At 42.2% G+C, this 282,194-nt stretch overlaps 2 protein-coding genes across 6 annotated transcripts; both read left to right on the forward strand.

Annotated features, from left to right (window-relative positions):
* The first annotated feature begins 12,681 nt into the window (after positions 1 to 12,681).
* On the forward strand, positions 12,682 to 65,304 carry POPDC3 (popeye domain cAMP effector 3). Its single transcript, XM_072141879.1, has 4 exons — positions 12,682 to 12,884; positions 27,534 to 28,326; positions 51,476 to 51,584; positions 61,443 to 65,304. Exons 2-4 carry the CDS (start codon positions 27,755 to 27,757, stop codon positions 61,761 to 61,763), a joined length of 1,002 nt encoding a protein of 333 aa, XP_071997980.1. The 5' UTR covers positions 12,682 to 12,884; positions 27,534 to 27,754; the 3' UTR covers positions 61,764 to 65,304.
* Positions 65,305 to 89,992: 24,688 nt separating this feature from the next.
* On the forward strand, positions 89,993 to 225,905 carry POPDC1 (popeye domain cAMP effector 1). Of its 5 annotated transcripts, none has more exons than XM_072141877.1 (9): positions 90,010 to 90,204; positions 141,316 to 141,536; positions 152,407 to 152,531; positions 165,328 to 165,515; positions 182,954 to 183,062; positions 184,105 to 184,272; positions 195,004 to 195,145; positions 201,416 to 201,518; positions 224,327 to 224,447. In XM_072141877.1, the coding sequence occupies exons 2-8, from the start codon at positions 141,329 to 141,331 to the stop codon at positions 201,481 to 201,483; spliced, it is 1,008 nt and encodes a 335-aa protein (XP_071997978.1). In that variant the 5' UTR covers positions 90,010 to 90,204; positions 141,316 to 141,328; the 3' UTR covers positions 201,484 to 201,518; positions 224,327 to 224,447. The 5 variants fall into 5 exon arrangements, with proteins under 5 accessions (XP_071997979.1, XP_071997978.1, XP_071997977.1 ...); XM_072141876.1 differs by lacking the exon at positions 224,327 to 224,447 and adding an exon at positions 225,596 to 225,905 and having other exon boundaries at positions 90,012 to 90,204; XM_072141875.1 differs by lacking the exons at positions 201,416 to 201,518; positions 224,327 to 224,447 and adding an exon at positions 225,596 to 225,905 and having other exon boundaries at positions 90,019 to 90,204; positions 141,319 to 141,536.
* Positions 225,906 to 282,194: the final 56,289 nt, after the last annotated feature.

The following is a 282,194-nucleotide window of genomic DNA, read 5'->3' on the forward strand; positions in this document are numbered from 1 at the left end:
GTGAATGTGGCCTAGGGCAAATTTGATTTACTTTGGGGGTTAATTAAACATCATAGGGGGGCGTGGCCCGACGGATCAGGAAAAAACGCGGTATTTAAAAAAAAAGTGTCGCTTGACACGCACTTACCTGCACCAAGAAATAAAAGATGAACTCCAGTGAACAGCGGACCTCGGTACAGCAGCGACACCCAGTGGATATCGGCACACGGACCTTAGTGAATCCCGGCTGGACCCAAATCAGCTTCGGTGAACCCACCGCTGGATCACGACTGGATCGGGTAAGTAAATGTGCCTAACAAGATTTTTTTTTTGTGAAAATTAGAACATGTTGAAATTAGTTTGTCATTGTATTAATAAACCATGTACAGAAATCGCTAGACTGCTTTTAAAGGGATATTCCCATTTGGGCAGTCACATTTAATTAAATTAATTTGTCATATGTAAACATTTCTTCAATTGAATGTTATTAAAAAAAAATGTTCCTGTGTGAAGATCATTTCTCATAAATGTAGCCATGTTATCCCTTAGAAACGAGAAAGCTTCTTCGGATACGACCACCTCACATTTTTGGTAGCAGTGGCCAGACATGTACCTGGATTCAGCAATCATTACCACTGGACGGCTGTAGGATATGCAGTAACTCTCAGACATTTCATATACAAACACCCTTTGTGTCTTTGTGCAATCCCTTCAGCAGAGGTGACCGTATCCAATTAGTCAGTCTTGTTTCTAAGGGACCATATGACTACACTTATGAGAAATTAACTTCACACAGGTAATTTTTTTTAATAACATCTAATTGATGAAATGTATAAATATGTCAGATTAATGAAATTGAATGTGAATGCTCAGACAAGAATACCCCTTTAAAGGAGACCTACTATTTCAAATGGTAGGGGTAAGCTGTAAGTACCGAGCACCAGCTCAGGTTGAGCTGGTGCCGATGCTTACTTTTGTTAGTGTTATAAACCGCTGCATCGCGGTTTTAACACTTTTTAAAGTTTATAGCTGAAGCTGCTTCGGCTCTGCGCTCGACCGTGCGCACGCAACGTCTCTGGCACTTCCTATGTAGGTGTGCACATAATCGCAGTTTATAACACTAACGAAAGTAAGCAACGGCACCAGCTCACCCTGAGCTGGTGCTCGGTATTTACAGCTTACCCCTGCCATTTGAAATGGTAGGTTTCCTTTAAGTACTATTACTCATAACAAGATTGCAATGGTCCTTACAAAAGACAAGCTGCTTCATGCACTGCTTTCTTTACATTTACATTTATTCCTAACAAGGCACTTACAAAGTGAGAATGAGTGCTTTCTCTTGGGAATTTATGTTGCAAAAATGTAGCAAAAGGATTTGTGGTCAAGCATATTTGTTTGATGAATCCCCATCAAAGTGTTCATCAAACTATTCAGTAAAACATTTTATAAAATATAGTGTTATATTATTCAAGTGTAATCCACATCCAAAAGCACTATATTAAAGGAAACCTAATATCGGGGATCTACCTAATAAGGTAGATCCGATGTTAGGTTTCTATTATCAAACTGACCCCTATACTGCCCCTGTCTAATCTTTAAATTCAGTAGATGCTGCAAAAGATCTTATCTTCAGAGGCTACTGGGGTGTGGAGCAGCCTCTACAAGAAGCGGGAGCCAAAGCTACTCCACGCCCCAGTAGGCTCAACCGATCCCACCTACCATGATCTTCTTGGCGCGCTACTACTCCCTTCGATCGTGTCCCGAAGCCAGTGATTTGGCAACAATTTGCGCCCAGGGGCCTCAATCACCCTTGTTCCAGCCTTGGTGATGATGACAGAATTGCTGCTGGTGATGGTAGTGATGGTGGCATCACATCACAAAGGCTGCCCTGGTGACATGGGAGGCAGTGGAAAAGGCTGGGCCAATTGAAACAAAAGCTTATCTCACTGACCCTATGAAGAGCAGCAACTTCACCCTCGCTGTCTCCTGTATGAAATGGCATCTAGACAAGTGACCTTGCTCTTATACTGCCTTACAAATGTTGTCCGAGAGATGAGACAGATTACCGTCATGAAGTGGATATAAGACAATGAAACACTCAGATTTGCAATCTCACCTATAACAAACATAGTCAACTACGCTGTGCCTCCTCCTGCCCTAGGACAGTGATGACGAACCTATGGCACTGGTGCCAGAGGTGGCACTCAGAGCCCTTTCTGTGGGCACTCAGGCCATCAACCTAGGACAGAGTTCACTAAACAGGACCAAATCCATTAAATCTTCCTGCAGTCCTAGGCAACTATTTTACAGCGACACTTCATTGACTGTTTGGAACTGCTTGAAAAGTGAGAAGGTGTTAAAAGAAGTGCATTATCTTTGTGGTCCTCCTGCTGGACCCACCATTCTTCCTAAACAGAGAGACCCTGGAGAGAAGCTACAATGATAGTCTGAATTTGCCCACCTTCTTTCAACTGTATTGGTGGCCTCAGCGGCCCGATACAATTAAAAGATGTGGAAGAACAGGTAACAAGAAGTTACTGCTTAATATGGCACGTTGGCACATCAGGGTAAATAAGTGGGTTTTGGTTGTAGTTTGGACACTCAGTCTCTAAAAGGTTCGCCATCACTGCTCTAGGATAAAGACCTTATTTTGTCTGTACAGTAAGTCACTGCATGCTTCTTGCCGGCAGAAAGTGTCTGTGTCTGTAGTGTGTCTGAGTTGTTCTTGTAATGCAGGGGGTTGGGGGGGGGGGTCAGGAGACAGAAAGCACTGCAGTGTGCAGACAAGAGAAGCTATTCGTGAGAAGAATCAGACCGTAGTCAAAAGATTTACGGTCAGATCCAGGGGCAAACATATTGTAAATACCAGGACTGATAGAGAAAGGTTGGAATTATATCTGTGAATAATTCAGTCAATTAGAGAATGTGTTATTACCTACTGTATAGGAAACACTGCACACCTCAGGACAAGAAAACTTCCTTAGGCTACATTCAGACGATGTATGCCCACCTTACCATAGTACGGCGGGCATACATTGGTGCTGCAGAGAGGAGCAGGGGATTAGCGCAGCTCACCCCCTCCCCTCTCCGTAGGCATATACAGTGCACAGCGCCGTATCACTTAGAAAGATAGGACATGTCCTATCTTTCTATGGGCTATGAAGCAGTACAGTGCCGCACATGTGTACCACTCCCGTACGGTGCTGTGAGCCTATAGAAGTGTATGGGGGACGTATATTGGCCCTATATACGTTGACCGTATATACGTCCCCCATACATATGTGTAAATGTAGCCTTAATGAAATGTATTACAAGTTTTACTACTATTTATTTAATTAACATTTACTAAATTTAGTAACAAAACATCAATTTGAATATTGTTGTTTGTGTACCTACATGTGTGCATACATGTAGGTCAATTAAAGTAGCATGTTTAGATATTACACGAATACAGAAAGACTTTAAACTACAAATTTTCAGATTTCGCTATTGAAAAGAACATTCATATGTACTGTATAGTGCAGCTTCATGAATCATGCTTGCAGTAAGTGGATACGAAATGTATTCATATTTTAAGCCAGTTTCCCACAAACCAAGTGTAAAAATCTGATGTATTTGGTTAGTAAAAAACTTCCTATTTCCATCTGATCTCAGTTCTAGTGCTATAATCATTAGTGGAGTATAATATAGGTGCTTTTGGCTGTAGCCCGGGGCCAAAGCCTTCTAGGGGGCCCATGGCCACCCAAACCACCCACCAAATTTTGTACTGAAAAGGGCCTTCACCCATTAAATCCTCTTACATCTGTTTATGCTCACACATGTACGCAAGAGGCATAAACAGATAGATTGAAAGCAGCCGCATGGGTCACATTGTTCATTGACCAAGAAGTTTGATTCTAGTACCATCTCTAGGAAATAAATTGTTGAAGAGTTGCAAGGGCAATAATATTTATACAGCCCAGGTCCCATGGCAATCTTAATCCGCCCCTGTCATAGTGCAAGCATTATCCAATTTTCCTGCATCAAAGAAAGAGGACAGGTCTAATCATTGCTAACCACTCAACCTTGCAGGACCAAAAATGGCAGTACCCGTGCAATCATCATGAGGTGCATATTTGTCCTTGGGCACAATCTATCCCATAATACGGGAAACATGCACGTCCTGCTGATTGCACGGGTACTGCCAGTGTACCTATGTGATCAGCAACAGGAAATCATCTGTAACAATCCATAACTCTTTAACTGCCATGGTCAATGATGATTGGAGGAGATAATAAAATAAGTTGCCCCTACCGTCCCTCGCAACATGATAATGGAATGTTCTGGGGTTGTGATCGAAGCCAAAGGTAGAAGCCTGTTAGGCTTAGCCAAATTCTGTCAGCAGAATTACTGCAGCATTCTATATGAGCAGTCATGGTTTCACAAGTGGAAGTCCCCTAGTGGGATAGTAAAGAAAAAATAGGTTAAAGTTTAGTCAAATTTAAGAAAAAATAAAATAGTTACCGTATTTTCTCGACTATAAGACGCACTTTTTAGCAAGAAAAAATCTTGATAAAAAGTCCCTGCATCTTATAGACCGATGGTCAGGAGGATCCAGCACTGCCAGACCCTCCTGACTGCTGTAAGGGAGATCGGGTGATGCCCTGATACAGAGCTGCACCCAATCTCCCAGAGAGGAGCCTCCGTACTTCTCTCTCCCCGATGTCCTACAGGTCCAGGACCTGCGGTGATGTCAGAATCATGTGACTGATCACATTCTTCTTAAATCACCACAGGTCTCATACTGCCATGCTGCACTGGGACAGGGTGAGAAGAAGAGGAATGGGGAAAGTGTGTGTGTGTATATGTTTGTGTGTGTATATGTATATGTATATGTAAGTATGAGTGTGTGTGTGGGGGGGTTCTGTGTGTATATCTGAGCTGAGTGTGTATGTGGATGGATGATGCAGGGCTGAGTGTGTAACTATGGATGATGCAGAGCTGAGTGTGTAACTATGGATGATTCAGAGCTGAGTGTGTAACTATGGATGATCCAGGGCTGTGTGTGTAACGGTATGCATGATGCAGAGCTGAGTGTGTAACTATGGATGATGCAGAGCTGTCTGTGTAAATGTATGTCTGTGTGTGCTGTGCTTTAGTGCGACCTACAGGTATATATTTTTCCTTTTTTTGGAAGCCTAAATCTGGGGTGTGTCCTATAGTAAGAAGCGTCTTATAGTCCGAAAAATACGGTAAATAAAATAAATTGCCATTCTCCCCTTACTCCTAAAACAATAAAATAAAAAGACCAACATCACTGAACACAAACATAATTTGGTTGTAATTTACAAATCAATAACGTGCTAAATTAAGCAGTCCTATTGTGTAAAGAAAATAATTTATGTATAAAAAAAACTTTATAATTAATATACAAAACCACCTTCATGGAACATTGAAGCAATCTGTGATGAAGTGCAAAAATTACCAGAATATGTCCATTTTCCATTAAAATAAGCCCCACTTCTCCTCCCTCACAGCTAAAAGCACCTAGAATCACAGTTTTGGTGTCATCTGAAAAAGAACCTCTCACACATATCAGTTGTGTTTCTAGGTGGCAGACAACAGTAGATTTTAACTGTTAAAAGAACAGTGTGGAGTGAGAGCTGCATATGAGGATTACACACCCAAAATTCACTTTAACCGGATATCTCAGGTTCTCTGACACCTGAGCTGAGATTCTAGGGCCCTGTGGCGTAAATCGAAGCTGAAGGGCCCAGTGCAAAGTCTGTGCCAGGCCCCTCGACTATAATGTATGTTTTATAGTAATTGTCTTCTCATATGGGAAAGTGACACCTTATGGGCCCCTAAGCCTCCAGGGCCCGGTTGCGATCGCACCCTCTGCATCCCCTCAAGTTACGCCCCTGCTAGGGCCCAACAATCTGAAGTTATGGCTCTTAGTACTACATACATTACTGGCCACTGAGGTGCCCCCCTTATGAGAATGGATGAGATACGCCTCTGGCTTGGCTACGGCCCGGGCGTGCAGCGCCAGAGTGTGTATCAGGGAAATATGCAAATATGTTTTCCAAGGTGGGAAATGGAAAACAATGCCTCCTTTTGCTACCTTGAAAGGCAGCCCCCTCAACACCAAGCATTAAGCCAAACCAGTATATCTATTCCAGAGGGAACAGATTCCTAACTGTAGGCAGCACTGTTTCCACTTGGTTGGGTCTCTTCAGTACGGCATAGGCAACTGAATATATGTATATACTGAGGAATAACAAAGGGAGGAGGAAAAAAATCCAGAATAGTTATTTCACAGAGAATACAAGTATTTACTAAAACAAAGTCAGGAGTGTTCTACAATTCCTTTAGATCCATGTTTTTATAATGGAATACTCCTATACAATCTGTAAATTGATAATACTCAATATTTATACACTGATCTTGGTTCTGGTAACATATATATTGAGCTCGGTTCGGGTGCTGTATTTATGTACTAAGCTTGTTTTTGATGCTGTATTTATGTACGTTCTGTATTTATACAGGCGCTACTTACAGTCCCCTACTTAAGGACACCCGACTTACAGACAACCCATAGTTACAGACGGACCCCTCTGCCCACTGTGACCTCTGGTGAAGCTCTCTGGATGCTTTACTATAGTCCCAGACTGCAATGATCAGCTGTAAGATGTCTGTAATGAAGCTTTATTGATAATTCTTGGTCCAATTACACCAAAAATTTTGAAACTCCAATTGTCACTGGGGCAAAAGAAAAAAAAATTGTCTAGAACTTCCATTATAAAATATACAGTTTCGACTTACATACAAATTCAACTTAAGAACAAACCTCCAGACCCTATCTTGTATGTAACCCGGGGACTGCCTGTATATGAAACATGAATGTGGTGCTGTATCTATGTTCTCGACCTGGCGTTGGTGTGTTGGTGCTGTATTTGTTTAACCCCTTAAGGAGCCATCTTGTGTAATCTGACATGCTTTGCTTTATATGGTTATAAATTCTGAACACTTTAACTTATCCACATGATTTTCATTTTTTTTTCTTATCATATATTGTACTTCACATTAGTGGTAAATTTTGATTTATAATTTTTGCGTTTATTTATAAAAATAAAATTTTATATCATCTATTTATCAAACAAATAGTTTTACCATCAAATTAGCTACTAACTAACATTTCCTATTTGTAACAAGGGAGCGCCAGAGCTATTCTCTGGCTCTCCAGGCAATAGCCTTTAACTAAGGCTATATTCACAAGACCATATGGGTGACGTATGTATGGCCGATGTATATTCACCGTATATACGTCCTCCATAGACTGCAATGGACACCATATATCACTATGGAGAGGGGCGAGCAGCGCTATGGGTGTCAGAATACGGTTTCTTTTTTAATGCAAAGATTTGGAATTTTGATTCACAGTATAAAACCTAACTTGTGCTGAGACCCCCACTGATCAGCAAGTTAGGCCCTATCCCGTACATAGGGCCTAACTTTTGTTTGTGGAAAGACCACTTTAAGACATAACTAAGCTATATAAATTTTGTATCTCTGTGATTATATTCATTCATAGAATAAAGATGAGATGCTATCTTGAATGCATCTTGAAAGCTGTAAAGATAAATCCCATCTGAATATGTAGGTTTTTTGCCACATTCGTTTTGCAAATAAAAAGTCATCATATAGCTTTGTAAATAAAAAAAAATCTAATACAGCTTCTAAAAGGAGAGGAGTGAAAACGGAAACGCAAAAAAATATTTAAAATAACTAACAGACTTGCATGCCTCATATATCTAACACTGAGATAAATGAAGCCAGCCCAAAAACTTACCAACCTCCCCCCTAAAAAAAACAAAATAGAAACAGGTTTCCAGACTTAACCCATTCATGCTCTCCAACGGATATATCCGCCGGAGAGCTATGAAGGGTGTATGAAGAGCAATATCCAGCTACAGAGATGGGCTTTGCTGGATATTGCTGCAAAGACCCATCACTAACACCCATGGTTGGCACTTGCAGCGATCGAAGGTGTTAACCCCTTGTTTCGCGTCGCAGCATTTAAAAGACGGCACCACATGGGCACCGCCTTCTTTGTGGAGATTACCGCTCCCCTGAATGTCATGAGAGGGTGGCGATCGGTTGCCATGACAGCCTCGAGTCAGACCTGCCTGGTTTCAGTAGATTCTTTACTATGTGCCAGTGGCTCATTGTAATGAATCCTATGTAAAAACGCCATATACTTCAATATAGTAGCATTGCAGTTTATGGTAGGAACGATCCGACTGTCTAGACTCTAGGGTTAAAGTACCCTAGAGCAGAAGTCCCCAACCGCCGGTCCGCGGACCAGGACCAGGCCGTTGGAGTTTATCAGCCGGTCCGCAGAGGGGCGCCTTCTGCTCAATGAGGGGGCCGGCACCGGCCAGCACTGAGCTCCCACACTGTACGGGACCACGTTGCAGCCCTCCGTCCGGCACCTTGCTCTCCGACGCTGCCAGCACCTTGCGCCCACCCCCCGACGCCGCCAGCACCTTACCACGGCCCCCAGACCCTGCCGGCACTGAGCTTCTGCCCCCCTGCCGGCCTGCACCAAATTCCTGCCGGCCGACTGGCACCACTTTCCAGTGCTCAGTCTGGCACCATGCTCAATGTGCTGCCGCCCCCCACTCCTCGCATAACTTCGCTCTCGCCCATACCTCCCAGCTCCCCCTCCACTCCCGCTCCTTTCCCGCTCCCTCCGCTAACGTCCCTCATGCTCCCGGCTCTCCGCCCCCCGCTCCCGGCTCTCCGCTCCCTCCGGTTCCCGGCTCTCCACTCCCTCCGCCCCCCGCTCCAGGCTCTCCACTCCCATCTCAACCTGTCTCCGCTAACGCCCCCCCCCCACTCCAGGCTCTCTGCTCCCTGCTCAAGCTCCACGCTCCCCTCCGCTCTCTGCTCCCTCTGCCCCCCCCCCACTTCCGGCTCTCCGCTCCCCTTCCACTCCCGTCTCAACCCGGCTCCGGTAACGTCCCACCCCTCCAGGCTCTCGGCTCCCTGCTCCCACTACCCCCGCTTAAGCTCCAGGCTCCCTAGCCTCCCGGCTCTCGGCTCTCACGACCTACCCACTCCCGGCTACCTCACCGCGCCACCACCGCTGCAGGACAAGGCACCGAAATTTCAAAGAACACAATAGAGAGGTAAGGTTACTTTATCCTTGCATATATATGTGTAATATGTGTATATATGTGTAAATATATGTAATATGTGTGTGTATATATATGTGTGTGTGTATATGTGTGTGTGTATATGTGTGTTTGTATATATGTATATGTGTGTGTATATATGTATGTGTATGCAGAGGTTGCGATAACGCCTCTACACGCGTCATAGACGCGTTTAGAGGCTGATTTACTCCCCCAAAAAATCACCAAGCGTATTAATACGCTTGGTGATTTTCCTGTGAGCGGCCGCTTCCAAGCGGTGACTGCGCCGGCTGCGATCCTGCAAAATATTCTCTGCAGGATCGCAGCGCTGAGTGGCTGGAGGCAGGACAGGGAGGGACTTCCTGCTTACAGTCCGAGCCTCTCCCACGGGACGCCGAGAGATGGGTGAGAGATGGAGGAGCCGAGCGAGGGGTGGGGGAGGAGCCGAGCGAGGGGTGGGGGCGGAGCCGAGCGGGGGGGGGGGCGGAGCGGCATATCTGTTGCCGGGGCTGTGCTCCTGATCTGTGTGCTCGTGCACACAGCCAGTAACAGGATCGTTCTGTCTATGTGACAGCCCGATCGTGTACTGTGACAGGGGCCCGATTATTATCAGTCTCCTGTCACAGCAGCCCCTGTATACAGAGGGAGGCTGCAGGGAAGGTGCTGTATGCATCCTCTCCGCATGTCTCTGTATACAGATCACTGATGACACTGATCCAATGGGCTCTTACCTTTAGATCACTGTTATCTGTGATCTATATTTGAGTAAAGCAAGGAACACATATATTATGTGTTCCTCCCTAAATGTGCCTCTGTAAACAAAAAATAAAAAACAAAAAAAAGAGTTGTTCCCAAACCACAGAAAATGATTTAAATAAAATTTCAGCAGCATCAGCCCCGGACTGGTCTGGGGGCCGCCATCAGCCACAGTCCGCTCTGTAGTCAATAAGGCTGCATTCACACAAACGTATGCCCACCAGGCCGTAGCCGTGCAGGCATGCGTTCGGTGCCATGGAGAAATGCATTGGGTACTAGCTGTAACACAGGGAAAGACATGTCATTTTCCCGTGTACGGAGCGGTATCCGTGCGGCCATTGCCATTTATTGGGGACATATGTACAGCCACAAGCTTGCGGCCGTACATACGTCCCCCATATGGTAGTGTGAATGTAGCCTAAGGGTGAGGTTATTGCATACATTTTCAAATGCATCACATCAGCTGAGAAGAGATTTGCCTAATTACATTGCTGTCAACATTTAGTTACAAAACGCTCACAATAAAATTGCGTTGATGCATGTGTTTTGTTAACACAATATTGACAGCAATGTAATTTGGCAAATCTCTTCTCAGCTGTTCTTATGTGTTTGAAAACGCGATGTATGAACACACCATAAAAATGTTGTGCACCACACGTTTAATACATACTTGCTATTTGAGGGCGCATTCACACAATGCGTTGCCTTTTTGACGCATTCCAAAGGCTGCAACCTTGATCACATGTTGAAGTAACATTGCGTTTCCATTGCATATGCTGAAACGCAATGTTACTTCAAAATGTGAAGCCTTTGGATATGTCAAAAACACATAAAAAAGGTGTGCATGCTCCCTAAAGGGGTTTCCCCGAGAATTCAAATTAGACCCTATCCCGTGGATAGGGCCTAACTTGAATTTGTGGGAAAACCGTCTTAAGCACAGAAAACAGGAGCTGTAACTTTTTCTTTGTATTAATAGAAGTCTCTTAACACTATATATACGCCTGGGAGTTTTACATTTATTAGTGAAAATTTCGTACTCCTCCTGGGTTAAAAATACTCCTCAAAAAATGTGAGAGGAGTATTATTACCCTTCTAGAAAAATGTTAGTGCGACCTCTGTGTGTATATATGTATGTGTGTGTGTGTATATGCTGTATCTACTGTTTGTTTATGTGTATATATGCTGTATGTATATGCAGCATTTGTGATATTTATCAGGGCATCTATTTTGTACTACATGGCAGTACTCGGTATGCATTTTATACTACTTGGCGGTATGTTGTATCTATTTTATAATACTTGGTGCCATGCTGTGTGCATTTTAAACTACTTGGTGGCACGCTGGATGAATTTTAAACTACTTGGTGGCACGCTGGATGCATTTTATACTACATGGCGGTATTCTGTATGCATTTTATACTACATGGTGATACGCTGTACGCATTTTATACTACATGGCGATACGCTGTATGCATTTTATACTACATGGCGATACGCTGTATGCATTTTATACTACATGGCGATACGCTGTGTGCATTTTATACTACATGGCGATACGCTGTATGCATTTTATACTACATGGCGATACGCTGTATGCATTTTATACTACATGGTGATACGCTGTATGCATTTTGCATTGCTTTATTTTTACACCAAACCAATATATTATATTATAAGCTCCACCCCTCCATAACCCCACCCCCACCGGGCCATGGAAAACTGGTCTAGCTTAAAGCCGGTCCCTGGTGCAAAAAAGGTTGGGGACCTCTGCCCTAGAGGGTCCAAGAAAAAGTGAAAACATTTTATTTAAAAAGGTTTAAAAATGTAAAAAATGTATAAAATGTCAAAATTTGAAATCACCCCCCTTTCCTAAAACTGATATTAAAGGGGTTGTCCGAGTTTTGAAAAAAATATATATGTGGCCGGGAGCGGGATGCCTAAAACAATAAAGCTGTACTTACCTTCCGGTGCCCTCCGGTATTCAGCTTCCGGCCGGACCCGACAACCTTCCGGCCCTCATACACAGTGCTGTGTATAGGGATGGATAGGCGTACCCGGCCACGGCCGGCCGGAAGCTGAATGCAGCGCTGGATACCGGAGGGCACCGGAAGGTAAGTACAGCTTTATTGTTTTAGGCAGCCCGCTCCCGGCCACATATATTTTTTTTCTAAAACTCGGACAACCCCTTTAAACTAAATTAACAGTAAAATTCACAGACACATTAGGTATCACCGCGTCGGATAGTCCCCAAAATGGTAGCAGTGAAAATGTCAGCTCATTTTGCTAAAAATGACATATCACACAGCTCCGTACACCAAAGTATGAAAAAGTTATTAGCGTTAGAGGATGGCGAAATTTTTTTTTTTCTTTCATACACATTCGTTTCATTTTTGAAAATGTATTAAAACGCAATAAAACCTATATAAATGAATGTGGTATCACCGTGATCGTAATGAACCAAAAAATAAAGCAGAATTGTTATTTGGAAAATACGGGGAAAGCCGTAAAAACTGAGCCCACAAGAAAGTGACGCAAATGTGGTTTTTTTCCCAATTTTTCCACATTTGGATTCTTTTTCCAGCTTTCAACTACACGACATGGAATAATAAATAACCCTTTATAAAAGGGCCCAAAGCCACATTCCTCATAGTGGTAGGAGGTGGCGCCCCCTGTCTCATGACACACCAATGGCTGTAATAGGATATGTGCTCTGTTACATTACGCATTACGGCTCCTCACACTTTCCCGTGCTACTGTCAAGGGACCGTCCTCCTCCTCCCTCCTTCCCGCTGTCCCTGTCCGTCTCTCCTCCTCCTCCTCCCCCAGTAGTGAGGGAGCTGCGGGCGCTGCTTGGAAGGGGAGTGTGCGCGGCTCAGGCTGCAGCCTCCCCTCTTCATGCCTATTTTAGTCACGTCTTCCCGGCCACTCGTCAGTGACAAACTTTCCCGGGACGGCCGCTCGGCAGAGCCAGGTAAGAAGCGGGGAGGACGGCGGGGCTCGGCTCACAACTTCCCTCACACTGGCAGGTGTCATTGTGCCTGATCCAGGGTGATGCCTGCCTGGGACCTATGGATGTGGGATCAGGTGGCTGTGCAGATGGCAGCCCTTGCTGTGTATAGGCAGTGGCAGGTATATCTATGGGTGCCCTGGGGACACCCAACCTCTCTATATTCCAGCAGCCTCTATACAAGGAGGTGAGTTGCTTTCTATGTGCCTCAGGATTAGATGCTTGGGAATAGGAGGATTACTTTTGGGTACAGTGGATTCCTGTACTGTGTAAGCCATGAGCAGTTGTCCTGTAAGGTGCTCATTGGCATCTGTCATCCATCAGGGTTGACAAGGATTTCTCTGGACTGGCACTGATGATGTTGGCGATACAGATGTAATGTCCTTATTGAGATAACACCTGTGCTTATGAGCTTTCCAAGCTACGGACACCTTATAGGGGATCCCTCTATTAGGATGCATGCACGTGTTCAGTTTTTTAGATGCAGTTTTCAAAGCTAAAAGCAGGTACAGGCAGTCCCCAGGTTACATACAAGATAGGTTCTGTAGGTTTGTTCTTAAGTTGAATTTGTATGTAAGTCGGAATTGTATATTTTATAATTGTAACCCCATAAAGAATTTTTTTTGATCTCTGTGACAATTGGATTTTAAAAATGTTGGATTGTCATAAGAACCAGGATTAATAATAAAGCTTATTTGCAGACAACTTTAATAACTGTTACAGCTGTTTATTGTAACTTAGGGCTAAAGTACAGTAATGTAACAATATCCAGAGATCCGTTTGTAACTAGGGGTCGTCTGTAAGTTGGGTGTTCTTAAGTAGGAGACCACCTGTATAGATTATAATGAGTGAGAACATATTGAGAGGTGCTAGTCCTAATCTTTATTCACGTCACTCCTGGTTTGGACATCAAACATTGCATCTGGAATACTGAATGTGTGAACGCACCATTAGCCCAAATGGAAAGTGATTCAAACTAAAGAAATGAGAAACTTCTGGTTGATAACAGCTGATCCTGGGATTTTGGAAGGAAGAAAAGGAGCAGTAAGCGGGTGCCTGACTTTATATCACTTGACAGGTGACAAATGGTCCTCTCTCCTGTTGGAAAAGGGTTCCCCAACTAGAGGGCTGTGGAATTCCTTGAGTTGTGGAATATTATGCCTGCCCCTTTACAAAGCAGCTTTGAGGTAGGAAAAGCATTAGGGATTCCCAAGAGATGGATACGTCCAGGGGTTCTTTAGACCAAAATTCCACACATAGGTTTATTTAATAGAATGTAATTCCTCAACAAAACCTGCCTTTATAATTTATTCTGGTAACCTAGGAAATTGGTATGCTACATGGTGCATTTTGTAGTATGTGGATCATGTTTGCGGGACACAAAATTATCACAAACTTCTTTATTTTTTTATTATCCAGATCACTATATTACACTATAATAAAAACAAACATGTTCATAGTAGTGCAAGAAACAGGTGGCATTACTAATGGCAAGCAAACTGAAAAAAGTTTTCATCTATGACAGCCCAATTGGGACTTTTTGGGTATTGCCATATCTGGCACCAATGGATACAGCTTAAATTCATTTCCATTTTTTATTTGCAGTAGTTGCACTATTCTCAGGTGGCTAACACAATTACCCAGAAAATAGCAAATGGAGCACCACGTGTGAATTTGATAAATTTGCCCCACTGGTGAACATCAAGTAAATGGTAGCATTTGAAATTTTCTTCCAGACCACTTTATTTTGTAATTACCCACTTGGTTTGGGTCCATTTTTATATAATATAACCCTACAGTCCTACCGCTTCCTTGAAGACCGTCAAGGCTATCATAGTTTGCAATAGACTGATCTCTGTCTACACTGTACATGGCGTAGTGATGTAATAGTCAACCTCAGTAGATGGGGCATTAAAAAAATTCCTCTGAAATGTGCTAAAAAATGGACATGCATTTATGTATGGATTATAGGCTATGTAGCAGTATCCCAGTGCCAAATTAATTCTAACATATACAGTGTACAGTGTCTTTCAAATTATAATATCGTGCCTGTCATGAATTATTACACAGCACCAGGACCAATTCCAGGTCCCTATTTACATATATACAGTATTCCACATGATTTTACATGTGTACAGATCCCTCTAATTTACATGTATACAGTACCCCATAATATATGATGTGTATGAATACATTAATTAATTTATATGGATAGATTCTCTGCCCCCTGTATTAGCTATATACTCAGTCCTCTCTAATAAGTACCAGAAACCAGCACACTGCACCCCCGGTGTATGTATGTATATATATATGTGTGTGTGTGTGTGTGTATATATATATATATATATATATATATATTTTATATACATACAACACACTTCCCCCACTATAAATATAAAGGTAGCCCCGGCACACTACCCCCCAGTATAAATAGGTAGACCCCCCTCAGTATATTTATAAGTATCCAACACATTGTCCCCTCACAGTATATATAGGTAGCTCCACTGCCCCTAGCACATAAAAAAGTAAAATCTCTTTCCACCGCTAGCTGCAGCTCCTCTTCTCCCTGGGATTCCTCAGCAGTAGTGTGGGAAGAGCCAGATGCGGTCACTCTGCCTGCGCATGCACTATGATGTCATGAGGCGGTGACCTGCTACATCATAGTGTGGGTGGCTAGATCTGGCTCTGCCCACACTACTGCTGAGAAGAGGGGCGCCAAAAAGTGAGTACAGAGTGCAACACCCTCGCCGATGCAATGGCGAGGTAGTGCTTGCGAATACGTCCCACCTGTAGGTAACATCGCATTACACTACATGGTCCTTATAGGATCAAGGGGAAATTGCAGTGGTTAATCCTGCCTGGCAAGACAGAGGTTAAGTATTTTGTATAATGCAAGATGCTATTGACCAATGTCTGTGTTACATCCTGTGACTGTGCACTGAGAGGTAATTGGAGGAGCAGCCACCACCTGACAAAAGGGAGGTAATAAAACCCCCTAGCCCAGAATGTTCTAGAGGAGTCTCTCCCAAGAGAGAGAGGAGAGCAGTCTCTCCCAGAAGGGAGAATAGACCGGTCCTAGTCAGGCCCTCTGGGTCTGCAGGACACAAGTAGAGAGTAGTTAGCTGAGCAGCAGCTCAGAGTCTCTAGCACACCAGACCAGTGCAGGAAGAGCTTAGCCCCTGCCTGAAGTGGAAGATAAGACTAGAGCTAGTGTAGTGAGGAAAGGGGTATCATTCCTACCTTCAAGGGTGATACCTGAAGAGATCCAGGACCGAGCTGAAGCATCCTCTAGGACACAGCTGCCTCCCAGCCTGCCCTCTACATCCAGGCTGGTGAACTATCTCCTGAGGCTCCCTCCAACTCACATCTCGGCACCCTACCTACCTGTTAAAGGCACGTTTGCTGCAGTTCCTGCGGTTCAAATAAAGAACTGTAAGTTGTTTTCTTCAACTTCTGTCTCCGTCTGGTCCCTGCTAATACGGCTGCCTTCATCACCGGCACCCTGTCCATCACCCAGAGACTCACACTCGGGACATTAAGGGGTTGCCCCAGGGAGATCCGCTATAGCAGCCTCTCCCTCATCTTTTCTTGCCAACACCACCCTGCTGGAGACCTGCCAGGCTGTAGGACAGCCCTCCGGTTCCCCCGTACCAAGCACCGTGACAATAGCGTGCTTAGGCCGCAACCGCCAGCCACTCCGGTACCGCGGGCCCCGGCTGTCTCCAGGCCTCACCTCAAGGGCTAGGCCCCGGTGGGGGATGTTGCAAGTGGCGTCACGAACAGGATATAGACTTCTGTGCCTTATTACGGCATTAAAGACTTTCCTTTATTAAAAAGACTGTGCTGCCTAACCCTGCTGCCATCCGGGTTTAGGCCCAAGTGCTTGTGTGTTTCTGGAATGAACTGTGTTATACGGCTGCCACGTGCTGTCGAGCGCCGCTCCAGCACTCCAGAGGTTAATCCTGGCAAGAACTGTACCAGCTCTGCTACATCCGGCGCTGCCGCGCCTGAAGATTTTTACCTCAGAGGCTGTGGCGCAGCAAATAATTCAAGCCCGCCAAAACCTTCACTGGCGGGAAACCCAGATGACGCATCAAGCTCCACCCACGCGCGAAGGGCGCGAACCCCGCCTCCTGTGGCGCAGGAAAAATTAGAGCCCGCCACAGCTCTTGGCGGGAAGGACTTGGACTCCTCCCACTGGCTCGAGGCGGACTTCCTGCCCTGCCTCAGAGAAGCGCCAGAACTTGAGTGGACTTTGGACGGAGAGGACAACGCCATGTGGGGTCCTCCGCCTTTCCCTCCTGTGGAGCGTCCGGAGTTTTATGAGGTCTTAGAGACTATGGTGGTGGTCTCTGCGCAGCCTGTCCGAAGACCCTCCGCTGGACATCGGCTGCACCGAGGATTGACTCGGGCCTTCGTCACCAGGACATGCTACCAAACGGTGACGCAGTATCAAATTCCACCCGGGCGGTTCCTCGTCCCTATCCCGGCTACCATCCCGGTACCGCGGGTCCACGTGGAGGCGCCACGTGGGGAGGCCCCGACTCCTGCGGAGCCAACGCCTGGGCCTAGTGTTGCCGCTCCACCTGCTCCGAGGCCTGCTCCTCCGGCTACGCGGCCTGCTAGCCCCGCTATGGTAGCTCCTGACCCTCCGGTGGTTCCTGCTCCTGTTCCGGCACCTACCTGTCGCCCAAGGAGATCCGAGCCCGAACCGGAGCCACGAGCCCCAGCGCCGAAACCTCCGCAGCCTCAAGGCCGAGGTGAGGCCGCCCGCCGGCGACTCCGAGACGCTGTCTCGGACCAGCGACGCCGAGAAAAGGAAGCCCAGCGGTACATGGCCGGTCGATCTACAGCTGGAGCTTGGGTCGAGAAGAACCGCACCACCGGCATGGTCAGGTTCTTCGACAAGCGGAAGGGCTATGGCTTCGCTACCCAGGACTATACCGGACGGGAAGTATTTATACCCCGCCGGTCCGTCAAGAGTCCTGATCTGCCGGAGAGCCTGCACAACCTCAAGCCAGGCGAGTGTATCGAGTTCTCCCTGCAGGAAGGACCCCGAGGACCCTGGGCGGCTGGTGTGATCCGGATCCCCGACTCCGATGAGGACCGCTACTACCCGCATGATGACTGGTATGAGGACGACGAGTGGCCGGAGTCCCCGAACACCTCCTCTTCCTCGGCTGCGAGTCCCCGGGCGGTGACCCATGTGAATGCCCCATCCACGGTAATCGTGAGTACGGGTCCCATTGCCATCCATGGGCCGGGCATGATACAGGGCGCCACCCCCACCGGTTCCCCTGCCGGGAGCATTGTCAGGTCCCGCGGCTCCTCTGTGGGAGAAGACATCCCGGCTAGTGAACCTTGTCCGGAGGTTCCATCTAGGCCCGCATCTCCCCTTGCCGGTTACCAATGGGGTGATGACCCGGCCCCGGAAGAACCGGAGCTGGAAGGAGCCGCGGCGCGGCCGCTGGACTCCGTTTACTTTTTCCTGGACCCCTCTGTGGTCCCAGGCTCAGTTGAGCCCCCGGCTGGAACAGCCGACACCCCGGGCGACAGCGCTCCTCCCCCTGAAGGTCCGGAGGATGTTGCTGCACCTGCAGTACCCACTGCTGCCACCGGGTGTCCCCAGCCGGTACCTACTCCCGCTGAGGATGCACAGGATTCCCTGCAGGAGCTGGATCCTGTCTTTGCTGAACCCAGCGATACTGACTAATCCCTGAAGGGCTGTAGCCCTCTCCAGGTACTATGTCCGCTGTACATATTGTGTATTTATGTCTCCATTTTCCCCAAAGAGCCAGAGACTTTCCTGAGACTCTTACCCTTATTTATCTCAGTCAAGAGATTATGTGCTATGATAGCACCCTTCCTCTGCCACAGCAGAGATGTCATCAAAGGACTCTGTCCCTCTCCAAATAGAGGAGACCCTTTGCTTCTTCATTGCACTTTTCCCCACATCAAGGGCTGTACCCAGAAGATGGACTTTGTCAGTAGAGACCTTCTGAGAGACTTTTGCCAACCTCCAGGAAAAGTTGCAATGTAATTTATTATCATATTGCACTTAATGCCTTCCTCTTAGGTATGGACGTTATGCATGCACTTTTATGCCTTTCCTTTTTAGGTAAAGAGACATTTGCTACCGTGCTACTCTGAGTAGCCTATCTATCTGTAACGTTATGTTATAAGATGTGTACCCATTGGGCTGCTAAGCCAATGTGAGTTTACAAAAATATTTGCACACTGTCAATATATGCCAGTAGTATGCATTAACCCTTTCATAGGCTTTTCAGGTTGTAGTGTGGCTGTGTCGGACCGTCTTTTATGTAAAACACTGACCGCTACCTGATCCCTCAAACCGAGGTTTGCACATGGGGGTAGTCCGTAAACTGCGGGTCTTTAGGGGACCGGGGGTGTTACACAGATAGCACCTGGATGCCACTCATACATGGGTAAGGTTGTCAGTCAGGAGGTACTCGTGTCGCATATGCTCATGCAATGTAGATAGACACCATATAATTGCCGCCAGGGAAGAAGCGTTGATCAAACAAATATACAGGCCTTGGTGCAAGGAGTGGATTACAGGACATGACACCACACCTTTCCTACTGTACAGTTCGGTTTAATGGCGTCAGCGACCAACTGTCATACAGCTATATTTTTGTCTTAGTCCGACACCAACCCAGGTGCCTGTCTCCAGGACCATGGGCGGTTTGTCCCTACACCTCACACAGCCTGCACTTCCCAGAAGTGCCCTTAGCCCCCTCTGTGCCCCAAAACATCTGTAGTCGAGCCGAGGGCGGCTCTTTCAATTGCCCCCGGGGTATGCAACACCCTCGCCGATGCAATGGCGAGGTAGTGCTTGCGAATACGTCCCACCTGTAGGTAACATCGCATTACACTACATGGTCCTTATAGGATCAAGGGGAAATTGCAGTGGTTAATCCTGCCTGGCAAGGCAGAGGTTAAGTATTTTGTATAATGCAAGATGCTATTGACCAATGTCTGTGTTACATCCTGTGACTGTGCACTGAGAGGTAATTGGAGGAGCAGCCACCACCTGACAAAAGGGAGGTAATAAAACCCCCTAGCCCAGAATGTTCTAGAGGAGTCTCTCCCAAGAGAGAGAGGAGAGCAGTCTCTCCCAGAAGGGAGAATAGACCGGTCCTAGTCAGGCCCTCTGGGTCTGCAGGACACAAGTAGAGAGTAGTTAGCTGAGCAGCAGCTCAGAGTCTCTAGCACACCAGACCAGTGCAGGAAGAGCTTAGCCCCTGCCTGAAGTGGAAGATAAGACTAGAGCTAGTGTAGTGAGGAAAGGGGTATCATTCCTACCTTCAAGGGTGATACCTGAAGAGATCCAGGACCGAGCTGAAGCATCCTCTAGGACACAGCTGCCTCCCAGCCTGCCCTCTACATCCAGGCTGGTGAACTATCTCCTGAGGCTCCCTCCAACTCACATCTCGGCACCCTACCTACCTGTTAAAGGCACGTTTGCTGCAGTTCCTGCGGTTCAAATAAAGAACTGTAAGTTGTTTTCTTGAACTTCTGTCTCCGTCTGGTCCCTGCTAATACGGCTGCCTTCATCACCGGCACCCTGTCCATCACCCAGAGACTCACACTCGGGACATTAAGGGGTTGCCCCAGGGAGATCCGCTATAGCAGCCTCTCCCTCATCTTTTCTTGCCAACACCACCCTGCTGGAGACCTGCCAGGCTGTAGGACAGCCCTCCGGTTCCCCCGTACCAAGCACCGTGACAATAGCGTGCTTAGGCCGCAACCGCCAGCCACTCCGGTACCGCGGGCCCCGGCTGTCTCCAGGCCTCACCTCAAGGGCTAGGCCCCGGTGGGGGATGTTGCAAGAGTTTATTTGTTTTATGTGCTGGGGCAACAGGCAGTTGCTGGATCCTCCCGTGCCTGTCCAACACCTGGTACTGCCTGAATAGCTACCATATATTGTTGAGTATTGCACTTATGTGGAGAACATGCTGCATGACAGAATCACTGGGGTCACCTCTAGCAGCTGAACAGCATGGGTGGTGGATGTCTGATCGCGAAACACATCCCTTACCCGAAATAGTTCATCTTTGGGTGAAAAGCAGAAAAAGAATGCTGCCCAGAACAATCATTTTGAAAACTGATTTCTGATCACAGCAATTCTTTACTGTGTGTGCCACAGCCTGTGGTCATCAGAACCAGTTTTGTTTGGTATGTGTATCTTCTCTTCTTTCTTTTGGTGAACTTGAATATGTAAAGATCATCCTGTTGCGTCTGATCAAGTTCTCTGTCAGGTTCATTGCACTAGACATGCTCAGCTCCACTACATGGGACATAGATTTATTAATTTGTGATTACAATAACTTCAATGTACGGTTTTGCAGCTATTCTTGTGTACATTGTATGGTACAGTATATGCGCATTCTGTTATGCATTATTACACATAAGGTATGTAATATTATATAAGTTCACTTTGCAGTACCCTGCACATGATGGACGTTGCTGTATTTAGAAAGCATGTGAGGCAGAGTCTTGTCATCAAATACATCTCTGTGTAAATATATCTGCAGTGTGCACAAATGCCAATCTACAGTGCCTACTTGTGCAGAGACCAGCTGGATATTGCATGCTAACTCATAATATAACTCTGACCCTAGTGGCCTGGGCTTTAACATAGTGACATGTGGGATCCTAACATCAGACATTATCCTGGTTTAAAACCCAAAACAGGGAAATAAACAAAGCTTTGACATAGCTAGTTTATTTTAACTAGAATGGTTGCTGTGCTGGGTGAATATTATTGCCGCAGATACATGGTGTGCAAAAGCTGAACTATAGCCCTTAGCAAAATCACAGTGCCAGGCCTCAAGCACATGACCTTGTGTTCATTGGGCTGCCTGCCATTGCCTACAGCCCAAGTCCATAGGAAGTGACTGCAAAGATGGACAGGAATAGGACCTGTCCTATCATTTGCGGTGCAGGCAGAACCATGCCACTCCACAACGCTAATGTGCCCAACAGAAGGCATGTGGTTGTTAGTGTGCGTAGCACAGTATCGGGTGCATGAGGCCCAATACTAGCCATTTTCTGTTGCTTTCTGCTGTATTATGTACAGTTTTAATAGCAGGGAATAGTCTAAAAAAATAAAATAACCTCATGGTGGACTTGTATAAAGCACAGAACTGGTAATTGTACGCAGATCTGAATATATTTCTACAAACCTGCTAGTATTTGTGAATGAATAATAAATGAGGCAAGATTGAAGGAAATGGCACAAGAGCAGCCAGCAAGAATATGCATCTCGTCTGCTGCTGTATTTGATACTTTAAGTGCACAACACCGGTCATAGGCTTGTGATAATGGCTTTCTATGACCATTTTCAGTTCATAGTGGTAAACAATGCCTTTGAAATCCCTAGTTCACCACTGTATTATGTACTTTATGTTTTATTACTAGTATTTATTTCTTTACTTGAATGATTACTTCCTCAAATACTGTGATTCTAGCCACAGAATTATTTGCTTTACAAGCCCATATGAAGGTCAGTGTGATAAATTTCCAAGGAAAGAAGGTAGCAGCACTCCAGGCACTTGTTAAAATTAAGTAGTTCTTTCTTTATTCACCCAGCATCTTATAGCAACGTGTCTCCACTACTTTCCTCTTAAAAGGGCCCCCACCAACCAATAGTGGATTATAGTGTGAACGATTTGGGCAGTCACATACAAATGTACGCTTCATAAGGATAACTAGAATAGCCAGAAGGCCAGCGGCACACGTGATGTTTTGAACCCATTTTTTGGGACGTTTTTAAGCAGTCCGTTAAAAAACGCATGCATTTTTGAAAAACGCTTGCATTCTTGAAAACGCATCCGTTTTTGACCAGTTTTAATTAAGATAATTGGTAAAAACAGATGCGTTTACAAAAAACCGCATGCATTTTTTAACAGATTGCTTAAAAACAACCCAAAAACGGGTTAAAAATGCAACGTGTGCCGCCGGCCGAAGAAGACCTGCTGCAAGAGCCAGGATAGCAAAGGAGGATAGCAAAGAAACTGCTGGATGTAGGTTACTGCAGAACATAGGATAATTAAGAAAAACACAAGGGATTGCCCACACCTGCCCTGAAACAGATTTTGTGTCAATCATCAAATTACTTTTAGTCCATTTAAAAACAGGGTGGCGCACATTAACTCCTTAGCGTTCCGCATCGCGAGAGGGTGACAAGTTTCAGGGGCAAGTGGGGATCGCTACGCGACATCTACCCGCTGACATCACAGGGCCAATTTGATTGGCCCTGCAATGTCCATTGCTGAAACTGGCCACTCAATGCAGACTGGCCAGTTATAGTGATGTAAGTCATGACTGATCTCAGTTATGACAGATCATGTCATGACATATTGTAAGTCAGGACAGGTCCGCCGCTCTCCAAAGCCACCATTCTGCATTTGGTGGTGTTGGATAGGTATGTAGGTACTGTTGCATGATCACTATTACACCGTCTGTTTTTCCTTGTGTTATGCCCCCTATTGTCCGTTTTCCCTTCCTCCCTCCCTCCCCCCAACTGCACTTGTAAGTGCGTTGTGATAGTAGACGTAGGAGTAGTGCATACGGTGTGGGGAGGATGTAGTAGTGCACACCATATGCGGCTACAATGTGTCACGAGAAAACAATGTCAAAATCAGTTTGAAAGTGTTAAAGTGTTAAAAAGTTATTGCAACTCGAAGAGACACTGGTCAGATTTAAAAAAAAATGGCTGAGCCATAACGTGCAAACTTGCTGCGTCAAGGAGCTAGAACAGATACAGTTGGTAAAAAGGTATTTAGTCAGCCACCAATTGTGGAAGTTCTCCCACTGAAAAAGATGAGAGGTTTGTTATTGACATCATAGGTAGACCTCCACTATAAGAGACGAAATGTGAAAACCTATCCAGAAATTAACATTGACTGATTTTCAAATAATTAGCAAATTATGGGAAAAAAGTATTTGGTCACTTTCAAACAAGCAAGATATCTGGCTCTCACAGACCTGTAACTAATTCTTTAGTAATGGACCTATCCAGAACCTCAAACAGTCACACTCCAAACTCCACTATGGTGAAGACTAAAGAGCTGTTGAAGGATGCCAGCAACCAAATTGTAGACCTGCACCAGGCTGGGAAGACTGCATCTGAAATAGGCAAGCAGCTTGGTAAGAAGAAATCAACTGTGGGATCAATAATTAGAAAATGGGAGACCATCAAGACCACCCAGGGGCTCCATTCAAGATCTGACCCCATTGAGTCAAAATGACCACAAGAACAGTGAGCAAAATGAATGGCCTAGTGAATGGACTACAGAAAGCTGGGACCCGTGTAACAAAGGCTACCGTCAGTAGCATACTTCCCTGCCAGGATCACCCTGCTTAAGCCAGTACATTCCCAGGCCTATCTGAAGTTTGCTAGAGAGCAGGCGTCTCCATAGACAGTGCCCCTTCACTGGAATGTATTCAATATATTCATATCTTGGAGCTATCGCGGACAACCCCCCACCCCATAACTTGTTCCTTCCCCTTGCTTCCCTCTCCCCCTGTCCCCTATTTACTTGCTTTGTTGGCTATATGTGTTTTTCTATTTCCTTTGAGGCAGAGGCTTACTTGATTTTAAATCCCTACCATAACTTAGTATGGGGCTGCGACCCAAACATGTGCCCGTCTTGTGGGCCCTCTGCTCTTCCTCTGTTAACTTTGTTACCTAATAAAGATAATTGGACCTGTACCCTGATAATGTAACCACAGTGTCACCCCACAGAGATAGATGGATCATAATGTGTCTGCTTAGAGAGTCCCCACCCACACACTGGGATTTTGCATTGTGTAGCCTTGGGAGTGATAGGAGCTAAAAAAGTTACAGATTTTTGAATGTGGGGAGTGAAAAATGAAAACGCAAAAACGAAAAAGGGCTGCGGCGGGAAGGGGTTAAAATAGTGGGCGAGACACAAGGCAACATTTACAATAACCCGCACCAGAATACTGCTAGGGTTATAGCTGTCTACCTAGTCTAATCTAGGTTGGATCTAGTGTAAATTCTGGTGCTAAGGAGATAAGTACTGCAAATGAATAACAGGTTGGAACCTTTTAGTAATTCTTGTGTTTGACCCGCACAAAGCAGCAGTCTTTTTCTTCCCCATTGTGTGTAGGTTTTTTTTTTTGGGGGGGGGGGGTTCAATGTTAGTGTTCGAAAGACTCCAACCTAATTTTTTTCTCATTTCTTTTTCTTCCAATCGGCATCATAAAATCATCTGCTTTTATTTATAGTCAGGTAGAAACCTCAAATAACTTTCTGTATATTTTCCAGTAAGTAAATCAATTTCTTTCATGCAGAGTTGTAATGAATAACACTTCATATGTAAAAGTCAGCTTTATCACAGCTGTGTATATTTTAGAAGTAACACTGGCAATTTCTGTTTTTATCTGCTAGAGTCAGTCCATGAGCTGTCATGTCTCTATTTGTTCTGCAACATATTTTACATCTTGATGTTTTTTTTTCATTGCAATTCTTTCTGTCAATTGAAGAGCAATGTTGCAGCCTGATCTTGTATTCGTAGGTGAATTGGCAATGTTATAATGAAAAGCTTGCTTAGTACAGGCAGTCCCCTACTTAAGTAAACCCGACTTACAGACAACCCATAGTTACAGACAGACCCCTCTGACCTCTGGTGAAGCTTTCTGAATGCCTTGCTATAGTTCCAGATTGCAATAATCAGCTGTAAAGTGTCTGTAATGAAGCTTAATTGATAATCCTTGGTCCCATTACAGCAAAAAATGTGTAAGCTCCAATTGTCACTGGGGCCAAAAATGTTTTTGTCTGGATCTACAATTATTAAATATACAGTTTCGACTTACATACAAATTCAACTTAAGAACAAACCTCTGGACCCTATCTTGTACGTAACTGTCCCCGTGCCTACACACTTGCTGCCTCCGGCGACCTTTCATATGTGAAAAGATGCCGGCTGCAATTTTTTTCTACGCCAGGCCCTGCTTCGCAGCCTCCCTCCCTGATACATCAAGAGGCGGAAGCCTCTTGATGTATCCCGCTGTGAATATGGTGGGGCTATCATATGATAAATATGCCCCATTGTGTGTGTGTGTGCGTATTTATATAATATCTATCTATCCTATCTATCAATTTATCTATTGTAAGGGTGTGAACCTAAGGGGCGCTGAAGAGCGACCCACAACCAGGGTTGAAAAGGAACTTGACCACTCCCATCCGTGGTCAACTCCAGAGGGAGAGCTCACAGCAAGCCAGTGCTGTGTGTCCTGCAGTCAGCAGGAGGACTTTGGACCAGTTGGAGACAGAGGACTGGGATCCAGAAAGGACATTGTTCTGTTTGAGCTCACCAAGAGCCAGAGCGCTGAGGAGGAACCCCAGCAGTGTTCCTTGAGCCTAGAAGGTAGCTAGGGTTCAAGAAGTGAGGTAGTTCCCTATGTAGAGGCTATGTTATTTGGTTTTATTTTGTTCCTGTAATAGTTTTAAAAGTGAATAATGCCGCTTTCTTTTGGATTGATGCAAGCTCCTACGTTAATGTTTTGGCACTGAGATCTATTGTAGAGTCTTCTAGAGATGAATTGTGCAGATTAATGCTGCATTTTATTTTTACATATAAAGCAGTTTATTTGCTATCCTCTTCAGTTTAGCCTGTCACAGCAGGCTGGTTTCTACTCCATGCCCTGCATCTGATGAAAGTTGCCAGGGTAGTCCCTATTTAGAACTTGTATGTTAAAGAGTATGCTGACTACATCAATTGGATTTTCTGATGTAGTTCTTTCATAAGAGAACACAAGTTATCACGTGTTGTGTGGGTAGGACGTAGACTCAGCTTTAGGGCAAATAAAAATAAGTTCCCACAGCTATATCCTCAGTGGGCATGGCTGTGATTGGCCGGGGTCACATGTCCAGCTGCCATTACAGACAGGAGACAGAGGTTGCTGCTCTTCATAGGGTAAGTAAGACAGGAAGGCAATGACAGTTGCCTTTTTCAGGGAACTTGCATAGGGAGAGGAGGCTGCTCTTATAAGGTATTGGTGGAAATCTGAAATAATTGCCCTTTTAGGGCACTGTGAAGAACTGCATTAAATTACTTATAGGCTGCTACAGTGCAGGGCGTTTGCATCATGGTTACACTTAAATGGCGTTTGCGCCACTGTTATGCTTACACTGCGTTTGCCTCACAGGTACGCTTATGCTGCGTTTGCTTCAAGTTAACGCTGCATTTACGTCATGTGCACCGTTTGCAGCATGTTTACACTGACAAGGCGTTTGTGTTTGCGTTGCTGTTACATTGCATATGCGTCACATTTGTGTCACGTTTATGCTTACGGGACATTTTGCATAGCGTTTATTCTTACGGGATATTTGCATAGCGTTTACGCTTACGGGCCGTTTGCATAGCATATATGCTATTGCCTATGATAAAGGACAGGGATGTGGCTGTGGTGATGGCGCTGGTGCTGAAGGGAGAAAACGTGTTCCACCTCTGCCTGTGCCAAGTTCCTCTAAACTTGGCACAGGCAGAGGTGGAACCCCCTCCCTTTAACTAAATAGCATTTTTGATACACATAATTAACTGTTTGTTTTCTTTATAGAAACGCAATACTTTTGGAATATCTCTGAATACCACTGAAAATGAGGATGTTTCTGCAAAAAATGGCCATTTTACTGAATCCATTTCTTTCCTAATGACAGCAGTGTTGCTTTAAATACATAACATAGTATGGAAGGCCTGAGACCTCATTATGAACTGTCATAACTATCAAGTTATTTTTGGAGTAAATGTGAAATTAATACATTTCAGGAGAAAAAAGATATGGGAAAACAACATGAATGGTTACTTTCAAGAAAGAAGCTGTGTAGTTCAGATGTAGAAGCCAACATGAAAACGGAAGACATTGTCGGGAACATGAGTTTTTGGGAGAGCCTGGTGACTGGGCATCCTGTGTGCACCAGCTGGAAGCAAGAAGCTGAGGGATCCATATACCACCTGGCCAGTATTTTCTTTGTATTGGGCTGTATGGGAGGAAGCGGTTTTTCTGGACTTTTATATGTGTACATTTTCTTCGCATTGAGCTTTCTCTGTACTTGTATTTGGGCCTGGCTGGATGTCTGTGCTGCTGATGTCTTCTCCTGGAACTTCATCCTCCTGGTGATATGTATAGTCCAAATTATTCACCTTGCCTATCAGCTGCGGAGTGTAACGTTTGATAAAGAATTCCAAGATGTCTATACTTCAGTCTTTCAACCACTGGGGATCTCGTTAACAGTTTTTCGAAAGATCATCTCATATTGTAATGCGGAGGTTATAACTTTGGAAAGGGATCATTGTTATGCAATTCAAGGGAAAACTCCAATTGATAAACTTTCTTTACTTGTGTCTGGAAGGTTAGTGTTTCCTCCTATATATTTTTATGTGCTTTATGTTTGTTTTACAGTAATATGCATTTCTAAAATTATATGTGTTTTAACATAGATTTTAAGATTAGGCAATCCTCCTATGATTGGGATTAACCTCCCAGTCTTACTATTTGTGACTTCTTGACCTTGAGTAAGTAAAATACATTAATTGGAGATCACTATTTGCCCTAACTGTACCTTATCTAATGGGCCAAAATCCCTGTCAGTGTAACATGGAAGGAGATAAAAATTTGTGCTTCAAGGCGATGTGCAGCAGTTACAATTATTTTTTTATATATATGGCTGGAAAAGGCTAAAAAATTAATTATACTGGCCTCTCTCGCTGATCCCATACAGTCATATATAGAGGCTAGCAGTGCTGTCCCTACCACAGTTGTGTGGCTGATACTGCCTGAAACTAATGATGAAGCTAGACAGTGGTCAGGAGGGTACCTGACAGCTTAATGGAGGCGGGAAAAGAGGTTATTTTATATATATTTTTTAAATTTATTAGGGCACCCCCCCAGCCATATATATAAAAAAATAACTCCTGGACAATCCCTTTAAGAGAACTTACAAAGGTTTTAATTGGATTTATCAGATGGAAGTTGTCTAAATCCAATAATTGTAGGTGGGCTAATTTCGCATCCAAACTGCTGTCTTCTTCCAAATGCTCCAGTCCCTCTCAGGAGCTCTTCATGATGCGGCCCATCAATAATGTCCGATCACTGGAGCAAGCATTACCTGCGCTTGTGCGGGGAGTTCCATTGCTCTGCTGGCCGCCTCATGTTTTTGTCTTGCAAGACAGAACGATCAAACTTGTTGCGCAAACTTAGGAAATGCTTGCTGTAGAGAACTGGTGTCAGCGATGGGCTGTAGCACGACTGCCTATGGAGCAGGCAAGGAGAGACTAGAGGGTGTTGTCACGGACGAGGGATCCAGCATCAGGCAGAAAAGCCCTGCCCACAGTGGTTGAAATGTCTTCGGGAGCCTACCTAAAAACCTAGAGCAGTGATGGCTAGCCTTCTAGAGACTGAGTTCCCAAACTACAACCATAATCCACCTATTTACTATTAAGTGCCAACACAACATTTTAAGCAGTAACTTAGAGGTACCAGTTCTTCCTCATCTTTTAATCGTATCAGTCCCATGAGGCCACCAATACAGTTGAAAGAAGGAGGGCAAATGCAGACTCTCAGTGTAGCTTCTCTCCAGGGTCTCACTGTAGAGAAGAATGGTGGGTCCAGCATGAGGACCTCCAAAGACATTGCACTTCTGTCAACACCTTCTCACTTTTCCCGCAGTTCCAAAAAGCCAATGAAATGTCACTTTAAAACAGCGCTGAGAGCAGCATCTCTTAAGTTTCTTAGGACTGCAGATGGATTTGGTCCTATTTGGTGAAATCTGACTTAGAGCGATGGTCTAAGTGCCCACAGAAATGGCTCTGTGGATATATACAAAGGTTACCTCTCAACTGAGAGGAGAAAAAGGATCGACTAAAAAGATGCATATAAACAATAAATCACCCCCAGACGAAGGCTCATTTGGAGCCGAAACGTACGTCGGGGACGCGGACCCTCCCGGACAGCAGCAAAATTTTACAACTCCACCCTCGGGTAAGAGATTACACCTCCTTCCCTAATAGCCACAGGTTAATACACTTGGGCAGAGCATTTATCATAGTTACATGCATCACAGAGGTTAATACCATCACCACTCTGTGGACAAAAAACTTCAATTACTGCAGACCAATAGCAAAGGTGGTTAACCTTCTCTGGTCTAGCCTCTTACCATATCATCAGGTATTTTTCATAACTTTGCCCTGTCCAGGTTGGGCCCGTCTTCTTTCCTTGTTGTGTTTCATCACTTGCAATTTTACGCATTTTTAACTCTGAGCATTATATGTTATTAACCCCTTAACGCTCTGCGCCGTAGCTCTACGGCGCAGAGGTATAAGGGATGTATGAAGAGGGCTCACGGGCTGAGTCCTCTTCATACAGAGGTGGGGGTTTTTGCATATTGCACAAAACCCCCACCGCTAATAACCGCGGTCGGTGCTTGCACCGATCGCGGCTATTAACCCCTTCAACGCCGCCGGCAAAGACGCCGGCGGCGTTTAAAAGACGGCGGCGCGTGGGCGCCGCCATCTTTTTTCCGATCGCCACACCCCCGAACGTCATCGGGGGGCGGCGATCGGTTGCCATGGTAGCCTCGTGTCTTCTTTTGACACGAGGCTATCTGGCAGCTGCAGATTCGTTACAATGAGCCAGTGGCTCATTGTAATGAATGTGCTGCAAAAATGCCATATATTGCAATACAGAAGTATTGCAGTATATGGTAGCAGCGATCTGACCATCTAGGGTTAATGTACCCTAGATGGTCTAAAAGATAGTGAAAAAAAAAATAAAAAAAAAAGTTTAAAAAATAAAAAAAATTAATAAAATATTAAAAGTTCAAATCACCCCCCTTTCCCTAGAACGGATATAAAACATAATAAACAGTAAAAATCACAAACATATTAGGTATCACCGCGTCCCAAAATGCCCGATCTATCAAAATATAAAAACGGTTACAGGCGGCGGTGACCTCCGAGGCGGGAAATGGCGCCCAAATGTCCGAAATGCGACCTTTTTACATAACATAAAAAATGAAATAAAAAATGATCAAAATGTCGCACAGACCTCAAAATGGTAGCAATGAAAACGTCGCCTCATTTCGCAAAAAATGACCCCTCACACATCTTTGTGCGCCAAAGTATGAAAAAGTTATTAGCGTCAGAAGATGGCAAAAAATTTTTTTTCTTTTTTGTACACATTCGTTTAATTTTTGAAAATGTATTAAAACACAATAAAACCTATATAAATTTGGTATCACCGCGATCGCACCGAACCAAAGAATAAAGTAGGCATATTATTTGGAGCGAAGAGTGAAAGTCGTAAAAACTGAGCCCACAAGAACGTGACGCACGTGCGTTTTTTTTTCAATTTTTCCACATTTGGAATTTTTTTTCAGCTTCGCAGTACACGGCATGTTAAAATAAATAACATTACGGGAAAGTAAAATTTGTTACGCACAAAATAAGCCCTCACTCAGGTCTCTACACGGAAAAATGGAAAAGTTATGGATTTTTGAAGTTGGAGAGCGAGAAATGAGCCGGAAAACCCTCCGTCCTTAAGGGGTTAATAAAGATTTATTGTTTATATGCATCTTTTTAGTCGATCCTTTTTCTCCTCTCAGTTGAGAGGTAACCTTTGTATATATTATTGTGGATCAATAGTTGACTAAATGTGATACTTTTTGGGGGGGGGGGGGGGGCGAATATTGAGCCATATACCAGGCTCCGGTTTACTCTTTGAGGTTATGGTTTCAAACCTCCTCATTACCCCATTACCTGTATCCATCTGCTTACTTGGCTCTGTGGATGTGCAGAGAAAAAGGGATGGGGACAGAGAGAAACAGCGCTACCTTTGCTGGTTGTGCTAGAGACAGGCACAACGCTGGGTCAGGCATATGTGATAAGTAACCGCTGCCGCGTCCCCACCCTCGCCCCAAGGTTGGGTAACAAGGGCGTATAGCACATAGGGTGGCACAACCAGTGACCTACCCTCCAGCCCATTAGAAATGGCACCAGTGCCATATTTTCGCCACCACTGACCTAGAGTGATGTCTGCTGGTTACATATTATTTCTTGTTTCCACCAAACAGGTGAGACATACAAGATAGTAACCCAAGGATAAATAACTAAACCATCTGAGGACATGCACTAAAGTGAAAACAAGAGAAAAGGGAAAAAGTAATTTAATGATAATAATAATAAAAAAATTTTTTTATATAGTGCCATCATATTCCAGATCTTTGAGCAGATCATGGGGTAGATATGCCATTGAAGCCAGACATTACAGAATCATGGAATAATCCATTTAAGCAATTGGAGTGAGGGCCATGCCTACTAGAGCTTACAGTCTATGAAGATGAATGGGTGCCAAAATAATTAAGTACATATATGAATAATGCTGAATGAACCAGTTACCAGTGGCTATTGATATGCACTGAAACCAGGGTGCATTAGTCTGCAGAGAAACCTTTGCATCAGCCTGCAAAGAAACCTGTTTTATTGTATTAAAGGGGTATTCCCATGTGGGCATTCACATTTAATTAAATTAATTTGTCATATGTAAACATTTCTTCAATTGGATGTTATTAAAAAAAAAAAGTTCCTGTGTGAAGATAATTTCTCATAAATGTAGCCATGTTGTCCTTAGAAACTAGATTGTTTCCTCGGATACGACCACCTCACATTTTGGCAGCGGTGGCTGAAACTGAATGTGAATGTTTAGATGAGAATACCCCTTTAAGTGACAAGAGATTAGACAGATATGTAGAGAAATCGGAAAGTTCTCACTGCACTAGTGCTCAGGGGGCAGGGTGAGACAATGTAACAGCCTGTAAAGCCAGATAACTGAGGGGCTAGGGTAGCCTCTTAGGCTCATTAGCATCATCTTTATAGTTAAAATTTAAAGGCAGTCTACCATTTGCTTTTATGCATTGTGAACCAAACATACCTTGAGAATGCTGTAGCTACGCTGATGCAGAAACATATCTTGTTTAATCCTTGATCCGAATGGTTTTGCTCAAAAAACAATTATAAAATTCAGGACCTTGGTAAAGCTGGATGCATACTGACTGCCATGTTTCACAGAGCTTCCTGAACTGAAGGAGTAATCAACCTGACCTGGATGACTCCATACACAGCAGTTAGGGGATGGTGCAGCAATTGATTACTTCTGCTTGTCAGGGATAACACAGTGATGACATATTCTCGACTTATACTGGGTAGGACGAGGCTGAAGTAGTGTATAATTAGCGTAAGAGGAGTAGTGGCGGAGCAGTCACATGAAGAGCCTCATTAAAATACTTTTATAATAGTTTTTTCAGCAAAACCACTCGGATCAGGGATTAAACAAGATATGTTTCTACAGCATTCTCAAGGTATGTTTGATTTATAATGCATAAAAGCAAATGGTAGTTTTCCGTTAAAAGGGAAGAGGCCACGAATAACGAAATTACAGCATAATTTATTGTACTTAGCCCTACTAGTCAGACCACACATGGAATATTGTGTACAGTTTTGGGCATCGATGTTTAAAAAGGACATAGTAGAACTGGAACGGGTGCAGAGGAGAGAAACAAAGATTATTAGGTAAATGAGGGACTAGAATGCAGTGACAGATTACAAAATTTGGGATTATTCAGTTTAGATAAAAGACGACTGAGGGGAGACCTCATTACAATGTACAAATACCTGAACGGACAGTACAAGGATCTCTCCAAAGATCTTTTTATACCTAGGTCTATGGCCAGGACAAGGGGGCATCCTCTACGCCTAGAGGAGAGGCGATTTTACCATCAACATAGACAAAGGTTCTTTACTGTAAGAGCAGTGAGACTATGGAACTGCCGTAGGAGGTTGTTATGGCAGACTCTATGTACATGTTCAAGAGAGGCCTGGATGACTTTCTGGAGAGCAAAAATATCACGGGTTATAGGGATAAAACATTTGTTTAATTCTTATAGGTTGGACTTGATGGACTTGCATCTTTTACCAGCCCTATATACTATGATACTGTACTATTATAAAATCACTACAACTGAAATAACCAAAAATCTGCTTTTCAGCTACATATTTTAAAACTGGCAATATATTGCAGTTAAACACAATAATAAGTAAAGTCACTCCTCAATTGCATATTTTTTGATAGCAGACAACCTGGTGATTGTAGCAGGGAAAGCAAATAGCAGGATGGCGGGGATCCAGCATCCAAAAGTAAATGCATGTAACTGTTAAAACTTCATCCAAATTTTAATCTTTATCTTTAAAAAAAATTCACACATAGTAGTAGAAAAGATGGACACAAAAAATCACACACGAGCACGAGACAAAAGAAAAAATTCTTTGAAGGACTATGATCGCAGAGAGATGAATAAAAACTACCTTGCATTGCCTGTAATTTTTTAATATTTCATTGTATGGAGCTGTTTAACTCCTCTCTGATCTCTTTAGACGTTAGAGGGCGCAGGTCTGGAGTCTGCAGCGACGTCTGAATAAGCGCAATGCAAAGAGGAGCTGAGTTGGGACGGCCGTCGGCTCCATAGACTCGGCGGTCACGTGATCGCCGGGTCTACAGGGGTTAAACAGACCTGCTGCGTCTAATTAGACCCAGTACAGCTCTGATCACATACCCCAGTGACAGGTGGTAGTTTTCCTCTGTAACTGAGGGTCTTATAGATGCCTCAGTTACAGGGGAAAACAAAAGAAAATAAAGTAAAATGTAAAAAAAAAAAAAAAAGTGAAAATGTCCCACAGGGGTCTTTTATGACCTCATGGGGGACATATAAAGTAAAAACACACATACACAAAAAATATTAACCTATTTACGCTCCGCATCTGATATATAGGACGCTGAGCGCAGTGACATAACGCTCAGTGTCCGATATATATCGAATGCGAGCACTACTTGCATTTTGGACGTCACCCTGACGCGCGACAGGTTGACACCTCGGTGGGAGATGTCAGCATCTCCATCCGACACCCATCCAATTGGTCATGTGACATTGATCGTCGCCATTGGCCAGTCAATGCAGACTGGCCAATGACAGCGATCTGTGATGATTTTTGGGCAGATCTTACTAGCCCATCGCTATTTTGTGATTGATGATGTTGGAGAGAGTTGTACTAGTGATCTGTCCCTTTACTGTACCCCAAAACACATGATTACCCCCCATTGTCCGTTTTCCCTATCCCCCACAACCGCACTTTTAAGTGCAATCTGTTAAGAGTAGTAGTAGTAGCGTAGAACAGTAGTAGTAAGGTGGGGGGGGAGTAGTAGCGTGGGAGAGTAGGAGTAGCATGTAGGAGTAGGCGTAGCGTGTAGGCGGTTTGTGGAGGAGCAGGCGTAGCGTGGAGGAGCAGGCATAGCGTGTAGGTGTTATTCTGTGTTGTACCAGTACAGAAGCCCCCAAGCTGGACTGTATTTTGGATTATAATAGGTACGAGGGAGGGGTGGATTTGTCGGACCAGGTACTTCAGCTATATAACGCCATGCGGAAGTCGATGGTGTGGAAATATACTATAAATCCCAATAAATCTCTATGCGAACAAGAAATAAAATACACATGGCATATGCAAAAAATACAATACAATTACATAAAAATATATAAAAAGACATAAAATAATTATCAAATGAATAGCTTCACTTCATTTTTTTGTTGTTATTTAGGTTATAACCAAAACATAGACATATTATTTGTTGTATCAAAACTGTTTCAGATTTGTGTAAGATTTCAGGCTGGGCAAAATAATAATGTCTGTGATTTTTCGCCATCTTCTGATGCTAATAACTTTTTCATACTTTGGTTTACGGAGCTGGGGGAACAGTCATTTTTTGCAAAATGATCCGACGTTTTCATTGCTACCATTTTGAGGACTGTGCGACATTTTGATGACTTTTCATTACATTTTTTATGTCATGTAAAAAGGTGTAAAAGTCGCATTTCGGACATTTGGGCGCCATTTCCCGTCTCAGAGGTCACCGCCGGTTAAAACTGTTTTTTATATTTTGATAGATCAGGCATTTTGGGACGCGGCGATACCTAATGCGTTTGTGATTTTTTACTGTTTATTTTATTTTATATCAGTTCTAGGGAAAGGGGGGTGATTTGAACTTTTAATATTTTAATTTTTTTACATTTTTTTAACTATTCTTTTCTTTTTTTTTCACTATTTCTTAGACCTACATTAACCCTAGATGATCAGATCATTCCTGCCATATAGCCCTCTTCATACACCCCTCATAGCTCTGTGGCGGATATATCCAGTATAAAGCTCACTCCACAGAAAAATGTGATATGGCTAGACGCATTTCTGAGCCCCTTCTCGGCTCCTTCCTCAGTTGCATTTTAAATACATTTTAAATATTCCTCTTTCATTTTAGACACAGACACCTGTATCACACCTTTAGCACTTCCACTGTTTCTCTGTAATAGATTCCGGGTTGGTGCAGAGATAAACTCTTCTTGTTTGAAATTCTCATACAACCCTAAATAAATTCTTTGAGGATTGCCCTTTCCTAAAATGGGGTAACTACTCAGAGGTTTCTATTGTACTGGTACCTCATGGGCACCCCAACACTAGTCTAGTGAAAAGGGTGCTCCAAAAGCTAAATTTGGCTTGTCCCTTCTCAGGCCTGCCGTGTCCCCAGCCTGTAGACTATTGCTACACATAAAGTATTGCCATACCCGTAATAACCCACAGAATGATTTTTGGGGTGTTTATCCACAGTGGCATGAGTTGGGCTGAACACATTTCTTCCTACTATGACACATTCGAGAAAACATTGCAATTTTTACACTGCCCCCTTCACTTCGTATTACATTTGGGACAGCATCTCAGGGGTTAAAATTTTCATACAACCCTAGATAAATTCTTTGAGCGGTGCCCTTTCCAAAAATGGGGTCACTACTTGGGGGTTTCTATTGCAGTGGTACCTCAGGGGCACCCCTGCACTAGTCTGGTGACAAGGGTTCTCCAAAAGCAAAATTTCGCTCCTTCCCTTCTCAGTCCTGCTGTGTGTGCCCAGCCTGTCAATTATTGGCACATGTGTGGTATTTCCGTACTTGCAGAATGATTTTTGGGGTGTTTGTCTAAAGTGCCATGAGTTGGGCACAATATATTAGGCACTAAAATGACATTTTTGAGATAAAAATGCAATTTTTGCTCTGTACCATTTACTTTGCATTAGATTTTGACCAGCATGTTGGGGGTTAAAATGCTCACCACACTCCCCAGCTAAATTATTTGGGGGGGGGGGGTCTAGTTTCCAAAATGGTATAATTTCTCAGAGGTTTCTATTGCACTGGTACCTCACGGTACCCCTGCGAACATGACATGGCACTCCAAATCCAAACATTTGAAAACTGAGCTCCAAAAGCAAAATTTTGCTCCTTCCCTTGTTATCCCTGCTGTGTGCCCAGCCTGTCAATTAATGGCACATGTGTGGTATTACCATACACGGGACAACCCGCAGAATGATTTTTGGGGCATGGGTTGGGCACAATATTTTAGGCACTAAAATGAAATTTTTGAGATAAAATCGCAATTTTTGCTATGCACCATTTACTTTGCATAAGATTTTGACCAGCATTTTGGGGGTTAAAATGCTCACTACAGAACTAGATAAATTCTTTGAGGGGTCTAGTTTTCTAAATGGTGATATCTTTGGAGTTTTTTAATTGTACTGTTACTGCAGCGGCTCTTCACGTACACTGTGGCACCACAAAAAATTTTTAGCCAAATTGGCCCGCCAAAAACCCAATATAACGAACTCTTTTCTGGACATCGCTGTGCGACGAAACAGCAGTTGACATCCACATGTCTGGTATTGCTTCCAAAGAAAGAATTAATGGGTTAAGAGAATTTTCAAATGCTGATTTGATTATTTTGAGATGTTAGGTGTCAGGGTCAGTGGATCCTCTGGACCACCGCGGGAGATGGTACTAGCTGACACCTGGGACCGGAGTCCAAGTGGCACCTGGTTTTCACCAGAGCCCGCCGCAAAGCGGGATGGACTTGCTGCGGCAGGATACCACCAGGTCGTTCCACAGGTGCGACTAGCCCGCGGTGGCAGCCGAGGTCGAGGTACCTCGACCGGAAGACAGGTTTGTCCAAGCAGTAGGTCAGGGCAGGCGGCAGAGATGCAAAGTCAAGTCCAAATCCGGGGTCAGCAACGGGAGGTCCAGGCAGGAGGGAACGGGAGGACAGGCACACGGGACACAGGAACACAGCAACACGGAGGGACTCAGGTAACACGGCAACACGGAGGGACTCTGGTAACGCAGGAAACACAGGGACACAGAAATAGACAGGTACGCAGGAATATTGCAGGTGGAGTACACACAAAGATCTTTCACCATGGAATACACACAAAGATCCGGCAGGGAATGATGGGTAAAATACAGAACAGGAAGTGGCCAGCGCCAATCACCTGTGCGCTGGCCCTTTAATTCTGGAGGCACTGCCGCACGCGCGTCCTAGGGAGCGGGGCCGCGCGTGGGACCTAGTCCGGACGGGAGCGGGAGCAAGGGGAGGTGAGTGCATGGGAGCGGGGCCGGGGCAGCGGAGAGGGGCACGGGTTGATAAAATAGTGTTACTTGTGGGGGTACATATGCCTTTATAGGGCACTTCCAAACTGAATTGGTCACCAAAAATTTTGCATTTTTTTCAATCTCTTGAAAATCTGAGTAGTTGCTACTAAAAATTTAAACCTTCTCAAATTATGGAAATAAAAAGAAGACCAATGGGAAAAGGTTTCTACAAATAAATTGTGTTATGACTTTTTGTCTAAAAAGTAGATCATTTGAAACTTAGAAAATTGTCATTTTTTCCAATTTTTCCTAAATTATTGAATTTTTACCCCCCAAAAAAGAAACTAATCACCAAAATGATACTACTAACATAAACTACAATGTCTCACAAGCATTCTCAAAATCACATGGATATCTTAAAATGTTGAAATGTTATTACCACAGGAATTTACATTGGTCAAATTTTTAAAAAAAGGACTGACCTTAACTTATAAACAGACTGCGGGGTGTCATTGTTTGCAGGATCAGATGATGTTTTCAGTGATATAATTTTGACATCTATAGGACCTTTTTCCTTTTACTAGTTTATTTACTTGTATGTTTTCGAGAAAAATACAGCTGCCGACCAGTTATCAGCAGGTGTTCTATATATAATACAACTGACACCCACTGTGTATGGGGAGGCCTCAGTCTGTGAACCCTCTCCATACACCCTTCCATGACCGGCCAACAAATATTTATGGGGTTATGGTTAAGAACACACAGTGTGTAATCATAGTGTCATAGTATATAAGTCTGGAAAAAGACGCAAGTCCATCAAGTCCCACCTCCCATAACCCGTGATATTTTTGCTTTTCAAAAAGGTATCCAGGCCTCACTTGAACATGTACATGGAGCCATAACAACCTCCTGCAGCAGAGAGTTCCATAGTCTCACTGCTCTTACAGTAAAGAACCTTTGTCTATGTTGACAATGTTCTCTAGGCCTAGAGCAGTGATGGCGAACCTATGGCACGGGTGCCAAAGGTGGCACTCGGAGCCCTCTTTTTGGGCACCCAAGTCATCAACATAGAACTCAAAGAATCATCCTGCAGTCCCAGGAGACTCAAGAAATGCTGCTCTCAGTGCTATTCTAAAGCAACACATTCTTGATTGCTTGGGACTGCAGGAAGAGGTGGAACATGTGGAAAATGGAGGATTATCTTTAGAGCTTCTCTAGACTCCACATTTCTTCCTGTACAGGGGGACCATAGTGAGTAACATTAGTCAAACATTAGTCAAAATTTGACCTCCTTCTTTCAACTGTTTTGTTGTCCTCAAGAGGCCAATATGATTGAAGGTTGTCGTAGAACAGGTAGCAATAAATTACTGATTAAATTGCCGTGCTGGCACTTTGCAATAAATAAGTGTGTTTTGGTTGTAGTTTGGACACCCAGTCTCTAAAAGGTTCGCCATCACTGGCCTAGAGGATACCCCCTTGTCCTGGTCTCAGGCCTAGGTATAAAAAGATCTTTGGAGAGATCCTTGTACTGCCCGTTCATGTGTTTGTACATTGTGATGAGGTCTCCCCTTAGCCGTCTATTTTCTAAAATGAATAATCCCAATTTTGTAATCTATCATTGTTTTGTAGTCCCCCCTTTCCACTAATAATCATAATCCTGGTTGCTCTCCTCTGCACCCATTCCAGTTCTACTATGTCCTTTTTATAAACTGGTGCCAAAACTGTACACAATATTCCATGTGTGGTCTGACCAGTGATTTGTATAAGGGCAAAACTATGTCTTTATCATGAGAATCTATTCCTCTCTGGATACATCCCATAATTTTATTTGCTTTCGCAGCAGCTGCCTGGCTCTGGTCACTAAAAGTCTTTTTCAGCTCCAGTTTTACCAGGTAATTGACTGTTAAGAATATAAATATACTTTTTTTTTCCATGGCATACTGCAGAAAACACCCACCGGTAACGGTGCTGGCACTAATCGTGAGTGTTAACCCTTTAAATGCCTTCGGCAAAGCTTTATCTTGGATGCAATCACTGCCCCCTGTGACGACATCTGGGGCGGCAATCGGTTGCCATAACAGCCTGGGGTCTTAAAAAGACCCAAGGCTATCTGGTTTTAACCCATTCCTTACAATGTGCAATTTGCAGGGAATGATCAGGAAAATCCCCATATGCTGCCTTACGATCAGATCAACCATACTATAGATCAGTCAGGGTTACAATACCATAGGGGTTTTTTAATGGTAAAAATAAAAAAAGTAAAAAAAATAAAATTATATATATATATATACGCTCACCGGCCACTTTATTAGGTACACCATGCTAGTAACGGGTTGGACCCCCTTTTGCCTTCAGAACTGCCTCAATTCTTCGTGGCATAGATTCAACAAGGTGCTGGAAGCATTCCTCAGAGATTTTTATCCATATTGACATGATGGCATCACACAGTTGCTGCAGATTTGTCGGCTGCACATCCATGATGCGAATCTCCCGTTCCACCACATCCCAAAGAAGCTCTATTGGATTGAGATCTGGTGACTGTGGAGGCCATTTGAGCACAGTGAACTCATTGTTATGTTCAAGAAACCAGTCTGAGATGATTCCAGCTCTATAACATGGCGCATTATCCTGCTGAAAATAGCCATCAGATGTTGGGTACATTGTGGTCATATAGGGATGGACTTGGTCAGCAACAATTCTCAGGTAGGCTGTGGCGTTGCAACGATGCTCAATTGGTACCAAGGGGTCCAAAGAGTGCCAAGAAAATATTCCCCACACCATGACACCACCACCACCAGCCTGAACTGTTGATACAAGGCAGGATGGATCCATGCTTTAATGTTGTTGACGCCAAATTCTGACCCTACCATCTGAATGTCGCAGCAGAAATCGAGACTCATCAGACCAGGCAACGTTTTTCCAATCTTCTACAGTCCAATTTCGATGAGCTTGTGCAAATTGTAGCCTCAGTTTCCTGTTCTTAGCTGAAAGGAGTGGCACCCGGTGTGGTCTTCTGCTGCTGTAGCCCATCTGCCTCAAAGTTCGACGTACTGTGCCTTCAGAGATGCTCTTCTGCCTACATTGGTTGTAATGGGTGGCGATTTGAGTCACTGTTGCCTTTCTATCAGCTCAAACCAGTCTGCCCATTCTCCTCTGACCTCTGGCATCAAAAAGGCATTTCGCCCCACAGAACTGCCGTTCACTGGATGTTTTTTCTTTTTCGGACCATTCTCTGTAAACCCTAGAGATGGTTGTGCGTGAAAATCCCAGTAGATCAGCAGTTTCTGAAATACTCAGACCAGCCCTTCTGGCACCAACAACCATGCCACATTCAAAGACACTCAAATCACCTTTCTTCCCCATACTGATGCTCGGTTTGAACTGCAGGAGATTGTCTTGACCATATCTACGTGCCTAAATGTGGAAGTAGTACACGTCACTCAATGTTGGTGGTATGGGTGCACAAGTAGGCTGCAACACCTCTCAATAAATCTTGAAAATAACTTGGCACTCCTGTGATACTTGATTTGCATATTTTATTATAGTGAATCGGCAACCAAAATTAATGCATCTTTTCGGTCTTATAACATCAGACCTTCTTCAGGCACGGATTGCTAGGCTTGCGGTGGTGTGAATACGGTTCTATGACCGTTGTGGCGCTTGGGGAGCTGTGGAGCGTGGGAGACCCCGCTGTAGGTTACAAGACTAGTTTTCTTGTTCCTCTTATGTATTTTCCCATATGGTATGTGTTTCTCACAGGCCACCCACAGCCACTTACACCAAAGTATGAAATAGTTATCAGCCCCAGAATATGGCATAATAAAAAATAAATAATTTTGTAAAAGCTGTAAAATCCAAGCCCACAAGAAAACGGAACAAATGCTTTTTTCACCAATTTCACTGCATTTTTAATTATTTTTTTCCCTGCTTCCCAGTACACGCCATGGAATATTAAATACCGTCACTATGAAGTGCAATTTGATACACAGAAAACAAGCCGTCACAGAGCTCTTTACGTTTAAAAATAAAAAAGATCTAGATTTTTGATTGTGGGGAGTGAAAAATGGAAACAAAAAAAAAAAAAAACAGCAAGGTCGTTAAGGGGTTAAACACTCCTTATTTCTCGCAAAACCTCCCCATTGAGGTGCAGCCCATCCATACTGTAGAGCCTGTAGCCCACAACACAGTCAGCCCAGTTCTCCATGAACCCAAAGCCCTCCTTCCTACACCAAGTTTTGAGCCACCTCACCTATTATTTCAGAGAAAACTACCTTTGAGGGCCTAAATCCCTAAGTTAATTTTAAGGACTTTCCACCTACCTGTTACTTTGTCATTGGTGCCAATGTGGACCATGACTGCAAGATCCTCACTAGCCCCTCCCAGTAATCGGTCAACCCGATCCGCAATATGCGGAACCTGAGCACCCGGCAAACGCACTGTTTGATGTGCACAGTCTTTGTGACAGATTTGCCCTGTCTGTTCCCCTAATAATGGAATCTCCAACTACCAGCACCTGTCTTACCTGTGCTCCCCTCTCTTCTTACTAGAGCAGACAGTCTCATGGTTGCTAGAGGCCATGTCTTGTTGCAGCATTGCTACCCCTGAGCTGATATCCCCCTCATCCGCCAGCCTGGTAAACTTACTGGGGTGCACCAGATCAGGACTAGACTCCCTGCAACTGTTCCCTCTACCCCACTTTCTTCATGTTACCCATTTAGCTGCCCCCTCACTGAACCTCCATACTTCCATCCCCACACCCATCTTCCCCAGAGAGTTTGTGCTCCAGGTGCAGCAAACTTTGCTCCGAATTGTCAATTATGAAACTTGCTCATTTAGATCCAGAATCTGGGCTTCCAGATGAACAATTTTTACACATCACACACAGCAGTGTTCCAGTGCAAACACTGTGTAGCATTGCCACTTATGAATTCCATTGTACTAATGGTGAATTCAAAAGAAAAAAGAAGAATGCACAGAAAAAGAGTACCACAATAAAAACCCAGCAGTTACCTGCTAAAGTCCCTTAATCCTAAATCCCACTTTGGATATTGCACACTAAGGATCAATGCACATGTGTTTTTCTGTATATAGAAGTATATAATGGCTGCTAATTAGATAGCCACACCCCACTATAATTAGGAAGCATCTTTTCTATCCTGTCTATATCAGCAAAGGTGAATGTCTCAGAGACTTAACCAACAATATACCCCCACACAATATACATATTATGCAAGTAAAATACCTTCAGATCTACTTGGTTGCTATCTCTTGCAATAAAACCCACACAAATGGATATTAGTATGAGAATAATGACATGCACGTATCTATTTGTTGATAGATCCAAAAAAATATCCTAAGTCCCACTTTGGACATTGCACACACTTGGGATCAATGCACACTCATTACCGCAGCATTAAATACTGGGCTATGCATATGCTCATTGTCAGTCATTTTGAGACTCCATTATTACCTTGACAAGATTTCTGAAATCCTCTTTTGCTGAGTCTCTCTATGCTATTAACGATCTATTATTCACTAGTAAGCCTTTTTGTTTTTATCGCTTTTATCTTATAACTGTGTGTAGTGTATGTATGTATGTAGCTATGTATGTGTAACCATTTTTTTATCTTTTATCTGACAACTGTATGTTTTATGTCTGCACTGCACGTCTGTGTATTAAATCTTTAAAACTTAATAAGTATCTGTTTGCAACCTTACAGAACTTAAGTTTCCAAAGAGATGGCATTACCAATAATTATTTTAAGGAACTGTATAGCTAATTGGCTTATTTGTAATTTGGGTTTCTAAATTGTTGAGGGATTTATGTACAAAGGTGCATATTTGCCTTCTTAGTTAATAAGTATACATAGATGCAGTTAAGGTTTGAGTGCCCGGGCTAAGAGAGTAGATTTTAGTTTAAAGACACCATCTTGAGGAGTTGTAGTGGTGGTGGTGGTCTCTATAGGGTAAGTGTACCCCATGATGTGACCTGGGAGTGGTGGTTTGTCACAGCTATGTTAACAGCTTTGTTATTTCATCAGTTTTTTTCTATCAGTTAGGGCTAAAACGGAGGAATCACAGACCATCCAGTGACTTGTTTAAGTTACAGAGTACAGTACCAGTGTCATGATAGAGAAAGTGTGAAGGCTTTACAAACCTGAGTGGTTTGGGACTTCTGGTTGAAGTTCCCTGCACTAAGTGGGTGCATAGGAAAGATGGCAAACACAGAAAGAAAAAACAACATAGAATACAGAAAAAGCGATGTTAAGGAAAACCGTGTCAAAACCAAAATGGCAGCACAGCCTAGAAACAAGAGGCAAGAGAATACTCAAATGGACAAGCAGAGGACAGATAAAGATAAAAGATAAGCAGGTCGCAGTAACAGTTGAAATAGCAAAGACATTACTGTCAGAAGACTGAGAATTAGGGTCCTTTCACACGAACATATGAAAACGGGCGTATGCCACCTGTATCATACCATTTTCATACAGGCAACATAGGGCCACATTCATTTCAATGGGCAATACATGCAACCATTTACATGGCCGTATTGTCCACGGTACCATACATACGTTTAAAATAATAGAGCATGTCCTATTTACTCCAGTATTTCCGTCTCGTACGCCCTATAGAAGTTTATATGAACGTTTAAAATATGTGTTGCATACAGTTGTACACTGTATGGTACACAGTATATGTGCAGTATCCAGGTAGACCAGGACCAGTGTTAGAGAAATTGTCTCTATCTCTGATTGTGGGTCCAAATTGGTGTATAACCATGGTTGAACACGCACACACCCACACTTTTTTCTCCCAAGATGATTTCACTTTATTTGCACTGGGGAGTGTCTTTTTATACACTCTCCCACAAAAAGTTAAAACGGACTTCTCACATTTCTTTTCTTGGGACAACTGAGATAACTGTGGAATGCACGGGGGAAGGGTCTATACACAGATGTAGCTTGCAGATAATACAAAAGAAAATGGATTCTGCTCTCTCACACCTATGTTAGGGCCTTCCTATCAAGACCTGTTTATGCATAAGTGGAGAGAAGTGCCAACAAGATCATGGTATTTGTGCATATGGAGAAATTGCTTATCCTAGTGCAAAAATGAATGCATTTCTCATCCAACGCCCATATACAATTGGGAAATCAATCTAAGCCCTCGGCGTTGCCTGGGATAGTAAATAACGGCTCTTGGCTAACAACAAAACAAACATATTTTATATCTACAATGGGTAATCAAACTATCTGTATATCTTTATCTATCTATATCTTTGTCTCTCTCTCGCTCTGTCTGACTCTCTCTGACGCGCTCTTTTTCTATCCATATTACCTCACACACAGCACTTGCAAAAAGGCTTTTACATAGCCGAAATTTGATGGAATAAAAGATCCACTTTTTCCTATTGCTGCCTGTGGGAGAGCTGTTTTTTCCTGAATATATTTTTGGAGGACCCATAGCCCGGTTCTTCAGCATTCCTTAAGTGACCCTTCCTAGGCCATTCGGCAACAATGGGATGAAACTAAAACTGCCTGGTCGTCTTCAGCTCCTCCTCCAGCATAGCTGAGTGCCTTTGTAGACACCTCAGAATGACCCAGTCCAGGAGCAGATCATCCACAGGATTAAACGTCATCTCAAGGGCCCAAAAATGCCTGAAACCACAGCCAGGAATAGCAATGGAGTCTAACCACATTCTCATAAAAGAGTGTGTGCTGGTCAGGTAACCAAATTTGGGGTTGGGCTTTTGTCATCATTTACTAGCCTGCCATATTTTATGGATATGGTGACATAAATGCACATATGGAATAAAAGCATCACATATATACACTACCACTCAAAACTTTGGGATCACTTTGAAATGTCCTTATTTTTTTTAAAGGAACGCACATTTTCTTTCAATGAAGCAAACATTAAATTAACCGTATTCACGACGGCGGTCGGGTCCCGCTGCATGGAGAGGGCTCACGGCCTGAGCCCTCTCCATAGCCGGTAAGTCTTTGGTAGCACCGATCGCGGGTGTCATCACAGCGATGGCTGCCGGCAGCCTCAAAAAGATAGCGGTGCATGGGAGCCGCCATCTTGCCTAGGATCGTCGCTCCCTGTGACGTCATTGGGGAGCGGCGATCCGTCTCCATGGTAGCCTCGGGTCTGATTTGCTGATAACACATTGTAATGAATGAGGAGGAAAATCCCCATGTACTGCCATACTGTAGTATGGCAGTATATTATAGGATCGATCAGACAACCTAGGGTTAAAGTACCCTAGGGAGTCTGAAAAATAGTAAAAAGAAAGATAAAAAAAGTTTTTAAAAAAATAATAATAAAAAAAACTAACCTAGCTAACTGCGAAACACGTGTTGGGGTGTACAGCGCGTGCCTTTTTACTGGTTTAGGTAACTATACTTGCTCCATATGAGGTATTAAGTTTCTCTGTTCATGTGACTTTTATTCAGGTTTTTGTCTGATACCATATGGCATACACCAGTTCCTACTTTTTCAATTGATTTATAACTTCATAATCTCTTGGCACTCTCTGTTTTTAAATTGTATTGTTGTCGTTGCATTGCCGTTTACTTTTTTCAATAAAAGAACTTTTTTGTCGAGTACGCTATGAATCTATAATTCTTTAGTGTTTTTCAAAAATTTTGGTGATATGACATAAATATAAACAAACAGTAAAAATTATAAACACATTAGGTATCGGCGCGTCCGAAAATGCCCGATCTATCAAAAGTTATTAACGGTTTTTCACTGCGTTTAACCCCGTAACGGAAAATAGCGCCCAAAGTCGAAAATGGCACTTTTTTGCCATTTTGAAAAATCTTAAAAAAATCTATAAAAAGTGATCAACAGGTCGTACAGTCCTAAAATGATATCATTGAAAATATTATCAAATGTCGCAAAAAATGACACCACCCACAGCTCCGTACAACAAAGTATAAAAAAGTTATTAGTGCCAGAAGATGGCAAAATAAAAAAAAACATATTTGTATAGGAGGTTTTAATTTTTGTAAATGCATGAAAACATTATAAAACCTATACAAATTTGGTATCCCCGTAATCGTACCAACCCAAAGAATAAAGAAGACATGTCATTTCGGGCGCTTAGTGAAAGCCGTAATATCCAAGCCCACAAGAAAATGGCACAAATGCGTTTTTTCACCATTTTCACCGCATTTGGAATTTTTTTCCCGCTTCCCAGTACCCGGCATGGAATATTCAATACCATCACTATGAAGTGCAATTTGTTACGCAGAAAACAAGCCGTCACACAAGGGTAAAAACAAGATAAAATTAATAGCCCCTGCAAAGAATAAAGTGCTATGTGAATAGGACCAGAATCCGTCCAAGAACAGTAAAAGCACTGGCAAGAGATCCAACAATAGGGTAGGGTACAAAGAAATGCTTTACCCTTGTAATCAATAAAAGTAACTTCAAACAGATACTACAAGGGAACACATGTGCATAGTAAACCAACCACGGACCAAGAGAACCAGCCCTGACATGTGTTTCGCCATTAAATGGCTTCTTCTGGGGGAGTGACGTTAAAACAGAGCAACAGACATTTAAAGGAAATCTACCACCAGGATGAAGAATTGTAAGCCAAGCACACTGACATACCGGTGTGTGCCCCCTTTGGCAGGTTCTCCTTTTCTTTTAGCTTCCTAGGACGTTGTTTTTACAATAAAAAGGTTTCACAAATTATGCAAGTAAGCCTCAGGGGCTCCAGACTCTATAGATGTCAATGGAGCTGCATGATTTTTAAAACCTCTTTCTCTTTAAAAACAAAGGCATACGAAGCTACAAGAAGAGCAGCTTCTGCCAGAGGGGGCACACACCAGTATGTCAGTGTGCCTGGTTTACAATCCTTCATCCTTGTGGTAGATTTCCTTTAAGTACCCATCACCCAATCATATTGCCGTATATGATGAAAACAGGTACACTGTTAACGTTATTATACCGACCTAGGAAGCATTGTATTCTCCCGGGATTGAACCATCACCCCGTGACGTTGCTATGACATCACAATAGGGGGAGGAGATCACACCCATCGTGTTGTATACACTGCAGTCCTGCAAAGACACTGACCGCATGACGAGAAATATCACGGGAAGACGTCTTAGCATGTATGTGGAATCGTGATCATATGGTGAAAAGAAGAAGTCCCAGCCTAACACTAGATCACCAGCTGGACATAATGAACAATGACTGGGACCATGTGAGCTACCTTTGAGCTAGTTGAGAATCTGGAGCATCACATTTGTGTGTTCTATGAAACTCTTACAATGGCCAGAAAAAAAGAACTTTCATGTGAAACTCAACAGTCTATTCTTGTTCTTAGAAATGAATGCCATTCCCAGCTACAAATTGCCAAGAAACTTTAGATTTGTGTACTACTCCCTCAGAGGAAAGCACAAACCAGCTCTAACCAGAGTAGAAAGCGAAGTGGGAGGCCCCGCTGTATAACTAAGCAGCAAGACAAGTGCATTAGAGTCTCTAGTTTGAGAAACCAATGCTGCAGAGGTCCTCAACTGGCAGCTTCATTAAATAATACCTTCCAAACGCTAGTGTCAACCTCTACAGTGAAGAGGTGACTGCAGGATGATGGCCTTCAGGGCAGAGTGTCAAAGAAAAAGTCATATCTGAAACTGGCTAATAAAAGGAAAAGATTAGTATGGGCAAAAGAACAAAGAAATCGAACAGAGGAAGTATATGGACTATATTATCTATTCATTTTGCAACTCATTTGAAAAAATAAAAGTATGAGTTTTCATGAAAAACCCAAACTTTTAAGCGATAGTGTATGGATTCATACAGCATGGAAATATAGGACTGGAGAAAGAGCCTTATCCAGCATTCCCTGATGGAACTGGGCAGCATATAAATGTTCAGGATGGGTTCAGCTGTCCATCCCTCAAGCCACAGCTGCACACAAAACCAACTCACACCTAACTTTCCCCAAGGAAAAGATCCTAAAAGGCAGCTGTCAATCAAAGGCATCCCCGAGTGCCGTTTTGAAGCCAAGAAACCTGAAACCGGATCCCATACAGAATAATGCAGAGCAATTTAGTGCGTTATAACAACCAGGCATGGAAGTTGTGATCAGATATTATAATGCAAGAGTGGCGATATATGAAATGTGAAATAGAACACATACTTTTTAACACTGGTTTGGGTTGCAATATTTTATACTTTTGTTTTACTCAATTTTTATATTTTGTATTATATGTTATTGTTATCATGTATTTCATCCATCGTTAATATTGCAATACTTTTGGAGTTGTTCTAAAGTTTCATATTACTTTATAGAAAGATTTGCACCTGCTCTGTGTGTTCATCCACTGCTGGTTTTGGATTACAATAACTGCTGGAAAAAAAATGAAATAACTGAGGTATGAAATGACGGTCTTATTTCCTTTAGGGAAACTGAGATATTGATCTATTTCATTTGTTTAATATCTGCAAAATGGAGAACTAAATTACTACCGGTATAGGACATTTTATAATCCATTAGTCTCTGTAGAAGCTTGGCTCATTTTCAGCATATATAGGATATCAAAAGGGTCTTTACTAGTTGTTGGTCTTTAGAAAGAAGCTGGCCTTGCCTCATTTGTTACCTTATTTGGTAACCAATGCTAACACACTGCTCACTGACATTTACAAGTCCTTCTTTATTCATCCCTTACATGTGAATGTAAATCAATAGAAACCACTCTTCTAGTCAGCATTGATTTGTCACCAAACCTTCAAACCTTATCACTTGTTACCGTGTACTTGTTACTTGTCACAACAAGAGGCTGTTCTGCTTCAGGTTTCTTAAAAAGCACATTCCCAGATAGGATAATGGAGAGTGAGATCTGTAGCAGTCGTCGATTGTGTGCCAGAAATAGAAAGATGACCTGCAGATACAAAGGGACCCTAGAAATAAAAATAGTAACTCAAACCTAAGTGTGCTTTTTGACCCTTGGCAAAGGTCATAGATTTTAAGACAAACTCCATTTCGTAATTGATATTGGTCTAAATGATTTTATATAGATTTAGTTGAATGACATTAATTTTTTTTTAATCCCCCTACCTGGTATTGGCTTCAAAAACTGTGTTGAAGTATACCCAGCCGAAAGCACTTATCAATAATAACTGTTGATGATAAAGAGACTATTTACAGGAAAGATGCGTTTGGGAAAGATTCCCTGCTTGCAGCAGCATTGGTCGGAAACCTAAAAAATCTGGTTTAGTTTTGTTGTAGTTTTACTTATGTAGCAATTATATGGTATGAATATTCCAGTCTTTACCCATCAGGGTTGGAAAAACATGATGCCATCTGCAAACTGTAAAGTCCTAATGAGATCAGTTCTGTCTGTACCAGATAGAGCTTTTTCTACTCTACTAAAATCCCACACAAAAATAAGTTAAAGGGAATCTGTCACCAGGGACCTAATTTTCACTAAAGACAGATTGCAAAAGCCCATTAGACCTGTATAGCAAATATGCCTTTCTTCTTTCTCTAAGCATCTGCGTTCCAATATAATTGTGTGTTATAACTTACCTTGCACCCTGACAGAATCATATGTGTAGTCCCAGGGGTTGGGCTTTAGTTTGCTTGCATTTCAAAAAGCAAAATGTGACTTGTCTGTGCTGCAGACTGCCCCACCTTTTGTGCTGTACTGGAGCACAAAGGCACTCCACTAGATTGGAGGCAATTCAACAGTTATTCCACCCTCCTATTGTGAGTTATGTTTTTTTTTAAATTATCTTTATTGTGTTATCATTTTCAAATTTCAATCTTCTGGTATTGTGAAACCCCCTCTAACACTCATTGTTGGTATTAATCCACTGTAATGGTAATTCATAGCCATGATCATGCAATAATATATGACATGAGGTAAAATTTAGAGGTTCAAGAGTGGCCTGTGGGTGTTGACATCTTGTGTTGACTAGAAATGGAATTTGGCAATTGGATGTGATAATTTAATCTTATTCATTCTTACAGAATACGTGTCACAGTTGATGGAGAGTTTCTTCATTATATTTTTCCACTTCAGTTTTTGGATTCTCCAGAATGGGACTCACTGAGACCTTCTGAGGAGGGTGTTTTTCAGGTATGAAATTTTAACTTTAGTTTTGTCAATATATGTTTTTAAATTGATACTTTTCAGTCCTTTTCCACAATGTATAATAAATAATTGTGTTATATGTAAAATACTTATTTTAGAAATAGTTTAGTAATCGTGTAATAAATAGCTTGAATTCTTATGGACAACTTAAATAAGGAATTATGTTTGATTTGGAAAATGCTTATAAAGCTTATTAACAACACTGCAGTATTTCTCAATCTTACCCCTACCTTATAGTTAGATATACCTATTTCCCAATCTTACCCCTACGTTATAGTTATATACAACAGGACGTATGCATTTAGGCTTACAGCGGGTGAAATAAGTATTGTCTTCAGTTTTCTAAATTAAATATATTTGTCACCAATCTCCAAGTAAATCACCAAGTAAAATATATTTGTATAGGTGCTGTTGACATTAAAGAACAACTGTAAAGTATAATAAACTTTTGCCTCCGAACTAAGCTAAAATAAGCTCTCTCATTAACACTCATTGGCTATCTTCAGCCATTTGCCATCTAGCAGGGGGGTTACCTTGTCCCTCTGACTGTCAGTGGACAGGAGAGGAGGGTGGGTGGAATTTGTTGGGAGGGGTTAGTAGCAGGATTCGGGATGAGTGGAACCTCTGGACCACCGCGGGAGGTGGTACTAGTCGACACCTGGGACCGGAATCTAAGTGGCACCTGGTCTTCACCAGAGCCTGCTGCAAAGCGGATGGTTTTGCAGCGGCAGGGTACCACCAGGTCGTTCGACAGGTGCGACTAGCCCGCGGTGGCAGCCAAGGTCGAGGAACCTTAGCGGAAGACAGTGTCGTGGTCAGGTCCAGGCACAGGGTCAAGGCAGGCGGCAGAGAAGCAACATCAACTCCAATCTGGGGTCAGCAACGGGAGGTCCAGGCAGATGGGAATGGGAACACGGGAAACAGGATTGCAGGACACGGGAACTCAGGAGCAGGAACACACAGGAACACGGCAACACAGGAACACGGCAACATGAGACTCAGGAGCAGGAACACGGCAACACGGGACTCAGGAGCAGGAACAGACAGGAATTTGGGAACACACTGGAATGCAGGAATATCGCTGGTACGCTGGCCCTTTAAATCTCCAACAGCTGGCATGCGCGTGCCCTAGGAGGCGGGGATGCACACATGGCAGCCCGAGCCAGGAAGGGTAAGTCCGGCACTGCAGAGGGAGCAAGGGTTCACGGAGGAACGCGGGTGTGCCCGCGATCCGAAACAGGGATCGCGCAGCACCCGTGACAGTATCCCCCCTCGGCTTCCCCTCTTCTTGGTCCTGAAAAATCGCTGAGGCAGGTTCTTGTTACAGGATGTACAGGATGTTACTGGACGATCTCTCCTCAGGACCAAATCCCCTCTAGCCTACAAGAAAGAAGCACCTGCCTCTCACAGTCTTGATATCTAGGATTTCTTTCACCTCGAAGACAGAGTCAGCCTGTGGTGCCGGAGGAGGAGGAACTTGCCGGGTGAAGTGGTTGAGGATGACCGGTTTGAGGAGAGAAACGAGGAAGGAGTTGGGTATGCGCATGCTAGGTGGGAACCTCAATTTGTAAGCCACCGGACTGATGCGACTGAGGACTTCAAATGGACCCAAGAATCGGGGTTCAAATTTATAGCCAGGGATATTCAGCTGGACTTACTTGGAGGAAAGCCAGACCCTATCATCAGGAGCTTAGACAGGAAACGGTCTGCGTTTTTTGTCCGCTTGACGCTTGGTCTGAGCTGAAGCTTGGAGCAATGGGGTACGGACTTGTTCCCACATGGCTTTTAGATCCGACACACGTAATGGAAGAGGAGGCCGTGGATGCAGTCCATAATTAATAAAGAAGGAAGCAGAACCTGCAGAATAGGAATCCAGGGAATTGTAGGAAAACTCCGCCCATGGTAGAAGAGAAGCCCAGTCGCCCCGACGGGCAGACACAAAGTGGCGGAGGTAACAACTCAAGGTCTGATTCATCCTCTCCCCTTGGCTGTTAGACTGAGAGTGATAGGCAGAAGAAAAATCCAATTTCACCTGCAGCTGGCAGTACAGAGATCTCCAGAACTTGGACATGAACTGAGCTCCTCGATACGAAATGATTTGCCGGGGAAGGCCATGAAGCCGGAAGATGTGCTGGAAGAAGAGAATGGCAAGACGTGGCAACAGAAGACCAGCAGGTTTTTGTCATGGGGGAATATTGCAAGAACAAGAGGCACAGGAACCCACAAAATCCCTAACGTCCTTGACCAAGTCAGGCCACCAATAGAATCGGGAAATGAGGGCCACAGAGCGCTGCACCCCAGGGTTCCCAGCTACATGAGAAGAATATCCCCAGGTCATGATCCTCTTTCGAAGACCAGGTCGCACATAAGTCTTGGTGGGAGGTAGTTGCTGGATGTCAACCTGGATCCTCTGGGCCACTGCAGGACGTGGTACTAGCCGACACCTGGGACCGGAATCTAAGTGGCACCTGGTCTTCACCAGAGCCTGCCGCAAAGCGGGATGGTCTTGCTGCGGCAGGGTACCACCAGGTCATTCAACAGGCGCGACTAGCCCGCAGTGGCAGCCGAGGTTGAGGTACCTTAGCGGAAAACAGTCTCGTGGTAAGGTCCAGGCACAGGATTAGGGCAGGCAGCAGAGATGCAACGTCAAGTCCAATCTGGGGTCAGCAACGGGAGGTCCAGGCAGATGGGAACAGAAAGGAAACAGGCACACAGGAACACAGGACACAGCAACTCAGGAGCAGGAACACGGCAACACAGAACTCAGGAGCATGAACACACAGAAATATCGTTGGGGAGCTTTCTCTAAGGCATAGGCACAAAGATTCGGCAGGGCAGCAAGGGAGGTGCCAGATTATAAGGTGGAGGTGTTCAGCCAGTGCACCAAACAGCGGTGTGCCCTAGGAGGCGGGGAAGCGTGCATGGCAGCCCGAGCACGGAAGGGTGAGACCAACGCTGTGGAGGGACCGGGGATGCACGGAGGAACACGGGTGCTCCCGCAATCAGAGACAGGGATCGCAGGAGCACCTGTGACAATATATATATATATATATATATATATATTGTGACAAGGCACAAGGTATTGTGGTTGAGGGCCAATACGTGCCTGGCCTCTAAGCCGCTAATCTTTGTCAGTAACCTTTAGGTTTCTGACCCTTAGGGCTGATTGCATATGCGTTTCCATGGAAATGCATGCGATCAATAACCCGATCGCATGCGTTTCTCTGGAAACACATATGCAATCGGGCCGAGGCCCGCCCCCTTTGCACCAACGTTACGTTATGAACGGACTGCTAGCGAAACGTGTAATGCCTTTTTATCAACTGTATCATGTATTTACAGGAACACATAGAGATCATTGCGATCATTCAACCCCATATTTCCTAGCACATCATATTTGTAGCTGGCTTCTTTTTGTAAAAGAAGTTGGGCATGGTCTCCACCACTAGGACCATATCCACTTTTTCTAGCCCTCCAAAACGCATCACATAGGGATTTACACTGTGCTGTTCCCTAATATGATCAGTTGCACACAGGCGAACCCATGTACCTCTGTGTGTCCCAGCAAGGAATTCAGCCCCTTTTTGCCTGATCTTTGTGCCTTCACGCTCCTGCCACGTTTCAAAGGGTAATGGATCGCATACTGATTTCTCATAAGAAATATTCCGCTGCATACCTAGATGATATTGTCATATTTAGTTGTTATTTGGAAAGTCATCTTAATAAAGTACAAGTAGTTTTAGATGCTTTAAGGAATGCCGGGTTTACCATCAATCCAAAGAAATGTGCCGTTGGTATGGAGGAAACAAAATAGGTCAGTGGTGGCGAACCCATGGCACTGGTGCCAGAGGTGGCACTCAGAATGCTCTCTGTGGGCACTCAAGCTACCACCCCAGCACAAAGTTTACCAAACAGGTCTCAAAGGATCTAACTGCAGTCACACACACGTCAAGATTTGCTAATCTCAGTGCTATTTTAACCCTTTAATTACTATGGACATATTACATATGTCCCCACTGGGTGGCACCACAGTGGCCTAGCCTGTATGAGATACGTCCTGAATCATACGACCCATAACTTTGGATTCCTGGCACCTAGAATCTCTTGGCTGTTTGGGACCCAAGGAAAAGCGTGAAGGTGTATAGCGGACCGGATTATCTTTGAAGGTCCTCCAGTTGGTCCAATAACTATTCCTGTACAACGGGGCCCTGGAGAGAAGCTACAGTGATAGTCCGAATTTTCAGTTGCTTTCAGTTGTATCAGTGTCCTGAAGAGGCAGGTATGATTGAAAATTGTGGAAGAACAGTTCAACAAATAAATAAATTACATCTTATATTGGCACTTTGTGATTAATGAGCAGATTTTGGTTGTAGTCTGGGCACTAGGTCTCTAAACGGTTCGCCATCACTGATCTAGGTTATGGTGTAGGAAGGGTCTTCATTAAACCCCAAATAAGCAAAGTTGAAGCCATTCAAAACTGGCCACGCCCACTATAAAAAAAAAAACAAGTGAAGGCATTCTTGGGGATTGTGGGCTATTTTAGGCAGTTTGTCCCTGACTTTGCCACTATTGCTGCCCCACTGACGGAGCTCACAAAAGGGACAAAATTTTCATTTTTCACTCCCCACCTTCAAAAATTTATAACTTTTATTTTTCCATGTAAAGAGCTGTGTTATGGCTTAAAAAAATTCTAAATACAGTGAAATTGGTAAAAAAAAAACGCATTTGTGCCGTATTCTTGTGGGCTTGGATTTTACGGATTTCACTGTATACCCCAAATGACATATTTACTTTATTCTTTGGGTCAGTACGATTACGGGGATACCAAATTTTTTATGGGTTTTATAATGTTTTCATACATTTACAAAAATTAAAACCTCCTGTACAAAAAAAATTTTGGGAGATTTTGCCATCTTCTGCCGCTAATAACTTTTTTATACTTTGGTATACAGAGCTTTGGGAGGTGTCGTTTTTTCGGCCTCTGATGACGTTTACAATGTTATCGTTTTTAGGACTGTACGACCTTTTGATCACTTTTTATAGAATTTCTAAATTTTTTGCCATTTTTTACTTTGGGCACGATTTTATGTTACAGGGTTAAACGCAGTGAAAAACTGTTATTCTATTTGGTAAATCAGGTAGTTCTAGGGAAAGGGGGGTGATTTTTGAGTTTTTAGGTTTTTTAATTATAATTTTCTTTTTTTTTTTTACTATTTTTGAGACTCCCTAGGGTACTTTAACCCTAGGTTGTCTGTACAATCCTATCATATACTGCCATACTACAGCACATTGTAATGAATAGGTTAACCCGAAGCAGCCTCGGGTCTGCGGAAGACCCGAGGCTGTCATGGCAACGGATTGCTGCTCCTCGATGACGTCATGGGGAGCGAGGATCCTTTAAAAGAATGTAGCGACCAAGCGCCAGGCGGCGATCAGCGGGAAAGCGCCTGCGATCGGTGCTGGCACTGATTGTGGGTGTTACCGGTAAGCCTTTGCTCCAAGATTCAGCCCTCTCCATGCACCCGCGCCCGGCATGTGACGTAGTATTACGTCACATGTCGGTAAGGGGTTAAAGCCTTTTACTTGAAGAAAAGTCAACTTTATGTTATGCCTTCATTTTGCACCCTGCTAAAGAAAGCTGTTTATGGACATTACTATTTTGGTGATCTATGTGACGAAGCATAACCCCCACAATATAATATTGTATATGTTGTACATATACTGTGATGCTGCCATTGCTGCCATGTGTTAATCTTCTTATTCCTATGTAGGTGTTTTATAGTGTAGTTGGACATGTTTTAATATATCTTTTTCTTTGTGATGTAGTAGATTCCTGTATGATGCAGAGCTCCAGTGCTCTGTCTTCTCTTCGTTGCTCTGGACTAGATCTCTGTACAAGCAGTAACACTGATTAGCTGGGTTTGTTCACATTTAAGTGAATGCCTTCACTTCTCTGGCATCACTGCCCTTAGCTGATGTAACAACTAGAAAGACCCACCCACTTCAGGAAAAGTGGGAAAAGAGGATTTTACAGATGGCCTCATATATCTATTAGCCCTATAGCTCCGTATAGGAAGAGGCCAGCAGCATGATACATATATTGTTTGTTTTGCTAAAACTAATTCTTTGTTAAATTACACTTTCAATTCTCACCAGATGTTCTTAACAACCCATGCTATTCACACAGGTGAAGAAATCAAACCGTAGAAGTCTATAAATTATGTGTAATAATAAATACTTAATGCACCAACTGTATATAGACATGTAAAAGGTATTAACACTGGATGTAATGAAGATGTAGTTTGTATCTAGTTTAATTATTGTACTAGAAAATGGTCTCATTTACATTGGTTGTTGGCAGTGGCATAACTATAGAGGTCTCAATTGTGACCAGGACAAAAAACCAGGGGATCACTGAAACTGCTGTATAAAACTTTGATCTTCTTTGATTGCTTGCAGTTTAAGTATCATAAAAACGTCAACCTCTGTACATGACTTACTCGATTTTAACCCCTTAACGACTTGGCCTTTTTTAGTTTTTTCACTTCCATTTTTCACTCACCAACTTCAAAAATCTATAACTTTTTTATTTTTCCACATAAGAGCTGTGTTATGGCTTATTTTCTGCATAACAAATTGCACTTCATAGTGACGGTATTTAATATTCCATGTCGTGTACTGGGAAGCGGGAAAAAAATTCCAAATGCTGTGAAAATGGTGAAAAACCACATTTGCGACGTATTCTTGTGGGCTTGGATTTTACAGCTTTCACTCTGCGTCCCAAATGACATGTCTACTTTATTCTTTGGGTCAGTACGATCACGTGGATACCAAATTTGTATAGGTTTTATAATGTTTTTATACATTTAAAAAAATTAAAACCTCCTGTACAAAATATTTTTTTTTATTTTGCCATCTTCTGGCGCCAATAACTTTTTCATACTTTGGTGTACGGATCTGTGGGTAGTGTCATTTTTTGCAAATTTTGATGGCATTTTCATTGCTATAATTTTTGGGACTGTGCGACCTTTTGATCAGTTTTTATTAATTTTTTAATATTTTTCAAAATGGCCAAAAAATGCCATTTTCGACTTTGGACGCTATTTTCGGTTACGGGGTTAAACGCAGTGAAAAACCGTTATTATATTTTGATAGATCGGGCATTTTCGGACGCGGCGATACCTAATGTGTTTATGATTTTTACATTTTATTTATATGTAAATAAGAAAAATAAATCCTGTAAAAAATAAATCCTGTAAAAAACAGATAAAGGCCGCAAAAATAGAGACTGAAAGAAATATTGCCAGGGAGAGCAAAAATAATCCCAAATTATTTTTCAAGTATATAAATGATAAGAAACTAAAAACAGAGAGTGTGGGTCCCCTTAGAAATAACATGGGGGTCATGGTGGAAGGTGATGAGGAAAGGGCCAATCTACTGAATGTCGCCTTCTCAACTGTCTTTACCCAGGAAAATCCCCTGGTGGAAGACACAATGAGGAATAATGTAAATTCTTTTTATAATGTCAACAGTTTAACCCAGGAAGAGGTACGGCGCCGCCTCGCAACCACTAAGATAGATAAATCACCTGGGCCAGATGGCATACACCCCCAGGTTCTGCATGAATTATGTACGGTGATAGACAGACCGTTATTTTTAATATTTGAAGATTCACTGAGGACTGGTTATGTTCCACAGGAATGGCGCATAGCAAATGTGGTACCAATATACAAAAAAGGATCAAATAGCGATCCTGGAAACTACAGACCCGTAAGTCTAACTGCTGTGGTGGGGAAAATATTTGAGGGGTTTATTAGAGATGCTATCCTGGAGTATCTCACTGTGCACAACCTTATAACCCAGCGTCAGCATGGGTTTATGAGAGATCGGTCCTGTCAGACTAATCTGATTGGTTTCTACGAGGAGGTAAGTTCAAGACTGGATCTGGGGGACGCTGTGGATGTTGTATATCTGGACTTTTCAAAGGCATTTGACACCGTGCCACATAAAAGGTTGGTATATAAAATGAGACTGCTGGGAATAGGAGAAAATCTGTGTATCTGGGTAAGTAATTGGCTTAGTGATAGAAAACAGAGGGTGGTCATTAATGGCACATTCTCAGATTGGGTTGATGTTACCAGTGGAGTGCCACAGGGGTCAGTATTGGGGCCACTTCTTTTTAATATTTTTATTAATGACCTTGTAGTGGGTTTACACAGTCAAGTTTCAATATTTGCAGATGATACTAAGCTGTGTAAAGTAATAAATACTGAGGTCGATAGTTTAGCATTACAGAGGGATTTGTGGAAGCTTGAGGGATGGGCAGAGAAATGGTTGATGAGGTTTAATGTAGATAAATGTAAAGTTATGCACTTGGGCCATGGAAACAAAAAGTATAGTTATGTTCTAAACGGTCAATTACTTAGTAAAACTGAAGCTGAAAAGGACTTGGGCGTATTGGTGGATGGTAAACTTAATTTTAGTGACCAGAGCCAGGCGGCTGCTGCTAAAGCAAATAAAATAATGGGATGTATCAAGAGAGGAATAGATTCTCATGATAAAGACATAGTTCTGCCCTTATACAAATCCCTGGTCAGACCACACATGGAATATTGTGTACAGTTTTGGGCACCAGTATATAAAAAGGATATAGTAGAGCTGGAACGGGTGCAGAGGAGAGCAACCAGGATTATTAGGGGAATGGGGGGACTAGAATACAATGACAGATTACAAAATTTGGGATTATTCAGTTTAGAAAAAAGACGACTGAGGGGAGACCTCATTACAATGTACAAATACCTGAATGGACAGTACAAGGATCTCTCCAAAGATCTTTTTATACCTAGGCCTGTGACCAGGACAAGGGGGCATCCTCTACGCCTAGAGGAGAGGCGATTCTACCATCACCATAGACAAAGGTTCTTTACTGTAAGAGCAGTGAGACTATGGAACTCTCTGCCGCAGGAGGTTGTTATGGCCGACTCTATGTACATGTTCAAGAGAGGCCTGGATGACTTTCTGGAGAGAAAAAATATCACGGGTTATGGGGATAAAACATTTATTTAATTCTTGAAGGTTGGACTTGATGGACTTGCGTCTCCTTCCAGCCTTATATACTATGATACTATGATACTATGATATCCGTTCTAGGGAAAGGGTGATTTGAATTTTTAGGTTTTTGTATTATAATTTTTATTTTTTTTTTACTTTTACTATTTTTCAGACTCCCTAGGGTACTCTAACCCTAGGTAGTCTGATTCATCCTATCATATACTGCCATACTACTGTATGGCAGTATATGTGGATTTTACTCCCCATTCATTACAATGTGCAATTAGCACATTGTAATGCATGGGTTAACACGAAGTAGCCTCGGGTATTCGGAACACCCGAGGCTACCATGGCGACGGATCGCCGCTCCCCGTGACGTCATCGGGGAGCGACGATCCGCGACAAGATGCCCACGCGCCGCCATTCTTTTGAAGCCACCGGCGCCGGGTGTTACCGGTAAGCCTTTTCTGCAATATGTAGCAAAGACTTACCGGCTATGGAGAGAGCTCGGCCCGCGAGAAGGGGTTAATATCAGAAGCAGCAGTAGGTAAGTTTATAGTCACGTAAATAGAGGCTATAGAGAAAGCTGCAAGGGTTACTGTATACCTCTATTACTGAATTCTGTCTACATTCAAGAAGAAGATCAGTTGATATAACTTGAAGGAAATCTGTCATCACAAAGGGCATATTTGAGGTATCCTCTGTTTCTTGACAATCAAGTTTATGCTACACTTGAATGTCGGTAACTGCATTTGATCTGTTGATAATGCTACATTTACTGCTCTTTTTCAGGTGACACTGACAGCAGAAACAAAGTGCAAGTACATTACTTGGAGGAGGAAAAAATTATATTTACTGTTTGCAAAACATCGCTTCATCTCAAGACTTTTCTCCATGTTGATAAGAGGAGATATTGCAGATAAACTCTATGCATTAAATGAAAAGGTGTTCGTGGACAGTGGATTTCGATTTGACATAAGGCTTCCAAACTTTTATCACAGGGCATCGCCAGAGCAGTCACACTCCCGCACTCCCACCATTCATGTTCAGGACTTCTCCACAAAGAGAAAAGCAGCAAAGAGGCTACAACCATCCATTCTCCAAGTTTCCTAACTTCATCTGGAAAATGCGCTTGATAATAGTCCAGAGTTATCAACTGTGCAAAGCAAAGTGCCACTTACTGCATTTACTACAGGCAGTAACTTATTCATATTTATTGTCTTTATAATGCTCATTGACTACAGTTTTTTTCACCATGCCTTCCAATAATTGCCATAATAATAATTAAAAAAAAGTTGAAGGCATTGCAAACACATAGTATTACCTTAAAGGTAAATCAGTCAATTTCACTGTTTTCAGAATAAACATGTAGTAGATATGTGATTCCTCTTCCACAGAAGAGCTGCCAATTAAATGTACTACATGTAGGACTGTTGAGGTTCTTGTTATCCTGGCTGCTTAAATCTTTTTGTTTCCTATAGTACTAGCTTAAAAAACACAACATTCTGACTGCCCACAAATACACAAAACTGCACAACATCCAGAAACTTTACATACAATCAACAGTTTTGTAAGCAAGAGATTCTACTAGAAATTTCTAAGCTGTTATACATAAGTCAAGAAAACATATTCATAGTAAACATCTTTTTCATTCTATTGCAATGTCTTTAATCTTTTTGGTGATTGTGTGTACGTGCTAGAAAGTCACAAAGAAAAGCTATGCTTTTTCTGCTAATGCTAGACTGCGGGCGAAGCTGCAAATTGACATTGCAAACAGACAACCGATTGAAATGAAGAATTGTTATTTATAGAACACATCTGTTTCCTCACATCAGAGCAATTTGTAACTCATATTAAAAGGAATTGATGAATATTTATGAAGGAATGTTCCTATAAAAATAATGGTCCTGAATCCTAACATATTACCTGATCTCCCACTGTGATTCTTCAGGCTGGCATTACCTCTGCCAGAACTTTGTGAAAATATGACAGCTTACTACCTGCCTGAAAGATGGCTGACGTTGTTGGGGGAATACAATCCTGCAGTGGTTAATTCTCTAATATGAGCACTCAGTTACAGAAGTCATTTTTGGTCAGTGTTGGAAGGAAAAGGTGAATTTTCCTGTCTGCCCTTTGTGGTTGAGATGGAAATATTCATCCGTATTACATTTAAAGAAACAGTTGAAAAGTTAGTGAACATTAAAGTCAACACTCAACACACATTTAAGTCAGTCATTAAGTCTAGTATAGCCAGCTCAGCTGTATGCTACTTTTTTATATCATACATGGATTTTAATAGCTATTTATTACGTTCACTTTTTGTTTCAAATTACAGATCCCATTGATTCGTTAGGTTGGTACGATAATGGGTATACCAAATTTATTTATTGTGTTTTAATAGATTTTAAGAAATTATAACTTTGTGTACAAAAAAAATTCTTCATTTAGCCATATTCTGATGCTAATAACATTTTCCTACTTTGGCATATGGAGCTGCATTTTATGCAAGATGGGATAACGTTTAAAATGAAACCATTTGTGGGACTGTACAACCTTTTGATCACTTTTGAGGTGCAAAATGACAAAATAGTGGAGTTTTGGAAGTATGGGTGCTATTTTCCACTATGGGGTTTACTGGAGAGAATAACCATTTTTATATATTGATAGATCAGGACTTTTGGGACGCGGTGATACCGAACCTGTTCAGGATTTTTACTGTTTATATACGTTCTAGGGGAAAAAAATATTTGAACACTGAATTTGAAGGTTTTTTTTTAAACTTTTACAAATTTTTCATTTTACTATTTTTCAGACCCCCCTACGGCAGTGATGGCGAACCTTTGAGAGACTGAGTGCCCAAGCTGCAAACCATAGCCAACGTTTCTATCGTGAGGTGCCAACACAGAAATTAAGCCCAATAGTGCCACAATACCACCTTACAATAAGACAAATAATGTTGCCATATGATGATGCCACCTTTACAACCACATAAATAGCATCATTCTGGTAATAAAGACTATAGAAAGGCCAATGTTACCAATAGTATTGCTATACTATGCTATACAAATATAGCAATGAATATCATATCACTGCCATTCAGTGAGGAATATTACCGCCATATACTGATTAACATTACCACCATACAGTGACAGTAGTCCTGAGTAGATGCAGGGACTAGGGGACTGTGATAAGTTAGCTTGCTCATGGACCAAATATTGCCATCTTTACCCACTTTTTGTTTTTGCATTTCCATTTTTTACTCCCTACCGTCAAAGAGCTCTGTGAGGGCTTGTTTTTTCGCAAATTGCAAATTGCACTTCATAGTAATGGTATTTAATATCCGTTGCTCTGTACTGGGAAGTGGTAAAAAATTCCAAATGCAGTAAAATGATATGAGATGATGTTTTCAATGCTACCATTTTGAGGACTGTACAGACTTTTGACCACTTTTCATGACATTTTATTATATGTTGCAAAATGGCAAAAAAGTGGCATTTTCAACTTTGGATGCTATTTTCCATTATGGGGTTTAACTCATATGTGGTAGATACAAATAAGGGGCATGGTGAAGGATTGGGGAATCCAATTTGGCAGGTGGTTTGTAGGGCAAAGTGGTTGTTGGTGGGTGGAGGCACGGGTGGATTTGGGATCACCCATATGACAGCTGTCAGTGGCCTCTGTCCACAGCGCTCATCCTTCCATCCTTGCAACGTGTCTGCACAACCGTATAAGAAATCCTTTACCCGCTTTCTCATCATTGCTGCAAGGGTCTGCATTCTATTACTCTGGAAGCAAACAACACCACCGGCAATGGCTATGTGGGTGGCGAAACTGATGTACATGGAGGACCTCGCCTCCTCTGTTCATGAAACATACGAAAAATTCCATAAAACATAGCTGCCCTGGATCCAATTTGAACAGTCTCCTGAATATAGAGAGTTACTGTTAAGTCTAAGGTAAAATACACTCCTTCTGGACGAGACATACCGCAATCCCTCCCCCCTCCTGCCTTCCCCTCATTCCCCCTCTGCCTTTCACTCCCTTCACAACCTTCCTCTTCCCTCAATCTCCTTCCTTTATTTCTTTTATTGTGCTGAATGCCTACAGTACCCCTTCAGTTCCCCTTTTTCATTTTCGCAGCCCTGTTGCAGCTCTCTTTGAGGCCCATTGCGCTAGTTGTTTACACATTTGATTTCTATTTCCCAAAAAGAGACGGACATGCAGATTAATCGTGTTTGTAGAATTTTATTGTTGAGTTTGCACAAGGACATGTGATTTTTTAAGTTATATGTATACTGTTTGTAATACAAACAATATAATGTAATTCTCATTCTTATGATCTGATTTGCTGTTTGTCATCAATAAACGGAATTATAAAAAAAATGTGGGGTTAACATCTGCGATCAGTTAATCCCTTTAGACCCAACAGTCATGTGACCACCGAGTCTATACAGCAGGCGGTAGCGCCGGCTCCGCTTCTCTGTGCAGGATAAAAATTCAACGCTCGGCGCTTCTCTTCTTACACTTTTCAGAAGGATGATATAATCTGCCTGGAGGCAGAAGCAATCAATATCTGGTGACATCATAAAATAAACTTTGAAGTGGAACGCAATTTTTTTAGTGACACGATTTTGCCCATTTAAAGGGGGATTTATTATTTATGTTTGTTTTACCAAACAGTATAAATATATTTACTTATATACTTATTTTGTGGGCTGTTATGAATAAAACGATAACAAATTTATATGATTTTGCTACTTTTGCAAATATTGAATCCATTTTTACTGCACCATGTATTTATTCTACATTCCAAGAATTATAGTATATAGTTGAGTTGAGTATAGTATAGTATCTAAAATCCTGTTTTATGACATGTGAAAAATAAAAAATGCCATTTTCTTTATGGGATAAATAGTAACACAGTTTTTAGTGCCAAAAAAAATACATAAATTCCGTAAAAAAAAGCTTGTATTGTTACAGCATTGGTCAGCAGATCAGGAAATCATTGTTAGGCCATGGGCTGTCATTGTTATCCATTGCCGTTCCCCAATGGAAATGCAGAGACATTGGTTGGTGTGTGCACAGCTCCTAAACACAAACCACAATTTTAAGGTGGAAACACTGCAATCCCTATGCAATGCTATTGTAGATTGGAAAGCGGTAAAAGTGCATCTACAGAAACCCTACATACACTGTAGCATGTTATGGAGCTGCAATAAGGGATAAAGACTGTTGTACATGTAGATTGGATACCTGTGAACATGGCCTGTCAAACATACCACTAGTTTAAATACATTTACCATATTGTGCTTTACAAAAGTGCTCACAAATGAAGGTAAGATTACCATACTCTTTGTTATCCTTTGTAATGAGGTTTTTCATTTCCTTTAGGAGGCCTGCTCATCACACAAATTGAATTTCTGAGACACAAAAGATTCTGAGAGACTTCTGACATCGACAGCTGCTCCAGTAATTGCTGATATAATGGTATAAATGGGGAGTTTGGCAAAGCTCTGCTAGAAATATGTGACATTTACCTCACAATAATAATAAAAACCGCCATTTTATTCAGTAGGGCCACAACAAGTACTGATTATATTTATTCATAACAATGTGATACATAATTACAAAAAATATTTGGCAATTCCGCTGGGAAGATAAATATTTGCAAAAAAAAATGTATCTTTAATTAGAAATACATGCATATAATGGACCAGATATATTAAATCTGGTGCACTGCACATTGGTTTTCTTTGCATTTGCTTTGTGCAAGTTGCGGCACATTATTTCATTGTGACACAATTAATTAATCAGGTCAGTTGTTAGGATATGCACACAGTTGCACCTATTTTTTCTTGGAAAAGAATTGTGTCGCCTACTAGTTTTTAAATGTGTTGCAAACTAAGAACTCACACTACCATGCCCCTATAGGTGCATGGTGTTAAAAAGTGTCAAACTCATGCAACCACCACACAATTGTGGGGTTGTTACACTGGGGTGTCGTGTTTTAGGTACAGTTGATACCACATGTTTTATGATTCAGGCCCAGTTCCGATTACTAGCAGAACCGACATAAGCTCAACGACGGATACATCCGTCTATGAGCGTTAATCACCATAGCTTAGTGACAGATTTATCAGTCGCTGAGCGCTAACAGGTTAATGGAGTGACAGGACAGACATGGACTTCACCTCTCCACTCACTGTCTATGTTAGTGATGGAGATAGCCAAGTACGGTGCTGAGCTATTGCCCTCATTGCTATAGAGATAAATAGAATACAATGGACCCCCTTTGTCATGATCTCTGATTAATTGCAGTAGGCATAATATATAACTATTTGACTGGGGTTGGCATCTGGCTACAGTTCACTTCAGGCAGTAAAGTGACTAGGTTCAACCCTGGCCACATGCTTATGTATAAAAAGATCCATTCACTGCAAATTTAGGTATTTGTAGATTATAATGAGGCCTGCCCTCAGATGTCTTTTTAAAGCAGAATAACCCCTAATTTAGTAATCTATCATTATATTCTAGTCTGCCCATGCCAATACAATAATAACCTCTCAATGACCACCCACAGTACATGTGAGACTACACAAGGTAGCATGGGAACTGTGGGCAGAGTGAAGTAAACAGAAAGATTTTTGTCAGAACAAAGAATGCCATAACTTTAGAAAGAAAAGGGTGAGTAACAAAATATGGGCATTGATCCATTTGTTGTTTTTTTGTTTTTTTACCCGGGCATGTTTATTGAAACGGACAATAAAAGTTACGTCAAGATGGCCACAGTTTGGGTTCATATTAGTTCGTCAGGATGTCCAGAGCAATAATTAGTTATATGTGCACTTTTTAGTTATTAAATAAGTTGTCTTCCTCATACATTTTTATTCACCTAAACAGCCAGATACAACATATCACATTTGATGATTACAAAGAACAAAATGTATAAACAACTTCCTAAAAACATATGAAATTCTCACTTACTCAACCCTTAATGCCCCCACTTTCTGTTGCCTTGTTTTTGTTGTGCTTGTCAACTAACTGTCAGATTAAATCTGCAAACAACCTAACGTTTATTTCAAGTATTCTGTATGGTACCATGCTGGTGCTGGAATTTGTGCATGATCTCCATGAGAGATATCTGTGAGATATTTGGTTATGAAAGTTCTCCACATTTTCGAAAGAAGGTTTTTGTTTCCATATCTACCCTCCTTTCTGCTTCTCTCCTATCCACCTAAAGTTAGTTTTTTACGCTTTCATGTGTTTCTTCTATTGTCAGTAGGTGTGCTTCTAACCAGTGGTTTAATAAATGCTTTGCCACCAACATTCCCCTTCTGGATTGGGGGAATGAAAAAGCATGGACATCGGGTTTTGTGGGTGGGTGTCCCCATAGGCGGTTTGGAAAAAATCTTGCTCTGCTTTCCAGTACTGCTGGAAAGAGATAGACCTTCCACATCCGTGCGACCCTAGCATGTTGTCAAATTTATTAGCCATTACCTCTCTTACCACATTTTGCAATCTAGTTTGACAGAATGATTTGCATGTACGGAAATTCCAGGTCTCTCGACAAAGTGTATTCGGTTGTGAGTTTTTCCAGTAATTTTAATCTTGCTTCTAAGTTATGTATAAGGTGTCCTAAAGTCTGTATTCCGCTTGCCCTCCAGCAGAAGGACAGCTTTCTTGTGTTCTACTGGGAATTCAGGGTCGGACCAGAGTTGTAGGTGTTTGGAAGCTAGAAACGCAACACCAAATCTCTTATGTAGTTTTCCAGGTCATAATAGTGTCTCTGATAAGAGTCGAACATTTCGCTGTGATTAGCATTTTGGCTAGGCTAGTGTGCAGGCAAGTATTGGAGTAATGTGTGAAATGATGTACCCAGTCAATGGTCAATGACATGTCTGCATAAACAATTTGAAATCTTTAGTGGGTGTGATGTTATGGGCTCTTCCCTTGCTATCAGTAGTTCGGTGCTTAAGTGATATCCTCGCTTTCTTGCCTTGCCATATGAATCTTATAAAGGCCCTATTTAGTTCCGCTATGTCTGCCTTTTCAGAAGGATTGGCAATGTTTGCATTGGGTATAGGAGTTTTAAGAAGCTCATCATCTTAATGAGATGTATGTGGCCGATCAAGCTCAATGGGAGTGATTCCCATCGTGTCAGTTTGTTTTTTATTTTCCAAAATTACGGTTCATAGTTTATCTTATAAAGATATGAATTTTAAAACCTGATATGGCAGAAAATATGTGGACTAGCGCAAATAGCTTTTGGCACCATGTCTGCCGGTTTGGTCAGAAATACTAAAATGTCATCGGTGAACAACCCTGTTTTAACCCTGCTTGTTGCTATTCGAATTCCCAACCCCACCATTGGGTCTATTACTGTTCTAGCTAGCAGCTCTAGCACCAGGTCAAATAATAGGGGGGAGAATGGGTATCCCTGGCGGGAACCCTTGAGCAGTTGGAATTGCATTGACCTAAAGCCCAGTGTGTATCCTGCTGCTGTTGGGTTGACATATAATGTTGACAGGAAGGTACGGAAGTGTCCCCGAAGGCAGCCAGCACCAGTGGACATTATCGAAAGTCTTCTATGCATCTAGGGCCAGCAGAACCCTGTCATTCACTGGCACTGGGTGGAGCCTCACATCGTCCAGGGCCGCCAATACCCGTTGCATGTTGGAGACTGCTGCCTGTACCTTTATGAACCCCAACTGTAATTATTCAATTAGGTGTGGCATAATGACTTGGAGCCTTTATGCTACAATTTTTGCAAAGAGTTTAAGGTCCTGATTGATCAGCGATATTGGCTTGTAAGAGTAGATCTTTTCCCATCTTAGGCAGGACTCTGATGAAGGCTAGATTGGCTTGTGCTGGGATCAGTTCACCTCTCATTACTGCATTAAAGAAGGCGGTCCGGGAAGGGCCTGGGTCCTCAAGCACTTATAAAGCTTGAAATCCCTTTTTCAATCCCAATTTCAATCAAATTTTAATTTCAATCCCTTTTTGTATATTGGTACAGGTTGGGCACCTGTATATTACCTGTTAGCACCTCCACTGCTCCACTATTACTTAGAGTCTGCGGGGCAAGGCTAGTGCAGAGATAACTGTATATACACTTATAAAACTTGTCCAGGAATCCATCTAGGCTTGGCGATTTGTTATAGCCCAATTCTGCAGTGGCCAAGGCCACCTCCTCAGTGACGTCTGCATTAAGGGAGGCTAGTTGTTGTGGGTTCACTGTTGGGAATGGCATCGAAGCTAGGTAGGCTTCACCTTCCTTGCTGGTGTCTGGATTGGTGTACAGGGTTTCATAAACATTTTGGAATACTGTCAGAATTTCTCTTGGGTCTGATCGCACTTGTCTCCTTTGGTTTTTAATTTGCAGGATATGGGTCATTGGGCGCTGCCCTTTTGCTAAGTTCACTAGTAGGCTCACTGATTTATTTCAAAACCACAAAAGTTCTGCATCATACATTTTATTTATGGAATTTTTCCCGCTGCTGTAGTGCCCTTTCATGATCCACCCTGGCCTCTTTTCATTTTACCATGTGTTGCGGGGTTGGGTTGTGTAGGAAATTTGTGTATGCCAGCTGTAAGATACGACTAGTCAAATCTGGCCTCTCTCTTCAGGGAAGACACATGTGCTTTTGGTGGCTTCCCAATATAATGCTGGGTTAGTTCTATGTTTCTGATGATAACATTTGTATTCTGTCCACCAGCCACGTTGGAATAATGCATTGCCTTTAGCCAGGTATGTTAAGAAGCACCAAATGTAATCAGAACCCTTCCTATGTGTGTCTTCTAGCAAGTTCGTCACTGGAGCGTGGTCTGATATTACTAACTGTTCTACTTCTGCCTTAGTAAGCACTGAAGGGCTAGTTAAAATATAGTTGAGGCAGGACCAGGACCAGTGGTGAACTCTACCATCGGGGGTAAAGTGTCTAAGATTAGATGACTAAGGATCGCCTTGGCAGTGTTCTAAGGCTCTTTATGTTCCAGGTCTCTAACCTCATATTAATTTATTAAGTATTTTGGGTAATGGGGTCTGCAGTCCTGGTCCATCCTCTGTGTTATACCTTCGATCTTTACCCATGGTGGGGTGCATGGGTGAGGCAAGTTTATAAACAAAAATAACATAACTAACAATAGAACAACTATTCTCATAACATGCTGTGCATGGCAGTATATAGAACTCTTTTTCTATCCCCTAACTGGCAGGTGTTGTACAAACAGACCTGTGCGGGAGCATCTCTTTAGTAGATTTCTCAATTAAGCCAGCATGGTCGGAAGGAGGTTGGCACATTATTGCAAGTTATACATTTCCCCAACCCTTCTATCCAACCAGCCCCTTGTATGGCCTCTATGAGTCCCATGGACCATGGCCATGGTCATGTCCCTGTCGCCCAGGTTCATCAATTTATGCTCTGCAGGTTGGACTCGTGTACAGTGCGTGTTAAAAAGGTCTCTTACTTACAGAGTATAACTCGTGTTGTGGGCTGTGGTCTAATCCTCTAAGGCTGAAGCCTCTTCAATTCATCTCAAACGACCAGTGTCTTTGGTGTCTTTCACTCCAGTCATGGTACCTGCTAGTTCATCCCCTAATGCTGATATCCCTGATGGGCATCATCTATACTGGTTGCGTTAGCTGAGATATCGGCCTGCAGTGTTCTCAATTACACCTTAAACAGCTCCTTAAACCGAAGTATGAAAAAGTAATTAACCTAAAAATAGGAAAAAAAAAACATTTTTGTACAAAAGTTTTTCATTTTTTAAAAACCTAATAAAACCTCCATAAATTTGGTTTTCCTTTGATCCTACCAAACCAAAGAATAAAGAAAATGTGTTATTTGATGCTCACAATAAAGCTGAAAAAACAGTGTCCACAAGAAAATTATGCAAATTCTCTATGTTTTTTCTACAATTTTGTTGCATTTGGAGTTTTTTTCCAGCTTATAGACAACATGTAATATAAAATGCAGTCACTATGACGGACAATTTGATACACAGAAAACAAGCCCTTAAACAGCTTGGTTTATGGAAAACTAAAAAGTTATGTATTTTTAAAGATGGGCAGTGAAAAATAAGGGGCCTACATCTCTTACCACAAAAACTGTCTCATATGCCAGATGCAAGATAAGAATAGAAAAATTAAAAACATGCTTTGGTCCAGAAAGGCCAAACATTCCTCATCCTTAACCCCTTCCCGACTGCCATATAGCTATACATGTCCCATTTGCACATGCCCTTTGCAGAAAGGACGTTTATAAACATCTTGACAATGAGCAAATTCAAAAAGCCATATCTCCTGAACCTTTGTACATAGAAACTCCCCTTTAATATGATGTATGGATTGTGTATTGATGCTTTACAGAACCGGAGGTATCCACCCTTAAAGTTGTACTAAAAAAATAATTTTCATGTACAGCTTTCTATTACCGATTGTAAATTTAAGAATGGATATTTCCAGTTGTCTTCATCATCCATACTCAATCCATATATCATATTAAAGAGGAGACTCTCCTAGAATTGTGTTTCCACGTGAAAGGGTTCAGAAGACATAGGCATTTGAAATGTGCCCCTCTCCAGCCTTTCAGCTGAAGGCAGAATATAGAAGAAGCTGCAGGAGACTTTCAATTTGCATAAGTACCTAAACACACTCGCCTTATACTCGAGTATATAAAATAATAAACTTATATACTCACCCTCCGGTGCTCCCTAGAGCTCCTCTTCTCCCTATGGCTTCACATGTAATAGAGCAGGCAAAGACGTGTCCATGCGCTCTACCCCTGCTGTATGATGTCATCAGCAGCGACATTGCAATGTCATAGTGTGAGCGCAGGCAGAGCGCATCTGTTACAAACGAAGACGAGAGACAGGAAGAGCTGTTGGGGGTATCAAAGTAAGTACAGAATTAATTTTTTAATATATAACAAGAGTCTGGTGCAATTTCATTACTGGGGAAGCATTGGAATAGATACATTAAGGAAAAAAGTATTTAGTTAGCCACCAACTGTGCAAATTCTCCCACTTAAAAAAGATGTGAGAGGCCTCTAATTGACACCATAGGTAGACGTCTACTATAAGAGACAAAATTTGAAAACAATTCCAAAAATTGCATCGTCTCATTTTTAAAGAATTTATTTGCAAATTATGGTGAAAAATAAGTATTTGATCAGTCACAAAAGTTCAATCATTAGTTGGCATTTAAAGAAGTCAAACTTTTTCTGTAAGTCTTCACAAAGTTGGCACACACTGGTATGTTGGCCCATTCCTCCATGGAGATCTCTTCAAGAGCAATGATGTTTTGGGGTTGTCGCTGGGAAACACAGACTTTTAACTTCCACCAAAGGTTTTCTATGGGGTTGAGATCTGGAGACCGGCTATACCACTCCAGGACCTTTAAATGCTTCTTACAGGGGGGGCGTGGCTTGCCGATGGCTGAGTAGGACGCACTGCTGCTGAGCTCCGTCGCCCGCTCGCTAACTTCTGAACCGCAGGACATTCTGATCCCACCGATCTCCCCACATGGGACCCAAAAGGACCGGCCCCAAGAAGCAGGGAGCCAGGGAGCCGCAACAGAGCTCCTTAGAGCAGTTTTTAGGCCGGCACACGCTGCAAGAAGACCCCGCGGCCGAATCCAACATGGCGGCGACACGCTCCTCACAGGAAGCCACCACGCGCCCGGCACCAGAAGCGCAGCAGGCTCCTCTCCCCGGCACCACATCGCCACTGTCGGCGGCATCCTCACCCGATCCCGGGCACATCTCAGGTGAGACCCCTGCTGCCTCACAAGGAGCCACACTGGCTATTATATCGGCCACAGATTCACCCACTCTGGAGAAGGACTTTCCCCCGCTGCCATCCAGGGCTGCCCCGCAGGCGGCGGCATCCCAGCAGAACCATGCTACTAGGGGGTAGGTCTGCCTCTCAATATGAGGTCCTGGCCACACCAGCATGCCCAGGAACCCCAGGATTTGATCCCTCAGTGTCTCCTCGCCTGGATTCCTCCCCATCCCTCACTTTCAGCCCCACACAGTCTCCCTCTGCATCCCCATGGCCCGCCACCAGGGGTCATCAGTCTGCTCCACTCTGTCAAGCTGCACTTCCTAATAGTCAGGCTTGTAATGAGCAAAATTGGGAATGGCAGGCTCATCTTCGCTCTATCCCTACAAAGGGAGATTTGGAAAATTTGCTATTAAAACTAGAAGCGTCTCACAAGAGGGACATGGAAGATATAAAACAAGAAATTCACCATGTGGGTGCTAGGGTGTTCGTGATGGAGGAAGCACAAGATCATACTCAATCTATTCTGGAGGAACATCGCCAAGTCATTATGGAGCAATCCGCGCAGATCTCTGATATCTTAACTCATATCGATGACATTGAGAACAGACACAGGCGAAACAACCTTCGAATTAGGGGCCTCACAGAGGACATTGAACCGTCGCACCTAGATGCTTGGGCGCAAGATTTCTTCTCATCCTTTCTAAAACGTCCGCGGAGTCGCCCCATTGAAATTGACCGCATTCATAGGTCTTTAGGCCCAAAATCCACTGACCCCGCGAGACCTCGCGACATTATATGCCACATTCATTTCTTTAAGGATAAGGAAGCCATCCTGAAAGGTGCCAGAGACGCAGAACCACTGTCATTCAAGGGATCCCCTCTATCCATCCTACCTGATGGACACTACAGCTCCGCAAAGCACTCAAACCACTGCTCAATGTGCTACGAGAAAGAAACATCACATACCGCTGGGGGTACCCCTTTCAACTTATAGCCCGTAATGGGGGGAAAACCGCAATTTTCCGCTCATTGGGAGACCTCCCGAATTTCCTGGGCGTCTTGGAACTTCCCATGATCTCGCTACCAGACTGGCCCAAACCACCCTCTCTATCTGTCCAACCGCCAAGGCCCGAGTGGAAAACGGTGGAGCCTAAACCGAGGAGAGATCCTAAACGCCCGAAACCTACTCAACACTGAACTTTGCCCTGATTTCTCCCTACACATGGGAGAGTTGACCAAGAGGCACCTGAAGGACTCTCGCAAGACGCCTGGTGCTGAAGCCCTCCTTGTCTCTACACTTCCATCTATCTGGACTATACAACTACCTTGTCCTGCGGATACACAAATGCCCTCTAGGGCTCAGTAACACGAGCGGGCCCTGCTAGGGGCTCCCTTGGTCATTTGCTTCCTTCGCCCCGAGAGGGAAACGTAGCCCTTGTGGCTCGCTTAGCTCATCCCTTCTGGAGCAACTAGAAAGTACGGTGCAGGAGATTTATACCTGTCACAGTCTTTCTTTTTGTTCCATACTAGGTTACTTTTGTCTGTGTTGTCTATAGTCCTTTGTGTGTCCATATTACCTTCCCTTTCTCCCTCCCGTGTCCTCCTGCTGGTGCCCTCCACCAGAACATCCTCCCTTTTCAAAGAACCAAGAGATTAGCTGCCAACCATGTCCTCGCTCTCTGTTTGCACTTTTAATGCTAGAGGCCTAAACGCTCCAAACAAAAGAGGCCAAATCCTATACCGAATGCACCGTAAAAAGGTATTGATCGTTCTCTTCCAGGAAACACACTTTAGCGCCCTAAATTTACCAAAGTGCCCCACCTCATATTACTCAGTCTGGCACCATGGCCCAAACCCAACTCGTAAAGCAGGGGGGGTATCCATAGCCTTACATAAAACTTTCCAACACACCCTTCTTGATTCCAAAACAGACCCTGAGGGCAGATTCCTTTTTATAAAAGTGTCCTTTGCAAATAGAATTTATACAATCGCTAATGTGTATTTTCCCAACCAGGGTCAAGTCGATTTTGGCATCCGAACGCTCCGGGAACTTGCAGAATTTGCAGACGGTTCCCAGATTGTGCTGGGAGGAGACTTCAACCTTGCCTTTGATCCACACCAAGATACAACGACTGGTAAGTCTTCCGTCTCATCCGTACAGTTGCGTAGATTAAGGAGATCACTTAGGGATATGCAATTAGTGGATCTATGGAGAATTCTTCATCCGGGGGTAAAAGATTACACATTCCATTCTGCAGCCCACAATAGCTACCATAGAATAGATCACCTTTTCATTTCACACCACCTTTTGGATCTAGGACCACGTTGCTCGATCGATGGCTTTCTATGGTCCGATCATGCTCCAGTCATGGGGTCTCTTACGTTGGTGGCTCAACCCCCAAGACAATTTTCATGGTGGCTAAACGACAATTTATTAAGTGACGCCCTATGCATATCGGACATAAAGGCGGCCATACAGTCCTTTCCCCTACAACATACTATAGATTCCTCTAACGCCACACTCAAATGGGAAGGCCTAAAATTTGATATAAAAGGTATACTGATGAACCATGGTTCACGTCTAAAAAAAGAACGCACACTCAAACTTAAATCCCTTTTGGCAGAGCTGGGTAGGCTGGAAGACACTAATAAAGCTTCCCCTTCCGACCTGGTCAAAGCTAATCTATCTACTATCCGCCAACAAATATTATCAATTTTAGACCAAAAAACCCAATGTGCGCGTGACCGCATGCGAAGGGGCTTCTACGAATACGGGGACAAGTGCGGAACCTGGCTGGCCAGAGCCCTGCACCCCAGAATGGCACGCACTCACATTCTCTCTATCGATTCACCTCTCAAAGGAAAGGTACACTCACCATCCGACATAACTGACGAGTTTCGCTTATTCTACGAACGCTTATATAACATAAAAGATAATACAAGCGACTTACCGCGGTGTGCCCCTAGAGAAATTATTGAATATCTTGACCAGCACGCTCCCCCTCCTATACCCATCGAGACGAGAGACGCGCTTGAGGGGGACTTCACGGAACATGAAATCCATCGAGTTCTGAAGGATCTTAAGTCTGGGAAAAGCCCGGGACCAGATGGTCTCACTCCACGCTTTTTTAAACTATTTGGAGAAGATTTAACACCCATGCTCTTACAGACTTTTAATGCAGTGGTGGGGGGAACTCCCTTTCAGGCGCAGACACTACAGGCCACCATCACAGTATTGCCCAAACCTGGCAAATCTTTAACCTCTTGCGGGGATTATAGACCTATATCATTACTGAATATAGATGTTAAATTATATGCCAAAATGTTGGCACTCCGCCTCCAACCTCTCATCCCGAACCTTATACATAAAGATCAGGTGGGGTTTGTGCCTGGAAGGGAGGCACGGGATAATACAGCCAAAACAATCTCCATGATAGCGAATGCCCAACGTAAATCCACCCCCCTATGCCTTCTTTCGGTAGACGCCGAGAAGGCGTTTGATAGGGTCCACTGGCTGTTCTTGGAGACGGTCCTCCGAAAGATAGGCATCGGCCCAAAGATGTTACAGGGCATCATGGCACTTTACCACAATCCCACAGCGCAGGTGCGTGTTAACAGCTCTATATCAGACCCCTTCCTCATCGCCAATGGGACAAGACAGGGGTGCCCTCTTTCCCCTTTCTTGTATCTATTGGCGATGGAACCACTGGCAAACGCCATAAGATCAAATCCTGACATCACAGGTCTGAAAATGGGACAGCGGGACTGTAAGCTCTCCCTGTTTGCGGATGACCTTCTTTTATACATAACATCCCCGACAACATCACTACCCTCTCTATTGAAGGAATTCCGAATTTACGGCTCTTTGAGCAACTTTAAAATCAATACACATAAGTCTGAAATGCTTAACATCACCATATCCCAACGCGAACAGACACACTTGGAATCCACTTTTCCATTTAAATGGGCCAGATCCGCCATACGTTACCTGGGAACAAATATGTCCTCAGACTTAAGTCTTTTATTCAATCTAAACTACACACCAATATTAGAGACTATTAAGAAGGACCTGGAAAAATGGTCCAAACTAACGGTATCATGGTTCGGTAGAATTAATATACTAAAAATGGACATACTACCAAGACTCTTGTATTTGTTTCAGACCATTCCCATTCCATTACCGAGATCCTTCTTTGACCAACTTAGACGAATGTCACAAGCCTTTGTCTGGCACTCCTCAAGGCCGCGCATCAGACAATCTATACTAAGCCGCAACAAATTAGACGGGGGTACCGGATTACCTGATTTCCGCTCTTACCATAGGGCCTCCATCGCCACATTCATACTGGACTTATTCCACAGACGCACCTCCAAACTATGGGTTGAAATAGAGCTGGAGTTAAATCATGCGCAGGCCCTTGGAGCTTTTTGGTGGTCACCAAACACATCGATACGAAATATCACTATCTCCCCCCTAATAACGCTCTTACTTAAATCTTGGCGTAAATTTATGCGACTCACTAATCTGATTACAATATCAGGCCCCCTTACTCCACTCATTGGCAACCCTGACCTACCAGACTTACAAAATGCTCCCTTAGATCCACAAGCCCCGCTACCCAGGGTGCGTAATGTAGTTAATGAGCAGGGAATCCGCGCCATGACCGATGTGACATCAGCTCTCGGCCTAGCGTCCTCCAGATGGTTACAATTTTTTCAGGTTCGCAAATTTGTCAACACCTTGGGCCCATCTGCACTCTCCACCACCCTCACTCCGTTTGAAGAATTGTGTATGGACTCCTCCCCTCCTATCCACACGATCTCCTTGGTCTATGCTATGCTGATGCGGGGGGGTGCGGGGGATGAACTGCCGTCGTTTACTGCTTCATGGGAGAGGGACCTCAATAAGTCTTTCTCACTTGAACAGTGGCAAAAAGCATTTATTTTAACCCACAAGGCTTCAGTCTCCTGCCGACTACAGGAACTGAACTACAAAATTGTATCTCAATGGTACAGAACACCTGCAAAACTGCATAGAATGTTCCCGGAAGTTTCTCCTCTGTGCTGGCGCTGTGGAGAATCAGAGGGTAACATGTTACACTTATGGTGGGATTGCCCTCCGATTCATAAACTTTGGAGGGAAATCTTCCATCTGTACAAAGACATATGCCCACCAGGCATAGACCCGTCACCTGAGTTGGCCCTTCTTTCTATGATTCCAGGGACTATCTCCAAATTTAAAAAAAGCCTACTTCGTCACTTTTTGGTGGCAGCGAGGCAGATAATCCCAAGGCTATGGAGATCCCCCAATCCGCCCACTAAAACTCAGTGGGTAGAAGCACTCAATACAATCCTACACATGGAGGAATTAAAGGCTAGTGATGAGGGTAAACATGACAACTTTTATAAAACATGGAATCCCTGGATCTCCTTCAGATCCCAACCGGCCATGGAAGCTTGGCTACAGGCTAGTGATCTAACACCCTAAAACTCTATTCCTAGATATAGGGCAGCCCCCTACCCCCCTCCTTCCCTCCTGCCTTTCCACCCATACCCCTCTCTATCCTACCCCTCGTGTTGTCTTGCGTCTCTGTGTTGTTTGTGTATGTTAACCGAGTTTTTGTTCATGGTCCCTTTTGTTCTGGACCAAGATAGTTTTTTCCTTTTGTTATTTTTCTGTTCCAGTTTATTCAATCTCATTTTGCACTCAATTCTGTCATTCTAAGCATTCAACTCAATGATACATGTACTTTCGAATTGCTTGTCACAATTTATTACACTTGTTAATGTGCAAATTACATAAATAAAATGTTATTGAACCATAAATGCTTCTTACAAAGCCACTCTTTTGTTGACCTGGGGGTGTGCTTGGGATCACTGTCATGCTGAAATGACCTCGCTGAGGATTGCACTCAGAATCCCATGATGCATGGTCCCATTAATTTTTTCATGTACACGGATCAGTCTTCCTGGTCCCTTTGCAGAGAAAGAGACCCAAAGCATGATGTTGCCACCCCCATGCTTTGGAGTAGACATTGGATGCAACCCAGCATTTAGTCTCCTCCAAACATGACGTGTTGCATTTTTACCAAACAGCTCTACTCTGGTTTCATCTCACCAAATGACATTCTCCCAATACTATTCTGGAACATCCAAATGCTCTTTAGCAAACTTTAGATGGGCTCGGATATCTACTGGCTCCAGCAGGTGGACACATCTGGCACTGCAGAATCTGAGTCCCTGATGGGGTAGTGTGTTACTGATGGTAGCCTTTGTTACGTTGGTCATTCACTAGGTCCGTCTGTGAGGTTTCCTAATTATTGCTCCACAGTTGATTTCTTCACACCAAGCTGCTTGCCTATTGCAGAAATGTACGAGAAGGAAAACAGGGTGGAGCTTAATGGGTGCGCTTGTAACCAAGTAGTGTGAGGTATCCCCATCAACGACCAAAACGATTTAGAATCAACAAATTTTATTAGCAAGAAATAAATCCAATGGTTACGAGTTTCAGGATTAACCCTTTGTCAGATTAACCCTTTGTCAGATATAATGATAAAAATGTCTAGAGAATAGAGAGAGGAGGGTCACTCGGTACAAATACAAACATGACGATTCAGTCTTCCCAGGCAACGATGCAGGTCTACAATTTTGTAGAGCCATAAATCTTGTTTGTTTGCAGGTGAACAAATTAGAATTGCCCAATGCATCAACATTTTGGTAATATTTTGATACAATCCCCAAGCCAGGATTTTATAGGCTGCAATACCAAAAAAAGCTCTTGGCCACTTGTGAAAGCTAACCGGGATGGAGGTGGAGAGGCCTCACGAGAGCCACTATGTGTTGGCTCCAGGAGAGCACACTAACGGGTATATTGTGAGGCCCCGGTGCATGGAAGTCATGCTGGGAGAGCAGCAGGCGGCGCTGTCACACCGGTATGTAAATTTTGAGGACAGCAGCGGGAGCAGCAATAAAGGGGATAAAGAGAGCGAAGGCGGCAGCAGCCCTGAGGTGCAGGCTCCTGAGGAGCAACAACAGCATCTCAGCTCAAGCTGCTGCTCATAAGCGGCCAGATCAGGGAACAGGTGATGGCTCTGATTTCTCATTTCTTCTGCCATCTCATGCTATCTTCCTGTCCCTGGCCTGGTGCCAGGAGAACAGGGAAAGCAGCTGTGACAGATGTAGGCTAAAAGCTGTATGGCTAGTGAGGCTTGTGACCTGGGTGCTGTCAGTTGTGGGCATAGCTATATGGCTGTTTAATCTCGTGCCCTGGGTGCTGTCCGCTGTGGGTATAGCTGAGTGGCTGGTGCTGGTTGGGGGATACAGCTTGAGAATGGCCAGGGCCCACTCCTGCTGCTGTGCATCATCTCTGTGCCAAAGTGGTCAGCTTGTGCTTAGTCAAGTGAATGGGCTGACCTGTACCCTGGAAAGAGTGGCCCCAGATTCAGGTGCAGGTACAATGGTTGTGTGATGTGGGATGGGATCAGATGACAAATGTAATCCAAAATGTGAAATATTCAGTTCATGGTTGCCATATCACACAACACGAGTCACAGCAATAGTGTTACATCACTGTGGATACTTAACATGGCCATATTCATGCCAAAACTGTGAGTTTATGTGATGTACTATCTGGTCATACTTTGGCATCTATGGTACTATGGCATCATGATTACTGTGTTGTGCAATGTATGTTAGCCTGATGTATAGATACAGTTTGCTGCACTGCACTATATCTTGAAACCTGTATTTTTTCACTGTATGATGTCATATGAATGCTGTATTTTGCACTGTATGGCGGGCTTAATGATGTTATATGAATGCTGAATTGTGCAGCTGTAATCAAGAAAAACTCCTCCCTGCAGTGCTTGATTTGCATTTAAAAATGGAATGTGTGAGCACGGCCTCGTGGTACTTTTCCTGGTATCGTATTGCACTCAAAATTCCGGTATCCGTCCAACCAATACTTATTTTGGGTTCATAAGGCTCCGCTTACTAAGAAGATCTGGCTCTTCTGGCTCCTGAACGGCTCCCTCTTAAATATAAAAAAGGGAGTGTCAGGCCAGCCAGTCCCCCGACTCCACACCACTTTTAATCCATCACTAGTTCTTTATCTGGGGAGGGGGAGGCAGGCACATCAGATCTGATTGTGTGTGTGTAGCTGACATGTAGCAAGAGCTGGACAGTGTCATTGTGTGGAATATGCATGTCATAAATCTCATCATCTCAGCTCTGATCTGTCTCATCTCTCTTTCTATGTGTCAGATACTCTAATGTTCAGAAGATGAATGAAAGTGTATATAAACTTGTACCCTGATAATCTAACCACATTGTTTGCTCACAGGACTAGATAGATCACAATGGGGCACATTTACTTACCTGTCTGACGGCATTCACCGAAAGTACATTGTCCGACGATAATGCACTCTGCCGCAATTCAATAAGATTGTGTGCCCGATATTGTGCATGTGTCGCTTCCCCGCTCAGGTCGAAAGAGTTCACCATCTTTTTACTGGTGCATGTAAGTGCATTGTCTTGTAACACAATTTGAAAGTTAAATCCTGCGCTCAGTCCGATCGTCCGATGGCGCACCCCCTAATTTGTGTAGCATGGAAGCCAGCGCAGCTGGCGTGTAACACAATCCCAGTGAAAACACTTGTTAAATACCTGTCCAAGCCATGTAAAAGGCACACAGTCTGACAAAAGTAAGATCCTCGACTCTTAGGCCCCTTCCACACTTGCGTTGCAGATCATGTCAGGGTGCAATGCGTGAAAAACTGATGTTTTTGGCTGCGTTTTTGTTCCTTTTTACCTTGGAGTCATTAATGTTTTTGCGTTTTTCACGCACGTGTTGTTTGTTTTCGGTGCGTTTTTCACACACGTTTTTAAATCACATGATTCTTAATTTGGTAGCCAGATGTCCCAGAATTCCACATAAAAGGGGTGTTTTTTTTAGACTCACATGATTGCTTGGCTTCTGTGTTTTTGCTTGTTACATGTGTTTGTTGAACCATGTCTTATTCTGATACTTTGGAGGATGTTGTTTGGTATATATCCCAGAAATATGGTGAGCGAAGTGATCTATAGCGTTGCCCGGCCCCCCCCCCCCCGGTGTAAGAGATGGGTTCATAAAATTGTATCTCAACAATTCAGCAAAGGTGTCTTTCATACTTTGTTTTTTGACCTCCGCAAAGACCCAGACAAGTTTATTCACTTTTGTCGCTAATCCATCACCTTGTTTGATCAATTGGTGGTGGAGCTTCGTCCTGCACTCACATTCCAGGATACCAGGCTGCAGAAATGTATTTCTGTGGAGGAGTGTCTTCTGGTTACCCTCCGGTATGTATTATATATATTTTTTGTTATTTGTTTGTTTAAAATGTTTATTAACTTTTTATTCTTTTTTTTTAGTTTTCTTGCTACTGGAAATTCGTTTTCAACCCTCCATTCCTGATGGGGACTTCGACCATTGCAAGCATTGTGATTCACACATGTGTTGTTATTTGGTCCCATTTGAGACGCACCATGATGCCTCCGCCAAATGCTCAGGAATGGCTGTATATTGCTCATGGCTTTCAGGAAAATGCTAATTTTCCTAATTGAATTGGCTCCTTGGATGGTAAACATCTATGTGTACAGAAGCCACCAAACTCTGGTTCCAGATATTTTAATTATAAACGGTATTTCTCTGTGGTTTTGTTGGCACTAGCTGAAAGTAACTACTGTTTTATAATTGTAGATATTGGGTAGTAGATAGTTCTGCTGCTGATGCTGGTATATTCCGTGCTTCTCGAATGGCAAAGCGTTTATCAGACCTGAACCCCGTGTTTTGGCCAGTTCTTCAGGGCCCTCTTTACCATTTGTTATAGTGGCCGTGGGTTGGATTCAAGACGCAGAAATTTTAATGTTCGTCTGTGCCGGGCTCGTCATTTTGTGGAGTGCGCATTTGGTATCTTGGCTAGCAGATGGAGGGTTTTTCAATCATCAATGCAGCTATCTCCCCAAAATGTCATTTGTGTCATCAAAGCATGTGTAATTTTACATAATTATTGTCGTATGTATGACCAGCCTGAGAACCCACAGCCAGAAATATATGCAGATGTTGATACTACTGAACCCACTCATCATGCAAGACCTGATTTAGCTGGAATGCGTATTCGAAATAATTTTGCTGATTATTTTATGTCTACTGGGGGTGGTTTGGATGTGTAAGAATATGTATCTGTAATTTGGATTCCATTTGTTTGATTTTACTTTTTCTTTATACTATGTATGTATCAAAAAAATATTTTCAAGACACTACCCAAATCTATATATTTCTCGATTTATTAAATAACTGCTGAAGACCTAAATACTGTACGCAAACAATTTTTAATCAAATTATTTAAAAAAAAATTAAAAATCAAAGGCCAACTTTTGGCCAATATATAATAAACCCAAGAAAAAAAGGCAGAATAGCCTGAAAACACAAAACTTACAAATATTCAAGAAATTACAAATTAAGAAAGTGTTGTGAGGGTGAATCTGGCCTCTCAGCTCTTGGCACTGGAAAACGTGTTGCTGGGGAAGGTGGGGGAACTACCCCAGAGGATGACCGTGCATGATAAATGTGGCTGGCACTAGCATAGTGCTGGTGTGGTTGGTGCACAGGAGCACCAGAACCAATATAAATTTGGCTGTGGGAATGGCTGAAATCTTGGCCAGGGTATGTGCCTGAATAAAAACTCTGGTGGGTCTGAGATGGAGGAGGTAGTGGTGGTGGTAGAGGCTGGGGTCGGGGGGCAATATGTCCATACAATCGCCACTGCTCCAGGGCCTCAAATACCGGAGTGGGATTGTTGGGGGGACAGCAGGCATCAAGAACTATTGAAAATGCCCCCTGACACAGGAGGTGGTGTTCTTGCGGCACCCGGCGCATGTGGTCCGCAAGACTGTGCAGGTAGGTCACAATTGTGTCCTCCTGTGCCCTGCGGCCAAATAATTTAATACTATTTCATCTACCACTCTCCCAGGGACAGCCCTTCTTGAATGACGTCCTCGGGGGACAGGAGATGCACTTCGTCCTTCTCCTGGTTCATCCACCTGCAGGGGTTTGGGTACTACGGACATTGGGCCTGCAGTGTCGTCCTCAGCAGCAGATGGCGGTTCCCTCTCCACACTTGCAAAATCAGATGTCGGCGTAATTGGGGGGAGGGGTGTGGAATGCCTGCATCCTCTGCCTCTGTGTCTAAATTGTCTTCTGTCCTAATTTTTGGATTAAGCAAATTTAAAAGTATGATTTTTGACATGATGAAAAATAACAAAAACAAAACCAATGAAAAAAACTAAGATTTACTTGACGCTGTCAAAACTAAAATACAAATACACACAAAACAATAAATTATGCTGTGTTTGCACAAATGTTTGGTGTCCTACATAGAAAAAACATACATGTGCAAAGATCCCTTTAAAAATGAAAAAAAGGCTAACTTACGGACCAATGGAAAAAATGTTGGTTAAAAACCGCATCTGCTCACGATAGCAATAGGGGCGCTTTCGGGAGCGTGATGAGCCACTGTGGCCTTCTTGGGCATGCAAATCTTTCTTAAATTGGTCGCGGCAGCTCCACCACCTCTGCTGCACGTCCTAGCCTAGTAAAAACAGAGGCAAAGACATTTTAAAAATAGTAACACACAGGTAAAATACACACTTTGAAATAGAACATTTAAAAGAACAAAAAAGTATGATAAAACTTACATGCAAGCTCGCGCTCATCTGGGGACATTTTAGACCACTTTTGGCCCAAGAGCTCCTTGCTGATCTCCAGCCATATCGTCTCCTTCTTGAAACGATCATGGTAATCATTCCTCCGATTATCCCACAATGTAGGACGTTCCTGAACCAACGAGATAAGTTTCTCCACATCAAGGGTTCTGGGCATCTTGCTAAGTAGACACAAAGCAGCACACTACTAATGAGAAAGGTCCCAGGCCTACACATGCACATTACTTACTGTCTCCTTCCTGACTTTTTTTAACATCAACTAGCAACCCATCCATTTAAAACGCATTGCACTTGCAATGTTCGCGAGTGCAATGTGTTTTTGATGCATCCCTATAGACTTGAATGGGGCGTAAAAAAACAACCGTGAAACGCAAAAGTAGAGCATGCTGCGATTTTGACGCGCATGAAAAGTTCTGCGCATCAAAAGCATGCGTACAATTCGCACAAGTGTGGAAGGGGCCTTAGTTAATGAGCCCCAATGTGTCTCTTTAGAGAGTCCCCACCCACACTCTGGAATCTTACAGAGACTATCACTGAGTAATATGAGATAAAACAGCAATAAAACTGAGTAAAATTGTAAAGTAAAGGGTTCAAAATTATTTTTATTGGGTTAACATCACTAGGGGATTGAAATTTGAGAATTTAAGTGGGAGAACTTGCCCAATTAGTGACTGACTAAATACTTATTTCCCCAGTGTGTACTGGTTTGGCTATCATCCCAAATCATGTCACTAGGCTTCCTGAAATAGTCATGCTTGATGTTAAGGGGGTTGCCTTTAAAGTATCTTTGAGGCAAAGTTTTCCTTTTCCCTCTCTTGAAAACATATGTGCATGTTATTTTTCTCATTTGAAATGTGGAATGTATTTTTAGGTTCATCTGTGTCCTGGAATTGTGATTGGACAAGGAATAACTAGTGTCATAGTTATCTAACCAACATAGCACTTGCTGTATAATGACAAGGCTTAAAGTGCTGCTGACATTTCGCATGCATGGAATTCTTTCCCAACTTGCAACTTCATAAACCAAGGACATTTATTCATAATCCAGGCACTGTGGCTGTTGTTATCTTCATAGATTTGTTATCTATGACCTCCTTTCTTCTAAAATTAAATTTACCAGCATTACCTGCTCTGCTCATTATAACAACCCTTCTAGCTCATTAGCAAAATTATAAAAATTGATTACAGAAGAAAGGAGGCATGGACAGAAGCGTAACGATCACGGTCGAAGGGAGTGCAATTGAGACCGTACCCATTGAGAGAGAGAGCGCACACGCTGTCAGTTAAGAACAGCATCTGCATTTGCAAACGATATATACAGTTATTTTAAACAGTAAGAGCCCTAATTGTTTAAAATAATCTCCTTGAATTTGGATTACTACAATATCTCCCCTTTAATGGCACAAGTTCTAAAAGTTGGCAGAAAATTTGCCACTAGTTCTAAACTTATCAATGTCCCTGGCCCCCTTACCCTGGTTCTAAGTTACCCCGGAGTCCCTGTAGCGCGTTTGTCACTGGACAATGGTCTTCATAAAAAACTTGGCTGGGTCATTTCTGATACAGGGATACGACCCTTGAGTGACATACTGGGAGATAAGAGAACTTATTCCCGCGCCTAGCTACACTACTTACAATTGAGGAGCTTTATTCAATCGCTGTCCCCGAGGAGAACTATCCCATGTACACTTACTTCGTTTGAGACATTGGGGGTCATTTACTACGGGCCCAATTCGCGTTTTCCCAAAGTGTTACCCGAATATTTCCGATTTTTCCTGAATTGCCCCGGATTTTGGTGCACGCGATCGGATTGTGGCGCACCAGCGCTGGCGTGCACGCGCCGGAAATGGGGGGGGGGGCGTGGCCGGACGAAAACCCGACGGATTCAGAGAAACCGGCGCATTTAAAAAAAAAAGGAATAGGATCGTGAACTCTGGCGGACCTCGGCGCAACAGCGACACTTGGTGGACCTGAATCCACCGCAGAGAACGCGTCGCTGGACTGCGAATGGACCGGGTAAGTAAATCTGCCCCATTATGTTCTGCAGACACAGTAACACCTCACGGGTGTCTTTCATCCACAAAATGCTCTCTGGGTGCAGTGGGGAAAACCTACCGTTGCCTTACCTTAAGGCCTGGGAGGAGGAAATGGGCGAGACATTTACTAAGGAGCAATGGGAGAAATCCCTCCTCTGGACTCACAAGCTTTCAGTGTCCAGTAAAATTCAGGAGACCGGTTTTAAGATCTACACAATGTTTCCTCTGTTTCCCCTATATGCTGGTGTTGTCAGATTACCAGGGGCACTATGCTTCGTGTATGGTTGACTCTGGGTGGTGGCAGCTGTTTGGAATGTGGAATGCCATCTGGGATCTTTATAAGAGGTTATGCGGACCACCGGGAACCTATCCCTGGCTGTTGCTCTGCTATCTATGCTGCCAGGACGTCTCAAAAGTGTCAAAAGAGGTCCATTGCGACATTTCCTGGTGGCGACGAGATTGGTGATTCTCAGTTTGTGGAAGTCTACTTCCCCGCCTACCAGGTTGATGTGGGTCGAGGAAGTGGATAGAAATTGACACATGGAGGAACTTAGGACATTGGATAACAACCAAATAGATGCTTATCATAAGACCTGGTATAAATGGGTAACCCGCCTTATCTGCCTGGCTTCAGGCGTCTTAATAGATAATGTCACCCTACTAGCATATGCTGGCTAAGTCCACACCCTTGAGCTATCGCGGATAACCCCTTTCCCCCCTTGCTTCCCCCCCCCCATCCCTTCTTCCCAATTTACTTGTATTATTGGCTATATGTGTTTTCTTGTTGTTTTTTTTAAATCAGAGGCACATGAGTATAACTCTGTGCTATAACTAATTATGGGGCTGCGACCCGAACATGTGCCCGTATCGTGGGTCCACTGCTTTTTCTTTGTTTGTTTCTTAATAAACGTTAATTGATCCATAAAGTAATCTCTTTGTGCAGCGCTGGACAACATGCAGGCAGCTATGAGGGGAAACAAAGTGTCCTGCTTTTATTCATCCCCCTCCTACCACTAGGCCTGAAGTGGACCTGGTACAGAGACGGTAAGTGTATGTAGTGACGATGGTAAAAGTTTTTTGGTTTCTAAATGATCAGAATTTCTCCTTGAAAATATTTCATTGACTGTATTGATCTGCAGAATAAAGGGGGTGTGTCATTCTGACCACATAGTAAAAGCCATAAAAATCAAGCTTGTAAGAAAATGTAACTGAAACTGAAAAATAAAAATGTTATGGCCTTTGGAAGGTGGGAAGAAAAAACGGAAATGCCATGTTGCATACATTTAAAGGACATCTACAACCAGATTTACTGGTGGTAGGCTGTCACCAATGTAATGTTCGTTACCTTAGGGGTTAAAAGGAACAGCTTTTCTTATGTTCTTGACTGTCATATTTACTGCAAAACAACTTTATGAAAATATGCTAATGAGCCGGAGGTGCTCAGGCCTACGTCAGCCGAACACCCTGTGGCTCCGCTAATAAATAATGCAGGCCGCCTTAATAAATAAAAAATCTTTCTTTGTACCACCTGCAAACGCTGCAGACAGCCAGTGACATGTGCAAGTCCCGCACATGCGCAGTAACACTTACCTTGCACAGCCAGGTTTCCTTATGCATCTGCAGTGGTCTCCAGCCAGCTGCACAAGGCAAGTGTAAGGCCCCTTTCACACTTGCGTTTTTCACGCGCGTTTTCTGCGCGAGCTTTTGACGCACAGAACTTGCATTGCACTCTGACCCATTGTAACCAATGGGTCTTTTCAGACTTGCATTTTTTTTTCACGCACACACGCGTGTTTTTTTAACGCGCGTTTAAATATCGACGTGCTCTATCGCACCCTGATCAGACTCTGACGTGATCTGCAACGCAAGTGTGGAAGGGGCCTTAATGCTTAGGACTTGCAGACATCCGGGTGACGTTAAAGCAGCAAACACCTATCGCTAACATCGCGGGTGTTGACCCATTGATTGCTGCCAGCAAAGACGTTGATGGCATTTAAAAGATTGTGGCGCGATAAACTGAAATACACTAGTATTGAAGTATATGACAGGAACAATCAGACCATCTAGGGTTAAAATACCCTTTTTACAGAACATAACAAATTTTATAAAAAGTGATCAAAGTTCTCAAAATGGTATCAATGAAAACATCTTCCAAAAAATGACAGCTTACACAGCTCCGTACACCGAAGTATGAAAAAGTTATTAGCGTCATAAGATGGCCAAACTATTTTTTTTTCCGTTCACATTGTTTTAATTTGTGAAAATGTATTAAAACACAATAAAAACTATCTAAATTTGGCATCACCCTGATCTTACTGAACCAAGAATAAAGTAGATGTATAATTTGGAGCTCACAGGAAAAGTCGTAAAAAACGCAGCTCAAATGAACGTGACGCAAATGCTTTTTTTTCCCACCAATTTCACTGAATTTGTAATTTTTTTCCCCCAGCTTCCCAGTACACGGCATGGCATAATAAATAACGTCACTGAGTGAAAATTTGTTATGCAGAAAATAAGCCCTCACACAGCCCTGTATACAGAAAAATGAAAAAGTTATAGATTTTTGAATGTGGGGAGAGAAAAATCACTGAAAAAAGGCTGTGCCCTTAAGAGGTTAAGTCAATAGAAACAAAGCTAAACATAATGACAAAAAAGAAATCTGTTATAAGCCATGGACCATGAAGAATGGCGTGAATGACTGCCAGTAATAATGATAGCGCAGCCCTCTGCCATAGCGGTGCCTGCTGTTCCCAGGTTTCATCATTTCTCTTCTGAGCGTCCCCTCCCTCCTTCCCGCTGTCCCTGTCCGTCTCTCCTCCTCCTCCTCCCCCAGTAGTGAGGGAGCTGCGGACGCTGCTTGGAAGGGGAGTGTGCGCGGCTCAGGCTGCAGCCTCCCCTCTTCATGCCTATTTTAGTCACGTCTTCCCGGCCACTCGTCAGTGACAAACTTTCCCGGGACGGCCGCTCGGCAGAGCCAGGTAAGAAGCGGGGAGGACGGCGGGGCTCGGCTCACAACTTCCCTCACAGACAGCAGGTGTCATTTAGCATGGTCGGTCTCGTGCGGTTTGTATGAGGCGTGTGCACTGTGCGACTCCCCCGAGGTCTGTCCTGCAGGTTGTTTACCCCATGCAGCGCGGCGATGTCTGCCTTTGTGTGGGGCATGAGAGGCGGGCGGTCCTGCTCCTCCATTTGTGGGGCACAGCTCAGCCCTCACTGTCACTCAGTAGCCGCAGAAAAGATGATGAATATTTCATAAGGTTTGGGGAAGCTTGGTAAACTTTTCATGACCAGCCTGAACAAATAGTCTAAGACATCATATACTGAGACACAGCCTGGATCACATAGGGCAACTCATATCTGGAAACATATACCCAGAATGCGGGTAAAATCTGTATGGTACATTATACACCCCTGTATTATGGCTGGGGTTTATATGGAGCGAAAGTGGGGCCTTAGATGGTATTTGTACAGAAAATGTCATTCTCCATCAGGCATCATATGTAGATGGCGGAGATCCAGGGGAGAATATGTGTGGACATGGTGGAGCCTATACAATGCAGTTATGTATAGCTTCTAGTCTGTAGGTTTTATAAACCCTATGCATGCTGTTTATGAGGTGACAGCTTTTATGTGTAGATGCCTTTTTTATATGACTAAACAGCATAACCAGCAGCTGGTGACAAGCAAAGCGTCATACAGCATCTCCAAACAAGTTTCTATGAAATGGGATTTTTTACCTTTGAAGACCGGGGCAATTGTCGGACTTTTTTAAAGCAGATTAAATCAGAATTAGGAATAAAATGACATAACTAATTCCTATAGATTTGATGACCATTGACACCCTATACAATGATAATACCCTACATGGATTTGTGCTGGAATTGAATTGAATTGAAACAAGCAAATTGTGGCAGTTGCCGCACTGAATCTACATTGAAAACCTTGTCAGCAAATTAGGACCATCATGTGCATATACCCTTAAAGCAAAAGATTTTGTTTGGTGGGAACTGTACAACTGAAGGGGGTCCTGGTACCCTATTTGGCGGCCTTTAGCCTAGATATGAGGTGAGATATGGGAGGTTGTGTTGGGTATCCTGTGGCACTTTCGATAAAAGAAGTTGCAACTGTGCCTGTAATTTCTGCACATTTAAGTTCCTAAAGCTGGCATCAACTCCTGAATATGCCTTGGAATTGTCCTTAGAGATATATTGACATGTAGAAAGATCACTTTGCTCTCTGACCATGACAGAATACTGTAACTTTCTATTGATGTAGGTTTGCCACCTGAATATGCTGCAGCTGTAAGGACATTTTGTTGCAGGGAAAAGTCTACTCTCCACATTGGTTAGCAAGAGGGATAAAAATAATTATGCAGGGGACATGTACTCAACACTCTCTAGTGATAACAATGTAAGTTGTGAGTAGTTGCAGCCCAATACACAATTATCTTGGCCATTACAATTAAGATGATTTATCATAGCTAGAAAATGAAACAAGAGGTTTTACCATGTTCCTATTTTTGCAGGAGGTCATGTCATATTTGATGAGAGAAATAGGCCAGCACAATGCACCATTTCTTTCATCGGAATGATACACTAGTACTAAATACCAACAGACCCTTTATTAAGGGGTGACATCACCACATTGTCTGATTTCTTTTATTACTTTTTAAAACATGTTAGTTCCAGTCACAACTGAGACAAATAAGTCTCAAAACTTAGTAAGTGAAACCAGGCAATGTGGTGTCAGATCACAGCAATTTTCTGGCTTTTTGTGTGCTTGTGAAGTAAGTTTGCCTTGGGTCGCTAATAATAGACAATAAAGTGATACGCAGTCAGAAGGGTAAATAAAATGGGTTCCGACCTTCTTGTAGACCAGGGGTCAGGAACCTTTTTGGCTGAGAGAGCCATGAACACCACATATTTTAAAATGTTATTTCGTAAGAGCCGTACCATATGCACATGCCCCCCCCAGTAGATAGGTAGTTCCAGTTTCACGGGTGCCCCTGCGATCTAGGTTTCGGATTGCAGGCACGCCCGTGACGGCGACCCTTTCTGAGCTCACTCCACCCACCACTTTCCGTCTCCCGCCCCGCCTGGCCAGTGCATGCGTCGGCACTCGCGGATTTAAAGGGTCAGTGCACCGCTGATTGGCGCTGCCCACTTCCTGGGTTCCTATAAAGACTGGCGGCACCAGATAAGGTAGCCATAACACATGCCCCCCAGTATATAGGTAGCCATAACACATGCCCCCCAGTATATAGGTAGCCATAACACATGCCCCCCAGTATATAGGTAGCCATAACACACGCCCCCCAGTATATAGGTAGCCATAACACACGCCCCCCAGTATATAGGTAGCCACAGCACACGCCCCCCAGTAGATGGGTAGCCACAGCACACGCCCCCCAGTAGATGGGTAGCCACAGCACACGCCCCCCAGTAGATGGGTAGCCACAGCACACGCCCCCCAGTAGATGGGTAGCCACAGCACACGCCCCCCAGTAGATGGGTAGCCACAGCACACGCCCCCCAGTAGATGGGTAGCCACAGCACACGCCCCCCAGTAGATGGGTAGCCACAGCACACGCCCCCCAGTAGATGGGTAGCCACAGCACACGCCCCCCAGTAGATGGGTAGCCACAGCACACGCCCCCCAGTAGATGGGTAGCCACAGCACACGCCCCCCAATAGATGGGTAGCCACAGCACACGCCCCCCAGTAGATGGGTAGCCACAGCAAAAAAAAAAAAAGAATATTCACTTACCAGCGCTCCCTGCAGCCAGCTCCTCATCGCTCCCATGCTTTTCTATTTGACCCAGGCTTAGACGATGGCGGAGATGGAGCCTGGGCCGTACAAAGAATGTAGGCAGCGGTAACATCGCTGCCTGAAACCAGTGATCAGTCTAAGAGACACACAGCAGCCATCACTATTTATTAAAGATCTGTCTGAGCCAACAAAAGAGCCATATCTGGCTCCTGAGCCATAGGTTGTAGACCATGGCTATGAAGGGTTCTTGGCAGATTTGATTATGTACATCAGGGAAAAAACCTGGAAGGCTGAGCAGTAACCTGTAAGAAAAAGTGGCCTTGTGTAATGTGTAAGAAATTGAGCACTGGATTGTTTTTTTTTTCTCTGCTGGTAAAGAATTTGGTAAAATCGAAATATATTTACTTATGGGGTACAAATATCTCAGAGGTATATTCAGAGGTCACTTAAATGCCACTTGTACAGGCAGTTTTACAAATTATATTTGTAATGATCAGTGAAAAACGGTTCAGACTAGAAACACGCGGCTCAGCCCCATTTTTTGGGGTGGTATGCGGCACTTTATATGGTTATAAAGTTTGAACACTTTGACTTATCAAAGTGATTTTGAGATTTTTTTTTTGTCACATGTTGAACTTCGAATAGACTTTTTTGGGGATCTATATATCGCTCCATTTAACCGTTTGAGATCCTCATTGTAATTAAAACAAAATGGAGGGTAAATTAAGAATGGTCTGATTTTGTCTGTAATATGTTCATTCGCCCTAAAACTTCCACATTCACAAAAAATTTGTTAAAAATTTGTCCCGAGTATGGAAACATCTCACATGTGGTCGTTACTTGTTGTAGGGATGCACAGTGAGGGACAGAAGGGAAGGAGGGTCATGTATTAGCCATTTTTTTTCCTATGGAACTTTTTTAGTTGGTTCATGTTTTTATTTTAACCCCTTAATGACCGTCCTATCGGGTTTTTATGGCAGTCATTATGGGTACTTCTTCTGATGCAGCACCTTTCTATAACATCACATGACATCACACTCCAGAAAAAATTTCAGATTGCGGGTCTTTAACCCCTTACATGCTGCGGTCAAGCATCTGATCCCTCCTGCAGGGCCTGGCTGTAAGTAACTGAGCATGCGCAGCAAGTGTATTGCAATGTAAGCGCTTGAAGAAGCGATGGGATGAACGCTTGCTCAAGCCCAAGAGTAGAAAATTAAAAAAAAAAAAAAAAAAAAAGAAAAATCTTTTTATAATAATAATTAAATAAATCAAATAAATGTATATAAAACCCCAAAACAAAAAAAGCATACATATTTGGTATCACCACATCCGTATTAATCTGAGGACACCCTGTGTTTACTGATTCTGGTTCCGCTCAGGTGAGTAACTGAACCCAAATCCTCTCCATGATGTACTGTTACTGCATGGAGTGCTAAGTTCTAGTGCTCCATGCAGTAATAGTATGCTTGTCAAGGAGCGCTAAGAAGTTAAAAAAAATGGACCTTACACTTAGCTGCTGGTAATGTACCAAATATGGTACTTTTCCTCCAGTAAAAATATTCCTCGGAAACGTTAAGAGACGTATTTTTACTTTGCTTCAACCTCTGCTTATATTGGAACATTAAATTAATTTATGTTGAAACCAACTAGTTGTAGATGCACATTTGTTATTTTATAACCTAACATGGGTGTGGTTGGCTTGTATTTATGTACGCAGTTTGTACACAGAAATTGTTCTTTATGCTCACTGGATCCTGTACTCAAAACGGTTCCCTAAGCAAAGCTTTTCTTGTTAAATGTACTTTAAATTATTTTTTGGCTTCATTATGTTGACTAAAAAGCCCAACATCTTTCTAAGCTACAGCTATAAAGGTACATGCCAGATAAAATCCAGGAACACATTTCCAAACTTTTATTTAATAACATACTTGGCATTAAATACGTGGTCATGATTTATGTCTGTACTTGGACACTCTGTAAATACTTGTACATTAACCCCTAGGCGCACCAGGACGTTATAGTACGTCCCCGGCGCTAGATGCTTAGCGCACGGGGACGTTCTATAACGTCCTGCTTCTGGCACCGGCTCACGAACGGAGCCGGTACCAGAAGCAGCGGCTGTCAGCTGTCTAGTACAGCTGACAGCCTGCGCTAACACCCGCGATCGGAGCCGGCTCCGATCGCGGGTGTTAACCCCTTACTCGCCGCGGTCAAACATGACCGCGGCGTGTAAGGGTGTTTGCGCTGTGGATCGGATCCCCCGTGCCGCTTACCGGGGGATCCGATCCACTTCTGGGCAGCTCCGAGGACTGGCATGTGCCCCGGAGCTGCCCAGTCTCCATGGCAGCCAGACCCCTTCCGGGTCTGGCTGTAAACTGTCTGAGCATGCGCAAGCTTGCTCAGACAGTTTACACTGCTCTACAATAAAATAGTATTGTAGAGCAGTGTATTGAACTTAAACCAGTGATCAGAGCATCACTGGTTTAAGTTCAAGTATGTATAAGTAAAAATATGCAAAAACACTTAACACTTCACATTATAATAAATAAAAAATAAATACATAAAAATATAAGCCCCTAAAATGTCACTTTCCCATAAAAACACTTAATAAAGTATAAAAAACACAAAAACACAAAAAACCCCGCATATTTGGTATTGCCGCGTCCGTAACAATCTGTATAATAAAACAGAATCGTTACTGGACCCGCACGGTACACGCCGTAGAAAAAAAACGCAAAAACGTTCCGAAAAAAGATCATTTTTAATTAATACCTTATCAAAAAATGCTCTAAAAAGTAATTTAAAAAATGTTATGCACTCCAAAATAAGCCCACTAAAAAGAACAACTCTTCTCGCAAAAAATAAGCCCCTAACCAGATTTGTCAGCCGAAAAATAAAAAAGTTATGCATATGAAAAGATGGTGATGCTAAAATGAACAAGATTTTCTCCAAATTGGTTTTTATTCAGTACAATTGAATAAAATACACAAAACCCCCACATATTTGGTATCCCTGCGTCCGTAACAATCTGCATAATAAAACAGAATCGTTATTAGTTCCGCAAAGTGAACCCCGTAAAAAACAAAACAAAAAAAAGCTCCATAAAAAAGATAATTTTCAATTAATACCCTATAAAAATGCTCTAAAAAGGGATTTAAAAAATGTTATGCACTCTAAAATAAGACCACTAAAAAGAACAATCCTTCTCGCAAAAAATAAGCCTTTAAACAGATTTGTGAGGCAAAAAATAAAAAAGTTATGCATATGAAAGACGGTGATGCTAAAATTAACAACATTTTTGCCAAATTACTTTTTATGCAGTAAAAATGGGAAAAAAATAAAAAATCTATATAAATGAGGTCTTTTTGTAATCGTGGCGACCCATAGAATAAAAATAATATACTATTTTTATGGTATGGTAAACGGGCAAAAAAAAAAACCCATAAAAATCTTCCTGAAAAGTGATGATTTTCATTTCCTCCACCAACAAAGAGTTAATAAAATCTCACCAATTAGCCTATAGATTCCCCTAAATTACATACCAGAAAAGTGCATCTCATGTGGCAAAAGAAATAAGCCCCTATAGGTCCACATTAAAAAAAAGAAAAAAATTATAGCCTGTACAATGTGACATAGAAAATCTGATCTGGATGGCGCCTCCTTCCCTTCTATGCCCGGCCGTGCGCCCATACAGCAGGTTACCACCACATATGGGGTATCGGTGCATTCGGGAGGAATTGGGTATCAAACTTTGTGGAGCCTTTATTCATTTAATCCATTGTAAATGTTTAATTTTCCACCCAAAATGGGTGTATTGTGAAAAAATATTACAATTTGCAGACTGCACCTCCATTTTGTTTTAACCCCTATAAAACACGTAAAGCGTTAACAAACTTCTTAAAAGTAGTTTTTCATACGTTGAGGTGTGTAGTTTCCACAATGGGGTAATTTACGAGTCTCGCTATTATTTAGGCCTCTCAGTGTCAATTAGAAGTTGAGCAGGTCCATCTAATACAGGTTTTGGTGATTTTACAAAAAATGTGAAAAATGATACCTAAATTCTGAGCCTCATAACATTCTAGTAAAATATGTGGAATCTTAAAAAACCATGCCAACATAAAGCAGACAGTTGGGAAATGTAAGTTATGAATTTATTTGGGTGCTATGACTATCTGCATCAAAAGTAGAGAATTTAGAACGTTGAAAATAAAGAATTTTTCCAAATTTTTTCCAAATTTTGTTTTTTTTCATAACTAAACACAAAAGATATCATCCAAATTTTTAAACTAATTTGAAGTACAATGTGTCACGAGAAAACAATCTAAAAATCCCCTGGATATCTCATAGCGTTCCAAAACTATAACCACTTATAGTGACACAGGTCAGATTTGAAGAATGGGGCCGCGTCCTTAAGGCCAAAATAGGCTGTGTCCCGTAGGGGTTAAAGGGATTGTTCACTTTAAAGAGGTACTGTAAAGGTTTTTTTTCCACAAATCAATAGCTCTTGGGATGTAAAACAACTTTGCCTCATCTTTTTTTACCTATATCCAGTATTTTCTTTGCTATCCCCCTTAAATTACTTAAGAGCTGCAATAGCTGCTTCCCCTCCCTCTGCTGATAAGTCCTGGAGTCCATAGATTTGTTTCTGATGCTTATCAAACGGTTTCATGGGAGGGGAGGCACTGCTCCCTGCTCACAGGAGAGGAGGTCATGTGACAGTTAGGGTGAGGTTTCATTTCTAATGGACACTACTTCCGGGAAATGTTCTCTTAGAAGGGAAATTTTTTATCCGGAAGTGCTTATGTCCTAAAATTGTCATTGCTGCATTTAGTAGCCTTCTAAATTAGGTGTAAGAGAATGTTTTTAAAGGGACTCAGTCCTGAAACCAACAGCACCCTATGGTAAGATAAGCCTCCAAAGTCCTGGGCAAATTAACGGAAAAGCGCACTTTTTGCCTGAGTTGAGTCACTTTTAAATTATACCCCTGCAGTAATGTTTTCTGAAACCTTATCCCCTGAGCTGTTTGATGTGTTCCTTTGTTTTCATGATACTGTTTGTTGATGCAGTGGTGTTTTAACTCCTTCAGGACTAAGCCTAAATTACCCCTCAACATATGGAAACACATTTTTAAGAAGTTTGTTAACACTTTAGGTGTTTTATTGGGTGTAAAACTAAATGGTGCGGTTTAGAAATTGGAAAATTTTTGGACAATTCATTCATTTTGGGCAGAGAAAAAATTTGCACTGGATTAAATGACAAAAGGAACCACAAGGTTTGATACCCAATTTCTCCAGAGTTTAGCAGTACCCCATATGTGATGGTAAACTACTGTGTGGGCACATGGCCGGGCATAGAATAGAACAGAGGTCGCACTAACATTTTTCCATAAGGGTAATAATACTCCTCTCACCATTTTTGAGGAGTAATCTCAGCCGAGGAGGAGTATGAAATTTTCAGTAATACAAATATATAACTCCTAGTCGTATATAGTGTTAATAGACTTTTGTTCCATATAACTATGTTTTTACCCTGTACCATCTTATTCTATTTGTATATGTTCCCTATGATTTGCAAAGCGCCATGGAATATTATGGCGCTATATAAATAAAGATTATTATTATTATAGATGTCTATTTATAGAAGAAAATTTGTTACAGCCCCTGTTTTTGTAGCTTCTTGGGACAATTATAGTACTATTTGGGGCCGACGCCGACCCCAGACCCCCAACCACCCACAGAGTTGCCCAAGGCTGACGCCGCGCCCCAGACCCCACCCACAGAGAGGGCCAGAGCTGACGCCCGCCCAAGACCCCTCCACCCATAAAGTGGTCCAGAGCTGACGCTGGCCCCAGACCCCCACCACCACCCACAGAGCGGGCCAGAGCTGATGCCGGCCCAAGAACCCTCCACCCATAAAGCGGGCCAGGGCTGACGCTGGCCCCAGACCCCCCACCACCACCCAAAGAACGGCCCTGCGCTGTCACTGAGTCCCAGCGGAGCTACTCACTGCTTCAGCTCGCGGCCGATGTAGAACGTCATGTGACCTGTGCTCCGGTCACATGACTTTCCATCGGAGCCGCAAGATAGCTCGGCAGGAGAGGAGGGACGGCACTATACTGTGGGTGTTGCCGAGTGTTGCGGGCGTGAGCTGCGATCCTGGGCAGCAAGCGGCGGCAGCCAAGCACCCAGCCTGCAGATAACCACTAAGCGTATTTATACGCTTGGCGGTTTTTTGGAGGGGTAAATCAGATTAATCATTATCGCGATCTCTGGAATAGAAGGAGGCGCCATTTAGAGCAGATTCGCATTGTCAAGTGGTACAGGCTATAATTTTAATGTGGATACATAGGGGCTTATTTTTGCCACATGAACTGCACTTTTCTGGTACATAATTTTTGGGTTATTTATGGCTAATTGATGAGATTTTATTAACTATTAGTTGCTGGAGTAAATGAAAATAATAGTTTCGGTAAGAATTCTGCAGGGTTTTTTGTCCGTTCACCATACCATAAAAGTAATGTGTTGGGCATGGTCACAGACACTCTAGATTTCAGGGAGTGTGGCAATTCAAGTGAACCAAATAACAAGCCAAAGGTCAGGGGTAAACAACAAATAGGCCGATTCCAATCCGTACAAACCAGGGTCTTCATCGGTGCAGAAGACACATACAGGGAGCAATAAATGGAGCCGGGTCAAACACAGAGTTCTGGCAGAAGCAGTCTTTATCACCTTTGCTGGGAACAGTAGAACCACAATGTTCAGGCACCTCACAGTGGGGGGGGGGGGGGCGCGTCTTTTATCATCAAAGTTAAGCCTTTTTAAACATGCCTTTTTAAACATGAATTGATGGCTAGGAGCAGGATGGTGTGTGAGGATCAAAGCATTCTGAAGAGCATGATCAGCAGTAGAAACTGCAATTGAACATTGGCTAACGAAGGTCACTGGCATATGGCTGGCATTTACTGCTGTCGCAATAAACCTCTGATTCCCTCACATAACATCTGTAGTTGTACTGAGAACAAATTGTATATAGTTGCAATCTGTACTGTTTACTAATTTGATTACTTCTAAAGGTAATTGGAGACACGTTGGATCTAAAGGAAATTTAGGCGTGTCGGAGTACAAGACATACCACATGCAAAAGCATGTATTATTATCTACAGTGGATACCAGCAGAAAATATTTAGACCCCTTTAAAATTTTCACTGTTTGTTTCATTTCAAGATCAAAGAAGTTCTTATTTTTGCTAATAAGTGTACACTGTACACCCTATGTTGTTAGAACAAATACAGAAATGTAGATATTTTTGCTAATTTATTAAACAAGAAAAACTGAAATATCATATAGTCATAAGTATTCAGAAGGTTTGCTGTGACACTCATATTCAACTCACATGCTGTCCATTTCCTTCTGATCCTCCTTGAGATGGTTGTACTCCTTCATTGGAGCCCAGCTTTGTATAATTAAACTAGACTTATTTAGGAAAGGCACACACCTGTCTATATAAGACCTCACAGTCAGGAACTGCCCAAGGAGCTCAGAGAAAGAGTTGTGGCAAGGCACAGGTCTGGCCAAGGTTACAAAAGAATTTATGTAGCACTCAAGGTTCCTTAGAGCACATTGGCTGCCATAATCCTTAGATGGAAGACATTTGGGATGACCACAACTCTTCCTCAACTGGCCATCCTGTCAAACTAAGCAATCATGGGAGAAGAGCCTTAGTGAGAGAAATAAAGAACCACCCAAGATCACTGTGGTTGTGCTGCAGAGATGCAGTAGGGAGATAAAGAAAGTTCTACAAAGTCAAATATCACTGCAGCCCTCCGCCAGTCTGGGCTTTAAGTGTGGAGCCGAAAGCTTCTCCTCAGTGCAAGACATATGAAGGCCCAAATACAGTTTGCAAAAAACACACAAAAGACTCCCAGACTATGAGAAAATGGCTGTCCAGCAATGTTCACCATCCAACCAGCAGCTCAAAAGCTGCTTCTACTCAATAGCGTGCAAAGGGTCTGAATACTTATGACAATGTAATATTTCAGTTTTTTTTTGTCTAATAAATTAGCAAAAATATCTACATTTCAGTTTTTTTCTGTGAAGATGGTGTGCAGAGTGTACATTAATGGGTAAAAAAAGAACTTTTTTTGATCTTGCCAATTTGCTGCAAAGAAACAAAGAGTGAAAAATTTAAAGGGGTCTGAATACTTTGCGTACCACTGCATATTTTCCGTAGATTGTTTTTATTACTCTATCACTTAAAATATCAGCAAAATAAATGTAATAATGTGGCTACAAAATACCAGTGTTCCTCCTATTTGTATCTTTTTTGAAAGAGCCTGGTGAAATGCATTTATAACATACTGTGAAAATTTTCGACAAAGGTGAAAATGGACAATGTTTTCCCCACAGGAAAAAAAAAACATTTACAAGTCTACAAGGAATACAGCAGCAATGTGATTTTTTTTTTAACTTGAGTAATGGAGGTCTTATTACATGCTCAGTAAATCTGACATCTGCACATTTTGCTAATTGACATCAGAAAATCTGCATGAAAAGCCTTATCGAATACACACAGTTTTTATGTGCGTTTTTCATGCGGATTTGTCTAGTAGAAAGATTTGTAAAAAATCTGGCATTCTGAACCACACTGGGAAACAGACATCTGGCAGAAATCTTCTTTATTGTATAAAATCCATGCAGAAATAAAACCTAGTACAGTAGATCAACGCGTTTTGACACATCATGTCTTAATCATCTAGTTTGAACATTGTAGCAAACATATTTAAAAGACCCGCCCTGTGACGTCAATGATCAGGTGGTGTAGGCGTGATGCTCCCCTGAAAGAGAGCCAGCGAAAACCCTATGAGAAATCACATGATCTCCAGGGGGAGTCGGCACAGACCTTCCTCGTGATGCACAGGATCAAAGGTAATTAAAAACAACAATTATAGTACAAACATTTTACGAATAGGGATACTATAAGATTCAGGGAAATTACAAACAATAAATCCAATGTTATAATATAATTTATAATATATAATATAATTTTGTTTAGCCCTTTGGGCTGTCTGCTTTCTAATGTTAACATCCAGAATGTGGCAGTTCCTGCGTCCACCCCTGCGACTTCTCCTGTCATCCCAGCTTGTCCACCGGTATCAGAGCCCAGGATAAAACTATCTATGCCTGATAAATACGATGGTGATCCCAAACTGTGCAGAGGATTCATCACACAGTGCTCACTGCATATTGAGTTAATGGCATATGTTTGTCATCGAGCACTCAAAGTTGGCATTCATCATCAGCCTCTTCTCCGGGAAGGCCCTGGCGTGGGACAGGAACGATCCAGTTACGGCCACCCATACTACTTTCCTGGCGGAGTTCCGGTCCATGTTTGAGCCTCACGAGCCTCCTCAGCAGAAACAGAGCTTCTGAACCTACGCTAAAGAGACTCATCTGTGGGTGAATATGCTGTCAAGTTCTGCACCTTGGCATCTGAACTCTCTTAGAACAACGCGGCCTTATCTGCGACCTTTTAAAAGGACCGTCCTCACGGGTCAAAGATGCATTGGCTGCCTGTGATATGCCGGCTACTCTCAGTGGTCTTATCACCTTAGCCACTCGGATAGACGTGTGGTTCTTGGAACGAGCTGAAGAGTTGCGGCAAGAGCGACCTCTGCCCCGGTTGCCTCCGGTCTTCCAAAAGCCGTTCAAGCCTCCGGTTGCACAGTCTGCAGGTGAACCTATGCAGGTTGACAGAGCCCAACTCACGCCTGGGGAACGTTCCAGACGTTTTCAAGAAAACCTCTGTCTGTACTGTGCCAGTCCCAAGCACCTCATCGGAGCCAGTCCAGGTCCAGTCCGTCCCCAACGTTTGGGAAATGCCAGCACCAAGGGTTTCTGGGAGAAGCGTCCTTAGTTGTGAATTCAGCTTCTCCACGCTTGACTTTTCCAGTGCTCTTCAGTGTCGGTCCGAGCAAGTCTCAGCATTCCTGGACTCTGGTTCAGTGAACTTTGTGGATGCCTCTCTGGTCTCCCGGCATCACATTCCGGTGGTTCCCCTCAAGTCAACCCTAGTCATTTCTTCAGTAAGTGGACAGCTTCTTTCTGGTCCGGTACCGCACGGAACCTATCAGTCTTCAAGTTGGAGTCCTACATCAAAAAAGACTGGCCTTCTATGTCCTGCCTCGTTCCACATCAGCTCTTCTTGGTTTTCTCTTCCTTGCTTCAACTCCATGCTTTTCTGTGTCTTTCAAGTCTCTGGAGGGTCTACCAGCTTGTTACTGGGACTTTGAAAATGTTTTTTCTAAGAATCAAGTGGGCTCCTGCCGTTGATTACGGAACTCTTTGATCGCCTGCGCAGTTCCAGGGTGTTCTCCAAGCTGGATCTCCATGGTGCTTACAATCTCATCCGGATCCGCAAGGGTGACGAGTGGAAGATGGCGTTTAATACCCGTGACGGGCATTTTGAATATTTAGTAATGCCCTTTGGACAGTGTAATGCCTCTGCTGTCTTTCAGGAATGACATTTTGGTCTACTCTCCAGACCTTGAATCCCACCAGACACACGTTCGTCAAGTACTTGGTCGACTTTGTGCCAATCATCTCTACGCCAAGCTGGAAAAATGCCAGTTTCACCAGCATAGCCTTCCATTCCTTCGGTTATATAATTTCAGAAAGGGGTCTCCAGATGGCCCCCGCGAAACTGCTGGCAGTGGCCACACCCAGAAGACCTCCGAGCCATACAGTGGTTCCTGGGTTTTGCAAACTAATACCGGCAGTTAATTCCGCATTTCTCCACTCTGGTGTCTCCCATCATGGCACTCACCAAGATGGGTGCCAATCCGTGTGCCTGGTCTGCTACAGCTGAAGAAGCCTTCTCCAAGTTGAAGTCCGCTTATGCCTCTGCTCCAGTACTCACTAGGCATGATACAAACAAATCCTTTCATCTTGAGGTGGATGCGTTCTCCATAGGAGCTGGAGCGGTGCTCACCCAGAAAGGGCCCAAGGGCCAAAAATTCACATGTGGCTTCTTTTCCAAGACCTTTTCTCCAGCTGAGAGAAATTATTTGATTGGAGACGGAGAGCTTTTGGCCATCAAACTTGCTCTGGAAGAATGGCGGTATCTTCTGGAGAGAGCTCTGCATCCCGTTTGTGTGTACACTGATCAGAAGAACTTGCTGTACCTCCAGACAGCCCAGCACCTGAATCCCAGGCAACCCCGGTAGTCATTGTTGCCAGCAGGACGAAAATGAATCGGCAGGTCGAAGTGGGAGAAGATCAATGTCAAGGCTGATACCCTGTCTCGTGCCACGGATGTTGTTGGAGAAGAACCAGCTCCTCGGCACATAATTTTTCCTGACCAGCTTGTTGTTGCAGTGGATCTTCGGCAGCTACCTCCCTGCAAGACCGGGAGGTTAGACCTGCTCTCCAGAAGAGGATTCGGTCTTGGAGACATTCTTCTCATGTGGCTGCGCACTCTGGGGTGCAACGATCCGTGGCCCTCATCTCCTGCTACTACTGGTGGCCAGGTCTGGTCAAAGATGTTCGAGAGTTTGTGGTATCCGGCTCCTCCTGTGCCCGTAATAAAGCCTCTCATCTCAAACTGGCTGGACTGTTACCTACGTTGCCGATACCCAGTCGCCCATGGTCTCACGTGGCAATGGACTTTGTCACCAATCTGCCTGTCTCCTCTGGCAGTACTGTCATCTGGGTGGTGACAGGCTGGTTTTCCAAAATGTCCCATTTTGTTTCCCTTCCAAGTCTTCGTCTTTCCCATGGCTTGCCAGTCTGTTCTTCAAACATATCTTCCGGCTGCATGGTCTTCCGCTACACATTGTGTCCGATCGAGGAGTCCAGTTTTGTGTCCAAAATTCTGGCGTCCCTTCTGTAACCAGCTGCAAGTCAACCTTTACTTGAGAAAATCAGATATTTGGTGAAAATTTGGAAGAATTCTTGATTTTCGAACTTCAAAATGTTCTACTTTTTCCATACATAGTCATAACGGCAAAAAAAATTAATAACTAACATTCCCCGAATGTGTATTTTATGTGGACATGGTTTTTTATGCATATTCTTATTTTTGTAGGTGGTTATGGGGCTTTGAGCGTTAGGTGCGATTTTTCACATTTTCGTAAAAAACGCGAAATCCTGCTGTTGAGGGACCTGCTCAGGTTTCAAATCACTTTGAGAGGCCTAAATAAAAGTAAAACCCTATAAATTACTCCATTATAGAAACTAGACCCCTCAACGTACGTAAAACAACTTTTATGAAGTTTGTTAACCCTTTAATTGTTTTACAGGGATTAAAACAAAATGGGATGCAATTTTGAAAGTGAAATTTTTTGGGCTAAATGAATGTGTTTTTCAAAAAATGTACAAATTTTCAGTGGATAAAATACCAAAACACTCCACAAAATTTGATACCCAATCCATCCCGCGTATAACAATACCCCATATGTGGTGGTAACCTGCTGTATGGGCACACGCCAGGGCATCAAAGAGAAGCTGCGCCATTAACCCCTTCCCGACATTTGACGTAATAGTACTGCATCGCGGGAGGTGCGTTCCCGCAAAATGCAGTACTATTACGTCAAGCTTCTGGCCCCGGCTCCTGAACGGAGCCGGGGCCAGAAGCTGCGGGTGTCGGCTATATGTTATAGCTGACACCCGCCTCTAACACCCGCGATCGGAGATTTCTCCGATCGCGGGTGTTAACCCCTAACACGCCGCGGTCGCGCTGACCGCGGTGTGTTAGAGGCATTTAAAGTTATTTAAAGGTGAATCGGACCCCCCCGCGGCGCTTACCGGGGGTCCGCTCCTCCTCTGCCGGTGCCCGGGGCTGCGCGATCCTCCTCTCGGTGCCGGGTCCGTGCCTCCTGGCAGGACCCGGCTGTAAGACACTGGGCATGCGCAGCATGCTCAGTGTCTTACATTGCACAGTGCAATACATCTGTATACATTGTGAATTAATTTCGGTAAAATGAATAATTGTAACAACTGTTATGTCCCGTTGCTCCCTATACCCCTCCATTATTTCATAAGGGGCGCCACATAACGGGCACTGAACTTTCCAGAAATAATTGCAATTTCCATCTTGGGCTCCGTTGCACATCATATTTGGAAACCACCTATATGTTCAAAATGCTCATTTCACCACGTGTATTACACTACACCACATATTACACCTTGCTATATTCCCCAAGGGGTGTACATTCAACAATTAGGGTCACTTTTCGGGTTTTCCTCTGTTTTGGTACCACTACGTCTCTCCAAATGTATCCTGACACATGTGAAGGATTTCTTACAAATTTGGCCTCTAAAAGACAAACATTCCTCTTTTCCTCTACTGTGCGCCCATAATGCATTTTATATGCACATGTGGGGTACTTCTACACTCGGGAGAAATAGTTTTACACCTTTTTTGGGGTTATTTAATATATTATCCCTTGTGGCTTACATAAATTAGGGGTAAAGTGACATTTATAGGAAAATTTTCACCTTTTTAATGATTCGGGCCTAATTGGATCATTCACCTGTAGGGGCAAATACATATATTACACATTGCAAAATTCTCTAAGGGGTGTGCATTCAAAGATTAGGGTCACTTTTCGGATTCTTATCTGTTTTATACCACTAGGGTTCTCCAAATGCATGTCAAACATTTCTGTCAAATTTGGCTTCTAAAAGGCAAACATGCCCCTTTCCTTTTACTGTGCGCCCATACAACATTTTATATACACATGTGAGGTACTTCTACACTCGAGAGAAATAGGTTTACACATTTTGGGGGGTTATTACATTTTTTTATCCCTTGTGGCTATATAAAATTAGGAGTAAAATGACCTTTATAAGAAAATGTTCACCTTTTATCTATTTAAGTCCTAATTAAATCAAACTCCTTTACGGACAAATACACATATTACACCTTGCTAAATTCTCTAAGGGGTGTGCTTTCCAAAATGGTGACACTTGTTGGGGTTCCCCTCTGTTTTGGTACCACTACGGCTCTCTAAATGCATCCTGACATATGTAAAGGATGTCTGTCAAATTTGGCTTCTAAAAGGCCAACGCCCCTCCTTCCCTTCTGAGCTTCACTGCGTACCCATACAACATTTTATTTGCATGTGTGGGGCAATTTTATACTCTGGAGAAATGCTAGTACACATTTTTTGGGGTTGTTTCATCTTTAATGCCTTATGAGATACAAAAATTAGCCGTAAAAGTGACTTTTTTGGGAAAATGTTCACCTTTTTCCTTTTTGGGACCCAGTTGAAGCAAACACCTGTGGGGGTAAATACACATATTACACCTTGCTGAATTCTCCAAAGGGTGAACTTTCCAAAATGGTGACACTTGTTGGGGTTCCCCTCTGTTTTGGTACCACTAGGGCTCTCCAAATGCATCCTGACACATGTAAAGGATGATTGTCAAATCTGGCTTCTAAAAGGCCAAAGCGCCTCTTTCCCTTCTGAGCCCTACTTTGCACCCATACAACACTTTATATGCAAAAGTGGTGCAGTTCTGTGCTTAGGAGAAATAGTTTTACACATTTATGGGGTTGTTTCATCTTTTACAAAAATTTGGGGTAAAAGTGACTTTTTTGAGAAAATTTTCACCTTTTTTCCCTTTTGGGGCCTAATTGAATCAAACACCTGTTGGGGAAAATACACAAATTACACGTTGCTAAACTCTCCAAGGGGTGTACTTTCCAAAATGGTGTCTCATGTTGGGGCTTTCCTCTGTTTTGGTACCACTATGGCTCTCCAAATGCATCCTGACACATGTAAACTTTTTCAGCCATATTTACCCTGCAAAAACGAAACAACGCTCTTTCCATCCCAAGTGCCCCCCTGTGCCCGTACAGCAGGGTACAGTGACAAAATGGGTATTGGCATACTCAAGAGGAATTGCCCTCAACATTGTAAAATGCATTTTCCTTTTTAACCCATTGTGAAGGTGCAAATTTTAGTGTTCAATGAATCTATAGTAAGATAAAATTACATTTCTCTAATTTCACTTTCATTTATCTTTCACGCTCATGAAACGCTCAAAGGGTTAACAAAATTCCCAAAGGTTGTTTTGAATATTTTGAGGGGTGTAGTTTCTAAAATGTGTCATTTTGTGGGGGGTTTCTGTCATGTAGGCCTTATAAAGTCACTTCTAACTAAATTGACCCTCCAAAAGTAGGTTTTGATGATTTTCGTGAAAATCTGAAAAATTGCACCTAAAGTTATAAGCCTCCTAACATCCAAAATAAAGGAAAAGATGTTTGAAAAATGATGCCAAGTTAAAGCAGACATATGGAAAATGTTATCAAGTTATTTTAGTGATATGACCAACTTTCCAAAAAGTAGAAAATTTTGAATTTGGAAAACATTGTTTTTTTTCAAAATTTTTGCCAAATTTCCATTTATTTCATAAATAAATACTAAATATATTTATTAAATTTCTCAACCAGCATGAAGTACAATGTGTCACGAAAAAACAATCTCAAAATCAACTGGATATGTTAAAGCGTTCCAAAGTTATAACCACTTAAATAGACACATGTCAGATTTTTAAAAATGGTCCGTGTCAGGAAGGTGAAAAGTGGCTTCAGCGTTAAGGGGTTAAGAGCAGATTATGCATTGTCACTTTTTATTGGCTATACAATCTTTCATTTTTTGGGCAATTTGAACATATAAGGGCTTATTTGCGACATGAGATGTACTTTACAAATACTTCATTTTAGTGGGTCATTAGCTTATTGATGAGATTTTATTAACTCTTGAATGTATGGGTGAAAAGAAAATTGTCAATTTTGGTTTACTTTCTTTTTGTATTTTTGGGGGTCGTACATCGTACACTAAAAATACTATATTACCTTTATTCTACAGATCACTACGATTACGGTGATACCTAATTTATAGTTTTTCATTTATTTTTACAATTTTACTGGATAAAAACTAATATAGAGGAAATCTCATTTGTTTTTGCATTGCCATCTTTTCGGAGACGTAACTTTAATATTTTTTGGTTGACAGAGCTAGTTTAGGGCTTATTTTTTTACGTGTTGAGTTGTTCTTTTCAGTGGTACCATTTTGGCGCACATAACTTTTTTTGATCAATTTTTATAACATTGTTGTGCAGAGATTTTATGAAAAATTTCCTATCTTTTTCCCGGGTACGGAACGGTACGGTGCCGCACGTGTGCGGCACTGTACCGCTCCCGTAGGGCGCCATGCGCCCATTGCGGTCTATGGGGGACGTATATCGGCCGTATATACGTCGGCCGTATTTACGTCCCCCATACGGTAGTGTGAATGCAGCCTGTAATACAGATGTATTACACTGTGTAATGTAAAACACTCAGCATGCTGCGCATATAGCCGACAACAGCGGCTCCTGAACGGAGCCGGGGCCAGAAGTTTGACGTAATAGTACTGCATTTTGCGGGAACGCACCTCCCGCGATTCAGTACTATTACATCAAATGTTGGGAAGGGGTTAAAGTGTTCCAAAGTTATAACCACTTATAGTGACACAGGGCAGATTTGAAAAAATGGGCCGTGTCAGGAAGGTGAAAAGTGGATTCGGCATTAAGGGGTTAATGGTGACTTGTATAGCAGACCCGTTGTTTGTGTTTGACCAGGGGAACCTGATTCCAGAGCCCAATCATAGCCATGGCTAGTTGCTAGGGGCATCAATTTGTGGCATTGGATATTCGCTCGCCGATCTAGCACTATGTCCGGGTCACATGGCGAACCCCGAACCAGATTGCAAACATTAGGTTTGCTCAACTGTATATGTAATCAGATCACTGGTATGATGAAAGGAGAGTAGGGAGAAGAACAGGAAGCAGACAGCTTTCTTCTCAGTGTAATGGAAAAATAGCCACCTATTTTTGAAGGAAATCTACCTGATCCCTGCAAACCACCAAAATTGCAGGCAAATCTATATAACGCATCTAAAACCATATCAGAAAATGCTGACGACATTACCAACAATTGATAACATCCCCACACAGTGTCACTGACTTCCTGTGATTAACACTACATATGCTGTCACACAGTAGTAGTCAGTCAATGACAAATTAGTGGCATCTAGTACATTACATAATTAGTATGTACAGACAGGTCACCCACCCCCATAGTTAGTATATACAGGCATGTTACCCTCCATCCCCTTAGATAGTATATACAGGCAGGCCACCCCCCCCCTTCATAGGTTGTATATACAGACAGGCCACCCCAAAAGTGCCAGTTTCTGGCTGTGACATCACAGCCCAGACCTGACACTAACATCCAGAGTCGGAAAATCCCTAGGGATCGGACCCCCTAGTGTTCTTACTGGGGGATCCAATCCCTCCTGCTGCAGCCCCAGGGTCAGTCGAGTGCCGCGAGTCTGCCGGCTCCTCTCTGCACCGGGTTCCGCCCCCTGGCAGTACTCGGCTGTATGTAACTGAACATGCTTGTGTATTGCAATGTAAAGGCTTGAACAAGCGAACGGATGAACGCTTGTTCAAGCCAAGGAGTAGAAAATGGAAAAAACTTTAAAAATAAAGTCAAAAACATTTTATAATAATTAAATAAAATAAACGTCCCCTAATCAGCCCAATTACTTAAAAAAAAAACAACCGGTACACTCGGGAGAAATTGGGCATCAAACTTTCCAGAGCATTTAATCATTTTAGTCATTCTGAAAGTGTCATTTTTGGCCTAAATTAATGTATTTTCAAAAAAAAAAATCTAAAGTTTCTAAATCGTACTTCCATTTTGTTTTAACCCATTACAAAAACTTAAAGGCTTAATAGACTTAATAGAAGTTGTTTTACATACATTGAGGGGTGTCGTTTATATAGTGGGGTAATTTATGAGGTTTTATTATTATTTTGGCAATTCGAAATCACTTGAAAGCTGAGTTGTCCCTCAAAATGTGAGTTTTGGTGATTTTTTTTTTCATAAAAATTTTAAAAATCGTGCCAAAAGTTCTAAGCCTCATAACTTCCTAGAAAAAGGAGTGGAGGGATAAAATATAATTCTAACGTAAAGCAGGCATTCCGGAAATGTCAGTTAACTAGCTTTTAGGGTAGTTTTACTACCTGTCTGGAATGCAGATTTTTGAAAATGAAGAATTTTTTTTCCGAAATTTTGCCAAATTTTCAAACTCAAAACTTATCACTTAAATTTTAAAACTATCATGAAGTACAATCTCAAAATCGCCTAGATATGTTAATGCGTTCCGAAGTTATAAGCAATTATCGTGAGTCTGGTCATTGAGCTGAAAACAAGCATCGGTGATAAGGGGAAAAAGTTCTGTAGTGCTTTATTGATCTATAAAGTGAAGCCTCCTGTCTTTTACCTCACCAGCCAGACATTCCTGTCTACAAAATAGCAGATGGAGGGTCATGTAATCTTATTTGTCCATGAAAAAACGCCCTGCCAGGACCTTGATCTTACAATATGTAACTGAAGGGTATATGTAAATGGTAAGTCTATGTATGCCAGGCAGAAGGGATGAATCATTTGGTATTTTATAAAATCTGTTTAGATTTTCTACAACCTAGAGTTGTCTTTACCTTTTTTAGATTTATTATTTTGTTTCTCTGAGAGCACAGGGAGTGCTGCGGAAACAACTGCACGTGCATGTTCTTCAGGAGAGAGGCAGACTCTGACAATAAAAAGGCAGCTTTGCACATTCAAGACATAAAAGCTATTTTTCTCCATGGAGGAAAATGTAGAGAATGTGTTCTTCACGTTAGTTTCAACATGACTTTATTGGTCAAGAAGCATAAAAACGCCTTACAAAAGAACTGGTGAAACAAATGCCCCTCGCAGGGGGAAGTATAACATAGTCTCATCAGATACATAGCCAGCTACTGTGTAAATTGAGCAATAAAGTATAGGAAGGGGCACACAGGAAGGGGAAGAGAGAAAAAGGTAGCAAGTGAGAAGGTTTGCCGTGATAGAGGACTCGTATGAACCATGAAGTTACTGATAAATCTTTAGGGTGATAGTATCAATGTCCTCTCAAGATTGGTGGCACCCTGCGAAGCAATATGCGGGATCCAAATTTCTTCAAACTGCTAGAAAGTGTCAGTCCTGGTCACCTCAGTTCGCTCAAACATCATAAGTGGGTTCATTCTATTTTTGACCGCTGTTAAAGACAGATCAGACAATTTCCATTTTGCTGCAATGTGTATTCTAGTTGCCAGTGCTCTAAATCGAATTAGTCGATGGAGTTTTTTTTTTTTTTTTTTTTTTTACCCTCGCTAGCTAATCTCCCAGCAAATGAACTGCTGTAGTCACTGGTGTTGCAGTACTTAACAGGGATAGAACAAGGGTTTTGACATTGTTCCAGAGAGAGGCAACTATAGGGCAGTGGCAACAGATATTGGCCATATTGCCCAGAGCATTACAGCCCTGGGAAAAAGTGTTGGGCAGATCGGTATACATATTAGCAAGTTGGGCTGGTACATAATATGCCCTATGTAGTAATCTGCGGGAGGTTTCTGTTAGCGAAACCTGTTGGCTACCTTTTAGCTAGGGTTGTGCAGCAGTGTCTCCTTGACAAAGAGAACTGACAGCCCAAGTCGGCCTCCCACTGTTCCATAAAGCGTGATTTGACGTCTGAGGGAGCAGCATTAAAGATAGAATATGAGAGGGAGATCGTCCTTCTACCAAACGGATCATTTATACAAATATTTTAGAAAGCTCTTTGGGAGTCCAAGGATGTACCTCTAGATATAGAATGTACAAAATGTGATAGTTGATTGAGCCTAAAGACTTCGGAGGGAGGGACCTCATATTTTGTACTTATTTAATTGTTAGATAAAAATATGCCCCCGGACATTAGGAGGCACATGGACAATGCCCTTCACTGCCCACCATCTGAAGTTCCCTTGTTCTAGTCCCGAAGAAAAGGCAGGATTTTGGAATAAGGTTGTATATATAAATCCTTTTTCTGTTTTCTCAATGTAAACAATGTAAAATGTCACGGGTACTCCTGCAATCCCTGTCTCAGATCGTGGGCGCACACGTGTTCCTCTGTGCACCCCTGCTCCGTCTGCAGCGCCAGACTTACCCGTCCCAGCTCAGGCTTCCCATCGGACTGCCGTGACAGTGGCCGCTGTGGGAAATTTAAAGGGCCAATGCACCGCTGGTTGGAGCTCTGGATGAACACCTCCACCTTATAATCCGGCACCTTCCTTCTTGACCTGCTGGATATTTGTGCCTACGCCTTAGAGAAGGCTCTACTGCGATATCTGTGTATTGAGATTATTCACGATAGTGTATCCATGTTCCTTTTCCCGTGCTCCTGTGTGTTACCGTGCTCCGTGTTCCTGTATCCCCACTCCCATCTGCCTGGACCTCCCGTTGCTGAACCCGGATTGGACTTGACCTTGCATCTCTGCCACCTGTCCTGACCCTGTGCCTGACCCGGACCATGAGACCGTCTTTCGCTAATGTACCTCGGCTGCCACCGCGGGTTAGTCACACCCGTGGAACAACCTGGTGGTACCCCGCTTCAGCAAGACCATCCAGCTTTGCAGCAGGCTCTGGTGAAGACCAGGTGCCACTTAGATTCCAGTCCCGGGTGTTGGCTAGTACCACCTCCTGCAGTGTTCCAGAGGAACCACTGATCTGAATGCTGACAGTAAGATCCGGCTATGGATCCCGCCGAGGTTCCGCTCCCTGAGCTGGCAGATATCACTACCCTTCTGGCTCGACAGTCCCAGCGGATCAACATACAAGGTCAGCTGCTCGATCAGATCACCGCCATGAGTCAACAGCTCCTCCTGTTTCTTCTGTTTGCCTACCTCTTGCTGAACCCAGGTTGAGACTTTCTTTACTGTCCAAATATGACGGGGACGATCACCGCGGGGGTCGGGTGTACCCTCTCTCGGTACGCGAGACTGCCTCCGTGTCTGAGTACATCAAAAAAAATCTGTCATGGGGCTTCATACGCAGATCCTCCTCTCCAGCTGGCGCAGGTTTCTTTTTTGTCACCAAGAAGGATGGCTCTCTCCGCCCCTGTATAGACTATCGCGATCTGAACAAGGTTACTGTTAAGAATCACTATCCTCTGCTGCTGATCACAAAGCTGTTTGACCGTCTTCGGGGTGCAAGAGTCTTCTCCAGATTGGAGCTTCGTGGGGCCTACACCTCCTCCGCCTTAGGAAGGGGGATGACCGCCCTTGCCACTCGCGATGGACACTTCGAGTATTTGGTGATGCCATTCGGAGTTTGCAATGCACCTGCTGTTTTCCAGGAGTTCGTCAATGACATCTTCAGGGATCTGCTATATACCTTTGTAGTGGTCTATCTTGACGACATTCTGGTGTTTGCTCCGGATTTCGAGTCCTACCAGTCCCATGTACGGCAGATCCTCATTCGCCTAAGGACCAATTTCACCAGTGGAGTCTTCCTTTCCTCGGCTATATGATCTCCGACAGAGGTCTCCAGATAATTCTTGACAAGCTCTCTGCTGTTCAATGGCTTCGTCCTGTAGGATTATGCGCTATACAGCGGTTTTTGGGCTTTGCAAACTATTACAGATGGTTTATCCCACATTTCTTGTCTCTTGTAGCTCCGATGGTGGGGCTTACGAAGAAAGGTGCCAATTCGTGTGATTGGTCTCCAGCAGCAGAGGAGGTCTTCACGAAATGCCTTTTCCTCTGCATCAGTTCTTTCCTGACCTGATACCGAAAAGTCTTTCATTGTGGAAGTTGATGCCTCCTCCGTGGGAGTTGGGGTGGTCCTTATCCAGAAAGGGCCTAAGGGCCGAACTCTCACCTGGGGCTTCTTCTCCAAAACTTTTCTCTTCCGCTTAGAGAAACTATTCTTTTGGAGATTTTGAGCTTCTGGCTATCAAGCTTGCCTTGGAAGAATGGAGCTATCTGCTGGAGGGTGCCCGATTTCCAGTCAGCATTTACACGGATCACAAGAACCTTCAGTATCTTCAAACCGCTCAGTGATTTGAACCGCGTCATGGCCGGTGGTCCCTCTTCTTTTCCCACTTTGACTTTCAGATCCATTTTCGTCCTGCCGAGAAAAATGTCAAGGATGACTCCTTGTCCCGTGCTTCTGACGTTATGGTGGAGGACTCTGCTCCAAGACATGTCATTCCCCCACAGAGACTTGTGCTGGCAGCACTGGTGGACCTCCGGCAACTACCTCCCGGCAAGACTTATGTGCGATCTGGGCTTCGAAAGAGGATCCTGACCTGGGAACATTCTTCTCGTGTGGCTGGGCACCCTGGGGTGCAGTGCTCTGTGGCCCTCATTTCCCCATTCTATTGGTGGCCTGACTTGGTCAAGGACGTTTGGGATTTTGTGGGTTCCTGTGTCTCTGGTGCTCGCAACAAGCCCTCATGAAAAAAAACCTGCTTGTCTTCTGTTGCCGTTACCCGTTTCTATCTGCCTGTGGTCTCATGTGGCTATGGACTTCATTACAGATCATCCCTCATACCCTCATCTGACCGTTTTCTAAGATGTGCCATTTTGTCCCTCTACCAGGTTTGCCTTCTGCTCCACGTCTTGCCAGTCTCTTCTTTCAGCAAGTCTTCCGGCTTCGTGGTCATCGTTTCGGATTGAGGTGTTCAGTTCGTGTCCAAGTTCTGTAGGTCTGTGTGTAACCAGCTGCAGGTGAAATTGGACTTTTCTTTCGCCTATCACCCTCAGTCAAACGGCCAAGTGGTTAGGGTGAATCAGACTTTGGGTTACTACCTCCACAATCTTTATGTCCGCTGGTCAGGAGTTCTCTTACAATTCCATGGGCTCCAATTCTGCCTGTTCTGTTCCCTTCTTTATTAATTATGGACTGCATCCACGGCCTCCTCTTCCATTAACTGTGTCTGCTGATGTTCCTTCTGTGGAGGACTTGGTACAGGATTTAAAAGCCATCTGGGAACAAATCCGTACTTCATTGCTCCAAGTTTCTGCTCAGACCAAGCGTTAAGCGGACAAAAGATGCATACCATCTCCTGTCTTTGCTTCCGGTGACAAGGTCTGGCTGTCCTCCAGATACCTCTGGCTAAGGATTCCTGGCTACAAATTGGGACCCTGGTTCTTGGGTACATTTGAAATCCTCAGTCGCATCAACCCAGTGGCCTACAAATTGCGGCTACCTCCTAGCATGCACATACCTAACTGCTTCTACTTTTCTCTCCTCAAGCCGGTCATCTTGAACCGCCTCGCCTAGCAAGTTCCTCTTCCTCCAGCGCCACCATCTGATTCCACCTATGTCTTCGAGGTGAAGGAGATTCTGTATATGAAGACGGTGAGAAGCAGGCTGTTCTTTCTTGTAGTCCTGAGGAGAGATCGTGGAAGCCAGAAGATAACATCTTGCGACAAGAACCTGCTTCAGCGATTTTCTCAGGCCCAAGAAGAGGGGGGGACCAAAGGGGGGGGTACTGTCATGGGCCCTCCCGTGATGCCTCGGATCGTGGCCGTACCTGTGTTCCCTCGTGCGCCCCCGCTCCATCTGCAGCGCCGGACTTACCAGTCCCGGCTCGGGCTTCCCATCGGACTGCCGTGTGCGTGCCAGTGCATGATTGGTGCGCTGGATGAACACCTCCACCTTATAATCCGACACCTTCCTTCTTTCCCTGCTGGATCTTTGTGCCTATGCCTTAGAGAAAGCTCTTATGCGATATCTGAGTATTCAGGTTATTCACGTTCCTTTGTGTTTTCTCCCATCTGTCTGGACCTTCCGTTGCTGAACCTGAATTGGACTTAACCATCTCTGCCGCCTGTACTAACCTGTCCCTGAACCTGACCACGAGACAGTCTTCTGCTAAGGTTCCTCCCCCTCGGCTGCCACCGCGGTGGTCCAGAGGATCCACTGATCCACATGTTATGTTTGTAACCGACCGGATGCGTTGCAGTTGAAATACATATGCGTTTGGGACAAGATCCTCCCTGTTCTGATTGAATTGTGTTTCCAAATGCTATTCAACAACCTGGAAAACTCCTTTAACATTGTTAGATATAGATATATTGTTCCTTGCAAAAGTATTTTCGGCACCCTCAAACTTTTCTACCTTTTGCCACACTTCAGGCTTCAAACGTAAAGCTATAAAATTGTAATTTTTTTTTTTGTGAAGAATCAACAACAAGTGGTATATATGATTGTGAAGAAGAACTAAATCTATTGGACATGTTAAACTTTTTGAACCTTTTACTTTCAGTGCAGTAAACTCACTCCAGAAGTTCAGGGAGGATTTCTGAATGATGATAATGATTACACACAGGAGGATTATATTTAAGTCTCCGTATAAATATGCCTGCTTCGTGATCAGGGTTCACTCTCAGGGTTTTAAAGCGCAGAGAGCATCATGAAGACCAAGGAACACACTAGGTAGATTGGTGATACTGTTGTGGAGAAGTTAAAAAGATGCTAGCACCGATTGCAGGTACAATCTTGTCCATCGACGTCTGCCACTTCAAAAAGATGTCAATCGTCATTTTAACACATTGATTACATTGTGCGATTTGAATTAGGAGGAAAATCCCCATATACTGCCATACTGTAGGATGGTATGATCGATCAGACATTTTAACTACCCTTAAACTATCCTAGGAGGGTGTGAAAAATAGCGGGCCCATTCAAGAGGTAGACTCAGATCATGAGGTCGCTTCCTGTTCTTTCCAAGAGGGTGAAGAGGAGAAGATCCTTAAAATGCAGGAGAAAAAAAAATCTGAATCTAGGTTTTTTTTTCTCTCTGGATAACACATTACTGAAGGCATTCGGAGAGGCTCTGGATATTGAAGATCCTGTGAAAGCAAAGACTGTGCATGACGAGCAAAGAAAAAAAGGGTCTTTCCAGTCGATAGTGTGCTGGAGGACCTTATTCGTGAAGAGTGGAAAGAACCATAAAAGAGACTCTCGGTAGCCAAAGAATTCATAAATAGGCTGGTCTTTGATGAAGAAAAATCTAAACTGTGAAATTGGATTCCAAAAGTAGACTGTCACGAAGGTAGTCAGAAGACCGACCTCCCTTTTGAGGATGCGACTCAACTTAAAGACCCTGTGGACCGAAAAACAGACCGCATCTTAAAAAAGACATAGGAGTCAGCAATGTTAAACCTGAAAGCAAACGTTGCAACCACTTCAGTCACCAGAACCATGACCTGCTGGCTCAACGGGTTAGAAAACCAAATTCCTAGTGGAGCCCGAAAAAAACTTCTGGAGAGCCTTCCTCCTCTAAAGTCGGCCATCACTTTCATCATTGATGCTTCAGGGGAATGTGTCAGTAAAATCCTACAAGCAGTAGTCCCTCCCTAAAATCACCGGTACTTCGTTTTCCCATTTAGTCCACCATGAAGGCCTGGAATTTTTTCCCAACCTGTAAGACATTACTTTATGGTTTTGTATGTGTGTGAAGTAACATACTTATAAATCTTTTTCATCCTTTCTTTGTGAAGTTATTTGGTAGACACTGGAGAGGGATGCAGGCGTAGGGACATTTAATATCTCTTCTTCCTGCCCCTGCAGAGGTCAAGGGATACAACACAGCTCATCACCCTGAACAGACCATCCCCGCTGTCGAACACAATGGTGGCAGCATCATGGTTTGGGCCTGATTTTTTTCAGCAGGGACAGAGAAGATGGGTAGATGGATGGAGCCAAATACAGAACCATTCTGGAAGAAAACCTGTTGGAGTCTGCAAAAGACCTGAGAGTGGGACAGAGATTTATCTTCCAACAAGACATTGATGCAAAACATAAAGAAGAATCTACAAAGGAATAGTTCACAAATAAACATAGCCAGGTATTAGAATGGCCAAGTCAAGTCCAGACCCGAATCCAATCGATAATCTGTGACAAGAACTGAAAACTGCTGTTTACCAATGTTCTCCATCCAACCTCACTGAGCTCAAGCTGTTTTCCAAGAACAAATGGGCAAGAATTTCAGTTCAATGTGCAGAACTGATGGAGACCCTAAGCAACTTGCAGGTGTAATCTTAGCAAAAGGTGGCGCAACAAAGTATTAACTTAAGGGGGCCGAATAATATTGAACGCCCTACTTTTCAGTTTATTAGTGTTTACAAAAGTTTAAAATATCCAATTAATTTCGTTCCACTTCACAATTGCGTCCCACTTGTTCTTCACCAAAAATGTATAATTTTCTGTATGTTTTGAAGCACGAAATGTGGCAAAAGGTATAGAAGTTCAAGGAGGCTGAATATTTTCGCTATGCACTGTATGTGTTAACTTTTTTGTTACTTCTAATGTGTATTTATATCATACACATATATTCCTTTATTTTACTGAGCGGATCATCAGTCCATTAATGTCTGTGGCCTCTGGCATTTGTCAAGCACACTTAACCATGAGCCATGTTATTTCATTTTATCTTAGGCCATTCCTAGACATTTTGTAATTTTGTCAATGGTATATGTTGATATTATATTATTTGTGATGGTGCATAACTGATAAGAATGATGCAATTTCCAACATAGTTTCTCACACCTTAACTGCTTAATCTGAGTTGTAGCTGTAGTCTGCTATCCAGGTATTGCTTATTAAAGTCCTATAAGGCTAGAAAAGAACAGCTAAAAATAGATGCAGAATGGGTGCTATGTTCTCACAGAACGTGAGGAAATCGGTCCTTATCACTGTACTGTTATCTAGTTGGCAGCAAAGGAAAAATCCTGAGAGAATGGCCAGGACATGCACTTATCAGTCAGTGCTCACAGGAAGGTCATTTTAACAAGCTGCCAATCTTAAAAATAAAAATACAATGTCAGTCTCATCGAAAAGAACATTTTTTTTTTTTTATACCGAACAGTGTGACTTATTTTATAATCGGTTGTGTCATACAGTAATTCTTTAGCAAGGGGCAAGGGAGTCTATACTGGTATGGTAAATATAGAAAACCAGCTGTAGCTCCCGCCTTTGCCTGGGATAGTAAATAACTGCTCTTAGCTACAAAAAAATAGAATGGGTTAACAAAAAATATTTTATATGTATCTGTATACTGCCTCTTTCAGTGACCGTCTCAGTCGCCGATTTATCAGTGGTGTCTGAAAGCAGAGCTGCTCTAGTTGCCCGTGGCAACCAATCAGAGTGCAAGTTTCATTTTTCCACAGCTGTTTATAAAATTATAGCTGATCTCTGATTGGTTTCCATGGGTAACTGTAGGAGTTTTACATTTCTGATAAATCTCCCCTTATCTCTGTATCCCTATCTATCTTACCTCACACATAAGTGTCTTATACTCATTGCCTCTAGTAACCAATCAAAGCTCAGAGCTCATATTAATCACTTGTGGCAGAACAGCAACCAATCACGGCTCCGCTTCGAACTGCCATAGCAGCAGCAGACAATGGCTTCTGCACAGATTACTTAATGAGTGGATTTTGGAAAGTGCAGGGAGAAAATTTCGGCTCAAAAATTTGGTGATTGTAAACGTGATGGTACAGATTCCTTTGGTACACACAGACACATACTTCCTATCTGCAAAAACCTTAACTTATTTAATTGTCCGCACACAAAGCTATATGAGGGCTTGTTCTCTGAGGGACAAATTGCACTTCCAATTAGTCAGTAATTATTATTCCATGCAATGTACAGAGAAAATCAAAAAAGAATTTCAAATGCTGTACAGCTGCAACATTTTTTAAGGGGCTTTATATTTATCTCTTTCTCTGTGCGCTCCAACTAGCAACTTCTTTTCAATTATTTGGGAAAGTACAATCATGTAGATACCAAATTCATATAGTTTTTTTTTTTTTTTTTTAGGTTTTAATACATTTAAAAAATGAAAATAATTTGTTTCACCACACACTGACCCCAATAACTTTTTCAGACTTCAGTGTACAGACCTTTTGTAGGGCATAATTTTTTGTGGAAAAGAGTTGACTGTAAGACCTTTAGATATCTATTGATGCATGGTGCATGGATAACATCTGCGTTCAGCAGCTTGTCATTCCCTTTCGTTATTTATAGGGAACAATATGGTTCAATGTAATTTTTTCTGCTTTAAATAATGGAAGCACAACAGAAGCTTCCTTTCAATAAACCCCATAGGAATAGAAGGTGAACCCATCCACTTTGCATTCACCTTCCATGTTTCATTTTTTTTTTTTTATACGCTCTTCTGTTGTAACAAAGTTTTACCACTCAATGCCGAGTCACATGGTCGTGGTTGGTCTGTGAATTGTGGACTGTGCCTGCCTTGTCAGGCTTCATGGACCAACCACATTGCCTGGTATGAGACTCCATGCATCATGGGGAAATATGATGCACATAGTCTCTTCTTCCCTGCTAAACAGCAGTTCATAACTATACACCTGATTGTATAATGTAGTCCCTTCCTCATATTGTGGTCGGTCTGTAAAAACAGATACTACAGGTCTGTGAATCGGCCCTTACAACCTTGCCCCCACAAATAACACTGTGCATTCAGTAGAGACGGTGCTTTGACACTCCACACCAACTAGTCAGGAATAATAAAAGAAAAAGAGCAAAACTCAGAATTGTGAAATAAATGCTGTGGGCCATATCTTTTGAATAGGAGGTCAAGTAAAAATAGAAACCTTTTTTTTTTAAAAAAAACACATATTGCAGTGGCAAAGAAATTTTGTATATCATTCATCATTTTGTATTTGGTGATTGGTCCTCTTTCAGTCAGCAGTAGCAGCAATAGTTGACCGCAGCCATCATTTTAACTTCTTCAATCTCAGTAAGGATAGATCATGAAGTCCTAACCTCAAAAAATGTAAAAGGCAAGATGAATATCTATCCTGTCTGACACAAACTACCGAACTACCGTATAAACATAACTTCCTAAACTGTGGCAGCAGTGCTGATTTTGTTGTGATTCTCAACACCTACTGTGTAGCTCATGCACTACACCATTACTACAACATTATATTTTTACTGTGGCACAACCTTTTTCTTCCTCAGATGTATTTCAAGTTGGCTCACCTTTCTCTAGTTCTTAAGTTCTTTTCACTGGGCATTGCACTCCATAGTAGGGTTGCACATTGTATCCATACTTTTGCAATACTTTCAAAGTCAGAACGGTTCAACACTGGGTTTCTGTTACTTGCGGCGGCAGAGCAGGAGCAACGTTAGCAGGGAAATATCACCATAAATGAGCGCTAAATTATACTATTTAGTATACTATTTTATATCAACATTACCAGGACAACTTCTACAATACGTATACAGGCGGTCCCCTACTTAAGGACACCCGACTTACAGACAACCCATAGTTACAGACGGACCCCTCTGCCCACTGTGACCTCTGGTGAAGCTCTCTGGATGCTTTACTATAGTCCCAGGCTGCAATGATCAGCTGTAAGATGTCTGTAATGAAGATTTATTGATAATTCTTGGTCCAATTACACCAAAAATTTGAAACTCCAATTGTCACTGGGGCAAAAGAAAAAAAATTGTCTAGAACTTCCATTATAAAATATACAGTTTCGACTTACATACAAATTCAACAAGAACAAACCTCCAGACCCTATCTTGTATGTAACCCGGGGACTGCCTGTACTAAACTGTCATAAAACACTAAAGCTGTTACTAATCTCATGTGTTTCAATGGAAATGAATATGCAATTAGTCTGAGTCCTGCCCCCAGACATTTGCATTTCTAAATGCAATGTAAACGCCACATGTGACCGCACTCTAAACATTCAGACAACATGCTTTTCTTGAAAGTATCGAATCGGTATTGAGTATTGTGATACTTCTCAGGGTATTGTATTGCACTCAAAATTGGTGCAACCCAACTCCATAGCCCCACTTGTCTTTTCACAGCAAGGACCACGTGGCTTCCCCCATAGATCACTGGGGTCTTCTGGTATCAGATTTATGTTAAAGATTGCTACAACGTTCATGATAATGTTGGTAACATGGTGACAAACTTAACACCTTAAGCCACCGTGATGTTGGGGAGCGTTATGGTGAGCTTCTGTTTGCTCCACCAAGACGTTGCCCAACCTAATGTGGATCACACAGGCTCAGAAGCAGAGCTTGTGCGATCTGTGCTGGGGCTGGCTGTACGTAATAGTCCCCTAAATGCATATAGTGTAAAACTTAAAACATGAAAATGCCACACAAACAGCACATATAGGGTATTGCCACGTCCATAACAACAAGTACAATAAAATAAAATAATTGCTGAACCTGTATGGTAAACGCCTTAAAAAAAAAAAAAAAGACTTTTGCGCCTCCAATCAAACAAAAAAACACCATAAAAAGTGATCAAAAAGTCACACATACTCCTGCATGATACAAATAAAAAGTACAACTCATCCTGCAAAAATTAGCCCTAAAATGGCTCAATCAACAAAATAATAAAAATATTACACTGCTAGTAGGCAGGAATGCAGAATCAAGGGATTTTGCTCTCCAAATGAGTTTTTATTTTGTAGAACAAGTCAAACCTAAAACAGCTATATAAATCACCAAAACCATAGTGACCCATAGAGGATAAGTAACATTTTATCTATGCTATTTGGTGTTTAAAACACAAACCCATAAAATCAATTACTGAATAGATTTTGTTTTTGCAACTCCATCCCCCCAAAAAGCTAATAACTGTTAAACAGGGTATTGCGCCCCCAAATATAGTGTTACTGCAATCCTTGAGGGGTCTAGTTTTTAAAATGGGTCCACCCTCTGGAGGTTTTACTGCCCTATTATATTACAGGCTCAGTCAATGCAACATAGCATCTGAAATCTGTTCTGGCAAAATCTGCCAATAGATCCTCCTTCCCTTCCAAGCCCCGCAGTGCGCCCATACAGCAGTTTGTGATCACATGTGGGATATTACTGCATTTAGGAGAAACTGGGTAACAAACTATCATTTACTTCTTTCACCCATTCTAAAAAAATTAGGGGCCTAAGATTTTCACTAACACGAGCCAAAGTAAATACTTTCTATAAAACTTCTGTGGTTGTAAGCTCAATATCAACGTAGATAAATTCTCTGGGTGGTGTAGTTTCCAAGATGGGATCATTTATAGGGGAAGTTCATTGTTCATGAAACTCAGTTTTCAATTTTGTTAATGGCACCTGAAAACAACCTTATCAAAATCTTCCCCCATAAAAACTCAATGCCTCCTTCTTTTATCTGCTCTACTGTGGGCCCTTAAACTAGTTTACATCCACATGTGGGGTATTACTGTACTCGTAAGAAAATGCACAGCAAAATCTGATATACCTTATATACTCAAGTATAAGCCGAGACCCCTAAGCCGAGGGTGTAGTATACAGCCAGCCCCCATGCAGTATACAGCTAGCCCCCTGCCAAGCGCATAAAAAATTAAACAAACTTAATACTCACCCCCAATCCTCTGCGGGGCTCCCGATCCGTCATCAGCGGTGTCACCGCCGCATCATAGTGTGTGCCCACCGGCAGGTCGCATGGTCGCGACTCTGCCGGCTACAAAAGAGAAAAGAGGAGCCGCCGGGAACTGCGCCGAAGATCGGGAGCCGTGCCAAGGATCCGGACACCGGAAGGTGAGTATTAAGTTTTTTTATTTTTTAATTGACTCGTGTATAAACCGAGGTGAGGTTTTTCAGCACAAAACTCAGCTTATACACGAGTATATACGGTATGTGTTTTCTCATTTTATCCTGAACTATCTGTAGCTCCTTGCGTTGCCCGGCATAGTTAATAACTGCTCTTAGCTACAACAAAATAGAATGGGTTAACAAAAAATATTTTATATGTATCTATAGACTGTCATTGACCATCTCTGTGGCTGGCAGACTCTTTCAGTGACTGAGTGTCGCCGGCACTCTCATTCCAGTGACTGTCTCTGTCACTTTGTCTATGGGGAGATTTATTAGAAGTGTCTCAGAACAGAACTGCTCTAGTTGCCCATGGCAACCGATCAGAGCTCAAGTTTTATTTTTGCACAGCTGTTTATAAAATTACTAATGATCTCTGATTGGTTTCCATGGGCAGCTGGAATAGTTTTCCCTCAGACATTTCTGATAAATCTTCTACTGTCTTCTACTCATTGCCTATAGTAACCGATAAAAGCTCATATTAATTACCTATGGCAGAACAGCAACCAATGAAGGCTCAGCTTCCAACTTTCACAGCAGCAGACAATGGTGGTTAATAAGTGGATTTTGGAAAGCGTGGGGTAAAAATTTTGGCTCAAAACCTGGTCTGTGACGTTCCCTGAGTCAAAAGCAACAACTTTGCAAAATTTGGTGATTGGAAACGCAACGGTTCAGATTTTTTTAGCATACACACACACAACTTAATATATTAGTTTTAGGACTAAATCATTTTATTGTCAAAATTTTAAAATTCCAAATAGAACCTCCATTTTTTTTAATTCTTTTGAGAAGATTAAAGGGTTAACAAGTTTACCAAAGGCTTTTTTGAATAGTTTGAGGGGTACAGTTTTAAAATTGGGACAATTTGTGGGGAGTTTCTATTAAATAGAACTTTTTAAACCTTTAAGAAGATGAATTGTCCTCTAAAAATATTGAATCTGAAATTTACTTGAAAATTTAGAAAATCACAGTTCAAAATGTTATCCTCCTAACTTCCTAATAAAATAAATTGACATATAAAATATTATGTCAACATAAATTAGACATATGATTAATGTTAGTTATCAACCAATTTGGGTGGTTAGACGAACTGTATGATAAGTATCGTATTTGAAAATTGGAAGAGTAGGAATATTTTTAAGATTTATTTGTAAAAAAAATTTGGTGAAAAGTATTTCAACTAAAATATAGCATTCATGTGAAATATAACATGTCATGAAAAAAAGAGTTTGAAAATATACTTGGTAAGATAAAGCATTCCAAAGTTATATTGTGACACAAGCAGATTTGAAAAATTGGGCTGTGTTCTAGGGGTGAAAATGATCTTAGTACTTAAGGGGAACCTGTCGTCACATTTGCACATATACAGCCAGAGTCAGGTTCCAATAGAGTTCTATTAACTGACTGACTCCCTTTTTTTTTTTTTTTAGCTAAAAATGGTTTCTCTTGCATCCACATAAATAACCTTTTATCTTTTATTACCTAGCATCAGAGGGGAGCACGTCCTGCTTGGCCGGCCCCTTCCATCTAATCCTCCCCATGCCTTGTGCCTCCTTACTGGTCCTAGTTCATGTCATGTGACCAGAGTGACATAATCTCAGGTACTTTAGCCTCTTGATAAAAGCAAACTGTACCCCATGCATGTATCTGACCACATGAAGTCACAGAAACCTCCATTGACTTCTTCTCCTCTCCATCCTCCATGGTGGCCGCTGCGATTTCATGTAAGCACAAGCATGGTGTACAGTTTGCTATTTTTAGAAGGCTGAAGGACCTGCAACGATGTCACTGGTCACATGTAACACAAGTCACCATGTAAAAAAATTTACAAAATATTTCCCATCTGTACATAGAGCTTTATATGTCTGTAGTTGAATATATGAAGACCGTCCCTAACTACAAGGAGGCAGGGCAGTGATTTGAAGAGACACAGAGCTGTCAGTCACAATAATGGGGCATGGTTCCCTGCCATCCTGAGAGAGAGAGGAGTCAGAGATACCAGACATGAGTCACAAAAGCTAATTTGCATATCAGAAAGACTTCTGTATTTAAGTTACAGTGCCCCACTGACTGACAGGTAATTTTAGGTGATACGGGGAGGACTTGTAACCCTTTATCTGCAGGCATTGTTAGTTAGGGTGGTCAAAATCTGGTGACAGGTCCTCTCTAAGGGGTTAATTAGTTTTTGCATTGTTTTCCCTTTGTGTATTACAATATGTTCTGGAAGACTCCATAAGTGCTTCCACATCCAGGATCCTAGAATTCTGAAATCAAATAACCTTTTGAAAGAAAGAAGGTTTCCAAGGCTAAAGGCTTTGCCTTTAGCATTTTTAATATGGGGCGTTAACAACAACATACATTTACTCTCTGCTTTGAGACTATTACTGCAAAACTAAATACAGTACTGACCAAAAGTTTAGACACCTTCTCATTCAAAGAGTTGTCGATTTTAGATTCACATCAAAAGACATCAAAACTATGAATTAACATATGTGTAATTATATACTTAACAAAAAAGTGTGTAACAACTGAAAATATCAGATGGAATAGCATGCTGCTGCAAGATGCTGTGGTAACCATGCTGATTAAGTATACCTTCAATTTTGAATAAATCCCCAACAGTGCCACCAGCAAAGCACCCCCACACCATCACACCTCCTCCTCCATGCTTTACCGTTGCAACCAGACATTTAGAGTCCATTTGTTCACCTTTTCTGGGTCGAACTGGATGGAACCAAGATTCTCAAATTTGGACTCGTCAGACCAAAGAACAGATTTCCACTGGTCTAATGTCCTTTCCTTGTGTTCTTTAGCCCAAACAAGTCTCTTGTGCTTGTTGCCTGTCCTTAGGAGTGAGTTCCTATCAGCAATTTTAGCATGAAGGCTGCTGCACTGTCTCTGTGTGGCATTGACTTGGTCTCTAATCTGATCTGCTGTTAACCTGCGATTTCTAAGGCTAGTGACTTGGATGAATTTATCCTCCGCAGCAAAGGTGACTTTTGTTCTTCCTTTCCTGGGGCGGTCCTAATGTTACCCAGTCTCTTTGTAGCACTTGATGGTTTTTGTATCCCCTTGGGAATACTTTCAAAGTTTTACAGATTTTTAGGACTGACTGAGCACTCAATGATGGCCACTAATTTTTCTTTACTTAGCTGCTTTTTTTCTAGGTCTAATACAAATTCTACCAGTCTTTTTGGGAGGACTATCAGTTTTGTATCCACCTGACCTCTGTACAACACAACTCATTGTCCCAACCCCAGGCATGAAATCCCACTTATTAAACCTGACAGGGCACAAGTGTGATGTGCACACCTGTGACCTTTTCTGTTGACTACCTCTTGAAACTCATCAAGAGAATTCCAAGAGTGATATTTTCAGTTGTTTCACATTTGTTAAAGAGTAACTGCAAAGGTTTTTAGCTCTTGGGATGTTAAACAACTTTGCCTATTATCTTTGCTACATATAAGCAGTAGCTTCTTTGCCATTCCCCTCAGATTACCTCATTGCTGCAATAAATGCTTCCTCTCCATGTGTCGACAAGCCCTACGAATCCCTTATGCTTCTCCCTACCCCCCATCGGCAGTATCAGCTCTCTGCAGATAAGCTATTAACCTTCAGTGCTAACATTGCACAGACATAGACTTCATGTACTAATGACTTCTACCACTTATTACATATTCCCTGCTCCTCCATGTGATGGAAGCTGTCAGGTAGTCACCATATACATAATATGAATAATAATTCTTTATTTGCGTAGCACACACAGATTACGCAGCACTGCGCAAAGCATGTCAAATTGGTCCTTGTCCCCATGGGGATCACAATACATCATGTAAGTGCACTGTGCAGTGTTCATTGGATTTACTTGTGGTAAACTAAATGGATTTAATGCTTAAGTACTTTGAGAGAGAATGCAAGGCATTATAGAATCTGTGGGCAAGTTAACTTGCCTGAGCCTTAGGGCATAGACAGATATTAGTCTCTGCTCACTTCACCTGTGGCGAGAAAGATTTTGGTCAAGCACTTTCAGAACAGAAAATGACAGAGAAAGAAAAGGAGGAGCAGCACAAAGTAGGGAATCGCATACAATAATTTGGTGAAATCGCTATAGATTTACAGTCACGTTTTAAGTATATAATTCCACATGTGTTACATTTGATATAGAGGTGGCTAGAGGAATAAAAGCTAGAGCATGTTATGTTCCAATAAATTAAACTCTGTTTTTGTTGAAGACTACCAGGGTTGTCTTGGGCTCTACATCTCTGAATGGCAAAATAACATACACTCACCGGCCACTTTATTAGGTACACCATGCTAGTAACTGGTTGGACCCCCTTTTGCCTTCAGAACTGCCTCAATTCTTCGTGGCATAGATTCAACAAGGTGCTGGAAGCATTCCTCAGAGATTTTGGTCCATATTGACATGATGGCATCACACAGTTGCCGCAGATTTGTCGGCTGCACATCCATGATGCAAATCTCCCGTTCCACCACATCCCAAAGATGCTCTATTGCAGTGATGGTGAACCTTTTAGAGACCGGGTGCCCAAACTACAACCAAAACACACTTATCTATTGCAAAGTGCCATCACGGCAATTTACATAGTAACTTATTGCTACCTGTTCTACCACAACTTTCAATCATATTGGCCTCAAGAGGACAACAAAACAATTGAAAGAAGAAGGGCAAATTTTGACTAATGTTGTATCATCTCGCTATGGTCCCCTTGTACGGAAGAAAGATGGGGTCTAGAGGAGCTCTAAAGATAAGCCTCCCTTTTCCACATGGTCTACCTCTTCCTGCAGTCCCAAACAATCAAGAATGTGTTTCTTTAAAATAGAACTGAGCGTGGCATTTCTTGAGTCTCCTGGGACTTCTATGTTGAGTTCTATGCTGACGGTTGGGAGCCCAAAAAGAGGGCTCAGAGTGCCACTTCTGGCACCCGTGCCATAGGTTCGCCATCACTGCTCTATTGGATTGAGATCTGGTGACTGTGGAGGCCATTTGAGTACAGTGAACTCATTGTCATGTTCAAGAAACCAGTCTGAGATTATTCCAGCTTTATGACATGGCGCATTATCCTGCTGAAAGTAGCCATCAGATGTTGGGTACATTGTGGTCATAAAGGGATGGACATGGTCAGCAACAATACTCAGATAGGCTGTGGCGTTGCAACGATGCTCAATTGGTACCAAGGGGCCCAAAGAGTGCCAAGAAAATATTCCCCACACCATACCACCACCACCAGCCTGAACCGTTGATACAAGGCAGGATGGATCCATGCTTTCATGTTGTTGACGCCAAATTCTGACCCTACCATCCGAATGTCGCAGCAGAAATCGAGACTCATCAGACCAGGCAACGTTTTTCCAATCTTCTACTGTCCAATTTCGATGAGCTTGTGCAAATTGTAGCCTCAGTTTCCTGTTCTTAGCTGAAAGGAGTGGCACCCGGTGTGGTCTTCTGCTTCTGTAGCCCATCTGCCTCAAAGTTCGACGTACTGTGCGTTCAGAGATGCTCTTCTGCCTACCTTGGTTGTAACGGGTGGCGATTTGAGTCACTGCTGCCTTTCTATCAGCTCAAACCAGTCTGCCCATTCTCCTCTGGCATCAACAAGGCATTTCCGCCCACAGAACTGACGCTCACTGGATGTTTTTTCTTTTTCGGACCATTCTCTGTAAACCCTAGAGATGGTTGTGCGTGAAAATCCCAGTAGATCAGCAGTTTCTGAAATACTCAGACCAGCCCTTCTGGCTCCAACAACCATGCCACGTTCAAAGGCACTCAAATCACCTTTCTTCCCCATACTGATGCTCGGTTTGAACTGCAGGAGATTGTCTTGACCATGTCTACATGCCTAAATGCACTGAGTTGCCGCCATGTGACTGGCTGATTAGAAATTAAGTGTTAATGAGCAGTTGGACAGGTGTACCTAATAAAGTGGCCGGTGAGTGTATTATGTATGCTATATGACTGCTAGAGGAGGTCAAATAGGTATGATATATACTCCGTTCACAAGGAATAAAATCTATCTTCCCTTCTTTCAAGTGATGAACAGTAGCAGCATATTAATAATTGTAAGGGGTTTGGGTGACAGAGGGCCAATATCTGCACAACCTCACAAATCTATATATTAAGGGGATTGCAGTCACTTGGTTACATTCACTCTGAAAGTCATTTTAATGTAATCTCGTACCGTGTAAAATTAATGTCACTTAATTTTAATACATTTTATGGAAATTATTTTATATCGAGTCTTGCCTTGTCATTTAGTTTGAGTTTCTGGTTTATATCCTTGATATATCCTGTCTGTTTTTCAGTCAAATGCATATGAGATGCTATCCTAGGAAGGAATGATGAGCATCTCCTGTTGGCAATTTAAGTATTTCTATAGCAAATGAAACTGTAAAAAAAAAATAAAAAAAAATCTGCTGCTTTAGGGTACATATTCCATTTCATGTTGAAATAGTGAAAGACACCTCTGAAATTATTACAAAGTAGTTATCACTTTTTCTGTGGAAGCTAGATTTGTTTTGCTTTCGTTATATATTTTAACCCTTTCCAGAGGCAGGAAGGAGCGACGCACAACGTATATTGCATATTGTAGCTGACTCCCCTCTGTAACACCCACGACCAGAGATTCCTCCGTTTGTGGATGTTAATCTATTAAATGCCGCGGTCAAGCATGACTGCAGCTTGTAAGGTGCTTCTCATGTGGGTCCGTTCCTTCCCCTGTGGCGCTTACCAGGGTCGCGGATGTCCTTATCCTCTGCTGGCATGCTGCCTTCCGGCCCCCGGATATCATCGCGCAGCCCTTCTGGAGGTACCCTGCTGTAATCCAATCAGAGTTTGTCAGGAATCTATGATCAGCAAACTAGATTTTCTCTAGGGAAAGGACAGCCACCCTGCAACAGCTAATGGGTGCAGGCGGCTAGCCTCCAATTCAGTCTTAATGTGATTTAATGCAGCTTCAGCTTCAGGTGCGCCCTGATCGGTGTGGTGCCTCCTAAAGTTCCACCCACTCAGGGCCTGCCTGAGAATCCTGAATGAGCCGCAGGTATTTTGCATTAAAGTAACGCAAAACACCGGCGGCTTGTTCCCGATCGCATGCCATTGCACCTGTCACCACATCTGCACATATACAGCCAGTGACAGGTTCCTATAGAGCTCTAGTAACTCGCTGACCCCCTTCTTTTAGATAAAAATAATTTCGCTTACATCCACATAAATCACCTTTTATCTTATGTTACCTGGCATCAAAGGGGCGTGTCCTGCTCATACAGCCCCTCCCATCTAATACTCTACATGCCTTAGGGTGATGGCACACGTGGCGTTTTGAACGCGTTTTTTGCCCATTTTCAAGCAGTCCGTCAAAAAACGTATGCGTTACAAAACGCGTTTGCATTAAGAGAATTGGCCAAACCTGTCAAAAACGTATGCGTTTTATAACGGACTGCTTAAAAAACGGCCCAAAAACGCATTCAAAACGCCACGTGTGCCATCACCCTTAGGGTTATGCGTTAAAAAACGCTTCCGTTTTTGACCAGTTTTAGTTAAGATAATTGGTAAAACCTGTCAAAAACTGATGCATTTTCATAGTCAGGGTGGTCAAAATCTGGTGACCGGTCGCCTCTTTAAACATGGAAATCACTCAGTAATGTCTAGAGTCTAGACCATTGTCTGACTGGAAAAGCAGTGTTCCCAGAGTACAACAAGAGAACTGACCAGAAATGTCTCCCTATAGTTAGTTACTGACCTTTAGTAGTAATTTGTGAGAGCTTTGGAACAATTATGTGGTAACTTTCCACAGATTTTGCTGCTCTACCTGGGAACACATCTTTCTGTGAAGCCAGCTGAAAAAATTCTCAGGCAGTCCCTGAGTGGGTGGAGCTTTAGGAGGCACCACACCAATCAAGGCGCATCTGAAGCAGTTTTTTTAAAAATACTGTAACTATTAAAAGATAGTGAAAATGGCGATACTAAAACAAATGCTATATTTTCTATTCTAGTTTTTCTTCAGTAAAATTGGACAAATATAAATGAGGTATCGCCATAATCCTAGTGATCTATAGAATAAAGATAAGACATTATTTTTATGCTACAGTGAACCTCCCACACATTTAAGAGTTATTAAAACCCCACAATAAGCTAAAGACCCACTAAATTTTTTTTTGTCTCACAAAAAATAAGCTGTTCCTTTTTTTTTTTTTGCCAATTTGGAAAAATAAGATTGTATAGCATATATACCCCTTCTCTACGGGCACCTAAACTGCTATAAGGGCACATGGCCATGCATAGGATGGAAGGAGCGCTATTCGGAACAAATTTGCATTGTCACATTTTACAGGCTATAAATATTTTTATATTTTATGTTTTATATTTTGTTGTAATGGGGGCTTATTTTTTCTAGGATGAGATCTACTTTTCAAGTTCATCATTTCGGGGGTTCAATAGCTAATTGATGAGATTTCATTAACTTGGTGGGGATAAGAAAATCAAAAATAATGGTTTAGGGCTTTTAGCTTTTTTCTTTTTTTGTCTTTACACCATACTGTAAAAATAATTTGCACCGGATGCAGTAAATATCCATTCTTTTTATTTTTATAAAAATCCATGGTACATACAAGTACAAAAATCCATGGTTGAGATACAGCAATCCACGTGTTTGGTTTAGCAATTTTTTACCCATGATCTGCACCATAGTCCCCCACAAACGTAAGAAGCTACACTTTTGCATAACTGCAGCTTGGGGAACATTCGGTTAAAAAAAAAATAGCACATGCAAAGTTTATAAATGTGCACGTCCACGAGGCTATATATCTGTGTTCTTTAAGCCACCAAATACATCATAAATTATTTATTTGTATTTAATTTTTGTGATTATGTCTCTAAGTGCCAACATAACCATTCTTGTGTGATACTAAAGAATGAATTCTCCTTTTTAAAATGGCTCCCAAATAATTGATCATAGTTATGTGTCTTTGTAGTCAGGACGTATTCGATACATTCTTGGTTAATGAAGACCCACCCTGTTAAGACAAGCTATCCTCTGCAGGGAGAGGATAAAATCTTAATTGGCTATGCAGCAAAAGCATAATAAAGTTTTGTCAATAATGAATACTAATATAACACAAGCCTCTTTTAAAAAAAAATATATGACCTTTATTTGATTCAGTGATTTTAAACCCCTTAACCCCTATCTGCCATTTGGCTTTTGTTTTTAATTTAAGAAAATTCATGCCATTTTAATGTTTACGTGTACAGAGCTGTTTGAGGGCTTATTTTCTGTGTAGCAGATTGTATTTTCTAGTGGAGGTATTTTATATTCCACTGGAAACCTGGAAAAATTACAGACATGGTAAAATTGAAAAAAAAAAAACACATTTGCATCATTTTCTTTTGGCCTTAGTTTTTCACACTTTCGCTGTTCGCTACATTTGACACCTCCACTTTATTCTTTGGGTTAGTACGATTACAGAGATGCCAAACTGATAAAAATTTTTAATAAGTTTTAATAGATTTTTTTTAAAAAAATCAAACCTGTTGTATGAAAAGAAAGTCTTCGTTTTCACCTATTCTGAAGGCAATAGCTTTTTCATACTTTGGCGTACGAACCTGTGGAAGGTGTCCTTTTTTTTTGCAGGACAGGCTGACATTTTCAATTCATTTTTGGACTGTGTGGCCTTTTTTGATCACTTTTTATTCAAATTTAAATGTTGTGAAATTGCGAAAAAGTGTTGATTTGTACATTTGGGAGCAATATTCCGTTATACTGTATACCGTTTTTACTGTATTATCTGACCCCCCCCCCCCCCCCAGGGGTTTGATCACATATAGAATATACTGCAATATACTACAGTATTGAAGTATTTTGTAAAGTCACAGGATCTGTAAAACAGTCTGCTGACGGCAGTTGAGAGTTCAAGTTGCAAATTTCTACATTGGCTGTTCCGAGTTCTCAAGCAGTGGTTGTAAGGAACATCCAGCCGCATGTCTGTAGTATATAATGGGCATGCGTGAGAAGTGCCGAAAAGCCGGAAGACGTCTCCAGCTCTGAGGCAGGGGGAAGAGGTCTGCGAAAGAGGAGGTGTGCATAATTCTAATTCGGCGGACCGCCGAAGGTGAGCTATGACGTGGATGTAGAGCCTGAACTTCATTTTAATATCCTCTAAAATTGATCTTTTGACAAAAGCAACAGGTTTTGTGCCTAACCACGATATGTTCCAGGATCAGCAGCACAAAGCCCACCAGTAAGTGCCTTTTTAGCTAAAAAAAACCTAATTTACCGGTGGTAGATTTTCTTTAAAAGGCTTTAATTTTATTTTCCACAGCAAACAACAAGTAGTGATGTTTGGTTCCTAACAAACGGACCTAACTTCAGACATAGTTTGCAGTTTAGATACTATAAAGAGGCCACACATAGCGGCAGTCTGGCGCTCCAATATAAGAGATGCTATTAGCAGCTTTAGGTTACGTAAGTGATACGGCTAATGCTGGAGCGCCTTTATAGTATCTACACTTCAAACTGTGTCTGGGGAAGTTTCGTTTGTAAGGATAGAAAAGTCACTATTTGATGCTTGCGGTGGAAAATATAAATATATATAAAAAATAAATAATTTCTTCATTATATCTTTACATGGTGTGACTGGAATCCTTAAAGGGGGTTTCCCATGAAAGAAAATTCTTAAATATCAACCCCCTAGTGATGTTAACACAATAAATCTAATTGAACATTGTGCTAGTATCTGGCATGTCGAAAGAGAGATCAGACAGATCAGAGATGATGAGATCCATGACTTGCATATTACACACAGTGACTGTCAGCTCTCCTACATCTTTGCTATTCCACAACACACTAGATCTGCTGTGCCTTCCTCCTCCCCATATAAATAACTTATCTGTCTGTAGGTTGTAGTTCTCACGCTGCTGCTGGCAGGAACTTGGTGTGTGTGTCAGTGAGAGCTCCGTCCTGGAGTGCAGGGTGGAGGGGCTACAGTGTATGGAGCAGAGAGAGAGAGAAACTCTGCTCCACAGCCTTCACACAGAAATCCAAGATGGCTTCCCTGACAATAGTCAATAGTTACAGGGTCGTGTCTAGGGGCAACTGTAATTGTGTTCACCAGGACAGGTTGTACTTGTATCTTTGAAATGCTGTTTATTTTTGTTAACGGGGAATTAGAAAATAAATTATTTTGTTATCCTGAGTACAACCCTTTTTTTGTTTTTTCATCTCCATTTTTTACTCCCAACCTTTAAAAATCTATAACTTTTTTATTTTTGCATGTAAACAGCTCTGAGGGCTTATTTTCTGTGTACTTGCATTTCATAATAATTGGTATTTAATATTTCATTCCTTGTACTGGGAAGCGCGAAAAAAATTCCAAATGCAGTGAAAATTGAGCAAAACGCCTTTGCGCCATTTTCTTGTGGGCTTGGATTTTACGTCTTTCACTGGGCGCCCCCTAATGATATTTTTACTTTATTCTTTGGGTCGGTGTGATCACGGGGATAATTTGTAAAGGTTTTATAATGTTTTCATACAGTTACAGAGCTGTGGGTGATGTTTTAAATGCTACCTTTGCTAATGCTATTTTTAGGACTGTACGACCTTTTGATCACTTTTTATAGAATTTTTTTTATAATTTTCAAAATGGCAAAAAAGTGCCATTTTCAACTTTGGGTGCTATTTTCCGTCAAAATGCAGTGAAAAACCATTTTTGGATGCAGCGGTACCTATTGTGTTTTTGATTTTTACTGTGTAATTTATGTGACTTCTAGGGAAAGGAGGTGATTTTAATTTTTGTTGTTTTTTTATATAATTTTTTTAAACTCTTTAAAGGAAACCTGCCACTTGAAGTGGCAGGTTTCAGATGGAAATACCGAGCACCAGCTTATTTTTGTTAGTGTTTTAAACCGCTGTATCGCGGTTTAAAACACTTTTTAAACTTTATAGCCGGTGCAGGGAGGTACGCGCTCGGCGCTTACCGTGCGCGCGGCTACATAGGAAGTGAAGAAGAGCCGCGCGCATGGTAAGCGCCGAGCGGGTACCTCCCTGCGCCGGCTATAAAGTTTAAAAAGTGTTTTAAACTGCGATACAGCGGTTTAAAACACTAACAAAAATAAGCTCCGGCACAAGCTCACCCTGAGCTGGTGCTCCGTATTTCCATCTGAAACCTGCCACTTCAAGTGGTAGGTTTCCTTTAAACTATTACTATTTTTCACACCCCCTAGGGTAACCCCTTAACGCAGAAGCCACTTTTCACTTTCATGACACGGCCCATTTTTTTCAAATGCCCTGTGTCACTATAAGTGGTTATAACTTCGGAACGCTTTAACATATCCAAGTGATTTTGAAATTGTTTTCTCATGACACATTGTACTTCATGTTAGTTAAAAAAATTTGGTGGTATGTTTTGCATTTATTTTACTTTTTCCACACATAGTCAACAGCAAAAAAACATATTTTACTGGAAAAAAAACTAATATGAAGAAAATCTCATTTATTTTGGCATCGCCATCTTTTAGAACTTAAATATTTTTTTGTTTGACAGATCTGGTTTAGGGCTTATTTTTTACGTGTTAAGTTGTCCTTTTCAGTGGTACCATTTTGGTGCATATAACTTTTTTTTATCACTTTTTGGAACATTTTTGTGAAGGTATTTTATGAAAAATGTACATTTTTGGCGAGTTTTTCGGGTTTTGTTTTTACGGCGTTCACCGTACGGGTCCAATATTGTTTCTGACTTATTGTAGAGATTGTTATGGGCGCGGCCAGAGGTCGCGATAACGCCTCTACACGCGTCATAGAAGCGTTTAGAAGCTGATTTACTCCCCCCAAAAAATCACCAAGCGTATTAATACGCTTGGTGATTTATCCTATGAGCTGCCGCTTCCAAGCGGTGAGGGTGCCGGCTGCAGGATCGCAGTGCTGAGTGGCTGGAGGCAGGACAGGGAGGGACTTCCTGCTCACCTTCCGAGCCTCTCCCGCGGGACGCCGAGAGATAGGTGAGAGATGGAGGAGCGGAGCGAGGGGAGGGGGCGGGGCATCTGTTGCCGGGGCTGTGCTCTTGATCTGTGTGCGATCATGCACACAGCCAGAAACAGGATCGTGCTGTCTATGTGACAGGGGCCCGATTATTATCAGTCTCCTGTCACAGCAGCCCTTGTATACAGCGAGAGGCTGCAGGGAAGGTGCTGTATGCATCCTCTCTGCATGTCTCTGTATACAGATCACTGATGACAGTGATCCAATGGGCTGTTACCATTAGATCACTATTATCTGTGATCTATATAAAAGAAAAGCAGGGAACACATATACTATGTGTTCCTCCCTAAATGTGCCCCTGTAAGAAAAAAAATAATTTTATTAATTAAATAGTCCACTCTGTAGACAGTAAGGCTGCATTCAAACAAACCGTATGCCCGCCAGGCCGTAGCCGTGCAGGCATTAAAATACAATTTTAATACATTGGGTACTGGCCGCAACACGGGGACATGTCATTTTCCCGTGTACGGAGCGGTATCACTCCGTGCGGCCATCTATTGGGGACATATGTACAGCCGAAAGCTTGCGGTTGTACATTCGTCCCCCACATGGTTGTGTGCATGTGGCCTAAGGCTTGTGCCACACGTAGCGCTTGCAAATGCAGACAAAGCACAAAACACCGGTGGCTTGTTCCTGATCGCAGACGTTTCCATAGAAAAGCCGATGCGATCGGGCCGATCGCCCGGTGGGTGCGACTTTGTCTATGTTTGCAAGCGCAGACAAAGCGCTACGTGTGGCACCAGCCTAAGGCTACATGCACACTGCCGTGTGCCCGCCACACCCTAGCACGGCGGGCACATGGCGGTGCGGGGAGAGGAGGAGGAGGTGAGCGCAGCTCACCCCCGCCCCTCTCCATAGCGATGTATGGCCGCGGCGCCGTAATACGGGAAAAGATAGGACATGCTCAACAGAACCGAAGATATCCATTCTTAAATTTACAATAAAATTAAAGAACAATTTCGGCAATAAAGCGCTGTACATAACAATCAACTTTTTTAGTGGAACTTTACGGGTGGATATCTCTGGCTCTGTGAAGCATCCAAAATATCATATTAAAGGAAAAAAGGAAACAAGAGTTGCTTGAGGGGTTGCTCTCTGATGGGCCATATCATGGGCCCTACCCTCCCGTGGGTTTTGTATAGAGGACTCTTGTTTCCTTTTTAAATGTTTTTATTGGTTTTTGGTTTGGTGTGTAACATTTATGTTGTATTTATATTAAATAAAGATTGTGTATTTTGGCATTGCACATGTTCATCTTGTATCATTGTTCAGTTAGTTTTTCATGTGCCCAGTTTGCTACTATTTTGTGTAGTTCCTCCTCATTGATTTTTACTTTCTGCAATCTGTCACAGTAAAAGCTGCCATATATTTACGCGGAGCAGTACTGAAGGGGTGAAAGTTGCCCCCTACCCCATATTGAAAAAATATTTGACACATACTGTATATTTTTAGTTTTTGGACCTGAAGTGTATCTCACAACTTATTCCATCGTTTTGACAGAATATGCTTAACCCCTTAACGACTGCAGTTTTGAGCTATTCAGGGTGGTACTTCTGATGTGCCAAGTTTCTACGGCAGCTCATTAGAAAAAGGTAGACAACTGTAATAGTATTTATTCTGTATGGCAAACTATTAAAAAATATAGAAGAAAAAATGCCCACACTGACATTTTTTAAAGTGAAAGTGATCAAAAAATTAAATGAACTCCAATGTTGTATAGCTTCATTGACAAAATGTATGGCTCTTGGAAGGCAACCTTGAAAAACATTTTTTCTCCAAAAGGATTTCAATGTGCAAATGTAGATAATTAAAAGAAAAATGATGATATTGCTGTATTAATATTGACCCAGTGAAATTTTTTTTTGTTTTTTAGATTCCATGATAAAAGCTTAACATTTTTATTACAGGAAACATTGTCAGATTTGCATTCTTTAACCCCTTAAGGACCAGGCCCTTTTTCGTTTTTGCGTTTTTATTTTTCACTCCCCACCTTCAAAAATCTATAACTTTTTTATTTTTCCATGTACAGAGCTGTGTGATGGCTTATTTTCTGCGTAACAATTTGCACTTCGTAGTGATGGTATTAAATATTCCATGCCGTGTACTGGGAAGCGGGAAAAAAATTCTAAATGCAGTGAAAATGATGAAAAAACACATTTGCGCCATTTCTTGTGGGCTTGGTTTTTACAGCTTTCACTGTGCACCCCAAATGACATGTCTATTTCATTCATTGGGTCAATACGATCACGGGGATACCAAATTTGTATAGGTTTTATAATGTTTTCATACATTTACAAAAATTAAAACCTCCTGTACAGAAAAAAAATTCTTCATTTTGCCGTGTTCTTGCGCTAATAACTTTTTCATACTTTGGTGTATGGAGCTGTGGGTGGTGTCATTTTTTGCGACTTCTGATGATGTTTTCAATGCTTCTATTTTTAGGACTGTTCGACATTTTGATCACTTTTTATAGAATTTTTTCTATTTTTCAAAATGGCAAAAAAATGCCATTTGCGACTTCGGGCGCTATTTTCCGCTACGGGGTTTAACGCAGTGAAAAACGGTTATTATATTTTGATAGATCGGGCATTTTCGGACACGGCGATACCTATTGTGTTTATGATTTTTACTGTTTATTTATATTTATATCAGTTCTAGGGAAAGGGGGGTGATTTGAATTTTTATGTTTTTTTAATATAATTTTTTTTTTTTAACTTTTTTTTATTTTTTTTTTTTTACTATTTTACAGACTCCCTAGGGTACTTTAACCCTAGGTTGTCTGATTGATCCTACCATATACTGCCATACTACAGTATGGCAGTATATGGGGATTTTGCATACCATCTATTATAATGTGCAGATCGCACATTATAATAGATAGCCTCGATCATGGCAGCCTGGGATCTTTGTGTGATCCCAGGCTGTCATGGCAACGGATCGCCGCTCCCCGGTGACGTCACGGGGAGTGACGATCGGAGCCAAGATGGCGGCGCCCACGCGCCGCCGGCTCTTTAATGCCGCCGGCAGCTTTGCCGGCGGCAATCAAAGGGTTAACACCCGGGATCGGTGCAAGCACCGATCGCGGGTGTTAGCGACGGGCGTTTGCTTCATTATGAAGCAAATACCCGGTGAGTATGAAGAGGGCTCAGCCTGTGAGCCCTCTTCATACTCCCCCATGCGCAGTAAGACGTAAGGGTACGTCTTATTGCGCTATGGGGTTAAATATACTGTACATAAAAGGATAATGAAAATTCATTAGTCAAGCATATAAAACCCAAATTTATGCTATACAGGCAGTCCCCGGGTTACATACAAGATAAGGTCTTTAGGTTTGTTCTTAAGTTGAATTTGTATGTAAGTCGGAACTCTATATTTTATCATTGTAGCCCCAGCCAGAACTTTTTTGGTCTCTGTGACAATTGGATTTAAAAAAATGTTGGGTTGTCATAAGAATCAGGATTAACAATGAATCTTCATCGCAGAGACCTGTGATAACTGTTACAGCTGATCATTGTAGCCTAGGACTAAAGTACAATAAATTACCAATATCCAGAGGTCCGTTTGTAACTAGGGGTCGTATGTAAGTCGAGTGTTCTTAAGTAGGGGACCGCCTGTATTTACAATTTGTCATCAAGACCCCATGCCAACTTTAGTAAAGTTATTGATGATGAAAACAAAGGATGATTGTTATGCAGTTCACTTTAAGGGTTATTTCAGCTGATTTATTGTCAGAAGATGAATTTGTGCTTTCTGTTTACGCAGCAGGATTTCAAGGATGACTCCTAAAACCATAATAACCATCATGGTACCGATAAATTCAACAGATGACATCCAGAACGCTACAGAGTATGATGTATGTGAAAACTGGAGAGAGATTCACCACTTGATGTTTCATTTGGCAAATTTTTGTTTTGCCTTAGGACTGGTCATTCCTACAACACTGAACCTTCATATGATTTTTCTACGTGTTTTACTTTGTCTAGGTAGGTTATAAAGAAATTATTCTATACAATTTGCTTGATTGGAAATTCTCCTGTTGAAACTACGTTATGTTTGTATGTTAAAGTGTTACACAGCCTTTGGAATTCAGTGCAATGTTAAAAGAGTGACTTAAAAGCTGTTACATAGCATTCCCCACGAAAATTATCACATCTCAATCCCGTAGTTATGTTAACACAATAAAGATCATTTTAACCCCTTACTTTACCCAGTTTTATTGCTGTTTTTAGCTCTAATCACTCTCTAGGCTGCTCAGTACAAAATCCCAGGGTCTGGGCAGGGCCTCTCTAAGCAGACACATTACTGTATTATCCATCTAGTTCTGTGGGCTGACAATGTGATTACATTATCAGGGTACAGGTGTATATGCACTTTCATCTGGCTTCTGTACTCACTGACACATAGAGAGACAGAGATGCTTGAGATGCATAATACCTATTACACATAGGCTGACATTTTAAACTATTACACTGTGAGCTCTGCTACATCTCACAGATATGTGCCTGCCTCCTCCTCCCCCCGGATCACTTATTTTCTTGTAGTTTGCAGCCTCACTCTTTCCTCACGATCTCCTCGCAGGATGTGAGACTCTCTGAGCTCCGTGCAGTGGGCAGGACTACAGTACAAGAAACACTTCAGGATCCAGCTTTTGTTTGGGATAAAACCGCCTTTATTTAATCCTCGACGAGCCTGACCGCTCCACCTGTATTTTACCTGTTGGATGCCATGAAGGATTAAATAAAGGCGGTTTTATCCCAAACAAAAGCTGGATCCTGAAGTGTTTCTTGTGGATGTATTACCCTGCAGCGGGGAGGATCCGTGCTATGGAAAAAGACCTGCCACGATCTTGATGAGCTGGAGAGCAATCTTTATAGGACTGCAGTACACACTGCAGAGACAGACAAAAATCTCATCTGCAAATACATATCCAAGATGGCTGCCACCCGACCCTAAGTCAGAAGTTACAGGGTCGTGTCTAGGGAAACTGAAATTGAGACAGGTTGGACTTATGTCTGTGAAAAGCTGCATTTTTTTTTATAACGATGTATTAGAGAATGTGTTATTTTATATAAGAAACTTGTGGGAATACCCCTTTAATGCTGTCCATCTTTTTATACAGTGTGCACAGTACAGCATATGTTCTGTGTTAGACTGGATAACTGAATGTTACTGTCCTACCTAGTGTCATAATAGGGTGCCTAGCCAGTGAACTAGATACTCGGGGCACACCAGTGAAATAGATCCTGGGAGCACACAAATGCTATATGGAAATATTATCCGTAAATTCTAAGGCCACATTCACACAATGGGGGGATTTATAAACACACTTGCGCCACAATTCTGGTGGTTTTGTGCCAAAAACAGTGTCTAAAATGCCTTGGCTTCACGAGAAAGGGGCATAGCTTGCGGGCACCCAAAATTCTGGCACACAGTTTAGACAACTAAAAGTAGGTCTAAAGTAGGAACCAACAGTCTTGTTCTGCACCAGAATTCATCATCGCAGTGATAAATCTGGCGTAGCAAAAGACCAATGATTCCAGCTACAAACTGGCGGAACCTGATGTTAAATCCCCCCCAATGTGTTTTCATTCAGTTTTGAAACTTCCTGCTAATGCATCCAAAATGCATCAGTATTAAGGATGGTAAAAGTGCTGAAGTAAAGTTACTTTTTCCATTGTGTTTGCATTGAAAACTCATTGGGGCACATTTACTTGCCTGTCCGAGTCGCCATCCCCGAGGTGCAATCCTCGACGATGATGCACTGTGCCGCGTAGATCCTGCGCCCGATATCCTGCATGTGTCGCTCCCTGCTCAGGTCCAGCGGAGTTCAGCTTCTTCTTCCCGGTGCATGTAAGTGCTTGGCTTGCGACACAAATTTGAATGTTAAATCCTGCGCTCAGTCCGAATCCGTTTTTTTTTTTAAAACAATCAGTGCCTCCGCCTTCTCCCTGTAAAATTGTGGCCTCTCATCTCCTCCCCATACTGTAGCCCCCTCTCATCTCTACCTCATTCTTTTTGGGCCCCCATCATCTCTCCCTCGTTTTGTAGCCCCTACTTATATTGTAGCCTCCTCATAACGTGACCCCCTCTAATTTCCCCCTTATTTTGTGGCCTCCTCATCTCTCTCTCCTACTGTGGCCTCCTCATCTCTCTCTCCTACTGTGGCCTCCTCATCTCCTCCTCATATTGTGGCCTCCTCATCTTCTCCTCATCCTGTGGGCCCCATCATCTCTCCTTCATATTTTCGACCTCATCATCTCCCTCTGTGGCCCCTCATACGTCTTATAGTGTGACTCCCTCATCTCCTCGTATTATGACCCCTCATGTCCACCCCGAATTTTGGCCCCTCATATTGTCCACCCCTTTTCCCCAAAATAGTGGCTGTCTCATCTACTCCTCATTTGGTAAGCCCCCATCATTGCAACTTTATATTCTGCACCCATTTCTGTCGGCCCACTTCTCCTCCTTTCCTTGTTTCAACTTAAATTAAAAAAAAAACCAGATACTTACCTGTCATCGTTCTCCAGCAGCTCTCCTCTCGCCGTCACTCCGCGCCTTCCACCCTCTACACAAAGCTGCATCAGGGGAACAGTGATGATGAAGTACAGGGGGTGGAGTCAACTGCAACTGGGGGTGGAGCCAGCAAGCAACAAGGTGCAGGAACCAAAATGTATCAGAACACAGCAGTGGGCCTGTCCTACCTGTATATGTCTTGCTACCTAGCCTGGCTGTATTTAGCTTTCTTCTAGTTGAGATCATAAAGACAATTGTATTAAAGGTTTAGAGATGACTTTGCTGGCTGAATCTCAATGCTAACAACAAAGCATTCCATAAATTAGAGCTCATATCCTCTGTGGGCAGTAAGCAGTACCCAGAAGACGTGGGGCAGTTGTATGCACGAGGTTCAGAATTGGAAGCGGCAAAGAAGGAAAGCACCGCCATCTTTAAAATGTTTTTAGGAAATGGTTTGGGAGTTTAAAGAGTAACCGTCATTTCAATAAACGTTTGCTATGTTGTAGGGCAGGCAATTTTCAGCCCTTTTGCAATTGGATTAGTTACCCGAATCTTGCTCCTTCCTCTTGTATTCTGCAGATTTCCCCTGTTGCTAGGCACATTCTGTCTTCACTGAGGAGATGACTATGGAGGGAGACACGGAGCTGTAGGTGGTGTAATTTTTTTCAACTTTTGACGATTTTTTTCTTTGCTACCATTTTAAGGACTGTACAGCCTTTTGATCACTTTTTGTTGAATTTTTTTATTTTTCAAAATGGCAAAAAAGTGGCATTTTCCACTTTGGGTGCCATTTTTAATTACTGGGAATAACCGCAATTCTATTTTGATAGATAAGACTTTTTGGAATGCGATGTTACTTAACATGTTTCTGATTTTTAACTGTTTGTCAGGCTTGCGGGTTGTGGATCCACTGGACCACTGCAGACGATGACTCAAGCCACTACCTGGGACCGGAGTCTAAGTGGTACCCGGTTTTGACCAGAGCCCGCCGCAAAGCGGGTTAGACAAGCTGCGGCGTGGTACCACCAGGTCGTTCCTCAGGCGGGACTTGTCTGCAGTGGCGGCCAAGGTTGAGGTACAAGAACGGCAATCAATCTCGTGGTCAAAGTCCAAGCACAGGGTCAGGCCAGGCGGCAGATGTGCAACGTCAGGGTTCAATCCGGGGTCAGCAACAGGAGGTCCAAGCAGAGGGGAACGGGAACACAGCACACAGGACAGCAGCACGGAGGAACACTGGTACACGGGAACACTGAGGAGCTCAGGTACCACTGGAACACGGAGGGACTCAGGAACGCAGGAGACACAGTAAAGCTTTCTCTCAGGCTGTGAGGCACAAAGATCCAGCAGGGCTTGCAGGAAGAGGCAGGCTTACATAGATTTGGGCAATATGGCAGCGCCAATTAATGGCGCGCTGGCTCTTTAAATCTTGAGAAGGAGCAGTCGGGGACGCGCGCGGACCGCAGAGGGGAGCGAGCTGGGAGCCGGGCCAGGTGAGATGTGCTGGCGGGGACTGGGCAGCACGGGTGAGCCCACGACCCGTGATATGGGTCGCGGGACCACCCGTGACATTTATTTATATCAGTTCTAGGTTAACTTGTATTTCTAAACTTGTATTAATTTTTAGTTGTTTTTTTTTACTGTTTTCCAGACCCCCTAGGGTACCCTTAACCCTAGGTTGTCTGATTGATCCCATCATATACTGCCATACTTTAGTATGAAGTATATATAAGGATTTTACACATCTAATACTATGTGCATATCGGACAGCCTCGGGTCTTTGTATGACAATAAGCCTCAAAATTGAAAACGAAGGGGGAGATCTATCATAAGTCTCTTAGAGTAGAACTGTGCCAGTTGCCCATGGCAACCTAACAGAGCTGAGCTTTCATATTCCCACAGCTGTTTATAAGAACAAAGCTGAGCTCTGATCTGTCTCCATGGGCAACTGAAACATATTTACTTCAGAAACTTCATAAAAAAATCTGCCCCTCAATAGTCAGTTTTGGTGGGATGTTTCACAAGAGTCTGAGCTGGGATTGGAGCTTATCACACCCCTATTGCACTTTGGTATAATTTGCATATTCTGAAAACCCCATCTTTCTCAGTAATGGAGCAAAAATCTGCACTTTTAATGGTATGACTGATTTCCATTTCCTGATTTGTTGAGGAACAATTTTCCTGCAGAAGTGTAAGTGAAAATGTATATGTTGTATATGTCTCTGTTTCTATTTAAAAGTGTTTAAAGCGGTTTAAGATATTTTTGTGATTAATACTGTTTATTATTAACCTCATAAAAAAGTTCTCGTTGAAAGTTCTTCAAGTGTGTGTGTGTGGTGAAATTGATATCGTGCTCTCCAGGTGTGACCTTATGCATCCTCTATTAAATACAGATTATTCTTTGCTTTTAATTAAATATGTCATTCAAGTTTTGTGACTTTGCATTCCAAACTTTCATATTGCTGCAAGAAATATAAATAGGTCAGGGAGTTATATTGGCTGCTGAAATGCCAGGGCTTGACACAAGATTTGTGGCTTGGTAGAAATCCTGTGAATTATAAGCCATAGATCAGAGGACCTTCAGAAGTGACAATTCTTTGTTGATATTTAGGAAATTTGACAGCTATAAGCGATCGGCAATGCTTCTCATTTAAATTTATGTAACTTAGTGACGCTTAATGTGTTTTTTTTCCATTTTGTGGTATATATCTGTTCTTGTCAGTAGAACTTTTAAGAGTAGCTTTTGAGAGTAGCTTTAAAATGGGTTATCTTTTAATGAATAGTAAGTAAATTGTGCCAAAGGCCCCCTCCAAGTAGACTGTTCAACTTTGGGATTACCTGTTTATCTTTTTCCTTTTCAGATATTGACTCGGCATGATCTGAGCCTAAAATGTTATTACTATTAAGTGTTTATCACTGAGGTACAAATTTTCGTTGATACAGGCGGTCCCCTACTTAATGACACTCGACTTACATATGACCCCTAGTTACAAACGGACCTCTGGATATTGGTAATTTATTGTGCTTTAGTCCTAGGCTACAATGATCAGCTGTAACAGTTATCACAGGTGTCTGTAATATAGCTTTATTACTAATCCTGGTTCTTATGACAACCCAACAATTTTTAAAATCCAATTGTCACAGAGACCAAAAAAGTTCTGGCTGGGATTACATTGATAAAATATACAGTTACGACTTGCATACAAATTCAACTTAAGAACAAACCTACAGACCCTATCTTGTATGTAACCCGGGGACTGCCTGTATTTACATTTTTTGTACCTGCATCTAAAAGGAGTGTTATCAGCTATTTCCTATAAATTAAAGGTGTAAAGCACACTTTGTAAAGTAGCTACTAACACATTTAGAGAAAATCCCTGGGATAGCTTATGGCATAAAATATCCCAATGGTGAATATTTTAAGTGTTCATCAGCCCGTTAACTTCCGCTGTGGATGCCATAGTGGCTGCTTTGGGGCCAGTCCAGAACGACTAGGCCAGCTCCCACTCACCCTGAACAGTTTATGGAGGACGCTCCACTCAGCTTCCAGCCTGGATGCTGACAGTGTCACATAGTGCTAGCTCCGCCCCTTCCTCCTTCCCCTGCAGTTTGAGGGAGGGATGGAGCTGCTGCTGTTCTGCATTTGGAGTCAGAATTTAGTCTAAAGCAGCTTGTGGGCAGCATTCTGGTGATACCTGCGTGGAGCGACCATAAAGTGACCACTGTGAGGTTAAGAAATAGGTCACAAATGCCTGCCATTTCCACTGCAACTCATATAGAATTGCTGTCTCTCCCTTCACAAATAAGTTCACAAAAGCAGTTCTATGTAAGGAAAGAAAGAAGCAGACCGTGTACGTTGCATACTGTGTTGGTGTAAACTGTGGCCCCATATTTTATATGGGATAGCTGTAGCCAAACTGAACCACAAACCTGATGCAATATGAGATTATTATCTTTAATGTAAGTACTATATAACATTTGCAATGATGCCATCTATCCAGTCTCTTTCTAGTTGCTACATCATTTTAGGCAAAAGATGCCAATTTACTGCTTGTTTTCTCACATCATTGGAGACTTTTTTTTTTATCTTTGGATCCTAATAATTTAGTGGGATAAATGCTGGTGCTGGTTTTATATGTATCTCTCTCTCTTTCTGTCACTGACCGTCTGACCTGTGATGACATCCTCAGCAGACGATGTGTCACACAGTGTGGGAGGAGCCAGGCTCTGGACTGTGGTCGGAGAAGTGCAGGCAGCCTATGCTGACACTATAGGAGCAAATGCCGAAGAGCTGAGTGTGTCCCGCTTAATGCCTCTGCTATGGTAGTGTGTGGTGCTTAGCTGGTGTGCATGTCTTATGCTTCTGCAACAAATTTGTGTGTCAGAGCTGTGTGTGAGCCTCATGCATGTAATGTGTGTATAATAGTCATGTAGCAAAGCTGTGTGTGCCTCATACATGTAATTTGTATATTATATTCATTTAGCAAAGCTGTGTGTGCTTCATGCATGTAATCTGTGCATTATATTCAAGTAGCAGAGCTGCTTGTTTTCTGTCGGATTTGTATCAGTGCACCAGTTTTCTGTCGGATTTGTACATTCGAGCGAACTGCTTACATAGGTATTTAAGTGTCAGCAGCACATATGTGGCGCAGCTTCAAGGGCGTTCTGGTTTTGTACTCCTTGTCGTCTAAAAATACTCCTCCAAAATGCCAAGGGGGAGTATTTTTACTCTCCCTTGAAAAAGTTAGTGCGACCTCTGGTAACCAATCAAAGCTCAGAGCACATATTAATGACCCATGGCTCTTGTATGTGGTGGTTAATAAGTGTATTTCAGAAAGCGGGTGTGAAAATTTAGACTCAAAATCTAGTCTATGACGTTCCCTGAGTCACAGAGAGCAGCTTTTTCAAAATTTGGTGATTGTAAACACGCAGCGCAGATTCCGGACACCCCTTCTCATTCAAAGAGTTTTCTGTAATGTGATGACTATAAAAATTGTAGATTTACACTGAAGGCATTGAAACTATATGAATTAACACATGTTAATTAGAAGACAAGTTTCTAAATGTACTCAGGATCACAAAATAACTCATTCTCTAATTCCAATGTTATTAATAAAAATCTGGGGAGGCTTATTAGATCTGATAGTGAGTGTGTTGTGTGTGTGTGTGTGTGTGTAACAGATATACAAGTGCTGAGCATGTTATATGCACATCATGGATCTCAACATCACATTTCTGATCTGTCTCCTCTCATTTAGCCTCTGAACATTGTACTAGTATCTGACACTTGGAAAAAGAAAGTGTATATAAACCCTGTACCCTGATAATCTAAGCACATTTTCAGTACGTAGAACTAGATGGATCATAATGTGATTGATTGCTAGGAGCAAAAACCGCAATAAAACTGAGTAAAATTGTAAAGTAATGAGTTAAAGATGATCTTTATTTTGTAAACATCACCAGGGGATTGAAATTTGAGAATTTTCTTTCATGGGCAAACTCCTTTAACAAAAATACATGAAACAACTGAAAATGTCATATTCTAGGTTGTTCAAAGTAGCCACCTTATGCTTTCATTACTGCTTTGGAATTCTCTTGATAAGTTTCAAGAGGTAGTCGCCAGAAAAGGTTTTCACATCACAGGTGTTCCTGTCAGGTTTAATAAGTGGGATTTTTTGCCATATAAATGGGGTTTGGACCATCAATTGTGTTGTGTAGAAGGTGGATACACAGCTTATAGTCCTACTGAACAGACTTTTAGAATTTGTATTGTGGCTAGGAAAAAGGAGCTAAGTGAAGAAAGACGAGTGACCATCATTACTTTAAGAAATGAAGGTCAGTCAGTCTGAAAAATTGGGAAAACTATGGCAGTGCAGTTGCAAAAACCATAAAGCACTACAAAGAAACTGGGCCACCCCCTGGAAAGGAAGACCAAGAGTCACCTCTGCTGCGGTGGATAAGTTCATCAGTCTCAGAAATAGCTGGTTAACAGCAGCTCAGATTAGAGACCAGGTAAATGTCACACAGAGTTCTAGCACCAGGCATCTCTACAACCGCTGTTAAGAGGAGACTGTGTGCAGCGGCCTTCATGTTAAAATAGCTGCTAGGAAACCACTGCTACAGGAAACAAGCACAAGAGACTTGTTTGGGCTAAAGAACACAAGGAATAGACATAAGACCAATTGAAATCTGTGTTTTAGTCTGATGAGTGCAAGTTTGAGATCTGTGGTTCCAACCACCGTGTCTTTGTGTGATACAGAAAGGGTGAACAAATGGACTCTACATGCTTGGTTCCCACCCTGAAGCATACTGAACCAGCATGGTTACCACAGCATCTTGCAGCGCTATACTATTCCATCTGGTTTGCCTTTTAGGTGAACCATCATTCAATGACCCCAAACACACCTCCAGGCTGTGTAAGGGCTATTTGGCCAAGAAGGAGAATAATTGGTTGCTACGCTAGATGACCTGGCCTCCTCAGTCACCAGACCTGAACCCATTCGAGATGATTTGGGGTGAGCTGGACCGCAGAGTGAAGGCAAAGGGCCAAGAAGAATTGGTTGCTACGCTAGATGACCTGGCCTCCACAGTCACCAGACCTGAACCCATTCGAGATGATTTGGGGTGAGCTGGACCGCAGAGTGAAGGCAAAGGGCCAAGAAGTGCTAAGCATCTCTGGGAACTCCTTCAAGACTGTTGAAAGACCATTTTAGGGGACTACCTCTTGAAGCTTATCAAGAGATTGCCAAGAGTGTGCAAAGCGCTAATGAAAGCAAAAGGTGGCTACTTTGAAGAACCTAGAATACCAGACATATTTTCAGTTGTTTCACACTTAAGTACACCTGTTAAGTATAAAAACTTTTGCCCAACTTTCACTAAGAAAAATAAAGCAATTCTCTCATTTACTATAATTTGCTATCTGCAGGTGTTTAGCTTGCCCCCCAAGCACAGGACCTGTATTAATGTCACAAGCATGTGACTCATCACATGCTTCAAATTTTACAATTACAAACCTGATGTCCTCTTCTGGCTTCAGTGGGTTGAGCTGATGTCACAAGCAGGAAGTGCCCACCTACTGTATATCAGAATTAGGTGAATCTGAATCTAATTTTATACATACCAGATATATCTCAGGCTAGGAAGAAGCCAGCAGCATGATGCAGGTATCTTTGGAATTTTATAAAAGGCTCTCTCCAGCTGTGCTAACGCAATTTTTTGTCATTAACTTTACAGTTACGCTTTAAGTATATAATTCCGCATGTGTTAATTCATAGGTTTGATGCCTTCAGTGTGAATCTACAATTTTTATAGTTAGGAAAACTATATACACTATATATATATACACACACACACACACACACACACATATATTTACAGCCCCCCAAGTAACACATACATAAATATATACATCATCCTGAACAATTACAAAATAATAAAACATCCTGTGTGCTCCACGGTCTATAGCAGAGCAGAGAATGTATTGTTACCTCACTCTGGCATAGACACAAGTCCACTGGCTACCACCTGGTTCTCTAAGCCAGCTTCTGTTTTAATAGCCTTTTCAGAAAAGCAGGGAACCAGACTAGCAAACTTAGGGGCCCTTTAAGGGCAAAGTGATGGGATGTGCCCCGAGAACCCACCACATAATCTGGCCCTGATGTGCAAGATCAATCAGTACTCCATTTACTTATGGGGAGCTGTAAGACACTTCTGTGCCATAGGGCAGATTTTTTTCTGGGAAAATCTGTTAAAAGAATTTAAAGGACTCGCTCAATTGTTAAGACAAAAATAGACAATTTCCTCAAAAGTTTTTTTCTTTATACTTGGTAGTGTCAGATTCTGCCACTGTTTACACAACCTCAGGTTCTATAATTGTGAATAAAATCCACTTGTTGAGTTCAAAAAAATCACAGCAAGACAGAAGTATGGTATAATATCTCTCTCTGGAGAACTGATGCTATGCAAGGCTAGGCACATGTGAAATGCTTTATTTGCATTACAAAGGATTTATAAAGAATCTTTCAGTGGTGGGACCTGGGCTTGGTTAGTTTGGGATAAAAAAGTAATGTCCATAGTTCATTGGTTAGTAAATTATCAAATGCACATCGCAGAAACAAAGAACGTCTCTTTCCCTGGAATAGGGGGTATTGTAAATCACTTGTGGCATATGTAAACATCAACCCAGGGAGTCTTGCATTCCTTGACGTGATCAGCTTCATCCATAGTCAACAGTCTTAGTTTCAGCATTCAGCAAGCATATAAAATAAAAGCATTTTCATTAATCATACAGCAACACTTCACAGTAAAGTCTTTTTGAAAGTAAAGTATTTTTGTTTTCTATAGGTTGTTCTTTCTTCATCCTCTGGGCTACTCTTTATCGATGTGCTTTGGACATTATGATATGGAATGCTGCTTTTCTGGTTATCAATTTTATGCACTTTGTTTACCTAGTGTATAAAAAAAGACCTGTAAGTACCATGCAAATGTATTTATATCACTTTTTGTAATTTGAATTACCCAATTAAAATTTATGTTCAATTCATATTTTTTCATAGAATATCTGTTTATGCAGAGAATAGGAAACCATTCAATTTTCTAATATACATTGTTTAAAATGTGTAGTACCAGTGCAATAAACCCCTGTTTGGGGAAAAAATGTACAGCCCACATACACTGCTCAAACATGGACCACAGTGTCTCAGCGGCTGCAAAGGGAGAGCGTGTGACTGTAGTGCAGTACATAATATCAAACAAACAATCTCATGTAAGTGTCCCCTTGTCATACAATGAGATAAAAGTTTAAAAAAAGACGTGTAAAAGTTTAAAAAAGTGTAAAAAATTGTACCAAAAAAAAACAACTCACACAAAAATGACCACGTCTTTAAAAAGAAATTTGTAAAAACGCACAAATTTTGTAAGCTGAAAATTTTTTTTAGTAAAAGAAAAGTCAGATTTGCTTTCTTTTTTGACCTTGTAAGCCCTTAAAGGAAACCTACCACTTACAAGTGGTAGGTTTAGACACATATACATGGCACCAGCTCAGGGTGAGCTGGTGCCAGAGCATATTTTTTGTTAGGGGAACAAAGCCCCTATCGCCTTTTTATAAGTTATATTAACTTATAACTCGGCGCACCGCACTTGGGCACGGCGCACCATGCGCGTGCCCGTGCGTTTGCCGGATTCTAACATGCGGGAGAGGCGGTGACGTCACCGACCTCCCCGGCACACGCGTGCCTGTGCAACTTAGCACGGGGAAACAGGCCGTGCTAAGTTGCGCAGGCGCACGTGTGCCGGAGAGCTCGGTGACGTCACCGGCTCTCCAGCACTTTAGAATCCGGCGCACGCACGGGCACGCGCATGGTGCGCCGCGCCCAAGTGCGGTGCGCCGAGTTATAAGTTAATATAACTTATAAAACGGCGATAGGGGCTTTGTTCCCCTAACAAAAATATGCTCTGGCACCAGCTCACCCTGAGCTGGTGCCATGTATATGTGTCTAAACCTACCACTTTTAAGTGGTAGGTTTCCTTTTAAGACCTTCTGTGTTGGCCACCATGATTTTCCCCGTCATGTGGATCATGTGACAGCCGGGATCATGGTAGTCGCAATCCCTGCTGTTTAACCTTTAAGTGCCATGATCAGCACCTAAAGGTGTCGCCCCCATCTCCTCCTAGGGATTGGCCCCTCTGCACAGAGTATGGGGGTGCTGATTGTCTCCACGCCAACCCTGGGGTCCAATGAAGGACCCCAGAGCTGCCTTACATGACTGCCTGCTGGGTTGGACCCAGCAGTGCAGGTGTCAGTATATGCATTTGCATAGGCTGACTGGTATAATACACTACTATATATCATTATGGCAGTGTATTAATTTGAACAAGTGATAAGATGATCACTTGTTCAAGTCCCAGAAGGCAACAAAATAAGTGTAACAAAAATAAAAACATTTTAATAATAATTTTTTTTAAAGTCCTCTAAATGCCCAATATCAAATTCCCAAGCATAATAAAATGTGAAAATCCACCCACAAACGGCAGATTAGGTATAATCAACCTGTACAATAAAATAAAATCATTACTGAACCCCTATGGTGAATGCATTAAAAAAAACAAAAACAGCAAAAAATATGACCAACATAAAAGTTATCAAAAAGTCTCATTTACCCCTGCTTTATACCATCAAAAAGTACAACTCTTCACGGAAAAAATAAGTTTAACCCCTAAATGACGCAAGGCTTTTTTGCTAATTTCTTGCTCTCCACCTTCAAAAATCCATAACTTTTCAATTTTTCCGTGTGCAGAGCTGTGTGAGGGCTTATTTTATGCGTAACAAATTTTACTTCTCCGTCGCATTATTTATTATTCCAGGGATTTTTCTCTCCAAGTAAGTTTTTTATTCTGTAGAACATAAAAAAATCTATATAAATGGGATATCGCTGTAACGGTAATGACCCATGGAACATAAATAACATGTAATCTATGGTTTTTGGTGTATAAAACACAAAAAAAATAAAATCAATTACTGGATAGATTTTTTTGCACCCCCTCCCAAAAAAATGCTAATAAAGGTTAAACAGGGTATTGCGCCTCCAAATTTAGTGTTACCGCAATCCTTGAGGGGTCTAGTTTATAAAATAGGTGCCCTCTTTGGAGGTTTTTACTGCCCCACTATCTTAGGGGTTCAACAATTTGGATTTGCGATTACTTGTGGGATATTACTTCATTCAGGGGAAACTATGGGGTGCCTTTACTTCTATAACCCCTTTTAAAAATAAAAGTTTAGGGGCCAAAGCAAGGTTTTTTTGGATAAAGATTTTCACTTGCACAAGCCAATTTAAATGCTTTCTATAAAACATTTGTGGTGGTAAAACGCTGAACAACCTTTCTAAATTCTCCGGTTGGCATAGTTTCCAAAATCATTGATAGTTTCCACGATCATTTATAGGGTGGGGTCACTGTAATTGTAGCTCAAAAACTTTTCAATTGTATAATCTCACCTGAAAAAGCGCTGTAAAACTCTGCCCTCTAAAAGCTCAATGGCTCCTTCCGATCTGCGCTCTGCTGTGGGTCCCTGTTGGGTATCACCCTACTCTCGTTTTATCCAGAATGAACATGTACATTTTAGGCCAAAATAATCATTTTATTGTCAAATTTAAAAAATATTAAATAGAACTATTTTGTTAATTATTGTGAGGCTAAAAGGGTAAACAAGCTTACCAAAGGCTGCTTTGAATACTTTGAGTGGTCCAGTTTTAAAAATGTAGGGAGTTTCTAATAAATAGAACTTTAAAAACCCTTATAAAGATGAATCGTTCTCTAAAAAAAATTGAATCTGAAATTAACTTAAAAATGGGGCAAATCGCTGTTTAAACTGTAAGCCTCCGAACGTCCTAATAAAATAAACATATAAAAGAATTATGTCCACATAAAGAAGACACATGGTTAATGTTATTTAGCAACCAATTTGGGCGGTTAGATTAACTGTATGAGTATAACATTTAGAAATCAGGAAATCTCAACTTTTTAGCAAATTTCTATTTTTTTTTTTTATATAAAGTCCAAAAATGTTAACTACAATATAGCATTAATTGAAGTACAACATGTCATGAAACAATGTGTTTGAAAATAAACTCCATGAGATAATGGTTTCGTGAAACGGGCAGATTTGGAAAAACGGCTTTGTCCTAAACGTGAAGATGAGCTATGGCCTTAAGGGTTTAAATATACTGCAAAGAATAAAAGTTCACCAGTAGGGCATATGATATCCAAAATTGTACTATTAAAAACTACATTTGCCCCCCCCCCTCCAAAAAAAAACAAAAACAAAACAAGACCCCATACAGCTATAGTGACAGAAAAATATAAAAATTATAGGATTTGATGAAAAACACTGAAAAATAGCCTGGGCATTGACTTGGAAAACAAGTGCGCAGATAAGGAGTTACCGTAAGTAGTTTTAATTAAAATAATTTTTAGGATGCAAATTGTATTCAGACAATGTTAACTATTTTATCACTGGCAATTTTTCACTGTTTACTGTTCCGTATTACTGTTTGGAGTTTTCCAGGAAATTGTAGCAGATTACATAAATATTTAATGATGCATCTATTTCATAAGTCAAGTAACACGCAGTTTCACTTCAGTGTCCTTGCTGTCAACCCCTAATGTCAAAACTGAATTACAAAAAGTCCCAGTAGTGGGTAATGAACGAAATTTCAATCTGTGCTCTACTTTTAAGATTCACTTTAAGGGGACCTGCCGGCTCTATGGACATGTCAGTCTTGGTAAACATTTGTTTTCCATTTACTGCAGAATTGCTGAAGAATATCCTATATGAATTTTCTATAGCTGTATATTGTTCTGTTCATCTGTTATTGCTCCTAGAAATGTATGATGATAAATGATAATACTGACAATAGTTACTTGCTTGGATCAGTGCTTTTATTGCCAGACTGTGTACAGTATAGACAGTTTCACAGGATAAAAGGTAATACCCGGATGTCAAATTATAGATGCCTTTCTAAGACGAATAACAGAGGAACAATCTAGATTTATAAAACAGGATTCACCAAAATTGTTGTTTTATTGAAAATTCAACATTTGGTATTATTATATAATGGTCATCAATGGGAACTCAGTGGTGGTCTGACACTTACATTAGAGTATATAGAGGTGGAAGGAGCAGTCTTTGAATTTTATGTTAGCACGCACACATTTAATATTTTGGTCAGTGTCATATGCCAAATAATGCCATGTGAAAGTGGTAAAAGTTGCATGCAATGTAAAAAGAAAAAAAGTTCCTACAGTACCATGTTTCACCAAATATAATCTCTAGCATGATTTTTTAGTCTTTGCCATCCTGAAAATAAGCCCTCGTTAAAACCACTATATCTTCTGAAACCTGGCATCTAGAAACACATTTCAGTTTTTTTAAATAGGAGAATCTCTCCTCAAGGATCTTTTTTCAGTCGGGAGTGTAATTTTCATATATAGCTCCCACTCCCTATTGTAACTTTAACACTGGATATATCTGTATCTGTGGAACTAAATTTGATATAAAAGGGGAGATTTTCCTCTGTAAAATGACACTAGAACTGTGTCTGCCACCTCCAGTCTAACAGGTAAAGGGAGGAAGGGAAGAGAGAGCTTCAAAGGAGAATGAGCTGGCATGTGCTGAAAAAAGCTATTGCGAAGCGAATTGCGCAAAACACATGTTGGGGCTGGCTCTCACTACCTCTGGTTGGTAATCTGTATTCATGTAGTTACTGGTCTCCTATTTTCCAGCTCCCCACTCTTTGTTTTTTTCCCCCCTAGGTGGGCTTCAGTGGGGCATACGAACACTAATCTTACAGCTATTATAGCTTGTATTTTTTTTAAATTGTTTTACTTTTTATATATAGGATTCATAAAATGGCAGACATTGCCCTGGTATCTGTTGTTACTCCAAATATGTCTGTCATATTTTATATTTAGTTTACACAATAAAGATTACAGGCTTATACCTTATTTTGTGTTATTTGACTACTCTGTGTAAACTAAGAGAGGTCTTTTTGGTGTTCTATATGTGGGGTGTCTGTGCTAAGCCCAGCTCTTTCATCCCACCATACATAGGTGCACTATTCTTTAAAAGGGGTAAAATAATGAATAAATGATAATGCTGAATGAACCAGACACTATCTATATATGCCAAAGTGTGATGGCCCTGACTGAATAGATGGATTTTAGGGCACATTTGAAACTTTGGTATTTGGGTATTAGTCTGATAGGTCGGGGTGGTACATTCTAGAGGATTGTTGCAGTTCATAAGAAATCCTAAAGACGTGAGTAGTAGGTTTGAATAAAAGAGAATATTCTCAGATAAGTCGGTCTCGAAGAGCACTGGTTGGGTAATAAACTGAGATTAGGAAAAAGAGGTAGGTTGGTAGGTGCACCACAGTGGAAAGGTTTGTGGATGATGGTGATTAGTGTGAATTAATATTGGATGGTGATGGGCCGCCAGTGCAGTGGGACAGACTGAAGGCATCTGTCTAGCGTCTGGCTTGATAGATGGCTGCTGTGTTAAAGATAGATTGCAGAAGTGAGAGTTTAGTAAGGCCATTTCCTAGGGAGTTACAGTTAAGACAATTGAGTCCTCAGAGAGGTTTTAGAAGTTTTTGTGGTTATATTTTGGTTAGAAGGGGTAGATTCTGGAAATGTTTATGAGATGTATGTGAAAGGAGCAAGCAAGTTACTGTATGTAAATGCAAATGAGAGGTCCAGAACCACCCCAAGCCTGTGGGCTTGCTGCCTCAGAGTTATGGAGATACCACTGATGGAAATAAAGATGTCAGAGTTTGGTTTGGTAGTAGATAGTGGAGTGAACTGAAGATCAATTTCAGAAAGATTAAGATTCAGGAAGATAGAAGACTTGATTTTAGAGCAAGCTCACAATCACTAGTGTTCAGTAATAATGCAGTTGTGATGCTCCAATTCAAAATTATCTATTCGGGTATCAGCTGAAAACATACTTTGGTTTGGTTTTGTCCAGGGTGGAAGTATAGAGGGTAAATTGCAGAGATCCTAGGACAGAGCCGTAAGGAACCTAAGACAGTAAGAGGAAGAGGAGAAAGTGGATCCAGATATATAGAGACACATTTGCTAAGGACCTTGCACCAGTTTTCTGTCCGGACTTTGCACATTCTTTTATGTGCAAACTACTTGCACATGTGTCTGCTCCACATATGTGGCGCACGTGACCCTTTTGTGTTGCAACTGCACTATTCTTCACGAGACACAAATTTATGCAGTGAAATGAACGTTCTGGTGCACAGTCGGAGTGTGCACCTAATTTAACATGCAAGTGCAACAAGCGCCAGATTCATGAAAAACGTGTGCCACAATTCATGACTCTGGCGCCCCTTGCACACTACACTACATTTGGTAAATGTGCTATATACACATTTAGGAAGAGATTCATATGTAGGCAGAGGTTTTTCACAGACGTCTGTGTGTTGGACTGGCGGGTCTCCAACAGTCTGATGCCTTGAAAGGCATTTAACACCCCACATACACTGGACTATACGAGTATCAGCTGTGTGTGCTTTGTTCTAATAGACTGCACCAGATGCAATTTCCTCCTTTTTGCGATGTTTTTGCACAGGAAATTCACAGGCAATTGAAAATGATATTTTAAAAATCCAACACCGACCAGACTGCAATTTGTAAACCAGCAACATGCGGCCTGCTGACAGAGTGCAATTAGCAGCATTGGTACATTAAATCATGCAGAAGAGGCAGTCAATCCCAAAAATTCAGGGCACATCTGTGCAAGTGGCACGGGTGTCCCTGTGATCCATGCGCCGGATCGCAGACACAAGGCACACCCGTGCCCCTCTCCATGGCGGCGCGGCTCCCCCGGACCTCACTTACCTTCCCACGATATGGTTCCGGTCCTTAGTAGGCTGCGCTCGCACACTGGCACTCAGAGATTTCAAGGGCCAACGTGCCGCTGATTGAGGAAACTGGGAAGTGTCGGCGCCAAAGTCCGGCTGTCCCCAAGATTTCCTGCCGGATCTTCAAGCCATTTCCAGTGAAGCGAAAGCCCTCCTGCGCCCCTGTTCCTGCGCCCCTGTGTTCATGTGTATATGTTCCGTGCTCCTTTATTCCAATTCCTGCGTTCCCTTGTTCCTCTTCCGTGCTCCTGTGTTCCCATTCCTGCGTTCCCTTGTTCCTCTTCCGTGCTCCTGTGTTCCCATTCCCATCTACCTGGACCTTCTGTTGCTGACCTATAATTTGACTTTGACCTTGCATCTCTGCTGCCTTCCCTCACTGCCCGCTTGAGCCTGACCACAATATTGTCTTCTGTTGAGGTACCTCATCCTTGGCTGCCACCGCGAGCTAGTCGCACCCGTGGAACAACCTGGTGTCACCCCGCTGCAGCAAGACCATCCCGACTTGTGGCATTTTCTGGTGAAGACCAGGTGCCACTTAGACTCTGGTCCCGGGTGTCAACTAGTACCATCTCCCGCAGTTGTCCAGAGGGTCCACTGATCCAGAACCCTGACCGCAAGTACCAAACCTAAATTCCCCCTCCACTCCCGCAACAACCCTACAAGCTGCCCCTACATGGATTTGAGATATCCCAGATGTTTGAATTATCACATTACGTACAAGATGGGTTCCATAGGTTTGTTCATAAGTTGAATTTGTATGTAAATCGAAACTGTAAATATTTTTGCCCCAGTGACAATTGGAGTTTCAAAATATTTTGCTGTAATGGGACCAATGATTATCAATAAAACATCATTAGAGACACTTTACAGCTGATCATTGCAGTCTGGAACTATAGTAAAGCATCCAGAGAGCTTCACCAGAGGTCACAGTGGGCATGGGGGTCCGTCTGTAACTAGGGGTCATCTGTAAGTTGGGTGTCCTTAAGTAGGGGACTGCCTCTATACATGCTTTATATAAATTGTCTGTTCACATATGCAATTTGTATGGACTGTGTTGGTATTTGTATAATGCATGTCCATAATGTGATTTATTTCCATATGTTGCCGGAAATTAGGTCATGGAAATCAAATGAGGCATGGTTGCCCAGGTGTTAACGGGGTTTTAAAAGTTTGTTTTATACAGAAGGCAGCCAGACCATGATTAACCCTTCACACTCTGCGGTGGATGAAGGGTGTGTGAAGAGGGCTCACGGGCTGAGCCCTCTTCATACAGAGATGGACTTTGCTGCATATTACAGCAAAGACCCATTGCTATCACCCGAGGTCGGTGCTTGCACCAATCGCGGATGTCAACCTTTTCTCTGCCGCCGGCAAAGTCGCCGGTGGCACTTAAATGATGGCACCACATGGGCGCCGCCCTGTTTCTGACGATCGTCGCTTCCCCTAAATGTTACACAGTGTTCAAAATGGTAGCAATGAAAACTTCGCCTCATTTCGCACAAAATCAGAAGCAAAACATTTTGGCAAAAACATTTTTTTCGTTTTCATACACATTCGTGTATTTTTGAAAATGTATTAAAACGCAATAAAACCTGTATACATTTGGTATCACCACTGTCGTACCAAACCAAAGAATAAAGGAGAGGTGTTATTTGGAGAGCAGAGTAAAAATTGTAAAAACTGGGCCCACAAGAACGTGACGCACATGCTTTTTTTTTTTTTCAACTTTTCCACATTTGGAATTTTTTTCCTGCTTCCCAATACACGGCATGGAATAATAAAAAAAACATCACGGGAAAGTAAAATTTGTTACGCACAAAATAAGCCCTCGTACAGCTCTGTACACGTAAAAATGAAAAAGTTATGGATTTTTGAAGGTGGAGAGCGAGAAATGAGCGCATAAAACCCTGCGTCCTTAAGCGGTTAAGAGAAGCATACAAAGGGCCCAAAACGCATAGGCCGTATCGCTAATATTGGATGTATATGAATTTTAACAAGATGGATTAAAGAATGAATTTGGAGTGCTGGAAGACTTTGATTTTTCTTATTTGTGACCATATCCAATGCAGAGGATTTCTTCCTCGTCTCAGATTAGTCTGGCAGGCCCGATCTCTCATAAACCAATTCTAACGCTGGGTTATAAGGTTATGTACAGTGAGGTACTCCAGGATAGCATCTCTAACAAAACCCTCAAATATTTTCCCCACCACAGAAGTTAGACTCACAAATCTGTAGTTTCCGGGATTGCTTTTTGATCCATTTTTGTTTATTGGTACAACATTTGCTATGCGCCAGTCCTGTGGAACATAACCAGTCCTCAGTGAATCTTCAAATATTAAAAATAACGGTTTGTCTATAACGGTACATAGTTCATGCAGAACCCGGGGGTGTACGCCATCTGGCACCGATGACTTATCTATACTGTATTAGTGTTTGAGAGGTACTTCTTCCTGGATTAAACTGTTGACATTCCAAAGAGAATTTACATCAATCCTCATCATGTCTTCCACCAGGGAATTTTCCTGAGTAAGGCTGCATGCACACTGCCGTGAGCCCGCCGCACCGTAGCACGGCAGGCACACGGCAGCGCGGGGAGAGGAGGAGGAGGTGAGCGCAGCTCACCCCCGCCCCTCTCCATAGCGATGCATGGCCGCGGCGCCGTAATACGGGAAAAGATAGGACATGTCCTATCTTTTCCCGGGCTACGGAGCGGTACGGTGCCGCACGTGTGCTGCACCGTACCGCTGCCGTAGGGCGCCGCGAGCCCATAGAAGTGTGTTTGGGGGACGTATATCGGCCGTATATACGTCGGCCGTATATACGTCCCCCATACTGTAGTGTGAATGCAGCCTAAAGACAGTTGCGAAGGCGACATTCAGTAGATTGGCCCTTTCCTCATCTCCTTCCACCATGACCCCCATGTTATTCCTAAGAGGGCACACGCTGTTTTTAGTTTCTTATCATTTATATACTTGAAAAATTATTTGGGATTATTTTGTTCTCCCTGGAAGTAAGTCTCAGTCTCTATTTTTGAGGCCTTCATCTGCTTTTTACAGGATTTATTTTTCGCCCTATAATCCTGTAATGCCTCATAGCTACCTTCGCATTTTAGCACCTTAAACATGTTTTCTTTCTAGCTTATTGCTTTCCTTTCAAGACTCCACCCATAGGGACTCCACATTTTTATTTATGTCACCGATGCATCTCGCATGACAGGCTTGAGGCAAGAATTCAAATATAAACAAACCCCTATTCCTTTTTTATTTATACGATAATTTCCAAAGACTATAACCATCTATAGTAACAGCCCAGTCATAGCTGATATCTCGCTGATACCCACTATATCATACTTGCACTCCAACATTAAGAGTTCCAGTTCCTCCATTTTGTTTGTGAGGCTTCTGGCATTTGCGTACATACACTTTATATGGTGGTTCCTATTCCTTTTGTTCTTATTCCCCAATCTTATTCCAGCACCCCTTCCTCCCCCTGGTCTATGACTCTTCCCAGCTCTCTATCTACACTGTCTTTTTGCCCTGCTCAAGTGTAGTTGCCCTCCCCCAAGTCTCTCCAGTTTAAACACTCCTCCGAACTTCTAGCCTTTTTTTCCCCCAAAACAGCTGCACCCTCCCCATTGAGGTGCAGCCCATCCCTACTGTAGAGCCTGTAGACGTCATCCCAGTTCTCCATGAACCCAAAGCCCTCCTACACCAACTTTTGAGCCACTTATTTACCTCCCTGATCTCCAACTGCCTTTATTGTGTGGTACAGGTAGTATTTCAGAGAAAACTACCTTTTGATGCCCTTTTCCTGAGCTTATGGCCTCCTACCTCTCATTTGTCATTAGTGCCAATGTGGACCATGACCACTGGTTCCTCACCAGCCCCTCCCAGTAACCTGTCAACCTGATCCGCAACATGCCGAACTCGAGCACCTGGCAAACACACTGTTTGGTATGCACGGTCTTTGTGACAGATTGCCCTGTCAAAATAGCTAAAAAAAGAGAATTGAATAAAGTGAAGAGTGAGGTGAAGTGCTATACCTGAATTGATAAAATAGTTCATATGTTAACTTCTACATAGCTTAACTGTGTTACCGCAGTCTCCCCTTTAGGTAAATTCTCTCCACATAGTATGAATAGAATGATTTTCCCGGGTCACAGGGGTAGTGGGAACCATTAATTAGATGTAAGGCAAACAAAAGAAGCTCCTCTAGTAAGACCATAAAAAGTTCATTACTTTGTTTCAAATTGATAAAAAGATGTACAGGCGCGTTTTGTAGTCCTTATTCGTAATGGAGCCACAGCAAGAAGTGAACATATACAGGTAAAGAAGTGGATATGCAACATATCCCACCGGGGCCTGACCTTTTTCAGGTGGCTTGCAATATGGCCTTGTTGCCAGCGATGATCACGGGGTTTGTTATCAGGAGCAGAGGCCTTGTCCATAGCCTGACAGGTCTCCAGCAGGTGTTGTGGAAGGACAGGCTGACAGAGTAGGTTTCTCCCTGGGGCAACGCAAATGTGTAGATAGGGATACCTAGTGATGGAGGATGGAGCATGATGGTTTACAGCCTTATCCAGGGATCACGTTGGTGAAGAAATAACTTACTGCTCTTTATTCAGCTAAAAGCGGGCAACGGCCTTAAACATCAGCAGACTTTAGGTGGTTAGAGGTAGCTGGTTGGAGCAGGTCCGCAGAAAGATGATTGCTCACAGCCTGGTAAAGTATCTTCAGACTGGGCTGGCTGAGTAGGAACAGAGTACTGATGTGGACCTCTGTTCTGGGCCTAGTCTCTTCTGACTGGCCAAGGTGTCAGGCAGCTGGCCTGAGGCACCTCTGCTTCCTAAGACTGGACCTCTGACTCATGACCTCCCAGGCAGATGTTTACAGCTGAAGTTACTAAGTTTACCATGCTAGAGCCTCTGGAGGAGCTGCGCAGGCTCACAAGTCAACTCCTGACAAGGAGAGGGACACTTTCACAAACACCTACCTACCTTGTGCATCGGCAGTGTTGCAGATACACCCACAGAAACACGAAACAGAGCACGCCCCAAGAGGGTGGAGCAAAATTGTGAACGTAATGTCAATCATCACCAAGAGAAAGGTAAAAGCTAAGTAATGAAGAAAAAACATTCTGGGGCATAAAGGACTATAAATATGCAATAAGTATTTACCAAAAATGTAGTAAGTCCATTTTTAAGTTTCATCCATTAGGAAAACAAGTATCCAAGGTCAAATTCCAAAATGTTTTGTGGCCCAATAATGGTCTTCTCCAGTCTCCACCCCTTCTTGGCGCATTTGCGCATTCAATAGCTTGTACTTTCATGGTGGCAAAGGATGGATACTGACTGACATTTAAAGATGGGCGCTCCAGCACTGTTAGGTGCTGCTGTTGGATTCGACCACCAGCACCAACTGATTTTGGGGGAAAACCAAATCAAGCATTTTTTTCCGCATTATGAGAATCAGAGTTGTGAGAAATATATTGTGATAGAAACTAAGTGGCAGCAGTTGGAATTGGGGGGGGGGGGGGGGTTTGTATGGATGTGAAAGTCCCCCATGATGAGGATTGGAATCTCACAGGATAGAATGTGAGGTGGCCAAGAAGCAAACTGGTCAATTAACTGGTAAGGCAGGGCGACAGTATGCTATAGTCACATATGTATTTGGGAGTTATCCACTTGCCACAACCTCTTATGTGTGTCAATTGCTCTATACATTGATAGGAGTAGAAATTTAATTAATATTTGATTGTATGACAATGGAGTAGAAAACATTTATAGTATGGGTTATTGTAATTTTTAAGGAACAATTCTTTTATTCTCTTTTCATTCTAGATCAAAATAGAGAAAGAGCTTAAATGCATCTACCATAAAATGTTTGAACCTCTTCATGTGCCTCCTGAGTTGTTTAAGAGACTAACTGGACAGTTTTGCAATATTCAGACTTTACAAAAGGGACAGACATATGCTGTAGAAGACAAAACGTCCGTTGATGACCGTTTAAGTATACTTCTGAGAGGGAAGTAAGTGACTGCTGATAAGTTTATTTTGTTATTTTGTTTGCCTCAGCTATAGTTGGCTTTGATTACTACAATTATACCCATGTTTAACCCCTTATCACTGACATTTTTTTCAGATTCATGACAAGACTCCATTTTTAGAATCTGACGTGTTACGATATTTGGTTATAACTCTGGAATGCTTTAACATATCTTGGTGATTTTGAGATTGTTTTCTACTGACACATTGTACTTCATGTCGGTTGAAAAATTTAAGTGGTAAATTTTGTTTCACTCCGAAAAGAATTAGCAAAAATTTTTGAAATTCTTAATTTTCCAAGTTATAAATGTTCTGCTCTCTTTGCAGTTAGTCTGACCACCCAAATAACTTGATAACTAACGATTTCCTGTTTTTATGATGGCATGGTTTTTTATGCATCCTCTTGTTATTCTAGGATGTTATTAAAAAAAAAAATTGCCAAGACTCTTGTTTTGAGGGACAACTCAGCTTCGATCGCGGGCGTTTAACCTGTTAAATGACCGTGGCATTTAAACCGCCTGTCAGGGGTCTGAGCACCATGATTGCAGCGCAGGCCCCCCCCCTCCCCCCGACAACAACCCAAACACCCCCTGCGCCGTCTTCTCTGTCATGGCAGCCCTGAGGTCTGATCAGGACGCTAGGGCTGCCTGTAAGATGCCGACTGTGACAGCACCTTAAGGGCACAGTGTCAACCTATGCACGTGCATAGGCTGACACAGCTAATCGCCCTCCAATACATCAGTATTGCAGTGTATTATCGTGAACAAGCAATCAGATGATTGCTAGTTCATGTTACATGGTGGAACTAGTACAAAAAATTGTTATTCAACAAAAAAATAAATTATTAAAAATGCCCATAAGCCCCATAAACATTTAAAGAGACCTATAACGCAAAAAAAGTATAATTAATAACACAAACCCCACATATATACCATCACTGTGTCTGTAACGACCCATAGATTTTAAAAAGATCATTATTGAACCCGCTTGATGAACACGTAGTAAAAAATAGTTAAAAACCCACCATCAATTGATTTTTACCTATTTCATCCCACAAAAAAATGACCCATAGAATATGAGGAACACCATAGGGATACCCTATATGGGGAACACCAAAAAAAAGTTAAAAATCCAGTACAGAATTGATGCATTTCTACTTCTGCCCTCAAATAAAAGTTCATAAACTTTCAACAATAGGACATACCAACCACAAAATAGTTACACTGGAAAAAGCATCTCTTCCCGAAAAAAGCCGTGATGTGGCCCCAACGGAAAAGCTAAAATTTGATAGCCTACAATAGACCAATGAGGAAACTAAAATCCTGGCAGCTGCAGGACACTCCCTCCATTCTGCGCCTTGCCGTGCGCCCCTAAAACAAGTAACGGTCACTTGTGGGGGTCTCTGTACTCGGAAGAAATTGTATAATAAATTTTAAGATGGGTTTTTTCTTTTTATCTTTTGGAAATGTGTACATTTTAGGGCTAAATGAACGTATAATTGGCAAAGTTGACCCATCTAAATTTCACCTCCATTTTGAGTTTATTATCAATCTATTACAATCTTCCTAAAAGCTGTTTATGTTAGTTTGAGGGGTGCAGCTTTGAAAAGCGGTTGATTATATAGGGGTTATTGATGTTCTATATTTAAAATTTAATTAAAAAAAGTATTTACCCCCCAAATAGTCAATTCTGAAAATACAGAAAACCGATATTCAATTTGTAAGCCGCATGACCATCAAAATAAATTACCCAGATTAGATATTAACTTTAATGCCTTTATTCTAACTTTACTAACCCAAGGAAAAGACTATCGATTGAGGAGGAGATCTGAGATTGTAGAGGGCCCACTTCACCAGAAACATCTGTGTCCACTGAAAGTATTTAATGTTATATTACTGTGCCTTTTTGTCCTTGCTCCCTATTATCAATAACTATCGTTTCCCTTTTTTTTTTCCTTGCAATTAACAAGTATTAACCCCAATGACAAGTATTCTAATTTAGGAGGATACACTGCTCTGGTAACTAAGAATATATTCTGAGACAAATACTTCTCTAATACCTGGTCTAAGAAATGAATGCGCTTTTTATTAAGGCTCAATCTGCCTTGATACTGTTGACATATCAACAGTACTTGATACTCAATCTGCCTTGATACTGTTGACAATCTGAGAGTACATAAAAACAGAGTGGTGATAAAACATAAAAGATTGTTTAACAATATTTAGTTTAGTTTAAAAGTGGTAAAGTTGTATCTTGATCTCTAGAAGCTCAGTACATATAGGCCAATAATTGTGATAGTGATCTCTGTTCTCATTCTAACTCTGCACTGATGTGGTTTTGTATGATTGACTGATAAAACTTGAATAGCACTATCGTACTGACCTTAGCAAAAAATCCACTATAAAATATAAAAGTATTTAATTGTAACAACTCTATTTACTAGTTACAGAGTTTAAAAATCAAGACAAGAATAAAACATACTGGAAGAAGAGGCATATGAAAAAGATTAAAGGGAAAAGAGAGAAAAGGGAGAGAATAGGAGAAGGAAGGGGAGAGAGAAAGCTGACAAAAAGATAGCTGTATAAGAACTGTTGTAATACCGTAAGTACAAGATAACTTAGGGGTCCTTTGATGGGCCGTCCTAAGAAACATCAACCAATGGTACCCCGCTTGACAAGGTATTTTGCCCTAAAACAGACCCCAGATAAAAGGGGGAAAATATAAGGAAAGGCAAATCATAACCACGAAACGAGTGAACCGGACTACTTCGGCACTTCAGAGAACTTACACGACAATTCCCTAACCTGCACCCAGGATGCATCTGAACATACAAAAGTAAATACACCATTAAATAGACAGTGTGTGATTCCACCTTTCAGAGAATGCTAGATAAATTAGAAAACAACATTTCTCTAGAGCTTACATCAGCTAATAATACCCACACAGCTTAGCCACAACCTACAATGCCCTGATTGATCTGACATTAGACCTACGGGAGCAACTAGATAAACAAACATCAAAAATTTGTGACTTGGAAGATAGTTTGAGGCGGAACACTTTAAGCATTAGAGGTATTTCAGAGCCTGTTAAAAATGTAGAACTTGCAAAGTTTATTTGGGAACTGTTCTCAAAAATTCTACCGGATAGTACCTACACAGATTTAACAATAGATGGGGCACACCAACTTATTAAACCAAAATTTCTGCCATCTTCAGTACCACCAGATGTCTTGGTTAGTGTTCACTTTTTTCATATAAAAGAGGAAGTACTATATCAAATGAGACAAATGCCCACTGCCAGAAAAATTCAAAGATATTAAGATCTTCCAAGACCGATCTACTGCCACACTAGCAAAGGAATTAAAAGAATTTACACTAACCCTCAGTGAGAATGGTGTACAATATAAATGGGGACAACCCTTCAAACTAATTTTTGAAAAAAATTATACCCTATATGTTTGTACATCTACTAGTGAACTCGCTGAATTATTTAAAAAATGGGATTGGCCAACAACAGGTAGACATGGAAGTACCCAAAAGTAAAATCCCAAATAAGCTTACAGTGGACTAGGTAAAAACATAACTATTTAATCTAGTCTTTCTTTTTGTATTACTATTTAGGCTAAGCAAAAGCAACTCAAATTATACACTGTAAGCCGATACCAGGGTTTACTATGCTATAGAAGAGATGTAATGGAATGAAACCAAAAGGCTTTTGATCCCACAACTTTTTGTTTTTTTTGTTGATTGTTTAAAATTTGAGAGTTCAAACTATACTGTATGATAGAACATGGATTTTAAAGCGAACAGTATATCATGTTACATTTTTTTATGTCAAATTCTGGTTCTTTTAAAACAATAATAAAGGGGGAAAAAGGAAGAAAAACAATAATAAACTACAACTAAGTGAATGTAAATAGCGATTTTATCATAATTAAAGCAATCAGTAAATGTTAATGGTCTAAACTACCCTTATAAGAGAGCCCTAGCTTGGGAAACTATTACAGTTTCAAATTGTAATATTGTATTTTTCAGGAAACCCATTTGGTGGAGAGCGATCAAAAGAGATTCTGTAATATCAAATTTCCTCAAATATACCTGCCAGCCTCCCGTAGTGTATAGCCTGCCAGCCAAAGAAAAAAGCAGGAGTACATCATAGTAGAAGGGAAATTAATAATATAACATTCACCTTGGTGAATTTGTATGCCCCCAATAGATGTCAAACAAAATTTTTGCGCAATCTAATAAAAACACTCAAGATATTTAAGCAATCGAATATCATTATAGGAGGAGATTTCTTTTTTTTTTTTTTTTTTAACTTAATTTTTTATTAAAGTTTTGTTTTTCATCCCATTACAAAATATTACATCACAATATAGAGACAATGAACAGTATAGCTCTTGATTTGCATATAAGTATAACTGTCTTTACAAAATGAAATGGAATTAACATACAGTGTAAACTTATAACATTTAACAAAGTCAACAATTGTTTAAAACTTTATTCTTCCAATCCTCACTTGACTAGTGCACTTTATTATTTTACTCCAAAGGGAAAGACAAGATTGAGGTATATATCATTCGCTCCAAGATGAAACAACATGACAAAAATGATTCACTTAACCTTTTGACCTCTTTACCCACTCGGTTTCTCAGTCGGATAATCCAGTAATACAGGGAGATAATGCTGGATATAGGGACAGCCAAGAATCCCATGTTTCATGGAAAGCCTGCGATGTTTGATTCCTTAAAGCTAGAAGTCGTTCGAAAGTACTATGCTCAGCTAGCTTATCTAATAATATTGCACTTGTGGGTGCGTTTGGGGATTTCCAACTCCTGGCAATTAATAATTTTGCTGTCAGAATTATGTGCCCCACCATACATCTGGCTTTCCTGGGGATGGAATCTATATCCACTCCCAAGACCGCCAATCCAGGGTTAAGTGGAATATTGCATTTTGCTACTGCCATGCACATCTGAAAAACTTCCTTCCAAAATTGTGCTAACGAGGGGCAATTCCAGAATGTATGTAATAAGGAACCTTCCCCCCCACAATTTCTCCAGCATTGGCCGGAGGAACCTGGATATATCTTCGCTATTCTTGTTGGAGTCAGGTACCATCTTGTTAATATTTTATAATGAACCTCTAATAAATTTGCATTTTTAGTAGCTTTTTTGGCCCAGTAGCATGCTGTGTTCCATTTTTTTTGAGAAATATTAGTATTTAATTCCATTTGCCATTTGGATATTGTCGGAATCTTATTGTTTCCTAACTCTCCTTGGCAAGCATTATATAAGTATCTAATCTTCTGTTCTTTCACCTCTACTGATTCTGTTATCAGATCATAAAGTGGAATTGGTAGTGTTGCTTTATGCACTCCTGTGTTTCTCAGTAAGTGTGTTACCTGAGAGTAGAGGTACGCGTCTCTGCTGGATAAGAGGAATTTCTGGGTGGCTTCTTGATATGACATTAGATTATTTTGGTTATATAAGTCTCCCACATATTTTATACCTTGAGACGCCCATCTATCCATAGAGATACCCGGGATGACATATTCCAAAACCTGTATAGGGACTTGGATGTCCCTACCCGGTGTTGAGGATGGGAAGGATTTTGTTAGGTTCTCCCATACATCCAATGTCACTTTAATTGTGGGAAAACTATATTCAGATATTTTTGTTAAGGGAAAACAGGCTCTAGCTAATAAAAGATTGTGAAGGGATTTCCCTCCTGACATATGTGATTCGATCATCGGCCAGCTTGAGTTATTAGAATATGCGTTCCATTTCCTAATTTGATGACCAACTATTGCCCTGTAATAGTTGGAGAGGTTTGGTACCCCCATTCCACCTCTTTCTTTTGTGGCTGTGATTATTTTTGCTGCTACCCTCGGTTTCTTATTGTTCCATATGAAATTTGAGAGCATTTTCTGTAATTTATTTAGTAGGCTATTTGGGAGTGGTACTATAAGAGTTCGAAAAAGATAGAGTATTTTAGGTAAGGTCATCATCTTAAATAGTACTATGCGACCCATCCATGATGGTTCTTGCTTAGAAAATACTTCTAGTTCCTTAGTCAGATCTACTATTAGAGGATCATAGTTAATTTTTACTATATGTTTCAGCGGGCTGCAAAGTTTAATCCCTAGATAAGGCACAAATGAATCTGCCCATTGGAATTTAAACTCTTTCATAATGCTCTGTTTAACTTGTCTAGGACAATTTATTCCCAGAATCTGGCATTTGGTAATGTTTATCTTATAATAAGATATCTCTCCAAACGCATTTAAGACCTTTTGTGTCTCTCTCAGGGAGGTGTGTACTGAGGATAATGTTAAAATGACATCGTCTGCGAACAGACCCAACTTATGTTGTCTCATCCCCGCTGCTATGCCTGAAATATTTGAGTTAGTTCGTATACTCTCTGCTAGTGGTTCCATGACCAGTACGAATATGATTGGGGATAGTGGGCATCCTTGCCGTGTTCCATTTGTTATATGGAATCTGTCCGAGTAGTATCCATTGGCCAATACTTTTGCTGTGGGGCACGAGTATAGTGATTTAATTGCATTCAGTATGGGGCCTTGAAATCCGAATTTGTCCAATACCGAAAAAGCGTATTCCCAGTGTATCCTGTCGAACGCCTTCTCCGCATCCAAGGTGAGAAGCAGAGAAGGCGTCCCGGACTTTTCCATCACTGATATTAAATCAATTATCCTTCTAGTCCCATCCGGGGCCTGTCTCCCTTTCGTGAACCCCACTTGGTCATTGTGAATCAATTTAGGGATTATCTCGATAAGCCTCCCTGCTATTATCTTGGCATATAATTTGGTATCACTGTTCAATAGTGATATGGGTCTGAAATTTGGGGGGGAGGTGGGGTCTTTACCTGGTTTTGGCAGAGTGGTTATGGTAGCTTCTAGCATTTCTTGAGGCATGGACCCTGTTTGTCTAGCTTTGTTAAATATCAATGCCATATATGGGACTAGAAGATGATGAAATTTTGAATAGTATTCGTTGGAGAAACCATCTGGGCCTGGTGCTTTATGTTTTTTGGATTTTTTAATGGCTTCTGTAATTTCTTCTACTGTGAAGGGTTTATTTAGATTATCCAATTGGGTAGCTGTAAGTGTTGGTAAAGATAACCTCGTAAGGAAATTATTTATTCCCTGCTTTGTGGGTTGTATAGTATTTGACTCATGTTTCAAGTTATACAAAGACTCATAATAGTCTCTGAATAAATTTGCTATTTTAAGAGGATGCGTTTCTTTTTTGGGTGGATTTGTACTACTATATAGGAACGGTATTTTGTTTTTGACCCTTTTGGGTTTAACTCTATTTGCCATGTATCTACTTGGCCTGTTATTTGACGTGTAGTATGAGGCCCTCATAGAGGTCATATTCTTATCATATTCTGACAACAAGGCTGCTCTCAAAGCTTGTCTGGTTTCCGTTATTTGAATGTGAATGGACGTCGTATTCGAGTGTTGTGCTTCTTTTTCAAGGTTTTTTAGTTTGTTAAGTATGTCTGATACTGTTTTTTCCCTTTTCCTGTTATGTTGTATTTCCATTTGAATTAATTTGCCTCTTACCGCTACTTTATGCGAATGCCATAAATTAAATATATCCACTTCTAGATTTACATTATGGTGGAAATAATCTAATATTGCTTGCGTGATCTTTCTTTGGAAGAAAGGGATATTATATAAAAATGGTTGATTCCGCCAACTACGTTGGTTGGGGATAAGATGGGAAAAAGACAGTGTGGTGAATATTGGAGCGTGGTCCGACCACGTTGTGGATCCTATTTTGGAGTTACATATTTGGGTCAATGCATCTCTGTCCGCTAAGCAAAGATCTATCCTTGTGAAAGACCTGTGTCTATGTGAATAGAAGGTGAATTCTTTTGCAGAAGAATTTAGACAGCGGAATGAGTCATATAGCCTTTCACCATGAAGCCAAGCCTTTAGGGATGGAGGGGGTAACCTGCCCTTGCCTGTTGTATCCATTAGAGGATCAGGGATAATATTAAAGTCCCCTAGAATTAGTAATTTGCCCTTCCCTCTTTTTCTTACTTTTCTAAGAGTTTTGCTTAAGAATTTTCTTTGCCCACTATTTGGGGCATATATATTCACAATAGTGAAGGGAATATTGTTTATATTGCAAACAAGGGCAATGTACCTTCCTGCTTCATCTTTTAAAACATCTATTATACTTAAATCAACATCTGATTTAATTGCAATTAAAACTCCAGCTTTCTTAGCCTGGGAATTGGACATGTAAATATGTGGGTAGTCCCTGTTTGAGAATTGTGGGAAGTTTCCTTCCATAAAGTGCGTCTCCTGGAGACATATAATATTGGCCTTAGCCTTTTTGGCATCATTCCATACTGATGCTCTTTTAAAGGGAGAATTGAGCCCCTTAACATTAAGACTCATTATGTTAACTGACATTTTGTTTTACTGGTAAAAGGCTACATGACTTTATATCTATTTCCTTGATATTGTTATTCATCTTATTTATTTTCCCTATGGTGTGCACTGACGGTATGTTGACTAGTGAGGATTTGAACATAACAACATTACAATTAAAACCATTTAGATTGTAAAACAACTTAGTGAAGGCCGGGATTATCTCATCCTGCTGCCCCCACCAATTAAACTTAACACAAACTTCTGACATAGCCAAGAGGGCTATTGTGAACAGTGCAGGATTACTGTATACCTGCATCGAATTTTGGGGATAAAGTCCACCTGTAAGTCCTTCCTGACCTAAAGGAAAAAAGACATTGAAAACCATATTGTGCACCAAACAATCATGCTACTTGCCAGTCCTTAGTAATTTCTGATATCTTCTGAGCTGCCGGGATCGCATCCATACCTTCTATTGTGAGGCCCCATGACTGGATAAGCTTGATTCCCTCTTCTGGCTTTGCTAGCACATGCGTTGTGCCCTCTCGTCTGATGATTAATTTCGTGGGGAAGCCCCATTTGTATAGTATCTCGTTTTTCCGTAGAGTTGTTGTCACGGTTGCAAACTTTTTCCTTGCTAGAAGCGTCGCTTGCGATAGGTCTGCATACACTTTGATATGTGCATAAGGCTCTGGCAGCTTTTGCATTCTTTTTGATTGTAGCATTAATGCATCCTTTGTGTGAAAATAGTGCAATCTGGCAATGGCATCTCTAGGCAAATTATCTGGTACTGATTTCGGTTTGGGCAATCTATGTGCCCTATCTATAAGGCACTCTGTTAGTTGCAAAGCAGGGAGAGTAGTATGCAAAAGTTCTGTGAGAAAATTCTTCAGCTCTGACTGGGAAACTGACTCTGGGACGCCTCTGAATTTTACATTATTGCGCCTTCCACGGTCCTCCATATCAGCCATTTTTAACTTCATAACCTCTACTTCTTCTTCTAATGCATAATGGGCTTCAATTAGCTCGTTATGTGAGCTTGTAACTTCTCCCATTTTATTTTCTAGGTGATCGACCCTTGCTCCCAGTTCTTCTACTTCTGCTGTGGTTTGGTTAAGCATCAGTGTAAAGTCCTTATGTATAGAACCTCTAAGGGCTAGCATCATTCTCTTAATAAAGGTCTCAGAAGCTGGTTGTTCTGTAGACGGGAGATCTTGTAACGGGTCTTGCTCGTTCTCACCTGTTTCCTCCATGACATGAGCTTCCTCTCCATAAGCGTCTGACCACCGGGGTCTTTGTTTGTCCGGGCTGCTGCTGGGGGAGTATGACTGCCGCGTGTCGTCCGGCGCCATTTTGGAGCTTCCACCTCCAGCTTGTCGTTTCTCCCGCACCGTATCCGGTAGCCGTGTTGGCGCAATATCTCGGCTCTGCGGTGACCCCGAGCTTCTCTGTTGCCCCTGTGAGCCTGCCGAGGAGAACGATGTGGTTGGCGAGCCCGCTTTGCTTCTCATCTCCTCGTGCTTTGAGCTGTCATCGCCATCTTGGAGAACTTCCTGGGAGCCGTTTCGGGCCGAGAAGAAGTCTGTGAGACGCTTTGGCCCGCTTTTAGTGATTCTTTTTCGGGCCGGCATGTTCTCCTCTTGATCTCCGTCGCCCACAAGGTAAGTTTTTAGTTTGGTGCCGCTTTAATTCGTAGCTTCTTTAGGTCAGGAGAGCGGAGCACTGAACTACACGTCTGCTCCCGAGCTCATCCAGGCCACGCCCCCTTTATAGGAGGAGATTTCAATAGTATAATATTATAATAAACCATGAAAGATGTCTCAAATCCTGAAAGACCTCTTCTACAGTAATAAATAAAAATATAATTATGGAACATTATTTAGATATTACCTGGGGATATATAGACATTCACAAGAAAGAGACTATGTATTTGGGAACTATAAAGGAAGATAAACCGAATATTTTTCACGAAATGCAGGCTCTGCTTAGCTCCTAGCCTGTGGTGTGCCCATAAGATGGTTATGAGAGTGCGGACAAAGAAAATACAAAGGAAAAAAAAGAAAACAGAAATTAAAACTTGCATCACACCGTATTTACTCGAGTATAAGCCGGCCTGAGTATAAGCCAAAACCCCTAATTTTAACACAAATAAAATGGAAAAACCTATTGGCATTGGTCACAGCCCCCCCAGTATTTAGCCTGCCAGCCCCTGTAGTATATAGCCTTCCCAGCCACCGTAGTATGTGGCCTGCCCAGGCCCTGTAGTATATAGCCTGCCAGCCCCCCGTAGTATATGGCCTGCCACCCCCCGTAGTGTATATCCTGCCACCCCCCGTAGTGTATAGCCTGCCACCCCCCGTAGTGTATAGCCTGCCACCCCCCCGTAGTGTATAGCCTGCCACCCCCCCATAGTGTATAGCCTGCCACCCCCCGTAGTGTATAGCCTGCCACCCCCCGTAGTGTATAGCCTGCCACCCCCCCTGTAGTGTATAGCCTGCCACCCCCCCTGTAGTGTATAGCCTGCCAGCCCCCCTTAGTGTATAGCCTTCCACCCCCGTAGTGTATAGCCTGCCACCCCCCGTAGTGTATAGCCTGCCACCCCCCGTAGTGTATAGCCTGCCAGCCCCCCGTAGTGTATAGCCTGCCAGCCCCCCGTAGTGTATAGCCTGCCAGCCCCCCCGTAGTGTATAGCCTGCCAGCCCCCCCGTAGTGTATGGCCTGCCAGCCCCCCCGTAGTGTATGGCCTGCCAGCCCCCCCGTAGTGTATGGCCTGCCAGCCCCCCCCCCCCGCAGTGTATGGCCGGCCAGCCCCCCCCCGCACCCCGCAGTGTATGGCCGGCCAGCCCCCCACAGCAGTGTATGGCCGGCCAGCCCCCACGCAGTGTATGGCCTGGAGCCCCTGCCCCCATGTAGTGATGTAGTGCCTGTAGGAAAAAAAATGTACTCTCCTTCCGACGCCCCACCCCGCCCCCACCTCCGGCAGGTCCTCTTCTATCCATTGCGGCATCAGCTCTGCGTCCTCGCTCACTGACATCATAGTGTGTGCCGATTCCTGTGACGAACCGCAGAGACACAAAGCCGATGCCGGAGCTGCGATGGATGGAAGAGGACCTGCCAGGGGGCGTCGGAAGGTGAGTACACATTTTGTGTTTTTCTTGACTTAGAGTATAAGCCAAGTTTGAGTTTATAAACCATGACTCAGCTTATACACAAGTATATATGGTACTTTTTAGGAGGGTAATAATTCAATAATTTTACAATTTTCAGTGTTTCAAATGTTCTATTGTTTAGACAAAAAGTCATACCCCAAATGTCTTTTTGTACAAACCTTTTGCTATTTTTTTTAACATTCTTTATTCAAGTATCATATGTCAAAAACAGCTTTTAAGTAACAAGAATGAAGTACATAGTAGTAATAATAGTAATAATTCTTTATTTAGCGCTGCACAAAGCATGCCAAATTGGTCTCTGTCCCCATGGGGCTCACAATCAAAAGAAAAGTACAACGCCCAGGCGTTGGCGTCTCAGTGAATAGCCATTATTGCCTAGTGTGGACTTTCTTATGGACAATGGCATATCGCGCCAAAGTTTGGTGATGTATTTATGATTCCTTGTCATGTAATGCATTCTTATATATAAGAAGGTTGAATATATTTGTGGTCTCGATATTATTTTAAAAAATCGCTATGAAAAAAACAGGAAGTGAGAACCCGTGTTACTAGACCAGTGTACACACTAAGGCTACATTCACACTGCCGTATCGAGGACATATATAGGGCCGACGTATATACGGCCGATATACGTCCTGCATAGACGGCAATGGGCGCCCGGCGCCCTATGAGAGCAGTACGGTCCCGCACACGTGCGGCACCGTACCGCTCTGTACCCGGGAAAAAGATAGGACCTGTCCTATCTTTTCCCATAATACGGCGCCGTGCGCAATGTATCTCTATGGAGAGGGGGGGGGGGGGTGAGCTGCGCTCACCTCCTCCTCCTCTCCTCGTGCACTGCCGTTGCCTTCTACGGTACGGGCGGGCAACGGCAGTGTGAATGTAGCCTAAGAGTCAAAATACGGGGCCTGATTTTTGTATTAGTTTACAATGTTTTCATACATTTACAAAAATTAAAACCTCTGCGTTTTGTCGTCTTCTGGCGCTAATAACTTTTTTATACTTTGGTGTACAGAGCTTTGGGAGTCGTTGTTTTTTGCGGCTTTTGATGACATTTACAATGTTATAATTTTTAGGACTGTACAGCCTTTTGATCCCCATTTATAGAATTTTTTTTTTTTTTTTTTTTTAATGGCAAAAAAGTGTCATTTTTGACTTTGGGCGCGATTTTCCGTTACAGGGTTAAACGCAGTGAAAAATCATTATATTCTGATGGGGCATTTTCGGACACAACGATACCTAATGTGTTTAGGATTTTTACTGTTTATTTATATTTATATCAGTTCTAAGGAAAGTGGGTGATTTTTATCATTTTTTATTTTTTTTTATTTTTACTATTTTTCAGACTCCCTAGGGTACTTTAGCCCTAGGTTTTCTGTAAGATTCTACAGTATGGCAGTATATGGAGATCTCACTCCTCATTCATTACAATGTGCTGATAGCACATTGTAATGAATGGGTTAACCCAAAGATGCCTCGGGTCTTCAAAACAACCGAGAATGCCATGGCGACAGATCGCCGCTCCCCGATGACGTCACTCCCCGGGTGCGTCGCCCATGCAGCTTCGCCGGTGGCGATCAGCGGGAAAACGCCCGCAATCGGTGCTGGCACCAATCGCGTGTGTTAGCGGTAAGCCTTTGCTGCAATATGTGGCAAAGACTTACCGGCTATGGAGAGGGCTTAGCCTGTGAGCCCTCTCCATGCAACCGCACCCGGCATGTGACGTAGTATTACATCACATGTCAGTAAGGGGTTAAATGTACACATTCAGGAGAAATGAAGGTAAATATACATAAAAAAATTTTAGGCCTGATTCTTCCGAGTACAGCAATACCTGATGTGGATGTCAACTGCTGTTTTGCCGCACTGAAATGTTCAAAACAAAGTTCTATTGGGTTTTTGGCAGACTGATTTGGCTACAAATGTTTTGTGGTGCCACAGCGTGCTTGAAGGGTCCCTGAAGTAACAGTACAATAAAAAATAAATAAATATGTCGCCATTTTGGAAACTACACTCCTAAATGTATTTATCTAGGGCTGTAGTGAGCATTTAACCCAAACATGCTGGCAACAATGTAAAACAGAATAAATGGTGCAGATTAAAAATTGCCTTGCAAATTTTTTCTCAAATATGCCATTTTAGTGGCAAATATATTGTCATTATTCTGCGGGTAATAGACGGGTAATAGACGGGCTGGGCACATAGCAGTAGACTAATGTTGGGGTGCCCCTGAGGTGGGAGGAAACTGGAGAACCCGGAGGAAACCCACGCAAACACGGAGAGAACATACAAACACTTTGCAGATGTTGACCTGGATGGGACTCGAACCCAGGACTCCAGCGATGCAAGGCAGAAGTGCTACCCACTCAGCCACCGTGCTGCCCATTAAACTAACACTTTATCTTTTGATTATAATTCAAACTTCAGACGCTCATATATTTTATTATATTATGGCGAGGAAAAACTTAAGACTGTTATAAAACTTAACGGCATGTCTTCCAGTCATCGTACTATAGACTAGGTCCGGGAGTGGTGCACGACAATGTTAAGGCTGCGCCGCCTCGCATTGGGTCCCTTGGCTCCTCACAAGATGGCGCTGCCAACCACACCTGCGCAGCAGGCCCCACTTCACGGAGGGCAGCCCTCCTGCCAACTGACGTCAGAGATCATGTTGTACTATGGAGATGATTAACTAATTGATGCCCAAAGCAGCCTGTTCAAGAATTATATATTCTAAAGCCAGCTACATTTAATATTTTGAAAATGTATTTAGTTTGTGGCCGAGATATAAAAGAAGGTATTAAAAGGGCGCTAAATTGAGGACAAAAAATAGATCTCATGAACCCAAAACACGATAACTTTGTGATTATTAAAAAACTTTTAAATTTTTAATAACGAATCAACACTGGATTTAACCCCTTAATGACCGCCGTATCAACTTCTTCTCACGCGTACGCCTTTCTATGGTGGCGCGTCAGAAGAAGATTTAGGGACATCGAGTCCTGCAAGTGCCGGTGTCTGGTTGTGATATCACAGCCCAGACCCGGCACTAACCGGCCCCTTACATGCTTGAACGCGGCGTGTAAGCGTGTCCCGCGTGGCTCGGACCAGGTGTGCCTACCGGGGGATCCGATCACTCCTGCCGCAGCCCCGGGTTCCGACGAGTGACCCGGGGCTTCCAGCTCCTCTACCCGACGGGTTTTGCCTTCCTGGCAGGACCCGGCTGTAAGTAACTGAGCATGCGCAGCATGCTCAGTTACTTTCACTATACACTGCAATACAAGTGTATTGCAGTGTAAAGGCTTGAATAAGCGATCGGATGATCGCTTGTTCAAGCCAAGAAGTAGAAAAAGTAAAAAAAAAAAAAAAAGATGAAATCATTTTATTATATAATTAAATAAATAAATAAAATATAAGTCCCATAATCTACCCAGTTACACATTAAATGCAAATAAAGTATATAAAACACAAAAACACACGAAAAATGTACATACTTGGTATCACCGCGTCCGTATCAATCTGTACAATAAATCTAAATCAATCTTGAACCCGCTCGGTGAACGACATAAAAAAAAAAACTCAAAAAACTTCCCGTAATATACAATTTTTCATCAAACACCAACCCAAAAAATGTTCTAAAAAGTGATCAAAAAAAGTTACGTTCCCTAATATGATACGACTGAAAAGAACAACTCTTTTCGCAAAAAATAAACCCTCAACGAGGTCTGACAACAGAAAAATACAGAAGTTATGGCCCTAAAAAGTTGTCAATAGTAAAAACAATGCGATTTTCTCCAATATAGGTTTTGCTCAGGAAAATTGAGCAAAGATAAGAAAAACTATATAAATGAGGAATCACCGCAATCGTAGTGAACCAGAGAATAAAGATAAAATATTATTTTTATGTTACGGTGAGAGGGGGAAAAAAAAGTGCTAAAAATCCAAAATAAAAATTTATGATTTTGTTTGTGTCCCCCTTGAAATAGTTAATAAAATCTCATGAATAAGCTTTAGACCCCCAAAATGAATTATCTATACATTGCATCTCATCCCATAACAAATAAGCCCTCATATGTTTGCATTACCAAAAAAAATAAAAATGTATAGGTTGTACAATACAAATCTGCTGTGAATGGCGCCTCCATTCATTCTATACTCGGCCGTGCGCCCTTACAGAAGTTTACCACCACATATGGGGTATCAGTGAACTCGGGAGGAATTGGGCATCAAACGTTGCAGTGTGTTTCATCATTTAATTTATTCTGAAACTGTCAGTTTGGCCTAAATGAATGTATTTTCCAAAAAAATTCCATAGTTTCTAAATCGCAGGTCCATATTGTTTTAACCCATGTGAAACACTTAAAGGGTTAATGGACTTAATAGAAGTTGTTTTACATACGTTGAGGGGTGAAGTTTCTATAGTGGGGTAATTTTATGTGGTTTTACTTTTATTAAAGCCCTTTCAAAGTCACTTGGAAGCTGAGTTGTCCCTCAAAATGTGAGTTTTGGCAATTTTCATGAAAATAAGAAAAATCGCACCTAAAGTTCTGCACCTCATAACATCCTAGAAAAATGAGAGAATGCATAAAATATCATCTCAACATAAAGCAGACATTCCATAAATGTTAATTATCAAGCTTTTTGGGTAGTTTTACTTCCTGTCTGGAAAGCAGAACATTTCAAACTTGGAAAATGAAGAATTTTTACAAACTTTTGCCAAATTTTCACCTTTTTTCAGAATGAATCGCAAAACTTATCACTTACATTGTACTTCATGTTAGTTATAAAATTTATCACGAGAAAACATTCTCAAAATCACCTGGATATGTTAAAGCGTTCCGAAGTTATAACCAATTATCGTGAAACATGTCAGATTTGAAAAATCGAGTCTGGTCATTGAGCTGAAAACTAGTGTCGGTGATAAGGGGTTAATCCAGGGCAATAAACTTATCATTGCTTCTCTCTTTTCTCTTGGTTGCTCAGTAACACATTAGTTATACAAACATTTTTTGAAGACTTCTTGAATCTTATTGTTATTTTTAGATCCGGCTGGTTACAAGAATACGTTCATGTCAGTTTTATCATTTATGCCCATCGGCCCCATGGCATTGGACCATAAAATCCATTTACCCTCTTTTGCAATATTCAATTAAAAAGTATTAAAAATTTCTTTGCACACTCGGTATCTCGCCCAGGGGGGGTGGGGGGAGGGTTGAGATACCGAGCATGCAAAGAAGTTTTTAATACTTAAGGCCTTTTTACAGTATTTTCAATAAAAGATATTATAAACGATTGCAAAACTATTTGGGAGTGAGAGCAAAGTTGTCCCGGAACCAGAAGTAGAGAGGTGTATTGCCTAGTTCAGGAAGTACTAGCAGTGTGGACACCAGACAAGAGAAGTGAGATCGTAATAGGAGATTACCTCTACTCTTGTGCTCTAGACTGGAGCTACAAAGGTACTGTGTTATCCTTATTATCCTGCCGTATATTGGAACATTGGAGCACGTAGAAGCGGAAAAACATTTATTTATTTGATCATTTGGATTTTTTGGACTTTTTTTTCCATTTTTTTTTTTCCTGTGCCATTGCCTCCTAACCTGCTTTGGGGTTTGTTGGCATATTAGTGTGTTTTTTATCTAGTTATTGACACAGCCATAGCGGGGGGAGGGGGGGGGGGAGTCACTGTTGTGAAAAGTTATGTATTTAGTTGTTTTGTGCACTCATTGTGCAAAAAATTCTGTCAAATTATAATGTAATCCTGTCATTGGGTCATAGTGACTGTGAATACCTTACACTCACAAGGGGCAATAAAACATGTTTTTTTATTTTTTTTACAATATCAGGATGAAGGTTTCCTATAGAGGACATTTTCTACATAATATTTATCCAAATGCTTATATTGATTCTCCGGAATTCAGATCCACAGAAATGGACAGGGGAGAGAAATTTCAGGTATGCTTTGTTCTCTCTCTTTATCAATTGATCAATCAACTGTGAGTATCCATTACATACAGGCAGCAAGTTAAACTGTAGAAGGAGCTATTTAAGATAACAGAACTACTAGAACTCTTCTTGTTTTAAAAATGTCTGATCTGCTTGTCTTGTGAGTTGTCTCTTTTGTAGATAGATATTCTTAGTGACTGTTCGTGCACAGATAAATGGCTTGTAGACTCCATATCTTAGAAAAAACGTTAACTTATTAAATTCAAATTATACGGATTCTGACTACTTAGCTTCTTCTCTTCTTCAACGTCATGAAGACTACTCTGTTTTAAAGAAAGTGAAAATATGTCACATTGAATGGGAAAGCATATTGTACGGGTCTGAAACGCGTCTCCTTATTGTCAACATATGTCTGGTTACGTTAGCATCATGCAGGTATAAACCGTCATCAACCCGACAGCGCCATCCTCAGGATTTTTTCTGCTTTTGACATGTAAATATTGTTAACACACAAATCGTGTTCTATAGTGTAACTCACAGTTCCCTCAGTAGTTACCTCTCCTGTTTCCCTATATTTTATAATTTGACAAACCTGCACCTATTGCCCCCTTATTATCTGCCGCCCTAACACTGTAAAATGCCCTCATTGTGGCACTTACAATTCTGTCCCCTATATTGCCTAATGCCCCCTCCCTTCCAGACTGTGACATTATATTTATTTAATGGCCCTATTGTAGCCCTCATACAGTAAAATGTCTTCCACAGTGTATAATTCCCTATTATGACATAATATTTACCAGTTTCAGCCCTTGCAGAACATCGATTTATTGTTCTTTTCAGTGAGAAGCTTAAAGCAGGACATACTATTACATCACTACATCGCACCTCCTGCCTACCCAGAGGCATATTTCAATCTGTCTTTGTGTATGAGTCTGAAGAAACAAGCCACACTGTGTTAAATAAATGTGGTTTGAGGAACAATAGTATTTTTAAGATGATTATTTATATTAAAACATTTTTCTAACTACTGTTTTACTTTTTGGATTCTTAGGTCACAATAACTGCAGAAGACAACTGTGTGTTTCTGTGCTGGTCTCGGGAAAGGCTAACATATTTCCTGGAATCTGAACCTTTTTTGTATGAAATATTTAAATATTTAATTGGTAAAGACATTACAAATAAATTGTACTCATTAAATGATCCAACGTTAATTGACAAGGTAAGAATTTTATTACACAACTCATCAATGTTTTGTGTACATAATGTATATTTGGTATTAGATTATTCAGAATAAATAATGTTAAACTAGTTTATCAGAAAAGACATTTATCACAAATCACATGAACTTGGTATAGATGGTAGCCCACAAAATACTTTAAGCCTTGTGTCCTCAAGGATGTATGGAGTGGACATTGCAAAGGTAAGATAGTAAAAAACCTTAGATTAGACATCACAGTGGGTACATGACATGCTAAGAGAAATGCGACATAGAGAGAAGTAGATGGAAGGGGCCAACTGAGCAGGACACACTTCCTCCAATGCCATGTTATATAACATAAAGTGGGGTTGTAAGGGAAACAATTTTTAGCTAAACTAGCACTGTCACTAGCCGTATTTATGAAAATGAGGTGGCAGGTTTTTCTTTAAGACTTTATATGCTTTAACATTTAACTTTCCAAAGTGATTTTGAGATGGCTTTGTACTTCATGTTAGTGGTAAATTTTGGCCAATTAAGTTTTGCCTTCGCTTATAAAAAACAAAGGCAATTATTTAAAAAAATTTACCATTTTCAAAATTCTAAATGATCTTGTAGAAACCCCCAATATATCACTCAATTATCAATTCTACACTTCTCAAACTATCAGAAACCAATTTTAGGACGTTTGTTACCCCTTTGAGATGGGGTAACCCCTTTGATTTGAGTAATTATAACAAAATGGAGGGGAAATTTAGAATGGTCTGATTTTGTTAGTAATGCGTTAATTTTGCTGCAAAATTTTACACATTCTCAAAAAAAAAAAGAGAAAACTCATTTTAAAATTAGTTTTGCAATTTCTCCAGAGTAGGACACTCCACATTTGGACGTCACTTATTATAATGGCACACAGCGAGGTGCAGAAGGGAAGGCGGGTCATGTATTTGTCAGTTTTGCCCTACAGAACTTAGTGGTTTTTAATTGGTTCACGGGCACGCTTTTGTCAATGATAAAATATTAGTTTTTCAGCTAATGTTGCCATGTGAGGGCTTATATTTTGTGGAATGCGATGCATTTTTCAGTGATACTATTGTGGGGTGGCAATGCCCTATTGCTGCAAATGTATTGTTTTGGGGTTATTGGTGTTTACTATATACCCTAATTAACATGTTTATTCCATGGGTCACTGCAGTTGCCAAATGTGTCATTTTTGCTTACGTTTTACTAATTTTTATTATATTACCGTATATATTATATTAATTTATTTTATAAGTAAGTGTTAACTTTATAAGTGGTTTGGGGGCTTTTTTATTTTCTCTTTAAAAAATAACTTTTTTTTAAACTTTTTATGTGTTAAGGGGCATGAACAAACAAATGTTCAATTGCTTGTTCATTATAATCCCCTGCAATACTGATGCTTTTCAAGGTATTATCACTGCTGATCCATTGACTGACACACTGCCTGCAAGGTCCTCTGTGATAGGACTTTACAGGAATTTACTATAGACAGCCTTTAGGTTCTAGAATTATTAAATTACAGATATGGGCAGAGGCAAGGTAAATCTGCCATTAGATCTACTGCTGATGGTAAATTCCTCATGGTAGGTTTCCTTTAATTCTCCAGGCCAGGGTACTGCTGTAAGTTACCAATTTACATTATATTGTTTGGAGTTCCCAAAAGAAACTGCAAATTTCAACAAATACCACCCATTAACCAGTCAGAAAAGTCATGACTTTATATGTTTTGTACCGTTATCCGCCTTTGTTCCCTTGCTTGGGGACTTGCGGTTAACTTTATGTTATGGGATAAATTGGCTTCCTGCACAGATTTTAAATTCTGCCTACAGACTAGTGGGAATCTTTAACCACAGCGTAATCAACTCTTGCCATAAGTAAAAAGTGATGTTTAAAAACAATGAGACTGATCTTATACGAGCTACTGGCTACTGTTGTAAGTGCAAATGCATAAAATATTTCTAATGCAAATGTAGAATTGCTGCCAAAATCCATTACATGGTTCACAATGCAAAACTTTTGCAAACTACTTGGCATACAATATAGTAGATAAAGCTAAAGCATCTTTTCTCAAGAAAATATACAGTATGGGGGGGATTTATCACTGCTTCTACGCCAGTGGAATAATCGCAAATTCTTGCGCAGTTAAAGAATTTGCAATTAAAATTGTGAATACGCCCACCATGCGGGCGTGTAGAGGGCGCAGTGGGGAGCGGCCACTGCTGTAAAGGGTGGGCACAGGAGTGTTACCACACCATGCCTGCTTTCTTTTGCAAAAGGTGCCACTTGGCAAAGCTTTGCTTGCCTGCACAGGGGAAAAAAATGCAATTTGTGCAATATGTTTTTTTCCCCTGTTATGTTAGTCACTCCAAAATAGAAGAACTTGCTGCGGAATATTCATCCTGTCAGCTAGTGTAACAGCAGATTTATGGTCTGCTACTTCTTAAAAGTCTGAAAGTCACTACAGTCCCTCATGACGTATGTGAAGCCAAAAAAGTTGCACAATGAAGAACACTGCAGACAGATTTATTAAAGGAGCAAATCCAATTTAATAAACCTGACTGGCAGCAGAGCTCCAGATGCAGTCAATAGACTGTCTAATGGAACCTTCCTATTGATAAATGACCCCCCCCCCCTATGTGTATATTTAAATGTAATTTTTGTATTTGGAATTACTGAATGATTTATTTTCAATTTTCTATATGTTAGATGGAAAAAAGCTAATGTTTTTGATTTGTTTTATTACTTTGTGGGCTTTGTAACATTTTGAAAAACCACTTCACTTTTAAACTATAATTGTTTGTCTTACCCATAGTAGCCCCTTAGGTATTCTATTTTTTTCATGTTCTACAGTAGCTATACAAATAGAATGTCAGCAGTAAGTTAATGTTCTCAAGGCACTGCAAGCAAACAAGTGACCCACAGCCACACTTTACCAAGGTTACATTGTTACATTTTTGTTACAAGTAATCAAGTATTTAGTCAGCCACCAGTTGTACAGTCTTACTCCCACTTTAAAAAGATGAGGCCTATAATTGACTTCATAGGTAGAGCTCAACTATGAAAGAATTTATTTGCAATGTCACCTATTTGATGTTGTAGGCAAGTGTCTTTTATACTGATAACAAGTTCAAACAGTCATACCCCAAGGAGTTGTTGAAGGACACCAGAAACCAGAAATCATACACCTGAATTATGATGGATAGACTGAAACTGCAATAGGCAAGCAGCTTGGTGTGAAGAAATCAAACGTGGGAGCAAAAATTAGAAACTGAAAGTCATATAAGACCACTGACAATCTCCCTTGATCGGGGGCTTCATGCAAGATCTCACCTCGTGGGGTTAAAATGATCACAAGAATGGTGAGAGAAAATCCGAGTTCCACATGGGGGACCTAACCAACTCATCGTGTCCAAAGAACACCATATCTACTGTGCAGCATGGAGGTAGCAACATTATACTTTGGGGCTGTTTCTCTGCAAAGGGACCAGGACGACTGTTTCGTGTACATGAAAGAATGAGACCTTGTATCGTGAGACTTTGAGTGTAAACCTTGCCCTATCAGCAAGGGCATTGAAGATGAAACGTGGCTGGGTCTTTCAGCATGACAATGATCCTAAGCACACCTCCGGGGCAACAAAGGTGTGGCTTTGTAAGAAGCATTTCAAAGTCCTGGAGTGGCCTAGCCAGTCTTCAGATCTCGCCCCCCATAGAAAACCTTTTGAGGGAGTTGAAAGTCTGTCTTGCCCAGTAACAGCCCCAATATATCACTGTTCTAGAAGAGATCTGCATGAAGGAATGGACCAATATACCAGAAACCGTGCGTGCCAACCTTGTGAAGACGTACAGAAAACGTTCTTATATATTCATATTCTTATAGCTCTTCTGTGCACCCCCGTTCATCCAGTGCCATCAGACACCCGGGCTTGGGGAAACCCACCAGAAAAGGGCTAACTAACCTCTCACTAGGTCCAGGAAAGGAATTACCCACTTCTTCACAGTGATTCCAGGCAGTATGCCAGATTCTCCCCTCACCACGAGGAGCAAAGATGGCTGCCACCGCCCATCCAGTACCCCGCCGCGAGCAGTCAAGACTGCTGCTATACGACCTGACCGTGTTGGAAGAAGGAGCAGGTGTAGCTGGTGGAACCAGGCCATACCTGCCGGAACCTCGGGGGATGTGGGCCCTGCCACCCACACCGCAGAGGAAAGCCCCATACATATCGAGGCCGGCGAGAGGCCATCTGGAGAGAAGCGGACTCTGGGTCAGGCGGAGACCCGTAATGGAAGCCCTGTCAGGACCCCTACCGTGACCTGGCACGGAGCCACAACTGGAGGCCTGCCACCCTTGAACCCTCACAGCACAGCTCAGGGGCCATTCTGTTAGTATGGGGCTGGAATCCCCTTAACTTACTCCCTGCCACAGGAGATAATCAAAGACCCTAGGCGCAAACCCGCTCCCACAGAGTCTGCGCTAATTCCACAACCAGGAGCTACTAACCCCCCTACAACCCAGATATGTGAACTCACCTAAGCACAGCTGACCCAAATAGATGAGAGGATGCCCACATTATCTGATTTGCACACCTTATTCGACTCTCTGCCCATTAAGGCTGACATGTCAAACTTTGCAGCGCAGATCACGGCCGATTGTAAGCAGGAATTTTCTAAGCTTCACTCTGAGATATCAACGCTGTCAGGTATAATTGATGTCCTGGACCAGGCTAAATCTTCCATGGAAACATCCCTTGAGACCTTACAAGACACTGTTCAACAACAACAGACACAGCTATTTGCTATAGAGCAGCATATAGATAATATCGAAAATAGAAGTAGGTGCTTCCAGAATCCGTCTCGCGAGGTACCCTGCTCCCAACAGTGATTGGCATTTTCAATGATCTCTTAGGGTGCCCGCCATACATATATTGAAATTGACAGAGCCCACCGTGCCCTAAGACCCCCTGATCCGAACTTTCAAGCACCCAGAGATGTAATTTGTCAAATTCACTTTTATGAACTGAAGGAGCAGATTCTCTTCAAACTTCGCTCTCAAAAACAGATAACATACCAAGGAGCCACCATTGAAATTCTGCCGGACTTGTCTCGCTATACACTAGCACAGCGTGCTGCCCTTCATTCTCTGCTGGACTTGCTATGCGAACATGACATTGCTTATAGATGGGGCTTTCCCTTTGCTATATATGTTCACCAAGGTGGCAAGGAATTCTCTCTACGCTCTGCAGATGATTTACCATACTTCCTACGGGATTTGAAGCTGCCCACAGTTCAATTGCCTACATGGCCTTCTTTCTCTATACCACCAAAAGGTGGCTTTAATCCACTATCTGCCAACCTGACCCCATTAGGGCTACCAATGAGGAGCCCTTGGAAACGACCTCACCGTGCCAACAGCCACGATCCAAGTCAAGTCCACCCTCATGTCAAGACCCCCAGCCTCTCCAGAGACTGCTCCTGAGTATCACCCTGATGTTTCTGCCACACTCTGATTCTTATTCTTCTGCCATGCTAATATGCTCCTTATCTAAGCTGGAATCTCGCAACGTGGTAGTTTGAGGATCTCGGTCGACCTTGGTTGTCAGCCTGAAACCCTCTCTTACATTTGTTACCATTTACTGCTGCAGCTCCTTATTTTTGGCGCTACTTTTTTTTTGTTCTCTTCTTTTCCTTCCCCGCTGCTTATACCTTTCTTTACCCTCCTTTCTGCTTCCTTTCCCACCCTCCTCCCCAGTACCTTACTCGTTCCCACACCGAACCTCGTGGGGCAGAGGATCACCAGCTCTACTACACACTCTTGCAATGGCGGACCTCAAGTTTGCCACCTTCAAGGACTGAATTCCCCCTCCAAAAGAGCCCAGGTACTGTATTACTTCCACAGAAACAAGGTACAAATTTTATGCTTGCAAGAGACGCATTTTAAAATTGGTGACTCCCCCTTGCTGACACACAAACACTACACCTTCTGGCACTTTGCCAACAATCCTCAGTTTGCCATAGCCATCCACAAATCCCTTCCCCAAAAAATACTACACTGTACCTTAGACCCCCAACGCCAGATACCTTTTAATAACCATCGACATCAGTGGCCATATTTTCACCATTGCTAATGTTTGTCCCCAATCAAGGCCAATTCGCCTATCCACTTAAGCTGCTAGATGACGTCCTCTCTCTGATCCGGGGCTCTTCTATTCTATGTGGTGATCTAAATCTGACTCCTACTCTTGGCAATTCTTCAGGTGAATCTGGTATCGCATACTCATTGCTAAAAAAGTAAAACTAACCCTCTGGCAAAAACGATTGTGTGATGCTTGGAGGAGACAGCATCCCTCGGATAGGGATTACAGCTTTTACTCTTTTCCACATAGTGTCTATAGCAGACTACATTTTGGCTCAACACAATACTCTTCCCTGGTTAATCTCCACATCAAGCTACCCTTGTCCAAGAGAGAGTGGTCGTGGAGGTAAAATGAATCGCTGCTACTAGACTCCCTCTGCACATATGAAGTATCACAAACAGTTAAGAACTACTTTCAAGAGACCGACCCCCTTACTAACCCAATGGGACACCCTCAAATGGCTTATACGGGTCGTATTTGTTAGACATGGGTCCCATCTTAAAAGGGAAAAGGCTCACAACTTGCAAATAGCCCTACAAAAAGTCTCCTCCCTTGAATTGCAACAGAAACCAGCCCTATCGACCCCACACTACGCGACACGTTAGAAGTCAGACGCCTGCTCGACCTCGCATATGGTGGAATGCTGCAAGTATGATAACAGGTGTGGAGAGCTCTGAAGAAGCCCAATCCTTCATTTCCAGTGTTAAAACTGCCCCGAACAAGGTGGTCTACTCCACTTCAGACATTCGTGAGGCTTTACACTCCTATGCTGATTTATATAACCTTCCAAACGTTCCTCCCTCCACTTGAGACACGAGTTTGCCTCCCCCCTTCCCATTCACTCTACCTGCAGCAGAAACCATATAGAAGAAGCCTTCTCACCTACAGAAGTAGGAAAGAGCCTGGGTCCCGGCGGCTATACAGGGAAATTTTACAAACACTTTCTGTCAATATTAAACCCTATTGACTGAAAGCATTTAATGCCATATCCCCGGAATCCCCCTGTCCCCCCCCCCCACAAGCGGCTTCCACACATGTCGTGGTCATCCCTAAGGCAGTCAAGGACCCTCAATCCTGTACTAGCTAAAGGCCTATTTCTCTGCTCAACGTCGATTTTAAAATTTATGCCGGGCTTATAGCTAACCTATTTAACCCCCTTTTACCGGATCTTATTCACAAGGATCAATTAGGATCCGTGCCTGGCCGGGAAGTCCGTGGCAATACCATTAAAACCCTTGACATCATACTCAATCCCATAATATCCCTATAATGATACTATCCCTAGACACCAAGAAGGCCTTTGATAGGATCTCATGGTCTTCGGTGGGATAGGCCCCATTTTCACAGCCAAAATACTATCTTTTGATAACAACCCATCAGCTATATTGAAATTTAACGGAATCCTCTATGCTCCCTTCTCCATCTATAATGGAACCCGCCAGGGCTGCCCTCTCACTCCGCTCCTCCACCTCCTGGTGATGGAACACTTGTTAGGAGCCATTCGTAATAATCCCAATATCCAGGGTGTTTCCCTCGTGGGAGTCAAATATAAATGCTCTGCCTTTGCGGATGACCTCCTGGTTTACATCACCAAGTCTCTACCCAGTCTCTACCGGCCCTGATGTCCACCCTATCTGCATTCGGGAAATTACAACATGACAAAATCTGAGGCCCTAAATGTATCACTTCCCCCCCCCCCTCAGAAGTAGAAACCCTCAAATACAGCCTCCCCTTTACTTGGCCCCCTGGCGGTATCACCTACCTGGGAGATAAGATTTCCAACGACTTGTCCAAATTATTTAGTAACACTTTTTCGCCCCTACTAGCTAACTTTATTTCAGATCTGGACACATGGTGGAAAAAAGATTTCTCCTGGTTCGGCAGGCTAAATAGCCTCAAAATGACCCTCCTCCCTCGATTGTTATTCCTCCTGCAAACCATCCCCATTGCCATACCCACCTCCTTTTTGGAGAGAACTAGAAGCTGTTTCTCTAAATTCATTTGGTCCCCAAGCCGCCCCAGAGTGAAAAGAGACATATGGATTTTACCAAAGGATAGGGGAGCAGTGGGTCTCCCTGACTGTCGTCTCTATTATCTGACAGCAGCCCACACTAGATTGCTTGATTTCTTTTACCTTAAACGCTCCAAAGCATGTGTTTCACTAGCACAGAGTATATGCCCCTGGGAGCTCTCCACCCTCCCTTGGACCTGGTCCCCTACCCCTAGGGATCTCATCCCCTCTTGTTCTCCACCGAACACACATTGCGCATTTTGAAAGGTCTGGGACCTCGACACTCCTAAGTGGATAGACAGGGGCCCCTCACACCCATCATGGACAATCCCCTATTTCCACCTGGCCACTCGAAAGGTTATTTTCTTTCTGGTACACACCATAACCCTCTTCGATGTACACATGTACTAGCCGGTACTACCCTTCAGCCGATCTCTGTACTTCTCCCAGGCAGCAAACCAACTGCCATCGACCACCTCCGTTATGCTCAACTCCAACACTTCCATACCTTCCATACTTCCAAGTCACATACTCAACTCTCCCACACCCTGACGCACTTTGAATAATTCTGTATGGCACATACCCACACACCCCATGCTCTTTCAGAGATGTACAAGCTGTTAACCACCCCCAATCGCATACCTACACCGTCAATATGCCTCCTGAGAAACAGAACTGGGGAAGACATTCTCTGAGGCTCAGTGGACACAATGTTTCTCAGAAAAGCAGTTATAGCCTCCAAGGACGCTAGCTATAAGATCTTAACTAGGCGTTAAAGAGTTCCCTCGCTCCTACACAAATGGTTCCCAACGGTCCCGGATAAATGCTGGCGTAGTGGGTCTACGGGAGGTACAATGTCTCACATTTGGTGGCAAAGCCCTCGTCTACAAGGTTTCTGGTCTAGAGTGCTCCAAGTGATTGAGGAAACAACAGGCCTCAAAATCCCCAACACCCCAGAAGCAGTCCTACTATACATGTTTGACATACCTGTATCAGCGTATAAGAAATCACTGACCAAGCATCTCTTGCAAGCAGCCAAGACAATCATCCCAAGGAAATGGAAATCTGACTTCCCTCACACAAAATGTGAGTGGTTCGGGGAAATAGCCCTGACTCACAGAATGGAAGAACTTATTTCACAGTCCCCAAAGGACTGCATGTGATTCCCCAAAACATGGTTCCACTGGCAACAATTTATCCCCGTCCTACCGCACATTACAAGATTAAGGTTTCAGTGGAGGTGGTGCAGCCAGGGAAACAACTCACCGGCCCTCTGCACTCCACTAGTAGATCTCCTAGTACCTCCCGCCCTCTTCTCGCCCCTACCTACCAACCTAATGCTTTTCTCTCCCTCTTCTTTTCTCCTCCTATGTCTTCCACCCTATCTTTCCATACTTGATATGTACATGCTACATTCTATGTTTTGAAGTACACCTCAACGACTAAATGCTTGTAATGCATATACTTTATTATGATTGCGGTAAGCTCTTATAGCACCATCTATGACTCTTCCTTTTCTTTGCATTTCCAAACCGAACTGCTTATTTGTTATCTATGCATGCCCTAAAGGTAGTTAATGCATAATTCTTTGTTATATAGAATTAGTTTCAACTTGCTCAATAAAGCCTTGAATGAGTAAAAACGCTTACAAGCACTGTCATGTGCATATTCTTATTGTAGCCAACCCTATCAATCAGTGCAAAAATAAGCAGTGGTTGCTGAACTACCTCTCTCCTGTTATTGCCCGGAAAATGGATGAAGACTTGATCTCCTGCTGTATCACAAAATCCTATGATATGGTACATGACAGTGCTTTTAAGTGTTTTTAACATGTTTGGTTATGTTGTTATATGAACTTTAAATATGTAACAAATTTTCTACAAATTTTGTTATTAAGTACCTATAGCACGTTTCTATGCTTGGTTTCACATAGAAAATTATTTTCTGCATATATCCATCTTTACATCCCATCTTTCAAAAGCCACAAAATTTAAATTTTTTTGCTTATAGAACCGTTTGATAGCTTGTTTTCAATTAAACAAATATACTTTGCATGAAATATTAAATGTATTATACAATCTAGAGTGAAGGCGGAAAAAAATTCCCAATAAATGCTGTTGAAGTGACACAAAAATGCAGTTTGGAGCTTTGATTTTCCCTGTGCGGTGCAAATGACATTTATTTTTTTGGTTATTATTGATTTTTTTTGTTTCCAAAATTTTTTTATTAACTTTTCTTGGCCTGAGAGGAATCACTTTAACAAGCTGGAGTGTAAGCATAAGTTCAAATGCTCCTATTTTGTGTTTTATACACATCATGGTATTGGTTGTGTGTGCTATAGCCCCTTTTAGATAAAATGTTACTTATTTGTTTATTTGCATATGACTTAAAAGGCAATTTTGAATAGTTATAAGTACAAACATCCCCATGGAAAAATTTCTTTAGAACAGAGCACCCCTTTAGTTAGAATACATTTTTTGTGACATTTTATCACTGGCTACCTTTTTGGAGAGAAACTCAATTCACTTACTTTACCTTACAATACAATACAATACTTACAATACCCAGGTTTTAACAATTCCTGTCTTCTCTTAGGTGGCAAAGAATATTGATCGTCAACCTAGTCTCTGCTCCCAGTTGTCTGTTATGCAAATGAGAAATAGCATGGCCAGCACAAGTGACAGTGAGGATGGTTTGCATAACTTTCTACGAGGGACATCAACAGCTTCTTCTCTGCGTAAGTGCCTTGGAAAAAGTATCTATTCATTTCTTCATGTCATTATGTCTCTTTGTGTGAACATAATGATCAGCTGCATATTGTGGGACATTAAAGGGGTATTCTCGTCTGGGCATTTACATTCAGTTTGATAAATATGCCATATATAAACATTTCTTCAATTAGATGTTATTAAAAAAATATTCCTGTGTGAAGATAATTTCTCATAAATGTAGTCATTTTGTCCCTTAGAAACGAGATGGCTTCCACAGATACGGCCACCTCTGCTGGAGTGATTGCACAAAGAAACAAAAATTTTTTGTATATGAAATGTCTGGGAGTTACTTCAGGTCCCATAGCCATCCTGTGGAAATGATCGCTGAATCCAGGAGGTCAGGCTGGTCTCTATAGTGCATGTCTGGCCACTGCTGCCAGAGTGTGACGTGGTCATATCCGAGGAAGCTATCTGGTTTCTAAGGGACAACATGACTATATTTATGAGAAATTATCTTCACACAGGAAAATTCTTTTTAATAACATCCAATTGAAGAAATGTTTATATATGGAAGATTAGTGAAACTGAATGTAAGTGCCCAGACGAGAATACCCCTTTAAGTTCTTAATTAGGTGAAACTTTATTGCAATAAATGCTACTTTTGTGACCCATGATGAATACATGGAAAGGCATATTCACTTGGACCGGGTTCACATGCAGCGTTTCAGTTTCGTTTTCAAATGTAATTCAAAGGCTGTGTCATTGATACATTTGCCCCAATGTTAATGAGTAATTTGCCCCTAAGGGCCATGCGCGACATTTATTAAACAAATCTTGGGCAGTTTTCTGACTCATCTGAAAAACTGTCCTCAGTAACCATAGGGCATGACAGGACAGAGAATAACCTGTGTGCCAGAAAATTCAGTATTTTGGCGCAGCAAACTAGACCACCTAACAGGAGGTGCAAAGTACGACTCACCAGGAGTAATAACAATTGTGACAACTGTACTACGGTTGCAATAAGGATGTCACATAATGAGTAATAACAAACAAGCACGCAAATGTGCCCAATAAGTAAAACTGAACTTTCACTCCAATCGAAATATCTTATACATAAGAAAAAAGGAACAAAATCAGCTCACCCAGATTCCTAAACAGTTGAGAGCAGTTTTTGCACGGAAGGGAAAACTGAGCCGGGTCATAATAGATCAAAAACAAAAAGGAAAAAACCCAGCAAAGTGAAACTCAAAAATAAAAAGGTTAAGGTTCTTTATTTCAGAATGATAAAACATCAAGGATCCAAGCAAAAGTCTGACGTGTTTCGAATCACAGTGATTCTTAGTCGGAGCATACAAGAAAGGTTTGACAAATGTTTAGTAATAACTACTAGACAAAGTATCCCCCAGAGACTTTGCCTAGTTAGGTCACATGACCATGGGATGTCAATTGGATACTAAACAAATGGAATATAGAACATTGTGAATACTTTAATATATATATATATATATATATTAATATACATTACAGGAATTTATACCATAAGGGGACCAAGTATTCAAAGTGTGGAATATGCCTCCCTAGTTCTGACTGTACGTAACCAATCTCCTCCTCCTCTTTGTTGGCGTAGTACTTTTTCAATGGGGACATTGCATGTTTTGTAAATTACCTTAGTGGCAGTCTCTTAAATGTTTAGAAACTCCAGAAAGGTTTTTCTGTACGGTGGGCAGTGATATAGATGTAGCACCAGTGATATGTTCTATATTCAGCGTTTTCATTTACGAATTTTACTGCCGATGTACTGAACATTGCAAGAGACACAGGTGACCAGATATACAGTTAGGGCCAGAAATATTTGGACAGTGACACAAGTTTTGTTATTTTAGCTGTTTACAAAAACATGTTCAGAAATACAATTATATATATAATATGGGCTGAAAGTGCACACTCCCAGCTGCAATATGAGAGTTTCCTTATTCAAATCGGAGAAAGGGTTTAGGAATCATAGCTCTGTAATGCATAGCCTCCTCTTTTTCAAGGGACCAAAAGTAATTGGACAATGGACTCTAAGGGCTGCAATTAACTCTGAAGGCGTCTCCCTCGTTAACCTGTAATCAATGAAGTAATTAAAAGGTCTGGGGTTGATTCCAGGTGTGTGGTTTTGCATTTGGAAACTGTTGCTTTAACCAGACAACATGCGGTCAAAGGAACTCTCAATTGAGGTGAAGCAGAACATCCTGAGGCTGAAAAAAAAAAAAGAAAAAATCCATCAGAGAGATAGCAGACATGCTTGGAATAGCTAAATCAACAGTCGGGTACATTCTGAGAAAAAAGGAATTGACTGGTGAGCTTGGGAACTTCACGGATGACAACAGTGGTGGATGATTGCCGCATACTTTCTTTGGTGAAGAAGAACCCGTTCACAACATCAACTGAAGTCCAGAACACTCTGTGAAGTAGGTGTATCTGTCTCTAAGTCAACAGTAAAGAGAAGACTCCATGAAAGTAAATACAAAGGGTTCACATCTAGATGCAAACCATTCATCAAATCATCCATTCATTCCAAAAATAGACAGGCCAAAGTTAAATTTGCCGAAAAACACCTCAAGAAGCCAGCTCAGTTCTGGAAAAGTATTCTATGGACAGATGAGACAAAGATCAACCTGTACCAGAATGATGGGAAGAAAAAAGTTTGGAGAAGAAAGGGAACGGCACATGATCCAAGGCACACCACATCCTCTGTAAAACATGGTGGAGGCAATGTGATGGAATGGGCATGCATGGCTTTCAATGGCACTGGGTCACTTGTGTTTATTGATGCCATAACAGCAGACAAGAGTAGCCGGATGAATTCTGAAGTGTACCGGGATATACTTTCAGCGCAGATTCAGCCAAATGCTGCAAAGTTGATCGGACGGCGCTTCATAGTACAGATGGACAATGACCCCAAGCATACAGCCAAAGCTACCCAGGAGTTCATGAGTGCAACAAAGTGGAACATTCTGCAATGGCCAAGTAAATCACCAGATCTTAACCCAATTGAGCATGCATTTCACTTGCTCAAATCCAGACTTAAGACAGAAAGACCCACAAACAAGCAAGACCTGAAGGCTGCGGCTGTAAAGGCCTGGCAAAGCATTAAGAAGGAGGAAGCCCAGCGTTTGGTGATGTCCATGGGTTCCAGACTTAAGGCAGTGATTGCCTCCAAAGGATTCGCAACAAAATATTGAAAATAAAAATATTTTGTTTGGGTTATGTTTATTTGTCCAATTACTTTTGAACTCCTAAAATGTGGAGTGTTTGTAAAGAAATGTGTACAATTCCTACATTTTCCATCAGATATTTTTGTTCAACCCTTCAAATTAAACGTTACAATCTGCACTTGAATTCTGTTGTAGAGGTTTCATTTCAAATCCAATGTGGTGGCATGCAGAGCCCAACTCGCAAAAATTGTGTCACTGTCCAAATATTTCTGGCCCTAACTGTATAATGTAAGCAGTCACAATTTATAAAATCATTGATTTTTATTCTTTGATCTTGATCTTTTAATTCTTTTTATCTCATATTGTAAAGGTTTTGAAAAGATTATAGCTTGTTTTATGTAAGAATTCTGTCCTATCTAAATGAGACAAGACATCTGTGACTCTCTTTAATGTTGTGACGATTGCAACCTCTGTTTTGCAAATGTGTGGAAATTATAGTAGAAACATGAGTGAAGGTTTATTTGGAGGAGAAGATTCTTTTAGCTCTGATTAGTTCTCCTTTGGGCAAGTTATTTTTAACGTGTGGGGGATGGCATGAAGTAGCTTATAGCAGAGTATTTCCTGAAGTAGGTTTCCAATATAAATTAGAAAAAAAATACAGTATATACTCGTGTATAAGCCGAGTTTTATACACCTTGGCTTATACACAAGTCAAGTAAAAAAATAAAAACCGTAATACTCACCCTCTGGTGTCCGGATCGTCATCAGCAGCAACACCGCGCATCATAGTGTGCGCCCGCCGGCAGATCGCATGGACGCAACTCTGCCGGCTAGAGCAGAAAGAAGAGAGAAGAGGAGCCGCCGGGAATATCCGGACACCGAAGGGTGAGTATTAACTTTTTTATTTTTTATGCGCTTGGCAGGGGGCTGGCTGGCTGTATACTACATGGGGCTGGCTGGCTGTATACTACATGGGGCTGGCTGTATACTACATGGGGCTGGTTGGCTGTATGCTACATGGGGATGGCTGGCTGTATGCTACATGGGGCTGTCTGGCTGTATGCTACATGGGGCTGTCTGGCTGTATGCTACATGGGGCTGGCTGGCTGTATGCTACATGGGGCTGGCTGGCTGTATGCTACATGGGGCTGGCTGGCTGTATGCTACATGGGGCTTGCTGGCTGTATGCTACATGGGGCTTGCTGGCTGTATGCTACATGGGGCTTGCTGGCTGTATGCTACATGGGGCTGGCTGGCTGTATGCTGCATGGGGCTGGCTGGCTGTATGCTGCATGGGGCTGGCTGGCTGTATGCTGCATGGGGCTGGCTGGCTGTATGCTGCATGGGGCTGGCTGGCTGTATGCTACATGGGGCTTGCTGGCTGTATGCTACATGGGGCTGGCTGGCTGTATGCTACATGGGGCTGGCAGGCTGTATGCTACATGGGGCTTGCTGGCTGTATGCTACATGGGGCTTGCTGGCTGTATGCTACATGGGGCTTGCTGGCTGAATGCTACATGGGGCTGGCTGGCTGTATGCTACATGGGGCTGGCTGGCTGTATGCTACATGGGGCTGGCTGGCTGTATGCTACATGGGGCTGGCTGGCTGTATGCTACTTGGGGCTGGCTGGCTGTATACTACTTGAGGGCTAGCCAACTGTATACTACACCCTCGGCTTATACTCTAGTCAATAGGTTTTCCCAGTTTTTGGTGGTAAAATTAGGGGTCTCGGCTTATACTCGGGTCGGCTTATACTCAAGTATATACAGTACTATGAGTAGCGGAATCATCAGTTAACATGAGATCAAGAAAAGGAATTTGTTTTTGTGAATGAGAAAATGTATACTGTAAATTAAGGTTATTATTTAACTACTGTACAAACGGGTATGTCGGTATCAGACCCTTATACTGCACCAGATTACTCATCCAGCATCAGAAACAATTATCTGGCGCAGAAGGGAACTGAAAGACTGACGTGTTAATACATCTCCCCCATTATGTTTATGTAAATGTGAGATGAAAGCTTTGTTAACACTATGTAAAAGCAATTCAGTCAGGCTCCCCACAGCCTTTGAATTACATTTCAAAACGCAACTGAATTGTTGCATGTGAACTTGTCCTTGCGCATGGCTTATGGCACATCTTACAGTGGTTATCCCGGCTCAGTTTTTGTCCAGTGATAAAATCATTCTCAAACCCTGAAAACACCTTTGTAATTGCAAGTTAGTACTCTTCATTTGCTCTCATGTGAAGAACCTTGTCAATTTTAGACACCAGTGCATGCTGGAGAACAAAATAAAATCCAGCCCATCTGCCTGGAGCAGAATTGTGCCATAGTTAAAGCCCCATGCTTGGGTAGTGAAAAAATAGAGCATTGTCTGGTACATTCACACAAACATCATTAATCCCTTACCAACATTTGATGTAATTCGGCAAATGTCAGCTGCCACTGTATGGTTACATACATAAGCCCTCTCCATACAAGCTGGATGTTTGCTGCATGTGGGTGTTAACTCTCCGATCCTTGGTGGTAAATATCGGTGACAGTAAATATTTAGTGGCCACCATATTGGCTACAATCTGTCTCTATGACAGCCTTGATTCTGTATGATTTCTGGCCATTTGTTAAAATGTGCGATTTATGCGTTCATGGGTCTCTCAGCCAAAAAGGTTCCCAACCCTTGCTTTAGAGAATATTGTGAATGGAAGCTGATCCTTTGTACTAGCCTGGTACTAGCTTTAAGCTGATGCGAAGTAATCTATTAGGGTTTAGGGTGACATTCGCTGATTTAATATCGTGACTTGTGATAAAGATTTGTAATCAATATCAAAAACTTGTGAATATATTATTTAATTTCCTCCTGTCCTTCTCCCCTGTGACGTTATGAACTATGTATAAAATTTAGGCCCCACAACTATTCCAAGTTGACTTCTACTGTGTTCTAACTACAATGTCTGAATTCTAAAATAATACAAGTCTTTACAAATATATTGTTATGTTTAAAGGAGTGCTATTTAAATACTGTAATTTCAACACTAATGTATGTTAAGAAGTTGCTGACTAAGGAATACTAACCATCTGCTTTTACATTAAGGAAATGACCACCAAGAGTTCTATATTTCATATGGAATGGGTCGTGTGAGGCATGGTGTTTTCTGTTGATAACCTCATTAAAAAATGCAAGAACTACTTACAAGGTACTAATGGGTACATTTAGAACACTGTTTATGATGCTTTTAAGCTATGCTTTTAGCATACTAGACCAAGTGATTAAAGGTTCTTAAGGATAGGTCAATGACTCAAAACAGCTGACAATTCCAAATAGTTGATGGGGAAGTGTTGTAATCATACCTTGGATTAGAGCCATGCAGATTGCCCGGGCTATGATTTTCCCAGGAGGCGGCCTTTCATGTGCTAGGTTCTCTGGACGGAGTGCACCTCAACCCTTTTTCCATTTCTGCCCTTAGTGGCTGTTCTAGAATCCTATTGATATTCCAAGGAGCATTCAATGCAGAAAGCATAGGGCACTGCACATGAAGGGACTGCCTTCTGGGCATTCGTTATTAAAGCACCAGAGAATTAAAACTTGCATATTTTGCCTATACAACTTACACTACTCTTAATGTCACCTATATAGTGGACTTTAATATTAGACAGACTCTGTGTTGGGTTCAACCTTTGTCACCTATGCTAATGGGTCACACTGTCATTTTTATATTTAATGTGGTAGAGCTTTTAATTGCCTTGCCTGAAATTGCTGTGAAGCCCTATTCACCCTTAAAGTCTCAAGTTTTGATAGCATGTATTAAAGGTAACCCGACACTGTCAGAGTTGCATTCACTGCTAACTATTTCTACATCCACTCCTTTTCTTACTATCTCATCTGATTGATCTACAGCTGTCTCAAATTAACTACCCACTCACTGACTGCAAGAAATATTGGGGCACGTTAACGTTCCCGGTCCTAGGAGTTCCCCGAAAGTACATTGTCCGACAATCATGCCCTGTGCCGCAATTAACTAAGATCGTGCGCCCGATATCCTGCATGTGTCGCTTCCCTGCTCAGGTCCGCCGGAGTTCACCTTCTTCTTCCCGGTGTATGTAAGTGCATTGTCTTGCGACACAAATTGAATCTTAAATCCCGTGCTCAGTCCGAATTCGTTGGATCGTACGACGGTCCGCCCCCCGATTTCTGTCGCATGAAAGCCTGCACCATTGCGCCAAAATCTGTTCACGTGCACCAAAAAAGCCCTTTTAAATCCCTGTCCCAGCGGCGTAAAACTAAAATTGTCGGGATGTCCGACAAAAGCGCAGTCCGCGGGGCCGTATTTAATGAGGCACATTGTTTGAATACATTTCATATGCTTTTTGTTTATAATGTACTAAAAGGTTCAGGATATGTCGTGTTTTATTTTTAAGTTGTTGATATTATATAGTTGGTTTGCAAACAACAATTACACTTAAAGGACATTCACCATCACTTTTACTAATGGTAGACGTGTCCTACTAAAAAGTTCCTGAGGAACTATGCTCCTTAAGACTAATTTTATTATTATTTTTTATTATCATTTATTATGTCACTGGAGCGCCTCAGAGTGACTTGTCTTTGATTTATTTATTGCACTGTTACGATACAAGCCCATCACCTGCTCTATGCACTGTGGACAGATGGGACTCTACAGTCACCGGCCACTTTATTAGGTACACCTGTCCAACTGCTCGTTAACACTTAATTTCTATTCAGCCAATCACATGGTGCATTTAGGCATGTAGACATGGTCAAGACAATCTCCTGCAGTTCAAACCGAGCATCAGTATGCGGAAGAAAGGTGATTTGAGTGCCTTTGAACGTGGCATGGTTGTTGGTGCCAGAAGGGCTGGTCTGAGTATTTCAGAAACTGCTGATCTACTGGGATTTTCACGCACAACCATCTCTAGGGTTTACAGAGAATGGTCCGAAAAAGAAAAAAACATCCAGTGAGCGGCAGTTCTGCGGGCGGAAATGCCTTGTTGATGCCAGAGGTCAGAGGAGAATGGACAGACTGGTTCGAGCTGATAGAAAGGCAACAGTGACTCAAATCGCCACCCATTACAACCAAGGTAGGCAGAAGAGCATCTCTGAACGCACAGTACGTCGAACTTTGAGGCAGATGGGCTACAGCAGCAGAAGACCACACCGGGTGCCACTCCTTTCAGCTAAGAACAGGAAACTGAGGCTACAAATTTGCACAAGCTCATCGAAATTGGACAGTAAAAGATTGGAAAAACGTTGCCTGGTCTGATGAGTCTCGATTTCTGCTGCGACATTCGGATGGTAGGGTCAGAATTTGGCGTCAACAACATGAAAGCATGGATCCATCCTGCCTTGTATCAACGGTTCAGGCTAGTGGTGGTGGTGTCATGGTGTGGGCAATATTTTCTTGGCACTCTTTGGGCGGCCCCTTGGTACCAATTGAGCATCGTTGCAACACCACAGCCTACCTGAGTATTGTTGCTGACCATGTCCATCCCTTTATGACCACAATGTACCCAACATCTGATGGCTACTTTCAGCAGGATAATGCGCCATGTCATAAAGCTGGAATCATCTCAGACTGGTTTCTTGAACATGACAATGAGTTCACTGTACTCAAATGGCCTCCACAGTCACCAGATCTCAATCCAATAGAGCATCTTTGGGATGTGGTGGAACGGGAGATTCGCATCATGGATGTGCAGCCGACAAATCTGCGGCAACTGTGTGATGCCATCATGTCAATATGGACCAAAATCTCTGAGGAATGCTTCCAGCACCTTGTTGAATCTATGCCACGAAGAATTGAGGCAGTTCTGAAGGCAAAAGGGGGTCCAATATTTATCCAATATCCGGTGAGTGTATATTGCCACAATGGTGGTGTTATAGACTTCCAATAAAAGAAGTCCCGAGGAGCATAGTTCCTCAGAAACAACTTTTTAGTAGGACACGTCTACCATCAGTAAAACTGATGGTGAATGTCATTTAAGTCTAATGGTTGTTTGCAAACCAACTATATAATATCAACAACTTGCCATATATCCTGGACCTGATGGGGCTACTGTGACATAGACAGGAGCCCCTGAGGCTCAATTGCATAATTTTAAAAAAGGGTTTTCTCCAAATCTTTGCCATTAGAAGATAAAGGAAGAGCAGCCTTTGTTTCAGCAGACACACACCAGCATGTAAGTGTTCTAGGTGTACAATACTGCATCCATGTGGCAGATTTTCCTTACGTTTCTTATAAAGAAAGCATTCCTACCAAAATATTCCTGATCTTGCCTGCTAGAAAGATAGTGATTTGCAAAAGTATTCATATGCCTTGCAACATGACAGTTACAAACGTAAAGGGAACCTGTCATCAGGATTTCACATTTAACACCAGACAGGTTCCCATCAACTTTTAATATGAATTCCTAGTTTACTTTTATAATTAACATTATAGCTTCCACTCCCTTTTAAAAGTTGATAAATGCAAACTGCAAAAAGTTGCAGAGTCATCATCATTATATTCACACTGCTCTAAAAACACAATTTCCTCTTCCACTCTCTCGTGCAGAAGTGAGCTCTGTCAGCACCGATCTACATGAGAGGAGGGGGAGAAGGGAGCAGTGCAGATATTGAGGATCCAGTTTGCTGGCAGGGTGTCATGAATACTTTGATCAACTTTTAAAAGTGAGTGGAACCACAAATGTTAATTATAAAAGCAGATTGGGAATTAGTATTGAAACAATTATGAGTTGAAAATGTGAAATCCTGATGACAGGTTCCCTATAAGTGTATTTATAGTGAATACACTATACCAGGATGACATCATCTAAAGTCCTGTTACATCTGCAACATCTTCCTCATTTATATATCTAATCACATTTAATTTCATGTGATCATACATATGCATGTTGTACAGTTTGCTAATGTTATGAGGCTAAAGGACCTGTGATGATGTCTTTTTGGTTACATGACATGCTGTGAAGAGCATGGGACATGAGGAGTAGTAGATGGGCTTGTCTGCTTCGCATCTGCACAAAATATGGACGTGATGCCTGTGTTTGTATCCTTTTTTTTTATTTTATTTTTTTTTAAGAAAAACACTCCGGGTGTCATGCATGTGCCATCCCATTTTTTTATGCGGATCCACTGACTTTTTTGGATGTACGTGGTCTGCATGCGAAACAAAATAATGCATGCTGCAATTTTTTTTTCTCACTGTCTGCACATCCGTGGAAAAAAACGACATGTGACATAGGAAACAATGGGTCCGTTTGCCATCCGTAAAAAAAGGATAGCATACGGACATCAAAAACTCAAGTCTCAATGGACCCTAAATTATTTTTGTACTATTTTATATTAAAATTACCTGGTTAACCTTTACAATACATATACTTTTGTAATCATACCTTGGATTAGAGCCATGCATATTGCCAGGGCTATGATTTTCCCTGGAGGCAGCTTTTTATGTGCTAGGTTCTCTGGACAGAGTGCACCTCAACGCTGTCATACAACACTAAAGCTTCTCCTCCCAAAGAACTGGTTGACCGTTATTGATCGCATGTGTTTCAATATTGCATTGCATTGCATTTCTAAACACAATGTAAACGCCCTATCCAACCGCACCCTAAAAATTTAGATAATACTTTTCTTTTCTTGAGGGTGCATTCACACATGGGTTTTGGATGCATATGTCAGAACACGTTTTTAAATATTACAATGCGGTTTGGCTACTCTCTAAACTTCTTTTCTTCATTGCTGTAAGTGTAAGCAGCCGTGTAAACATTTTCACTTCTGCTAATACTTACAGCAATGAAGAAAAACACTTCCAGAGTAGCCAAACGCATTGTAACATTTATAAACACATGCGTTGTGACACGTGTTTTGACGCATCCAAAACGCCACCTGGGAATGCAGCCTGAAATTATTCTATTGGTATTGAGTATCGTAATACTTTTAATATAAATCATATTGCTACTACTTCTTCTTATGTGTGGAATGGGAATCCTTTTCTCTCTAATCATTCATATGAGATCATCAATGCATATTTAAAGAGAACATGTCATGCAAATTAACCCACCCAAAAAAAGACTTCATTAAAAACTATGTTAACAAAGCATTGCCCTTATCCCTGTGTGCTGCCAGTCAATAGCTTTTCGATTCTGTATTCAAAGAATCAAAGTGCACAGGAGCAGGGGACACGGCCGATCAGATATGTGCTTCTGTGCATACGCATGCGTTAAGCGACCATCAACCGGTGTCTAGTTCTATCTAAATGCAAGACACCAGGTGCTGATTGCCAATCACTTGCGTTTATATAGAAACGCATATTCGACGCAGTGGCCCGCCCCCAAGCTCTTTGATTCTGTTTTAAAACAGAATCAGAATGCTGTCGTGTGAATGGTTCCTTTCAATGATTGGAATCGTAAAAAATCAGTTTGTAATCTTATATGCAACTCACCTGATTTGAGTCATTTACGCTGATTGAGTCGTGCATATTAAAATTTACTTGCATTGCCTTACCACTTTGTTCCTGTTTGACAGACTGTGATATTCTGCTGTATGGAGTGCTCTGTTAAATCATTGAGCACTTAAAGTCATGTGACCAGGATGACATCATCTAAAGTCCTGTTACATCTGCAACATCTACTTCATGTATATATCTGATCACCTGGAGCAGACTCCATGGAGGCTGCTGTGATTTCATGTGATCATACATACACTCACCAGCCACTTTATCAGGTACACCATGCTAGTAACAGGTTGGACCCCCTTTTGCCTTCAGAACTGTCTCAATTCTTCGTGGCATAGATTCAACAAGGTGCTGGTAGCATTCCTCAGAGATTTTGGTCCATATTGACATGTTGGCATCACACAGTTGCCGCAGATTTGTCGGCTGCACATCCATGATGCGAATCTCCCGTTCCACCACATCCCAAAGATGCTCTATTGGATTGAGATCTGGTGACTGTGGAGGCCATTTGAGTACAGTGAACTCATTGTCATGTTCAAGAAACCAGTCTGAGATGATTCCAGCTTTATGACATGGCGCATTATCCTGCTGAAAGTAGCCATCAGATGTTGGGTACATTGTGGTCATAAAGGGATGGACATGGTCAGCAACAATACTCAGGTAGGCTGTGGCGTTGCAACGATGCTCAATTGGTACCAAGGGGCCCAAAGAGTGCCAATAAAATATTCCCCACACCATGACACCACCAAGGCAGGATGGATCCATGCTTTCATGTTGTTGACGCCAAATTCTGACCCTACCATCCGAATGTCGCAGCAGAAATCGAGACTCATCAGACCAGGCAACATGTTTCCAATCTTCTATTGTCCAATTTCGATGAGCTTGTGCAAATTTGTAGCCTCAGTTTCCTGTTCTTAGCTGAAAGGCGTGGCACCCGGTGTGGTCTTCTGCTGCTGTAGCCCATCTACCTCAAAGTTCGACGTACTGTGCGTTCAGAGATTCTCTTCTGCCTACCTTGGTTTTAACGGGTGGCGATTTGAGTCACTGTTGCCTTTCTATCAGCTCGAACCAGTCTGCCCATTCGCCTCTGACCTCTGGCATCAACAAGGCCTTTCCGCCCGCAGAACTGCTGCTCACTGGATGTTTTTTCTTTTTCGGACCATTCTCTGTAAACCCTAGAGATGGTTGTGCGTGAAAATCCCAGTAGATCAGCAGTTTCTGAAATACTCAGACCAGCCTTTCTGGCACCAACAACCATGCCACGTTCAAAGGCACTCAAATCACCTTTCTTCCCCATACTGATGCTCGGTTTGAACTGCAGGAGATTGTCTTGACCATGTCTACATGCCTAAATGCACTGAGTTGTCGCCATGTGATTGGCTGATTAGAAATTAAGTGTTAACGAGCAGTTGGACAGGTGTACCTAATAAAGTGGCCGGTGAGTGTATATACATGTTGTACAGTGTTCATGTGGTGGCATGTTCTCTTTAAGAAGAAAATATGATTCAATGTCTAATGCATAAGATCCTATTTCTAAAACTTCTTGCTAGTCACATAACTGCGTTCCTGAAGAGGGTGGATGATGTGTTCATACAGCCATTGAAAAGAAGATTACTTTCAGTACATTTCTGAAAGCCCAAAGAATATTTAAATATTTTTTTAAATCTAACTAGCCCCAAAAGGTTACCATATATAACAGGAGCTGTGGATTCATAGTCATATCTCTTTCATTGTGTTCAAAATATTTTTATAATCTCTTTATTATATGGAACCCCGAATTCTTGCAGATTTCAGTGTATGCGTGTGTGTATGTACATCTGCATGTATGTATTAATCTTTACTAATAATAAATTAAAGGGGTATTCCCACTTTGGCAAATTAATGTTATTGTTTGTATGATGAAAAATAATAAAATTTTTAAAAATACTTTCTGTATCAATTCCTCACAGTTTTCTAGATCTCTGCTTGCTGTCATTCTATAGAAAGCTTCAATGTTTACTTGTTATGGACAGAATTCTGACCATGGTCACACAGGTGCGCAACTCATTGTATCACAGAGAGTAATCAGAGCTGTGTGTTATAACAAGCCGTGTACCTGTGTGACCATAGTCAGATTTCTATCCACTGGAAGTAAACATGGAAGCTTTCTGTAGAATGACAGCATGAAGAGATCTAGATAACTGTGAGGAATTGATACAGAAGGTATATTGGAAATGTGTATAACTTTTCATTATTCAAACCAAATCAATTACTTGGAAGTGGGAATACCCCTTGAATTCCTAATTTTAATGTCTAAAACAGTGATTCTTAACCTTGTTTGAGGTACCGAACCCACCAGTTTCGTATGCACATTTACCGAACACTTCTGTAGTGATAAAGGGAGGAATAGAGACAAGGGAACCTGTCAGCAAAAATTTACCTAATAAACCACTACCAGTATGTTACTGAGCAACCTTCCAGACTGTTTCTTTCATGATGGAAAAAAACCTCCTGACGAAGCCTGTGTGCGAAACGCGCGTCGGTGTGTACTACTGGCCTCCCCTAAAACAGTCCTTCTGATCAGTTACTATTATGACTTCAGGTGAATGGATTATTGGCATTTGGATATTGTAATACCGGATGGTACCTCCGGTTTTCACTATGCGATACTGAGCAATAGTCACCTCATCCTTATCTAATATATTTGGAGAGATGCATGCGATATATCATACTATATAGGGGTCCGCTGTTGCTTTTGGTTAGTGTGTTTCTTTCATGACCCAGTGTGATAATACAACCGATTTTCATCTCACTTCAAAGTTGATTTTCTAGATGATGCCATCATACTGGAACATGGAAGAAACAAAAACTAGAAAGTGTTATGCTGTTTACCAATATACTGGTATTGGTTTATTAGGTCAATTGCTGATGACCGGTTCCCTTTAACTTTATAGTTGTGAGGTGCAGTTATACAAAGAAATATGCTGGATCACCCTTCAGAAAAGGAGAACCATGCATTTGATACTAGAGGCGCTTGGGGCCCATAACACATCTTATCGATGGATCTTCTGTTTCACTCTCTGCCCCATTTGGCTCCATTTAACAATCATGTTTTCCAGCTCTAAAATTAACTACAATGAGCAAAATGGAGGGGCAGGACCTGCCTCCGTGACTTCATCACAACCACCTGCTGCTGACCAATGAGACCATAAATTTTGCATTTTGAAAAAGGTGTCCATCACCGATATGTTGCCACTTGCCTCAATAAAGATCATAAACTTTTGAATTCTACCTCTGGGGTGATGCTCACTTCTTCCAATTTGTATCTGCGTAAGGACCAAGCCAGGACCTTTGAACTTTACTTTTTGTATGTATTGTGGCAGGGTAGCTGCCACTACAGTAGATTTTGGGTATAGAATGAGTATGTTGCTGGATGGATGTGGGAAAGCTGGGTGTTTTTGCCACTAATGAGGATTCATTTGCATCCAGCTGGAAGTCCTGCATAACTACCTGGTGCAGACTTCCCACAATGGCTCCACCCTGGGGAAGAGACAGGCTACGTCAAAGGCCCGTGGAGCTGTGGCAGTGAACTGTTACTGAGTTTTTGGGGTGCCTGGCAGTAGGCCAGCACCTGGTGGGGTAGGGAACCTCGATGTATAGTTAGTGCCGGATAGGCTTAGGCTTTATTTTTGCTGTGTTGTTTATTTTGTTTTTACTGCCGAATAAAACTGGCTGCGGTCAGTAATACCAAAGTCGCACAGTGTGGACAGTGAAGTTACTTGTGTGCTGGTGAATTGTGCCTGTCTACCCCAGGAGACGACGATCCCGGACCTAATCCCTTACATATGGTGGAGGTATGCTATGGCACAATATTGCACAAGAACTGTATTGCAGCAGGATTTAAAGGGCCAGTAGCCCCATTTGAGAGACTGTCTCTAAAGCTTGTGGTGTCTGAGGAGAGAGACACGGACCCAGAGACTGGTGTTTGCTGCTGGTAACACTGTGGGGCTGTGAAAAGCCTAAATAAGTTTGTCTCTGCGGAGACCTACAGAGACTGTTACTGTTTTGATTGAATTCTTGCCATGGGTCCAATGGATGAATTTGAGAGGCGCTTGTGGCAGATGATGTGGGATGAAGACCCTAAAATACGGAAAGGTTATTCCCAAAGTGACGTGGCAGAGGTTGAAGTGAAACGTGAGGCTGCATGGGAGCAACTACAGAGGTCCCGGGATACACAGACTTCTAGACAACATGGAGGTTCTACAACACCAGTTGTGTTTCCACCCGCATGCCCTACACTGCCTGATGCTGCTAGGAGGCCTGCCAAGCCAAGCGGATGCCGCTCCATTGTCCAAGGAGCCTGTGAAGTGTCTGCAAATCCAGAGGGAAAAATGGTGTGTGCTGTTGCCAAGGACAACCAACTGGATCAGGTATGCAGATGCCTTTAAAATGGACTGTTGCGTGGCTGGTTGCCCTGCTGCCAAATGGCCTAGTGTGAAAAGGTCTCTACTGCAGCGCAAAGAGGTGGTTGCTAGGGGCAACCATCAGTGGCAGCATGTGGCTGTCCCATCTGTGCAGTGGAAGGAGCCATGCTGGAGCTACCAATGTGTGGATGTCTGTGCACCTCATTGTCCTCAGGTCTGGAGGCCGGAGAACATGCCAAATAAGACATGTGAGTTGTTGGTGGGTGGAATCCCACTGTCAGTGGAGCTGGACTGTCTTCAGGATGTCTCAAGAGTGCACCCTGACATCTTGATGTTTCTGAGGAGCGAACCGGGGACGGGTAAGACTGTATGCATTGAGTTTAAAACTGGCTTTGGGACTGTGACTCATGAGCTTGAACTCTGTTCAGACCTGGAGGTCGTGTTCATACTGGGCAAAGACTTTGCTTATTTCTGGCAGTTGTGGGAGAGTATCCCAAATGGTGCCAAAGCCTATTCCTGGGAAAAGCCTCCTGCACCATCTTCTGTACAAGAGTCTAAAAGAGACAGTGCAGAGAGATCACAGAGGAAACTCCCTGAGGTGATGGAGTCTCACAGTCTAGCAGTCTGAACTGTGACCAAGATGGGTTAAACCCACAGAATGAGACTGTACAGCTGGGACTTGTAGAGTCTAATGGACTGTGTGATAACAACAAATTGCATGCAATGACTTGTACTGAAGTAGTGTCATGTTTTGTGAATAACTTGCCTTTAACCCATGATTGTATCTCATCACCTATTCAGGTAAATGCAGAGTGTGAACAGGCAGGTAAAGGTGCAGCAAATTGTAATGAGGGGATTAGCTCAAGTGTGCCCCTAGAGGTTGTGGGTTGTAATGCCAAAGATGGCAACACTGATAAGCATGCTGTAGCTAATGGCAACCAAGATGGCAATGCTACCATAATGCTTTTGTATGAAGCTAATGTAAATGATATTGACCATGGTTACCTTCCAGCTCAGAGTAAAGTGAGCACTGATAACTCTGAATTGCATGAGTGCGAACTGAGCCTTAATCAAATGGCTGTAAGTGCCAATATTGTGGATAAGTTTGCCAATCGAGATGATGTCTATAAGGCTGACAATGGGGGACATTTACTTAAAGTGTCGGTGTCTGCATTGGCTTTGTTACCGACCTGCTCTCGGAAAGAAGACACACATTTAATATTGTAGAGCTGTGCAGAGACGTTTCTGGCGCCGAGACCATTTTCTATCCCCGAGACCATTTTCTGTCCCTGGGACCAAAATCTGTCCCGAGCACCAGAAATATGTCCAACAGTCCCTGCTAGACCAGTTTTCTTTTGGTCTACTTTCCGCCAGTTTTCAGCGCCCAAAAATGGCTGTGACACATATTAATTCTGTCTGAGTTTCCACTCCGCCAAAGCCACGCCCCTTTTCGGAGAAGAGTCGGAGCAGACGGAAAAAGTCATTTTTTCTGTCCCCGACAGCTAATAAATAGGTCTGAGAGCAGAACATGTGGTGAGAGCGCCACAAAACTGGCGGAAACACCATAGTAAATGTCCCCCAATGTGTTTTGGCCTACTGATATATGTTCCACTAAATGCTTTCGTACCCCAGACTCTGTGGAATGTGACGATCCACAGTTTCAGTCACTAGTTGATGACCAAGAAGGTAAAATGTCCGATGACAACCAGAGATCTATTGCACCTAAATATTATGAGGAGACTTGTTTTACAAATGTGAGTGTGAACAATGCCAAAAAAGTCACATACAAACTGAAAAGTCATAGGATAAGTTGTTCGGGTGTAAAACCTTATAAATGCCAGGTCTGCCATGTTCGCTTTGCCAAAAAAGCTGCAGCAAAGAGGCACATGTTGCAGAAGCATACTGACATGATTGATGTTTTGCATTGTCTGTCCCATGATAAGGAGCTTAAAGAGGTACATATGAGCATCCAGCTCGCATTCAAGTTCCAAGGCAAGACATGTGGGGTTGTCAAGTGTTTTAACAGCATTTTGCACCAGAAATCTTGCAAAAAGGTGACCAGGCTGAAACCAGACCAATGTGAAAAGGTCTGTAAGCCAAGCATGATGCTTAATTGCACGCAGTCTGAGTTTGTGTATGAACAGGTTGCGAGTGAGACTACAAGCCATGGAATTGCTGAGGTGGATCCTGATTGTGGAGACTATGAAGATACGGTGAGGGAACTTAAAGTGGAGACCACAGCAGTACATGGGTGTGAAGCAGAACAACCCTTGCCTCCATTCCACTCCACTCCTTCTAATAAACCCAGAGGTAAACTGTTGGAAGAATTGAATCTGCCAAATGGTGCTGTTGCTGGTAACCCAGTTTATGATCCAGGTACAGGTGCAAGAGTAAACCCCAAACTCCAGGTGATGAGTGGCTTAAATACCAATCTACTACAAGCAGATGGCAAGGAAGATGGTTGTGATGTTCAGAGTCTGACAGAAGTGAGTGACCTGTGTGATGATTTGAAAAGCAGTAGGAAGAAGCGACATCCTGAAAAACCTAAAATGGTATTTGAGGTAGTGGATGGTGGTCTCCAAGAAGGTGATTGTAAGATGCCAATAAGAACCCTGCAAGTGCCTGTTGGGGAGGAACGGCGGACTGATCTGGAAAAACTCCAGATCCTGAAGGTACCTGTCGCTATTACTTGTAGAGGTGAGCTTCACTCGTATGAAGAGAAGATGGCCAGTAAAGGTGTGACAGAAGAGGAGAATCTACTAGATCACACATTACCTCTGACAAAGGTGTACCAGACATTTCAAGACAGAAGTGGTGAGATGGAAACATGGGCTGTCTTGTCCTCTAAAATGACACCAAGGAGAAAGAATCCAGAAGGTGCACCGCCCAAGAAGAAAAAGAAAAGTCTTGGGCTTAGTCATGCAAGGCCAAAATCCCCTAATGTGACATTTGTGGCAGGAGTGACTCCAAATGTAACTGTACCGCAATGGAGGAACTTTGACCCTGGAGGGGGGTTGATCTATGTGAAAAGTCCTACGGCCTTTATCAGGGGGGGAGGATATGTGGCAGGGTAGCTGCCACTACAGTAGATTTTGGGTATAGAATGAGTATGTTGCTGGATGAATGTGGGAAAGCTGGGTGTTTTTGCCACTAATGAGGATTCATTTGCATCCAGCTTGAAGTCCTGCATAACTACCTGGTGCAGACTTCCCACAATGGCTCCACCCTGGGGAAGAGACAGGCCTTGGGGTTTTTGGGGTGCCTGGCAGTAGGCCAGCACCTGGTGAGGTAGGGAACCTCGATGTATAGTTAGTGCCGGAGAGGCTTAGGCTTTATTTTTGCTGTTTTGTTTATTTTGTTTTTACTGCCGAATAAAACTGGCTGCGGTCAGTAATACCCAAGTCGCACAGTGTGGACAGTGAAGTTACTTGTGTGCTGGTGAATTGTGCCTGTCTACCCCAGGAGACGACGATCCCGGACCTAATCCCTTACAGTATGTATGTATCTATCTATGTATCTTTCCATGTCATATATATGCATCTATCTATGTATACATCTATCACTTCAGCAGAACACATGGCACAGATTTAAGACTTGGAGAGTCTCTCCTTAACTGCCTGTCATTTCATGCTGCAAGCTGAGGTGAATGGGGAACGGAAGACTGTGATGAAGAGCTGCAGCTTCTTCGGTCTGTGTGGATTATTTCTTTATATACAAGTGTAGGGAAAGAGTGTAGTTGTTTGGTTACTACATTAGTTAGAGCCCCTGGCAGCACATGAGTGCTGGAGTACTTTGCCTTGATGTAAACAGCTGAGAGCAGGGAGAGGGAGTGTGTCACATGTACATCCTCACTCCATATTTAGCGCAGTGAAGAAGGGAAGGGCCTAGCAATGGCCAACTTGGGAGTCAATGATAAGAGGGGAAAGGCTGCAGAATACAAGATGAAGGAGAAAGATGCAAAAGTGCCAGGTCTCTCTTAGCCCCCACCTTTCTGAGGGAGTGATTTATAATGCAGCAGTGCTGCCTTACACAACCACCATCTCTGTGTGTGCATCTCTCTCAGCGTTCCAGAAAGAGATTGTGTACAACTTCCTACTGGCCCTGAAGGTGAAAGTAAAGGGAGATGTTTGTAGTTTAATATTGGGAGATGGTCCCTAAACAATAGTTTCATAAGGCAGCATGTTCTGTATCAGTAAGACATGTCAATGAGTACAGTGCAGTGAACACTGCACATGCCAGATCCCATTAATGTTACTGGACATACATCAGGTGACTTGCTTATAAGTTTACAAAATAATTTTTTAACATTACAACCATTAAAAGGAACCATTTAGGTATAAGGGCAATGCTTTTTGATAGTTTTTAATTAAGTATTTATGAGGTGCCATTACACCTCAGAATAATTGCCATCTGAAAAAGTGTGCTTGGCAATTATCCCCTATAAAGTGTTGGATTAGCGGTCAGCACATGATGCAGTGTCCACAAGATCAATCACAAAGCTACTTTCATGCTGCTAGTATTAAGTAGCGTGTAAGGGCCTTTGTTATTGCACTGGAGTCTGCATGTGCTTCATCAGTTTGTGCGGCTGTCAGAGCAACAGGCTGTGAAGAAGCAGAGGCCTGATCAGCCTCGGCTGCCCTCCACCTCACCAGGGGCGCTGCCAGCTCTGGTGACAGCACTGCAGGGCACAGAGGCCAATGCACTGCAACAGAAGATCAAGAACTCCATCTGGTAAGCTGCAGAGCCCTGTGTCCTGTCATTCATCTAGCATGTTATATCTGTCATCCTCCCTTACATGTGATTGACATGTATGATGCAGGATGGCATGTTTAACTTTGATAGCACTCGTGTCAAAATATAGAGAAAATGCAGCATTCATCTTCTGTATGTAATTTGTACACGTCACTTCATATATGTGTAAGCATATTGGATACACGTCTGTGCGTTTGTGTAAACATACTGGGGCACATTTACTAAGGGCCGTGCGCCAGTTATCTGTTGGACTTTGCACATCCTTTTTGGTGCAAACTGCTTCCATATGTATTTAAGAAGTGTCTGCACTGTTCTTAGTAAATGTGCCCCACTGACTCCAGCAACACTTACTCCCCTGCTTCAAGGGGAATTCAATAATAATAATTTAGCAGAACAAGTAAAAAAAGTAAGAGCCATTAGCTGAGAAAGGTAAATAATACAATGATAGCCTGCCTGCCCATGTTTACTATTGCATCATCATCTGTTATATTGGAACAGGGTAAAGGTAATGCAGTTTAGGCTGCTTTTACGTGTTCCAGTTCACTTGTGTTTAGAAACGTAAGTCATACGGAATAGGGTGGGGCTTTGTGCAATCATATATACGTGTTTCAGCAGAATATGCAGATTAAGGGTGCGGTCACATGTCTCGCTAGCATTGAATTTACAAACGCAACGCTCGCAGACGAGGACGGGCCTCGGGACAATAGCATATGCGTTTATATGGCGAGTACTCCTGGTCGGCTAAAAATACACCTCCTAAATGCCAAGAGGAGTATTTTTACATCTGTGCATGACTATCCATAAAAGAACAGACTTTTATATTAATAATGTAAATTAATTGAATGGAAACTCAACAGGATGATATTGTTTTATAATAATGCTGCTACAATTTAATACATTAGAAAAGCTGTGCAATTACTACCAAAAACACTTTTTTTATGACTCAAAAAGGTAATGTAGCTAGGAATGAGATTCAACCATTGCAGACTATATAGTATATTAATTGTTTTTTTTTCCTTTTTATGTTGGTTTTAGAAGTTTCCATTATCAGATTCTTTTACCATTATTGAATTTAATTTACATAATGATAACCAGTGTAAAGCAGAATTAATGGTGTATTGACTTAGCTATCAGCAATACTGTAAGGTCTACACTTTTCCATGTGTAACTGCAACCTATAAACCTACTTTGTTACTCAATATTATTTAGTATACGTGCGGAAACACCATTAGGCGCTATATATATATATATATATATATATATATATATATATATATATATATATATATATATATATATATATATATTCAAGAAGGAAGGCAGCAGCACTCCAGTAGGTGAATTAAATCAGGGTGATCTTTATTTCAGAAGCATCTGAAATAAAGATCACCCTGATTTAATTCACCTACTGGAGTGCTGCTGCCTTCCTTCTTGAATATATTACCGGATCCTTGCCACGGATATACAGATCCTGCACCCAGACAAACAGGTTGTGCTGCCTTGGACTTCTCCTTTTCTAAATTTTTATTATATATATATATATATATATATAATATATATATATATATATATATATATATATATATATATATATATATAAATTTATCTATAAGTTTAACCGTTTTGAAAGTCATAAATCTGTAATTGTTATGTGTATATTTATTCCAGATTCCCCTTTTTATGTAACTAGGATCTGCCAAAAGGCTAACATAATTCACCTATGTTGTCTCTCCCTAATTCTTATCTCTTAGGGCAGTGATGGACAACCTTTTGGAGATAGATAGAGTGCCCAAAGTACAACCAAAATCCATTTATATGTCACAAAGTGCAAACATGACAATTTAAGCAGTAACTTATTAATCCTTGCTGCCCTATCTGGCAAACTGTGTTGGAGTGAAGGCCTGGGTGCCCACAGAAAGGGCTCTGAGTGCCACCTCTGGCACCCGTGCCATAGGTTCCACTGTCTTAGGGCTTTTTCACATTTACATTATTTTTCACGTCTGTGGTTCGGTAATTTCCACGGATCCCTTACAAAGCATTGGTTTCTATGGGTGTTTTCACATTGCTTGTATTTTCACTGATCCGTTGTCCGTAGAATAAATTATGAAACATTTCACTGATGCGGATCACAAAAGGCAATAGTCTTCTGTATGATCATGTCTTTTTACTTGTTTTTCCTATCCTAGCAGGCACAACTTTTGGCTTTTTGAGACTTTTTGTTACAAATGTCTCAAATCCACATGGACACAAGCCATATGAGGGGGTGTTATAAACGGGAGTGGACACTACTGTAAATTTTAGATTTGAGGCCGTGGCCTTGCATTTTTAAGCACACCCCAGGGAGATGACGACATATGTGGCTTCGGTCACACGTGGTGTTAACATATGCGTTTTCAAATGCATAACAACCGCTGAGAATTTGCCTAATTACATTACTGTCAACATTGCGTTTCCAAAATACATGTGTTAATAAGATGTTAACTTACACACTAACATAGCGCTGACAAATGTGTTTATTAACACAATGTTAACGTTTGTGCTAACATTGCATTAACACATGCATTTTGTAAACGCCATTTTTACAGCAATGTAATTAGGCAAATCTGATCTTTTCAACTGTTGTGATGCGCTTGAAAATGCACGTGTTAGCTCCACGTGTGACAGCACCATTTATAAATTCTTTTTAAAAAACAGCCCAAACTTACGATGCCCAGCAGTTTAATGTGCAAAATTTTAAACATTTTAAAGCAAATCTACCATTTGATTTCATGTATTATGAACCAATCATGCCATGAAAATGCTGTAGCTAGTCGGATGCAGAAGCATATCTTGTTTAATTCCTGAGATGAGTGGTTTTGCTGAAAACACAATTATAAAATTATGATAATAAAGCTCTGTCGCTTCTGTGCATGGCTCAGCGCTTCTCCACTCACATTATAGGGGTTATGCCACAATCCACTTTACAAAGCTCAAACACTGGTTGAAATATTTACATATACATAATGGTTTACCTGAGTAAAAATGGCATTTTTATTTGTTATCTAGATGCTTATTATCAAGGATACCACACTGCTGTCTCTAAAAGAGAAAGCATCTGCACTTGTTTGGACAGAGCTACCACTAGGGGAGCCATAAAGTATATCATGGTCTTGTATACAAGTATTGCAGATACCCGTGAAGGGAGGATGAAGGAGTGGACCGGTGCTCAGATGTCCAATGAAGTGCTGGAGCCTTGTCAATATTTTGATGCTTTACCGGAGCTTTCATCAGTCATAGTACAATCATGGAATGTCGGGAAAATCGGGATACGTGGTCACATGGGATACTCGGAGGTCATAGTTCATGCAGACAATGTAACAAACCAGATAATGATAAAACAAATACAAAACATTAAAAGGAATACAGTGTGGTTAATTCAATGAAAAACGCAAATGTAGGACATAGGACAAAATGTGATATAACATAAAATGATCAAGGGCTGGACGTAGATCAACCATACAATACTAAACAATGCGTGAAAACACATTTAAAGATGGTATTAAAAAAACCATACAATGCTGTAATCTTACCCCACACTAACAAAATGTTGCTATCATGGTCAATGAGGGCTCAGATAAAGTGGTGTTGTTTAGTCAAACATACTGTCCGGCCTACGGATCACGCAGAGGATCAAAATGGATAGTTCCACAAAAGTGTTTAGTGGAGCTTTCGGCAAGGATTTAGAGTGGTGAAGGCAGCAAGCAGTTTTGTTTTGTGCTCATCTCCTTGTGGTTAGACATACGGATCCTTCCGTTTGCTTCCATTTTCCAGTTATCTTTGATCATTTACAAGTTTGAAAGCATAATAATAGGGCTAAAATTACTGTTTAAATGTATTAAGCTTAACTAACTATATTTTAGAATGGTGACATAACCACTTAAAGGAAACCTACCATTTCAAATGGTAGGTGTAAGCTGTAAGTACCGAGCACCATAGGAAGTGCTGGCAGGACCTCGGAAGGACGGCTGGGATACCAGACCGCCACACGGGAACACCACAGGAATCACAAAGGCTTCTGGAAATGCTCAGGAAACTCAGAGGCATGTGGAAACGCTCAGAAGGCTTTCTCTTCAGCAGAATGACCTGCAGATGCGTCAGGGGATGCTGGGAGCTTCCAGAATATATAGCCGAGCCGGGATGCCAGCGCCAATTAGGAGGACGCTGCCCCTTCAAATTCATGGAGGAGGCGTGCGGCCCAGACGGAACCACAGGCTGGAGTCTGGAGAGGTAAGTAGGGACGGGGCAGCACGTAACGGGTCACGGGTGCACCCGCGATCCGCAAGTTGGATCGCGGGGAGACCCGTGACAAAGGACCGGGGCCACGCCACAGGGGGGAACACGGGTGCACCTGCGATCCGATACATGGATCACATGGATAGCTTTTGAACACTGTTACTTATCAAAGTGATTCTGAGATTGTTTTTTTTCCCCACATGTTGTACTTTATTTTAGCGGTAAATTTTGGCTGATAAGTTTTGCGTTTATTTACAAAAAAAGTGATGAATTTTTTGAAAAAATTTACCATTATGAAATCATTGCGTTATCAGGCAGATAGATTTACCACCTAAATAAGTTGCTGAATAACATTTCCCATATGTCTACTTTACATTTTCATAATTTTTGAAATGTCTGGATAATTTATTTTGACGTCATGTGGCTTACAAATTGAATATCGCTTTTCCGGATTTTCAGAATTGACTATTTTCGGGATACAGTTTTGAATGAAATTTTACATATTTAGCATCAAACCCCCCCTATATAATCAACCCATTTTCAAATCTGCACCCCTCAAACTATCAGAAACAGCTTTTAGGAAGATTGTTAACCCCTTGAGATCTCCATAGTAATTGAATCAAAATGGAGGTGAAATTTAAAATGGTCAAATTTTGATAGTTATACGTTAATTTAGCCCTAAAATTTACACATTTCCAAAAGATAAAAAGAGAAAACCCACCATACAATTTTTTTCTACAATTTCTCTCGAGTACAGAGACCCCCCACATGTGGCCGTTACTTGTTTTATGGGCGCACAGCGAGACGCAGAAGGGAAGGAGCGCCCTGCAGCTGCCAGGATTTTAGTTTACTCATTTGCCCCTTTTGTAGGCTATAAAATTTTCACTTTTTTGTTATAGGGGCCATATGATGGCATTTTTTTTGCGGGATGAGATGCTTTTTCCAGTGTTACTATTTTGGTATCCCCTATTGTTTACATTTTTTTTTTTTTTTTTTTTTAGTGTTCACCGTATAGCCTAATAATCATGTTATCTTTATTCTATGGGTCGATATGATTATGGGGGCATCATACATGAATATTTTTTCTTAAGTTTTACTAAATTTGTCAAAAAAAACCCCTAATGTGGGAAAAATCTATCATTTTTGCATTGCCGTCTTCCAAGTGGCATAACATTTTTACTTTTTTAGCTACGGAGCTGTTTTTTTGCGGGACATGTTGTACTTTGCAGTATCATCCTGGAGTACATATGATTTTTGATCACTTTTTATTGCATTTTTTGTGCATTTTTTGTGGGATTGAATAGGTAAAAATCATAATTTTTGCAGGTTTTTGAACGGTGCTCATCGTGCGGGTTCAATAATTATTTACTGTTATTCTACGGGTTGTTACGGACGCGGTGATACTATATATGTGGTGTTTGTGTTATGATTTAGAATTTTTTTTTTTCGTTATGTCTCTTTATATGTTATGGGGCTTATGGGCACTTTTATTGATTTCTTACTTTATTTTTTTATTGAATAACATTTTTTTTTGTTACTTTTTGCCTATTTCCACCATGGGACATGAACAAGCAATCATCTGATTCCTTGTTCATGATAATATCCTGCAATACCCTGATGAATTGCAGGGTATTAGCAGTGTCAGCCTATGCACTGATGCCATCTTACAGGCAACTCTGGGGTCCAGATTGGTCCCCATAGTTGCCATAGCAACGATCGGCACCCCCTGAAAACGGCTCGGGGTGGGAGGTTGAACATGGGGGACCGACCGCGGGTGTTACACTGTGGTGTCGGCTATTAGTTACAGCCGGCACCCCGTGTTGCCCGATGCCGCTTCTGCTCAGATCTTGAACTGAACCGGCATCTGCTCTGGGTCCGATAGATCGGACACTGAGCGCTAAGTCACTGAGCTCAGCGTCCGATATATCGGACGCAGAGCGGGAAGGGGTTAAGTATGCACTACTTGAGAGAATGATGTAATCACTGTGTTGTGCCTGACAGGCAGAAGTAATCAATCATTGCACCATTCCCCCAGCTGCTGTGTATGAGTGATCCAGCTCAGGTTGATAAATCCTGTCTGGACAGTTCAGGCAGCTCCATGTTAAAGGAAACCTACCTTTTGATTTCATGCATTATGAAGCAAACATACCTTGAGAATGCTGTAGCTACACTGATGCAGGATCATATCTTGGTTAATCCCTGAGCTGAGTGGTTTTGCTGAAAAAACAATTAACATTCAAGACCTTGGGAAAGCTGGGTCAGGCTGGCTGACATAAACACATTACACTTGGCATCTTGTAATTACAAATGAAGGTTAGTCAAGACATGACTAATCAACCTGAGCTGGATCACTCATACACAGCAGCTGGGAGATGGTTCAGCATTTGATTATTCTGTCTGGCAGGGAGAACATTGATTGCATCATCCTTCCTGCAGAGAAAATCTCAAGTGCTAGTACAAGCCCTGAACCAAGCGCTGAAGGAGCCATAGAAGTGACAGAGCTTAATTATCATATTGTTATGTCTGTTTTATCAGCAAAACCACTCGGCACAGGGATTAACCCAGATATGATCTTGCATCCGTGTAGCTACAGCATTTTCAAGGTATGTTTGCTTCATAATGCATCAAATCAATTAGTAGGTTTCCTTTAATGTGCAGGCTAAATACAGTCCAGCTTTCCCAAGACCCTGAATACTTTAACTGTTTTTCAGCAAAACCACTCAGCTCAGGGCTTAAACAAGATATGCTTCTGCGTCCGTGTAGGTACAGCATTCTCAAGGTATGTTTGGTTCATAATGCATGAAATCAAATGGTAGATATGAAATAATTCCAATTTACATGTTAAAACAGATCACATCCCCCCTAGCATATAGCCAGCCCCTGTCCCCGAGTTTATAGACAGCACCTGCCCCCTAGTATAAGGCCAGTAGCCCCCTGCCCCCAGTATATAGCCAGCAGCCTATGTCCCCTAGTATGTAGCCAGACCCCTGGCCCTAGTACAGTGGTGGCAAACCTATGGCACGGGTGCCAGAGGTGGCACTCAGAGCCCTCTATATGGGCACCCTTGCCGTCACCCCAGAACAGGGTTCGCTAGACAGGACTCATACCTCCTGCAGTCCCAGGCAGTCATTGTAGAAGGAAGCTACAATGATAATCCAAACTACTCCTTCTTTCTACTGTATTGGTGTCCTCCTGTGCCTTTACAATTTAAACCTGTGAAAGAGCAGGGAGTAACAAGTTACTGCTTAAATTGTCGCATTGGCACTTTGCAAAAAATATGTGTGATTTGGTTGTAGTTTGGGCACTCAGTGTATAAAAGGTTTGCCATCACTGCCCTAGTATATAGCCAGCAGCCTTCTTGTATATAGCTCCCTTGTATATAGAATGCAGCCCCCTGCCCCAGTATCGAGCCAGAAACACTCTAGTTTAAGGCCAGTGCCTGCACCCCCTGTATATTGCCAGTGCTTGCCCTCCTGTATATAGCCAGCAGCCCCCTGCCTAGCCTAAAAAACAAAAACTCTGTACTCACCTTTCCAACGCCCCCTGCAGGTCCTCTTCTATCTTCAGCGACGCAGCCGCAGGGAGCTAAAGATAAGAGGATCTTCCGGGGGAGGGTGAGGCGGGGTTGTCTGAAAGTTAAGAGGGCTTTTTTTTCATTGACTTGCTTATAAGCCAAGTTTAGGGTTTTTCAGCACATTTTTTTTGTGTGCTGAAAAACTTGGCTTATACTCAAGTATATACGGTATCTTCATTTGCACCTGCCCTGGTCCAGGGGCAAATTTGTGCCTAAAAAGTTGCACAAATCAGTAAAAAAAAGAGATACATAAGTGAAAAGTCACACAGAACATTTTGAAAATAAAGATGAATAAGGAAATGTGCAGACCAAGGTGTACTTCAGAAACGACTACAAAAGCCGCAGTGAAAAGTTGCAAAAATGACAAAATGAGACAATTAAACTAGCAAAAATACACGTCTCCCTATGGGTCTGCAAAAAAAAAAAAAAACACGGGTGAAACATCCCCTTTTTTCTCTGATGGAACTGAAATACCAGTTGTGATGTTTGCACAGCAATGTTAAACCCTTAGTTTATTTTTGTGGACACAGAGACAATACGGAAGCTTCACGGAGAAAAAAAATGGAGACACAATGAAGACAGAACCAACGGATGAGCAACTGAAGCGGAGCACCAACACCAATGTGAAAGAGCCCTTAGTGTGTCTGAATAGGCAATGTTTCATTTCTACTAACTGCCTGTCAGTAGATAACAAATGGGTGACACAACCAATCATAGCTACCTGCTATGACAAACTGTAGACTATGTAAAATAAAATATAAAGCTTTCAATTATTATACCCATCTCCTGATGCATGCATTAGCATAATGAATAATCCAACAAATTACAAAAAGGGTTATTCTATATAAATATGTAATGGGAGGTCAGGGTTGGGGACCTCGCGATATAGCTGTTAAAGGGGTTTTACCATGAACAAAAGTTAGGCCCTATCCCATGGATAGGGCCTAACTTGCTGATCAGTGGGGGTCTCAGTGACGAGACTCCCACAGATCATAGGGGTCCGTCTGAGCGGTCGTTGCTCCGTTAGATTAATGAAGCTGACGGCCGCACATGACCATTCTGCTCCATTAATCTCTATGGAGCTGACTAAGATCGGTGAGCACAGTGCTCAGCAATTTCTGTCAGCTCCATAGAGATTAATGGAGCAGAATGGTCATTCGCGGCCGTCTATTCCATTACTCTGACGGACCCCTCGTTCTCATGATCAGTTGGGGTCTCAGCCCTAACTTTTCTTCATGGGAAAACCCCTTTTACCTGTTTTGTACCACTGTCAAGCACAAAATTTCCTTTATGACTTTCCTCACAGTGCCTTTTTAATTTCCTGTTAGGGCAAAAAAATGTGGTACAATTGGCAAAAAAGACAGTTGGGTGGTCGCCGGGGCAAATCATGTGAAGGTCACAATCTGGATAGCTGAAAATCAGGAGTTGAAGACCTGAAAACTATGACAATTTAATTTAGAACTCTCCTGAACAGTCATTATAAAAAGTTAGGAGCCTGGGAAATCATCTTGCAAAGTATAATTGACTATTAAAAACTAATTTACTTTTCTGCACATATCTGAAAGCAAAATTTTTTCAGTGAATTCATAAAATGAATTACCATACAAAACCAATGATATGCTTTATTGGATGATAACATGCCTTAATGTTTTGTGAAGAAATTGCAGAAGTTTTCATCCATCTTCCAGTGTTGAAGCACAATGTTTTATTTAAAGTAATATCACAAACTTAGTACAGTATACCAACATTCTGCCAGAATGTGTCACAAAATAACATGTTCTCTTGAACTACCTTGACAGGTCAGTCCCCCTGCATGAGAGGCTCTTCCAAAATGAAGCCTATCGAAGAAGGCATTGAGGATGATGTGTTTGAGCCAACATATCCAGGGTATCCACTTTCAACTAAAGTCCAAAGGCTGCCATAATGAGACATGACCAAAGACCTTGTCTTGGGGAGTAATTTACCAAAGATCTCCAAAAAGAACAGTTTGTTTTTTTCCCTTATATAAAAAGCAGTATCTTCACATATTCATGTGTTTGTCTTTTTATACACAAGTCACAGTTTGAGTTTAATGATAGTATTAATAAAAATTTAGTTCACAAGAAAAAAGCACAAGTTATTTTTCATATGTATTACTTCTCACATCATGTACAAGAAGCCTTAGCAGTATATATTTAAAGTATATGTTTAATGTGTTCAGATTTACATATGTGAATAAAAGAAAAGGAAATAGACAATATTGTAAAGAAATAAATGTTGTCTAATATAGTTCTGTTAGAAGGTGATTCAACAATGGTGGTGATATATTTTCAGAGAGAACAGACTTCTTTTTAAGTATCTTAAAAGTAGGTAAGTGAAAGTATCTGTATTTCATATATTTTTTTACTTTTAGACTATTTTCTTTAAATAGATCAGTACATAACAAATAATGCAATTTCAAAGTTGCTCAGCTTTTTATATAAAATGTTATTTATATCCTTCAGGGTATGTTAACACAGTGGTATTTGTCACAGGTTGTCTATTTGAAAATTCAGTTCAAGTACTGGGTGAAAATCCAGCAGCAATTTTGACAGAAATGTCCTATATTTTGGATTCTGCTCTGAATATTTAAGCGGTATTCTGGGAATATGAACATCTGATACAAAAACCCATAATGCTATGAATTAATTAATACAACAAAATGGAGCTTAAATCGTTCGCTTTTATGATTAACAGAATTTTGTGGGTTTCCTAAAGTAGGCAGAGTCTTCTCCAAGATGGCCGCCGCTAAATACTTCAACTCCTCACTTTTAGGCTCTGCTGAGTGACGAGCTGTTCTATTTGTTACCATAGTAATGATGTGCGTGTAACAACCATCACTGGATATTACCTCTGCCCCACTGAGATGATAATAAGAGATGGCATCTCACCACAACACTTGGCCATAATGGATGTATCACATACTTTACTGACGTACCATGCACCAGCGTATGATACACCCCCTGTATCAGTATGACCCGCCATGTATCTCCATGTACATCATCATCCAGTCACCTCCATGTAAAAACCATCTCTCCTCTACAACATACAGGCCCACGTTTAAAAAAAAACAAAACACTTTGCTCCCTTCTAAGGTTCTCTCTGGCATTTGGCTGCCTTCTTCCACAAATGGCAACATACCTGGCTACAGTTTGTGTTGATATTGCTACTCAGCAGGGGAAAACTTAATATAGCTCAGCTGCAATATGATTCATTACTTGTCAAAGGACGGAAGTGGATTTGTTTCTGAAATCCAAAACAATCGCTTTGGGTACAGTGCTACATCGGCAATCCATGAATCCTTCCAACATAGTCATATGTAAATGCAGCCCTCCTTTCCCTCAGCCTCCTGCCTTGCAGTCCCATGTAAATGCTTCCCTCCTGTCCCTCCAGCTTTTTAACTGACCAGCCCAGACAGGTGCAAGACATGTGATACGGACAAGTGACTAGCAGCCATCTTCTTTTATGTGTCAGCTCCCTCTGGACAAAATCAATGGAATGATTAAAGTGCCAGTAAAGTTTTAATTTTTTTATTATAGTGTATGTCTTCAACCTTTTTCTGCTAAGGGGAGCAAAATTTTAAATTCCAGTTACATATAAGCTTATATTTCAATATTAATTATGCTTATTGCTGTTTAACCCCTTACCGACGTAATACTACGTAACATGCCAGGTGCGGGTGCAAGGAGAGGGCTCATGGGCTGAGCCCTCTCCATAGCCGGTAAGTCTTTGGTGCATATTGCATGGTAACACTCGCAATCAGTGCCAGAACCGCCGTTTTCCTGCCCATGCTGTTTCCCCGCTGATCGCCGCCGGCATGGGCGCCGCCATGTTTCCGAGGGCAGTATATGAAAAGGATTGTACAGACAACCTAGGGTTAAAGTACCATAGGGAGTCTGATAAATAGTAAAAATAAAAAAAAAGTTTAAAAAAACCCTAAAACCTCAAATCACCCCCGTTTCCCTAGAACTGATATAAATATAAATAAACAGTAAAAATGATAAACACATTAGGTATCGACATGTCCGAAAATGCCTGATCTATCAAAATTTAAAAACTGTTTTTCACTGTGTCTAATCCCATAACCGAAAATAGCGCCAAAGTCGAAAATTCTAAATTCTATAAAAAGTGATCAAAAGGTCGTACAGTCCTAAAAATGATAACATTGTAAACATCATCAAAAGCCGCAAAAAACTACACCTCCCAAAGCTCCGTACACGAAAGTATAAAAAATTTATTAGCACCAGAAGACGGCAAAATCCCCCCCAAAAAAATTGTACAGGTTTTAATTTTTGTAAATGTATGAAAACATTATAAACCTATACAAATTTGGTATCCCCGTAATCGTACCGACCCAAAGAATAAAGTAGACATGTCATTTGGAGTGTACAGTGAAATCCATAAAATCCAAGCCCACAAGAATACGGCACAAATGCTTTTTTTTTTTTTTTTTTACTTTCACTGCATTTGGAATTTTTTTTCCCTCTTCCCAGTACACGGCATGGAATATTAAATACCACCATTTTGAATCTCAACAAGCAAAGATCAAACCCCAAGAGTGGTAAATAGTGCCTAAAAATTCTAAACTTTATTGTATCACATTAAAACTCTCACAAAAATTCTGTGACATGGGGTAAAAATGGTTATACTGCACCAATTCTAGTTTCTGGCAGATATCCTGCGGAAATTAGGTTAATAAACGAATATAGAATATTGCCCTTCTTCTCAGTCTGATATTGGCAGTCGGAAGTGTCTTACCATGATTCAGACACACTGTGGTGGCAATATCTACGGGAATGGGGTATGTATCAGGGGGGTGCTTACCCTATCAAGTCCCCAATAGCTCCTGCTCTTACAAGAGCAATACCAAGACTGTCCCTGTCATATTACGCTCCTCCCCGTCCCCATATTTATCCCTATATATGATATATATATAGTGATATATGGTATACCATCATTTTGAAGTGTAATTTGTTATGTAGAAAATAAGCCATCACACAGCTCTTTATAATAGTAAATAACAATTCTTTATTATTATAGCTCTGTAGATGGAAAAATAAAAAAGTTATAGATTTTTGAAGGTGGGGAGTGAAAAATGAAAACGAAAAAGGGCTGCGGCGGGAAGGGGTTAAAGGACATCTATCACCAGATTCAAGGATTGTAAACCAAGCACACTGACTTCTGGCAGAATAAGCTTCTTATGCCCTTGTTTTAAGAAAAAGGGCCATTTAAAATGATGCAATTAGCTCTGGTTCTCTTAAGCATTCTCTTAACTCTCCTGTTTAATATGATACTAGAATTGTGTTTCTACGTGCAAGGGTTCAGAAGATCTAGGCTTTTGAAATGTGCCCCCCTCCAGCCTGTCAGCTGAAGGCAGAATATAGGAGAAGCTGCAGGAGACTTTCACTTTGCAAAAGTACATGCACCCTCCATCTGTAGCTAAACCAGGGAAAGGGTGATGGAATAATGCTGTACATGTTTATAACATTTTTTGGTAAAAGTTACTACATATGTAAAAAAAAAACTTTTAATTGGAAAAATTACAATAAAGCTTACTTTTTCACATTTGTAGTCCATTATTGGCAAATCTCTGATTATCTGGAAGTGAGGGTTTACATTCATGTCAGATTGAAACCATTATTATCATTCTCTAAACTGTATCCAGGGGGATGCGACCCAAATGTTCTTGTTTCTCGTACACTGACGCAGTTGCAGTTATTAAAAGATATAAACCACAGGTAACCGTTTTCTAGTGGTGCATTTTGAGTAAGAAAACTTGATTACAATATATAATCATAGAGTAACAATACAATTCAAAACAATGGGGGATATTTATCATATGTCTCTTAGAGCAGGACTGTTCTAGTTGCCCATGGCAACCAATCAGAGCTCAGCTTTCATTTCCCCACAGCTGTTTATTAAATTAAAGCTGAGCTCTGATTGATTTCCATGGGCAACTAAACTATTTTTACCTCAGAAACTTGATGATAAATCTCCCCCAATACCTTTCGCTCCTCTTTCCATCTAACTCTTAGGAGAAATTGTAATTTCTATAAATATTTACATTCTATTGGTAGAACTGCAGAGATCATTGCTACAATCAAGCTGTCTGAAAGTTCTAATGTTTCTAGTTGCCCATGGCAACCTATCACAGCACAGCTTTCATTTCACCAGTGCTCATGAATATACTAAAGGTGAGCTGAGATTGGTTGCCATGGGCAACTAGAAATATTCTGACTTTCAGACTGCTTGATAAATCTGCCCCATTGTCCTATAATAAATGTGCCTACCTGAGAAAGGAGCAGGTAACCAGAAAATCTAATATTAATACAACGTTAAATAAAATAATGCATATGTCGTATTCTATAAATACGTTACTACAAAAAGATGACGCATGTTCCATTCAAAATTTGCAAAATGTATATGAAAATCAATACACTGAATTCTCCCTCCTCAGCCGACCCTGTCACGTAGTGAGGTTTTGTACAATGAGGTTAATGCATATGCCTAGCTGGCATCAAATGGCCAGCTCTGGTAAAGCATGCCGCCATTGGGATAGTGTTGTATTAGTATTAAAAAATAGTCATGATTTATGGAGTGATATTTACAGAAGGTAAATCATCTTCCTATAATATTTACTCATGGCATTACTTCATTTTATTTTGCATCAAAAAATCAAATTACTATTTTTATTCCAGCAAGGTGCTTATTGATTGGTGCAATTCTCTGCTAATAGTTGTTTTGGCCAGGGTCCATTCTTCTTAAAAGCAAAATTCAGTGTCAAAGAGGACTGTTACACATGTTTGATGTACTGTTGTACACAGAAGTGCTGGCAAGTGTCCATGCTTGTTACTAAACCTGTGTTCTTTAGCTATTTTTAGTAAGTGGTGGAGGCATATCACCAAGTCAGCTGACATTGCTGTATTCAGAAAAAGTACTATAAATTAGCAATTCTCATCCGGGAACTAAAGAAAATTTTCATAGAAAGTGCAACCTCCAAAGCTTCTCCATTGGGAGGTATCCTTTATATTGTGAAACTGTGAATATAAGAATATACATTCCATAATACTTCATGAATGTGCAACCTTTGCTAACTGTATCCCCAGGACATATTGCTTGTGCTGTACCGCAGGGAAATCAGAGCTGAATAGATTCACCTTGTTCAAGGAACATACGTAAGGAACAATGTGCACTACAGAATAACAATATAACATAATTATATAAGTATCCATTCTGTTAGCTTCTTTCTTTTAAGGAATTAACCTAATATGCAGTATAGTAAGCTGGCACATATCTTTAGTTTGTAACCGCCATTTACAAGCTGTAAAATGTTGCCTCACAGTATGGGTCTTGTTCATAAAAACTGAACTGAATAATGGACAATATTTCTTTGCTATGTTTCATTGTATGTCTGGTGCAATAAAAAAAAATCTTCCAGTCATTGATCAGCATTACGGGACGAGCTATTTGCCAGATTTAGTTTGAAAAAAAAAAAAAAAACGTTGTATTTATAATACCCTTCAAGTGGTAAGCAACCTGTTACAACCTGTTATCAAGAACCGCTCTTAAGAAAAACACATTTGGTTATAGGTAAAAAGGTTTTCAGCTTTATTTAGAAAGTGGCTGAAGGGGTATAATCTTGGCATACACATTAAATTATCTACCGTATACATACAATTCTTGTGTAATGATACTCTCCCATAAATGTAGCTTTGTTGTCCCTTAGAAACATGACAGTTGTCTTGAATATGACCACTGCCCCATTCCGCCCTATTGAGGCGCTTAACCACCTGGATTCAGCGTTCATCATCACAGGACGGCTGTCGGACATGCTGTAATTCCCGCACATTAAATATGAGAAAACAATTTGTTTTTTTGTGAAATCACTCCTCAGAGGGACCATATAAACAGATTATGGGAAGCTCTCTTCACATAGGTACATTTTTAATAACATTCAATTGAAGAATTGTTGTTTTTCACCAACAGATCACGAGTTGGACAAGCTGACATGTCATGGCATTACCCTTGGTCTCATTCACAGAGAAGTGACTCATTGATTATGCACTAAAACCCAGAGATGGTTAAAAACATGCAGTTTGTGTTTATCTTTTGTATCTCGTCCCTGTATCATTATCACTACTGTTTTGGCACATAATCACTAATACAATTACTGATTAATACATTGATGTACTATGGTCTTAATGCAAGAATGGATTAACCCCTTAGGGACAAAGCTTATTTTAGATGCACAAACCCTATTTTACAAAACTGACTTGTCAATTTATCCGGTACTAACTTTAGAACTCACTAAACCACTTACTTAACCACCTTTTTTGTTTTACTACAGTTTAGTGGTAAAGTTTGATAGATCTTTTTTGCATTTATTTTTTAAAAGGGGGACATTTAACAAAAATTTGGAAATTCATTTAAAACTAGATGTTCTGCTTTTCAGACAGAGGGACTTACTACTAAAATTTGTAAACAATCACAGGTCTATTTTATATTGGCATCATCATTTGAATGTTCTTTTGTTTTATTACAATGCTAGAAAGATAACAAATGAAACATCCAAATTTTTAGGAAAAGTTAAGAATCAATTATTTTAGGGACTATTTAATTTCTATCTAGGCTTTCAAAGTCCTATTAATAGAAAACTTCCATTAACCCCCTCCCCCCCAATTTTAAAAACTTCAAACTGTAAACTATTCAACAAAGCATCAATGAAGTTTACTAACCCATTCAGCATTTAACAGAAATTAAAACAAAATAGAAGCTCAATTTTGAATTTTGAATTTTGTTAGTATGTTCATTAAGCTCTACAATTTACACAATACACAAGTATTGTTATACTTATCTATCAAATTGACCTCATGCTTATATAATGCTAACTGTAGCTCCCAGCGTTGGCCGGGATAACAAAAAATATTGAATGAGTTAACAAAAAATATTGTCTGTCGCAGACTGTATCTGATGCCGGCAATCTCTTTCAGTGACTGTCGCCATCAGTCTCTTTCAGTGACTGTCTGTCTGTTGCCGGTAGTCTCTTTCAGTGACTGTCTGATCTCAGACTTCTTTTCCTTGGGCAACTGGAACAGTTTTAACTCAGACATTTCTGATAAATCTTCCCCTATCTCTGTATTCCTATGCATCTTAACTCACACGTAAGTGTCTTCTACTCATTGCCTATAGTAACCAATAAAAGCTATTAATATTAAGCTATTAATATTAATGACCTGTGGCAGAACAGCAACCAATCACAGCTCAGCCTCTAACTTCCACAGCAGCAGCAGACAATGGCTTCTGTATATGGTGGGTAATATGTGGGTTTTGGAAAGCACGGAGTGAATATTTCGGCTCAAAACCTAGTCGAAGATGTTCCCTGAGTCACAGGCAACAACTTCAAAATTTGGTGATTGTAAACGTGACGAGAATCTGTATCGTCACGTTTACAATCACCAAATTTTGAAGTTGTTGCCTGTGACTCAGGGAACATCTTCGACTAGGTTTTGAGCCGAAATATTCACATACATATTCTTCTAGCGGACATACATACATACACACACAGAAACACATACATTCAGCTTTATATATTAGATATTTGTATGTATGTAACTTTGTTTATTCTGTGTTATTTACTTTTGTGTTCACATACAGTGCAGACTAAAAGTTTGGACACACCTCATTCAAAGAGGTTTTTTTTTGTATTTTCATGACTATAAAAATTGTAGATTCACTCTGAAGGTATTAAAACTATGAATTAACGCATGTGGCATTATATACTTAACAAAAAGGTGGAAACAGCTGAAAAAATTTCTTTATCACAAAAAGAAAAAGGGAGGGGGATTTTTAGGAGAAAGAGAAAGTTGTGAGTGTAATAAAAATTAACTTTTATTAATTTAATTTAAAATCCAATAATCAACCACTTTTTTTACGGGACAGGCAAAAATGGGGATACGGAAACAGGAGGACACAAGCACAAACTTGGAACGCACGAGGGAGAAAGAAATAGAAATGGAGTCAGAACAGTCAGTGGGTTGCATGCAAATAATCAATCTTTCGCGGCATGTATTGACAGGGGCTCAAACCTCTGTCCTAAAGAAGGGTTTTAATTTTTGTATTACCACACCCCTAAAAAAATTTGAATTAATAAAAGACCTGCATTTATTTGGGAGGAAATAGTTCTACAAAAAAATTTTCCTGAATGAGGAAACAGAACGCAATCTAGAAGCCCATACCCACCCCTCAAATTCCACACAAGATGAGGAAATTCTCTGCATTCTTGAAGAATTGGCAGAGGAAAATATTACCACCACTGGGGCGGAACCTCTTGCCGAAGCACAGGAATCCAGAAATACCCCAAACCCGAAATTGAGATCCAAATCCAAGACGATGCCCTCCTTTGAGTCATGCCCCCCGATAAAATTTTTGTCGAAATGGTCTCTAGAGACATAGAGAGACTAGATAATCGGATTTATAACTCTAATATCACCAACAAAGAACGTCAAGCCCTAGAGGAATTTAAAAATCGGGATGATGTTATTTTTAAACAATCGGACAAAGGGGGGAATATAGTTATCTGGCCACAGGAAGCCCATATCAAAGAAGCCAAAAGGCAATTGCTCAATAAACAATGCTGCAAACATCTATGGAGTGATCCCACGAAGGACTTTCTAATAAAGTATCAAAACCTCCTGATCAAAGGCTGGGAGAGCAGAGCCATATCTACTCAGGAGAGGGACTTTCTCTCGGTCAGGCACCCAAAAGTGGCAACATTTTATATGTTGCCTAAAGAACACAAGGACCTTCATGTTCCACCAGGGAGGCCCATTGTGTCCGGTATTGGGTGCCTGACCGAGAAATTGAGTCGATGGTTGGACAATGAACTTAGACATTATGTTCTCAACCTGTCTTCGTTCACAAGGGATACTATGCAGATACTTAAAGATCTAGAAGGGGTACACCTGGAACAAGAAGAGATACTTGTGACAGTAGACGTTGAAAGTCTTTACACAAGTATAGGACATCAGGTGGGGTGTAATGCTGTAAAATATTTCCTGGAACACTATAATGACATGAGTACGATGCAACAGGAATTTATTCTAGAAGCGTTGTCCTTTGTTCTCCGTCATAATTATTTTATTTTTGATGCCCGCTTCTACCTCCAGACCCAAGGAACGGCGATGGGCGTCGCATGTGCGCCAACCTTCACCAATTTGTTCCTTGGGAGGTGGGAGGAGGAGCGAGTGTTCTGTGACAAATTGGAGAATTTTACACATCACGTTGTATTGTGGAAAAGATACATCGATGATTTGGTATTCATCTGGAACGGACTAGAGGAAACTATGAAAAATTTCATCTCACATGTCAATGAGAATGACTGTAACATCAAACTTTCCCTCATGCACAGTAAAGTCTCGATTCCCTTCCTAGATGTCAAGATCGAAGTTGAAGAAGATAGGTCAGTTCAAACAAGAAAATATCGTAAAGAGACTGCCACAAACAGTCTTTTACACGCTGTAAAAGTGCGCACTTGCCTTGTACCATCAAGGGAATTCCAAAGGGAGAATTCCTTAGGTTACGACGGAACTGCTCCACCCTTAAAATATTCAAGGAAGGAGCAGTGGCCATCACAGAGCGCCTACGACAAAGACAATACTCGGGACGCTCTATAAAGAGAGCTTATAACGCCGCACTACATACTGACAGATCATCCCTTTTACAGGTGAAGACAAAAATGGCGGATTCCCAAATTAGGTTCATTACCACCCTACATGATAAATGGGGTGAAATGAACAATATTATGAACCGCCATTTGGGGATTCTTACTCTGGATCCGGACCTGGCCGAAATCCTAGGTAATAGAATATCGTGTGGGTATAGGAAGGGTTCCTCTATAGGAAATATACTGGTGCAGAGTCATTTCTGCAAAACTAAGAAGGATGGGTTCCACAAATACGCAGGTTTCAGTCCTTGCGGTTTATGTATGGCATGCCAAGTGCTGGTCAGAAAGACAGCTTTTGACGATAAGGATGGTCATAGATATAACATCAAAGAACATATCACCTGTTCCTCCCCTGGAGTGATTTATGTTCCCCAATGTCCCTGCAACCTACGGTATGTAGGGAAAACTATTCGGGAAATTAGAATTAGGATGAGAGAACATCTATATTCAATCAGAAATTAGGACAAAATGCAGAGAGAAGCTTTAAAACAAAATAAACTATTCCAGCCAACACCCATTGCAGAACATTTTAAAAAATGTCACAATTGTAATCCCAAAGGCCTTAAAGGCTAAGCGATCACCCGGGTAACACTGGGGATCAGAGGCGGAGACTTGGACAATATTCTTATCCAAAAAGAGAGCCTATGGATATACAGAATGGGGAGCCTCAAACCTAGAGGCTTGAATGACAACTTTGGATTTGGATGCTTCCTGTAGAAGTGAACGTGGTACCCATTTATATGTTCTTAATTGGTACCTTTTTGGTACCACGGTCAGACGTAATGCCACAATTAATCTCTCCAATGACACCAATATTTGAACAGAGGGGCTTCATCTTCCATCTGTCTAATCGCCATCGGCTGAACAATAGAAGCCATTTTATTCGTGCATTCACTATTACAACTTGATGGAATAAAAACTACATTTTTTGACCCACTCTCGGACTGCGGACTTTCTCTTATATAATAGTATGATTTATTAACTACTATATTCCAAATAAAGAGATATATAAACTCTTAAATGACATCATGTCTGTGCTAGACAATTGGCCATATTTGCCTTCTTGAAAATGTAGGAAACCTGTTTCGATAAACACAAAAGGGGTATCCTGGCAGGAATGGTGGAAAGACGCACACGAAGCTCTTCCTCAACAGTTCTCAGTTTCTCCCTGTTTTTAGTATATGGTGCTGGTTATTATGTGGCTCATATACTGCAAAATAAAGGGGTACAATGAGAAGTACTATGGCCATGAGGCCAGAGTACAAGTGCCAGCTCGTATACTCAGCATATGAGTAGTAGTACTCCAGCCTCATGACTACAGTATTTCTCATTTTACATTTCTCATTGTAATATGCAGTAAACTGCTGGAGTACTAAAAGTACCAGCTCATATGCTGAGTATTCTGCCAACAGTTCATATACTCGGGCAAAAGCTCATATAGTCAGCATTATTGGTGGGCATTACCTTGGCGGTGGGCAAATGCGAGAGTCTCTCCGCATGATGCGCTGGCCTCTGTGACGTCATTTTGTCATGTGAGGTTCAAAGCTTGCGCATGTGTTATTGTACAGGACTCCTACATTGTAAGAAGCCGTGATTGCGCATCGCCGGGAAACAAAACACAAGGGGCAGCATAGTTTGGGGAACTTTCTCCGCGGCACACCCGACCATGTGTTGCGGCACACTAGTGTGCCACGGCACACTGTGCTCAGTGAGTTAGTAGTTATCATGTGCTAATGGGCTTGTGGATGTGAAGTGCATGTCTCCATATGATATAATATAATATAATCAGGTTTTCTGCTGATTGGCTTGTGCCAAGTATGGGAGGGACCAGGGGTCTATTTAATACTGGGTATAAACCCTTCCCGCCAGTGTTCGAGGCACTTTTTCTTTTATCGTTTTCATTTTTCACTCCCCACCTTCAAAAATTGATAATTTTTAATTGTTCCATGTACAGAGCTGTGTGATTTGTGTCCTTTTCTTGTGGGGTTGGATTTTACGAATTTCACTGTGCACTCCAAATGACATGTCTACTTTATTCTTTGGGTCGGTGCGATCACGGGGATACTAAATTTGTATAGGTTTTATAATTTTTTCATACAGTTACAGGAATTAAAAGCTGTCCAAACCTGTTTTTTTATTTTGCCGTCTTCTGTCGCTAATTAGTTTTTCATACTTCGGTGTACAGAGCTGTGGTTGATGTCATTTTTTTTCCGACTTTTGATGCCGTTTTTATATATTTCTCAAAATGGCAAAAACGTGGCATTTTTTACTCTGGACGCTATTTTCCGATACAAGGTGCAGTGACAACCCGTTATTATATTTTAATAGATCAGGTATTTTCAGACGCAGCGAAATCTACTGTGTTCATGATTTTTACTTTTTATTTATTTTTATATCATTTCTAAGGAAAGGGGGGGGGGGGGTCATTTGAATTTTTATGTTTTTTAATAAAAAATGTTTTAACTTGTTTTTTTATATTTACTATTTCAGACCCTCTAGGGTACTTTAACCCTAGGTTATCTGATTGATCCTACCATATCCTACCATTCTACATACTAGAGCCCCACTGGTGCTCAAAAAAATTATTAATTATTAAAACAATCAATACATTTTATGGATATAAGATGAAAGGTAGTTTCAAAGGTGAAACACATGAAGACTCAAGTCAAGGTGAAGCAGACAGAGAAATCTGGGATGACAGTTATTAATAATTGTGGGGATTTGGCCCAGTAGAGACCGTGGTAGCGGGGTGCTGTGATGCAGTTCAAGACAGTGACACCAAGGTACAGTCCAAAACAGGTCTCGCCTGCGTTTATTGCAGCAGCAAAATAAAACAGCCTTTACATTCAGGCATTAAACAAACAAAATCCTACCCGTCAGGGTGCTAACTATACAAGTATTCCACTAACTCACCACTATACAAAATCACTTGGCTGCCCCAGGCACAGAGGTCAGTGCTGTGTGCTCTCCAGCCTCCTTACAGAGAGACAACAACTTCAGCTCTGCTGAGCGGCCTTAAGAGGCTAATTGGGCTGTTCCCACCACCTGTGTCCAAGGTGCTGGACACAAACCTCAGCACTAAGGCCTTGCATAATAGCAAAACCTAGGGGAAACATACCGCCCATCCACAGTTAACCCCTTCAGTGTCTCACATAATGAACCCAAGGTTTTGAGGCACTTGTTTAATTTACTGGCTCCCAAAGGAGAGATTACACCCCAAATTAGGTTACTAGTGCTAAAATTGAACCAGACAGATTAAAGATATTAGATATTGCTTCTACTTGCCAGGTGCAGTGGTAGATTTTGAAGGGGAGCATGTGCTTATGCCAGTTGCAATTAATTTTGACAGAACTGTCCTACTGGTAACGGATGAACTTTCCCTGCTTCTTGGATCGTTATCTTGACTTGTCAAGATTTAAAATTTTAGGGCTGTGTGATACAGGAAGCAGAATGATACAGGGATCTTGAATGTGAAACAAAAGAGCAGAAAGGCTATTTCAACCCAATAAATCTCCACCCATAATGAATCCCAACACATAAGTTGTAAAATTTTATAATTTGTGAAATACACATTCTGTGGCCTGTAACACACAAGGGGGACTGGGCAGTCACGAGACAATAACTTTTAGGGATTTTTTCCACAATTGTTCCAAGTAGTGGCCTGGTCACAGTTTCCATGGTTCAGTTGGAGTCTGCCCACAATATTTCATGGTATTGCTGCTGCTATCTTAATGACAAAGGAGCAAGTAACAGGCCATTTGGACCTACAATGACTTAATATGTGGCATAAGGCACAGCATTTTGAAATCCTTCTGAATCCTCTCTTGATTCATCTTGAGAAATATTTAGTAGTTCCACACTTAGTAAGGAAATGTGTGTTCTTTTTGGGGTAACAATGCTCCCCACCGCACTAAACACCCGCTCCGATGCCACACTATTGTCCAGAATATCCTGCACAAACCATACTCTGCCAATTGCAACGACAATTCAGTTTTTGCTACTCAAAAGTCTGGGGGAACTTGGATGTTGGTCAAAATGGTGCACTTCATTCATGCCACCACATCCTGCAGCTAACCAGTTTCCTATGTTGGAGGGTAGAGGAAAATCCTTATCATTCATTCATTAAAGTTGCTCTAGGAACCTCAAGTTGCTACTGCTGTCGGAGCTAACACTACTCCTGTCTAACTGTACCCTCAAAACGCTTCCCCCTGCAGTTGTGGCAATGACACATGAGGGGGAGAGACTGTAGGACTAGCAACTTGGAAAGGTAATTGTTTAGCTTCTAGGCCCATGTTTCTGGGCTGTTGTCTCAGTGATTGCTCAAGTGTAGTAACAGTGAGGAGGATCACGATGAGCAGATGAAAATATGGAAGCATAGCATTCACTTGCTGATGTAGAGGAACCCTAACTGCTGCAGAAGGGCTGCTGGAAGGTCTTGACTGCCCAAAATGATAGCGCACATCCTGTACTTTTAGCCACAATACTATCCCTTGCTATCTCTATAGCCTGCTCTGTCCCTGCACACAGTGTCTCTCCCTATGTTCAGTCAGTAAGCAAATGGTGGAGATTATGTGGTATCAGGAATTTATAGTGGCTGTGACAGCCTTGTCACAGGGGGTGGATAGCTGCTGATTAGCTATTTGCACATTCTAACATGAGTTGTAGTGTTCCCAAGCTTTTCCTTTTCACGTTCATCCTTGTTAAAGGAAAGCTTTGTTTTCACATATCAAAATAAAATTTTAATTTGTTAAAAACCTATGTTTTCCTGCAGGTTACATATATGCAGGCCAAATATTTTGTACCTAGATTGTGCCACTATGAAAAGTAATTTCTCTACTAGTGATGAGCAGACCCTACCAAATTTCACGGGTTCGTCACCCGTGGACCTGGAGCCCGAACACACATCATTATTTGAAATCTGGGTCTGTGCTTGGAAAAAAAGCATGAATCTGCTTCATTGACCTGCTGAAGTGAAGTGTGTAGAAGAGGTTCCTATTAGGGACCGGTGTAAATCTGAAATAATTGCCCTTTTAAGGGCACTGTGAAGAATTGCATAGGCGCAAACATATTCTTACAATGATCTTGTCAATCATACTTAGATTGCAAAGTTACTACTGTGATTGAATAGTGCATACAATTTTGTGGATCCCAAAAGTAGTTTTGTCACAGAATAGCGCACAGGAACATGTCTATCCAAAAAGTTTTGTTGTCACAGAATAGTGCACAGGATCACGTCTATACGAAAAGTTTTGTTTCCTTGCATGACATCCAGTAATACCTTGATTATAAAGGTGTTGTCACAGTGTTGTTTTGTACTGCATGTCTCTTAACAAGAAACCAGTAATTAAGGGACAGGGAGGTTGCCATGGTCCTGCTGCAGGTGGTAGTGATGGAGCTGTTGCTGCAGGGAGAGGATGTCTTCTTTATCAAAATAAAACTGGTGGTCCAGCTTATGGGAAGTTTCAATAATACTTTAATAGCGCAAAATACAATACATCCAAGGTTGCAATTTATTCCAAAGTGTTAATGCGTTTCAGACAGGTATACTGTCCTTAATCAACACTGTTGAACAAATGTGTCTGTCTTTCCTTTCTACTAGTCCCACTTCCGGAACACCCATCTATTGGACCAAACATCGATTGGTGAAACAAGTTCATGTCCCATCATATAATGTCATAAGTTTCTTGTATATTTAATGATTATCTCACACAACACATGATTAAAAACAGCTAAAATGTACAACAGTACATCCGATCACAACCCATGTATTTGACCACAATAAGTCCATGGGACTTATTGCACCAACAAACAATGAATATATTGCCATGTGTCCCATATATGTAAACCAATATTTAGACAATTAGACATCAATGATTATTATAGTCAGTACATATAGTTCCCATACTAAGAAAATGCATAGAACACTGACGGAATAGATGGCACACTCCTGTAAGATCTTACATAACACATAATCAACGGTACATAGTTACCAGTCCTTAACTATCCACCAAGCATAGAGTGTTTTTTTGGAGGGCAATGTGATCAAATACCCCACGCGTTTCGTGACTACATGCGCCTTCCCCGGGGGAAGTTGCACACACATGCAAATGCCATATAAAGATGTATGGCATATGTACGCACACAGTGTATTCACACTATATACAGATACAGTATATTATATACACATCACAGATACATGCTTATATTCAGCATATATACATTATGTTATATACAGGCGGTCCCCTACTTAAGGACACCCGACTTACAGACAACCCATAGTTACAGACGGACCCCTCTGCCTACTGTGACCTCTGGTGAAGCTCTCTGGATGCTTTACTATAGTCCCAGACTACAATGATCAGCTGTAAGATGCCTGTAATGAAGCTTTATTGATAATTCTTGGTCCAATTACACCAAAAATTTTAAAACTCCAATTGTCACTGGGGCAAATGAAAAAAAATTGTCTAGAACTTCCATTATAAAATATACAGTTTCGACTTACATACAAATTCAACTTAAGAACAAACCTCCAGACCCTATCTTGTATGTAACCCGGGGACTGCCTGTACATATTATGCTGTACAATGTGCAGCATAATATACAGTATACATATAATTGTGCACATTCTCCATTCTTTAGTTTCAGTTTCGATGATGGGGTCTGCTATGGCTGCTACCACTGTAGTACCTAGTAGAGGCCGGGCCCCATGGCTCCACAATGAGATTAATTTTTCCAAGACCTATCTCCCCGACCCAGGCACTTTTTTCTTGAAGTACTTTTCTCGATTTTTGGGTTTTTCATGGGCACAATTTACAAACTATATTTTTTTATTTTTCCATTAATTTAGTCATGTGAGGACTTACTTTTTGTGGGATAATAAACTTGTTTAGGTAACAACGTTTTAGGGCAGCTATACCTTATTGTTGAAATTTTAGTAACACTTTCTCATGGGGGATCCAAAAAAGTAACAATTTGTTCATTCATTTTTTTTAATTGTTCATTTCATAACATAATTATCATGTTAGCGTTATTCTGAAGTCGGCACAATTACGGCAATACCCCATTTATATAGTTTCTTTTAATCTTTGACTAATTTTCCATAATTAAAATCACTTTTTTTGTAATCCCCAACTTCTGGGAAAAAAATTTCTGTTCAATAAACTTTTATTGAAAATGACAGATAACAACGTTCAAAGTATTATCATTGGAACAAGTGCAAACTAAATCAGTATGCATATCATAGTGTATATAAAACAAATGTCATACATCCGGAGGTACAACTAAGAGAAATATGAATAGCCGTTTTATGAAACATAATATTACTGCTGTAATAAAGGCCACCTCTATATTAAGATGCAAAGAAAGAAGTTGTAAAGGGCTATAACTTGATTAACACAACTAAAAGATTAACAACATTACCCACATAAAGCAAACACATATCGGGAACCACATTAGGGGTGAAGGAAGGGAAGGAGGGAGGGAGCACAATAGGGGAAGAAAAAGAGAGAAAAAAAAAGGGGAACAAAGGGGGGAGGGGGGGGGGTAGGTAAGGGGTGCGAGGATTCGTCCACTTGGTCCTATAATATCTCCTATCTAAACTATACCCCCTCTATCCAAGAAGAAAATTCCGTTGAGCTGCGGAAATCTAACGTAAAATTTCTATGTACTGGTTGTACTTTTTTAATCCTTCTACAGGACAAGTGGTTCTGAAGACTTGTTCAAAATAGTACATTGCAATACTCATGTATGTATGTATATGTTAAATGAGTCATATAGAGGAAGGGTTAGAATGCACTTTTATTCTTACATATAACCACAATTACCACAATCTTATGTCATAGAAAAGACTAGACTTATCCCATCCCATCATATGTGACATTAAAGGAAACCTACCACTTGAAGTGGCAGGTTTCCGATGGCAATACCAAGCACCAGCTCAGGGTGAGCTGGTGCCGGAGCTTATTTTAGTTAGTGTTTTAAACCGCGGTATTGCGGTTTAAAACACTTTTTAAACTTTATAGCCGGCGCATGGAGGTACGCGCTCGGCGCTTACCATGCGCGCGGCTCTCATTCACTTCCTATGTAGCCGCGCGCACGGTAAGCGCCGAGCGCGTACCTGCCTGCGCCAGCTATAAAGTTTAAAAAGTGTTTTAAACCGCGATACCGCGGTTTAAAACACTAACTAAAATAAGCTCCGGCACCAGCTCACCCTGAGCTGGTGCTCGGTATTGCCATCGGAAACCTGCCACTACAAGTGGTAGGTTTCCTTTAATTGTTATATTGTTTAATTAAAACAACTAACGACATAAGCCTTTTTTTTTAAAGCGAGCACATTTTTTGGCCAAACACAGCCATGGGGCTATGGCATTCCATAGAATGTATTATTACATTATAAAAGAGAACCTTTGTCCTATATAGTTTGGTTTGGACCTTCTTTAGAGAGGTTGTATATAGTTTTTTCCAATAACAGTTTCAAACCTGATCATGCTTTGTGCTGGTATTGCATCTCAGTAGTATAGAAATGCAGGGCCGGATTATAGGGAGGGTTCCCTGGGAGCGTGCCCTGGGGCCTCCACCACTTTGGAGACAGGGAAGGCCCAATCGACCTTCAGGTTCTGAATAATCCTCCCAAATCTGCAGCAGCCAGGGACTTGCAGCTGATATTGTCCATAATGCTACAGAACAGAGCAGGTGATTACAGGCCTCTCTGTTCTGCTGTATGTGTGTTCTTAAGAAGAAGCTGCTGCAGAAGGAAGGTACCAATAATTATCTCCCTTCCTTTTTCGGAGGAGAGATAATTATTATGTCCAGTAGGTGGCATCATCACTCAGTGATGCTACCTCCTGCTTGGACTGGTGAGCATCAACCAGTGATGTCGCTAGGTCAAAAGATCCGGGGCCCGTGGCATTTGTCCTGCTGCCAGGGCATCCTCCTCTCTCTCATCACAATCCGTGTCCTCAGGCACGTTACAGGGGGACATTGTGTGTGGGGACACTACTGGGGACATTACAGGAGGGCTGTCTGCGGGGACACTACTGGGGACATTACAGGTGGACATTACACTGGGGCTGTGTGTGGAAACATTACAGGGGAGATTACAGGGGGGCTGTGTGTGGGGACATTACAGGTGGACATTACAGGCGGAGCTGTGTGTGGGGACAATACAGGGGGGCTGTGTGTGGGGACATTACCAGGGGACATTACAGGGGGGCTGTCTTCGAGGAAACTAGTGGGGACATTACAGGGGGGCTGTCTTTGGGGACACTAGTGGGGACATTACAGGGGGGCTGTCTGTGGGGACATTACAGAGGGGCTGTGTTTGGGAACATTACAGGGGGGCTGTCTGTGGGGACACTACTGGGGGACATTACAGGTGGACATTACAGGGGGGACTGTGTGTGGGGACATTGCAGGGGGCTGGGTGTGAGGACATTACAGGAGGGCTGTCTGCAGGGACATTACAGGGGGGCTTTGTGTGTGGAGACATTACAGGTGGACATTACAGGGGGGACTGTGTGTGGGGACACTACTGGGGACATAACAGGGGGCTTTATGAGGGGACATTACAGAGGGGCTGTGTGTGGGGGACATTACAGGTGATCTGTGCGTGGGCACATTACACAGGGACATTACAGGGGGGCTGTATGTGGGGACATTACAGGGGGGGCTGTGTGTGGGGAAATTACAGGGGGACACTACAGGGGGGCTCTGTGTGGGGACATTTCTGGGGGACATTACAGGGGGCTGTCTGTGGGGACACTACTTGGGACATTACAGGGGGGCTGTGTGTGAGGACATTACAGGGGGTGTGTATGTGGGAACATTACTGGAGACATTACAGGAGGGCTGTCTGTGGGGTCATTACTGGGGGGCATTACAGGAGGGCTGTCTGTGGGGTCATTACTGGGGGACATTACACGGGACATTCAGGTGGAAATTACAGGGGGCTGTGTGTGGGGACATTACATGGGGACATTACAGGGGGCTGTGTGTGGGGACAGTACTGGGGGACATTACAGGGGGGCTGTGTGTGGGGACATTAGTCAGGGACATTACTGGGGGGATTTAAGGGGGACATTCCTGTGGGACTGTGTGGGGGACATTACTGGGAAGATTTGTGGGGGATATTACTGGCAGGATTTGTGGGGGACATTACTGGGGGCTGTGTGAAGACACGTGGCAGTAGGACGGGCCTCTGTTTGATCTCACATGAGTTTCCAGTGATGGTTATGTGATGGATAACGAGTGCCTGGTGTCTTGTATTTGTTTAAAAGCAAACATGTGAGCGCAGCCTTACAATATTTTGAATATATTTGGCTCCGGGCTCCCTTTGTGGCGGGCCGAATCCCGCCGGTGTCCTTAGTTTAGTCAATGGCAGAGCAAGGGAATAATAAGTTCCCGGCTCTGCCATAGACAATCGGGTTTAAACAAAGATGGCGGCGCATTGTGTGATGTGGCAGCGTGTGATGTCACGGCGCTGAGACAGCAGGGCGCCAACATCTTTGTTTAAACCCGATATCTACCTGACACCATGATGAGGACGGCGCGCATCGGGGGAACGATGAAAGGTGAGAACAATTTTATTATTTTACCTGGGACTGTATATAGTTATGATAGGGGGATTGTATATAGTTATTTATTATTGGGTGGCTGTCTTTAGTTATTATAGGGGGACTGTATATAGTTAATAAAGGGGGCTGTATGTAGTTATAGGGGGACTGTATATAGTTATTATAGGGGGACTGTATATAGTTATTATAGGGGGCTATATGTAGTTATAGGGGGACTGTATATAGTTATTATTGGGGCTGTATGTAGTTATAGGGGGACTGTATTTAGTTATTGGGGGACTGTATATAGTTATTATAGGGGGCTGTATGTAGTTATAGGGGGGCTGTAAATAGTTATAGGGGGACTGTATATAGTTATTACTGGGGGCTGTATCTAGTTATAGGGGGACTGTATTTAGTTATTATAGAGGGACTGTATATAGTTATTGGGGGCTGTATGTAGTTATAGGGGGTCTGTATATAGTTATAGGGGGACTGTATATAGTTATAGAGGGACTGTATATAGTTATTATAGGGGGACTATATTGTTTATTATAGGGGGCTGTATATAGTTATAGGGGGACTAAATAGTTATTATAGGGGGACTGTATATAGTTATTCTAGGGGGCTGTATGTAGTTATAGGGTTACTGTATATAGTTATTATTGGGGGCTGTATGTAGTTATGGGACTGTATATAGTTATTATAGGGGGCTGTATGTAGTTATAGGGGGCTGTATGTAGTTATAGGGGGTCTGTATGTAGTTATAGGGGGACTGTATATAGTTATTATAGGGGGACTATATCGTTTATTATAGGGGGCTGTATATAGTTATAGGGGGACTAAATAGTTATTATAGGGGAGCTGTATACAGTGATTGCTGAGGGAACTGTATACAGTGATTGCTGGGGGAGCTGTATACAGTGGTTGCTGGGGGAGCTGTATACAGTGATTGCTGGAGGAGCTGTATACAGTGGTTGCTGGGGGAGTTGTATACAGTGATTGCTGGGGGAGCTGTATACAGTGCTTGCAGGGGGAGCTGTATACAGTGATTGCAGGGGGAGCTGTATATAGTGATTACTTGGGGCTGATTACAGTGATTGCCGGGAGAGCTGTATACAGTGTTTGCTGGGGGAACTGTATACAGTGGTTGCTGGGGGAACTGTATACGATGGTTGCTGGGGGATCTGTATATAGTGATTACTTGAGGCTGATTACAGTGATTGCTGGGGGAGCTGTATACAGTGGTTGCTGGGGGAGCTGTATACAGTGGTTGCTGGGGGAGCTGTATACAGTGGTTGCTGGGAGGAGCTGTATATAGTGGTTGCTGGGGGAGCTGTATACAGTGATTACTGGGGGAGCTGTATACAGTGATTACTGGGTGAGCTGTATATAGTGATTGCTGGGGGAACTATATACAGTGATTGCTGCGGGAACTGTATACAGTGATTGCTGTGGGAGCTGTATACAGTGATTGCAGGGGGAGCTGCATACAGTGATTGCAGGGGGAGCTGTATATAGTGATTACTTGGGGCTGATTACAGTGATTGCCGGGAGAGCTGTATACAGTGGTTGCTGGGGGAACTGTATACGGTGGTTGCTGGGGGATCTGTATATAGTGATTACTTGGGGCTGATTACAGTGATTGCTGGGGGAGCTGTATACAGTGGTTGCTGGGGGAGCTGTATATAGTGGTTGCTGGGGGAGCTGTATACAGTGGTTGCTGCGAGGAGCTATATACAGTGGTTGCTGGGAGGAGCTGTATATAGTGGTTGCTGGGAGGAGCTGTATATAGTGGTTGCTGGGGGAGCTGTATACAGTGATTACTGGGGGAGCTGTATATAGTGATTGCTGGGGGAACTGTATACAGTGATTGCTGCGGGAACTGTATACAGTGATTGCTGCGGGAGCTGTATACAGTGATTGCAGGGGGAGCTGTATACAGTGGAATATTTTCTTGGCACTCTTTGGGCCTCTTGGTACCAATTGAGCATCGTTGCAACGCCACAGCCTACCTGAGTATTGTTGCTGACCATGTCCCTCCCTTTATGACCACAATGTACCCAACATCTGTTGGCTACTTTCAGCAGGATAATGCGCCATGTCATAAAGCTGGAGTCATCTCAGACTGGTTTCTTGAACATGACAATGAGTTCACTGGACTCAAATGGCCTCCACAGTCACCAGATCTCAATCCAATAGAGCATCTTTGGGATGTGGTGGAACGGGAGATTCGGATCATGGATGTGCAGCCAACAAATCTGCGGCAACTGTGTGATGCCATCATGTCAATATGGACCAAAATCTCTGAGGAATGCTTCCAGCACCTTGTTGAATCTATGCCACGAAGAATTGAGGCAGTTCTGAAGGCAAAAGGGGGTCCAACCCATTACTAGCATGGTGTACCTAATAAAGTGGCCGGTGAGTGTATATCTATGTGTTACTGGGCGGAGACTGTATATCTCTGTGTTACTGTGGGTGTCCCGGTATATATGTGGTACTGCGGGTATAGAGCTGTAAACATTCATTACTGGGGGGGCTGTATATATTACTAGCAAGAGTTACTTTATTGAAAAAAAAGTTGGGGAAGGGTCACCGCCACCCTTAATCTAGCCCTGCAGAAATGTAAGAACTTTGTTGCAATACCAGCCACTATCTATGGAGAAACACATGCTATAGTCCTTGCTAGATTTTGGAGCATAAAACTTTATCCCTTATTAGGGGTGTGGTCCTAGAGGTTTTCTGCTTTATAAAGGGGTTATATTATGTTGAGTTCTTGCTTTTGCAGCTTCTGTCAATAGTTGTGAACTGCCTGTTGTCCCATTTGACACTCTGTTAACGCTAGTAATTACCATTCCCTTTACATGAACTACACACAGTGTGGTTGCAGTATCATGCAGTATTATTGCAGTATGATCTACATATTATATGTCATGCAGAATTATCTAGATTACTATAGGTTATTAAATATCTTGATATTTTGGAGTCCAATGTCTACGGTATATATTGACAAAAGATCATTTTAACTTCTTCACACTGCCGCTTCAGCTCATCATCAGAGTGGAGGTGGCACTAGTATACATGGGGTGTCAGCTGTAACTAATAGCTGACACCCCAGTGTAACACCCACAGTTGTAGTGAGCTGCATTTGGGGGTGTTTAACCTGACAAATGCCATGGTCAACTGGACCATGGAAATTAAATGGTCCTCTGGGGGTCTCTCCACTGCACCATCTTCGGTGGTGCGATCATTGCTGTGTCTACCCTGGGGTCTGATCAGGAGACTAAGGCTATCCATAGGCAGTGCCTGTAAGATCCTGGATCTTACCGTCACAGCGTAAGCCTATGAATGTGTGAAGGATGACTAAAATAATACCCTGCAATACATCAGTATTGTAGGGTAATATCATGAACATGCAGATGATTGCTTGTTCATGTCTCATGACAATGTTTTTATACAAAAAATAAATGAATAAATATGGCCGTAAGCCACATTAACATTTAAAATGACATGTAATGTGAAAAAAAAAGTCATAATCATAACACCAACCCCACACATATAGTATCACCACCTTCATAATGACCTGTAGAATAAAAATAAATCACTATTGAGCCCACACAATGAAAGCCATAAAAAAATAATTTTTAAAACTCATCAAAAATTCTGATTTTTACCTATTACGTCCCATTTTTTTTCAAAGAGTAGGAACGGAAGGAAACATGGGGAAAACAGAGAGGGCAAAGCCTACTCTCAAAATTAATTTTGGTCCCTGTATAAATTATCACACCTGGTCAAATGCCCCAGATAATCTCAAAATATACACAACCAATTGTACTCCTCAGAGGAGGAGAAGAAATGAGGCACTACTATAACGTCAAAATGGAGGTAAACTATATATAACAATCTTTATTCACATAAATGTATATCACAACACATAGACATGGTTAAAATACATAAAGATGTTACAGAGTTACAATGAGGGTACACAGACAAAAAAGCAGCCATGCCCGGACATATGAAAGTATAGTATAATGAATGGTATGACAGGAATCTGGTAAATGAATGCTAAAGGGCCGAGCCCTAATGTACAAACTTGCTGGGTCCTGAAGGGGTTAAATACCCCACACTAAAGCAATCCACAATTAGATTAAAAAAGAATATATTTTCAGTGTAGTTAAGCATTAGCAAATATCGGTGCAGGACTGGAACTGTAAAATTCAATTAACAATCCAAAGCATTTAATTCAGTGAAGAGTTAGAGTGCTCTCTAGTGGAAGCACGTGCATTGAAAACTGCTCTGTAATTATTAATTATATTTTAGTGACATTTACTATGAATGGCAAGTTATTTTTCATGCCACATATTTTTTTATAACTTATAATTTTTTATTATTTTAAAAAATAAAAAATGATCTTGGTAATGGGATCGGTAACGCTTGAAAGATGTATAAGATCTTAGGAAGAGTATCCATTTTGATTGCAGCAGTCCGTCCAAGCCAAGATAAAAAAGGGGGTTCCAACCTGATTACTTTCCTACCAGAGACCTCATCAGTTTGTCATAGTTTTGGTAAAGTCGCTTGGGGACAAGTTGAGTGTGAGTTCATAATAGTCACTGGGGTGTGGTATGTCCATGTAATTTGATCAATATTCACCGATTTTACTTTTTGGAATAGCCATTTATCCACTAAAATTAGGTCTATTCTGGAGTATAAGTTGTGTGGGATAGAATAGAAGGTGTAGTGCTTTCCAGAATCATGGAGAACTCTCTAAGAATTGTATAAGTCTTAAGAAAGGATAAGATTTGTAAATTTTAGGCTGTCATAAGATATATTAGATATTATTGCTAGAGCTAGGGGCTAAATTGAAATTGCTGCGGTATATTATGTTACCTTGTTTTATACTGTTGGCCTTTTCTATTATGCTTTTGATGAAAGGGTATTGTCTTTTGTTGGTAGCATATATAGAGATAAATGTAAAGATTTTTTTGTCTATTTTACAAATGAGGAAGATATAGGGGCAGATTTATCAAGGTGTCTGAAAGTCAGAATATTACTAGTTGCCCATGGCAACCAATCACAGCTTAGCTTTCATTTTACCAGTGCCCATGAATATTTTAAAGGGGAGCTGTGATTGGTTGCCATGGACAACTAGAAATATTCTGACTTTCAGACAGCTTGATTAATCTGCCCCATAGTGTCCGTTACCATCAATATCTGATTTTATGAGGTCAAAGACCACCGTGTCTTAGATGTTGTGTCTTTATCTATGTTTCTCTTTTTTTCTTTTCTGCTTGTGCAGAAAAAAATGGAATCTTTTATATTTACGTCTATCAGTATCTTCTAGATTTAGGTGGGTTTCTTGAACGCACATAATGTCGCTCTTTAGCTAAGGCCTCTTCCAAAAATAAGGCTCTTTTCATAGGGCTATTTAACCCATTAGTGTTAATAGTTACATTTTTAAAAATGTTGATAGATGCTAATGCAACAACCCTGCCAATGCATATGGCAAGTATGTGTTGAGAAAGTGTCCCTCCCCTTGTCAGGAACTTTCTGGTGAGCCTGCCAACTCACCCAGGGGCACTAACATGGTAAACTTAGTAACTGCAGCTGTAAGCCTCTGCCTGGGTGGACAAGAGTTAACTATACTATATGCTCTGTAATTACTGTGAAGGAAAGAGTGTGCTGGTTGGACAGGTGCTTTCTACCTCACAAGGGGTACCGTACATGGACCTGAAGCAGGAGTCAGAAGTGTGCAGCACAAGGCAGTGCTACAGAGCCAGTGTTCCAGATCAGGAAGCCGAGGTGTCTCAGGCCTGCTGGCTGACATCTTAGCCAGTCCCAAGAGACTAGTCCTGAGGACAGAGATCTACCATCAGGACTCTATTCCATCTTTAACAGCACAGCTTGAAGCTATTACCCAGGCTGTGAGCAGCCATATTCCTGCGGACCTGCACTCTGACCAGCTATCTCCTTCCAGCTGAAGTTTTGCTGATGGTTAACTCTTTTGCCTGCTGTTTGCTGTTCCAAGAACTGTAAGTTATTCTGCACCAATGTGCCTCAGAGTGATCCCTGGATTAGGCTTTTCATCATCACAGGCTCCCCTCCTCCATCATCAGGGTTTCCTATCTACACATTGGGAGTATTGCCCCAGGGAGAATCCTTTTCTATCAGCCTCTCTCTCCATTTTTCACGTACCACTTGCTAGAGTCCTGCCAGGCTCTATACAAGGCTTACGTTTCCGTATACCGAGCACCGTAATCATAGTGTGCATAAGGCCGCAACAGCCAGCCACTCCGGTATTAAGGGCTTATTGGTGGCTGTAGTGAATTCTCTTCTCCTGCTTCGCTTTGCTGTGAAGTCTTTGAAGCGTTCTGGTAGGTCTTTCTTACTACTTTAAGCTTTGGCTATTGCTTCTTTAAATTGAAAGAAATGCATTCTGGAGATGATCTCCCTTGGAGCAGAGGCAGGTACGCTTTTAGGTTTCAAGATTCTATGAGCCCCGTGTATCACCAGGCCTTTCTTTTCTGATTATGGAATGAGGGCGACAAAGTAATCAATAAGATAGTCGTTGAGGATGTCCGCATCTACGGTTTTAGTAATGCCTCTAAATCTTAAGTTGTTCCTCCTGGACCTGTCCACAAGATCTGCAAGTTTCAGTTTTATAGTTGTTATTTTATCCCTTGACTCATTATAAGTGTCCGCTAGAGAATTATGGGCTTCTGTGAATTGATTCATTTTATCCTCTGAGAGGCTTTTTCTCCAGTATGTGTTATGTCATTTTGTAACACGTTTAAGGCGTTAGATATGTCTTTTTGAAGTGACTGCCTTAGGGCACCCAGCATGTCAGGCAGCATGTGTCTTATTATGTGCACTGACACTAGAACGGAGGAGAATGGAGTAGCTGTGCTATGACTAACTGTGGTGGTGCTCAGTACATTGCTGCTTATTGTAGATCCCTAAGGAGGGGTGCTCATGGGCTCTTGTTGGGGTGCTTAAGCATTTTCTGGGGCCCCTAAGTATGGCATTGGTCAACTGAAATGGAAGGCACCAATACTACCAGCGTCTAAGCGGAGCCCTGCTCTCTTTTTGTGCTCAATCTGAAGCAGAGAGCCTCGTGCAGGAGAGTCGGCACCATGACTTGGGAGAGGTTCCCCTGCTGATTTGTCGGTATGTACCGACAGACCCTATTCTTACTTGAGTTTGTGGTTCAGGCAATATCTTTTCCTGTCATCGGGACATGAGCAGACATCACGTTCTTAAGCTAGAACCAAGCATATCCCAAATACTAAGAAATTACCATAATGCTTTTTCAAAGTGTTATAAACTTAAAGGGGTTGTCTGGGCTATAATCTTTTTATGTTTAAGGCTCTGTAGGAAAGAAACCAATAAAATGCTCTGTCACCACTGTCTACTGTTTGTATATACAGAGTATATACATCGATGGCCACGTGCTTACTACTGCCTGAAACTCCTGCTGCAGTAGGTGTGTGTTTATCAACTCTGTATAACTCTTGTTTATTAGTTTTTTACCTCATCTATTGATAAAATACTTCCTTGTTACAACAAAGTCATGAAAGACCCTGGTAAAACAGGATCAAACATTGGTCAGGAAATCCTGCAATTGGTGAGCTCACCCCAATTAGGGGTGACTTATCACCACATTAAGGGGCCCTGTACATTTATTTATTTTCTTTTTGCATATTTTTTAAAAATGTTTGTGCTTTTTTTGGGAGCATTACCATATTTTTTATGCCTACTCCCAGGAGTGAACTTAGTCGGGAACGTAGCAGAAGGTCAGGGCAGGCAGCAAGGGAGCATAGTCTGGGACGGAAACAGGGTCATAACAGGAATTCACCAAACAAACACAGAGCATAGGAACAAGCTTTTCACTAAGTTATGAAGCACAAACATCCAGCGGGGCATGTACCCCCCATGTTCTCCCCCTCCTCACTTAGTTACCTGAACATGCCCCTCCCCTTCTTATTTGTCTAAGTTGAGAGTTATTTGTCAACCAGGGTGCTGGTTACTGATGCGACCCCTTAAATTTGAGCAGTAGGACAATATGGCCCTTGGACCAATTAATGTTGCTCACCCCTGGCCTAAATCCTTAGATCAAGACTATAACAGACATTTAAAGTAAATTTCATAATTTGTATAATTTATTATATGTTTGTGGAGTCAGTCAGTCCATTTTATCTTTACTCCACAGCCATGCAACCAATCAATCAGCTTGCAGCCCGTTAGCAGCCACAGGCATGTTCTCTGTGGGCATGGCTGTGATTGGCCAGGAGGGACATGTGACTAAGTTTAACCAATTCCCGCACCACTGAGCACAGTGACTTAGCCGCTGAGCTGATTGGAGCCGAAGCGGCATTGGAATAAACGGGGTACCGGCTGTAACTAACAGCCGATACCCCAGTGTAACGCCAGCGGTGTGGGTTCCGATCGTGGGTGATTAACCCATTAACCTGCCTTCCCGGGGTCTTTCCCCCATGCCGTCTTCGGGGGGGGGGGGGGGCGTTCGTTGTTATGGCAGCCCTTGGGTCCGATCGCGACCCCAGAGCTGCCTGCTGGCAATGCCTTAAATATGGCGTTGATGACACTGCTAATACCCTGCAATACATCAGTATTGCAGGATATTATCAAGAACAAGCAGTCAGATGATTTCTTGTTCATATCCAATGGTGGAAACAGTGAAAAAGTAAAAAAAAAATCTTATTCAATAAAAAATAAAGCAATAAATCAATAAAAATGCTTATAAGCCCCATAACATATAGAGACATATAACAAATTGTAGATGGGTTTTCTCTTTTTATCTTTTGGAAATGTGTAAATTTTAGGGCTAAATGAACGTATAACCGACAATATTTGACCATTCTAAATTTCACCTCCATTTTGATTCAATAACTATGAAGAACTCAAGGGGTTAACAATCTTCCTAAAAGCTCTTTCTGATAGTCTGAGGGGTGCAGATTTGAAAATGGGTTTATTATATACAGGGTTTTTGTTGTTAAATATGTAAAATTTCATTCAAAACAGAATTTATCCCCAAAATAGTCAATTCTGAAAATACTGAAAATCGATATTCGATTTGTAAGCCGCATGACATCAAAATAAATTATCCAGACATTTCAAAAATTATGGATCGGTAAAGCAGACATATGGAAAATGTTATTCACCAACTTAATTAGGTGGTAAATTGATCGGCCTGAAAACGCAATGATTGCAAATTTCTAAAATGGCACATTGGTATTTCTAAAATGGTACATTTAATACGTCCGTGTGAATGTAGCCTTAAAGTTTAGGTACAGTTCACACTACGGTTGTGATTTCCGTCTCTAGTATCCATCTAAAAAAGTAAAAAACTGAAATAGAACGGATCAGTTTTAAATCCCATTGAAGTCTATGTAAATTTTTACGTCATCAGTTGTAATCAGTTGTACATTGATCCGTTTTGGATCATTTTTTTTCACGAAACAAAAGCTTGCAGTACTTTTTTTCTGTCTAAAAAAACTGATCAAAAACTGATAGTGCCAAACTGACCACAAGGGATGACATTAAGTTTTTTTTTTTTTACACTGAAGTCAATGGAACAGATAGTAAGTGTCAGGTTTTTTCATTTTTTTAGATGAAGACGAAATAGTTAATAAATAAATAAATAAATAAATAAATAGGAAAAGAGATGATGGATACATTATAGATAATTGTGAAGTATAGAAAGATAGGTAGGCAAATAGAGATAAGACATAGATAGACATAAGAAATAGATAGATAGATTGATCAATCGACAGACGAGCAGACAGATAGATATGAGTTAGATAGATATTAGATAGATAGAAAAGCTAGATAGATAGTATATAGAAAGTTAATAACAGCACTCCAGAAGTAGAATTGTGCAAAAAGAGAAGTGGATTTATTCCATATTCAAAGCGACGTTTAGGCTCAAGGTGTGAGCCTTCCTCAAGCACAATACATATAGTGCCAGTCTCATATATATAGCAGGTGTGGAGTTTCACATGACACAAACCACACCCTTCCTAAACAAAGTGCTATAGTGCAATCCAGTCTAGATGCATTGTAATAAAATAGATCCAAATACACATCTGTGCCAACACATATGTATAAAAGTGCAATCGGTATATTAAAAAGCATTTTCCACTATGAAGAGATATTGCTGTGACGTATCAGTGTTCTGTGTCGATCCAGTAAATATAACTACACACTGAGTTAAAAACATGCCCTTTCATGGTGATGGACGTGCTTCCCCTTCGTCTCCCCTGTAATAGAAATACAGCCGATCGCTGTCGGCACAATTGTAAACAGCTTCGGACTGGCCCTCTGCTCCTATACTTCCGATGCCTGTGGGGCCCCCAGCGCTCCAATGTCTATGCGTCCCCGGCGTTCCGGCGCCTGCTGCTGGTCTGGTGGGTCCCAACATCCCGTTATCCGGCAGTAACGTCACTGCATCCGCGCTGACACTCAGTGCGGTCTGTGTCTCATTGAGAAGGCAAGTTGTGTGTATGTCTATACTGGGGTGGGGGGAGGCCCTCTTTCTATCCTGGGGTGGGGGGGAGGCCCTATTTCTATCCTGGGGTGTGGGGGAAGGCCCTATTTCTATCCTGGGGTGGGGAGAAGGCCCTATTTCTATTTTGGGGTGGGGGGGCCCTATTTCTATCCAGAGGTGGGGGGAGGCCCTATTTCTATCCTGGGATGGGGTGGGGGAGCCCTATTTCTATCCTGGGGTGGGGGGGCTATTTCTATCCTGGGGTGGGGGGGAGGCCCTGTCTCTATCCTGGGGTGGGGGGAAGGCCCTGTCTCTATAGTGGGGTGGAGGGAGGCCCTATCTTTATCTCTATCCTAGGGTGGGGGGGCCCTATTTCTATCCTGGAGTTGGGGGGGGGGGGAAGCCCTATTTCTCTCCTGGTGTGGGGGGGAAGGTCCTATTTCTATCCTGGGGTGGGGAGGAAGGCCCTATTTCTATCCTGGGGTGGGGGGAAGGCCCTATTTCTAACCTGGGGTGGGGGGGAAGGCCCTATTTCTAACCTGGGGTGGAGGGAAGGCCCTATTTCTAACCTGGGGTGGGGGGGGGGGAAGGCCCTATTTCTATCCTGGGGTGGAGGGGGCTATTTCGATCCTGGGGTGGGGGAAGTCCCTATTTCTATCCTGGGGTGGGAGTGGGAGGCCCTATTTCTATCCTTGGGTGAGGGGGAGGCCCTGTCTCTATCCTGGGGTGGGGGGAAGGCCCTATCTCTATCTCTATCCTAGGGTGGGGGGGGCTATATTTATCCTGGGGTGGGGGGGAAGGCCCTATTTCTATCCTGGGGTGGGGGGGCCTATTTCTATCCTGGGGTGGGGGGGGGGGTCCTATTTCTATCCTGGGGTGGGGGGGAAGGCCCTATTTCTATCCTGGGGTGGGGGGAGGCCCTATTTCTATCCTGGGGTGCGGGGGGGGGGGCTATTTCGATCCTGGGGTGGGGGGGAGGCCCTATCTCTAGCTCTATCCTAGGGTGGGGGGGAAGGCCCTATTTCTATCCTGGGGTGGGGGGGGGCCTATTTCTATCCTGGGGTGGGGGGGAGGCCCTATTTCTATCCTGGGGTGGGGGGGGGGAGGCCCTATTTCTATCCTGGGGTGGGGGGGGGAGGCCCTATTTCTATCCTGGGGTGGGGGGGAAGGCCCTATTTCTATCCTGGGGTGGGGGGGGAGGCCCTATTTCTATCCTGGGGTGCAGGGGGGGGGCTATTTCGATCCTGGGGTGGGGGGGGAGGGCCTATTTCTATCCTGGGGTGGGGGGGAGGCCCTATTTCTATCCTGGGGTGGTGGTGAGGGTTGTTATTTCAATCCTGGGATGGAGAGAGGCCCTATTTCTATCCTGGGTGGGGGGGGCCTGTCTCTATAGTAGAGTGGGGGGAGGCGCTATTTCTATCCTGGGGGGGGGCTGTCTCTATAGTAGGGTGGGGGGGAGGCCCTATCTTTATCTCTATCCTGGGGTGGGGGGAGGCCCTATTTCTATCCTGGGGTGGCAGGGGGGGCCCTATTTCTATCCTGGGGTGGGAGTGGGAGGCCCTGTCTCTATCCTGGGGTGGGGGGGGGGGGTACCTGTCTCTATAGTGGGGTGGGAGGACCTATCTCTATCTCTTTCCTAGGGTGGGGGAGGCCCTATCTCTATCCTGGGGTGGGGGGAAGGCCCTATTTCTATCCTGTGGTGGCGGAAGGCCCTATTTCTATCAGGTGTGGGGGAGGCCCTATTTCTATCCTGGGGTGTGGGGGAGGCCCTATTTGTATCCTGGGGTGGGGGGAGGCCCTATTTCTATCCTGGGGTGGGGGGAAGGCCCTATTTCTATCCTGGGGTGGGGGGGAAGGCCCTATTTCTATCCTGGGGTGGGGGGAGGCCCTATTTCTATCCTGGGGTGCGGGGGGGGGGGCTATTTTGATCCTGGGGTGGGGGGAGGCCCTATCTCTATCTCTATCCTAGGGTGGGGGGGGGCCTATCTTTATCCTGGGGTGGGGGGGAAGGCCCTATTTCTATCCTGGGGTGGGGGGGGCCTATTTCTATCCTGGGGTGGGGGGGAGGCCCTATTTCTATCCTGGGGTGGGGGGGAGGCCCTATCTCTATCTCTATCCTAGGGTGGGGGGGGGCTATCTTTATCCTGGGGTGGGGGGGGGCTATTTCTATCCTGGGGTGGGGGGGGAGGCCCTATTTCTATCCTGGGGTGGGGGGGGAGGCCCTATTTCTATCCTGGGGTGAGGGGGGGGCCTATTTCTACCCTGGGGTGGGGGGGAGGCCCTATTTCTATCCTGGGGTGGGGGGGGCCCTATTTCTATCCTGGGGTGGGGGGGAAGGCCCTATTTCTATCCTGGGGTGGGGGGGAGGCCCTATTTCTATCCTGGGGTGCGGGGGGGGGGCTATTTTGATCCTGGGGTGGGTGGGAGGCCCTATCTCTATCTCTATCCTAGGGTGGGGGGGGCCTATCTTTATCCTGGGGTGGGGGGGAAGGCCCTATTTCTATCCTGGGGTGGGGGGGAAGGCCCTATTTCTATCCTGGGGTGGGGGGGAGGCCCTATTTCTATCCTGGGGTGCGGGGGGGGGGGCTATTTTGATCCTGGGGTGGGGGGGAGGCCCTATTTCTATCCTAGGGTGGGGGGGGCCTATCTTTATCCTGGGGTGGGGGGGAAGGCCCTATTTCTATCCTGGGGTGGGGGGGAGGCCCTATTTCTATCCTGGGGTGGGGGGGAGGCCCTATCTCTATCTCTATCCTAGGGTGGGGGGGGCCTATCTTTATCCTGGGGTGGGGGGGGGCTATTTCTATCCTGGGGTGGGGGGGAGGCCCTATCTCTATCTCTATCCTAGGGTGGGGGGGGCTATCTTTATCCTGGGGTGGGGGGGAAGGCCCTATTTCTATCCTGGGGTGGGGGGGGGGCCTATTTCTATCCTGGGGTGGGGGGGCCTATTTCTATCCTGGGGTGGGGGGGAGGCCCTATTTCTATCCTGGGGTGGGGGGGAGGCCCTATCTCTATCTCTATCCTAGGGTGGGGGGGGGGATATCTTTATCCTGGGGTGGGGGGGGGCCTATTTCTATCCTGGGGTGGGGGGGAGGCCCTATTTCTATCCTGGGGTGCGGGGGGGGGGCTATTTTGATCCTGGGGTGGGTGGGAGGCCCTATCTCTATCTCTATCCTAGGGTGGGGGGGGCCTATCTTTATCCTGGGGTGGGGGGGAAGGCCCTATTTCTATCCTGGGGTGGGGGGGAAGGCCCTATTTCTATCCTGGGGTGGGGGGGAGGCCCTATTTCTATCCTGGGGTGCGGGGGGGGGGGCTATTTTGATCCTGGGGTGGGGGGGAGGCCCTATTTCTATCCTAGGGTGGGGGGGGCCTATCTTTATCCTGGGGTGGGGGGGAAGGCCCTATTTCTATCCTGGGGTGGGGGGGAGGCCCTATTTCTATCCTGGGGTGGGGGGGAGGCCCTATCTCTATCTCTATCCTAGGGTGGGGGGGGCCTATCTTTATCCTGGGGTGGGGGGGGGCTATTTCTATCCTGGGGTGGGGGGGAGGCCCTATCTCTATCTCTATCCTAGGGTGGGGGGGGCTATCTTTATCCTGGGGTGGGGGGGAAGGCCCTATTTCTATCCTGGGGTGGGGGGGGGGCCTATTTCTATCCTGGGGTGGGGGGGGCCTATTTCTATCCTGGGGTGGGGGGGAGGCCCTATTTCTATCCTGGGGTGGGGGGGAGGCCCTATCTCTATCTCTATCCTAGGGTGGGGGGGGGGATATCTTTATCCTGGGGTGGGGGGGGGCCTATTTCTATCCTGGGGTGGGGGGGAGGCCCTATTTCTATCGTGGGGTGGGGGGGGAGGCCCTATTTCTATCCTGGGGTGAGGGGGGGGCCTATTTCTATCCTGGGGTGGGGGGGAGGCCCTATTTCTATCCTGGGGTGGGGGGGGCCCTATTTCTATCCTGGGGTGGGGGGGAAGGCCCTATTTCTATCCTGGGGTGGGGGGGGGCCTATTTCTATCCTGGGGTGCAGGGGGGGGGCTATTTTGATCCTGGGGTGGGGGGGAGGCCCTATCTCTATCTCTATCCTAGGGTGGGGACCTATCTTTATCCTGGGGTGGGGGGGGAAGGCCCTATTTCTATCCTGGGGTGGGGGGGAAGGCCCTATTTCTATCCTGGGGTGGGGGGGAGGCCCTATTTCTATCCTGGGGTGCGGGGGGGGGCTATTTTGATCCTGGGGTGGGGGGGAGGCCCTATCTCTATCTCTATCCTAGGGTGGGGGGGGGCCTATCTTTATCCTGGGGTGGGGGGAAGGCCCTATTTCTATCCTGGGGTGGGGGGGGCCTATTTCTATCCTGGGGTGGGGGGGAGGCCCTATTTCTATCCTGGGGTGGGGGGGAGGCCCTATTTCTATCCTGGGGTGGGGGGAGGCCCTATCTCTATCTCTATCCTAGGGTGGGGGGGGCCTATCTTTATCCTGGGGTGGGTGGGGGGGCTATTTCTATCCTGGGGTGGGGGGGGAGGCCCTATTTCTATCCTGGGGTGGGGGGGGAGGCCCTATTTCTATCCTGGGGTGAGGGGGGGGCCTATTTCTATCCTGGGGTGGGGGGGAGGCCCTATTTCTATCCTGGGGTGGGGGGGGCCCTATTTCTATCCTGGGGTGGGGGGGAAGGCCCTATTTCTATCCTGGGGTGGGGGGAGGCCCTATTTCTATCCTGGGGTGCGGGGGGGGGCTATTTTGATCCTGGGGTGGGGGGGAGGCCCTATCTCTATCTCTATCCTAGGGTGGGGGGGCCTATCTTTATCCTGGGGTGGGGGGGAAGGCCCTATTTCTATCCTGGGGTGGGGGGGGCCTATTTCTATCCTGGGGTGGGGGGGAGGCCCTATTTCTATCCTGGGGTGGGGGGGAGGCCCTATTTCTATCCTGGGGTGGGGGGAAGGCCCTATTTCTATCCTGGGGTGGGGTGGAGGCCCTATTTCTATCCTGGGGTGGGGGGGAGGCCCTATTTCTATCCTGGGGTGCAGGGGGGGGGCTATTTCGATCCTGGGGTGGGGGGGAAGGGCCTATTTCTATCCTGGGGTGGGGGGGAGGCCCTATTTCTATCCTGGGGTGGTGGTGAGGGTTGTTATTTCAATCCTGGGATGGAGAGAGGCCCTATTTCTATCCTGGGTGGGGGGGGCCTGTCTCTATAGTAGAGTGGGGGGGGGGGGCGCTATTTCTATCCTGGGGGGGGCCTGTCTCTATAGTAGGGTGGGGGGGAGGCCCTATCTTTATCTAATCCTGGGGTGGGGGGAGGCCCTATTTCTATCCTGGGGTGGCAGGGGAGGCCCTATTTCTATCCTGGGGTGGGAGTGGGAGGCCCTGTCTCTATCCTGGGGTGGGGGGGGGGTACCTGTCTCTATAGTGGGGTGGGAGGACCTATCTCTATCTCTTTCCTAGGGTGGGGGAGGCCCTATCTCTATCTTACACTACTGGTGGTCGTGTGAACTTAGCCTAATTACACTTATTTATTTCATTTTCAATACATCAATCTCAATACATCTTTCCATCTATCTCTCATAATAGTTGCCATCTATAGATGTCTAATTTTTACCTACCAATCAATCTAGCTTTTCATGTAATCCATTTTGGTCAGTTTGGCACCATCCGTTATAAATATTTATTTTTAACGGAAGAAAAATACTGCAAGCTCCATAATTTTTTCTGTGAAAAATACTGAAGTATAACGGATCACTGTACACTGATGACAATGGATTACATAAAAATTTACATTGATTTCAATGGGTTTTAAAACTGATCTGTTCTATTTCAGTTTTTTACTTTTCTAGGCGGATACTAGAAATGGAACTCACAACCGAAGTGTGAACTGTGCCTAACTGAAGACTTTAGTGTCTAATCGTGGGTGGCTGGAAATTTCTGTGAGCATTAAACTTTGCAGTGAACGTGATGGGATCTATCAACTTTGTTAAATTTTTTCCACTTCTGAATACTCTTTCTAATTTCAGCATGATAGACTCCACAATGTTTGAAAAAGGGTTTATGATTTCCAGATTAATGGACAATAACAATTGCTTCTGTTAGATCTTTGTGTTTGCGAGAAATTGATGCAATAATCTGCAAAATCAAAACTTAGATCAGTTAATGCAGCACAAGAAAAGCGGGCTTGTGTGCATGAGGCCTCAATAGTATCATAATATAACCCCTCTTAAAACATGTAAAATACCTAGTAACCATAGAGTCCCACCATATAAAATACTACGATAATATAATGGAGGTCAAGAGGAGGAGGATAAAATTTCACTGATTACACTTAGAGTTGAAACCAGAAGTTTACATACACTATACAAGGGGTAGGGAACCTATGGCTCAGGAGCCAGATATGGCTCTTTTGTTGCCTACATCTGGCTCTCATACAGATCTTCAATAAATAGACACCTGGAACCAGAATCTAAGTGGCACCCGGTCTTCACCAGAACCCGCCGCAAAGCAGGTTGGTCTCGCTGCAGCGTGGTACCATCAGGTTGTTCCACAGGCGAGACTTGTCCATGGTGGCAGCCAAGGTCGAGGTACAGGATCACTAGGCAGTCTCGTGGTCAGGAACAGGCAGACGGTCAAGGCAGGGCGGCAATGACGCAAGGTTAGGGATGGAGCAAGAGATCAGGGGTGGCAGCCAAGGAGCAGGAACAGGTCCGGGGTCACAACGGGAGGTGAACACTTGGGAAGGAAACACTGTGGAAAGCTTCCTCATAGGCATGAAGCACTAAGATTTGCGGGGAATGCTTGGAGCCGGGAAGTGGGAAGCGTCAATCAGTGGCACACGGGCCCTTTTAATCTGCGAGCGCCAGCGCATGCGCTGGCTGGCCGGGAGCCGGAAAGTTGAGTGAGCTCAGAAAGGGGAGCCGTCACGGAGAAGGGCAAAGGTGTGCCAGTGATCTGAGATGTAGATTGCAGGGGCACCCTTGACACTGGGACTGCCTATCTACTTGGGGGCATGTGCATATTGTGCTGCTCTTACGGGATAACATTTTAAAATATGTGGCGTTCATGGCTCTCTCAGCCAAAACGCTTCCTGACCCCTGCACTATACTATATATATGTATATATATATACATATATATCTATAAGACACAAATGCATGTTTTTTATTATCTGACATGAAATCAGAATAAACCTTTCCAGTTTTAGGTCAGTTAGGATTACTTAAAATATTTATATTTGCCAAATGTCAGAATTAGAGAGAGAACATTTTTAAGGCATATTTATTTTCTTTGACACATACACTAAGTTCCTGAGGCAGCAGCAGAGGAGAAATACAAGCTGATAAGTTTTTTATCTGCGGAGGCACAGCAGATCTAGTGTGTTGTAGAAGAATAGGGGAGTCCTCAACTAGAGGGGTTTTAAACTTTTCATCGGCAAATGGACAGCAGTCTTTTGACACATGTGATTCCAGTGGAATAATTTATATGATAGAATACCCATGCAGTCTTAAAAATATCAGGAGAACTGTAAAGAAATTAAAGACTCACATTAATGAGCATTTTCCATTTAAAAACCCTTATTCCGTTAGGAATTAAATTAAATACTTTTTAGAAATTTCAGTTTTTTTATGATTTTCCTTTTTTCTGTGAATTTTCCCTTTTTTTGGATATTTACCGTATATACTCAAGTATAAGCCGACCCAAGTATAAGTCGAAGCCCCTAATTTTACCACAAAACCTGCTAAAACCTATATTTTTTTTACTCTAGTATAAGCCGAGTTTGGGTTTTCAGCTTATTTTTTTGTGCTGAAAAACTAGGCTTATACTCGAGTATATATGGTAATTTGGGTTCTATCGCTGTAATAGGAGATTTATTGTATTAATTGAACTTCTGTAATAATGAACTAATCTCTGTATATTAGAGAAAAAATTGTAGTCTGATGCACATCAGTAAGCACCGGAAGAAGCCAACAGGGCGAAACTGTGAGTTGTGCAGAAGCCGAATGTGTGTCTTTTAAGCTTCTTCTTTTTATCTAAAACTTTTGTGAGTATATAAAACTAAAAAAGTTTTTATCAATTCAAAAGAAACTCTGTTGCACTATTGCACTTTCATTTGTTTTGGGAATAAACAGTGTGACCAGGCAGCGGGGGGAACCTGGATGAGAGCAGCGTGGTTGTCAAGCTGGAAGATCTTTCTAACTGCCCCAGGAGTATCCCATAAGCCGGACGAACACGGTCAACTAACAGCGTACAATCCCAATGTAATGGATGTGCCATAGAGGTACATATCTCTACTCTAAAATCCTGAATTGGAGTTCTAAAGATACTGTCTTTTCTCTTTGTATGTTTGCTATATTTGCAACATTGTTGTGGTGGTTTTAGAGTTAATTTATTGTTCAGTTCAGTTTATAGCTCAGTTTCACCAGTTCTGTCAGGATGAATGGGCTCAAATTATTACCAACTATTGTGGGAAGCTTGTGGAAGGATATCCAAAACATTTGACCCAAGTCATAAGGACAATGGTACCAAATACTAATGAAATCTATGTCAGCTTTTGCTTTTGCAGAAAGTAATAAAAATGCCTTAAAACATTTTATTCATTCTGGCATTAGGCATATATAAATAATTTAGGTAATCCTAAATGACCTAAAACAGGAAAGGTTTATTCTTATTTCATGCAAGCAATAAGCGGGATAGAAGTGGAGGGTGGAGAGGAAAGCCAGCAGGACCAGGTGGGTAGCTGGTTTACTGTAAATAGAGGGGGTAGGAAGGGGTCAAAGAAAAGGAAAGCCAACTCTGACTCTGGACATCCAAGCAAAATTGCAAAATTGTGCAATGATGTAAGGACGTCAGTGTCTGAAATGGCAGCCCTAGCGGATCCTGCTCTCCCTCACAGCCGGGGGAGCAGACCAGCTACTAGTAGGGTGGATGGGAGTGCAGGTAAGCCAAGGCAGCTAGTGGTTGTAGGGGACTCTATAATCAGGAAGACGGATAGAATAATTTGTCGCCAAGACCGCCTCAACCGAATGGTTTGCTGTCTCCCTGGTGCCAGGGTTCGGCATGTGGTGGAAAGGGTGGATAAATTACTGGGAGGGGCTGGGGATGACCCAGCTGTCGTGGTCCATGTTGGTACCAATGACAGAATAGATGGTAGGTGGAGGAGCCTGAAGAATAATTTTAAAGAACTAGGTTCAAAGCTTAAGGAAAGGACCTCCAAGGTAGTATTCTCCGGAATCCTACCTGTGCCATGCGCTACACAGAGCAGACAGCGGGAGCTCAGGGAGTTAAATGCATGGCTCAGATCCTGGTGTAGAGCAGAGGGATTTGGGTTCCTAGAGAATTGGGCTGACTTTTCACTGGGGTGCAAGCTGTTTTCCGCAGATAACTTGCACCTAAGTGGAAGGGGGGCTGCTGTGCTGGGGGAGAAGATCCTAGCAGGGGTGGCGGAGTATTTAAACTAGGATCGGGGGAGGAGGAAAAGCAAGACGCTGAAGGGGTAAACAGGTCAGAGAGGGGGCAGGTTATGTTGGTGGGTGGTGAGGTGGGCGGTGTATGTGGGACCAAGGCAGTGGATAAGGAGATCCCCAAGTTGCAGAACAGTGGTGAGGATATATGTGCCAGTAAAATTACTTTAAATCAGATAAATAACTGTGGAAAATTAAATTGTATGTTCACAAATGCCAGAAGTATCACAGGCAAAATGGGCGAGCTTGAGGCTTTGATATTAGAGGAACAGTTAGATGTTGTTGGGGTAGTAGATACATGGCTTGATGCATCGCATGATTGGGTTGTTAATATTGAAGGTTTTACACTCTTTCGGAAAGACAGGGCAAATAGGAGGGGAGGTGGTGTATGTTTGTATGTCAGAAGAGACTTAAAAGCGGTTGTGAATCGTGAGTCAGTGGTCTCAGAAGAGTGTGAGGAGGCTGAAACTTTGTGGGTTGAAATTTAAAGCCAAGAGAGCTTTGAAAAAATTATTTTTGGTGTAATTTATAGACCCCCTAACATCTCTGAGGAAATAGAGGGTCACCTATATAAACAGATGGAGCGGGCTGCACAGGAGGGGACCGTAGTGATAATGGGAGACTTTAACTTTCCAAATATAAATTGGGGTCAGGGCTCGTCTTCATCTGTGAAGGGAAGACATTTTATGAATATTCTTCAGGATAATTTTATGGTGCATCTTGTAGAAGATCCCACAAGAGGTGACGCATTGTTGGACCTTGTGATTTCTAACAATGAGGAGATTGTCCAAAATGTTAGTACCCGGGAACCCCTTGGGAACAGCGATCATAATATAATTATTTTCCTCTTAAACTTTAAAAAGCAGAAACAGGTGGGAAAATCGAAAACTTTGAATTTTAAGAGGGCTAATTTCCAAAAATTCAGGGCTGCAATAGAGGATATAGACTGGGATCAGATTCTGTCAAATGATGATACTAATGTTAAATGGGAGAAATTCAAATCTATCCTGGGTTTTTATACTTCTAAATTTATTGCAATAGGTAACAAGTGTAGACGGGCTAGATTACACCCCGCGTGGCTTACAGCTACAGCTAGAAGGGCAATTAATGAGAAAAAGAGGGCATTTAAAAAATATAAATCTGACGGGTCACCAGAGGCTTTCAATACTTACAAAAAACTTACCAAAATCTGTAAAAAGGAAATCAAATAGCCAAAATACAAAATGAAAGACAGGTGGCTAAAGACAGCAAAAGAAATCCCAAGAAATTTTTAGGTATATCAATGCAAAAACAAAAAAATGGTTCAGAACAGGTTGGACCCCTTTATTCTGAAAATGGGGCATCGATGACTGGAGACCAAGAGAAGGCGGAGATACTTAATAGGTTTTTTAGCTCCGTTTATACAATAGAAGAGAGAACTTCTGAATTGGGTGGTGCCAGTGCGGGTCATGGACCCTGTAATATACTAGACTGGCTAAATGTAGACATTATCCAATCTAAGCTAAATAAAATTAATGTGTACAAAGCTCCTGGACCAGATGGGTTACACCCCAGAATTCTTAAAGAACTCAGTTCTGTTATTGCTGTACCACTGTCTAAAATCTTCAGGGATTCCGTAATGTCTGGTGTGGTGCCAAGTGACTGGCGCAAGGCAAATGTGGTGCCAATATATAAAAAGGGCTCTAGAACTTCGCCAGGCAATTACAGGCCTGTAAGCTTAACTTCCATTGTGGGGAAAGTATTGGAAGGGTTAGTAAAAGACTACATACTGGAGTATGTGACATCAAATAGAGTAATAAGTGACAGCCAGCATGGGTTTACTAAGAATAGAAGTTGTCAAACTAACCTTATCTGCTTCTATGAAGAGGTGAGCAGACGCCTGGATGGAGGAGCAGCTGTGGATATTGTGTTCTTGGACTTTACAAAGGCATTTGACACTGTTCCTCATAGACGCCTGATGGGTAAAATTAGGGCTATTGGTTTGGCAGAAATCATTTGCAATTGGATTGAAAACTGGCTGAAGAATCGTATCCAAAGAGTTGTGGTCAATGATTCCTACTCGGAATGGTCACCAGTTATGAGTGGTGTACCTCAGGGTTCTGTGCTTGGCCCACTACTATTTAATATATTTATTAATGATATAGAGGTAGGAATTAGTAGCACTGTGTCTATTTTTGCAGATGACACCAAACTGTGTAGTGTAATACAGTCTATGGAGGATGTTCATAGGCTGGGTGACTTGGACAAACTGAATGTTTGGTCATCCACTTGCCAAATGAGGTTTAATGTGGATAAATGTAAGGTTATGCACCTGGGGGCCAATAATCCAAAGGCAAAATATGTCCTTGGGGGAGTAAATCTGGGAGAGTCCCTTGTTGAGAAGGACCTGGGGGTACTAGTAGATCATAAATTGAATAACAGCATGCAATGTCAATCAGCTGCCTCTAAAGCTATTAGGATCTTGTCATGTATCAAAAGTGGTATGGACTCTCGTGATAGGGAAGTAATATTACCACTATACAAGGCACTGGTTCGGCCACACCTGGAATATGCTGTCCAGTTCTGGACACCGGTCCATAAAAAGGATGCCCTGGAGCTGGAGAGGGTTCAACGTAGAGCCACAAAAATGATAAGGGGTATGGAGGGTCTTAGTTATGAGGAAAGATTAAAACAACTAGATTTATTTAGTCTGGAAAAGAGACGACTACGAGGGGACATGATTAATTTATATAAATATATGAATGGTCCATACAAAAAATATGGTGGTAAGTTGTTTCAGATTAAATCAAATCAAAAAACGAGAGGGCACTGTCTCCATCTGGAGAAAACAAGGTTTAATCACCGGAGGCGACAGGGCTTTTTTACTATGAGAACTGTCAATCTGTGGAATAGCCTGCCTCAGGCGCTGGTCACAGCAGGGACAGCAGAGAGCTTCAAGAAGGGTCTAGATGCCTTTTTACACCTAAATAACATTGATTGTTATGTTATATAGAATTGTTTCCCCTAAATCCTTTCCTCATCCAATCCCTACCCTTCCTTGGTTGAACTTGATGGACAAGTGTCTTTTTTCAACCGTATAAACTATGAACTATGTCAGATATTGAGAAAAGTGTGTCCTCTTATATAGTGTATCTAAACTCCTAAATTGCACTACACCGCGTTTCCCCGATAGCAAGACACCCCCGATAGTAAGACGTAGTGGGTGTTGCCTATTTCTGTTAACTTTATAAAGTTAGTATATACCCAGACAAATTGCGGCAGATTTACATAAAGTTTATAAAAGTAATACAATGCAATGTCTAAAAATATAAGAAGGCAATATTGTGCTGCAATACCTGATTTATGAAAGTGTCTACTGCTGAATGATACATCTGGTGGTTATGGCCCATGTTCCTGTACATATGGGCTCATGCATAGGAAACTTCCACACACTGCTTTTCCTTTCTGTACACTGAAAGTTCATCAGGGGTAAACCAAAGCGGGTTATAAGAGAAACTAGAGCTACTACATATATGTTTCACAGTATATAGAAGTCAATCACTATAGGGCTATTTCTGATCTATTCAAGTTTTGTCAGTGTGGTTCTATTTTCTTCCAGACAAATTCACAATAGTCCTGTAATATGTAATATGGTGGGATGTTACTTTTACTTTTGAGTGAACTTTTTGACTCTTATCCATTCTCTAACCCCAGAGTCAATTATATAAAATGGGGACTCTGTGGGGGTCATTATATCACTTTCAGGGCTCCTTGTTTTGGAATAATGCTAATAAGGTTCCTTATTACATGTATTATAAATTCAACTGTAGTTAATAGTTTTCATATTAAAGGAACATGTTGTACAGCACATAGCCTTAGTCTTTTCCTGTGACTGAAGGAAAGGAGAAATACATGTGGGGACAGGCTGTGAGAAACAGGGTGTTGCAGGCTGTGAGTAAAATGAGAAAAAGAAGAGCAAGCTGTGAAAAAGAGGAGGGCATGGGTAGTAGGCTGTGAGAAACTGGGAACAAGGGGGTATAGGTTCTGAGTACTGGGGGACATGCATGGCAGGCTGTGAGAAAGAAGACAGGGGGTTACAAGTTGTAAAAAATAGAAGGACATAGGGTGCAGGCTGTGAGTAATGGGAACACACATAATACAAGCTGTGAAAAAGAGGAGGTCATTGTATGCACTTTGTGAGAATGAGGTGGGCAGGGGGAGTAGGCCGGGAAAAAGAGAAGTACACGGGGTAGTGAAGAAGAGGAAGAACAGGGCATAAATGTGCAGTTTGTAAAAGGGTAAATGGTGATGTAGGCTATGAGTTATGGAAGAAGACATGTAGGTTCAGGCGGTGTCAAGAGGAGGGGCCATGGGGCTGTAGACCTGCGTTACAGTGTTATAATCAAAGTTGTCGGACTCATCTTCACCAAGGACTACATCAGCCTTGTGGATGCCTTAAAGGAATTACTAATTGAGAGATGTAGTTGCTGTAGAAATAAAGTTTAAAGCTTCATTATACAAATTAATTTCCAAGGCTACTGGGGGCGTGGAGTAGCCTGATACAGCTCCGGGGGCAATGGTTACTACACGCTCTCAGTAGCCACTACTGGCCAACCTCTACCTGGGCAAGTGCAGTAGCTGTTTGCAGCAGCCGAATGGGAGCTACTGCGTATGCGCACAGTGAGCTACTGTGCTCGCGCAGAGCTCGAATGATGCCAAAGACATCATTCCATAGTTGTTAATGGAGCCAGGAGCCCCTCAGACTTATTTGCATAATTTCTAAAGCCTTTTTTTCCTAACAACAAGGGCATAAGAAGCTAAAGAGCAGATCCTTCCAGAGAGGGTACACACCAGTATGTCAGTGTGCTCGGTTTACAATCCCTGATCTGGTGGTAGATGTCATTTAAGATTATAGCTAAAGAAAAACTGCCAAACAATGAACTCAGACACCAAGCTGCAAAAAGATATTAATTCAAATGACCTTTTGTTAATTATCGATTTCAATTATTTATTACTAAGCTTCAATCTAGACCATGTTTTTACACTCACAATCTCAGCATTATAATGCAGGATAATTTTTTATCTGTCACACTGCTAGAGGTACAGTAGAGTTAAGTGTAATGTATAGGCTATTATGAGAACGATACCAGGTCATTGGAAGAATTCAACACTAGAGGTCAGTATAAGATGGTAAAGCTATTGGCAATACACTAAGACTCTAAGTCACTTTAAAGCCGAGTTGTCCCTCAAAACCCAAGTCTTGGCGATTTACACCTAATGTTCTAAATCTCATAAAATCCTAAAAAATAAGAGGACAAAAAAATCCATGTCATCAAAAAACAGATATTTTGGAAATGTTTGTTATAACCTATTTGGGTGGTCTGACTATGTGCATGGAAAGCAGAACATTTCAAACTTTGAAAATGAAGAATTTTTCAGATTTTTAACCAATTTTTTTTTCAGAACGAAATGCAAAACTTAAAGGGGTAGCACTTTCAGCAAATATTTGATATGGTTTGTGTAAGGAAAAGTTATACAATTTTCCATTATAGATTTCTATCCACTGGAAGTTAAATTAGAAGCTTTTATAGCAGGACAGCAAGAAGAGATCTAGAAAACTGTGAGGAATTGATATAGAAAATATATTGGAAAATTGGATAACTTTCCCTTTTCCACATAGAATATCACATATTTGTTAAAGGTGGAAAACCCCTTCAAATTTTTCAACTAACATGAAGTACAATGGTGCACATTCACTAAGCACTAAAAGTAGATTTGCCTGTGCATAATGCAGGGTGTGCCAGATTCATGAAGAACGGGGCGCCAGAAATGATGAATCTGGCGCCCCCGGCAATGGCCTGACAGAGTTCACTAACTTTTTTGTGGGCTTGTGACACACTTTTGTCTGACTTTGCATGGTAAATCTGGGGCACAGTTAGACTGAACATTGGAACAACCCCTAATTTGTGTTGCATGAAGACTAGGGCGACCTTTATAATGGGGGGTGTGCTGGGCCCTCCTGTATACTGATGGTGGGGGTAGTATGCAGAGGCTATCTGTATAAGGGGGGGTGGGTGTGTTGGGACTACCTATATTTTGGGGGCGGGCAGGTGCTGGGGCTATTTATCTGTATACTGGGGGCATTTGCTTGGTTTACCTATCTATATACTAAGGCATGTGTGCTTGGGCTAACTGTCTGTATACTGGGGACATGTGCTGTGTTTACCTATCTATATATTGGGGGCATGTGCTGTGTTTACCTATCTATATATTGGGGGCATGTGCTGGGGCTACCTGTTTGTATACTTGGAGCATGTGCTGGATTTACCTATCTATATACTGGGGGCATGTGCCAGGGTTACCTATATGTATATTGGGGGCATGTGCTGAGAGGGACTAGAGGGATTAGAGAGGGACACAGTATATATAGCACATCAGGGCCGGATTAAGGTTGGTGGGGGCCCCCAATGAATGTAGTCCAGGGAACAGCAATCGCTATATACTGCTCCTGAGCAATAACTATATACGGCGTCCCCAATAATCACTATATACAGTTCCCAGCAACCACTATATACAGCTCCCCCAGCAACCACTATATACAGCTCCCCCAGCAACCACTATATACAGCTCCCCCAGCAATCCCTATATACAGCTCCCCTAGCAATCCCTATATACAGCTCCCCCAGCAATCCCTATATACAGCTCCTCAGCAATCACTATATACAGCTCCCCCAGCAACCACTATATACAGCTCCCCCAGCAATCCCTATATACAGCTCCCCCAGCAATTCCTATATACAGCTCCTCAGCAATCACTATATACAGCTCCCCCAGCAATCACTGTATACAGCTCCCACAGCAATCACTGTATACAGCTCCCACAGCACTCACTATATACAGCACCCCCAGAAATCACTATATACAGCTCCCCCAGCTATCACTATATACAGCTCCCCCAGCAATCACTGTTTACAGCTCCCCAGCAAACACTGTATACAGCTCCCCCAACTATCACTATATACAGCTCCCCCAGCAATCACTGTATACAGCTCCTCAGCAATCACTATATACAGCTCCCCCAGCAATCACTATATACAGCTCCCCCAGCAATCACTGTATACAGCTCCCCCAGCAATCACTATATACAGCTCCCCCAGCAATCACTATATACAATGTGTTCATGCCCAAGTGTAGCACACATTCGGCTTTAGAGGCGGACGGATTAGCAGTGCTCACCCCTTTCCATAGGGACACCTGACCCTACTTAGGGTGATGGCACATGTGGCGTTTTGGAATGCGTTTTTTGGCCCATTTTTAAACAGTCCGTCAAAAAACGCATGTGTTTTTGACCAGTTTGAATTAAATTAATTGGTCAAACCTGTCAAAAACGCATGCGTTTTTTGAAGGACTGCTTAAAAATGGGCCAAAAACGCCACGTGTGCCATCACCCTTACAGGAAAAGTCAGAGCAAGCTCTTTTTCTGTGAACATTATGGGACAGAGACACACCTTGTGTTCACTGTACTATTGCCACAGGACGTCTATGGGGAAACATATCCTGCTGCAAATTGTCCGGCCAAATATACGTCCCCATAATGTTTGTGTAAAAGGGGCTTATTATCTAAGGCCACCCATAACTGAGCACCTTCTTTATTTTGGTGAGGTGAGACCTTTAGTTATAGGTGGCATGGGGAGGGTCATGTGTAGGGTGTCTTTTTACTCAAAGTTCTTTTTTGTACGACAGTTACTAAAAGAAGGACTTCACACTGCCACTTCTCCTCTTTTAGTGAGCTCACAGATCACTCGGTGTGGTGAGAAGGCGGGCCAAGTGATCTGTGAAGCAACCTAACACTGAGCATATATACGAACCCCAGTGGCCGAGTGAATGTAACCTTTAAAAAATATATTCATACATATTTGTACACGTTTATACATTTACTCACATTTATACACTTTCATATACACACATTCTATACTTGTACACACATACATGCATGTATACACTTATACCTACACATTTATGTACACACGTACATACAGTATATAAAAGACACGCTGCATATACATACACATAAAACATATACGCATATGTACAATATATACAGCATATACACACATACCATATTCATACATTCAGCGCACCCGCACATACCATACACTCACACAGCACATTCATACACACAAAGGGCACACACACCATATACACTCACAGCACATACAATCACACACACAGCTCATACACACACACAGCACATAAACACACACACAGCACACACAGCACATGCGCACAGAGCACATGCACAGACACACAGCACATACAAGCACACACAGCACATACATACATACACACACAGCACATACACACACACAGCACTTACAGTCAGCTGGCTGTAATCGGCAGGAGGAGCGGAGGATCCGGTGGGCGGGTGCTCCCGAGTCTGTCGGTTGTGTCGTCCGAGGGGGGGGGGGGGCGGCAGGGAGTGAGCGCAGAGCTTGAGGAGAGAGAGAGAGAGAGAGAGAGAGAGAGAGAGAGAGAGAGAGAGATCCTCTTGTGGAGCAGCACCGAGCAAAAGACAGAAACGGGTGCAAAAATCTTCCAAACGGGTTCAGACACAACCCACCGTAGTAGTAAAGTTAACGATGAAGCAGCACTCTGTATAGTGAAAAGATATTGGCTTTATTCCACCGTGAAAAACAATGATTCGCCTTATCAATAAAGGCATTTTCAAGCATGCTTGAAAATGCCTTTATTGATAAGGTGAAAAGTTGCATGTTTTTCACGGTGGAATAAAGCCAATATCTTTTCACAATATGGAGTGCTGCTTCATCATTAACTTTACTATGGTGTCTGGAGCTATTATATTGATCCCCAACTGTTTCTAGATAGGAGACTTTTTGCATGACTATTGATATTCGTCTCTTTTTTCTAGATATAACATCGTCTTTCAATTTCTGAAACCGAATAGAGAATATTCAGCTAGCTGAATGACAACCCTCCAAGTGGAAGAAAAACCTCTTTTTCCTCACTATCTGGCCTCTATTCTTGTTATTCTGCATTGATATAGACATTAAAAACTTCATTTTTTTCTAATATTTGGGATAAGTGTGGCAAGTCCATAGCGACCACCTGTAGCGGTATAGAGCCCTCTGATAGGCTCTTTGGTTGCCATTGAGACAGCATGTGGCATTACCCACACCAATGCACCAGCGTTACCGCAAACGGGGCATGTATAACTTCAAAGTTGCGCTTGCCATATGCTCGGCACCTTTTTCCATACTACCACCATTTATACTTACCCATCCGTTATCACACACATATCCATAAGTATGATTTTTTCTTAGTTCCACGGCCCTAATCCAATATGGCCGCCCGGAAGTCACTGGGATGTACTGCGCATGCGCTGAATTTTGGCGCACACGCGGTGTCATTCCTCAGACGCCAATGGGCCAACATACCAATAGTGAGGCTTCAACGCTTTATTTTCACCTATGTTATGACACTTAACATGATATTTATGCTTGTTCATATCATATGTATCTATTATTGTATTCAGTGTATATGCACATTTTATTGTATAACATGTTTTATAATGAGATGATTATATTTATAATTCTATATAGAATGCACTGGCACTTTAATGACACACCCTCTATGCATATTTGCACATTGTGTTTCCTATTTATACCCCGAGCGGGTCACTTGTAAAATTGCTTGAGAAAGGTGTATTACACCGAAACGTCGCCACTTGTTCCAACAAAAATCACCTTCATTTGACTTGAATCCTGGAGTGCTGCCTACCATTTCCATTTTATATACAAGTAAGGACCTGGCCAAGATCCACTGTGCGGACTTGAATTTTCCATGTGTATATATATATATATATATATATATATATATATATATATATATATATATATATATATATATATTCTAATAGAGGGAGCACATTTGTACTTTTTTTAGCGGCACAGAATAGTAATTATATATGATGTATATTAAGCTGCCCTTCTGAATATTCATTGTTTTTATTAAGTTCCGGTGGTTACCAACACAGCACTTCTGTCCTGCAGGGGTGATGCCTTAGTGCTATACTGTGTGTGATCAATGATATGTATACAGATGCATAATCACATAAATAGGTATCTAATAGAGAGGGGCACAGTACATATATCTGATGAAGGCAGTATTTACTAGAGGGGGCACAGTATGAATTAAAATGGGGTACTATATACAGTACATGTAAATTAGTGGGCTCTGCATATGTAAAACAATTTGGGATACTGTATATTTGTATATAGACACTGGGAATTGGTCCTTATGCTGTGTTTCTGTATGAAGCTCGGTTCTATTTCTGTACTTACAGTATGTATTGAACTCCATACTGGTGCTATATTTATGTACTAAGCTTTGTTCTGATGAAGTATATATGCAAATTGCTATTATAGTTATTCATGTGAGTCCCCCTTTTAATCCATACTGTTTACTCTGTAATAAATATATATATTTTGATAGTTTGGGGTGAGACAAAAACGCCAATTCTCTGGGAATTCCTGGATGACCATTTTATGTGACTACCCCTTGAAGCTCATCAAGAGAACGCCAAGAGTGTGTGTAAATCAGCAATCAAAGCAAATGGTTGCTACTTTGAAGAACCTAGAATAGAAGACATATTTTCAGTTGTATCACACTTTTTTGTTAAGTATATAATTTCACATGTGTTAACCCCTTAACGCTGAAGCCACTTTTCACCTTCCTGACACGGCCCATTTTTTCAAATCTGCCCTGTGTCACTATAAGTGGTTATAACTTCGGAACGCTTTAACATATGCAAGTGATTTTAAAATTGTTTTCTCGTGACACATCGTACTTCAGGTTATTTGAAAAATTTTGGTGGTATGTTTTGCATTTATTTATGAGAAAATCAGATATTTGGTGAAAATTTGGAAAAATTTTAGATTTTTGAACTTCAAAATGTTCTACTTTTTCCATACATAGTCATAACCGCAAAAAAACCTAATAACTAACATTCACTAAATGTCTTCTTTATGTGGACATGGTTTTTTATGCATAGTCTTATTTTTGTAGGATGTTATGGGGCTTTGAACATTAGGTGCGATTTTTCACATTTTCATAAAAAACGCAAAATCCGGCTATTGAGGGACCTGCTCAGGTTTCAAGTCACTTTGAGAGGCCTAAATAAAAGTACAGGGGTTAAAACAAAATCGGATGCAATTTTGAAAGTAAAATTTTTTTGGCTAAATTAATATGTTTTTCAAAAAATGTACAAATTCTCAGTGGATAAAATACCAAAACGCTCCACAAAATTTGATACCCAATCTCTCCCATGTATAGTAATACCCCATTTGTGGTGGTAACCTGCTGTATGGGCACACGCCAGGGCATCGAAGGGAGCTGCGCCATTCAGAGCAGATTATGCATTGTCAATTTTTATTGGCTATACAATCTTTACTTTTTTGGCAATTTGGACATATAAGGGCTTATTTTCTGCGACATGAAATGCACTTTACAAATACTTCATGTTAGTGGGTCATTAGCTTATTGATGAGATTTTATTAACTCTTGAATGTATGGGTGAAAAGAAAATTGTCAATTTTGGTTTACTTTCTTTTCGTATTTTTTTGGGGTCGTACACCGTACACTAAAAATATTATATTATCTTCATTCTATAGGTCACTACGATTACGGTGATACCTCATTTATATAGTTTTTCATTTATTTTTACAATTTTACTGGATAAAAACTAATATAGAGGAAATCTCATTTGTTTTTGCATCGCCATCTTTTCGGAGACGTAACTTTAATAGTTTTTGGTTGACAGAGCTAGTTTAGGGCTTATTTTTTACGTGTTGAGTTGTTCTTTTCAGTGGTACCGTTTTAGCGCACATAACTTTTTTTGATAACTTTTTAGAACATTTTTGTGTAGAGATTTTATGAAAAATGTACATTTTTGGCGTGTTTTTCGGGTTTTGTTTTTACGGCGTTCACCGAGCGGGTCCAATAATGTTTCTGAGTTATTGTACGGATTGTTACGGACGCGGCGATACCAAATATGTGGGGGGTTTTTGGCGATTTTGTGTTTTTTTCACTTTATTGCATGTGTATAGGGAATATTTGTGTTTAGGGGACTCTAACTTTATTTAATTAATTATTTTTATTAAAAAATTATTTTATGTAGTGTTTTTAACATTTTTATTAACTTTTACAGGTTAGCTTGAACAAGTGATCCACTGATCACTTGTTCAAGCTCTTCTTCACATTACACAGTGTAATACAGATGTATTACACTGTGTAATGTAACACACTGAGCATGCTCAGTGTGTTACAGAAGGCAGGACCCGGCTCCCGGCAGGAGGATCGCACAGCCCCGGGCATCGGCAGTCCCGGGGCTGCGATCGGAGCAGCGGACCCCCCCCCCGGTAAGCGCCGCGGGGGGGTCCGATTCTTCTGAAATGCCCCTTGCACGCCGCGGTCAGGAGCCGGCGCCAGATGCATGACGTAATAGTACTGCATTTTGCGGGAACGCACCTCCCGCGATGCAGTACTATTACGTCAAATGTCGGGAAGGGGTTAATAGTTTTGATGCTTCCAGTGTGAATCTACAATTTTTATAATCATGAAAATACAGAAAACTCTTTGAATGAGAAGGTGTTTCCAAACTTTTGGTCTGTACTGTATATACTAGGGGCAGTGGGCTGGATACCTATAAAATGGGGGGGGGCAGTGTAATTTGTGTGTTTTCTGTTGTTTAGGTCCATTAGAACCACTTGAGAAAGGAAATTGCCCTCCCTTAATAAAATTAATTTGGAAATTTTCTTCAAAATAGCCATCCACTATGCTACAGATACAAAGAATCACAAAAATGTTGCTAACATAAAGCAGACATATGGTGAATGTTATTTATTAAGTCATTTTTGTGGTATGACTATTTGTTCAAAAATTATGTGTTCAAAGTTTAAAAAAAGAGCACATTCTTTAAAATTTTTGCTATTTTTCAGATCATTACATAGATTCAAAATCAACTTGGTATATTAAGTGTTCCAAAGTTATTACAATTTAAATTGACACATGTCACTTCACGAAGACAACTTTTTAAAATCTACTCAGGATAGCAAAATAACACATTCTTTTATTCACTGTAATTAACAAAAATACAGCATTTCACACATATAAGTCCAACCTGTCTCTATCAGTCCTGCTGTACACAATTTCATTTGCCCCCAGACACAACCCTGTAACTTCTGATATAGGAGAGGCCACCACCTTGGATTTCTGTGCAAGGCCATGCTGCTGACTTTCTCTCTCTGCTCCCTGCACTCTAGCCCCGCCCTCTGCAGTCCAGGACAGAGCTCACAGACACTCACTGATTCGCTTCCTGACAGCAAACAGCATATCATGAGGAAAGAAAAGATGCAAACTCCAGGCAGATGAGTTATCCAGGGGAAGTGGGAGGTAGGAACAGTTGATGTAGCAGGGCTGACTGCAGTGTAAAAGATTGTCAGCCTCTCTCTGTCATTCCTGTATGTAACAGGCATCTCTCATCTGTATTATCTCCTTCTATGTGTCAGTGTGTTAGCACAATGTCAGAAGCCAGATGAAAGTGTATATTCACCTGTATCTCGATAATCTAACCACATTGTCACCCACAGAACTAGATGGATCATAATGGGGCACATTTACTTACCCGGTCCAGTCGCGATCCAGCGGCGCGTTCTCTGCTCTGGATTCGGGTCCGGCCGGGATTTATGAATGTAGTTCTTCCGCCATCCACCAGGTGGCGCTGCTGCGCTGAAAGTCATCTCATCGCGCCGGAATGCACCACCTCGGACCAGGTGAAGGTAAGCACTCCCCAAGCGACACTTTTTCGGTTTTTAAATGCGGCGGTTTTTCCGAATACGTCGGGTTTTCGTTCGGCCACGCCCCCCGATTTCCGTCGCGCGCATGCCGGCGCCGATGCGCCACAATCCGATCGCGTGCGCCACAATCCCGGGGCAATTCAGGTACAATCGGCGCAAATCGGAAATATTCGGGTAACACGTCGGGAAAACGCAAATCGGGCCCTTAGTAAATGACCCCCAATGTGTCTGCTTAGAGAGTCTCCCCCCACACTCTGGGATTTTGCACTGAGCAGCCTATGGAGAGATAGGAGCTAAACAGCAATAAAGCTTAGTAAAATTGTAAAGTAAGGTGTTAAAATAAGTTATTTGTTGTGAAGTCAGCACTTTTGACACCAGGAAACTGTCTGTACATAAAATGTATTGTCAACTAGAAATAATATAATCAATTTACCAGGATTTTGAGATTTACAATACCTAAAACGATTTGCATGTTGGAGCATCAAATAAATTATATTCTTAAAGCACCACTTTTTTCTAATAGAAACTAGATTACAACCTTATTAATTTGAAGATAACATGAATAGGCTTTGAATGGATGCTAGAGGTAGCATTGACACATCTTCTCTACAAAAGGTACAGTGACTGATATTTGCTGTATGTAAAACAATAGTCTCACATTGTTTACTAATCCTTGTGATCATATAATTACTGTAATTCTATGGCAGCATAGGTGCCAGTGGTTCTTATTAGGCACAGACCTACTTTGAGTCTGATAAATATCATAAACACAACAGTACAGTACTCTTTTAATAAGAAATACATTTAAGTGTAAATTCTTAAATCAATAAAGGTAAAAAATAAAAAATGCACAGAATAAATGTTTGTGTAGAGTGATTAGGGGCCCTTCCCCCAGACATGGCACTTTAATTTGAGTTCATAGTCATTTTTGCAGTTAGAATTTGGCAGATTTTATATTTCAGGAAATAAAGTTCTTTTTTTAATGAATGGTTGAGTGTCTGTGTGAGGCATTGGATGAGGAAGTTGCTCCGGTAATTGCTCATGACTGTTGAACTCAGGGTAATAACACAGAAACATCCTGCATGAGTTAAGTGAAGGATCATAAGTCAGAGCTGCAGTTAGTGGTAGACCACTATGACCTGCTCTGTAAGGAAAGTATGTAGTTGTGTGCATTAAATAAGGGCTTGAGCCATCTCATCAGACTCAATGTCAGAAAATTCAGCTACCTTTCCTTTTTATCTCTGTATAAATCTAAAGGCAATATTGAAAACAATTTATCAGGACAAGTCACTGTACATAACTAGCACAAATACCTGAAAATATAAAAATGATTTGCATATTTTGCTTTGTGCATCTCCCAAAATATTCATGTAGTGGATCTGGATTTCTGGTGGCCATTTGCTGGTAACTTTCTTTTAGCAAATTATATAAAGGCTTGAGGTATTACACATGGATAGATGTCGGTCGATATAATATAATTCTTCTTCTCTGTTCGACAATCACACATGGAGAATGACTGGATTTCAAAAGAAAGGGAGTCAAATGCAGTGGTCATTAGACATCACTGTAGATGCTATGATTGGCTATACATAGCATCTACTGTCCCCCAGAACATCAATTTGGAAGTTCTAGTAGATCTGTGGGTCTATCAATCTAAAATTATAACAAAAGTTTTAATAATTATAATTAAACTTAAAAAAACAATTCCATTTTGGTAGAAAAGGCAGCATACAGTCCAAGGGTTAGGATTTTTAAGTAGCCTTTCAAAGGAATATATCAGTTAAAATAACCCACACAAACAAAACAAATATTTGAAAACTTCTATTTTACTGCAGCACAATTATCCCTATATTATTCCTCCCCATACATGTAAAGATCCACAGTCTGTTTGTAAAGCTGACTCGACATCTATGCAAATGACCCCATGTATTCCTCTTTCCTTTGAGCTGAGTCGGTATGTTCATGTTCTTCCAGCTCAGCCGTACCATGCTTTCTCTTCAGCCAGATGCTGGCTGCGCCAAACAGAGTTCCTGAGAGAGTGGAGAATTTAACAGTTGAGAGATGTGAGGGCTCTGTGCGATTCAAAAAGAAATCCTTATGAAGGGGTGAAAGAGTTGTTTGAATTCTCTTAAGCAAGTAACACACAGCCAACATCTTTTTCATTCCGGAAGAAGGGGGGAATGAGGTAGCTTAGCTGACTTGGCTGAAGAAAAAGCATGCTCCGTGTCAATCTGGAAGCTGGTACTGAGCTGGAAGAACATGAATATGCATAGATGGTGAGTCAACTTTATGAACAGAATGAAAAAGATGTTGGATGTATGTTACT

Source organism: Engystomops pustulosus, chromosome 3, assembly GCF_040894005.1.
Source record: "Engystomops pustulosus chromosome 3, aEngPut4.maternal, whole genome shotgun sequence".
Lineage (NCBI taxonomy): Eukaryota > Metazoa > Chordata > Amphibia > Anura > Leptodactylidae > Engystomops > Engystomops pustulosus.

Bases quoted from the DNA above. Each gene is read 5' to 3' on its own strand.
- POPDC3 (XM_072141879.1), top strand. From the start codon at position 27,755: ATGGGAAAACAACATGAATGGTTACTTTCAAGAAAGAAGCTGTGTAGT. The intron at 28,327-51,475 runs GTTAGTGTTTCC...TCATTCTTACAG, and splicing joins TCTTTACTTGTGTCTGGAAG to AATACGTGTCACAGTTGATG. The intron at 51,585-61,442 runs GTATGAAATTTT...GCTCTTTTTCAG, and splicing joins CTGAGGAGGGTGTTTTTCAG to GTGACACTGACAGCAGAAAC.
- POPDC1 (XM_072141875.1), top strand. From the start codon at position 141,329: ATGACTCCTAAAACCATAATAACCATCATGGTACCGATAAATTCAACA. The intron at 141,537-152,406 runs GTAGGTTATAAA...TGTTTTCTATAG, and splicing joins ACGTGTTTTACTTTGTCTAG to GTTGTTCTTTCTTCATCCTC. The intron at 195,146-225,595 runs GTAAGTGCCTTG...CTACCTTGACAG, and splicing joins ATCAACAGCTTCTTCTCTGC to GTCAGTCCCCCTGCATGAGA.